General features: G+C 32.4%; 8 protein-coding genes across 10 annotated transcripts; 3 read left to right on the top strand and 5 right to left on the bottom strand.

Annotated features, from left to right (window-relative positions):
• Positions 1 to 7,482: 7,482 nt before the first annotated feature.
• Positions 7,483 to 21,214, top strand: LOC129948583 (protein male-specific lethal-3). Its single transcript, XM_056059692.1, has 8 exons — positions 7,483 to 7,761; positions 8,148 to 8,326; positions 8,473 to 8,630; positions 8,712 to 9,012; positions 12,119 to 12,451; positions 12,550 to 12,767; positions 12,824 to 12,908; positions 20,858 to 21,214. Exons 1-8 carry the CDS (start codon positions 7,660 to 7,662, stop codon positions 20,979 to 20,981), a joined length of 1,500 nt encoding a protein of 499 aa, XP_055915667.1. The 5' UTR covers positions 7,483 to 7,659; the 3' UTR covers positions 20,982 to 21,214.
• A 435-nt stretch (positions 21,215 to 21,649) lies between these two features.
• On the bottom strand, positions 21,650 to 119,379 carry LOC129948582 (formin-J). The gene is made up of 17 exons (XM_056059691.1): positions 118,403 to 119,379; positions 91,034 to 91,125; positions 45,986 to 46,366; positions 45,692 to 45,851; positions 37,312 to 37,345; positions 29,411 to 29,558; positions 28,564 to 29,346; positions 27,289 to 27,350; positions 27,043 to 27,231; positions 26,879 to 26,979; positions 26,564 to 26,813; positions 26,126 to 26,502; positions 25,684 to 25,986; positions 25,156 to 25,318; positions 24,944 to 25,080; positions 24,739 to 24,882; positions 21,650 to 24,685 (listed from the first exon to the last, which is right to left on the bottom strand). Exons 3-17 carry the CDS (start codon positions 46,181 to 46,183, stop codon positions 22,791 to 22,793), a joined length of 4,944 nt encoding a protein of 1,647 aa, XP_055915666.1. The 5' UTR covers positions 46,184 to 46,366; positions 91,034 to 91,125; positions 118,403 to 119,379; the 3' UTR covers positions 21,650 to 22,790.
• Positions 119,380 to 125,951: 6,572 nt separating this feature from the next.
• LOC129946825 (larval cuticle protein 2-like) lies at positions 125,952 to 126,676 on the bottom strand. The gene is made up of 2 exons (XM_056057168.1): positions 126,519 to 126,676; positions 125,952 to 126,416 (listed from the first exon to the last, which is right to left on the bottom strand). Exons 1-2 carry the CDS (start codon positions 126,528 to 126,530, stop codon positions 126,018 to 126,020), a joined length of 411 nt encoding a protein of 136 aa, XP_055913143.1. The 5' UTR covers positions 126,531 to 126,676; the 3' UTR covers positions 125,952 to 126,017.
• A 9,353-nt stretch (positions 126,677 to 136,029) lies between these two features.
• LOC129948529 (protein cueball) lies at positions 136,030 to 175,328 on the bottom strand. The gene is made up of 4 exons (XM_056059566.1): positions 174,824 to 175,328; positions 138,519 to 139,818; positions 138,134 to 138,437; positions 136,030 to 138,064 (listed from the first exon to the last, which is right to left on the bottom strand). Exons 1-4 carry the CDS (start codon positions 174,891 to 174,893, stop codon positions 137,960 to 137,962), a joined length of 1,779 nt encoding a protein of 592 aa, XP_055915541.1. The 5' UTR covers positions 174,894 to 175,328; the 3' UTR covers positions 136,030 to 137,959.
• Positions 175,329 to 179,302: 3,974 nt separating this feature from the next.
• LOC129948531 (pupal cuticle protein Edg-78E-like) lies at positions 179,303 to 180,013 on the bottom strand. Its single transcript, XM_056059571.1, has 2 exons — positions 179,856 to 180,013; positions 179,303 to 179,784 (listed from the first exon to the last, which is right to left on the bottom strand). Exons 1-2 carry the CDS (start codon positions 179,958 to 179,960, stop codon positions 179,401 to 179,403), a joined length of 489 nt encoding a protein of 162 aa, XP_055915546.1. The 5' UTR covers positions 179,961 to 180,013; the 3' UTR covers positions 179,303 to 179,400.
• Positions 180,014 to 183,086: 3,073 nt separating this feature from the next.
• Positions 183,087 to 191,478, bottom strand: LOC129948530 (N-alpha-acetyltransferase 60). 3 transcript variants are annotated; one of them, XM_056059568.1, is made up of 6 exons: positions 191,042 to 191,478; positions 186,922 to 187,045; positions 186,674 to 186,838; positions 186,317 to 186,552; positions 183,532 to 183,642; positions 183,087 to 183,378 (listed from the first exon to the last, which is right to left on the bottom strand). In XM_056059568.1, the coding sequence occupies exons 1-6, from the start codon at positions 191,056 to 191,058 to the stop codon at positions 183,249 to 183,251; spliced, it is 783 nt and encodes a 260-aa protein (XP_055915543.1). In that variant the 5' UTR covers positions 191,059 to 191,478; the 3' UTR covers positions 183,087 to 183,248. The 3 variants fall into 3 exon arrangements, with proteins under 3 accessions (XP_055915543.1, XP_055915544.1, XP_055915545.1); XM_056059569.1 differs by having other exon boundaries at positions 186,317 to 186,537; positions 191,042 to 191,477; XM_056059570.1 differs by lacking the exon at positions 191,042 to 191,478 and adding an exon at positions 190,268 to 190,961.
• A 2,670-nt stretch (positions 191,479 to 194,148) lies between these two features.
• LOC129945179 (isoleucine--tRNA ligase, cytoplasmic-like) lies at positions 194,149 to 197,304 on the top strand. The gene has a single exon (XM_056054837.1). It carries the CDS (start codon positions 194,149 to 194,151, stop codon positions 197,302 to 197,304), a length of 3,156 nt encoding a protein of 1,051 aa, XP_055910812.1.
• Positions 197,305 to 204,130: 6,826 nt separating this feature from the next.
• On the top strand, positions 204,131 to 207,292 carry LOC129945178 (isoleucine--tRNA ligase, cytoplasmic-like). Its single transcript, XM_056054836.1, has one exon. It carries the CDS (start codon positions 204,131 to 204,133, stop codon positions 207,290 to 207,292), a length of 3,162 nt encoding a protein of 1,053 aa, XP_055910811.1.
• Positions 207,293 to 211,734: the final 4,442 nt, after the last annotated feature.

Here is a 211,734-nt window from a genome sequence, read left to right as displayed (position 1 = left end):
AGTAATTAAAATGATAAGTGTAGAAATGTATTTCAACACGAGTAGCGATAGTGATGATGATGAAGAAGGTGGAGTGCGAAGTTTTGAAAAAGCACAATTAATTATAAATGAAAGCAGATAAGATGTACCGCTTCTCTAAAAGCTTAGTTCTTTCCTGTGTAGAAGCGGAAGCGTGAAGTCGTTTTTTTGCTAGGCTCTTCAGTTTCATGTTGCTGTTCCGGTTGTTGCTGATCCAATACTTCACCCTCCATTTCGACAGAGCGATCTTCCATGTTTAAATCTTCTGCTTCTAAATAGCAAAGTAAGGCGTTTGTATCTGCATCCAAAAACACTCTAGTAAAGATATAAATCCTTCGTACGTATCACCCTCCAAAACCCATTTGTTTACATTGTTGTATTTGTAATGTGAACGAATTCAACGAGAAAAAATTGACGTGTTTTCACGCATACATAGACACACTTACTGAGTTTTTTGGGGAAATTTAATAAATTGGAGGAGAAATTACACGCACACTATGAAAAAGTTTATGAGGCTGATTTCCGGTTTAGCTTGTAGGCAAACCAAGATGTCTACCGGGGATTTATATCTTTATATAGAGTGTTTTTGTCTGCATCTGTAGCCTGAGTTTGTGTTGATGTATTACCGCGTTTACAAGGAGAATTGAATCCGAATTGAATCAGGATTTAGCGCCGTATAGACCTGGATCGGATCGAAATAGGATTACTCGATCCGATCCCACTGAAAGAGGTGAATCGAATCGAAAATTTGTTTGTAAACCTGAATCGGGGAATCGAGTTAATGGTGTGTGAGGTCTTGCTTGTATGCGTGCGATAAGTTTTTTCTATCTTGTTTGTTCTAAGCAAAAATACTCCATTTAAATGAAGTATTTTTGGTTATAAGCTGAATTTAATTTGGCGCTCGTCTTTGTGTTGAGAGCATTGTTTTAAAATTTGAAAATTATTCACGTAGCAGTACGCACACAAATACAACCCAAATGTCATTTCGATTCCATTTGAATTCGATTCCTCGATTCAGTGCCACCATATACCTGGATCGAGATCTCAATTCGATTCGATTCGATTCCTCGATCTCCTCTTGTAACCAAAAACACTCTAGTAAAGATATAAATCCTTCGTACGTATCACCCTCCAAAACCCATTTGTTTACATTGTTGTATTTGTAATGTGAACGAATTCAACGAGAAAAAATTGACGTGTTTTCACGCATACATAGACACACTTACTGAGTTTTTTGGGGAAATTTAATAAATTGGAGGAGAAATTACACGCACACTATGAAAAAGTTTATGAGGCTGATTTCCGGTTTAGCTTGTAGGCAAACCAAGATGTCTACCGGGGATTTATATCTTTATATAGAGTGTTTTTGTCTGCATCTGTAGCCTGAGTTTGTGTTGATGTATTACCGCGTTTACAAGGAGAATTGAATCCGAATTGAATCAGGATTTAGCGCCGTATAGACCTGGATCGGATCGAAATAGGATTACTCGATCCGATCCCACTGAAAGAGGTGAATCGAATCGAAAATTTGTTTGTAAACCTGAATCGGGGAATCGAGTTAATGGTGTGTGAGGTCTTGCTTGTATGCGTGCGATAAGTTTTTTCTATCTTGTTTGTTCTAAGCAAAAATACTCCATTTAAATGAAGTATTTTTGGTTATAAGCTGAATTTAATTTGGCGCTCGTCTTTGTGTTGAGAGCATTGTTTTAAAATTTGAAAATTATTCACGTAGCAGTACGCACACAAATACAACCCAAATGTCATTTCGATTCCATTTGAATTCGATTCCTCGATTCAGTGCCACCATATACCTGGATCGAGATCTCAATTCGATTCGATTCGATTCCTCGATCTCCTCTTGTAACCAAAAACACTCTAGTAAAGATATAAATCCTTCGTACGTATCACCCTCCAAAACCCATTTGTTTACATTGTTGTATTTGTAATGTGAACGAATTCAACGAGAAAAAATTGACGTGTTTTCACGCATACATAGACACACTTACTGAGTTTTTTGGGGAAATTTAATAAATTGGAGGAGAAATTACACGCACACTATGAAAAAGTTTATGAGGCTGATTTCCGGTTTAGCTTGTAGGCAAACCAAGATGTCTACCGGGGATTTATATCTTTATATAGAGTGTTTTTGTCTGCATCTGTAGCCTGAGTTTGTGTTGATGTATTACCGCGTTTACAAGGAGAATTGAATCCGAATTGAATCAGGATTTAGCGCCGTATAGACCTGGATCGGATCGAAATAGGATTACTCGATCCGATCCCACTGAAAGAGGTGAATCGAATCGAAAATTTGTTTGTAAACCTGAATCGGGGAATCGAGTTAATGGTGTGTGAGGTCTTGCTTGTATGCGTGCGATAAGTTTTTTCTATCTTGTTTGTTCTAAGCAAAAATACTCCATTTAAATGAAGTATTTTTGGTTATAAGCTGAATTTAATTTGGCGCTCGTCTTTGTGTTGAGAGCATTGTTTTAAAATTTGAAAATTATTCACGTAGCAGTACGCACACAAATACAACCCAAATGTCATTTCGATTCCATTTGAATTCGATTCCTCGATTCAGTGCCACCATATACCTGGATCGAGATCTCAATTCGATTCGATTCGATTCCTCGATCTCCTCTTGTAACCAAAAACACTCTAGTAAAGATATAAATCCTTCGTACGTATCACCCTCCAAAACCCATTTGTTTACATTGTTGTATTTGTAATGTGAACGAATTCAACGAGAAAAAATTGACGTGTTTTCACGCATACACAGGCACACTTACTGAGTTTTTTGGGGAAATTTAATAAATTGGAGGAGAAATTACACGCACACTATGAAAAAGTTTATGAGGCTGATTTCCGGTTTAGCTTGTAGGCAAACCAAGATGTCTACCGGGGATTTATATCTTTATATAGAGTGTTTTTGTCTGCATCTGTAGCCTGAGTTTGTGTTGATGTATTACCGCGTTTACAAGGAGAATTGAATCCGAATTGAATCAGGATTTAGCGCCGTATAGACCTGGATCGGATCGAAATAGGATTACTCGATCCGATCCCACTGAAAGAGGTGAATCGAATCGAAAATTTGTTTGTAAACCTGAATCGGGGAATCGAGTTAATGGTGTGTGAGGTCTTGCTTGTATGCGTGCGATAAGTTTTTTCTATCTTGTTTGTTCTAAGCAAAAATACTCCATTTAAATGAAGTATTTTTGGTTATAAGCTGAATTTAATTTGGCGCTCGTCTTTGTGTTGAGAGCATTGTTTTAAAATTTGAAAATTATTCACGTAGCAGTACGCACACAAATACAACCCAAATGTCATTTCGATTCCATTTGAATTCGATTCCTCGATTCAGTGCCACCATATACCTGGATCGAGATCTCAATTCGATTCGATTCGATTCCTCGATCTCCTCTTGTAACCAAAAACACTCTAGTAAAGATATAAATCCTTCGTACGTATCACCCTCCAAAACCCATTTGTTTACATTGTTGTATTTGTAATGTGAACGAATTCAACGAGAAAAAATTGACGTGTTTTCACGCATACATAGACACACTTACTGAGTTTTTTGGGGAAATTTAATAAATTGGAGGAGAAATTACACGCACACTATGAAAAAGTTTATGAGGCTGATTTCCGGTTTAGCTTGTAGGCAAACCAAGATGTCTACCGGGGATTTATATCTTTATATAGAGTGTTTTTGTCTGCATCTGTAGCCTGAGTTTGTGTTGATGTATTACCGCGTTTACAAGGAGAATTGAATCCGAATTGAATCAGGATTTAGCGCCGTATAGACCTGGATCGGATCGAAATAGGATTACTCGATCCGATCCCACTGAAAGAGGTGAATCGAATCGAAAATTTGTTTGTAAACCTGAATCGGGGAATCGAGTTAATGGTGTGTGAGGTCTTGCTTGTATGCGTGCGATAAGTTTTTTCTATCTTGTTTGTTCTAAGCAAAAATACTCCATTTAAATGAAGTATTTTTGGTTATAAGCTGAATTTAATTTGGCGCTCGTCTTTGTGTTGAGAGCATTGTTTTAAAATTTGAAAATTATTCACGTAGCAGTACGCACACAAATACAACCCAAATGTCATTTCGATTCCATTTGAATTCGATTCCTCGATTCAGTGCCACCATATACCTGGATCGAGATCTCAATTCGATTCGATTCGATTCCTCGATCTCCTCTTGTAACCAAAAACACTCTAGTAAAGATATAAATCCTTCGTACGTATCACCCTCCAAAACCCATTTGTTTACATTGTTGTATTTGTAATGTGAACGAATTCAACGAGAAAAAATTGACGTATTTTCACGCATACATAGACACACTTACTGAGTTTTTTGGGGAAATTTAATAAATTGGAGGAGAAATTACACGCACACTATGAAAAAGTTTATGAGGCTGATTTCCGGTTTAGCTTGTAGGCAAACCAAGATGTCTACCGGGGATTTATATCTTTATATAGAGTGTTTTTGCTTGTAACCAGGGTATATGTCTGGATGTAGCCGTCAAAGTATTTGGAAGTAAATTGGGCTCGGATACACCAATTGGATTTCCGTTTGGGTTTAAGCACTGTTTGTATTTAAACAAATTTGCTACACATTCAGTGGAGATACAATTTTCAATTGGTTTGGACCTCCTCCAGTTGCTTTTATTTCTTTTGAACTGTTTATTATTTTCTTCTTCACTTTGAACTTAAAGTCGGCCCAAACCTGATTAAAGCAAACATTAAAATATATTTTACATTAATGGAATAAGCGATTCAAACCTTTTGGCAACCATCTCCATCTCTTTCTGGAGGAGTGGAGGACCCTTGCTATTCAGCTGCTCAGCTATGGAATTCAATTTCCTTTATATGTCAGTTTTGTTGATTCCCTTCAAAAATCCCCTAGCCAACTGCTCGTTGCTCTCCATTAGCTCGACGAGGGCTTCGAACTGATTCTGAATTGTTAATTTTAACTGCAAATATGAACAAATGTTTTGTTTTCATTTATCGCAAATAAAATAAATAAAAATAAAATAAATTGGGTGGCGCAACAGTCCGTTGTGAACCAGGGCCTAGTGACTTACAACTCGCAACCATTCCTGTGTGCGAGTACTGTTGTCAGGAATGGAGGGGACCTACAATTTTAGGCCGAATCCGAACGGCAAATTTGAGAAAGCACTTTTTCATGACAAGAATTACTCTTGAAGGAATTGTCAATTCCTCGCAAGAGGCAGTACCCGCAAAAATTATTTTTTTTTAAAATTAAGGTGGCACAGGCAGGGATTGAACCCAAGACCCCTTGTATGACAGTCCAACGCACTAACCATAATGCCACGGGTACTATTTATCGCATATAAAGTACTAATAAATTCCATAAAATAAATTATTTAACAACGAAAATTACAGTTTTGCGAACTTACATTTCTTCGTCGTATATACGTATATTAAATAAATCGGCTCTGGAGGTAACCGTTCGAACGGCATTTTTTTTGATTTTCGAAAATTCTATGCGACAACATTCAAGGCGTGCCAATGGGTAGGTTCAGAAAACTTTAGTTTGCAGTTAACTACATTCTAACAGTACATTTTGACCAAGGTAACTAGTTAATTTTTCAAGAGTCGTACATTTCAAACTTGGAACTTTACTTCACTAACATGTAAAGAAATATTATTTATTTCTTTTCCAATTTGACAAAAAAACCTTTTACACAAAACATTAAATTGAATTGTGCAGAAACTATAAATGAATCATATTGTAATAAAGTTCAGCTGTCAGTTAAATGAAAAAAAAAACATAATCAATTGTCATTTGACATAAGTAGACTTGACTTGACATTTAGGGAGATTTTTCTTGATTAACTTTCCATTCAACTTTCCAGTCAACTTTCCATTAAAGTTGCCTTAATTGGAAGGTTATTTTTTGGCAACTGGCCAATGAGATGCTAGGAACTTGCCGTATTTTCAAATCCCTTATGTCGCATGAATCTGTGTAATTAAACACGACACAATTGACATGTATCCAAAAAGAATCCTACACTATCCATTTCTAAATATTATTGCTCATTAGTTGGTCAAATAATGAAACGTGGTGGCTACGTTGTCATGGTATTCTGATTGGCTAAATCTAACTACAAAAATAGATGAAATTTCCCCTAGTGTACAAATTTCGGCTACAAAGTTAGTGCACACTGGTTTTAACGTTTCACAATCAGCTGCTCGCTAAGGGCACAAGAATTCAAAATTAAATGAATCCTTCGGTATTTAAATAAAAATATAAACCAATAATATCATATCTTCTAATTGGTTTTAATGAATTTACAAAAAAAAAAAAATATTTAAAGTTGTGAAAACACAAATATTTTCCAGTTTATATATTTGTATTTGTCATTAATATGACAGTTCCGGATTGACTAACTTAGTTGTGCAATTTTGCATTCACAAACTTTAGCCTTTTAATCAGTTAATTAGTATGTCTTTGAAATATATGTATGTTAGTTTCGTCAAGGAAGCCATCATTTCTGTAGTTTCGTTTATATTTATCATGTTCGTAAAGTTCGTCGTTGATGGTGAGGAGCCTAATATTCGTTAATATTCAAGTAAAACTTATTTTTATTTTTTTTTTTCGAAAACTAGAAGACATAAAATCACCATGTCTTCAGTTTTTGATTAAGAATTAATAAGAGCAACGGTTTGCAAGAAAAGAAAATAATATAAAATCTCAAAGTATTGAAAATGTTTACTTTAAACATTTGTCTATGTTTTTTCCCAAATTTAGAGTTTGAAGGTAATTTTTTCTAAAACTAAGATTTTACTTAATTTAAGAACATGTTAAACGAACACTGTAGTGGCTTCAATAAAAGATTTAACACTTAATTGTAGGTATTACCGTTATTTTTAAATAAGTTTATTTCAATGTTTAGATCTTTTTCCTGAAATTGGGATACTAAATCGGACAAATTGGAGAAAATTCCTTTCCGAGTGTGGATGGAAAGTTGACTAAATGGAAACATTTTAAATATTATTAATATACAACAATTTCTAAATATTAAATTTAACGTAAAGAGTGGAACGTTTTTCTCAATATTTAGTTTTTAATCGGAATCTAGTGCTTTTATATAGTTTTACACAATTTTGGAATAAGGAGGGATTCGTTGGGAGCTTTTTTCGGGATTTATAAGTGTTTCTGATAAAGGTCGTGATAGGCTGATTTTGAAAATCTTAAGCATTTTAAAACTAATGTTTATGACTTGGCAACCAAATTAATTTTAGGTTTGAATCCAAGTAAGTGATTATTCTTTTGACTTCTCGCCGACAGGCCGCTTTTCGATCGAGACTACCATTAATACATTGTTTGGCTTTAATCATGTACTCACTGTATTTCTCATTGGGCATTATTTGAACGCAAAAAGTAGAGGGTGTATTTTTGTGTTTTCTTATGTGGGCATTAATCGACCATCTGTCAAAAATGTCAAATAAACAGCAAACCGGCATGTTTGTTTTTGCTCAATTTAATTTTCATTTTTCAATTATTATCAAGAAAAACAATTAAAAAATGTTGAATATGATAAGTTGAAAGTAAGCAAATAAAATAATTCATGAAAGTAAAGAGTTTTGGGGAAAATTCAAAAGGTTTTTCTGGAAATGGTGTCAACCAGAGGCCCAAAGCATAAATTCACCGAAGGCGAAAAAGTTTTATGCTACGAACCAGATCCAACAAAAGCAAAAGTTCTTTACGACTCAAAGGTGTGTGCATGAAAAATTAATATACGTAGCTATACTTTGTGATTTGTTTTGTGTTTCGTTTGTGTTGTATCGCTGGCATTATAATATTAACATCCACAATTTTAGTATCGGTGTCCGTGTCCGTAGTCTGTCGGTTTGGTGGCGGTTCGCGGTTCTTTCTACCGTAGTACCGTCTGCCTTTACCTCTTCCTTGTCTCCTGTGCTTGTCTATCTTGTCTCTTCCTAGCACGCACTTGTTTTTCCTGTGTGTTAATTCTGTTCGTCTCGCCTCGCCTCGGCTCGGCTCGGCGCTGCGACGAAAGCGAAGAAAATTAAATATATATAACCTTGGTCTGCTCTGCACTCGTGATTAATATCTTTTTGTTTGCATTTTGCCGGTTTTTTAGGTATTGGGTACGTACGAAACAAAAGACAAGCGTGGCAGGAAGCTCACCCAATATAAAATCCACTTTCAAGGATGGAGTTCGTCTTGGGATCGAAAAGTGAATTCTGATTTTGTTCTCAAGGACACCGAAGAAAATCGCCAACTGCAAAAAGATTTGGCCGAGAAGGCCCAATTACAATTGTGAGTACATTGACCTTGTTGTAGATATATACCTAAGTAGTTTAGGAGATATTTTTAAAACACTTTCACTCTTTGGATTTTTCGGCTATTGTTTTGTTTTATTTGTTTCTTATTCTCATTTTCGGATCTACTTTAACTCGAAATAGAGGTGCATATTTGTATAGAAAAGAGCGCAAAAAGCGTGCACGCAAAGAAGACGAATCAGACAGCTCGCCGAAAACCCGTCACCGTGGCTCGTCCGAGGATAATTTTAGTTCCAGTAGCACATTGGAAAAACATGAAGGTGATTTTCTAATGAGGGACGGTAAGTACATTGTAAATCTTCATTCTGCGAGACTTAACCACCTGGCTTATTGTTATTTTTGTTTGCATTTCAATTCTAAAGAGTGTGAAACAGAATCTTGCAGTAGTTCCGTCGAGAGCTTCCATGACGATGAGCGTGTACTGCTTAAAGTGAGTGAGCGGCTGAAGCAATATCTAGAGTATGATTATGAAATGACTGTGCGTCATGGCAAACTACACATTTTGCCTGCCCGTATTCCGGTGTTGGGCATTTTGGAAAACTTTGTTAAGCAGAGTGCTGTTAAGCTCGTGTTTTCGGCATCACAGAATGAATCCTCAAGGAGACGCAACACTAATTTGCGACCGGACAAAAAAGAACGAGAGTTCGAGAAGATTGTTAATACGTAAGTGTGTGTAGATCAGCGTTATTTATACTATTAGAGATATTTATAAATTATAAAACTATAAATCCACGGGTCAACGCAACCAGTCAACACTTTGACTGGCTGTCGTCACCAAACAATCAAAATTGTATCTGTCAACGCAAACGCACCGTCAATTTTCACAGTGTCAATGCATAACTGACACCCTCCGGTCAATGTTGACCCAAAATACGTTGACCTGTATTTGTCAAAGTGACGTTTAGTTTGAGGATGCTTTTTGTAGGGAACCTTAGTTGCTTTCAGGTCTAATAGCTGCCTCAATTCCAATCAATAAAATTCATGAACTAATTGCTTGGACCTGCGGGTTTATTTTATCCTGAACTGTTTTTAATTAATAGCTACAAACAACAATGGTACACATACATTACTTACTTAGGTGCTCAGACCTGATAAGTCCGTTGGGGACACTTTTAGGGGTATAGGGCCTCTACTACGCCTACGCGCCATTGTGTACGGTTTCCAGAAATGTGTTTCAGCTCCATCAACCTCTGGCCTAGTGACGCTGATTCCTCCTCGACTGTCCTGTACCATGGGCTTCTCGGTTGTCCAGCTCTTCTTCCTTCTTGTTTGAGCAGATTCCACTGCATTGCTTGGCATGCAATGCAGTCGTTTCCTTTTCGAAGCGTTTGTCCAATCCATTGCCAATTACGCCTTCGTATTATAGAATCTATAATATCTGACATGTCCTTCTATGAAGGACCTCATTTGATATACGGTTTGGCAAGAACATCCTTAGGATGTTACGAAGACTTCTATTTACGAAAGTTTGCAGCTTTCTTGTAATTGCTGAAGTAACAGCTTCAATATTGTGCGAAACAGTAGTAGCTTTGTTCTTAAGCTGATAGAGTTATTCCTCTAAATTTTCGATAGCATACCACCCAACGCCGTTTTTGCTTTGCCGATGCGGCAGATGATGTCTTGTTTGGTTCCACCTTCGATGGAGACGATGCTTCAAAGGTATTGAAAGCTCTCCACTTTTTCCACCGGTCGCGAGGAAATATTTATTTGAGAGAATGGTCGAGTTCCGGGGCTGATCATTTTTGTTTTGCCGGAACTAATTTTCAGCCCCACAGCTTTTACTTCTCTCTCCACACTTGTTGTCATTTGATGGAGATCCATGATCCTATTAGAGAGTGAGCAAACGTCGTCCGCGTAATCCAAGTGTTTTAAATAGGACAACCTGACAAAGCTGCGCGCAGTACATCGCTTATCACCAACAAATACAATATTGGCGACAGAATACAGCCCTGTCTGAGTCCGCTACGGATTTCAAAATCATCTGACAACCTAGAATCGTGCAGAACGTGACACTTGGTTCCATCATATGTTGCTTGAATAATAGCAGTTAGTTTTAATGGAATACCGCTCCTCTGCAAAGGTAACATCTGCATTTGACACGTTGAATAGGCAAGCTCTTTTCTATAAGCTCTTTGGTATGGGAATGTCGTTAAAATTTGAAAGATTCCTATATATAGATACTAATGCAGCAGTTTCGAATGGTACAGAAAGGTCGGATTGGTTTAGAACTGAATCAGGCGTTAGACAAGGTTGTACGATGAGTCCAAGCCTATTCGCTCTATTTTTCGAAGACTTAGTCGATTTCTTACCTGCTGACATCGAACACGCGTGAGAATTAAATAAAGCACTCTTGTTTGCGGATGATATTGTATGGTTCTCGCGTCATCTCCAGAATCACTACAGCTAACCGCATTTTTGAGTACTGTATAATATGGAACTTAATAGTAAACATGGAAAAGTCCAAGATGATGATTTTCAAGAACGGAGGAGGTAGTAACTGCCTTAATGAAAAATGGAACTCCAATGGTGAAAATATAGAGATTATCAAAGAGTTCAAATACCTTGGAGTGATTTTGACAAAAAATTTAAATATGGAAATGCGTCTAAGATAAAAGCTTACAAGTGCAAAAGCCGCCATCAGCGCATCTGGGAGTAGGTGTTTCTGAAACAAAAATATCGCACACAGCAGTAAATACACTGCTTTTACGCAAGTAGCAGAATCAATCTTATTCTATGCAGCTCAAGTGTGGGGAACGAAGCAATATGAAGATGTGGAAAAATTGTTACGCTTCTACGTTAAAAGGATCTTCCGGCTGCTACCGAATACGCCGAACTATATAGTTATGTTGAAAACGAGACTGCAGCCACTCTTTGTACGAACACTTTGAATACAGATTGAATATGTGCTCAAAATCATGAATATGGATAATTACCGGTTAGCGAAGATAGTGGCACTTCAAACTATTCGAAAGAGGTCGGGATGGTATGCAGAATGGATGAAACTTGGTAAGGAGAGAGACACGGACCTTAACATAGATAACTTTGATTTCAATCCATGGAAAGAAGCACTACCACCTAATTGTAAAAGTGGATGATATGTTATGAGAAAAATGCCTTAATGAAGCAATTGGGTCTCTGCACAGAGCGATTTACAGTCAACTCAATCACAATTTGGAGACGAAGAACTATTTCCGGGATGAATACAGCGTAGGTGAGATTTCGATGATGGTATAGCTGCGTGGGGAACTCGAACCTCTTAACTTCATTCCACATAGGGATGATTTACCAATATTATACGCCTTATGTAATCTACAAGTGAGAGAAGATGTATTTCACTTCATGGGTAAATGTCCAATTCTTAAAGACATCAGGAGAAATGTTCTTGGAACGGGTTTTTTTGAACGAAAATGAAATTGTATCATTGTTGAACGAAGTAGACGTTAAAAAACTGTATATGTACTGCAAACTGGCTCTTAATTACAGGGGGAGAATTGTTAATGAGAGCTTCTGAAAATAATATTTAATTTCAATAGTAAACTATTTAAAAAAAAAACTTTTTAAATCATGTCCCTAATTCGTTTATTTATAAATTATATTTCATAAAAAATAAGTTTCCAATTTATGTTTTGTCTACTAGGCAGACGGCCGAATGCCATGCTTTTTTTTGATTTTTGTAAACAAAGTAAATTATTTAAGACGAACAACAAAAATCTATCTAATATAATCTAAATCTACATTTTTTAATCGGTCTTTTCCAATTTAATTACAGAGTTTCTATCTTAAAAGAAGTTGCCGATGGGTTACGTATTTATTTTGACTTTACATTGGCTGACAATCTACTTTATAAAGAAGAAAAAGAATATGCAATTTCGTTGCTTTCGGAAGAAAATCTTAAGAATTTTTCTTACGTTCCCTCCCCTGGACTTTCGCCAGATTTTCTATCACCTAAACCAGATTATGATTCACCTGCACCAGTTGAAAGTTCTGAGTCACAACCATCCTTGGAAGCAGCAACCATTTCATCAGAGGATCCACAAAAAAGAAAACTACGATCCCATCGTAGTGAAGATTGTGATGCGCTGCTAGAAAATTGCTTATCAAGGTAAGTCGAGTTTAAAGTCAAAATGTAAAAATTTCTTCTCATAGAACACTAATTGGACTTCAAATCATTTTACTGCATAAAAAAAATATATTCCACAGCATTGCAAGTACGAGTTCAGGAGGTTCTACTCCACTTCAAGCGACTGCTGCTACGTCCAGTTTGAATTACATTAAATCTTTGCAACCGATGGCCCTGAGTATACCACCACCAGCGAAAGATTTTCTGCAAAAAGTGCTTTCTTGGCAAATTTTACCTTCAAATGCTGATCCGGCTCCTTCAATGATTTTCGGAGCAACACATTTAGCTCGACTTATTGGTATGGTATAAGTAATTTTCTTCATTTCATTGATTAAAATAATAACTTTACTTCAGTTAAACTACCTGAATTTCTAAATGCAACAACTATAGCTGAGGAAAAACTTAAATTATTATTACAACACTTGGATTCCTTTGTTCAGTAAGTTACATATAATTTTCGTTTTCTTTATTTGGCCTAACAAAATTAATTAAAAAAAAATAAGTGGTAACTTTTATTCCATTTCATTTGAAGCGCATATGAACCTGATTTTTCAATCAGATTTTGTACTGTGATACGAGAGGGACTATAAATAGCTTGAAGTTTTTATTAAATAAACTAAAACTCTTCGCTCAAATCAAACCTCTTAATGGCACTTGGCTTTTTCGGTATTTTTTTCATCTTATAACGCTGGATATTTTATCAATCAAACGCATATAAAGCCATCCGTCGCGTCGACAGAACTCTTCTCAATTGATTTATAATACTCAGAACACCACCTATCCACTTTTTCAATTACTTCCAAGTGTCCACCCATTCCATGTCTACCTGGGAAAAATGTATTAAAGTTGGTGGAGACACGCACTCTGACAGATTAAATCGATGTCCTTGACTAACTATATAATTACTGTAGAATATTCCAAATAAAAATTAAGGTTTTCAAAGAGTGACTTTATTAATTAAACAAAACGTGATATCTCTGAAATACGTATCTTCTCAGACAATGAACTTACTTACTTAGATCCTCAGACCTGTTAAGTCCATTGGGAACCCCTTAAGGAGCATAGGGCCTCTACTACGCCTCTCTATGTGTACGTTTTCCAGAGATGTGTTTCAGCTCCCTCCAACTCTTGCCTAGTGACGCTGATTCCTCCTCGACTGTCCTGCGCCATGTGCTTCTCGGTCGTCCAGCTCCTCTTTTTTGCTTGTGTGAGCGAATTCCACTGCATTGCTTGAATTAATTTCCTGACCTGTCCTTCTATGAAGGACCTCATTTGATATACGGTTTGGCTAGAAAATCCTTAGGATGTTACGAAGATATCTATTTACGAATGTTTGAAGCTTTCTTGTAAAGGCTTTCAGACAGTCTAGCAGCCATCAAATTCGTTGATTCTGTTTTTTTGTTTCTAGAAATCCACAAAAGACCCTTAAGGGTATGTCTCCCGCAGAAGCGAACTCAGAACTCATGTAAATGAATTTGAATGTATTAGTGAAAGATCGTTACTCTCTTCATTATCAAATTCAAAATTTGAATTTCCAATTACTCTATATTTGCCTCTTGATCTTTTTTGTCTCTCAGAGCGAGGGATATATTTCCGCACAAGCAGCCAATCAAAGAAATAAGAAATACAACAACGTTGCATGATAAACCGGTTTTTTTTGGTATGTCTAGTTAGGTAGATTTGTTGTTGTCTTTTGCATATGGTTCGAATTTTATAAAGCAAGTGGGTATTTTGCTATCGAAGGAGATGTTTTTTTCTTGAATTTCTTTTTTTGGTCGACTTTTTCTAATTATTGAAAATACCTATTTTATTTTAATATTTTTTTACTTCCCATTGGAAATTATTGTAATGGGTCCGATTTGTCAAATTGAAAATTTTGACATTTTTCGAGGTTTCAAGGTCCCTAGAATCAAAATAAAAGGTTTTTAGAAACATGTCTGTGCGTGCGTGTGTACGTACGTTCGTACGTCCGTACGACGTTTTTTTCGTCGTCCATAGCTCAAGAACCAGAAGAGATATCGACTTCAAATAAATTTTGTTATACAGATAATAAGGCAGAAAGCTGCAGAAAGGGCTCTCAAGAATATTGCGTAGGTGTTTTTTTTACCATAGCAGTTTGAAAAAAAGGTGAAAATTTTGGATAACCCTAAATATCTTACGAACCAAAAACGCTAGAGACTTGAATTAAATTTTATATAATATATTGTAACGTGATATCAACCAAGTATATTTTTGAAAAAAATCCATTTAACGGTTTTTTTATAAATCAAAAAACTGAAAAAAAAATGTGTCACCTACCAAATTTTACGACTAAAATATGATTTCATCTCCAAAACAATTTTGTGCAACGAAAAATAATGTTTTTGAAATTTGATAAAATTTTGAGAAAAATCGAATTGACAGTTTTTTTATAAAAAATAAAAACCTAAACAAAAATTAATAAAAGTTGGTAAAAATTGACTTTCGACTCAAATATCTTTTCAAAAATTTGAAATTTAGGCTTCAAACTAATTTTATCTTATAAGAAATATTATTTTGAACATTCAGTCAAATTTTGAACAAAATCAAATTGACAGTTTTTGTACAAAAAATTAAAAACCTAAAAAAAATTTAACAAAAGTTGGTAAAAATTGATTTTCACCTCAAATATCTTTTCAAAAATTTGAAATATTGGCTTCAAACTAATTTTATCTTATATGAAATATTGTTTTCAACATTTGAAAGAAATTTGAAGAAAATCTCATTGACAGTTTTTTTACAAAAAATAAAACTCTAAAAAAAAACAATACTAAAACTTGGTAAACATTTACTTTCGACTCAAATAGCTTTTCAAAAATTAAAAATAGTGGCTTCAAACCTTTTTTTATTTCACAGAAATATTGTTTTCGATATTTAGTGATTTTTATATAAAAATCCAACAGTCTGTTTTTTCATAAAAATAAAATCTACAAAAAATAAAACGCAAATTTGCTAAAAATTGATAGACGTGATGGGAAGTTATCAGTGTGCACAATCCTGTCAAACTATTTCAAAAAAGAGGCTGGGATGTGACCCACACTTATAACTTCCCATCCCGTCTGTCAATTTGTCTTGCTTAAAAGTTTGTCTATATGTACTCGTATCAATTTTGACCAAATTTGCGTACTATTTTTTGTAGATTTTATTTTTTATGAAAAAACGGACTCTTGGATTTTTATATAAAAATGAAATGAAAAGAGTTTTGAATCGATATTCAATTTTTACCAACTTTGAGTAAAGTTTTTTAGATTTTTATTTTGTATAAAAAAAACTGTCAATTCAATTTTCTCAACATTGTTGATAACAATATTTCTTATAAGATAAAAAAAGTTTGATGCCTAAATTTCAACTTTTTGAAAAGATATTTGAATCGATATTCAATTTTTACCAATTTTTGTTAATTTTTTTCGGTTTTTAATTTTTTGTAAACAAACTGTCAATTCGATTTTTCTCAAAATTTTATTAAATGTTGACAACAATATTTTTTGAAAGATAAAAGTAAATTAAAGCCAATATCTCAAAGTTTTGAAAAGATATTTGAGTCGAAAGTCAATTTTTACCAACTTTTATTAATTTTTGTTTAGGTTTTTATTTTTTTATAAAAAAAACTGTCAATTCGATTTTTCTCAAAATTTTATCAAATTTCAAAAACATTATTTTTCGTTGCACAAAATTGTTTTGGAGATGAAATCATATTTTAGTCGTAAAATTTGGTAGGTGACACATTTTTTTTTTCAGTTTTTTGATTTATAAAAAAACCGTTAAATGGATTTTTTTCAAAAATATACTTGGTTGATATCACGTTACAATATATTATATAAAATTTAATTCAAGTCTCTAGCGTTTTTGGTTCGTAAGATATTTAGGGTTAACCAAAATTTTCACCTTTTTTTTCAAACTGCTATGGTAAAAAAAACACCTACGCAATATTCTTGAGAGCCCTTTCTGCATCTTTCTGCCTTATTATCTGTAGAGCAAAATTTATTTGAAGTCGATATCTCTTCTGGTTCTTGAGCTATGGAAGACGAAAAAAACGTCGCGAAAGTACGGACGTACGAACGTACGTACACACGCACGCACAGACATCTTTCTAAAAATCTTTTAATTCGAGTCTAGGGACCTTGAAACGTCGAAAAATGTCAACATTTTCAATTTGACAAATCGGACCCATTATAATAACTTCGTATGGGAAGTTAAAAAAATGCAATACCCAGGAGTGATAGTACGCAAAAAAAATCAAGAAAGAAAAATGTATGACAGCGAATTCACGATACCTACAATACCTCTTTACCCTTTTTTATACCTACACTACAATGTGCAACCACAAAACTTGCCGAAAGTTGAACCAAAAATCAAATTCTGCGTATACGATTGACTACGTAACACCCAAATCACGAGTCCATGACCTTACATCATACCACGTACTAGAAAAAAAAATATTTCTAAGAAAAGTCTTTTTTTTTATTGTATTTTCTGTTATTGTATACCGCAAGCAAAACAAAGAATACAAAAACTAAATGAGCCATGAGACCAACAACAAAAAAAAATCTGAGAGAGGATGGGCGGGCGAAATTCTTTTGCAAAGAATTCTCTTCTTGAGCGCTGAGATGCAGTGGCATTCTTGGGAACTGGAAACTTCATTGTGTGCGTTTACAAAGAAATTTGTTGTTAAAAAATGCAAAATAGACCTCTTTTATAAAAATTAAATTAAATAAACAGTAGATGCAAGAACTTTTTACTTTTTTAAATAGAATAAACAAAATGCCAAAAAAAATAAAAAAAATATTTTGCAATTATATAAGCTCCCAATCCCTCACAATTGCACCACAAATGTTGTTATATTGAAATGCATTTTTAATTATGTTGCGACAAATATTTTTTTTTTCAAAATCGATAGTAAGAGTAATATATATGGTCCTTTTTTTAAAAAAAAAATTAAAACTAAAAAAATAAAAATCAGCTCGCCCCATGAATTCGCAAAAAATATTGGAAAAAAAGAATGCATTTTTTATTTTTTGTCTAAAAAAGTTACTATAACTATTTTTTAAAAAAAAAATTTAAAAGCAAATATCTTAACATATATTTAGAATTTGAAAAAAAGTTAAATTGACTTAGCTAGCTGTTATACTTTGGAAGTTTTATCAAATATTGCACCTATGCCACAATGCAAATTTGCCCTATTTTTCATAGTTTTCTACAATTTTTCTTGGAATAAATAAATAAATTAAAAAAAAAGAAAATCGATACTATTTATAAAAATTTATTGTTTTTTGGAAAAAAATATAAAAAAAATAAAAAATTATATTTTACACACTGCCCCATTGATTTTCGCAAGTAACTACCTGAATTTAATGATTTTTTAGTGATTCTAGTGCTATTAAGGAACAAACAATTTTTTTAAATTTTGTATTCCTTTATACAAATTTAGCCCAATATATTTTCAATCAAAACCCGTTTATTTCGTTTAAATATTTAAAAAAATGTGAACGCTACAAAGCTAAGCGCAAAGCACCAATCAATTTTTTTGCATGCGACATGCCCTTAAATGTCGATCATCTCCCCAGGCGATGGCGCAACAGTTTAACAAATATTTTAAAAATGACAGAGCTGACGAACTTGCAAAAAATTGAATCGTTTTATTTTTAAAAGCAAATAAATTCATCATAAACGGTGACGAGCAAAAGTGGTAAAATATTTACGATATGTTTTCTTGGTAAAAATTCTAGTAAATAAAAGTTGATTTTAAAACGTTTAGCCGGGTTACCTTTAAAAACGAAAAATAATTGTAAAAATATCGTGAACCGCACTATTTTTTTTTTTAACTAAAAACTGGTGAATCATTCCGCTAAATATCAAAACTTTTAAAAAATCCGAAAACTTCAGCGCTTAACATAAGAAAAAGCAAAAAAAGTCCCATCAATGAAAAAAGGACGGAAACGACTTCTTACGGACTTTGATGCTAGTAGAATGAAAATGGAGTTGAGAAATTGTGGATACAAAACATTTAAGCAGGAAGCCAAAAGCATAGACAAGTAAGTAAGTAAATGGAATGTACGCCGGGCACTCAAAAGAATTGGATAAGCCGCTAAAGAGAAACCAAAGAACCTCAGCTTCCAGCGAAAAATATTAAGGCCATGTTAGTTTTTTGCTCTCGTCAAGGAATAACACATCCTTCCAAAAATTCAAGCATTTTGAAACGTTTACTTTTGAAAAATAGCATTATTTTTGTACCATTATCCCTTTGAATGCAGAAAGTTTCGAACAGTTTGAGGGTTAAGCGATATTCCATCATTTGCTTGTTTGTCAGCAGCTATTTTAGGAGCACTTAACTTGGGATCAGCCCTTACCATTCTTTGAATTTTTCGTTCCATATGAGCGTCTAGTATTTTCTATAATTTTTTAATACATATTAAACTGTAGACCGTGGTCTGCCAATACTTGACGGTATCTCAACTTTGCAAAATCAAAACAAAAAAAACAATTGAACAGTTCAATACACCACGGCATACTGAGGCTAGATCTCTCATCTGAATATCATTACAGTACATAATTTACATTTCAAAAAGAACCGTTATTTCAATTTTGTTAGAGAAGAGAGAAGTGTTCGAACATTTGTTTGATGTACGAGCAATTTTTTGACATTCCTGGCAAAAATTCTACTAACGGTAAAAAAACCATGTGCAAAAGCTCGAAAATTTTGTTGCAGTTTTGTTGCATTTCCTATAATACATTATAATTTTATCAAATAAAGTCAATAAGCTCAGATTTGTAGTAGGAAGTTCATAGTGTATGGGAAACCTATTTATTTTCAATTGCTGTACGTGTAATTTTTTGATGCAGTGTAGATGCTCCCCAATCAGCATTGAAATGGATCTGGTGAGTGAATCCAATTCTGTGAACATTATCTTTCTCTTTCGAAGGGGTTTTAGTAAAGTTTGTTCTTGTAGTGCTTCCGTAAGCGTACAAATATTGGCATCTTTTCTTGAAGATATGGACAACTGGAGGAGATCCCGATTCCCAAACATTGTTGTTGTACCCAATGGTTTTTAAAACGAGAAAATTTCGCGCAAACTCGTTCCTTATCTATGTTAGGCAATTATTGCGATTCTATTATTTTTAGCGTAACACTCCATGGTTTTTATTTATTTCTTACTAATGTAAATATTTAGAAAAATAAGATAACCATTTTATATCAAATTAATATTTTGAGCAATAAGGTCTTGAAGTTTTGTAACAGAAATCATGAAACGACTACGTATATAAAATCCTTAACTACAGTTGTGTTCATAAAATAGCAATTAAACTTCTAAAAACAAACTAAAATATTATATTCATAAATACCCCAAATGCATTTTGGGGTCTTCTCACTTATTCTCGACGACCCTTGGACCCAAAAAGAACGACTTTGCTTTCACCGCTCAACAGAACATTCCTCCATTTTTCCCATTCCCTATGCGCTTTGGCAATCTCCATTATCATTGCCACATGCCTTTACGTCAAGAATGGTACCTTGTGTGGACTTCGGGCTGGTAACTTCGTTTCTAAAAGAGGGGTCCGTATTGTGACAGCGCTAACAGACAGTTGAAGTCCATTTCTTATTTTCCTAGAGCCTATGGAAGGGTTCTGTTTTGCTAACTGAACAATTTTTCTGACACTTCTTTCTTTTGAGCGTCACGTTATTTTGCCATTTTAAGGCAGCCTAGGATGTCTTGAATATTTTGGTAGGTTTTTCCATCCAAAAGAAGTTTTCTAATAAGTTTTCGAATTTCTTCGGTGCAGTGTTTTGACCGTCCCATTGTTTATTTTTGAGCTAATATTTATTAATTATTTTTATGCAAGTATGTTACAAATACTTAAAACTTTAAATAGTAAAATATTTACTTACCGAAAAAAAAAATAATTTTTAACACTTTTTAATATAAAATCAAGAGCACTGCAATTTTTATGAACACTCTATACCCAGAGAGTTTGAGAAAATGTGTGTTCACCGGGAAAAGTAGAGTATAACTTCAAGATAAAAGCCTTTAATATGAAAACGAAAGACCGTTAGATGCAAGTAACATGTTAATTTTTTTTGTAAGAATTTCCGTTACTTAAATAATTGACAATCTAATAAAATGTGATCACCACTATTTTAATAAAATGTGATCAGCACTATTTTTATGAACACAACTGTATCTCTCCAATTTTTTTAATTTCATGTGATTAGAAAATAGAAAAAATTGGTATCTGAAGGAAAAAGTAACTTCATGATAACCTAAGATCAAAATCGAGAAACAAGAAAACTCGAGAAGAAAAAAAATAAAATAACAACCTTTGTTTTTAGAAACTTCAAAACACTCAACACTCATATTTCTGAATTATTTACAGCTATTTGGAATCCCGTAAAGAATGGTTTGGAGAGCACAACTACTTCAAGGATCCAAAGGTTGAAACTGAGAAATCTTCCGATGAACAACCAAAGCTTGATGAACCTCCAACTACAAAAACCTAATTAAAAAAAAACAAAAACAACCTTATTATTTTTACTAAGGAAACTTCCTTCATCTATATATTTTTTTATTAATATTTTAAAGCTTTTTTTTATTTTCTAAATAACAATTTTTTGTTTATGTATAAAAAATAATGAAATAAATTATTGTATTTTATATTTTTTTTTAATTTTCAATATTAAGTTAGTGAAAGTTCTAATCGATATTAAAGTTATATTAAATGTCTCTTTTTATTTTATTGAAAATTATATTATTAACACGAGTAGTAAGTAAGTTTACAGTAAGTAGTAATTATTTTTAAATTATTATGGCTTGTTCTATTCCAGTTTATTTGAGAATATAATTATTATGATAAAATATATATTTTGTTAAGTCTTTATTTGATCACTTAAAATTAAAATGAAAAGTTAATTTAAAATTAGAATACAAATGATATGAATATAAACTAAAATTTTGCATGTCATATGTTAAAATTTTTTACAGGAAAGTTAAAAAAGAAATGTAAATTTTTGTTCGAAAAAAAATATTAATTATAATGTAAAGCAAATAATAACGTTAAGATAAAAAAAAATATATTATACATTCGACATACACCATAAGGCATACTTTGTTTTCAATTCCCTTGCTTCTTGGACACCTTTTCTTCTTCGCTATCATCGGCACCTTTAAGTTGTGTGTTTTTTTTTTTTAATTTTTATTATTTTACTTTATAATATAAATTATTCTACAATTTAATTTTTGTGAATGTTATTTGGTATTTTGTGTGTGTTTCTTGCAATTAATCATACAATTATACATTTATTTAACTTGTTATAACTTTTAAAAAGTTTTTTTTTTTAGTTGTTTAAATTTATAACATTTAACAGGCAGGATACAACAAAATAACAATTGTGTATGCTTTGCTTAATATACAGCTAAACAGCAAAGGAAAGAGCACACATTTTAAAAATTGTATTGTCCTGCTTAACTTATGTGCGAGAAATTCGATTTGTGGACGGTTTATATTTAATACGGACAGTAATTTGTTTTGTTGATTTTGTTTTTAGTTAAATTTGGTTTGAGACGGAAAGTTTTGTGACATTATTTTTAAGATTGATGACAAAATGAGTTTTGATTCCTTTGTGCTATTCAATAATACTATATTTTTTGTTTTTTTCTTTCAGTTTAAATTCACCTCTCAATATGCCTCTCTTAAATTTACTTTTGTTATGTTTTTTATTATTTTTTTCTTGTTTTTTTAAAGAATGTATAAAAAATAGTATTTGTTAAGATTTTATACATATTTTTGTATTCTAGGCCTCGGTTTTTCAAGAAGCTTTCTTTAATCATTTTTCATTATGAAACTTAATAAGCAATTAAATGGGTTGTAGTTAAGCTAAGAAAATTCGTAATGCGTAGCTTTTTTTCAGGCTTCACTGAATCAATTCATTGAAATTAGTTGGGTCACGAAGTATCAAGTCAACATACTTTGTTTGTTAGTAGTCTTGTTAAACTATGTATGTAGATTTAAATACAGGCATTATTGTTGAAAACAAAAAAAATATCGTCCAGTGGCAGAAGTACTAAACTTCTTTAAAATATATTAGACATTAAGGGCGTTCTCAGTTGAACGGTTTTTGAAAGAAAATGTTGAAACATCACAGCCTGCAAAAAAGATGACTCGTTTCATATAAAAAGTGCATTCGAAACTAAACAATTGCTATAAAGCGGCATTTTTAGCTTAACTTACTCCCTTTTAATTAACAGGCTTCTCTCTAAGTTTCATTAAAAAAAAAAAACAAAAAATTAACCCTCATGTCAAAGTAATCTTTTTAAGACCTTGAATTACTGCTGCCCCTATTGTCACCCTGTAGGCGTTTTGTTGCACTTGATGTTGTAGGTCGCATAAATCCACTCAGACGAGCTGTACCACTATTTGCTGGCCTAGTGGGACTTCTTTGCCTATTGATCAATGATGGTGTACTACTGCTTATATTTGTTACTGACGCTTTAACTAGCACTGCATTGCGGCCCGAAGAACTTTTTCCCGACGACGGTGTGGTCGAGGCTGACTGATTATCCCTGTGAACACTACTTCCCAAGTTCGATGAACTCGCTCTAGTTGAAGAAGGCTTTCGAATAGTTGCACCAATACTTGATCCACTTGAACTACTGCGACTGGCCGATATTTTTGAATTACGGGATGAACTGGGGATTGCAAGTGGCCTTTTACTCGGCGATGATTCAACAGAGTTCGTTAGAAGTGGTTTAACTGGTATACGTCTAACGGTATTAGTTGAAGTGCCACTATTCAAAGAAGATCGCGAACTACGCAAGCTAGCTCTTGAGCTACTTCGTTCTACGTCTTTCTTTGGGGATGAATTATTTGAAGATGTATCACTTTTTCTCAGGGAATTAGCGCGACGTACTGCCGCGGTTGCAGCCGAAGCGGTATTTGATGGCAGGGTGAGAGTGTTTGTGGGGTTTGCCCTTAACACACGAGCTCTGTCCATGCTTCGTTTATTTCTTTCTAAAATATTTTGAAACTGGTGTTTTTGGGGATTGATTCTTGTCTTTGAGACGGCAGGTTCACGACTAGGGTTATGGCTGTTTGTGTTTGTTTTGTTAGCAATTGTGACTGAATTTTTATTGGTGCGGTCTTTAGACCGGGTTGACTGCTTTGTGACAGCTTCATTGACGTCGTTACACGATGAAGTGCTATCTTTCCCGTGTGATGGTGTATCGGAGACTAGACTTTGGGTTTCTTCGAATCCTTCGTCGTTCAATTCATGACTGTTGGAAGAAACCTTGATGATGGTTGTGGGGGCAGGTTTTTCAGTAGCTATGATTTCCCTGGGGGGACTCCAGATTCGTTCGGGCTCGCCAATTGGTGACTTAAGGTTTCGAATAGCTTCACGCACATCCTCTTGATTTATCGAACTTATGTGGCGACCAACCCTCTCTAACTTGGCAATAGTTCTTTCACAAATCACAGGTTTTTTCGTCTGTGAATCTTCGTTCTTCTTGGTTTCTGTTTCATTCGAATTGCTTTGGTTCTTGGTTTTATCAGCAATTGGCGGACTTAAGTCTTCCGTTCCGCTACTGTAATCCGTAGGCCTTTTGTAACGACAAGTCCTCCTTGCAGCTGAGAATCTATCAAAATGACCAATGGGTTCATTATCAGCTAATTGGTCTACACTGGCATTAATATCACTTCCATCGCATTCTGTTGTCGAATTGACCGTAACAACAGTTGGAGCATAATGAGGCCTCCGCAAAGACGAACTTTGTGTACTTCGTCTCACCACTGGTGGTGTTTCGATGTTGTCTGAATCAATTTCCTTGCGGCTATATTTGTCATCGTGCCGGTCACGAATAGTGCTGAATCTATTGATCGCTGGACTTTCAATACTTGATTGGCTTTTGTAAATGGACGGGTCATTTTTAATATCCAGGATCAATGGTGGCAGTTGCTTGGAATCACTGCAATTTGGTGTAGCTACTTTACATTTGCTTTCGCTTTCGTTCACTTGAGATTGACGGCGCGCATAAATGCGGAGGTGATCTGTTGCTGGGAGATCTCCTAGAATTTGTATCAAAGACTTGCGATCTTCTTTTTCGCTATTTATACGAGTTGCATTGTCTCTGATTTCAACCTCTTCGGAGCTGTTCGAAACGTTAAGATTTGATTTTCGCCATGTTGACTTGTCGCGAGTGTTGTTTATATCTGCAACAAAAATGGGTTAAAAACCTCGTTTGATGACAAATTTAAACTCTTACCATCTATAGCCTGAATTGTTCCGGCAATATCAGTTTTCTCTATCGTTCTGGACGGCTTCCAATCCCTCTTATATGCTTCCCCAGTGGGAGTATTAACTGAGATCTTCTCCTCTGGCAACGGATCCAACTTGTTTCTCTCGCTTTCTGAAATGCAAAATAAATAAGTGTCGCTGTTCACGACTTAGGGTTAAGTTTGTTGTTATACCTGGATCGTTTTCAAGCGATCGTCGGCCATTATTGGTAAGTTGCCGTTTCCGTTTGTTATATTCATCATTTAGTTTTTCATCATTTACATTTGATTGTAACCATGTTTCAACATTTTGTATACTTTCGCGTGATATTCTTAAAAGTTGGAAATAGTTGGAAATAGGAATAGTTGGCAATGGAATCTTTTAAAAAAATGTCCTGATAACTTACCTTGGCTTTCTTTCAACACTTGTAGCAACAAGGGGTGGTTTTACCTCGGTCATTGGTGATGGTGAATTGGCTCTTTCGCGGTCGGTGCCGTAATCTATGTTCAAAAGTTCCGGACGTTTTCTACTTGCACTTCCAGATCTCGCACTCCTCGCCCATGAACGATCTGTAGTTATACGTGATTTTATATCATTAGCTCGGAAAATTTCTTGTTTTACATCGATTAAAAGAATATCATTAAAATTATCATGTATTTTAGAACTATCAGGGGTCAGTTATATCACTGTTAAAAGGTGAATTAAAGATATAACTGGCACTTGAATTAGGATGTTAGGATTTACGAACAATAAGTAAACACAATTTGTATTCTAAGCACAACTATTCTAATTCTGTGTTCACAAGAAAATTCTTACGATCATTTTTCTGCCGATATTATGTTAAAAATGTTTATTTAAATAGATCTACAATTGTATTTATGTAAATTAAATATAAGACAATTGTTTTTATGTTAATAATTTTCATAATAGTTACCCAAACTTCCGTAAGCGGAGGCTTTTCTTTCTCGACTACCATTATCTTGTCCAGAACCCTTTATTAAGAATGTCATTAATTCATCATTTTCATCGAAAACTCGGCTCTTTCGTCTACGTAGACTGCCATTTGGTGTTATATCAGGAGAGATTCCATCGTCCCGGAATGCGTTACAATCAATACCGGTGTTAAATGATCCCATTCTTCGTCGGGTAAGTGCTGGACTTGATCGAAGTGGATCAAAGAGCGTATCGATCAGTAGGGGTTTATCTGGATCAGAATTAGGTGTTCCACAAAGATTTGCTAAAAACAATTGAATTTAGTTTCGAATGGGTCGAATTCTAGACATTTTAGGACAAAAGTATACAAAGCTCGTAAGGTAACTTTTTCGCCTTTTGACATAAAACTTGAACATATGTACATTTAATCTCTAATATCTTACCCATAACTTTCCTTGCAGCTTGTTCTTCTCTCTGCTTTCTTCGCAATGTAGCTTGTTCCTCTTGCCGTCTTCGTTTAGCGTTTTCTTGCACAGCATGTTTGAAAGATTCGGCGAGATTTTGGAAAATCTTGTAGCACTCTTCCAATTTGAATGATGTAGGATCTTCACAGAAATATTCGGCTAGTTTTAATCTAACAGCTTCAACTTGCTTCATGCCACTTTGCAATTTAGAAACATCATTTTCAGCGGCCTCTAAGAACTCTGTCATTTGTTCTTTGATATCAACATTTGTTGTTGGCAACTCAATTTGTCGTTTGATTTTCTGTACTCGAGTGTCCAATGTTTTAATCTCTGAGGTAATTTGCTCTAAAGTTGTGCTATTGAATCATAAATGATATTAAGAACTTTAAACTTGTATAACAAAAAAATTAATCTTACTGGACTGTGTTCTCTAGCTTCGTTAGCGTATCGGGGAAGCTCAAAAGCTTCGGATTTCGTTTTTCCGTTTCCATAGCAACGAAATGCATGAGATTTACACCAGGTTTATTTGCCCGAATGTCTGTGATCTTTTGCAACGATGACAATTTCACTCCAGCTGCATTACCAGCATATCCCCCTGAATTAAGAAAATTACCAGCTAAAACAATCAAATAGAGAACTTCTTGCAGCATTTCGTTGTTCATTAAAGCTGTACGAAAGAAAATTTATCAGTGCAAAAATAAAATTCACTGAAAAATGAAAATATTCTTATACCTTTTCCAGCAGCGATCATTGAGTTTATGTAGTCTTCTAAATAAACGAAATTTTCCTTGAATTCCTCTTTGATGAGCATACTTTCTATCCGAAGTTTATAGCTGATAGGAAAGAAATACATATGAATCAATGGAAAACTAAACAAAGAAGGATTTTTGACTTACTTTGGTACTTCGAGCAGTTGCAAAAGGAATTTCTCTGCATTTCCTAGTCGATTTTTATCACCATTAAATGATTTAAGAATTTCAAATTCATCTAACTCTGGGAGAATCTTTAGAAGACCACGTAGCTTTTCAGCTCCAATGTCCATGTGTTCACCATTTTTGATAAGCTCAATTATGCTCTCATTTGTTCTTAAAATTCAAAAAGTTTAATATCAGTGAAACATGATTAATGCAAATATAACTTACTTTCTAAATTGCCTTAGGAATATATTGACTTTGAGACTTCTTCTTCCATCTAGCAGCGTTATCTGAGAATTATTTTATAAAATTAATGTTTTTCGAAAAAGATAAAAGGAAATTGGAGATTCATCAAAATCATAAGAAAGAAAATTGAAAAAATCTAGAAAAGCACTTTGCTGGAGAAACCCTAAGAATTTTGGTACATGTAACTTTAAAAAGTCGGTGTTTTTTTTTCAAATGACATATTTTAATAATTTTCAGAATGTTTTCAACCCAATTTAAAAATGATTGGACAGGTTCAGACAACATAAGGGACTTCATTTGCAGTTAACTTCCTTCTTTAAACGTAGGTACGTTTTGACCAAAGCAACTAGTTAGTTTTTTAGTGTCATGAATTTAAAATTCAGAACCTTGGGGACAGGTGTTTTCTGTTGCGGCAACACCACAGACTTTGATTGGCCATTTGTAGAGTTATTCGAAAGAATATTTGGATCAGGTGGCGTTACATTTAAATACATAAGTAATAAAGTTCAGCTTTCAGTAAAATGAAAAAACATGAACAACTGTCATTTTAACAGAAGTAGACTTTACTTGATAGTTAGGGAGATTTTACATTAAAGTTGCCTTAATTGGAAGGTCATTTTTTGGCAGCTGGCCAATCAGATACTAGAAACTTGCCTAACTTTCAAGTTCCTTATGTCGTCTGAACCTGCCCATTGGGCAAAACTACCAAACACATAATCGTCTAAAAAACACTCCTCCGACAAGCTCCAAGACGATTACGATTTGTCTTTTATATTGTATAGAAATTATTCTTATTTCTTTTTTAAATTGAGGAGGAACCCTTTTACAAAAAACATTAAATGGAATTGTGCAAAAAATAAATAAATTGTAGAGTAGAAAAGATCAGTTTTCACTTGAATGAAAAAACATGATCAGTTATTATTTTGAAATAAGTTGACTTGACTTGATAGTTAGGGAGATTTTTCTTGACTGTCAATAAAGTAGCTTAATTGGAAAGCACTTTTTTGGCAGCTGACCAATCAGATACTAGAAACTTGCCTAACTTTCAAGTCAGTTGTGTCAGCTGAACCTGCCCAGTAACTTTTAATAACCTAAAGTGTACACACATATCCAAATGTATGCGAGCATATTTTGTACCAAATTAATTTGTTCATGTCTGCAAAAATTAATTTCAATCAATAACAACGTTTTAACCATACAAATTTGGGGATTTTGCTCTTTTCCAGTTTTGTTATTTTCCAGTCATAATTTAATTACCTCAGTGTTTTCTTTTTTTGACTTTCGATCCAATGTATCTGTGCCCGAATCCCTGCCCAAATTCGGTGAACCCTGGGCACTGGTTAATTGTTGGCAAAAGTTTTCTTCCAGTGTCGACCAATCGAGTTCTTTGTTGTTACGAACCGGAGCGGTCCAAATATTTATTTTACCCAAAAGTTTCGTAAGTGGAATTATGTTCCAATTTAATGTTTTCATTTTTGTCTTTGGGGCAGGCGTTTTCTGTTGCGGCAACATCACAGACTTTGATTGGCCATTTGTAGAGTTATTCGACAGAATATTTGGATCAGGTGGCGGTGGGGCAGGTGCTCCTGGTATGGGAATGCGCCCGGGTGGAGGTGGCGGCGTTGGGGGAACTGGGACTGCACCGCCAAGTGGGGGCATTTTCGGCGGAAGTGGTGGCGGTAGTGGTGGAGGAGGTGCCACACCATCACTACGACTGCTCGGGGACTGTGATGATGTATTTGAGAGAGATAGTGCCGTTGATGATGGAGTCTCCTGAAAACTATTCGGCGTAAGTGGTGCTGAAGATTGCTTTCTACTTGGACTTGTTGCTTCGCCACGACAATGTGGGCATGTGATTTTTTGTACACTCGGTGAACGCATAAGCCGCACAGAGTCTTCATAGTTTTCGAGAAGGGTTGCTCGATGCACTAATTTTTCGGTTGTTTCCCAAATAATATCACTTATCGATTCTTTGGGCTCTATTCGAAGCAAATGCTGCAGTATGCTGAGAAATGGCATCTCTTGGGGTGTGTCAGCTACCTGTTTTAAAAAATAAAAATTATTTAAAGTAATTTTTATTTGCTATTATATCAACTATCCAAACCTGTCCTAAAATGGCAGAGAAAACATCAAGATGGGAGTTTAAATTTATTCCATTCGGATCCTGTAGACTTTGAGCCTCGTCGCATTCTCGTTGCTCGTCAAATACGTCCAATTGTACAGGGATATCGCCCACACTCTGAGCGACTTTTCTGAAATTTTTATAAAATAATTCTATGTTAGTTATAAAAATTAGGGCATATACATAATATGTTAATTAAGGAACCAAAAGTTGAAAGCTCCGCAACGCTTTCAAATCAAATAAATGTTATCACCAAGTGTTATAACTAAAAAGTGAATATTTGGCAACCCTGATTTCATGGGAAGAACGTAAGAAACTCAGGTTTTGAGCTAAGGTTAAAACATTTTGATAAGTTTCCAGCCTTTAAGATAGTACACTGAATTTGATGCTAATAAGTATAAAGTATAAGTTACTATTCAGAAAAGTGTGCCATATTCGAATTTTATATTTATGCTGTAAAATTCTGTATGCATACAAAAATGTAACACATAATTTGACCTTGAAATCTTTGAAATTGTTATTCAGTTAAGCTACAAAAACCCAATTGCCGAATTTATGTTTTTTTTTCAAATGAACATGGTTGCCAGATAATTTAGTATAATTTTATTTTCAATTATTTGAAATGGGTCCATGTATTTTACGATGTTTTTACCGAAAATTTCTTGGACAGTTACGTTTAGGAAGGAAAAAGTCCCTTCAGGGGGTAAATAGCGTAAAATTATCCATAGGAGAAATCGGTACTCTTGGTATAGCGCACATTTTAAGACCGCTGGAATATTTTTGTTTTTAATTTTGGCAATACTGTTCCAGACTTAAAAACTAGATACAAATTGACTTCGTTGAAAAAAATTGATGTATAGTGTCCCGGAAAAAACGCACATTTTAAGAACGCTGGGATTTTCTTCCTTCTGAGTTGGCAGCACTGTTTTAATATTTTTCATATTTTTTGAAATCGAAACAACGCGCATTCATAATCGACCGTTACGCATTTGTTAGGAAAGCTCGAGAAAACGTGTCTCAGATAAGGACATGTAAGCCACCTATCAGAGGAAGCCATAGTGCAAGACAGTCAGGCGTATTCTGCTATTCATCGAGGGGAATTTTACTTGAATTTTCACTAATCATTATTCTGCTATTTATTCGAAGTGAATCTGTCTATGTCGGTTACGTCGGTAATACTGCGCGGTATTCTTCTATTCACGTGAAAGCAAGAGTCCACATAAGTCTATTCGCCGTCGTTACGTTTGTCAAGGGTTTGCCACGATGTTCTGTTCATCAAGTTTTGAAAAAAAAGCTTAATTTTCATTCAGGTAACGATTCGGCTGATAGAAGAATCGAAGCCAACAGATCATGCCAAGAGAATATTATTTGTACAATCAGCAGAGAGATGTACGCTAAAGTCATCACCAATTTCAAGGACCGCACTATTACATGCAGGGATAAGGGAGGTATTTTAAAATGTCGATGGTGTTTTCTCAGAGTTACTGCGTTTTTAGAATGTGAGCTTCTGTTTCGACACCCTTTATTTGATAAAATATTCACTTAAATGTAAAAACAACAGTAGTTTTCATATCCATTTGAGGAAAGCGTGATTTATCATCCATTTGACTATTTGCCTATAGTGCCTATTTGGGTCGATATATCGGTGTCATTAGTATCCCAGGAGGCCACCTTATTGTTCCATAGAGTTGAAAAATGAAAACAGAAATAATTCTTGTTGAATTGAAAATCACAAGGTACGAGTATGTTAGTTTTAAATGACAAATTTATCAATATTATTTCTTATGCACGTAAGGTTTTGACACGCGAAAAAGTTAATAATTCCCACAAATGAATGAGGACAAACTTAAAAAAATACCAAATTAAAGTATAGCCATTTTTGAAATAAATATTTGTACATCTTTTTCAAAGCAATGATTCTTTGATTATTATTGTCCATGTAAATATGTGTTAGTATTTCAGAACCGCCAAACCTTGGGACTTCATCGAATGCAGTGCCAAGAATTTCACATAGAACTTAAATTCGATTAAATTGAGTAATACTATAATATGCGACTGTGAAGGGAGTTAAACATTATTTTTGTAGGGAAAAACACAAGAGTAAAATCAACCAAAACAAACAGACTAAAATGCTTCGACGGGGTTGGCCATCTTATTTTGATGGCCTTTTAATCGTAGAAACAATTAATTTAAATAAACAAACAAAAATAGAAAAATCAAATACCCAAATTTAAATAAACCAAAACACCTTTAAATACCCATCATGCATTAATATGCATAAATTATAGAATTGACAACAACAAGAAATTATTTATGCATAAAACGAGATTTTACAAAAAAAAACCTATTTTAGACGACCACCGATTAGGTTTGACCTAAAACTTAAAATACTCTCAGGTATAGTGTAAAGGTATAAGTATAAGTAGAACGCGAAACACGGAAGCACTATTGTTGTTTGTTATACTGGATGTCGTATCCAAACATAAAACATGCAAATAAACTATTTACGAGCCGATGCTTATCTCTGAGACTCGAGCAAATATACCAAGAAATGACTCCACTGCAGTAAATTGAAGAGGGAACACCTTAAAATCAATACAAAACCATAATAACCACCTTGCCGTTGTTGGCTACTGGCCCGGCAGAAAATGTTAAATATTTAATTTTAATCTTTTTATTATTGCTTAGCACTCACTTCAGATTTTCTATTAATCCGAAATCGAGAAATCCACAATTTGTCAAGGAACAACAAAACGAAACACAGCTAAATGGTCGTTGTCGTAATTTGTCCACGGTCACAGGTCACGGATGCTGGGGCACGATTCCTTTGACGTAGGCAGTCGGCTTGGTGTCAAAAACGGTAGCGGTGAAGGCGACCGAACGGTGACGGAAGCGATGGGGATGACGGCAAACGGGCAAAACAAAAACTAAGAATCACAACCGAGACGTGATTTAAAAGAGTTTCAACTGGAGTTGCAATATTCTTAAATCCTAAATAATGTAAAGAAGGTACTGGAATTGGTCGGAACTGGTGCTAAGGGGCTAATTTAATTTTAACTTTTTTTCACGGTCAAATGTGTTATGTAAAGTCAGTGTGTGTTGGCTGTTTTTCTTGTTGTTTGTTTTTGGCTCTTCTGTTGCACGAATTTTGGAAGGACTATACATAAAAACACAACCGAAAGGACGTTGAGCTTGTTCCGTAATAACAAATAAAAAACGCCACGAGCCTTATTGGCTTTAAGCTGTGACATGTGCTGAGCATACTCATACATATATAACTTTATGCGGTATGCACGTGGTGCGTGCGCACGTTTCTTTTATTTTTGTCTACTTAGCTTTTAAAGTTTTTCTTTTTGCTTTGTTTTGTTTTTAAAATGAAGTTGAAAGGACTTTCCTTTTTTTTTGAGCTTTTGAGATACACGTGGTGATGCCACATCTTAAGTGTTTTTGAAGAACATTTTTGATAAAAGTTTTACCACGTTTAGAGGTTCAACCGTTAGTGCATAGATAGATAGGTACGTACCTTAGGAAAATAAATACAAAAGATAGACAAAAAGCGAGTAAAGACTGTTAAACTATCTTAAGGAATCTTAAAATAAGAAGTTCTTATACTAAAACAGTCAGTATTAAATTGGAATAGCATTCATCCTTAAAATTTCGAATAAAATCTCAAGAATTTAGAAGTGGGTTTTCCTGGGATTGAAAAATCCTTACAATATGGCTAATAATACCCTTTCAACCTAATGCCCGTACTTCTAGGAATGCTCGTCAGTTTACACTTGAGCCTAATTTTGAAAGTGCTGTAAAGTATAGGGATTCTTTCTCTAGTCGCACTACACGAATGTGAAACTCTTTACCAGGATCAATATTTCCAACTCATTACAATGTGCAGACATTCAAAACTAATGTGCATCGGTATCTCCTTTCTTATCCTATCTTTCTTCCTTATTGATCGCACTATTCATAATCCCTTGAGTGCTCGTACAATATCTTCATTGTAAACACAATTAATTTATCAGTTGGACTAATTTAAGTTCGAAACGATGTTGGTTAAAAATTAGGCGGCTACACGAACATTTGATGACATCCTTCAATCAATCGTGTTCGATTGGCTACACAAAAATCACTTTTTTTTTTTTAAATACAAATTTATCAATAGCAAATGTCACTTTTAAAAAAAAGTACAAAACACATCAATCAAAGTGACAGCATACAATTGTTTTTGAGAAGGTGCAATGAGATTTAAATCTATTAAAAAATAAGTGTCACTAAATTTGATTTTTTATTCCAAAAATATGGAGAACAATCTGAGTTTTGACAGATAATAATATACAAAAATACCATTTGATTAATTTTACCAAAAAGCAGGTTCTGGCGACAGAAGGGACTTGAAAGTAAGACGAGTTTCTGGTATCTGATTGGCTAGCTGCCAATTTGGAAAGTTGACTGGAAAGTTAGCCAAGAAAAATCTGCCTTACTATCAAATCAAGTCAGCTTATGTCAAAATGACAGTAAACCATGTTTTTTCATTCAACAGAACTTTATTTTTCTGTGATTATTTTATTTTCTGAATACATTTTATTTAATGGTTTGTGGAAATGGAAAAGGGTCACTTGTCAAATTGGAAAATAAATAAGTTCTATATTCTTACAATACAAAATGCAAATGTTGATTGACATGTAGCTTGCCTCAGGTTTGTTTTGTAGACAATATTGTTTTTGTACGATGAACTGAAGGCAGAAGTTTGTGAAGTAAAGGTCTGAGTCGGAAATTTATGACACTTGAAAAAGTAACAAGCTGCCTTGTTCAAAATTTGTGTTCAAAGAATGCAGTTCACAGCAAATGAAGTCCCTTATATTGTCTGAACCTGCCCAATGAAAAACCTTATTACATTTGTGTACTTGACATAAGAAAAATATTGAGAGCTGGGTCTTTAGTAAAGCGTCATATGTTGCGTCATATTTCAGGAATAAAAATTTAATCCTCTGTAAAAATTATCATAAACACTAAAAAAAAACAAAGAGGGAAGGGCCTTCAATGGTTTAAATACCTATTAAATGTTGTTTTTTTGTCAAAATATGTAATAAAATAAAAAAATCAAATTAAATTAAAAAGACATAAAACTCATAAAATATGAAAATTTTAGTGCCTGTCAACGTTATTCCTTTAGAAACCTCAAACTCAAACTTAGCATAATCTTTTTTGTATATTTGTCCCATTCAATTGTTATTGAATTATTAATATCCAAGTTCATAATCTTATAATTTTACATAAAGGTATAATTTTAACATGTCGTGCTTTTTGTCATTTTATGTAACCCAACTGTCAATAACTCAATCGGATTTATTTTAAGTCAATATAAAATATATACTAATTTGCATTCAATTACTATAAATAATTTTAATTTTTGTTTTGAAATTTGTATTTGTAGTTCCCATAAAACTAACAAATAAACTCGATAATGCTAATGATTCAATTATTATATATATTATTGACAAATAAATAAATGAACGTTCTTGTTCGCTTTTGCAAACAACTAAAAAACAAACAAAATAAACTGGTTAACAAATATAAATAAAAGTTAATTCATATCATACATATTTATATTAGCGCACGCTTATCAGAAATTTGTCAGAAAAGCAAATCATACACAATTTATTCAATTCTTTTTATAATATAATGAATTATTTATAAATCAGTAAATATTAGTACTTTTCTGTTTAAAGAACGAATCTTCTCGAGTTGAGTTTGTTGTTTATGTAAAATGAAGAAAATATTCGTCGTTGTTAAATATCTTTTTACAAAACTTTAATAGAATGAAATTTCTTAAACAAAATAAAACTATAAAAATTAGTTTTGTTTAAGATTTAGTACGCTTACTCATGTTTAGATCTGATTTAAGGACTAAGGCTCGTCGTTTCACACTACACGGTTTTGACCGTACGGCAAAAAAAAACGGACGGCGACATTTTGTTAGAGGCGCAAAGTAGAGTATATACGCTTTCATATTATACGGCGACGTTAAAATGCAACCGTCTACTGCCACTACAGTATACGGCAGCCGGACGGCGCTATAATCTTAGTGGCGTACAAAATGCATGTTTTCACATCAGAGTTCGATCAGCCACTTCAAGACACGATGAAAAAGTATACTAAGCAGAGGAACGGTTAAAACCGTATAATGTGTAATTAGCCATTGAGCCGTCCGTTTTTTTGACGTACGGGCAAAACCGTGTAGTGTGAAACGAGCCTAATTATGTATATATTAAAAGAAATTAATTCTAGGCCAACTTTAAAAATTAAAAAAACACTTTTTTTCTGGAAAATGTATATTATTAAAAATGTAGCCCTCGAACAAAATTAAATGAATAAGAACTACTTTATTTTTGACTTCTGAACTAACTGCATGTTACAATTATAATGTCATTCAGAAAATTGTCCATATATTCAGTTTCAGACTCTTTTAAATCTGATTTATTAGTTTCAAATTAACTTTGAAGTTAAGTTAAATGGATTTTTATATTAAAGTTATAAGATATTGTAAGGCCAAGTATTTCAAATTCTATACAAAACGTACGAATTAATACGAAAATACTGCTATTATTTATATTTAACATGGATAAACTGCTCAAACAACTCTTTAAAAAAGATTCAGCTGAAAACAAAAACGCCCTAACTCTGAATAGTGTTTCTAATTATTGTTTTTGTCTTAAAATAGGTTTCGGTACTTAATTTACATATTTTCTCCTTTTTACTTGAGTAAGGTATCTATAGAATTGAATTTAACAAAAATGATAATTTTGTACATACTTCAGAAATGTTGGTATTGTAGATACAAAGTACACGCAGAAAGAGGTAGATTTAGAATGTATGATTTTTACACCTAAAAAGATTTATCAAAACTTATTTTGATTGAAAAATACGTTCTTGAGATAATTTTATCATTAATGAGTCGAGACGTTTAATAGCCACTCTCCCAGACAAATTTCTACAGATTCGTATGCAATGAAATATTATAATTTCGTAGTAAATTGGATCTTATTCTTCACGATCAGTGATAAAAGCATACTTAGGCGCCAGTTATAGCTATCATTGAAATCGATACGGAAAATGTTCCAATCGATATTTGACGGTGTTTCCCTTCGATTAGAAATGGAAATTGTCTACTGATCGATCGGAAATCAAAAAAATAATTTTATTTGAGAAAAAAAGGCGTAATTGCTCATTTATTTTTCTTTAAAAATTTATTTTTCTATTTTCCCGACGGAAATTCATTTTCCTGAACAGCTGATATTTTAATAAAGAAAAGAAATGGTAAAGCGAATAGTTGTTTTATTAAAGAAGATCCTAAAAAGTAAACCTTTAGTACTTTGATTTTTTTCTCCTTTTTCTTTTTTTTAAAGATTGTCACAAAAACAAGTAAAGCTAAGTTAATGAAACAAGTCGTTGTTAAAAAAGTTAGCAAGAGTGACATTAAAATCTATAACACCGTGAGCTCATTTCATTGCATTTAATTTAAAAAAAGATTAAATAAAAGAAGAATATGTAATAACTTTACGAACTTTGCATGTACCCACATATCCATTTTATGATATTTTTGTAATGACTATAATCAAGTGGCTCGTACTGTTTTAAATGCATTTTAATATCGAAAATTAACAAGCTTGTTATAAGAAATGATCAAACTCCGCCTTCTGAATTAATTTGTTTAAAAACATATTCAAACAGCACATAAGAAATGTTTACTTTTTTTTTTGTAAATAAAACTAATTATATGCAAATAAACCAAAATTGGATAGATATTGCAATAAATGTAGGTGATATGAAAATGCACAGGAGGTGTGTTCTATCAGATTATTTTGTTTAACACATTTTTAACTTACCTTAAATTGTTAAGGAGTGGCAGCACTTTCAGACCTGTAGAGTAAAAACAAAATGTATTTAAAATTATTAAAAGTTTTTGAAGTTTAGTCTTTTTTTTTGTTAAATACCAACAAATTATTTTGTTTTTAAAAGTAGGCAATATAAAAAAAGAGATCATATTCTGTGTTATAGCGAGAATACTGACAGATTATCTTAAAAAAAAAAGAGTTTACATTGTTGATAACTTAAGTCTGGCAACAACGCAAATACAAAACAATTTAACAATAAAGCAATAATTAAACTTCAAACATAAACCTAAACACCCACAGTATTTGAAATCCGGATATCCCAGAATCCAAAATCCTATACAAATTAAATATCTCACCAATGTATAATTCAGCATCATCAGAAACATCCTTGACTTCAAGTAAATGGGTTGATTGTAATTTAAAAGCCCGACGATTGAGTCATTAGCTTTATATGTCCAATAGTTTAAAAAGTTGAAAATTGTAGAAGTATATTTCTGCTAAACACTAAACGCCAAACGGCATATAATATGCTATCCAACCGACAGCGTAAGCATCTTAAGCCTTTTTGCTATTAGCCTTCAGGTCATAATCCGAAAGTATCTTTGTAGCAGATAAACTTTAGACTAAATTTTCAAATTAAAACAGATTCTAGAGAAGACCAACAAATTTTCAGTCTTCTACCACTATCTATTTTTTTCTTGTAATTTGCCATTTGCAAATAACTCTTCTTAAATCATTGAAACATGTATACTAATCGTTTTTGACGAGATATTGAAGAGGCAGCCGTTTATATTGAAAGTACTATCTGGAGTTTGATTCAAATACAAGAATATATTTTCAACATTGAACAACGTGCCCTTATGAGTTATTTAAGTTCAGCAGGCATCAAAAGGACAGCTGAAACTTCTAGTCTTGGAAGTTTACGAGGATAATAACAAATGCTAACAACAAACAAAAGATATCAACACCTAAGTGGAGATTAGCTGAAGAATAACATTAAGCAACTGTTGCTACTTCGGTTTTTCAAAAATACTGGGCTTAAAAATCCTCATTCGTAAGATAAAATGGCGCTCTTTAAAAAACCACAAAACCGTCGCGCTAAACGTGGATGAGCGCTGTGTAATAAGCCGAAATAAAAACTGCTTCTGAAAGGAGAAGTAATTTTTGTAAACTCTACACGCTATACAAGGAAATGAATGTAAGTTCAGGATCATGTCGATTTCTTTAACTAAGCCACGTCATACGAATGCACATAAAAGCTCCCCTAAAGTCATCTTTGAGTTTAATTTCAACTTCTGATCTTGACAGCATTGTCCAATGAAGAATCATTCAGTACACAATCAACTTTCGGTACTTGGTGTGTGTATCACAGATCGCCTCTTATGGAATGATCACAAATTTAATACTGCCAAAATGCTGCTAGGTGATTAGGGTGTCTCCGACGGTACAGGGAATTTTTCACCCTTTCTAATCTGGCTGTAATTTACAAAGCCTTCGTCCATCCAAGCCTTGAATATAGTTCGTATACCTTGGTAGGTGTCCCTTAAGCAAGTTTATATCTCTATGATATAACTAAAAAAGGGCTTTAAAATAAAAGGCTACAGAACTATATCACCGACACATTTACATCCCTAGAACACCACCGCAATGTTTCATGCCTTTCGTTGTCTTATCGATATTTTTACAAACAATGTTCTGTCGAATTAGCCAGTTGCATTCCACCCCTTAAACGATTCAGTCGTAATACTCACACCAGGAATGCTCATCAGTTTACCCTTAAACTCAATTTCTCGTGTACTGTTAAGTATAAAGATTCTTTCTTAGAACGCACCTGGAGAATGTGGAATGCTTTTACCAAACTTGATTTTCCTCAAATTTATCTCCTCTTATTCCTATTCCTATTTTCCTAACGCTCGCACTGCGTTCAAAAATAAAAATATAAGGGCACTAATAACTCGCTTAAGTGCCTTTCAATTATAAAATAAAAAGAACAAGCCTTCGCGGATACTCCAATGTTTTTAATCCTTTTGCTCCAAATTCATTGCCCCTTAAAATTATTTGCTTTGCTTCAATATTTGGGTACTTTTAAAAAAACTGTTTACGACGTATAAATGAAGTCTTCCGCCAAAGCTCTACTTTGCCGTATTTTTATGTCTGATTTATTGTATGTAATAATCCGCTTTTTCCTTTGAGACATCCGTATCGAGATATTGTTGCTTTAAATGTCAAAATAATAAGAATGCCTATGACAGAAAAAATCAAAAATGCTGCAAAGTTGGGAAAACCCAAACACATAGCCAAACCCAGAAACCTTGAAATAAATATCTTCAATGTCAAACAATAACCCAGAAAAATAAATAAACGGCGCGCGCGTCCAGGAATATATTTTAGGTACAATTTGGCCAGCTTACACATTATGTATGTGAATTGCCGCGGCCGGCCGCGTCAAACGACTACGGATGGACGTGGCCGCCATCATCGTTGTAACGTCAAAAAACGTGATCACTTAAGGTTTCCTAATTGAAATCAAATGGCGTGAAGAATTCATAGCTAAGTCAAATCCAATCCTAGCATAGGTCTATTAAGGCCCAAAGAGTTAGGCGCACATAACTTTGGTATACAAACATTTTTTGTCACATAGCCAAAAGGTATCTCCTCTCGTCTAAACATCACCGCATGACTCTTGTGCTCAGTCAAACTTTAAACGGACACAGTTGGCGCTCATGCGCTCATTGGCCAAGAGACTTACCTATTGATAACTGGGTCATCGTCAGTTGGAACTTGGAACTTGAGACAGCAAAGGTTCATACATTTTGTGCCGCAAGTCTTAAAAGTTCAAAGATTGACACGATTGCGATACAATAAAACAGCCAGCAGGCTACAGCATCGCCAGCGTGCGGCCCGGCCCAAAGTAATTTATTCTGTTGGGGGTAAATTGTTTGAATAATGCGCACGGCTATACAGTGTACGGTACGGATACGGGTATGGGTTCAACATCGACATCAACATCGACATGGAGGAGTTGTTGGGAGAATTGTATTTCATTCAATCGCTTGACGTTAATTGTAATCATAGTGTTTATGATTTAATTTAACTGAAAAATGTAGCTAATTAGCTTGTGATGGATTACGAAGAGCTTATCTGTTCGATCTTGTGGTGAGTTTGTCTTTAAGAAGCCAGCCAGGCAAGCAGGCATAGCAATATAACAAATTACTGAACAGGTTCCTGTTCGAAAGATTTATGATTAATCGTAACTAATTGTAATTAAATGCGCAAATGAAAAATAAAAATAAATATGTAGATACGCTTGTTTAGATTTTTATTTATACAAACCTAGATCAACTTTTAAAGAGCCTGGACATGGTAGTAGGGAAGCTATTGCAAATGTTAAATGTCATAAAAGAGACATTTATATAATAATTATTGATAATTTATACAGTGTGATTGACAGTTCATGTACATAGTTGTGAATGGGAGAAAATTAATAATAAAGGTACTTGACGTAATTTTTTATGAAAGAAAACTTTATTTTCTATGCATAGACTTGGTTAATTTACTTAGTTTTAATTTTATTGTGTTTTAATATGTTAATAAGTAACTAGTGTAATTTATTTTAATTGTTCGATTCAAATTAATTTTCAAAAATAAGTTTTCATAATTGGTCAAAAGCGGAAAATACAAGTAATAACACAAACTCGTGTAAGGTTTAAATTTGTTTGGCATGGCAACATTTATTGGCGGTTTTCTCAACTCTGACTTGGGACTAAATTATTGAACATCACAGAGAAAAGGAATAAAAAAATAAGAGAAAAGTCACAATATCCATATGTAATAAATTAGGTGGAGCCACAGTCCGTTGAGAACTAGAGCCTAGTGACCAGCGTTGCCACTTTATTCAATTGAAGTAGATTTACTTCTTTTTTTTCAAATAAATGAAAAAATCTACTTCCTACTTCGAACCATCATCAAAATATTGAAATTCAATTAATTTTTAAGATCTGTGTTTCTACCTACTTCAATTTTAATAAAAATAGACTGAATCTATTCCTTTTTTCACCTTATGACTCTTGCATGTGGTCTTAAAACTTTCTAGAGAATTAAAAACCGTTTTATTTAATGTATTCTAGTTTAACCCTTTTGTCATTTTTACTTTCGACCTGTTTGGCAAGTTTTGCATTCGTAAACAAATTCGAATTGATATTTTAATCAATCTTGACATTATAATGGAAGAGAAGTCGAAAAAAGTGGGTCCCCCGATTTTGTCGGTTTGTCTGTATTTTATCTAATGTATTCTAGTTTAAACATTTTATCATTTTTATTTTCGACCTGTTTGGCAAGTTTTGCATTTGTAAACAAATTCGAATTCGAGATTTTAATCAAACTTAGGATGGAAGAGATGTCGAAAAAAGTGGGTCCCCCGATTTTGTCAGTTTGTCTGTATGTCTTTCCAGTTTTTTTCAATCTAAAAATAAAAGTAGTCCCAATAAAAATTTGTATGGTCAAAAATCGATATATCGATTTTTTCAAAAAGAAACCCATAGTTTTTTTTTTTAATTCTTGCTAAAATTTGTGTTCTTAGTTTGGCTTCTTTAAATATAAAAAAAATATTTTTGTATTGCTCCAGAGGGGCACTTCAGATAGACCCGTTGTTTTGTTTTTAAGTTTTCTCAAGAACTGAACTAGTTTTTTTTTCTGCCAAAAATGTCATTGTTTTTATTTTTAATTTAAAAACAAATATTATTTTTTTCGATGGATCATAATTTTTTACAAAATTGAAATGCAAGACGTCTAATTATAAGTTCAAAACTATACACCAAAAATATTTTTTAAACTAAAATTCAAACAAGACTTTTTTGAATACATGAGTGAGTTCATGCAAACCAGTGGTGCACTTTATTTCTTTTCTGTTTGCTAATGTTATTTGTGTTAAGTTTTGCTCTAGTGTTATTTTGGATTTGATTTTTTGTTTTCAACATGAAAAGATATTTTAAAATTGCCCAAAAACAAAGATAATAGGTTTGTTGATGTACTGAAATTGTATTACGATTACAATAATTATTTGTTGTAAAACTTGTCCTTTGCAATCAAAACATCCTAAAGTCATTTCATTTGACCAACACGAGCCCAATCTTTGGGTTTTCGTTGCCAACAACCAAGAATTAATTTAAGAAATGTTACATTACCATATTATATGATTTGAAGGCTTAAATATTTTCATTTTTAACATTTTTTTATTGAAACAATGTCATTTAAAAATATGTGCAATAATATTAAAAACTTAATTTTTTAAATCTTCTTCCAATTTTCTCAATCTACTTCACTTTTTTCTAAAATCTACTTCCACTTTTTTTTTGAGAAGTGTTAACGCTTCTAGTGACTTACAACTCTCAACTATTCCTGTGTGCGAGAGTTATGTCAAAAATGGAGGGGACCTAGAGTTGTATGCCAAATTCGAACGGCTTATTTGAGAAACCACTTTTCAGAATTACTCTTGGAAACTCTTTCAATTCCGCGCAAGACGCAGTAACGGGATTTTCATATTCATATGTATGGATTTAAAAAAAAATCTACTTTTTGTCACATAGCCAAAGGTATCTCCTCTCTTCTAAACATCACCGCATGACTCTTGTGCTCAGCCAAACTTTAAACGGACACAGTTGTGCGAGAGTTATGTCAAAAATGGAGGGGACCTAGAGTTGTATGCCAAATTCGATCGGCTTATTTGAGAAACTACTTTTCAGAATTACTCTTGGAAACTTTGTCAATTCCGCACAAGACGCAGTTACGGGATTTTCATATTCATATGTATGGATTTTAAAAAAAAATCTACTTTCAGCCCTTGACAGAATTCCTTGTAATTTAACATAAAGCATTTAATTTTTCGTAGTTTGTAATTTTCTGAAAACTGATATTTTCATTTGTAAACTTCGTTAGATATGATTTATGAGAAAAGTAAGAAAGACCATTTAATTTTGGAGCCTGCATTATCTATTATTAAGTTTGGTATCAAATGAAAAGTGCAGTTTAGCATTTAAAGCTTTGAGTGGCAAGATTTTTAAAATCGTTGATGGGAAAGCTTGAAGTTAGGATATTGAATTAAAGAAACAAAAAATATATAGATAAATGTTTTAAAACCCTGAATACAGGAGCCAACGCAGAAAATTATTTGGGGGGGGGGGTTAAAAAATATATCTATATTATATTTTTATTTTAAACGTCAAGTATGAATAAAGATTACATATGTGCACATATGACTTGCTTTCACGGTTGACAAAACAGTTTGTCTTTGACTTCAAAACTAAAACTTAATTTTTTTATGCATGTAAAGTTTGTATGCCTTATTTCCTAGTTGCCGTTGTCGATCCCATCATTCTTAGGCTGAACTCACACATGAATGAATGTGAGTTACAGAAACAAAGAGATCAGATGAGATTTTCCTATTTTCACAGATTGCTAGATTGGATTTTGAAATTGTCAAACACTTTTTTCTTAAACTCATCAAAAATAATGATTTTGAATGCGTTCCGAACCTTTAGACCTAAGACATAGGGTCATATTAATAGTTCCTTGATATAAGTTCTGATATTATCTTTGCTAAATTAAACTTCAGTTTATGTTATACATAGACAATTTAAACCCATTTTAAAACGATTATCTTAAGTCTAAAAATAAACATAACGGGACCTATGTTTAAGCTGTTTCTAAATCTATTAAACCTCAAAAATAAACAAACTGATTGAGTAAATTATGATGCTAGACATTTTATTTGAAAATTTAAAATTAAAATGTCTCAAGACTTAAGCATACCTATATCAATATTTTAATATTTTGCTGGATGCTCTACTTAACCCGATTGGACTCCTTTGAAATAGATGAAGACGATTTGTATGAAAGGTATCGATTCGAGAAAAAAAACTGTCAAGTTTATGCGTTTTAAATTAATTTTGTAACATTTCTGTTTTTTTTCTTTTGAACAATAATAGATATTTGATTACTGCACATATTCTAATATTTCGGCGGGGTTTTAACCCCCAAAAACCCCTACCTGCGTTCGCCCCTGCCTAAATACCTTATAAAAGTCTTTAATCTGAAATTGTCTTTACGTAAACTAACATCAAATATATAGTTTGTTTTTAATACGCGGTAAGTGAATTTATTTTATTTTAATAATGACCTTGATTTCCAGGTTATTTAAAAAAAAACCTTTTGCCCGACTTCAAAGTCGTGGTGGCATACAATTTATCCGAGTAATCTGAATACTTCGTTTTTTATTTTTATTTTGCAAAATAATTTTCGCATAAGCGAGTTCTACAATATTAGTATTGAATCATCATTTTCATGTTTTCAAAATATATATTGAACATAAGGTTTTCGAATGTAAAGTTACAGCTATTTAGTTGGAGTTTATTTACATACATTTTCAAAAAAGAGGGTATTTACAAATTTCTAATTATTTTTTAATAGCCTACTAAATTTAGTGCTCCAAAAATTTGGTGATGTCTTATGTCTATAAAGAGCAACCTTACCTCAATGGCGCTTTATATTTTTACGAATTCAGAACACTTTCCATATTTTAAATTTGTTTTGCGAATTGATTTATTTAGAAAGTTGGACCTGTTTATAATATTTGTGTGCATCACCTTCGGTATCTTAAAGCCTTACCCTTCTCTATAGTTGCTCTAAAACAAACATTTGATTTCACTTTGCAAGTATTCTAAAAATAACCATCCATCAAGACGTTGAACAGAAAATGCGTCAGATTGACCACTTTAAACTTGAAGCTCATTTCTGACGTCTTCGTCTGTCATACAAAAACTAAAAAAAAACTAAATCTTATTCTTCTTCTGACTCCTGATGTCGTCAAATATTTCATTCAATGCCTTGTATAGCTAGAAACACCCAAGCCTTAATAAGGAACTAAGCTAGAGAAGAAAAAGCTCATACATTATAACCTGTGCATATCAATGCGAAATCAGTCAAACAAAAAATAAATATTATTCATCAAATATTCCAAATACAGATTCACCTGCGCAAGTGGCTTAGCTTATACTAGCGGGCGTTCGATGGCAGGTGGGTAAAGCTATAAATTTTAAAGATGGCGCCAGTTAAACCCCGAGTAACTAAACCTTTGTTTTTTTTCTTCTATACACTATTCGAATTCAATGTAAACTTGCGCGAACTCCTCTGCAAATTTTTCATTGTCAAGTTTTGCAATTCGCATAAATTACTTTCGAAAATTACTCTTGCACGAGTTTGATTTAAAGTAAAATAATACAAAAAAAAAAAATGTTTCATAATCATACATCAAATTGATGGTTTTAATTCCCAGCAAATTAAAATTTAATTTTTTGTTCCCTCTCCCTTGGCTTACCAATAAACTCATTTCGTATTCTGATTCGATCTTGTAAGTTAGCCGCTGAAATAATCACGCAATTGATAAAAGCCAGCAGTGCCACTTGGTATTCAACATTTGTCGCTTTTTCTAGTTCGTTGATCACTATTTTGAACCGATATCGTTCGTTTTTGAGATTCTTAAAAATTAAAAAAAAGAAAAGAAAAAAAATAAGAATTAAAATTTAAGTTAAAGTTAAGGTTAAATTATGCAATAGTCGTGACCCATTGCACCTACACAATAACTTCATAGAAACAAGAAACAAGAACTTACCTTATAAAATTCTAATGTTTCTATCGCTCGAGAATAGCCTTCTGAATTGTAAGCACATAGGGCTGACAGTAGTTCGAAAACTTGCTTCTTTACTGTGGAATTATTTGTGTCTAGGGCTGCGCCTAGTTTGGAAACATATTCACGATTCTCGACAATATAGTCTAGTCCGATTCGTGAGTCCATTCTGGGCAGCGTCATTTTTGTTAAATCTTCTTTTTCTTTCTTATTTATGTATACTCGTAGATAGGTGCAGTTCAGGTATATCTTATAATGTTTTTAGAATTCGTGTGTGTGACATGAGGCAATGATTAGTTGGATTTAATATCAAAAAGATCCAATCGATGATTTCATAAATGTTTTCTTTGAATGATGCTTCGTGATCTGTAATAAAAATTAATAGTTGCAATAGATTAACTCAAATGATGTTTAGAAATTTCGTGGTTCAAATAATAATATTTAGGTTTTTTTTGTATAAGTTTTCATCAAGGGCAGATTTTAAATAGATAATTTTATGGATATTGCCCCTGCGAGCATAATTAAGTACCATTTTGTATTTATTATATTCTTTATAAAAGAAGTTATGACTTGATCATTCAGATTTGAATTGAAGTCGCTATGCGTTACTGGTTGAGATATTTTGGGCCAACCAACTTTTTTGAAAGCCCTCCATCTTTCTGTGGGATCATCTGTGTAACAAATGTTATTTTAAGTCGATATCTCCACTGGTTCTTGAGATGGGATAAGTTCATTAATGTAAAAACGCAGAATTAATGCAAATTTTCGGTTCATAAATGTAAATACACTGCATTACTGCAGTCGGTAGCTCTGTTCAAAAAACAGTCTGACAGCTGAAATGCGATCAAACATGCAGTCATTTTATTTCTGTTGCCGCTCTGCAGGAAAATGTCAGAACAAGATGAGTAGGTAATATAATTGAACATTTATTAAATTTTCGGCAACAAATCAAATGATTTGTTATTAATAAGTTGAAATATAATATTTATACTTCATAGAAATTAATGAATTTGTTCCAATCAAAACATTTAAGATAAGTCCTTATACAAATTTTTATTGAACATTTTGCAAACATAAAGAAAAAACTGAATTAATTCTGTCATACTTTCTGGTTTTTGATATTGTGTATCTGCCGCATTCTTGTAGTAGTTTTTCTGTTCATAAATGCATTGCAACTACTTGCATTTTTGAACTCACCCATCGATATCCAAAAAACCTCTCGAACTGACGGACATACAGACGCACGAATGCAAGTACACAGACAGACATCTTTGAAAAAATCTTTGATTTAGACTCTAGTGTCCATGAAACGTCAAAAAATAATAATTAATTAATAACTACAACTAAAATGGTCGGAAAAAGTATTTTGACAAATAAAATATCGTACATTTTTATTCAAATATTTAATTTGATCAGTTAAAAAAAAATATATAATAATCTTAAGGCAATGAGCTTCCAAAAGAACTTTTTTAAATTAAATTCAATGTTACAGTTCTGCAACTAAATTATTTTTCAGAAATACACTCCGCTTCAACTGAATACGCACACATTTTTTCTAGGGTATGTTGTCTTTTTTCTCCCAACATTAAGCACTTCTTCGTCTTTTTTTTAGACTTGCTAATGGCTTAGTATGTTAAGATAATAAATGAGAAAAATTTTCGCAAAAAGTACCGCTATTTATTCTATTTTTCTCTTCCATTGTGTTCCATATGCAATAATGTCATTAATTTTTTGTTTCAACTGAATACAAACATAAAAACTAACGATTATTAGTAAATGAAATGAAAAAAAGTAATATTTTTTTTTGAAAATTATGTTTATTAATTTTCAGTAATGAGTACTTCCGCCTTTATTGCTGATTACTTCAAAAACTCGATTGGGCATCGAATCATAAAGCTTCTTTATATAATCAAGCGAAATTTCGCTCCACGCTGATCGTATGGACATGATTAGGGATTCCCTGTCTTCGAATTGACGGCCAGAGGCATAAACTTTTCTAACTAGCCATCCCCAAATGTTTTCAATAAGATTCATGTCCGGGGAATAGGGTGGCCATAGTAGTAACTCCACATTTTGCTCGTCGATCCAAGCTTTAACTGCCCGCGCTGTGTGAATAGGAGCGTTGTCCTGTTGGAAAACCCATCGATTAGGTCCAAAAATATCCGTAAATTTCGGAAAGTTTCTTTCCAGGATGGTTTTGTAGGTTGTTGCAGTCATTTTGGCGGTCTGAAACTCTAAATCAACTGTACCGTAATAACTCACCGCAGCCCAAACCATAACTCCACCTTCTCGGCTGTGATGACGGGTTAAAAATTGTTCCTCTTTTCTCAGATCATGAAAATAATAATTAAACCCATCAGGGCCATCGAAGTTAAACTTCTTCTCATCCGAGAAAACTACAAAATGCCATTCTTCTTTCCAGGTCATATGGCGTCTACAAAATTCAAGTCGTTTTATTTTTCGTTGTTCGTTAAGAGGTGGTTTTTTTCGTTTTAAGTGGCTGGCACTATTTATTATTCTTCGGACTGTTGAAGTACTACCACTAACGCCGGCATTTTTTTTATTTTTGCGGCAGAGTCACAAGAATTTGAAGCACATCTTATAATTTTTCTTCGATCAGCTGGTGTTGTTGCCGTTTTTTTGCCGCCTTTCATATTTTTCCCATAGGAATCTTTATTTCTAAGGTAGGAATAAACAACATTAAAACTTCGTTTAATTTTTTCCGCTTTGTACGGCCGGTTTGACCTTGCTCACGTAGTAAATTTATCTTTGCTTGTTCAATGGCACTTAAACATTTCGATCTACCCATTTTTCTTTTAATTCAGATGAATAATTATAAAATTACACTTAAATTCACTCAAAAGTCCTTAACCGTTCACCTGATTTGTCAATTACCTCAAACGCTTGTAAACAATGAAGTTAAAATGTTTGTACCTATTCAGTTGAAGCAAAAAATAAATGACATTATTGCATATGGAACACAATGGAAGAGACAAATAGAATAAATAGCGGTACTTTTTGCGAACATTTTTCTCATTTATTATCTTAACATACTAAGCCATTAGCAAGTCTAAAAAAAGACGATGAAATGCTTAATGTTGGGAGAAAAAAGACAACATACCCTAGAAAAAATGTGTGTGCGTATTCAGTTGAAGCGGAGTGTATGTGGTGGAAAAAGTATTTTGGCAAAATATATTATGAGGAAAAATAAGTTTGAAAAGAAAATTAAACAAAAATTAACGCATAATTTAATGGAAAATGAAATTTCCGTTGCTATTAATGACTTTCTGCAATCGTCCTTGTATAGATTTTACCAAATTTTGCTGAGTTTGCGGAGAAATTTCCTTGCAAAGGCTTTCGAGCTCAGCGATTGTCTTTTCGCGCATTCTTATCAAGCATGGACTCCTTTTTCGCGTTATATAACCCACAAATTTTCTAATATTTTTAAGTCGGAGCTTTCAGGTGGCCAATCTATTTATTTATATATTTATTTAATCAGCTGTAACTTAACTTAACTTAATAATCAATTTTTTTTGTTTAGTTCTTGTTATCAGTTTTCAACATTAATTCATTCATAAAAGGTCTTTAATGTAGAAGAACAAACAATTTCAATTTTATTAGACTTAAAATTAAGGGGGGGGGGGGGGTCGAGCAATGCGGACTCAAAAAGGGAAAAAAGTCGAAAAATAGCATAGCAGCGTTGCAGTGACGAAGAATTCTGTACATTGGTTCGAAGTGCCCGTAATTAGTGCGGTAATGAGGGATATAGAAAAGGGAGACAGATCGCAGATTTCTAGGGTTGGTGTTAAGATGAATATCACCCATTAACAATTGGTGAGCAAATAATATATCAGCGTTTTTGCATCTAATATATAAAGGTTACAAACCTATCAGTTTTAATTGATCGGCATAAAAAGGCAAGTCGAACGAAACGTTTTTAAACATTTTCAATTCTGAGTGAATAGTTTTCATACAAGGGAGACCATACTTGGCATGTATATTCAAGATGAGGACGGACTAGGGAAATGTAAAGCGCTTTAGTTACATAGGGGTTGCAAAATTCTTTTGATTATCTCTTAATAAAACCGAGAGATGTAGTAGCTTTATAAATAATTTGGTCAAAATGGGACCTAGACCTCTAATAGAATCGACTACGTTGTCTGGCGTCATTAAGGAAGTAGTATACTCTATGAGATGGGATTTATTTGCACGAAAAGGTTATTTTTTTACATTTACCTACATTTAACTCTGGGAAATTATGCATGCAGCAAACAAAAAAGATATTAAGATCATTTTGTAAAATTAAGGAATCAGATGGAGTTGAGATAATCTTAAAAATGTTCTTATCATCCGCAAACATTAGGATATCTGAGTTTTTTAATTTAAGACAGACATCGTTAACAGATAAGATAAAAAGAAGGGGGCCAAGGTGACTACCTTGTGGGACGCCAGAAGTTGCATGTAGACTGGAGACTGAGTTACGGAAGAGGACTTTATAAGTTCTATTAGCAAGGTAGGAGCCTATCCAGTTTATAAACATAGATGGAAAGACTAGGGCTCTAAGTTTGAGATAAATTATCGCGATTTATTTGCATGAAGCTTATTTGAACATGTACAATAACATACAATAAATTTGAAAAGGTGTGAAGTGTAATGTGATTCCGTAATTTGGAATTCAGTAAATTTGACACTTTAATGCAGCCTTGAATGTCCCTACACAATCCTGTCATTCGTTTAAAATAATTATCAATTTAAAAATTGTATTATGTTGATAGAATTACCAACAACTTTAAATGCTGAAAGGAGGATACAGACAAAAGTATTCGCTAATCGTTTACGTTCGGTTCGTGTTCAAATATTTTTCTTTCCTTTTTTGTCAAGGAGGACAACGATCTTTTGAAATTTAAATTGTGGTTCATAATATGTATGATGTAGTATAATATTTTCGGCAATGCGGATGCACACGCATTCAATTAAGGCACTAACCAGCGTGGCGCGTTCGCTGGCTGCATTCCACCTCCCACCTCCCGCCTACCAACTACATTTTTGAGAATCTTAATTCACCGACTCAAGTGTTTGTTCTGTTCAATTTGAAAAATACGACTTGCAGAGCGAGGGCAAGAAGAAGTAGGACTCGGGGGCCGATTGAGGATGAGGCGTTGGGTTGAAGCATTATCGGTAATCACTTAAAAGTCGGGTGTTGCTTATATGCTTATTAAGTGGACACGAATGCAAATTATCTGATTGAGACATTCAATTCAAAAGTGGATAAAAATGTTCTCTCCCTCACTTACATAAATACATACAAATACAAATAAAATATCCAACAAAACTCAAAGATGGAAATGTTCGATTATGGGTGAATTTTATAGGTACTCGTATATTGGTTTTTTGTTGAATATTCATGGCGCCACATTCTATGATAACTTCGAAAAAAAAACAAAAAAAAACACAAACAAAAATGTGGAATTGGCTTCTTAAAAAAGATACGCGTTATATTATGGTAAGTAAGTGTCACTTAGATCACTATATACCGATTAAGCATGCACGCTTTTCATATATGTTTCCCTATTGGCAGTATCCATACAAATGTCACAAAACGAATCAATACTTTTAGATCATTTGGCAAGTTCCAACCATTTAGAAAACATAGAAAGCCGTTAAATTTTAAATTATGCATCCCATTCTAGAGTGACCGTAGGTTTCTAAAACTGAATATTGGAAACGATCGGTTTCAAAATACCTGTATGTATTTAAATGTAAAATGTATTTTTAAAAGTTTGACAAGAGAAGAGTGTATGAAATTGCATCATTCTTCGCTAAAAATATTGATGGTTAAGTTTCACTGAGTTGCTATAATTTCTAACATTCGCCTAACTTTGTAAAAATTGTGTGATTACTTTTCTTTGATCAATGCAACATAAATATATGTAAATATATGGGTAAGTTCATTAATGTAAAAATGCAGCAGTAATGCAAAATTTGAGTTAATAAATGTAAATACACTGCATTATTGCAGTCGGTAACTCTGTTTAAAAAAAACACTCTGCCAGCTGAAATGCGATCAAACCTGCAGTCATTTTATTTCTTTTGCCGCTCTGCAGGAAAATGTCAATAATTGAATATTTATTAAATTTTTGACAAAAAATAAAATGATTTGCTATTCATAAATTAAAATATAATATCTATACTTCATAGAAATGAATGAATGAATGAATTTGTTCCATTAGAAACATTTTAAATAAGTTATAACAAAACGTTTTTATTGAACATTTTGAAAGAATTTTGTTAAGACACTAAAAAACAAAAAACTTAATTATTTCTGTCATATATTTTTATAGGCGCCTAATTTGATGACATTTATGAAATGGTTTTTGATATTGTATATCTGCCGCATTCTTGCAGTAGTTTTTCTGTTCATAAATTCATTATATGAATTTTGTCGGCATGGCTTGTGCAACTAGTTGCATTTTTGAACTCGGCCTATATCTTTCAAGTTTAATTGTTAATGAAGTTCTCTATTTGACATAAGATTACTGTTACATCAGTCAAAGTATAAATTAAGGTTTAAAATGCGAAGCTTATAAGTATATAGATGTGACTGATGGTCACCCTAGTCATAATACAATAAAAATGTTCGGTGTGTGTCGTTATGTGCTAAAGTTAATGATTATGGAAAATGGACAGTAATTTTAAGCAATAAAATAAAACAGTAATAATGTGGCGGATGTTAAGCACTCAATACAAATGTTAAAAGCACAATTCTTAAATCACCATCAAAAAACGTTTATTGCTGAGATTTAAGGGCATCAAGATTTTTTATTTTGATAATCCATATAATATACATATATACAAAAGTAAAATATGTTGAATAAATAAACAAATTTAGACAAATTTTGAAACTTCGAATTAAAAAGTGTTCTTGAAATTAATTATGTAAATAGTTATTGAACGGACCCAAAAAATTATTTTATTGGTAGATTTCCCTAATGTCATTGAATAAATGGCGATATATTAGGCGTGTTCCTTTACTTTTCACTTACAAATTTGACGTTGATTGTGTAACCAGAATTATTTGCCAAAATCTTGATTGCAATACTACTAAATATAAATTGATAACTTATAACATGGATGCATCCAATCAATATAAATTTCCATTGTTTTTTCTTTCTAAATAGTTTTTATGTATTCAAAACAAATGCATGTGTACATTAGTAAAGAAACGCCTATTGCTGTCATTGTTGAAATTTAAACGTGCTGCTCCTGAATTATTTTGAATTATGCATGAATTCTTAAAAGAAAGGTGCAGTTTCAGCCAGGCACCAATATAGACAGCTAAATACAGAATAGACACATCTGACATAATCTAGAGATATTAAACGATTAACAAAAAATAAAAATAATACGTAAACGTCACTTTACCTTAACTTTAAAATCACAAATTCTTTTTTCTTTCCTTTTTAATCATATAATCAAATTCTGTTCAGATGACCAATAATAAAACGAAGACAAAAAAGAACAAATCTAACCTTAATTAAAATATTAATTCAAAAGCTTAACTCAAAACCGTATACTTACACACATAATGTAGGTAAGGTAGCGTGCGCACTAGAATGTCAATTAATAAAGTTTAAGCAATGTTTGCACACGAGTGCGTTAGCGTTTCACCCACTTAATACGAGTACTTAAGTGATTTGGCGCGGGTGTTAATGTCAATGTTATAAGAATGCGGTAGGAAATCAACTTTTTTTTTCTTAATGCAAAAAATGTGTTCGCATCGTAAGTATTTTGAGTCCTTGAGTTAAAGAGATATGATCTCTAATAATATTGACAGAAAGAAGACTTACAATATTGTGATAATAACTATTGTTTTGAATATACCGCCAAAGTTAATTCTTTCACGTTATGCGGTAAATGAGTTATTACTTTAATATTATTATTATTTTTAATCAAATTGTAAATTATGGGAATTAAGGTAAGAATGCTTTTGCAGTACCGAAACCGATTGATGGTTTATAAAGGTATGTCAAGTGCGTTATGCAAATTATACCGACATTGTATATGTAATTTACAATAATGCCGCATAGTTCAGCTGTCATTCTATCTGTCAAAGCTGTTTTCTTTATAGGAAATATATCTTCTCTTTGATAGATAATAATTTTTGTATGTTTTGAAGTATACAAAATGACCGTAATGTCGGCATCTAAGAACCTTTTTTTATGTATAAAAGCTATAAGTTTTGTATTTCTTTTGTATTTTGTACAAAAATTGCAATGTCTTTTTTATGCCTTATGAATAAATAAAACCCGAGTTTTAGATGTATCATTAGCATAATAATTCTGGGATGAAAAATAATATATAATACTGCACCGTTGTGCAATTGATTTTTTTTTGTTAACTGTTTATTTGTGTTCTCTTAAAGTTTAACAATTTGTACCTTAGTTAAATAAACTTAAAAACTATTACCTTTTCTTTTAAGTTATTAGTACGTGACATTACTATTACATATTTATCGATTTCTCGTATACATACAAACTAATAAATATTTAATTTTTAGTACAATTAATTATTATTTATATTTATATCGTTGTTAACTGTGTCTATGCTTTTTTTTTCATGTAAAAGAAATATGGGATTTAAAAACAGCTTTTGAAATCTTTATTTTTTCATTTTTTTCTTAAAACTAATTCTTAAAAATACTTAAAAACTAATTACCCTAGAATGTGTCCTGGTATATGATGTTTAAACTTTCGAGATATAAAATCCACTCGTAAGTGTGTTTTTGAAGTATTTGGGGTTATAAAGTAGAATAACACAGAAACAAGATCGTTCTCAATAACGTTTGCCGACCTCTCAAAATGATTTCTCACAAGGTTTAGAATGACATTGTCAATTCTGGACACACCGGAAGCATCCAAAAGTTTCTTGTTCGAAACGTAATGCCGAAAGTCAGAAAGTGAGCTTCTGTACATTTGCGAGCAAGTTCTAAGACATTTTCTCTCGAACATGCAAAGCTTTTTCATATACGACGGATTAATATTACACCATTCTGAACTCGCGTAAGTCAGAATTGGACGTATAAATGCTTAATAGCAAAAAATCTTCACATCGGATCTCAGATAGTTGGAGAACAAAAGGTGTTTAAGCGACATAAATACCGCTCTTGCCTTTTTCAATTGATTGTTTATGTGATCATGATAGTAAATAAATTTGTCCAAATGAACACCTAGGTGCTTCACAACAGTCTTTGATTCGATGGGGAGACCCTCCGAGTTTATTATTTTTAGGTTTTTCCAATTTCGTCTCTAATATGAATTTCCGCATCTTATTGGGCTGCGGAACAGTATGGTTTCGAACTTAGTGCTTACCAAATTTTCTTTTAAGTTCTGTTTGAATATCTGCAATTTTTGGTCCACTTGCATACAAAGTGGTATCGTCAGCAAACTCTATCGAGTCATCCATTTCACTTACAACATATAAACTAAACAAATGCGGTGCCGACACAGTGCCCTGTGGCAAACCATTGGTTATACTAAAAACCTTGGTTGTAGTGTTTTGTTTATCGGTTACAACAAATTTCTTATGTTTCACCATAGATGAAATTACTTTAACAAGATGGGGTGGAAATTCGTACCGTATAAGTTTAAATAAAAGTTCGTTGATCCAAACCGTGTCAAAGGCTTTTTCGATATCCACTAAGTAGGCAGCTGTACATCTCTTTGCGTTCAGATTCCAGTTTACATCTGAAATCAGTTTTGTAACAGCGTGCACTGCTGACTGATATCTCTTGAACCAAATTGGTTTCGCGGTACTAACTCCTTTTCTTCGCACACGAACTGGATGGACTTACAAATAATTATTTCAAAAATCTTCCCGATATTAGGCTGGAGCCTTATTGGCCTATAGCTAGAAGGATCAGAATTATTCTTTTTCTTTTTTATTATTGGAAGTACCTTCGAAGTTTTTCAAAAACTCGGGAAGTTACAGTTATTTAGCAAAGTTATTAAATGTAACGCAATATTGGCGTTTAAATTTCGATTGGAATATGTTTTAAGACAATGTTCGGAATGTTATCTAAACCGCTTGATTTTTTATTACTAAGCTTAAAAATGCCAAACGAAACACGGTTAAAATGTTCTAAAATTTATACAAGCTACTTAAAAAAAACAACTATACACTGTTGTTTTATTAATTTGAAACTCCTTTAATAAGACCAATCAGATGCTTGAAACTCTATTCGAATATTTAAATTCCAAAATGATCTTTCAAAAAAGCCAAAAACTATAAAACTCCATTGAAAAGTTTTCAGCGTTTTTCTTCACTTTGATCATTTTTAACATTATAGAAAATAGGAACCTATACATAAATGCAATTTGCGCTAAGGAATGTTTGAAGTTCTTGTACCCAACCATTCATAGCGATCGTGCTAATGCTTGCGTGATCAAATGCAACTGACCGCATTAAAAAGCTTCAATCAGAAATATATACTCTCAACGATCGGAAATCACATTACGTACATGACCTTTGTACTGGATAAGCTGCTGCGCATATAAGTGGGTACATTACACACTCCGCATTTCAATAACATTTCCTGAGTTTTTTTTAAACATATGTATATATGTATACTCATACAGACACATATGGAAAACATATATTTTGAGGTTATCCTCTATTATCATTATTCCAAAACCAACCTAGAAATGACCTTAAAATGGGTGTGTGCTTTCACTAAACTTAAAATAAGTTTAAAAGAACTATAAAAATAGGAATAACTAAACAGGTGCTTATTTAAAGAGTGAGCCTATACCTTAAACAAAACAAAACTATCAAAAGCTTCAGTCTTATATCAGTAGGAAATATCTCGACAAAGAACAATTAAACGCGTGACAGAGTATTTAAAATCGACATCTTTGTCAATCAATATTGACAATAATGATCGATGGTGACGATGACTGTACGACACTAAGCACGATCGGAATGGAACGGAACGATCGATTGATTCAAATCGAACCCTCCGATCGATTTTATGTTTTTATGAATCTATTGTAAATATGTATCTTTTTTCAGATGATCTGCACTACACCACATCTATGAACAATGAGTTTGTGTCGCATCAGAAGTCGTTGTTGGGCGACAATACAGTGGGATAGTTTAAGTTGTAAGTTGATTAAAAAGGTGCATGTTCATACAACATGTGCAAAAGAGAATTTGTTAAATCTATCAATTTTGTGTCTAGAGCATAGAATTTTGACAGCTGACACACTTTGAAGGGTGTTATTTTCTTAGAGGTATTTATAACTTTGAAATGGGATAACACAAATAAATAAGGTGGCGCAGCAGTCCGTTGAGAACTATAGGGTCTAGTGACATACAACTCTTAACCATTTCTGCGTGTGTGAGTAAAGTTTTCAGGGATGGGGGGGACCAACAGTTTTAGGCTGAATACGAACGGCTTAAAGTATTTTTCATGACAAGAATTACTCTTGGAGAATTTGTCAATTCCTCGCAAGAGGCAGAACCCGTGAAAAAAACCTTAGGTGGCACAGGCAGGGATTGAACTCAAGACCTCTGGCATAACAGTCCAATTCTTCAATTCATTTGTATTAATTGATTCTTAAAGCTAGACAAAAATTCATAAAACTAGCTTAATTATCTATAACTTACCACTAACTTACTGGTCCCATACGCAAGCTCTAAGTTACAATATAACACTTAATACTAATGCCTTGTGCCATGACGTCCCGATTGTACAGGAGTCGCTTATCCACGGTTCGTCGTTTGACGTTGTAGATTAGCGGAACTGCCAATCTATCCTGTATCAGACCGCATCTTTCTAAAAAGAGGAATGCCTCTGTTGCAATGAAGCCGCTCAAGCGTGCACTTTCAAAATACTCGTCGTTCGGATAAAACGCCCCGAAAATTAAATTGTTGGTCGAAGACTTAGCTCTTGCAATGTTACCTCAAACAAGTATTATCACGAAATTGTCTATTCTGTTGATTCGAGGCCCGTTGCATAGGACATCGGCAGTCCACCACGGGTATTTATGAACTTATGTATCTATTCAATCAAAATTGAGCTTCATCGCTCAAGAAAATTCTTTTATGTTAACTGATATCAATGGCAATCTTGTTTTGGGCGCAATTTCACAATTTGGAAGTGTTGTTCATGTTGAAAATGAAGATCGAAACGAAATTAAAAATAAATCAATTGACAGTTAAAATAGTGTTGCCAACTTAAAGTTCTATACACAGTTTTTGATATTTTACTATAAATAAGACCATTAAAAGCAAAAGCACCGTTATTTGACCAAAAATAGATAACAGGGCTATGGCTAAAACAGATGCTAAGTTTAAATAAGTAATGAGAATAGTAGGAGACCAATATTTATTTAAGGTTGGAAGGTTTAAGACAAAAGGAAGACAATTTCCTCTGCTTTGATTTCCTTTTGACAGAATTTGATAAAAGTCGAAAGATATACACGTGTTTTTTTGGGTGTAGAGTTGATTGCGGAAATGCTGCAAAGAGTCACTATAGCTCTTGATTCTCTGCAAGCTATATCTTGTTAGACTGTTTTTGAAGAATTAATTCTCTTTGTGGCATGCACTTATCCACTGTGTTTTATCAACCCGTGTGCTACATCCGATCGGTGGATTTGGTGGCAATAAAAACAAAAATCTTGGCAACAAAACTGGAGGTGGACGTGGAGGCAGAAATACCTGATATATACACCACACTGTAGCAAGCCACCACTACTGCACCAGCAGCACCAGTACTATAGCACTGTGATGATGGCAATAAGCGCAAGGTCGTTGCTAAGCGTGAACGTGTGTCCGCCACCATATGCATTGCCACCAAAAGGTGTGTCACCTCAACGCAACACGGCACACAGCCAAATCAACAACACTCTAAAGCTTTAACTTGTTTATTTCTTTTTTTTCTTTCGTGGCTCGGTGGCTTATAAACCTGCACAGATTCAAATTCAGATGCTTATTGAAAATGGAAAATCATTAACGATGTTGATTTTGATGTCGATGCAGCGATGCGTATATGAAAATGAATATGAATACGAGTATACTTAGTACGAGGTACGACCTGCTTCCCACATCTTTATGTTGATGACAAATTACATTGTTGTGTAACAAGACATATGAAAAATAATCCAAGTAAATAATACTTTTATGAATTTGGCATGACCGCTAAATCGTGGTTTGATGGCAATCGAATTAATGCTACTCGAAATCTATCCACTATCGGAAACCTATAACAACTTTGCTTATGGTGATTGTGAAATTAAAAAAAAAGATCTCCGAAGCGCCACATGCCACCAGTGAATGGTGTAAAAATGACATTTGCTCGCTAAATTATTTGGCAAACATCTCTTTTGTTAAAGAGAACGTTAATCAATATTATAAACTACATATGTATGTATTTGTTTTAATGCTAAATACATGAAAGAATTTGTTTCCTATCATTTGTTTAACTTGTCAGCTGCTGCTTTCAAATAATGTTTTAAAGGTCGTTATGTCAATGTTTTTGAATACAGTTAAGTAAATGTCTATACAAATTTTGACATCTAGTTGCCAGTTAAAGGTTTGTGCATAGACACATGTAACGGATGTTTTTATGACGTTTGGTTTGAAAATGGCAATACTTTTTTCATAGTTGGTATTTTTGACAGCAGTTACTTGCTAATTAATACACTTACTCCTGAAAAACGTTTGCAAATCGAGTACATTTATTGCAAAATAATGGTTCGGGCGCACGACGACTCATTGTGTACTGCGTACACTCTGAGCTGGGTTTATCCACTTTATAGAAGATTTTGAAGATTCTTTTGGTCAAAGACACTATATATATAGACCGGACTCTTTCGTATGTTTCACCCGCCAACGACCATTTGTTTACATTGTTGTATTTGTAATTTTGACATTATGTCCATTAAAAATGGAAGTCCAACAACAATTCGATGCTGCGAATTTGCTTGTTTTGACAGATGTTGTTGTTTTTTATTAAGGTTTGTGGTGAGGATTTTTGATTTTCTTAATTGCGGTGATGTCACACTTTTATGTGTTATTTTTTTTAAGTTTGAAAAACTTTAATTATAGTAAAATTTGGTAAAACTTGTTCACTTTTTTAAAATTATCAAAATACTTTTATGAAATAGTCGTAGTTCTTAAATTCAAAAAAAAATTATTAGAACATTCCAAAAAGATAATTTTTGGATCACATAATTTTACCTGGGTCACAACTCTTTATATTACCTACATTTGAAATTTAAAAAAATTGAGTGTTTTACATTTTTGCTTATATTTTGTTCAAGTTTTCTTTACATAATATAGCAAGTGTCTTGTTCAGACAATTATACCTTTTGATTGAATTGGAAAGTGTATTCTAATTAGTCATCAAACCCTTCGTATACGTTTGATGAATGATTCCAAAACGAAATGTCCGATATTCAGAAGAAAATTTGAATGGGTACGTTAATAAGCAAAATTGTCGTAATTGGAGTGATCCATAAGACACTTGTCCCAAACAATTTTTAAAACGTAATGTTTAACATTTATCTTTATAATAAAACTAAATTCTTGGCTCTAATATTTTATTTCTTCTTGAAAATCACACGTCTACAAAGTACGACTTATAATGCTAAAAATTCACTTATTGGGTGTTTCGTTTTTAAATAAAATTTGCACATTTGAATTTTTTGATATGTCGAATCGAAGAATTTTGTATAGAGTCAATTTAATTTGTAACTACACATAAATAATACAAATCAACCCTTCTCATAAACAATTGACAGCTAAATGTCATCTTGAAATGGACTCGACTCGGTGTCAAGTTTCCATTGTCACGAAATGGTGTAACTAAATTATTTTTTAGAGGATAAGCTGCGTCGCCTAGTAAATGATATTCCCCAAATATAATTTCATCCATCTTATGATAAAGGGAACTCTTTCGAAAAACTCTTGCGTCGTGTCGTCTCCCTGGGCGCCAATGTGAACATTGGTAAAACAACAACGGTCATCACAAACACCTTAAAAAAACGGAAATTATAACGCATTTTTCAAACATTAAACTTAAAAAAACTGTCAAAAACTTCGCTATGTTAGGCTATTAGACAAGCGGAGTAAGTATTTTTTCGGTTATAATAATCAATAGCGTTTCGTAAGGGTTGTTTTATTTGCGTATATGACAACGGTCAATTGCACCAACAACACCTGGAATATAGCCTCCAGATTTTGGAAAATAATATTTGATTTAGTGATATTGATGATGGGATTTTACTTTAGAAATATTGTTGTAATGTTGAACCATTGGCCATTTAATATACTCTCAGAGCAATTAACATACCACTTGGAGAATTTCGCTGAATGTAAAATGAGAAGAACTCTTGCTAAATTGAACCTGTCTCCAGCTGATAAGAAACTTTCTTGCGTTTCTTCCACCATTAAGCTAAAACTTTATCTACTGTGAACAAACCAACTCAAAATCTTACCGCAAAGCAACTTGTGCTCATTCGGAAATGAGATCGAAATTCTTCCAAACTATAACTAGGTATTGTCACCTCATAATAGTCCCCGTTTCTGTTAGTATAGTTTTCTGTTAAACGCAAATCGTTTAAAACCGGATATCTTTGTGTAAGAGTTTGACGTTTAAAGTAACAAGCTAATTCAAAACAGCTGGGCTATCAAAAAGTAATGCAAAGGTACAAAAGAGTTTCTGGTATGTGTGAGAATCTAAAAGAACAACTTATTTAACGAAAAGTTAAATTTGAAGTAGTTTCAAAATTGATTTTAAATTTGTATGGTTTTGGTAAAAATATAGTTAACTATTCAAAGTTTCTATTGAAAACTTTTTTCTTAAAATTCACCCATCCAGGATACTGTATCCGACACAAAATTGAACGCATTTATTAGTGTCAATTTTGCTTCTTTTAAAAAACTATTCAAACTATTTTCTTTGAAAAGATAATTTTAATAAAATTTAGTCTTGAAAAGAAAACAAAAAATACGTTTACCGTTTTATTCCCGATTTCCCATCTCAAAACACCACATCAACCAATTCATTCCAATGTTATTTTTATGTTGCATTCTTTATATTGTATTATTGTCACCATTCTTGGGTGGTAAATATCTTCAATAATTGAACTTTATGGCGTTTAAATTACAACTGACCCAATATACGGAATGAGAAGCATCACTTGCATTAGCTACATATGTGTTCAAAAAGCAGCGTGACGATTCTTCGGCTTTATATAGAAAATAAAAATGATTGGGATTGGGAAAATTTTTAAAATTCATTTTTATTAAGAGTGAATATGTATTTATGATGTGTCTTGTGGAAAGAGGGCGAGTTGTCTGTATAGTGGAGCTTGCACTCCGTCCTCAATGAGCAACTGCATTCAAAATGACATGCAATTGAAAATGGATTCTCTACTATAGAGTTGAGCATAAGCGTGGTTTGCTTTCAATTGATTAAAATGCTTTGTTTGAAGTAAAATGCCAAATAAAATGTTCATAAGATCCGTTTAAAAAACAATTTTGTAGGTAAAGTTTGATAAACTTAATCACTTTAGTGAGCAACTTCTTGACCGGCAGCAGTAAAACTGTTTACAAATTTGTTGTTAGGACATGTTAGTGATGTCAAAAAACGATAGCAGAACAATTGACGACAGTGTTGACGAAAACCCAGATTTGTCGATGCCTCGTCGAGTTTTTGAAGTAGACATTCTATAAACGATATTTAACAGTATTTCATATAAAGACATATATCTTTAGGATTTTAAAGATCAATAGACACAAGAAATCAAGCCAGTCGATCACCCTCCACCATAATAAGGGTGTTGAAATTCATCAATATGATCCAGATCTTCATCGAAAAATCATTTTCACCGCGGTGGGAATATTTCAGCATCTTATCAAATTCAAACAAAGCACTATTATCCACTTCTGTCAACGTCAAATGTGACAGGTATCACATTTCGAGATTTTGTGAATTATTTGTGAAACGTCATTACTAAAGCGCATATAAGGAAAACTAAAAATAAACTGATCTCGAAAGTAAAGTAGATACACATGACATAAATGTGTTAACCACTCCAATTCATAATAATTAGTGATTTTATTATATCTTTTGTGGTTTTGCTCATTTGTTTGCATTTTATGTGTGGTATAAAACCGGCAGTATGACTATAATACAGTATGCTCTGGAAAAAGTGTAATGACATCGTTCAATGCTAAACAAGTGAATACAACATTATATAAGCTGCAATAATACCACTTAAAGTGACAGATGGAATTCAAAACAATAACTGAACGCACACATTTCTTTGTTTCTTATTTCTTGTTTTTTCTTTTGACTGTACTTTGCTTTACCATAAGTTGTCAATAATAATTATTGTTTATTTTTGTTATGTAAGTCATAGGTATTCAAAGAGAAAAAAAGATTTATAAATACTTTGACTTCAAGCATGAATCTGAAAGTCTTGAGGATTGGTGGAACCTTCATGACCATGTCCATTGACTTTTGGATATAAGCGCTATTGACCTTATGTCGTTGTGTCGGTAGAGATTAAAGGTGATAGTTTCAATTGGCTATATCTACTTTATTAATTGGATTTTGTGTAACGTTTTTTAATTATTGTGACTTTGTATAGTGTTCTAAAAATATAAACAACGCTGTTTAACAATGAACTTTCTTTGAAAACTTAACAAAAAAAATATATGTAACCTTATGCTTGTTGAAATTGAAAGATTTAAACTTATTTTGGAAATTTATACACATACTCCACATCTTTACCAATTAAAATTGTCTTATTGGAGCAATTGAAAGGCGGATCCAAAAAAATCTATGATTTAATAAAGTGTTTTATGGAAAATATAATTGAACTTGGAACTTTCTTAAGTGGATCAGGAACTGTTAATGTATGACGTATTAATGAAAGCATTTTACTTTTTATTTCTCGTATATAAATCGGAAATAGTTTAAAATGCAAACTGAGTCATGAACATAATTTTATTTGTTACTTTTTTTATAGCAAACAAAAAATCTGCTACAAAACAATTAATGTGCTTCCGGCATTTAATATTCGACATTGATTACAAGTGGAATTTGTTATGACTCTTGACTTACATAGATTTCTACTTAAACGGCTTCAATTACAAAAAAAGTTGAATTATTATTTTTTTCTGAAAAAAGTAGATCAGAAAACAATAAAAAAAGACGAGTGCATTAAAAAAAAGTAGTAATTTATGATATTTAGAGAGATATTATGATAGTTGGCCTCCTAGTCGAGAGCTTTGAACAAGGTTCACACTTTTTTAATTGATAAATGATTGACTTATACAACTTGTCAAAACAATCAAACAATAAAATCAGTTACATATTGGCGACCATTGAATTGTGGACAGTAAAATTAGTAAAAACGCTTGCTCCGAATTTATATTAATTTATTGAATGTATTAATTTTTTTTTCATTTTTGACCAAATATCATGTCTTTTATATTTTTAAATTGGTAGTTTTGACACCTGCCAAACTTAGCTGTCATTTTAGTGTCGAAATATCAGTTTAATGTTTGCCATTCACAATGATGTGTGGATAACAATGGAACAAAGCGTCAAAATTATTAATCTATTAATTATTATAATGTTTTGACAGATTTATAGCAAGAATAAAGTGATTTATTCCATTAACGGTAAACCTCATTCTATATATTTTGTTCGTTTTTCCACCATCTTTACAAAATGCTGATTCTGCTTTAAAGTCGCTTCTTTGAACCGCTTGCGATAAAGATCTTAAGTGATGGGTTGAATAAATCAAATCAATTCTAATGAACTTTTTAAAATTTGTTTTAAAATATTTGTGTGTTGTAAGTGCCAATTCACACGATGGCTTTTAAGATTAAAGAAAATCAATTTGTATTATGTACTGATTTGATAAAAAATCTTAAACAATCATAATGGTGATTAAACAAAATTGTGTCATCATCATCATCACTCAATGACGCCCATCACGTACGAGTATAATGAAAAACCCAAAGAGGCAGCAATAAATCTTCTTCATAAATTTTGTTTTGATGTGCAAATTAAAAAAATAAAATCGTTCAAATTAAAATCCAAATCATAAATTAACCAATCGCAAGGTCGCATTCGCCATAGGGCAATACATGCATATCCAAAATACCTTTTATTTATTTTTAAGAAAAAGAAAACAGGGCATTTTTATGCACAGGTTAGGTACGTACACATATGTTTACATTAACATTTCAACTTCAAAAGTCCAAAGTGACATGAAGTTTGGATACAAAAAAAGTTATAAGCCCACACGTCGTCAGAGTCAATGCCGTTCGTTTTTTTTTTTTGGATAAATCACATATAACACAATGTTTGTAGGTATGTGAATGTTGTGGCAGGCGGAGGCGAAAACGGAGACGTCAAACAAAAATATGGGTCTTTTACCTTATTATTACAGAATTGATGTCGACTATGGGGGTAAATGCCATTATTATACCTGTATCTTCGCCAATTCAATGTTAATGTCAATTAAAACAACAAAAGCAAAGTAATGGACATAATTGTGAATTATATCTAAGCACAATGACACTTCAAATTCACTGTCATTTTTGTTTGGTTCCAAAGTTCCAAACTTCATCAAAGACTGTCACACTCTGAACCAAACTGAACTGAACCATGGTTGATTTTTTGATTTTGTCTTTTTCAATCGATGCGTGTGTTTTGGCTAAAAATAAAATCATTATTCGTTTTGGATATTTACATAACGTTGAGTTGTTTATTTTTTCAGCTCTTAGCCATCATTTGGAAGTACCAATAGAGGAAGTGTCATGTTTTTAAATACAGCCATCGACGGGCCGTGTCGGCTGTAGGTGTGAAATATTTGTTCCTGTTTCCCAAATTCTGAGAACAAGTTTTAGAAAAATTATTATTATTGATTTACATTGATGGACAAGTTTTTGTCACATTATTGTGCTTTTAACGGCTATGATTATACTTTTGAACATAAGCTTAGGGGCTTAAGCACATTTTGGTTGACCTTCAATTTATTTTAGATAATTTTTAATTAGAAATAGCAAATGTACGATTTTGGATTGGTTGTCGTTTTACATTTTATATAAATATATTTTTTGAAAAATGTTTGAAGTAAATACAAAATATCCCTAGTTTCAATTTTATGAAGTGTCAAACCAGGAGCTGTCTACCTTTTATTAGAACTTAAATCATACTCTGATATAATGATTATACCGAATTACAGAAATAAGGGTACATACATGTAATACACATTGAATATGGCGAAACAATTGTCAAAATTTTAAGTGTCAGACATTTAGAATGGTAGCTCAAGTGACTTTCAACTGACAGCTAAAAGAAAATGTTGAAATATTACATATGATTACGTAACGGATCCTCCATTTTTTGATTTATGAAATTGCTAATGATACCAGTTGTGTAAAAAAATTGCGTTAACTTACAAAATGGATACATATAAGCAAACTAGATGGAAATGCTGCAATATTTATTTCTCCTAAGCAATTTAAGATATGTATTCACTAATTTTTTGGATTCGCAGTGAAATATAACAAGAGTCACAATTGAAACCTATTGAAAGTGATGTTTTTAATTTATTTATACCAAGTTTGTAACCTTTTGTTAATTTTTTGTATAGGAATTAATTTTCCTCAATTATGAATGGAGTTTGAAGAATATTAAAAAGCAAACGAAAAATAATTTTCAACGTTTTTTTTTTATTAATGATTTTTGTGATTTATTTTTGACGAGGAATCGAAAAAGCTGGGTTTTCATCAACGCAACGTTAAAACAGCAATATTATCAGTTGTTCTTGAGGATTTCGATTCATTAAATGATTAATGGTTGAAACACAAACACGCTTTATCTTCGGTTTCGCCTGACGTTTACGAATTCAGCAATAGGAATTCAATGCATCCTATCACAATGAAGCTTCGACCTCACGTTTCATTTGACAATTGTAAGGAAATAACGTAATGTGACTCCAAACGGAAGCTCTAGTTCATATTTGCTGAAAATTTGCTTTGTCTGACAGCTCAGCAGCTGTAAAAAAGTCAACAAAAAATTGTTTTTGGAGGGATTCCCATTGCATATTATAGGCTGTGTAAGTGTGTTAGCTACTTCCACGATAAATTTACTTTTAAAAACTAATATTTTTTTTAAAAACAAAAAATATCAGCTGGCTAATGACAGAAGTGCCATTTTAGAAATGTCATATTGGAAGTGGCATTCAAAGCAAACCAGAAGCAGGCGCAACGTAACGCAGTTGAAGCCGAAGCTGAGGCGTGTTTGTGTTTCTGATATAACTTATCGCAACAGATCAATTTTGTGTCACTATTTCTACTATTGCTGACCGAGAAAGTGCTTCGAGCCGACCAAACAGTGCTTTGGTTTTGCGAACTGGGACTGTATAATTTTTAAAAATTTTGAAGCGAGTTTTAACAATTTAAAAGCACCGTATATTTTAAAAACATAACATAAACAAAATTAACAGATATTTAAAATAAGGAAAATAAGAAAAAAAAGAGCTAACTGCAAAAAGTTCTTCCGTTGTTGTTAAAATTTGAATGAAAAATTTGGTTTTTAAGTTTAATTATAGTGTCAGAATTAATATGACAGTTAGTAAGAATAACGATAAATACTTCTTTGTATTCAAATAAAGACAAATGTATGTTTACACTCTTACAATAATTTTTGATAATGACGATGACGTGCAAAGTTTATAAATAAGAAGATCAACTTAAAAAAATAAAACATCACTTAAGACCATCATAGACAGAACTGTCAAACCATCCATCAAATTCTCAATGGAATTTCATACTCATTACACTGATCAGCATCGTCGTCCTCGTCATCATCACCAATGATGTGATCAGCTGCAAAATGTCGAAAATCTATGCTCTTCGTATAAGATGAAGATGAATACAGAACATGAGTTTTATGCCTCTTTATTTTTGCCTACGTCTTCATGCTTCATCGTTGTCTATAAGAACAAGTACTTTACATATACTTAGTACTTGAACGGGACGCCGATGGTGATGCCGATGGCGATGTCGGCGACTTATTTGCTCTGGATATGGGGAGATTTTCCTCTGTCGCACACCCTTATTCTATCGTAGGATTATCTTCCCCGAGATATTTGCACAAAGCGAGCATACATAAACTTAGTCACTCAAGCAAAAATAGCTTCCCATTTTATATTTTGCATTCCTTATACATAATTCTATATAAAAGAAGTAGGTTCGGCTGAGTACCTACGTGTGCTATAGCCTAGGTTGTAGAGTGGGAAGTACGACAACCTTGTGATGTGTTGTGTTGTTTACTTTTTATGTTTTTCGATTCTCCATAAAAACTTCTATACACAGAAAGTTCAACAACACAACCTTTTATGGAAAACCACTTTTTTTTCTTGTGTTTTTATTGTTTAAGAACCAACTATGTCAAATTGACACCCGCAAGTGACTAAGCCTAAAACGTCAACTTAAAACCTTCATTTATGCTGAAGTCCATATGAACGAACAAACCAACGAACGAACGAATGAACAAAAAGCCGGAAGCACCAATTGTGGAAATTGTGAAAATTTCATTTAAAACAATATTTCTCCAATCTCACTGCAGATGGAGTTCTACAGCACATCAGGCATAATAAAGTACAAAGACGGGAGGTGGTGGTCGTTACTCGGGGGACACAATAACACTTCTAGACGAAAAAATAAAACAACAAAATCCAAACAGCAACAAGAAGAAAAACAAATTTTCATTTAATTAGAAAGAAAGAAAAATCTAAATTCATGACTTGTACTATCCATGTAGTCGTATAGAGAGACAACAACGATGACGAAGACGCGTCAGTCTATCTGGCTGCCGGCAAAGTGTCACCAAACCCTTAATCGTCGTTCTGTCGCACATAGAATAGAATGAGCATGCGTGCAATAATTCAATCATTTGTCGTCGCGTCGCGTCGGTGGCAGTGGTGTCGGGCGATCGAATCAATGGCGATGGTAGCTGCTGGTGATGGCTCATTGGTACCTATCTATGGCTGCTGTTGTTGTTTTTGATAAAGTCGTTGACGTTCGTTCGGCCATATTGTTGAATTGTTACGAAGCAGATCGATAATATTGTATTTAGAATGAAACTGTCTTGACTTAATTTGAATATTGCTATCACGATCGCGGATATCCGTCTTCGACTCTTTTGGTTGACGATGTTCTAAAGCGAGCAAATAGCGAGTTTCGTGATTTTTTAAATTGATTCCCAATAAAAAATATACCTACGAAGTTGGTGATACTCAATTCAAATAGACAAGAGGAACAGTTTTGATTAGGATAGTACGAGTACGTACATATATAAGGCAGTGGGTATGAGGCAATAGAAAATCCTAATTAAAAAATTAAGATGGAGCTACTGAACGGTATAAAAAGCAAACCAAGAAAAAACACTATTTGATTGAACGACATTGCGTCCTTCTTATATATTTGCAAATTATGTCGATCGTTTTAGATGACAGACTAAGACTGCGGCCGGGACTGGGACTAGAAAAATGGTATATATCGAAGCGAAGATGATAGTTTATAGTGTTGGTGCTGTTGCTGTGCTAAGCTGTCAATTTGCATAAAATGTTTGGCTTCCATCTTCATTGGGGTTAAAATGTGTGGATAGCAAGCTGTCAGTATACACGCTAATATTTATGTTTTTTTTTTAATGAAAATTTAATTTTGCATACAAAAACAGTGCTGTGTAAACGTTGTTTTGGAAGTGAAAAATATCTCGAAAACTCTTTGATTAGAGGGCAATATACAGTTTGTTTTTCCAGCATACTTATTGTACATTAAAATAAAAAAGAAAATTCAAATTGAGAAGTATTCATATTTATTTTAGTAACAATTTATATCGACATAACAAATTAAGACTTTTATTCTTAGTGATTTTGTCCAAAAAACAGGTTTGTTGTGTCATTCAAAGGCTCAATAAAGGTTTCTGACTACAAGCAATAGTTTATTGATCCTGTTTATACATTAATTTATCTTTGTTTGTTTGGGCCAAAGAAACTATTTCAGTGATTCAAGAGATCTTGATTGTTGAACCTATTAAATACTTTACTGCATTGGACAAATTTGCTTCTTGTTGTTTGCGCCAGTAAGATATTTTGTTGATTCAAGCAAAACTATTTTTTAAACCAATAAAACAATTTATAGCTCAAGAACAAGAAGAGATATCGACTTCATTTTTGTTATACAAGATAATACAAGAAAATTGCGTGGGTGTTTTTTATATTGGAGATTTAAAAAGAGGTGAAAATTTTGGTTCAGCCTGAATATCTCACGAACCAATAACGTTAGAGAATTGAATTAAATTTTAGAACGTGGTACCAAACAAGTATATTTTTGGAAAAAAATTAAATTAACGGTTTTTTTTTATAAATCAAAAAAACTGAGAAAAAAAATTTGTCACCTCGAAAATTTTACGAATATAAAATGGTTTTATCTTCAATGGGCAGTTCTGTTTATAGAAAATAAAAACCTTAAAAAACATTACTGAAAGTTGGTAAAAATTGACTCAAATATCTTTTCAAAAAATTGACTCAAATATCTTTTCCAAAAATTGATATTACGGCTTTCAAATTATTTTATTTTATAAGAAATATTGTTTTCAACATTCGGTAAAATTTTGAAAAAAACTAGACTGACAGTTTTTTTACAATAAATATAAATCTAAACAAAAATTATTAAAAGTAAGTAAAAATTGATTTTCGACTCAAATAACTTTTCAAAACTTTAAGACTATTTTTTTTAAATATTGTTGTCAACATTCAGTAACATTTTGAAAAAATTTGAATTCACAGCTTCTTACCAAAAAATAAAAACCTATTCAAACTAATTTTATCTTACAGAAAATATTGTTTTCAACATTCAGTATATTTTTTTATTAAAAATCAACGCTCAATTTTTTAATACAAAACTTGGTAAGCAAACTTGGTAAAAATTGATGTTTGGTTCTCGTTAACTCGTGATAAGTAGAAAACATTGGGTTCAAATTGATTTAATTCATCCAATTTGTATTTGTTTATATTAGAATTAAGAAGTGCCGCTAAAATTGGTTTTTGTATAAAAATTTCATTAAACAAAATAGATTTTGAAATCAAACTCTTATCATATGCAAAATATTGTTGGTAATTTTTATTTTTTTTAGAATAATACATTTTTTAACAAAACACGTAAACCTTCAAACCTTTAAGCAAGACAAATGGATAGACGGGGTGGGAAGTTATCAGTGTGGGTCGCATCCCAGCCTTTTTTTCTTGTATACGTCTGAGTAAATTTCCTATAGAAATGGGAATGGTTTTTTAAATTTCCAATAGCAACGTCGAATACTTTTAGGTCTGAGTTAAATTTCCTTTAGAAGTGTCCAATATGTTTTCTGGAATACTTCCAAGGAACTTTTCTTTTAATATGAAAGTAAAAAACATATTTTTACTTGTTGGTTGTATTGCGTTAGGCAATAAATAAGTCTTTGAACATTAATTTTCGTATTATTGAAATACAAGGATTCGAAACTTTAGGAAACTTTAATTTAAGTATAAAAAACATCACAAATCAAATGTGTACAGCTCTAACAAATGATATGAAGTGGAGTTTAAACTCAAAAAAATATACATGAATTTCTTGAAAATAAATTGTATAATTGTATTTTGAATCAATTGTTTTTGCACAGCAATGTATGATATTTCGTGACGAATGTGTATTACGTAGGCAATTTTTCATACTTGGTTTGTTTGTTTTGATTGACAAGCATGCACTTATAGTTTGAACTCAATTTCATCAGCAAATAGTAATAATTAATTGAACGATATGCTATACTTAAATAGGGTTTCCTGGAAAAGATTTTATTTTGTTATGAATGGTGAACTAAATTTTATGACGATCGGTGTCAATAAAAAGGCATAGAATCGTTTAATAGGGGCCAAATATAAGCAATTGATAGATAAACTTTTATTTTGTCTACTTTCTAATCTTGTGTGTGAAGAAAAGTATTTAAGGAAGTGATAAATAGAAGAACACACTTTAGCTAAATTCAAAAACAATCAACATCCTCCTAGAAGTTTCTGTTGCACTTGGAACATCAACGTTTGCCTCTTATTTAATCACATTTTTCTTAGGGAAAGAATAAAATCATAACTTCTAATTCCGATCACAACTTTTATTTTACTTTTTCAGACTTCTGAATTCTTACCGGGAGGAGATAATTCTAAATTGGATGTTATAATGGGAACTGGTAGAACGTGATGAGATTTTCAAGTTAACTAAAATCTTATAACGATGCGGTTTGTAAAAAAGTTTTAATTACGTAGATAAGTAAAGATTATTATATATGTACATAGGTATTTAAAAAATGAGCATTTTTTGCACCTCATAACTTACCTAGGTCTTAAAAAGTTTATATGACGTAAAAGACGAGTTACACCGACGCTAAATTTCAACTTAAACTCGTAACGAACTTTTTCAATTCAATAACATATCGTATAGTTGAACGGCGAAACTAAGTGTTAAATTTGTTTATATCTGAGAAGTTACGTTTTGCTAGTATATTCAAAAATATGCAATACCACTATTTCTCAACATCTTGAAAATATGCATTTAAAGTTTTAAAAGGTTTAATAACCTTAAAATAGTGAAGATATTTTCTCTTGAAGCAGATTCATTTGAAAAAATGTATGAAGTTTAAAATCTGTTGAATTTACTTTACGATCTTTTTTAAAACAATCAGGTGACTATTTGAACAATTTTTTTTCAATATTTAACATGTAAATGGGTTATATATAGGGTCCTTAACATTAAAAATCCTTTCTGCCGTATTATGTGAATGTCTGAAGCCGTTCGTCAACAACCTGATAGGTCCTTATCAGTGTGGCTTCAGAAAAAGAAAGATCTTTTAAAGCCAGGAACTTCAAATCGATTCTCACCACCTCTTTATTGATTTTAAAGCCGCGTATGACAGTATCTATATAGGGACGAGCTCTACAGAGCAATGTCTAGTTTTGGCATCCCTGTCAAACTTATCCGTTTGTTTAGAACGACGATGGAGAATGCACGCTGCTCTATCAAGGTCGGAAAAGATCTCACCGATGCATTTGATGTCAAAAAAGGTTTTAGACAAGGCGTTGCACTGTCATGCGACTTCAACATCGTTCGAGAAAGAATTGTGCAAAACTCAACCGTCAACACTAGAGGCACAATCTTCCAAAGATCCATTCAATTACTCGCATACGCAGATGATATTGACATAATTGGGTGATCAAAGCGTGATGTCAGGGAGCGTTTTTGAGCATTGCGACGGAAGCGAAGAAGATGGGTTTAGTGGTAAATGAGGGCACGACCAAGTATATGCTGTCATCAAAAAAGGACATTGAACAACGACGTCTTGGATTTAACGGCACCATGGACAGCTATAACTTTGAGGTAGTAAAGGACTTTGTCTACCTAGGCACAACCATTAACACAGACAACGACACCAGCGCTGAAAGCGAACGAAGCATAACACTTGCAAATCGCTGTTTCTTTGGACTTAGAAGGCTATTGAGAAGTAAAGTCCTCTCTCAAGCATCTAAAATCACCATCTTTAAGAAACTCATCATCCCGGTTCTCATTTATGGCGCTGAGGACTGGACCCCGTCAGAGAAAGATGTGAACGTCTTAGGATGCTTCGAGAAAAAAATTCTTCGGGTGATTTTTGGCCCCGTACGTACGAGCTGTACAGCAACACTGACCTAGTTAACAGAATTAAAGTCCAACGGATTAGATGGCTAGGTCATGTAGAGCGAATGGACATCAATGCTCCAGCCCGGAAGGTCTTCGAATCCAATTCCGAAGGACGGCGCAGTAGAGGAAGACCACGACTCAGACGGCGCACTCAGACCTCAACTAACTTGGCGTGCGAAACTGGAGAAGCTAGCTACGTACTGAGCTGGCTGGAGACGCATGTTGGTTGAGGCCCAGGTCCACCCCAGACTGTAGCGCCACCTTAAGTAAGTAAGTAAAAACTGAAACTTAAAATATTGTTGGTGTATTACTACTGCGATAGAAACAAATGTTTCCAAAAACTGTTATTAAAGGGATGTCAGTGTGAATTACAAAAAAATTCATATAAATAAAAATTATGAGTTGAGTCTTTTTTCAAGCTTCTTAAATCATGAAATCATTTTGCATGTAAGGTTTTGAAACATGTAGGTTTTAATTAAACTACAAAATGAGGTGTGGCCAACAGTCCGTAGAGAAATAGGACCTAGACCTAGTGACTTACAAACCATAACCATTCCTGTGGGGACCTAAAGTTGTTTAATGACGACTCTGAACATCTTAATTGAGAAAGCACTTTTATTGACAAGAATTAGTCTTGAAGGATTTGTCAATTCTTCGCAAGAGGCAGTTTCCGACAAAAAACCTAAGGTGGCGCAGGAAGGAATTGAACCTAATATCTCTACCATGAAAGTTCTACGCACAAACCAACACGCCACGCATATGTTTCAATCGATGAATGCTATAATGTACTTTCATGGGTCAATCAATAAATGCACAACTTTTAAGCTAAATGTCTTAAAAAAACCAATCGGTCTAAAATTACCATTTTGGAAAAATCTGACATTTATGGTTCTCGTGTTTTAGGTAAATGTACATGAATGCAGGAACGAAGCATTACCATTATTAAATGATCGTAAGATTATAAGATTTTCCCTAACTTTATGTATGGTCCGATTGCATCGAACAAAATAAACCACCTGTAGGTTTTTAACTTCGTTTAAAATTTAGTATTTACTCGATTTCAATGTGCATTCAAACCTAGTGACGGTACTTAAGTATTATAAGCACTTTATTATACTGGATGTTGTTCACGACATTTCAATTAATTGGTATTACTCCTCAAGCTAATTTCATACCTCATCATTAATTCTATTATAAAGTGCATGCAAAATAAAGAATATGGGGGTTGATGTGGCTGAGTGGAGGGTGCAGGCGCTTGGATTGGCTTGGCATCAGACAGTCATGGTTGATCCATCATTTCGATTGAGCAGATGATGATAGGAAAAGCGCGAAAATTAAATCATCAGATTTGAAAAGTCTACTCTAACAATTACGAAAGATGCTGCTTATGGTTGCTCTCATGAGATGGAGCCACAAACAATAGCTCCGGGTTGGGATTTTCGCATTTTGAATATGCTAGATGTTATGTAACTCATTATGATGAGTTGCAATGGAAATGGCATAACACAATAAATTGCACAACAGTGGAAATCAGTTTGGGTAGGTTTGCATTTGTAGACATTTTCACCGAAAAGAAGCCTTAGAAACATAGGAAATGTTGAATTGAAATCTGCATCATAAATATAACCTGCGAATGAATTGTGTTGCAGAAAGTACCTGAGTATAAATGCTGCTAGCGAAATTTACATGTCATTTAAATCTGAATTTCAATTTCATTTATATGGATAGTTATTGAATCAAATTTATGGTTCAATTTTAAACATTTGACATACAGATGGCCTCCTGCAGCTTTTGCGTGAAGTATGCTAAATGAAGTGTTGTTTGTCAGCTGTCTTGAATGAAGCGTGTTTCAATGTTGAAACTTTTATTTGTAGCTTCAGGGACTTTATGAATTATTTCAGTCATTCCGTGCAATATTGTCGGTTTGATGCGCATTTTCTTTAAATATAAAAATATACCAACTAGGCACTATAAGATAATAAAAAAAACATACATGTACATATGTATATGTTAAGTAAAACAAAACTGTACTTTAAAATTAAGAACAAAGTGGGCGTGGTTTCTGTGAACTTGACTATTCCAAAGAAAATTAATGCTCTTCGAAATGTCAAATATATAAATTCGCAATGAACGTACTATGAAAGGACGGAATAATTCGTCTTTTACAGGTGGGACACACATGGTACGGCAAAAAGATCTCCCATATTTTGAAAGGCAATGACAAATAAATAAAAAAATTAACAGACAAATTTTATTGAATTTTTTAAACTGATTTAAGTTTAGTTGGAGGAAGGTCTCAATCATGTTACAGTAGCGATCCGTATTAACTGTAACTTTTTGCTCATTTTCTTCGAAAAAAGACGGACCTACCATACCAAATTGTCACATGATGGCCATGCCATTATCAGAGAGAAAAAAACTAAACGAGAGAACCAACTTCGACGGTTGCTCTCTTTTTGCCTACAAGCTGCGATTTGCACATAAACTTGCATATGTATTAACTCCATATAAAAAAAAATGTGGGGAACGAATACTTATGCAAGAAGATGTGCATACTCCCCACATTGCAAAAATTGGCGTCCATCTTTGAAAAATGGCGTCCACCTTTTAAAAATGGCGGATGCAGTCAGCTGTTCAGAGGTGTTCAAAGAATATTCAAAATTGTGGATGAACAATTTTGTGGTACTCTCATTGTGTTCGTTTGGGAGTAATACAATTCGAATATGAAGTGAAATTAATTACTCTTGTTAGGTGCCATAACAATGACGATTTAGAAACAATTCTATATTACATATTTAGAGAAATTTTAGTTAGTTGTTTGAAGCCAGTTTTAATCATTAAGTAAGAAAAATAAATTAGGTGGTACAACAGTCCTATGAGAATTAGGACCTAGAAACATTAAACTCTGAAAGCACTACAACTATTATTTTTTTATTATTAGCTGCGTTTATGTGTTTAATTTTCGCTCAGAGCGTTAAAAAAAGCAAAAACAAACTCAGATTTGTTTCAGTTTTCAGAATTCATCGACTTAATTTTGGCTGCGAGAGTTGCTGGAACATTGAAAACGAGAGTTGAAGAATGTAAACATGGATCATTAAAATAAAACAACGCAGGAACATTGAAAACATTTTTATATACTCATTTCTTTTTTAAATTCCTATTTTATTTGTGTGTACTCGTTGTTTATTTTCTTTAAGTTACCGACATTTCCAAAATGCTGAAAATAAGTGATTGAAGTAGAGACTAAATAAAAACCGTAAACTTCTGTTGCCAATTTTCAATGCATAAGATTTGTGAATTGGCGATTAGCTATGCTTTCCACTAAGCTAGTGTGCTGTTTTTAAAGGCTTAACTACATATGTAAGCCGAAAAGTACTTTTGTACAAAAGTAAAAGTATTTGTATTCTCGCTAGGTCAGTGGTTTTGTGAAGAGAATATACCAATTTTGTTCTTCAACCAAAATTTAAGTCTTATGCATCATTTTTATAAGTTTTCCAGTTCTACTATTTATTTATATCTTATCTTTCAGTTATATAGCGACAAGGAAAAATCTGTGAGGGTAAGTTCTAACTACATTTTTTTTGAAAGTCCATTGTGGGTTATTTATAGATGTTTGCTAAACTTTTTAGGCTATTCATAAATAAATCTAAGTTAAGGGCTAAACCTGAATAACTATAAACATAGAAAATGCTGTGTTCAAGTAATTATTATCGCAGCCAAATTTCATAATTAATTTTGTTGGTGTATAAAACAGCTGAAAGACTAATTCATGACAAATAAATGTTACGTTAACACTAAGTTCCAGAAAATATCGATTGAAACCGCAATTACAGAAGATATGGATATTTTATATTAATATTCCCGGTAAACTGTAGACCTTTATTATTTCCACCTATTATAATTAATTCGATGTTAAATAATTCAATGCAGTGTATTGTAGATAAAACAGCAGTTAAGTTATTAGTAAAGGTATTACTATTGAAAAACATGTACTTGTTCATAACAAATAAAGTCTAGTCTAAAAAACCTTAACTTTGTTATACACTCTTTCTGAACACATCTTTTCTCGTTTTGGTTGTTAATGCCATCTATCTGTAACTCAATGAAAGAGAAAAGAAAAACAAATTCACCTCAATCTTCCGTTTTAACGTTAACCGTAATTCATTGACAAACGAAAATTGTTTGCTAGAATTAATTTGTGAAAACCAGAGAGAGAAAGAAATATCAAATGTCTCGATTCTCTCTGCTCTTCGAGGTGAAAACATGTATACACCGAGACGAATTCAACACGCTATAAAAAATGAGAGTAAGAGGTTCCAAAGGGACGGAGACGAGGAAATTTGGCTCTCTCATCTAGTTTTTTCTCTCTGCCATGATGATTACTAAAAACGGCAAGTGGACCTCTATCTATGTATCTATACCCGGAGAACCATTTTATCTATAAATAGTTTTAAATATAAACGTCTAAAAATACGGGAGTTTTTTTTGCCTAAAGAAAACTAATGATTTGATTCGAGTTGTAAAGAGGTTATTAGGATCAAAGATGTAACTTTCCCGATTTATAAAGTCAACTACACTGAGGAAAACCAGAGTAAATTTAAACAAGCTAGGCTTCTAACAGACATATTCGAAGCATTACATTTTTGCATGATCAGAAATTACGGCAAAAAATACTACAATGACCCAAAGGTAGTACGTCAGTTCCTACGCTCGTTTTCAATAACACTCCTTTTGTAAGCTTGATTTATAAAGCCAATTTGCTTGAAGCACATTTTGCTGTTAATTTGAAGGTGCCAATGAGTGATATGACTCCGAATGTACTTGAAAACGTAAACGATTCTATAAGACGAATCGCACTCGTTCAGTTACTAGCGTACTTAAAGATCTTTACATTCACAAATCCGCTGGCCGCTGGTAGTATCTTCGCTATTGTTCTGAAGAGGTTTTCTTCAACGCTGTCATAACAACTGCGTTAACTTTTCCATCTGTTTTTTTCTACTGGTCTCTTTCGGAGTGAATTTGTCCAGCGTGTCCCTAAAAAAGGTGAATCCTCCCCCTCTGACTAACGCCTAATAGGACTTACGTCCTTTGTTTCCATGGTCATGGAAACGCTGATTAATTTTCAGCTTATGAAATATTTTGAAGAACGACAATAACAATAGATCCACTGGTGATCTCATGGTTTATCTCACCGAACAGTGGATAAAATCTTTACATCGTTTTAGAGGAAGTAAGATTATTGCACTTGATATTTCAAAGGCATTTGATAGAGTTAGGCATTAAGCTCTCTTATCGAAAATGCGTGCTCTTTGGTATTGATGAATCTCTTCTTTGTTGGGTTAGAAATTACCTTTTAAATTAAATTAAATTGGGTGGCGCAACAGTCCGTTGGGAACCAGGGCCTAGTGACTAACAACTCTCAACCATTTCTGTGTGCGAGTACTGTTGTCAGGAATGGAAGGGACCTACAATTTTAGGCCGAATCTGAACGGCTAATTTGAGAAAGCACTTTTTCATGACAAGAATTACTCTTGAAGGATTTGTCAATTCCTCGCAAGAGGCAGTACTCGCGATTTTTTTTTAATTAAGGTGGCACAGGCAGGGATTGATCCCAAGGCCCCTTGCATGACAGTCCAACGCACTAACCATCATGCCACGGGTACTACAGAAATGACCTTTGGGAGCATTTAATTCAAGTAGATTTGGACTGGTTGAAATTTGATATCCACAAAATAAACTTTGGTGTCCCCAGGGCTTTCCGACGCTCTTCCTTATTTTTAAAAATATTGTTTTGTCTTAAACTTCTAACTCACTTAAGGTCCAACTATAATAGACTTAACTGAGCTTAAGCCAGCTGAAGGGAACGAACCAATACACAGTCTTATATGTCACTAACCATAAAAGACGTTCTGCTCAGTTTCGTTAAATTTCGCTAACTTTCGCACAATTACACAAGAGCCATTTAAATGGCTCGAGCTTAAGCAAATGTCAAAATTTGCTTAAGTTACTTGAATCCATTATGGTTACTTTTTGTTTTGACGATAACTTCTGGTAACTTTTCTTTTGGTTTTGACATTAGCTTACTTTCGGTTAAGTCTATTATAGTTGGGCCTTTAATTGTTTTTCTGATAATAGTTCCCTCAGGTTTTCATATTCGTTTTTAGATTCTCATCCTGTCTCAAAAGCGCAACCCTCCCCCAATACCACTATCTATTATGCATCTAAGAGACTAAACAACTTTGAATTGCAGGTATGTGCATTACAAACAACTTGTTGTGGAGTGATCACATATTTGAAATTCTGATCTGGCTATAATTTACAAAGCATTTATGCGTCCAAAACTGAGGTATAATTCTCATATTTGGGCTAGTGCTCCAATAACGTTCTTGAATTGAAAAAGGAGCTCTAAAATTGATAGGAGATCGTTCTCTTACCGAGACATTTGCTTTTCTTGAACACCGCCGCAACGTCTCATGCCTATCATTGTTTTATCGTTTTTTAAACAATGCTCTTATCAAAGAGCCATTTGCATTGCTCCCTTTAAACAACTCAACCCTAATGCCCATATTGCTAGGAATACCCATCAGTTTTCTGTTGAACCCAATTTCGGACGAATGTGTAATGCTTTACCAGGCTCAATATTTCACACTCATCAAAATGTGCAGACATTCAAAACCAATGCGCATCTGTCTCTCCTTCCTAATCCTATCCTCCTTTATTAATTGCTCGCACTGTGTCTAATCATTATAAGGGTATTAATAACCCCTTTAGTGAGCACACAATTTATTAAAAAAAAAACTACTCAAGTTTTCTCTTGGTAAAATAATTTTTTACAATTTTCTAAAGATTCCTTTTAACGTAAATACAAATTTTATGTGTCTACTTGATTGCTGTTGCTTATAATTTGTAAGATTGTAAAGTTCTGTCAAACATATTTTTTGAAATGATTCTCTCTAAAAAATGTAAAATATTTACATTTGTTTCTACATATGGAAAATACGTTCATATTTAATTGATTTCTGATCAATATTGTTAACAACGACGCGATAATGTTTTTTATCAAAAAAGTAGATTTTTTACCATAATATTAATTTGTCTTTGTATTATTATTATGCGCCTTCAAAATAATTTATTTAAAACTCTACTTTGATCATTAATCAAACAGACATACATTTGTTTAAATAATTTATGTATAACCATATACCGAAAAGTTGGAATGAAATTATTCAAATTTTCTTCTCTTGCAAGTGACATTCTTTGTATGTAATGTATTAAAATTAATTAGTACACCATCAGGCAAGGCATCAGGCTATGTTATAGCCTGTAAATGGTAATGTCCATAGCTTTTCAGCATTCAGCACAAAGAATGTCGTTTGTTTTGTTCTTCTAGTCCCAGCTCCAGATTTATGAAATATTTCTCGAATTGACAGGCTAACAAGTATCACAATATCTGTGTCGCCAGCCAAATGGAACTTGGCACCGCATATAGCGCATATATGTAACATTCCAATAGAGTCCACATCCACTTTCAAGACTATAATGCTATATGCATATGGACGGAATGGCGGGCGCTCCACCGCCGACGGTACCAGAGTACTGGAGCCGATTGTTATAGTCCATTCGGGCAACTTGTTCACTTCAAGGGCAAACATCAGACATAGTTTGCAAATCTTGTTCATTTAGACGCAGAAGTTTTTCTCTTTTCGATGTACTTACAGATTAAAATTTTTAACAATATTTTAAATTGTTTATTGTTATTTACGAAAAAAAAAACAACATCTGATAAGGATTTCCAATTCACAACTTTTAATTAGTGAATGAAATTAAATCACACAATCCACAGACTTTTGAGTGAAACGTAAAAAACACTTGTTCGGTGATATGTAGATGATAAAAGATGAAATCTCAACTTGTGTTTATCTTATATATGTGTCATTTGTGCGTAATGAGTTACAACACAAAAAGAGGTATTTTGGAGCGTATATGTATTTACACGACCTTGATCTGAAGTGTTGAATATAAGGAATGAGGGAGGAATTTGTTGTTTTATTTTCTTAATCACTTGTTGATGATGTAGCAGGTGTTTTTTTTTTAAAGGCGGTGAGTTTAAAAAATGGCTTGTTTTTTATTTTAAACACCGCTGAAGGTTAACTGAGAATATATTTCAATATTGTCTTTAAGACATATGGGGTAATAGTGTCAAATTTAACCTTTTATATAAAGAATTTGTCAATTCTATGCAAGACCTAGTACCCGTAAAACAAACTTTAGGTGACAAAGATATGGATTGAACCCAAGACCTTTTGGGAGCGTGTCGACTAAATTCAATTAAAAAACGCGACTCAATTTTTTAAACAATATAATTTAAGTATTTTTAACTTCCATAGGAAGTTATTGCAATTCCGATTTGTCAAATTGAAAATTTTGACATTTCTCAACATTTTATGGTATTTTTAGAAAGATGTTTGTGCGTGCGTGTGCACGTACGTTTGTAAGTCCGTACGTTCACGACGTCTTATTCGTGGAAGAAGAAGAAGAGATATCGTTTTCAAATAAATTCTGTTATACAGATAAAAAGGCAGAAAGATCTTTTTAGGAAAATTAGGTGGGCGGTTTTTTTTTACGATACAAGTTTAAAAAAAGGTGAAAATTTTGGTTAACTCTTAATATCATACGAACCAAAAACGCTAGAGACTTGAATTAAATTGTATATAATATTGTGAAACGTGGTTCTAAACAAATATATTTTTTGAAAAAAAATCCAATTAACGGTTTTTTTATAAATCAGAAAAAATGAAAAAAAAAATTGTCACCTCGAAAATTTTACGAGTACAAAATAATTTTATCTCCAAAACAATTTTGTGCAACAAACAAAAAATAAAGCCAAATAAACATTTGGTAAAATTTTAAGAAATGGACAGTTTTTTGACCACAAATAAAAACCTAAACAAACAAATTAATAAAAGTTGGTTAAAAATTTATTTTCGACTCAAATATCTTTTCAAAACTTTGAGATATTGGCTTTAAACTACTTTTATCTTTTAAAAAATATTGTTGTCAACATTCAGTAAGGAAAATCTAATTAATAGTTTTTTTTTACATAAAATAAAAACCTAACAAAAAAAAATACTAAACATTTTATTCCGAATAAAAATCCATTACCAAAACTAGATTTTCGAAATAAACGAAAACCTACAAAGTTCTAGGCAAGACAAATAGATAGACGGGTTGGGAAGTTATCAGTGTGGGTCGCATCCAAGCCTCTTTTTTTATAAAGTAATTGATATAATTGATTATTTGATTGAAACATGAACTACATATGTTATCTGGCTGAAGGCAAACCGACGAATGATGATAATAATGCAAAAGTAAAAATGGGCAGATGAATTTGTAACGCATTCCTGCGGCCGATCCGAAATACTCTATGTCATTTATTTGACTTTCATATTTGAATATTTGAAATAACGGGATTTAGCTAGCTAAAACTAGCACAGCAAGATTTCAGGACTATTTAATAAACTTAGTTTCCTCATATTTGAAAGGTAGACGTTATAGTGTTAAATTTCGTAATGAGTGTTCAAGTTCATTTGTTGTGGATTCTGGTGTCCCCCAGGGTAGCCATCTTGGTCCTGTTCTATTTGTTTTATTTATAAATGATTCGGGTTCGATCATACAAAATTCGTCTTTCCTAGTATATGCTGATGAAATTGAAATTTTCAAAAAAAAAATCAACTCTACATCTGACTGTCGACTCTTGTAAGAAGACTTAATATTATTCAAAGAATGGTGCAATAATAATCGTCTTGTTTTAAATGTTGACAAATGTAAAACAATGAGTTTTACACGCAAAAAAGTTCGAATCGCTTTTAATAAAATGTTTAATTCTTGTCCTTTAAGTAGAGTATCCGTATTTTGTAACTTGGGTGCTGTCTTAGATTCTAAACTAATATTTAAGGAACATATTAACTTCATAGTTAAAAAAGCAAATAAAGTTTTGGGTTTCATCTTACTACGGATGGGTTTTTGACATTTATACGAGCCTCGAATGGATTTTATGTAATTACATTCGCAAATGTTGGCACGAATTATATTGCATTTGTTTCTCTATGGCTGCGTTCGTTGAGTAGTTGTGCATTTGGAATTATGTGTTTTCAATTGGGGAAACAATCAATCTGTTACTTTTGATATTATTTAGTTTTGTTAATGAACATGGACTAACTGGGCTTATTTTGCAAAAGAAAACAATGGAAAAGATAATTAAGTTTTGCTGTGTTTCCACAAAAGGCTTATCTTAGTTTAGATTAAATAAATCTTTTTGGTGTTTCCACCGCACAAGAAGATCTAAAAACGATTAAGTTTGACAGAACTTTCTAAACTGCAAATGGTGTTTCGATGTTTCTTATGAAGTACAAGCGAGATAGTTTGATTTTTGTTAAGCAATGAAGAACTGATTAGTTCAGCACCATATAAGAATATGCTACCTACTCCCAGTGCAATTTTTTGTTTTTAATTTGAAAACTATATTTTTCTATACAAACCAAACCAACTCCAACCATTCAGTTTTTTCTTCATAAATTTTGCCCCCGACTCTGATCGCCGACGGGAAACAAGAAAAATCAAGCTCATTTGAACTCGATTCAGGTATATAAAGAATTGAGACGAGCTTCACCACATGTTAATTTAGAAGCCTACGAACACACCCTCTCCTTGAAGCAATTGTTAAATGAACTTTTTTTTATAGAATCTCAATTTCCAGATGTTTTCTTACCATTTCTCTTTTAAAACTGTGGATTTTATTAGTTTTAGTTAGTTTGTTTTTTGCTGAAGTTACTTATAACTTTTGATTTTCACAAAACTTTCTTATATTTGTGTTTTTTTTTTTATATTATTATTCTGACAGATCTTCTTTCAGTTGTACCAATTTTTAAATACAAAAATGTGGCTACTGCCGATGGGTTTTATTCGGAATTTTCTACTATACTTTTATAGAAAGCCAACAAAAACACGGGGAATAATAAACTTCAGCGATGAGGCCCCTTCTTAACTTTGTAAAGATACTTTAAGAAGTAGAAGAGTCGCATTTGGTGCTCGCACGTGACGTCATATCTTAAATAGATCACCTTTCATTTTCATCGTGATTGGAGTTTTTGATGGCAGACCATGAAATATCCAAGTTCCACTTAGATCCATAATGATCAAAACTATGAAATAGTAAAAAGAAACCTTGATTTAAAGCCCACCTTCCTTTCTTAGATTTATGTTGTACGACGTTAACCCCTACGTATAAACTACATCATCTATACAAGCCTAACATTAACCCAAAGAGATGATCCAAGTATAAAAATAACCTCTTATTATAACTTTTGGACTAAAGTAAAAAGATTACAATGAGCTTATGTTGTATATTACCGTAAACATATGTCATGTGCGTCATTGTTATTTTTACATGCCTAATCTGAGGCCTACATGCGACATGAATAAGCCCAACAAGCCTATTCATTAGTCACAGTCTGTTTAAGTCTTAAATAAGTTAATCCGCCCTTCTCGAAGTACTATTCACACATTCGAGTTTCAATAAACTTCAATTTAATAACACAAAAAAAAATCAATCATGTTTTGTTAGTTTGTCTTCACTTTAATTTCAATCTTTTGTTCGAAACAATTATATCTTTAATCAATGATAGCTACACACAAAGATCGATAATAATTTTCAATAACTTTAAGCTTTGGCTTAATTATACGAGAGATTTTCTGAATTTGGTGCTGATGATGCCAATTAAACAAGAGTCTATAATATATTACTCATCTAACCTTAAAGTTTCATAAATCCCACCGATATAGACATTGTCAACTTAAACTTGAATCAAGACACGCATCGAACGTGGTCTTGATCGAGCAATAATATAATAATTATTGTTAGTATTGTAAATTTTATGTTGTTTTTTTTTGTTTGTTTGTTTTAGACATCGAATTGAAAATGTATATATTTATTTACAGTACACGACTGTGGTGCACAACATACATAACTTTAAGAGCTCCGATATGTGGCTTTGTTTTGCACGTTGAACCTGTCAAGTCAACCCAGGCCGAGTTCGATTTCGAGTTAACTTCATCGGGCCAGGCACAGGCACAGGCAATGAACAAACAAGTAAACTAGCCCCGGCTACCTTGCCTTAACTAGTAAACTTGACGCCAGCCGTCTGACTGATTTGGACAAAATCTAAAATTATACAATTTCATTCATTACCGAGTTAACGCAAGTAAGTTGTTGTTATTGTTGTTGTCTCAGCCAACTATACCACCATTGTATACAATGCCACCTTGGATGCATTTAAATCGGATGAACTGAGAGTGAGACTGACTAAGATCTGAGCTGAGACTGGGGCTATAGAGACTCCACCATCAAAGCAAAACATCAGACGGAGTGAGGAGTGTTGCCGTGTTGTGGTTTTCAAGCTAAAACGATGCTGAGCTGAGTTGATGTCGATGCATGATGCTTGCTGCTTGATGCTGAAGTCGAATTTCATCAAGACACTACAAAAATTGAAATCAAAACTTGAAAAGAGGTTTCGCCTATTTTAGACTTGCATGAGGTCAACCAATGCTCGTAGTGGCACTGTGCGATCTGCGATGAGTAAGTGAGAACTCTATGTTTCATAATGAAGCAACAATAACAACAATTTTATAGATACATTTCTTGACTTTTAAGATACAATTTTTATTTTTGCTTGATTTTTATTGTTTTTGTTGTAAGTGGTTCTTGTTCAAGATGTAATGATTAGCCAAGTGCAAAAAGTTCCTTTTTTCCCCTTTTCATTCTCACTCTTCTTTAACATATTTTATTTTGCCTCGCAATGAATTATGGTGTCTATTAATTTTCTAAAGCCAGGTTTTTTGTATTTGTTTAAAGATCATAATTATTTAAGACTTCAAGTGCAACGGCTAATGTGATCGTATTACATGGAATATTTACATATATAAGTTAAGTTGAGATGAATGTATGTACGAGTATATAATGTAAGTAAATTTGTCTTTTGAGATGAAAATAAAAACATCATCATCTCTGTGTCTGTTCATATAAATTTGTAAGCAAAACAAAGTTTTCATTATTTACACGAGACTTAACCGTAGCTCATTATGCAGTTTAAAATACAAATGTATATAAGTTAGTTATTTTGTTTTATTTTTAGCTTTTCAGTAAAATTTCTCACAATACTGCATAATTGTCTTTCTGAATTTGTCTTTACAATTAAAAGGTTTAATTAAGTGTTTTCCGAACTTTAAAAGAACTTTTCTAACACTTCCTATTAAAATTTTCAATTAGATGCATTTGATAATTACAACACAAAAGTAATTGAAATGTATATTTTTGAACTACAATTACTTGTAATTATAATGCAAAAAAGTTCAACTAAGAAAATAAATTACCAAAGTATACAGTCCTGTGCAATTAATTTGGCCAAATGAATTTGGTAGTAGGCCTCGATTTTCGGGTTTGTTTTTTAAATTTTATGGTAAGTTCTTGATGAATTAGTTAAATCAAATCTTTCTTTTGACTGTGTGCAGGTACATACATAAGTCGAAATTTTTTTTAAAGTTTAATAATTGAATACCCATTTCATTCACATTATGTTGTTAGGCACATATTTTATCACGGATTTGTCGAAAAAAAAGTAATACAAAAATTTAAAAAAAAGCAAAAATCATCGCTCTTCGTGAACACATGAGGAAAACGATCAGCGCGATTTCTTTGGATGGCGGAGTGCCAAAATCAAGCGTTGGCAGAATAATTGAAGTGTACAGGTCGACAGGAACAGCGTAATAAATGCAGGGAAGACTATCGGGGAGCTTCAAAGAGATTTAGAAAGCACTGGAGTTAAAAAACAGCTTCTGGTTTTGCCATGCAGAAAAAAAGGCTAAGATGGGCTAAAAGTCACCAGAGCTGGACCCAAGAAGATTGGAAAAAAGTAATTTTCTCGGACGAAAGCCATTTCAAAGTCCAAAGATACAAGGTGAGTGTCGCGAGAAGAAGTGCAAAAGAAAAACTCCGGTCCAGCCATATCGTCTTAGGCCCAAAAGTCATGTTTTGCGGCTGTTTTACCTTTGATTGTCCTGGGAACTTGAAGCCCTGCCAACTTGAAGCCCTTGAAGGTGTGATGAATTGCGTCAAATACGCTGCTTCTTTCAACTATACGAAGAAGAACTTCAGCGCAGGAATAGATTTTTCAACAAGATCCCTCCCACACGTCGAAAGAAACTAAGTAATTCTACGAGGAGACAAATATTAAAGTCCTGAAATGACCAGGAAACTCGCCTGGTCTCAACCCAATTAAAACTTATGGGCAATCATCAAGACACGGCTTCGAAAGGGGGATTGCACCACGAAGAACAACTTGATTTCAGCAATAATTGATGTATGGTTTCACGAATCTGACAACAAAAATATTTGTGAAAATTTGGTTCTGTCGATGCCAAAACGAGTAAAAATGGTTATAGATGCTTAAGGTGCGCATATACAATATTTAAAAAAATGTGCACCTGTTATTGTTAATATTAAAAAAAACCTCTAAAATCGGTTTGTCCCACTTAATTTGCACAAGATTGTAGATATTTGGTATAGCCCTCAACTTCGTCTATTTATATTGCTTAAAATGTAGATCATTAAATTGCAAACAAAGGATCGAAACTATGATAACTGGAAACATTTTTAATAATGTTTTATCATATGAGCTTATAATAAATAAATTAGGTGACGCAACAGTCCATTACCAGATTCTAGGCGCTTTCATTTAGGGAGCTTATCTGATCAAAATTAAATTTGTGTTTATATTTTGGTTTTTGCAGTCTTCTTCTTTTCAAAAGTATAAGCTCCTTTCTAAAAAAAAACGAGAAGAAGAATCAAAATAAAACTAAAGAATTTAAAAAAAGGGGGAACATAACCTTCTTTTCAAAGACGAGCACTTTTAAATTTGTTAAAAGGAAATTTGGATTTTTTGTAAAAAGTCCACACTAATATTTCACTAAAACTTTCTTTGTTTAGGGACCAGTTTTAGCTATCATTGAAACCAATCCGAAAATAAGGAAATTTAATGCATATTTGACTGTGTTTCCTTTTGATTAGATGTGCAAATTTTGTATTATATTTTTTTTTAGAAAAAAGCTAAACTAAACAATTATTTGTCGCTAAGAAAATATTTTTCCATTTTCCGGATCGACATTTATTTTCTTGGTATAGCCCTCAACTTCGTCTATTTATATTGCTTAAAATGTAGATCATTAAATTGCAAACAAAGGATCGAAACTATGATAACTGGAAACATTTTTAATAATGTTTTATCATATGAGCTTATAATAAATAAATTAGGTGACGCAACAGTCCATTACCAGATTCTAGGCGCTTTCATTTAGGGAGCTTATCTGATCAAAATTAAATTTGTGTTTATATTTTGGTTTTTGCAGTCTTCTTCTTTTCAAAAGTATAAGCTCCTTTCTAAAAAAAAACGAGAAGAAGAATCAAAATAAAACTAAAGAATTTAAAAAAAGGGGGAACATAACCTTCTTTTCAAAGACGAGCACTTTTAAATTTGTTAAAAGGAAATTTGGATTTTTTGTAAAAAGTCCACACTAATATTTCACTAAAACTTTCTTTGTTTAGGGACCAGTTTTAGCTATCATTGAAACCAATCCGAAAATAAGGAAATTTAATGCATATTTGACTGTGTTTCCTTTTGATTAGATGTGCAAATTTTGTATTATATTTTTTTTTAGAAAAAAGCTAAACTAAACAATTATTTGTCGCTAAGAAAATATTTTTCCATTTTCCGGATCGACATTTATTTTCTTCAACAGATGATTTTTGTATGTTAAAAAGTGAAACGAATCTTTCCACTTATTTGTGTTCCAATTTCACACGATTTCAATGTCGGACTTCTCTCAGAAAAAAAATTAAAGATGTATTTCAATCAGAGAAGTTTTTTCAATGACAAAAATTTTCAATATTGCTATAAGCGAACTGTTAAAAAAATTCCAATGATTGGTTTCATTGATGACAATCAATGATAGCTATAGCTGGGTCCTTAAACTTAAAGTAAATTGTTCTAAACTACTACAAAATACCAATACTTTTGTGTTGTGCTGCCTGTCATCAATTCTTTCGTATGTAATTTATTAAACAATTCAAATATAGTTTCTTAATCTTATAATAAAAATAATTGATTTATAATTTCCCCAAATCAAATTAATACATAATCATTAAAAATTATCTGCTTGAAAATGTATTGAACTTTCATTTGAAGAATAGAGCTGAACTGATGTGTTTATTATTAAGTTTTTAATTACGTATGTACGTAATAAAAGTCGGACAAGCTCTTGACTTTAATGCGGTATTGATTTATTTGTATGTCTATATTATTGTTATTATTTCAATAAGTTTACCCAGTAAGTAGGTAGGTGCTCCATAAATGTACTATATACCATTTGTTTTAGTATTGGAGAGAGGTTTGATGATCGTGTGTTTTTGGCTTTTGCAAAATAAGACATGTATATTTTATTATCTCAAGAAATATGAAGTTTATTTTAAAGAGGCCTCTTAAAGACAGTCAAATAAAATAGTTAAATTAAAAGTAGTCAGAAGCTATTGGTGACGACACGGTAGCGGTGGTAGCTGGAAATATACAAATAATTTTATGTAAGCCAATTTAAGTAAGTGTTTCCACTTTGTCAACAATTGGAAAACAAAAAAAGTTATTAGTTTTAGCTAAAACTTTTATTTTAATATAAATAAATATTAAAAGAAATTAGGTTTAAGCTAGCTTACAGAAATCTTCTAGCCAATAAATAAATATAGCTTAAACTATAATATTAAGTGTATGTAAAGCTTCTAAAATGTCAAGACATTTGATTGTTATATGAGGCCTAATAAGTATAAGCTCAAAATACTCTAAATTTTACAGGAAACTGTCATACAACAATTAAATCATTTCCATTTTTTTTAACTTACAGTTTTCGTGATTTATGTCGACAATTTAAAACAAAAAAAAATTGATAACTTTAGAAATATGAAGGAAGTTTCCAGCTTAGATCATATTCTAAATAAGATATAACTCGTTAGCTTATGAGTGTTCAAAAACAAGCTTCTTTCTTTTATTTTTCTTCTAAACATTTGAAAACGCAGTAAAGTTGTATATTAAAATCCTTAAACAACTTATATCTTAATAAATTTTTAATGAATCTTACATTTAATAAATGGCTGCGTCAGTTCCTGAGATAATCTCTGTTAATATATTTTATGTTAATATGTAGCGCTGTGCACATTGTCTTTTCCAGTTCTGAAATTGAAGTAATAAATTCATATTAATTTTATGAAACAAAAATTGGTGAGAAAATTAATACAGAATATTGTTTATTCTATATAAAAAAAAAACAACTAATTAAAATAATCCCAATCCAATAAATAAGGCACATAATTTAGAAATAATGTTTAGTGAAAGTTGATTGACATTTTGTTTATTAATAAAATACTCTAACCATACCAGTTTGCAGCGACAAGTTTGAATGTCTTATAAAATCCATGATGATTGAATTTCATATGAACTTACCCTTAACAAAAATAATAGATTTATTTGGACCATTTTATAAAATGTGTCTACATACATTATTCTAAGTTCGATTGAACTTTAGACTATGTCGTGATTTAGAGATGCGCATTATATGTTTGAGGTCTGTTTTAGAAAATGGATAGTATCAGAACAAAACTGAGGGGCTGTGTTAAACCTAAAGTCCTATGATCTCGACTGTTTAAAATAAATTTTGAATAATTTTTTAGTTACTTTTGGTGTAAGTTTAAACATTATTATTTTACTTAACAAAATATTAGGAACAAATTGAGTGAGAAATTAATAACAAATTGCAGAGTATTCAAATTTCTAGATAATCTCTTTCAAGTTTAAATGTTCGTAAATTTGAAAATTCGTTTCTCTAGTAGATGTGTACAGATTTCAAAGTAGAGGTCCTAATCGACGTTTTTAGGAACAATTAAAAATTACCTGTTCGGTAAACAAATCAGTCAGAACCATACTTCAACGGATGATTATTTACCGGTCAAGACACCATATCTCATCAGGAAATTATGCAGGAGAACTTGGTGGAATTAGATTTCTTGGATTTCGGAAACTTTAACATACATATATAAAATATAAATAGTGTTGTTTTCAAAAATGTGTTTTTTTTTAAGAAATTCACAGGAATTTTGTTAAAGGAATCTATAAAATTTATCGACTTTTTTCAATTTCAGAAAAACATTTAAAAACCTAGCGGACTGTATTTTTTTTAATTTATCAAAAATTTCTGTATTCTCTGAAATATTAAATTTTCAATTTATCAAAATTTCCCTTTTCTGCCAAAAGTCTGATAATAGAATGAGTCATATTCATAGTTCCTTGATAAGTTATGATTTGTTTTGCTTCATGATATTATGTTATTAATAGAAAACTTAAACACATTTTAAAACTATAATCTGGAGTATAAAAAAATAAACACGACGGAACCTATCGCCCGAATTTCGATCGAAAGCGAATTGAAATCACTTTACAATTTCACGTGAAATGAAATTCCATGTTCTTCAATTCGATCGATTTCGAAAACTTCGAAATAACTTCGAACTGTCAGAACTGAAGGATGATCCATTTTTATTTTGTTTTTAAAGTACAATTTTTTGTTTTGAAGATGGATGCAATATTATTGGCAATTTTAAGTGAAAAAAGGAAGCAGAATTTAAGAGAAAAAATAAGAGGACGAATTTCGGGAGACAAAACAAATATATTATTCGATTTACCTGACACAATGTAAGTGTGTGAAAATTATGAAGAATTGTTCTGATGAATAAAGTAAATTCTTGATTTCCTCTTTTAAGCGTTCATTGCAATTTAAGATTAAGCAAAGACGTTTTTTTATATGTTCTAAGGGAAATAGAACCTTTTATAATACCTTCATCGATTCCTTCAATTCAAAAACTTGCTGCAGCCCTCCGATTCCTAGCAGAAGGAAGCAACCAAAGATCAATTCACAGAAATAAAAATACAGAAATACAGAACACCCAAATTCACTTTCGCAAAGTGTATTCACAAGAAGTGAAATGCAGAAAATGGGCATGTATGTTGAAACTGTCAAAATAAACAAACTAATTGAGAAAATTAAGTTACGAGACATTTTTTTTTAAATTTAAAAACAAAAAAAAAATCTCAAAAAACTTAATAAAATTTTGCTGTATGTTGGAATGCTACCAACCAACAAAAAGCGAAAGCTCTACCTAACCCGATTGAACCCCTTTGAAATAGATGAAGACGATTTGTATGAAATTTATCGATTTGAGAAAAAAAAAACTGTCAAGTTTATGATTAACCTTCTAAATATTATAGATCGGAATTCAATGAAATGCCTTAAACCTGTTTTTTACTAAACAGAGCTGGCAAATTCTTTATGAATAGCAGCTGTGTGTAACCTATTTAATATTTTAAATAGACTGCAGTTCAAATAGACTCGGGTTTTTAATATTACTATGAATATGCTCCAATATTTTTAAACCATTTCTCAAATATTTTCGATCGAGGAAAAAATTCCTTGAAATTTAAGGAACATAAACTTACAAAGTATGTTTTTGCTTATGGTAAATTGAGTGTTGGAAAACTCATTTAAGTATATCTTCAAATCCATAAGAATAATTTTCTTTGCTTGGATTACAAATGTATATAAAGCTATTCGATAAATACGAAAACCTAATATTTGTTTAGTTGGCTCTCAATTGTAAATATTATTAATTTTGTGTGTCTCAAATAACACGAATTACAAAAATATAACCTTGCGGGGAATTTAAAATATTTCAACTAGCTTACACAGTTGGTAAATAGAAATATAAAATAAAATTATTGCATTAAGTTGTCAATAAAAGCGGAAATGTTAAACTACTTGTATATTGTATCGAGACATTTCTATACCTCAATACTTGACTCAAATATCTGTGGTTTCAGATTTTTGCCTTCCCCTAAGAATCAATATGATTTCTGTTTCGTTAGGGAAAGTTTGTGTTGTGGTGTATTTTACGTCATTGTGGAAAATGATTTCTAATACATTTGTATGATTATTTACATCAGTTGTTTTTATTATTTGAAGCATTGACTTTATAGAAACCTTTAAATTGGCATAAAACTGCAAATTTTGTTTGTTAATTTCAACAACAAGAAAATATTCTTTCAAATGTCAATCACGTTTTCGTTTGGTCTGATGATCAAACTGCATCATCAAGTTTTAACAAATAAACTATTATAATAATAGACGTTTGTACATATATCTATCGAAAACCATAGTTTGACAATAGAATCATAGGTAAATAAGTAAATATGTATGTATGTACACACATACGTATACTATATAGGTAAAACTTAAGAGAAATGGGATCAAGGTCGTTTGGTAATCATTTTGTTGTGACATCTGTCGGTTCTTGATAAAAGAGTCGTTGTATAAAGTGTAGAGAATACTTTTTTAACATTTGTTCATCAATTTTTTGTTTTACAAAATAACCAAATGAAAACCAGGTTGATTAAGTTAAATAAACAAAAAATAATATACATGCATATGCATATGTATGTATATACATTTGTGCTGAAGAAACAATAGATTCAACTTAAATTACATGAACAAAAAATTCACACAAATGTTGCTATACTTTTGAATAGAAGAATAAAATTAGTGTTTTTTTAATGTTGCGTATACGCCCTGGATGTCATTTTTTTAAAACATTGTTTTTTTTAAACAAAATTAAACTAACAAATGTAATTTTTACTTCCAGGTTTAGATGAAATATAATATTTTAATTTTGACAGTTAGAAAATTTTACTTCTAATAAATAAATATAAAATAAACTAGAATTGTTATTGGATTTCTTAAAAAAAACGAGGTCATTTGAAGTGTAGACATCAATCAATTCATCAAAAGTGAAGTACAAGGCTTAAATAGCTTATATTTAGAATCCGTATTTTTATAGAGATCGCATGTACCGAGTGTTTCCTTAGACAAAGGTCAGCTTAAAAACTTCTTCTTCTGGATCAGAAACTACTTTTCTAATTGTTCAATACAAGTTGTATTGGATGGTATCAAGCTTTTCATATTGGTTTCTAGGTTCACATCATTGTCCTTTGTATGTGGATCAGCAGCATATGATAAGCTCATTGAATTTCGACTTAGATAAGGAATTATTAACCGTGTAGAATTTAATTTTTAAAAAAAACTCAATGCTGTCTCCTCTCGTTAAAACGTAAACCATCCCCTAAGCCGCTATCCATGAGGGACACTTGCATTCAGGAACTATTTAACTTTTAGTACTCGGTATAATTGACATTGCTGCTAGTTGCTTAGGATTTCTCCGACGATACAAGCAAATTTTCACCACTTCCGATCTGGCTGTAAGCTTTGATTTATCCAATATTTGGATATCAACCCTATTCTGCTATTCATGTGGATCGTATATTCGATTCCCTTTCACACTGCGGATCTGAATTGTATAGAATGGATGCTTTCACGTGAAAAGAAGAATACCGCGAAGTATTACCGATATACACAGATTCACTTCGATTGATCAGCAGAATAATGATTATTGAAAATTCAAGTCAAATTCCCCCCGATGAATAGCAGAATAGGTTTGTATAACTCACATATTTGTGCAGGTGTATCAACAAGAAGTTTAAGTCTTTTGGACAAAATCCAAAAAAGAACTTTGGAAATCATATTCAATACCCGCAGTATCGAACGTACTGTCAAGTTTAGAGATTATTTTTGTACCCGCACATCGAGAATGTGGAATGCTGTACCCAACTCTGTCTTCTCGCCCATTTTGATAAACAAAACTTTAAGACCAATGTGCACTGGTATCTACTCTTAAATCCTTCCCTATTTTCTTAAGGCTCGCACTGTGTTTAAATTTCAAACAACTTAACGACTTGAATAAGGACTGGTTTTGGTCATGTTTGAGACAGTTTTTCTAGCCATAAAGAGTAATGTTTCTAGAAATTTAATAATATATTATTAAGTCTCTGGCTTAAATACTGCGACAACATTACTTGTATACAGAAATAGATGAGAGTTATTAGTCACGAGGGCCAAGTTCTGAATGGAATGTTACGCCACCTAATATATTTATTTATAACTATACTATTATGGACTGTCTGAAAAATTGAACCAATTTCATAAATTTTCCTCCTTTCAAAAAAACATTATTTTTAATTTACCTAATATCATTTTTCGTTCATTAACCTAGCAACAAATTTTATTCTTGAATTGAGTCTTTTTCACCTGTACTGGGTTGAGAAGAGAGCTTAAAACCGGATATTATTTTGTTTACTCAATGTTGCCCTATTTGTCCACACAAGAAGATAAGAGTGAAGATTTTTTTACCTTTCCAATCCACATAACACCGCATCATCAAAACTTGCTGATATTTTTAAAAAATTTAAGATTATTTAAAATTTTCTTTTTTTCTTCAACTATCAACTCTATTAACAGTGTTACCATTTTCAATTACACATTATCCAATCATCGATATTCTGAAACGTTCGTTATTTTTCAAAGTTGTCTTTATGCAATCAAACGAAATATAGAAAAATAAATTTTATATAAATTATGAATATATTAATTCGACACATAAGCTAACATTGTTACTTGGCCAAATTTGGCATAGCCATTGCCATATTCTAGTACCAGGTATTGAGTTTTATTTTGTATAAAAATATATCTTTGTGTTATAGTTTGCTCGTGTGATTTAATTTTAAAAACAAATGTATATACCTAATCTACCTAACAATCTACTTAAAATGTACGTTTATACGGACTTCTACATACATGCATATATATTTATACACAAGTATCATTAGTTTGTATAGAAAATTAATTAATTTATTCACAATATATATTTTTAAACGACATTATAGATAGATGCGATACATGTGTTGCCGTAAGCGTGAGTCTCTTTTTTAAGAATAAATTGTAACTCACAATCAGAATCACTTCAAAGTTATTTTTTCTAAGAATTAAAAACTAATCTAAAGAAAGCAAAAATATATACAATGTGCAAATATATGTATGCATAAGTAAGTAAGGTATAACCTGTCTTTAACAAAAAACAAGATACAAATTAGATCTCTTACGTTAAAAGTTAAAAAACCCTTTGTGTTTAAAGTATGAAGTTTAGGTTTTTACTAAGTACGGATTTATCTTAAGATAAAGATAAATACATTTTTTTGTTTATTTTACTTTGAGGGCGTAAAGAGGTTAAAAGCGGCTTAGCTTCCGAAAAAGATAGACCATACTCTGAGTACAAATGTGGTTGGTTTATTATGGATAGACAGCATTACAATTATAGCAGTTAAGTTGAGTACGTATTTTTTAAGCACGTCGTCGTTGTCGTGGTCGTCTACGTCTTGGCGAAGGTCATTCATGAAAGATACATTTCCATAGAAAATGTATCTTAAACACTTCAGTTAAGTTCAGTGCTGGAGTGTAAAAAACATAATTATATAAAATAGTCTAGGCGAACCATTAAAAGCTATAATTCCAGTTGCTTTTTCACAAGTATGTTTTATCTTATTTGTTTGTTTAAAAGGATATTAAAGAGGTCTTTCTTTTCGCTATTTATTTTTCCCTTATAATTTTTGAAAAATGTAACCAACTTTAAACTTCACTTAAGAACATATCGGGGAAGGCATTAAAAATAGCACAATATTCCTTAGCAGAATTCATGACTATACTATTACTTTGTTATTATTACTTATTTTAAATTACCCTCCCTAGGGCGCCAAAAGGAAATTACTTGGAAACCTCACTTTTAATACAAAATTGTTCAGAAAAGTTAGCAACAAAGAGATTGGAATGCAAACCACACTGATAACTATCCGTCAGTTCACGTCAGTAGATTTTTTTAAAACTTCAACGAAATATTAACAACAATATTTTGTGTGAGACAAAAATATTTGAAGACAATATCAATCTTTGTTCCGGACTTGAATAGGAAATCATTTCTTCAGTTTTTTGTTTTTGTAAAAATAAATTTTCAATTTAATTTGGCTAAAAAATATATTTTGCATACAATAAAATAAGTTTGATTTCAATATCTGTTTTTTATTCCTGAAATTATTAGTCAAAAGCCAATTTTTATCAATTTTGGTACCATTTTTTGAAAAAAAAATATTTTTTATAAAAAAAATACCGATTGAATTCTTGTAAGAAAACTATCTTAGAACACGATTTTGAATAAAATTTAATCATATGTTCATATTATTTTCGAAAAATTCGAAGCGAACATCAATTTTTACTAACTTTTCGTAGTATTTTTGTAGATTCTTATTGCTTGCGACATTTTAAACTAAATGGCAAGTTTTGCATTTGTAAGAAATTTGGAACTCTAGATTTTTATCAAATATGACATTACGATCGATGGTAAAGAAGTGAAGAAGTGAGCCGATTCGCGTTATACATTTTTCGTTTCGTTATGTTTAAAGAATAAAAATAGCAATAGTCCCCACACAATTTGTTCGGTCATAAATAGAAAATTCAAATTTTCTTTGAAAAACAAACCGATAGATTTTATTTTTGTTTTACTCCAAAAGGGTACTGACCGATTTACCGTCGACCGTCTCTCCACAAGCTCTTACACTGCCTCAAACTTGGGAAACGAAAAAATACGAAATAGTTGAGAAACTTCTCCGAAACTTCTCAAATACACCCAACTATGTTATTATGTTGGAATCAGGATTATCATCTATGTTCATACGAATCCTAAAAATGCAAGTCGTTTACATCTTGAGAGTTATGAAGATGAGCAATAATAAGCTTCCGATGATAGCAGCGCTTCAAGTAATACGAACCAAAACAAGTTGGTGTTATGATTGAACAAATTTGGGAAGCGAATGTGGAATGGAACTTAACCTTTTGTGTAATAATGAGAATGATTTAAAAGCTTCTTTATAGCAGCTCATTTACGCAGTGGACATAAAATAACGAGAGAAATACTTAAATGACGCCACAGGATCTATGTTAAAAGAGACAGCTCTACTGTCAACTAAATCACAACTTGAAAGAGAGGAATTATTTTAGGGACGATAATAGTTAAGTCGAAATTTCAATGATGCTTAAATTGAGAGAAGTTATGCAGCTGAATTTTATGCTTCACAGAGATGTCTTACCAATTATATGCTCATTGTGCAATTTCAAAGAAAGGGAGGATGTTTTACACTCTATTAGATAATGTCCAGTTCTTAAAGCAATAAGAAGGAATGCTTTTGGTAGCGAAATACTGACGCAAAATCAAGTTATACTTTGCTTAACAATATGAAAGTTAAAAATTATATCAATTCTGCAGGCTAGCTCTTCTCAATAGAAGTAGAATTATAAATGAAAGTTTTTAAATATATTATTGATCTATGCAGTAAAACCATGCTTTTTGTTTTTGTTTGTAAACTTTATAAAACAATTGTAATTAACGTTACTGCCTCAATAATATTTGATGAACAAAAATGCCATTGTTTTTAAGAAATACTATATTTTTTTCAAAATTCCATATCTTTTAAAAAGGAACACTTTTTTTACGAAATTGAAACAAACTTTTTTTTCAGGTACATTTTCAAATCTTAAAATATTAGCAATGTTTTCAAATAAACTTTTTGAATACATGAGCAAGTTCGGGCAACTCAATCGTGCATTTTATATTTAACGAAGAAGTTGGCTGTTGGATTTTTCAAAAAAAAAAATGTTTAAATGTTAAAAACAACACTTTTTCTAATTAAATAAAAATAGTTTGAAGTGCATGTTTTTATTTTTGGCAAGATATACGAGTCGAAAATGTTTCAATTAAATTCTTGGGACGTTGAGAAATTTTCAACCCGACCAATCGGACTGATTGCAATAACTTTTTGACGCCAAAAAGCGCGGCATATACTAAACACTCTATCACTTTTAAACGCATGATAAGAATTTAGAACTTTCAGATTTTTTTTTCGTACCGAAACATCCAGAAGGAAGTCAATCTCACTCCCTAAATTTGCCATCAATAGATTTCTCCTGATTTTAATCAGTTTTACCTACCTTACAAAGAAAAAACAGGAAATATATAACTAAGGCTAAGATTACATGTCTGAAATCTTTATTTTTATTAGGAGTCAGATCAAAATGTTGACGCCGGATCATCGCGTTCCATTGAGAAAATTAATTAATTTATTTATTTCTTGTAATGCGATTTGTTTTGAAACTAAGTAATTTTTATCTACTTGTTCAAATTAATAAAAACCATCTATTTCCAAGCGTTTTCCTTTGATTATGAATTTTGTTAATCCAATTTTTCAAACAAAGTCCCTATAATGAAATCAATAGAACTTTTTCTTTAATAAATCCACCCCTGAATAAGTTGGGACAGCTTTGCTTTAAAGTTTTATAAATCTCGTCTACTTTAGACTTATTGTAAAGTATAAGTTTTCTGAATTGGAACGAAAAGAAGTATGTATTTTTAAACTAAAGAAAGAAATACACAAACGTAACTAAACGAAAGAAACTGACAAATATATTATATCAAAGAAAGGTGTTAATACCGTGAAAATGTTTTTTTAGTTTGTTAGGTTTGTCCGCCTGACAATTCACAAGCTGGTCCGCCTACATTTTTATTTCCTTAGACGGAGGTCTAATAATATAATATAAAGTGTTTCAAATCTATACACCGTTACAGCAACAAAAAAAAAGAAGTTAATTAACTTTTTGTTTGAGCTTGAATGGACCATGTTGATTGATTGTAATTTTATTATCCACCTACTCTTTATTTATCTTTGTTTTTGTTTTAAACAGGGGGCAATATAATAGTTATTAATTTAAACATCTAAGAAACTTGATTATTTGTGAGTGACTAAGAAAATTTAATGGACAGATAAGGTGAAAAATACTTTCTTATAGATTTCGGAAAAAGGTTTAACAAATGATTTCATTGAAGAAGTGAATACGAGATAAGGTTAAGTTAACGTCTTAACTAACAACAGTTCAAGACATTACAATTTACATACTGTTTTAACTTTCTGTAAATAAAGGTAACATTGTTATCAGGCCAAACGAAGAACTTAATTAGACAGCGAGGTATCTCTACTTGTCAAAACATAAAGCATTTTAAAAAGTTAAGATCATCAACATAATATTCAGTTGATCTCGTTAAGAATTCGACCGACGCCAAGTTGCCAGAGGCAACGATAAACTCAAACAGATCTTATCTCCATTGGACAGAGTATAGTTAGGTTAGGCAGAGAAAAGAGAGTCAATTTCCATATCGATTTGAAAAACCTCCAAAGTGCATATGTAACTTTAAGATTAAGATCATAAAGGGACTCCCTAAGGTGTTGAAGGCCCAATAAAAAAACATTTCCTATCAACAAATCTGAAAGAAAACCCAAAACTTATGAATAATTCAAAATTTTAAGATTAAATTTATTGAATCTCACCATCGCCACCTTCTTAATCGCGGTCATAAACAACTTTATACAAAAACAAAAATAAATATAAAAAAGAAAAATAGGTATTTAAATTAAAAGCTGTGGTGGTTTTGAAATTTAACCAACCACATTTTAAAGTATTTTATTTGTCTGCAAAATTGAATAAAAATAAGAAAACTAAGTTTTTGTGGCGTCTGCACAAACATTGTATTTTTTGGTGAAGGTCGATCGTGAATCATGTAGCAGGCCCATAAAGAAATAACACAATGCGGCAGCGCGGTAGCTCGGCATGGTGGAGCGGCGACACGGCGTTCGACGGCAACTCGATGCGATGGCGTGAGATTTTTTCCCATGGAGTTAAAATTACGTTCTTGCACTCAAATAAATATTTGTATTGTAAGGTTTTACTTTTTTATTTTTACTGTTTTTTGGGTAAATTAAATGTCAAGGAATATGACTAAAAAACAAAACAATTTGAGACAAAATGTATTAAATACTTGTATTTGTTTATTTGTACAGTGAAATTTACTTGTTATATGGATATTCAAATGGATCACATTATTAATCGAATAAGACAATTTTCTTATCGTTACTACGCAAATATGATTAAAATGCCCAAATGTACCTTCTTAAAATTACTGACCTATGACATTGGGTCATAGGTCCCGTGTTTTGTTGGAACATCTATCAATAGTATTGTAGGATTTTACAGGAATAACAAAAACAATATCCGCAGTATGGAATGGATCTTATGTGATTTCGTTTTCAAATGTTGGTACGATTGATACTGCATTTGTATCTCGATGGCTGTGTTCGTTGAGTTTAATGGTGCATTTGGAATGGGGAAAAAATCAATCTGTTACTTCTGATATTATTTAGTTTTGTTAATAAAAATGGACTAACTGGGCTTATTTTGCAAGAGAAAACAATAGAAAAAAATTTCCACCAAAGGTTTATCTCAGTTTAGATTTAATTTGGTGTTTCCACGGCACAAGAAGATTTAAAAACGATTAAGTTTGACAGCACTTTCTAAAATGCAAATGGTGTTTCGATGTTTCTTATGAAGTACAATTGAGATAGTTTGATTCGTCTTAAACAATGAAGAACTTGATCTCCATATAAGAATATGCTACCTATTCCATGTTCATTTTTTTGTTTAAAATTTGACTAAAACAAAACTTTATGTTTTGTACACAAACATGCAAATAAACAGGCCATTATACATTTTCTGTAAAACCAACTTCCCCACACAGGTTTTTCGTCACAAATTTTGACTCCGATCCCCCACCGGAATCGAGTAGAATCAAGCTCATTTCAACTCGATTCAGGTATATAAACAATTGAGATGAGCTTCAAGCTCACTTCAACACCACATGTTAATGAAGTAGTCTACGAACACACCCTTTCTTCAAGTTTTTATTTTATGTCAAAGCTGCAATTTTTAAATCAACTATAGAATCTCAATTTCCAGATGTTTTCTAAGCATTTCTTCTTGAAAATTGTCCATTTTATTAGTTTTAGTTAGTTTTTTTGCTGAAGTCACTTATAACTTTTGATTTTTACAAAACTTTCAGCTATTTTTGTTTTTTTTTATTGTTATTCTGACAAATCTTTTTTCAGTTGTACCAATTTTTAAATGCAAAAATCTGGCTACTGCCGATGGGTTTTCTTGTAAATTGTCTATTATATTATTTATAGAATGCCAAAAAACATGTTTAATAATAATTTTAAACTTTTTTATATTATTAATAATAATTACTTCATAGTTTATACAAGAACCACAAGAACATTGACTCCATATTGAAAGTTTACTAAAAACTTTTATGGACAGCCACTAGGATTAGGATCAGGATTTATAGCTTTTGGAAGTGTTGTAACCGAAAACTTTTACTACCTGTTAATAGGTACGTATTCTATTATTACATATTTATACATGGGCTTCTGAAATTTAGAAACGAGCGTTGGAATGTTCCAATATCAAATAAGAAACAATTTAAAAAGGGTATAAATAAATGCTCCACTGGGATGAGGCCACTGCGAATAATTCCGTGCGGGAGTTTACAAGTGCGATCTTTTAAAAACTTTTGTATCGAATATTTAAAAGATCGTTGGAAACAACCGTTTTAAATTAATTTGAAACATGCACCCATGGGCTCTGGAAAGACTTTGACAGCTACAGAAAGATTGAAAATATATGTTTTGAAGGATTGACGACTCTCATGATGTGAAATAGCTAGGAGACTTGAGACTTAAGATCCATATTGAAGATCCACACAAATATGGGAAAAATCAAAGAAGGTACAAGGTAGAAACAAAAACATCATATGAGAAAATCGGTTAATTCTACGGCTTGTCTCAAATTCCAACCTATACTAGCGACTAAAATAAGGGCCAAAAGCTGACTATCAGCCAGAATAACAACGCTTCAAAGGATAGTACAAGAAAAGTGATACTATCCAGAGAAGGAAACTAAAACATACTACTGTTTTGAGATAAGTACACAAGGAGCATAGTGCTCACAATAATGAACGGGAACAATACTATTAATGTTTCCTAAAACGGTCATTTCAAAAAGTGAAGAGCATTTTTAGACCTTTGCCTTGGATTTTCCAAGAAGACACTTCGAGGGTTGTGAGCATTCAATCAGAAGACTGCTAATTTTTGCTATGGCCCCTATATTCCCCAAACTTTAACTTAATTGAAAACGTTTGGCCATTTCTTTATCATAAAGATTATGAAGTTGGCAGACAATTTAAAGACAAGGACACCTTAATCGAAGCTTTTCTTGATTCCTGGGTCCAAATTTCTTGTGATTATTTAAAAAAAAAAACATGTTTCCATTCCACATCGAGGTTTTATAGGAAAATGGCGGACATAGCCATTACTAATGTAAAAATACGTTATAAATAAATGTTGCTAAACCTTAAAATGTACATTTGTATATGCCCTTTTAAAGAACTATATTTTTTTATCCTTTGAAATACCAACGCTTGTTACCAATACGTACGTTTTCACCAGTAATACAAATTTCGGGTAGAACACTTGCTCCAGATATAAAAAGTGAAAATCGGTTTTTAAATAATTCCATAAAAAAAAACTACTTAAATCCTTCTAAACATGGGTGAAAAAACCTTGTCGCTATTTTGAGAAACCTCTGACAAGAATAACGTTTTTGCTAGCTAGCTTAAGCTTTATTTTTTTACTTGCTTTTGCAAGGAAATGCTATGTTAATATTCGAATTCAAGCCTCATAGCTATTTTAGAACAATCTACTGAATATCAAGTTATGATGATAAAAATATACGGATAAGGCTTTATGTAAATATTACACTATAGGATAAGCTATATACCCTTCTCGAAAGTAAATAAAGTCAATGTTAATCAACAAATCACAGAACCGATTATTAAATTAAATATTCGGATTCAGGTCATTTGAGTTCAAGTCACTTGAACTTTATCCCCTTTGTTCATTTAAAAGAATTCATATATTTTTTTTGTCATACTTCTTACTACTACTTACTTCATTTAGATATAAATTAGGAAATGAAATTGCATTTTTTCTACAAAAACAAACCAGCTTGAAGAGATATTCTCGTATGTAAAGTAGTTTACAAAAATTGTGGTCATTGAACGCACTTATCTATGAAGAAGAGTTTTATATCTGTAAATTACCTTCCAACATTTGAAATTTAAACTGATATCACAGTTGACAGAACTAAATTAAACACTTTTCACATGAGCACTACCAATGACCAACGAATGAACGATTATTCGTCGATTTTGACATTTCTTTCACATGAGAGTTTTTGATTCGTCGCGAATGAAGTTAGACAAGAAGCCAGAGCCAATCACCATTTGCCACCGAAACCAAAACAAGAATGATTTTTTTAGGTTAAGTACGCACGATTATTGTATTTGTTGCGAGTGTGGATAATGTGGAACGCGAATAAAGTTTGACAATTTGTATCAACTACAATTTTTTCGCGACGAATAAATTTGTTTTCTTTAATTTATTAATATATGATATTAAAAGGTAAAAGTATGAGTCATAAATCAAATAGAAACTATATTGCTATCGTTTTGTTAAGAATTTCTGTGGAAATATGTCTTTAAACGTATATAAACTCAAATTTTGTAATTCCTTCGCCGTTCGTTGGTCGCGATCATGTGAATCCTACTTTACTATAAAATTGTGGTAAACTGCAATTATGTTTTTTTAGTTACTATCAATTTAAGAAAAGCTAAGATTATAACTATACATTTTCAAAACCTTTTTGTAAATATTTTTGGAAATTATACTTTCTTAACTTTTTTGCGAAATTATTGGCGCAAAAAACAACCTATCAGCAATTCGATAAACATTTAACAATTTACTAAAGGAGTCCAAAATTTTAGAACTCTCTTTATTAGTGTTTATTAAAAAAAACTAGCGTCTAAACATGTCTAAAAATTGACAGTTCTTGAAAATTAATAAAGCAAATACGCTTAAACGGATCTATTCACTGGAATTCCCAACTTTTGACTCGACCGGAACGGCCCCCTGCTCATATAAGAATAATTTAGCAGATATAGAATGGATTTAGAAAATTGTAGCCATTCCGTGATTTTAACTTTAGAATGTTAGAATCGGCTAAAATAAGGTAAATTATCCTTAACGGTAAAAATGGCGTTTTAGATTTTGCTCCATTTTTTAAACTGTAAGCTACCAACTTTTTTTGTTTAAGTGGCCATTATTAACTACCTATAATATTAGTTAATTCTTAGAACAACCATTACTTTTTTAAAAAGTGCCTGGGATACGACGCACACTCATAACTCCCCATCTGTCGATTTGTCTTCTTTTTTTTTTTGTTATAATTAGCCAAGACTAAAAGGGTTTTGTATACCTTTAATATGCCAAAGACACAGTGTAAGCATTAGGAAAAGAGGGAAGGGTTAGATAGGAGGTGTCGGTGTACATTGATTTTGAATTGGCAAGGCGTTCCACATTTGCGTATTACTGCTAAAAAAATAATCTCTGTACATTATAGTTGGCTTAAGTTGAGCTCAAGGGTAAACTGATGGGCATTCCTAGAAGTGCGGGTATTACGTTTAAATTATTTAAGGGAAGGAATTTAACTGGCTATTTCACTAGAGCATAGTCCATTAAAATAACGTTAAAAAATTTCATACAAATATTTTGTGTTAGAAAAGTAATTTGAAATCAATACCTTCAATACCTTTTTCACGAGATATTGAGAATCGAACATACATTTTTACCAATTTTTTTTAGATTTTAATTTTTATGAAAATTGCTGAATTACAAAACAATATTTTTTATAAGATAAAACTAGTTTTAAGCAAATATCTTTGAAGTTTGAAAATATATTTGAGTAGAAAATCATTTTTTACCAACTTTTAGTGATGTTTTTTTTTTTTAAATGTAATTTTGTTTGTAAAAAAATTGTCAATTCAATTTTTCTCAAAATTTTACTAGATGTCAAACACTTTGTTACATAAAATAGTTTTAGAGATAAAATCGGTTTTTTTTTTGTAAAAGCTTCCCTTTCGTATTCCCGCACGCGCAGGCATCTCTCTAAAAATCTTTTATTTAGACTCTAGGGAGATTGAAATCGAGAGATTCAAAATGTTCAATTACCCAAATCGGACCGATTACAATAACTTCCTATGGGAAGTTAATTCGTTAAAAAATTGAAATAAATCTTTCAAAAAATTGAATCAAGCAAAAATATCTTGACTATTTTTTGAAGTATTTGTTACTTATTTATTTACAATACTTACGCAGTTTTTCTTCAAATAGCAAGGAAATCAAACTTGGATTCCAAATGATTATTTCCTGGTCAGTCACAAGGTTTAGTTATGTTTTCAAAGGAATAACCCTGGACAAAACCACGACATTTCACATTATTAAAAAATCATTTACCAATAACCGCCATGTGTTTTGGAGTACCCAAAGCTAAATACATCTTATTTCCCTCGAGGTAAGAAATGATTAAATCAGATTTTCCTTTTGATAAGTGAAAAACAAATTCGAATTCTTTTGATTTGTCAAGCCCAGAAATATAGATCTCTTATTTTATACAACCACTTTGCTCACGTATATTACTGGCTATAAAAGCTTACCAATTGATTAGTTGCGGTTAGGGCCTTCACTTCTTTATTTGTTTTTTTTTTTTTCAAAAACGCTGTAAATAAACCTCAAAAATCAGATTGGAAAACAATTACATACACTATTACATACATGTGTTGTGTAGGAGTTTAACCTCAGATTTATCAAAAGATCTTCAGCCAACCTCAAAACAAAAACAGAAAACAAATTCAAATAGAATGCAAATAAAATTGTATTGTATTTTTGTATTTTCAAGAATAAGTAACAAAAATATACAGCAACAAAAACAAAGAAATAAATTCTTTAAGTCAGTAGGTGTTAACTTGGATTTCAAATGCCCCCGCACAATTTACTTATAGGCGGTTGATATTTTTGTATTTAAGAAACGACTCGACTGTTGTTGTTGCTGTGCTGCCCATCAGGTAGACTGATGTTGATGATGATGATCACCACCAAACAGCAATAAATCAATCAATTTAAATTCAATCAAGACTGATGAGGGGCTTGATAAAATAACTTAGCCACTAATGCAAGTAATTTATTTCTAAAATGTTTATAAATTGTTTTCTTGGATTAATTGGAGGAGAGTTTTCCAAGGCAGAGATATAATTCATTTTTTTTTTGTTTATTGTGTTTTAACAAAGAGATAATTCGAAACGATGAAAGTGAATATCAAGAAAAATCTTCAAATTTGGTCTGGGATTATTAATTATTTAGATTTGGGATACTTTTTTGCAGATTGAAGTTGTTTTGTTGTTTTTGAATGAAGTCCAAAAGTCAATGATTTAAATGGAAACCCACGTAATTTTGTTGTTATTTTCAAAACCGGCATCATGATTAAGACTTTTGGTTGGTTAATAGATAAAATACAGATGTTTTAAGCACGGTAGCTAGTTGACGATATGAATAGTATAGAGAGTCAGAGTCAAGTTAGGTATTTCCGGTTAAAGATTTAGTTCGAAAATAGAACGTGACAGTGACGAATTATTGTCGGTATATTGGAAGTTGCTTTGGAACCTTTCAGCGACATTTAAATTCATTTAATGTTGTTTAGTTTTCTTGATAACATTTAAATTAATTTTATGAATCATCTGTTGGCTGTGCGGGGTATGCTTGAATTATAATTTGCTGTAAGATTCAGTATTGAGAGATTCATTTTTACAGAACATTCAGGTATGTTGCAGGTTCTTGAAATGTAAGAGTGACAAGAATCGAATCAAAGATATCCGAAAAATTATAGTTTGACAGTTTCAAATTTTTGGTATGCTGATCAAGTCTTTGACCATGGTGTATGTAATGAAAGTAAAATATTTTTACATAACATATTCTAATATAATATATATTTTTAATTAATATATTATGTATTATCACATAGTAAAGATATTTATATTTAATAAATGTAGAATCATTTTTGTAAATAACTGAGGCATAAATATAAAATCTAGAGACTTAACGTGACACTTGTTTCTTTTGATAACTATTTAAATTATTCATCGTTCGTAAATAGTGTAGTATGAAGTTTAATGTCAAGTACAGATGATTGTCAGAACTAGGAATATTGTCAGATCAGTGAGTTCACTGACAAAAGCTGCCAATTATCTGTCACTAGCAGCCCGTCCCGGCTTCGCACGGGTGACATAAATTCCTGAGATAGCACCGAATAGCATATTTAAGTTATAAGCATGCTAATTAAAAAGACCATGAATCACTTAATTAGAAAAAAATGTATGCTTATCTTAAAGCCTCCCTGTACACTACGTTGGTTTTGGTATTTGTAGGTGGCAACAAAACGTATTGATTTTTAGGAGATCCTACTCGAGAAAGTGCCACATACAATTGCCGTGGGAAAATCACTCTTCATTAAGTCGATACCAACTATGGAAAAAGTTTGTCCCTGGGATTTATTTATTGTTAGGGCAAAGGATATTTTTAAAGGGCTCTGTAACCTTTTAAAATATATGGACAATCAGTTGGTATCATCGGGATCCGCGGAACATGTGCGAAATGACCAGCCGCGGGACTCGTAATGATAGTTGCTAAAATCGCATTACCTCTTAATTCCTTGATCAATAGTCTTGTACCATTACACATATTGGGAGAACTTAAATTTCTTAAAAGCATAACAGGAGTCCCTTTTTTTATTTTAGTTCATAAGGTGGCAAGTCAGAAGGATTGAGGGAATTTAAGAGTTCCTGTGGGCAATTCAATATCCAACAATACTTGGGAGTTGTTTGCAATTGGTGTAGTAAATTTTCCGTCTTCTAATTTAAGTATATTTTCTGAGAAATTAGCAACGTGGTTTTTGCATAAATGTTCTCTCATATTCATGTGCAAATTGAGAGTTTTAATTGATAGCCACAAACATGATGATTTGAGGCACGCTTTAATAACGTAGGCACGTGTACCTTTTGTAACAATTGGTAGAGTTTGGTGAAAGTCTCCACCGAAAATACAAGTTACGCCACTCATCATATTGCATAAGTTTCCTGTATCTTTTACTGTGCGGTCCACTGCTTCTCTCTGAGCTCTATGGCTCATGGTGCACTCATCTCAAATAATCAGCGACGTGTCCTGTAAGAGCTTTCCCAGTGGACCATTTTTACGGATTAAACATACAGACTATTGATCTAAAAAAAAAAGCCAACGGTAATTTAAACGTAGAGTGAGCCGTTTTCCCATCATTTAATAGGGTTGCAGCAATGCCTGACGATGATACTGTCAGTGGTTTTTTTCCGGATAATTATACTTTTGACAATACTAAATTGGCAACAAAGGTTTTACCCGTGCCACCGGGAGCGTCAAAAAAAAAATAGCTGACCACTGTTATTTTCCACACTTTCAAGTATAGCATCGTACGCTATTTTTTGATCTGCCACTAACTTGGGTACATTTGAATTGGCAAATTCTGACAACTCGTATTCTATAATACTGTCGAACATTTGTTTGTCCTATCATTGATTCATTAAGACATTTTATGGCTAATTTTTGTACAGCTTCGGTTGGTTTTAATAGGAATTTTCCTAAATATAGTCTATGTTACTCAGTGATAATGTAGCTTTCTAATAAAAAAAAGAATTATTAAAACCGGTCCAGTACTTTTTGAGTTTATTCGTTACATACAAAAATACAAATCTTTCCTCTTTATAATATTAGTGTACATGTAGATTAGTCAGATATCTGTCAATGGAAGGGTATCAAAAGGTAAAATGTAAAATGTCTCAAGAAACAGCACCGGATAATTTCAAAATTTTGAGTTCACAGGATTGTAAGACATTTGGGAGTTTTCTTTTTATACAGACCTTATAATCGTTAATACTTATGTTAAAACTCAGGTTTATTTTGGGACACCTGTTATAATATTAAGAGTTCAGATTCAGTGCATGAATTTCCAGTGATATCAGCATTTGTAACACACAACATTTTACAGCAGATAAATTAGTGTTACATTCTTTTACAAAATGTTCAATGAAGGGCAGGGGCTTAAGATTTTAATTAAAGTGTTTTTCTAGTCATTGACACTTGTCATCAAAAAAGACAAAAAATTAGAATGCTTTACACATTTTAAAGAACACAAAATCAAATTCTGCGCTTATACTGTAATCTTTTTGAAACTGGATGTTGATTGTGTTGGAAAGAAATTCTTGGCATGATCACGCAATTTTTACGAAGACTAATATATCAAAAAAAAAACATCTATCAAAACATCAACAAATTTGTATTCAAGTTAAATGAAAAAAGTCTTCTTTTCAGTTTCAAAGATCAGATCAAAAAAGCTCAACGCCCCTTAATATCTTGCCCAAACTCAGTCCCAAAAGGATCAGAGTTCTCTGTTTTCAGGTAATTTCTTACAGTCTTCAAAAAATTCTATCATCATACAGATGATAAAATTCTGACATAAAGCATATAAATCCTTTTGTAGGAATCGGAAACATAAAAGTTCAAATCTTTGAGACTTCTTTATTTCTTTGAATCCTTTTAAGCTTCAACATCAATTTGTTAGACTTTATACAATACATAGGAACAAGGATACTATAACTTCTTAAACAAAAAAAAATTAATATGTTCTCGGTTTCGTGGTTTATCAACTTGAAATAGCTTCAAATTAATCACAAAACAAAAATGATGCAATCTCTAGGAAGAACCCCATTGAATTATAATGTTAGTCCAATGTCTAGACACATCTTTAAAGGTACTAAATCAGTTTGTTTCTTCATGAAAAAAAACGAAAAAAAATGAAAATCAAAGCACAGGACTTCGAACGGTTTATGACCGCTAAACCCAGCACGTTTATAATATCATCTTAATTTATAGTTCGTTTTTCTTATCTTTTTTTTCTTGTATAAATGTTATAGTCTACAAAATATCTATCCATGAAGATCAAGATACATTCATATACATACGTATATACATGCCAAAAATTGAGAATCAGAATTGTTTTAAAGGAAGACCCCCTAAATTTCTAAGAATTTAATGTCGTTTAACCTTCAGCCGATCAAATTTATTTCAACAATATTGTTTTTTTTGGTTCTTTAGCTTTTTTAATTTTTGCCGTATCCCCACATTAATAAAATTATTTATTGCGAATTTGTTGTTTTTATTTTTTGGTTTCATAAATTCTTAGGAATTGGAATCAGTAGGCTTGATTTTCATGTGAGCCGGTTCACGTGCTTGGATTATAGTTTATTATATGCTAATTGTTACTATATACAGAGCATTAATATCGATGTTTTTTTTTTGGGAATATTTCAATATTTAGGGCCATTTTAAGTTCAATACTTCATTTGTATTTTTGTTGAATTTTTCTTCGAATTTGAAGTCAAAAACTTGAAAGGGGCGATTTTCTTAGCATTCATTGAAATGCCTCTAACTGATTAACATCTGCAATGAATTTTCAATTGACTATATATCAACATCGGTTAGCATATGTGCGTATATGTGTAGAGTTTATTAAAACAATTCGATTCACCCCTTATAAAAGTGTCGAAGACCTCATTATGAGGTTCATTGTGTCAATTGAATTCAAAGCCAAAAAATAATATTCAATAAAATAGAAATCTCATATAAAAGGGAACCATCTGTACAACAGTTTGTACAAATTCGAAAAATTACTATTTGACGGATGGTATAAGAGATTTTAATTTAACGCAATCAAAATATATCAAATATATGAAGTACCAATGCAGTTCTGGAGCATTTCTTAGATCAACACTTAGCGCAAGCTTTCCAGGTAAAAATTGCAGCTAAGCTAAAATTTAAACGTGAATACTTATAATAAAAGTATTGGATTGCAGACTTTAAAGTGATTGCATGAGCCTGGAAATCTAAGTGTAAATCCTTCCTTTAATTCTTTAAATTATACCAGTTTTGCAGTTTCAGAGCTTTTGTATAGAGTGGTGAGAATATCAAAATCATCAAATGACTTCCTCAAATCAAAATATTCAGTAAGGCTTGTCTGGTTTTATTATGCATCGCCGTTTCGCGTTTATCGAACGTGTAGAGATTATTTAAAATGACTGTCAAAATTCCGGCATCGTGTGGTGGCTTCAGTGTGCAATTAATCATATAGAAGTTGTGTCCGGAATTGGACTTTTATTTTGTCTTTTAATTTACTTCTAGCTTAGGATTTCGGTTCATGCAAATGTTTTGTTGTGTTTTTTTTTTGGGGGGGTTTGGTAGCTTAACTTTTAAGTTCGAATAATAAGTATGTAGTTGGCAGCGCCAAAGTCATTAAGCGAACTGCTTCATTCGCTCATAAAAGAAGCCTGGACCACCGAAAGCTTCCTCCATGAGTGGAAGAAGGGAATTATCGTCAAGTTCCCAAAAAAAGGAGATCCTACAAAGTGCAAAAACTGGAGGGAAATTTGCGTTCTACCAGCCGTTGCCAAAATAGTAGCAAAAATTACACTGGAACGCAATAGAGAAAAACCTTCAGGCGACACTCGTTGCCGAACAAGCAGGATTCCGCGCTGGATCCTACTGTATTGATCACAATAACACACTGCGGATCATTATTGAACAGTGCATTGAATATCGATCGCCACTATACACCTGCTGTTCATCGACTTCGAGAAGGCATTTAAAAGCGTTAACATGGATTACATCTGGTTAGCTTTGCGGAGGAGAGGCATCCCAGAAAAACTAATTGCTATTATTAAAGCAGCATACGATGGATCCAAGTGTCACGTTTTGCACGATGGTAGGTTGTAAGATAAATTTTTGAAGCGGATTCAGACAGGGCTGTATTCTGTCTTCAATATCGTTTTTGTTGGTGATAAGCGATGTACTGAGCTCAGCTCAGTACCCTTCAGGTAGCGAAGGGATCCAATGGACTTTGACATCCTATTTAAAGCACTTGGAGTACGCGGACGATGTTTGCTTACTCTCTTATAGGATCAAGGATCTTCATCAAATGACAAAAAATGTGGAGAGAGAAACACAAGGTGTGGGGCTGAAAATTAATTCCGCAAAACAAAAATGATCAGCCTCGGGACCCGACCATCCTCTTAAATAAATATTTTCTCGCAACCGGTGGAAAAAGTGGAGAGCTTTCAATACCTTGAAAGCATCGTTTCCATCGAAGGTGGAACCGAACAAGACGTCATCTGCCGTATCGGCAAAGCAAATACGGCGTTCAATATGCTGTAAAAATTTTAAAATAATAATAAGATACGACTGTTTCGCACAATTGTCGAATCTGTGCTTCTTTATGGATGCAGCACTTGGAAGGTTACTTCAGCTGCAAGCCTTCGTAAAAATATGTCTTCGTAACATCCTAAGGATTTTCTGGTCAAACCGTATTTTAAATGAGGTCCTTCATAGAAGGACAGGTCAGGAACCTATAGAATTTATAATACGAAGACGTAAGTAGCAATGAATTGGACATAGGCTTCGAAAAAGTTATGACTACATTGCAGGCCAGTCAATGCAGTGTAATCCGCTCACACAAGAAGGAAGAAGAGCTGGGCGACCGAGAAGCACATGGGGCAGGACAGTCGAGGCGGAATCAGCGTCACTAAGCAAGAGTTGGAGGCAGCTGAAACATATCTCCGGCAACCGTACACGATGGCTCGTAGGCGTAGTAGAGGCCCTATGACCCTTAAGAGGTTCCTAAAAGACTTAACAGGTCTGAAGACCTACGTATGTAAGTAAGTAGGTATCATTAGATAGTGCAGCCAAATTATTTTATAGTTGGATGAAGTCTTTAACTATCAGAACAGTTTTGACCTCTAACCACTGTCAAAACAATACGTGGTGCACTGGGGCGTAAACGTCTTTTTTATGAAAAGAGAAAAATACAGCCGAGGCTTTGGTAGGGAAGTAATTTGCTTTAAATTTAAAAACAAAACAATATTAAGAGGAACGCATGGACCATTTTGAGAACGTTCTATTGTTTGTATAATTCAATTTTAAACTGAAATTATACAAATTTATTTTTGTTTAAGTATTTATGTGTCATAATTTGTATTTGTACATAAATTTAGGCATGGCAACACTGTTATTATTATTTATTTACAAAATTTAGAACAATTAATTTTCAATTGCGATTTATTAGAAGAGTAATAGTGCGATTTTGTTTATATTTATATTTAGCTATAGTAACCTTCTTTTAATATATACACTTTTTACGTCTACATCCGTCCTTGATGGGTAACACTTTTATTCTATGCTCTATTTGGTGCATAAAGTGTTAATACACATTCTAGATTATGTCGAGAGTGAAACTATACTTTGTATTTTATGTAGCACATTATACTCCTAAGTACTTGAAATCCGTAACTAATAAAATACATTGTATGTTTTATAACACACCATAGTCGCTAATCATATTGCAACAATAATAATTATAAGAGTAGTAAATTATGATAACCTGATGGTCAGTTACAACAACGTTTTATTATTATGAATATGTGTGTATTTTATTTTATCAAAGATAACAATAGATCGAAATAGAATAGATTTATCTAATTTTACCTCGAATGAATTGCAGTTTTATTTTTATTGTTTGCACTTTATTTGTTGCTAAAGGGTGTATTTTTTAACTGGTGGATAAATTGTTACTATTTTGAGTTTTGTTTTTGTTAGAAATTATTTAATACTTAGATAAAACGACCAAGCTTAGTGCGGTAAACGATTCCAGCTACAAGTCTTTAATATTGTTGGGGACATTTAAGTAATTGGATATTGGATAAAAACAAAACTTAAAACTTAGATCTACCACCGAAAAATAGTGAAAATGCCATAGAATGGTAACCTTTTTTTAATTTCTTATATAGAACAAAATTTAGGTTTCACGTTAGAATTTTGCCTTATTTGGCCCTATCGGAATTTCCTTGGGAAATATTTTCCCACGAAATTTTGTTGTTCCCGGGAACGCATTGCTTCTATCGGGAAATCCCCACGGAATGCTTTTCCCTGGGAACAACTTTTACCAACATAAGAATGAAAAAAAAAAATCGAATATTATTTTTGAAGATTTTGCATTAAACAAAAAAAGTTTATTTAATTTTTGCAGTTCCTAAATTATAAACAAAGAAATAGAAAATGCAAAGAATATCATTTTTATTATTAATTGACTAGATAGAACAGAGAGGACGAAATGAGCAGAGAATGATAAGGTGGAGTTTAAGGGTAATCTGAAACATTTGATTGACTCATACATTTTTGATACCGTTTCTATCTACAGATTCCATCGTTTTTAAAGAGCTAACAAGCCATTGTTTAAACATTTGATGGATACGCTGTCTGATTTCTTGGATCAGTCAAAGAAACGTATCGCTATTCCTCCTTTCATTAAGATAAGTGCGTGTTTGCGTTTCTTTGCAGAAGGTGGGTATCAGACAGGAGTGGGAAAAGACCATGAAGTTGGGTTGGCTCAATCTTCATTTTCAGAATTCCTTTCAAATATTTTAGATTTCTTTGAGAACAAAATAGACGACACTCATGTGAAAATAATTGCTCCACCAACAAACAAACATTTGTATTTTTTCCACTCGGCAACTGATTTTACTTAAGGCCCAATGCAGTTGAGATCACTTTCAACATTTTTTCAAAATTGTTGGATATCATCCTTTAATTTATTTGTAGTGAATCCATTGGCGATATCTCGTTTTTTTTCCATAAAATTAATTTAAACTTCTATTTGCTTCGAATAAGAAGAATTTGACCTTAAACAAAGTTGTTTTTTAGTTTCATTATTTTTTTTTTGAATTCCAACGTAAAATGGCAAGGAAAAACTCCGAGAAAAAAAACGAAAAATTTCCAATACAAAAATTGTTCATGATAGGTATTTTTTTCTTTCGGAATTTTTCCCTAATTTCGAAAGATGTTCACGATAGCTATTTTTCGAATATGAGAAAAAATTCATAAGAAACACAATTCGCGATAGCCCCAATTTTAAATATACACGGTCATACAAATGTTCGGATTATTAGAAATTACCTTCTGTTTTGTGCTTTATTGGATATTTCTACTTTCCTTACTTATTAATTGATACTAAATTTGGGTGAGAGATGTTTCTTTTTGTTAATTATGGATTAAAGCATAAATCAAACCCCTATAGTCACATTTTTAGCTGTTTTAGCTACACAGATCTCGTATAGAATTGCATGTATTCAGTTGATTCTTGTGTGTGAAACTATCCATAAGTAATAAACGTACTGAAATATGAATTATTGTGTTTCATTTTAAAAAAAAATACAATTTTATTCTCAGTTGAACCAGTTTTCGATGGTCAAAAAGTAATCGGTCTTACTGCTAAATATAAAAATTCATTCTTTCCCTATACTTTACTTATTTGGAATGCTTTACTATACTTAGACTTTTCCTATCCTAATGTTCAGGAATTTCAAAACAATGTTCACTGACACTCCCTTTAAATGCTAGAACTGTGATTTTAGCATAACAAGAGTACTAAAATCATGAATGCTCATTGAAAAACATGTATTTACGTAAGTTGTATATCTGGTTAAACTCACAAGTGCCAACTTAGATTTTAAAAAATACAGGATTTGAGTACAAACGATCGATTTTCAATGTAGTCGTACTTAATAAAAATGCTTATACTGCTTGAAATCAAAACATACATACGTACTCAATTTAGGCTAAACAATCTTTTTAACCAATGCTCATACTCAAAAAATGGACTAAATAAAGACCTATAAACTAATTAAGATTAAGTAAAATATATATAACAGTAGGTGTAATTGATTCTGTACCCAATACATAAACTAAATATGCACTCATCACAATTATATGGCTATATTTGTATTTAATTATAAAGAGTTGTAAATCTTATAATATGAGTGAAAAAAAAACATATTCTATGTAATTTTAAATTAATGAAACAAATAAGCTAGACAACTTTGAAAATGTAGCCATAACAAAAATCATCAGAAAATGCACTTGGTAAAACAAAGTTTTGATTTTGACTGTAAATTATCTTTATCTGGGTCTTAAATATTAGTTATCACTTTTTTCTTTCTAATCCAATTTAAAGAGAAAAATCTCTCAAAAAATATATTTTTTATCACAAATAAATATCAAAAACTGATTTTGCCAATGGAATCTTTCATTTCACTCATTTATTTCCATCGAACCAACTAACTCTCAAATGCACATACGCAAACACCCTTTATTAACAATTTATTTTTACTCTCAATTGTCATTAACTTGCTGAAAACCTCATAGTCGTTATAAATGTATTGTTTACTTAATGATTGCATCAGTACCTACTATAAACAAACACTTGTTTAGGTTTAAAGAAAAATTAAAAGACACAATTTTATTCTATTTCTACCATTTTTTTTCTGTTGATGCCAATCAACTTTGTAATGAAAATCGTTTAATTTTAACTAATTTTGTTTTTAATGGTTAGGTATAGAAAAAAGTTAAGTATTTCAAGGTGTTTCTCGTGTAGGTATATCTTATATCTAATTCAAGATTCAACATATCTATAAGAACGTATATTTATTTACTTTTGCATACTCCATACCTTATGTGCAGAATGTAAGAACCAACAGGTGGGCTGGATTATAAAATTTATAATATATGTATCTTGTATATTTTTTCCTTTATTATTATTATTTTGCTTTGCATCCAGTAGGTTGGTGTCACTTAACACACAAGAGTATTAATCATCAATAGATACTTTAAAACAAAAAACAAAAACACTATCTTTGAAGTGTGGGACAGATTTTTATTAGACAAATGGAAAAACAAAGACTTTTCTATAGCTCTTTTTGTAATATTATTAATTCTTTGTTAAATTATATTTTTCGTTAAATATTTAATTTTTTCTCGAATTTATTTTAGATTTTTGATGTTGTTGTTGTAATTTCAAATTAACGATCGTTTGCGTTTTACACATTTGAATAATTACAATAGATTTTTATTTTCATCAAGGTGAAATTTATTTTTATACTCATTCACACTGGTTTTACACAAAAACAATAAAACAATCGATCGTCGAAATACACTTCGTAAATTAATTGATTAATTAAATATTAATTAGTGTTCGATTAAGAAAAATGTGAAAATTGGTAAATTCGACTATATTCTTTTTGTATTTTTATTTTTGGTATTTTTAACACCCACCACAAAAGATTGAAAAAAACAGGTCGATAGATTGCGTTTGAACGGAGAAAAACGATAAAAAACAGCGATCATACAAAATCCAAAGTCGATAGAAAAGTAGAATAACCCATGGCGCAAACGCGCAATCGGACCGCTCACGAGTAACTAAACTTGCGTTAAGGTTCGCGTAAAATACAAAATATCGCGTTTAGATAGAACTTTTGTCCGATCGGATTCGAATAGTGTGCATTTAATATAGGCAGAGCACAGAGACCAAGACATCCAGTGCCAGTCCAGTCCAGAGTCAGGAGATACAACAAGAAAACAACAACTCGAACTCGATAAACTAAAGTATCTATCATTGCTGGTTCTCAAGCCCACACCATAACACGAAGTGTGGTGCTGCTGGCTGCTGCTGTTTAGTTGTTCCATTCAATGGGATTGGATATGGAAAGATAGAGTGAGTAAATTGAGTCGGTGGAGTTTTTACAACAAGTTTTTTCGATATTTTTCAATGAAATTCAACTTATTTCTTTTTGAGAGCGAGATTGATTTTGATACCGAGTTGTTCCGTGGAGTGGATATAAAATCACTCAATTAAAGCGATTTGAAGTTGAGTGATGTTAATGAATTTCAATTTCACTATAAATCGACGAACGAGTTTATAAGATAGTACAAGTAGGTAAAGATTTTGTATGAAAAACAATTTAATTAATAAATGAGAATGGAGATCACAAATCGAATGAATTTGTCGCGACTTATGAGGCATAGAGGTGGGCGAAGCACACGTTTTTAGTAAATGAAGAGTGGCTTTAAGAACTTGTAATAATCAAGATTCAAGTAAAATACAGATTAATCGATTTATGTATCTATCTATACCTACCTGAAAGATAGATTTATGTAGATCATTTTAATTTAATATTTGCTAAGTAAGATAGTCATATACTATATATATATGTGGGTATGAATAATATTAAACTGTTATGACGTGAAGGTGGCTCAAAAAGATTTTAATCTGCTATGAAATAATTGAACTTCCAAAATCGTTTTTGCTTAGGTTTAAAATCTATAAATATATTTATTTTTGTGCCTAAAATATAGCAGAACAGCGATTTTCCTAATTTTATATGTATGTAGGGAAAAATAAACGTAATTATTTTGATTTAAAACCAAATTATTCAAGGATCTGACTAGAACCAACACCAATAGGTATACGTCAAACTTTTAGCGCTGTCAGTTTGGCATATATGGCTATTGTTTTAAAATTTACATTTCGTAAATATCACTTCTTTAAATATCAAATCAATCTTAACGTTAAAAAGAAAACAAATTTAAATTCTAATTTTGAAAGGAACACCAGTAATCAAAATACATATGCAATTACACTGACAAAAATCTAAATTGATAACAACCCAATTCCAAAAGGGCTAAAAACTATCAATTTTTAAATATATTTTTTTTTTTGCAAAATTTAAAATTTCCAATTAAAGGTTTCTGGTATTTAGAAAAATGAACCTAATATGCAACCCTCACTAATAACTTCCCATCCCCTTAGTCGATTTGTCAAAAACTTTAACAAAATGTTAATAACAATATTTTGTGTGAGATAAAAAACACCATTTCTTATCAGCTTGTTGTTCTTCTTAAAGGATTTTTTAAAAAAAAGTTGTCTATTACATTTTTCTAAAAAAAAATAACTAAAAGTTAAGACAAATATTCTGCATATGATAATATAAATTAAGGTTCAATAATTGTTTTATTTCCCGAGCAGCATTCTTTAAAAGTTTTTATTTCTTATTTTATTTTAGGGTTTTAAAAGTAAATGTAAAAAAACACATATCAAACATATTTATTTCATGAAATTGCTTTCCTATTATAAATTTGGAACATTGACATTTTGTGTGAAAGACATCATTAAAATGACCACCACGAGAATTGTTGCAAGCATCGATTATTTTGACCACTTTTTGACACATATTGACGAATTTTGGGTTTTAAGTGCTCAAGAATTTTGAGTTTTAAGTGCTCAAGAGTTACAGTCCATGATCTTGGTGGCCAGATATTGCCACGACGAGAAATTACGCGGCCAAGAAATGTCATATTTGCTTGAGCTTTGTGACATTTGGAACAGTCTTGTTGAAACCCCTTACAAAAAAGTCGGTAATCATTATGACCATAACGCTCTGAATTGACAGTCGTTTCATAATCGTTTTCGAAGAATACAGACCTCCTCCGGACCTAAGAGCGCACCAAACAATGACTTTTTGTGGATGTTATGGCCTCTCTTCACTTAATTGAGGATTCTCAAAACCACAAATACGACAATTTTGTTTATACCGACCGAGAAAGAAATGTGCTTTGTCGCTGAAGAACATTTTTTCCGAAAAATCGTCGTCCACCGGCTGTTGTTCAAGCAGCCCTTCGATCGTCAGCTGGCTTCAGTTGTTGTGTGAGCTGGTTTTGATATGGATGTAGGTGTAGATCCAAATGCAAAATACACCGTAAGACAGTCCTACTTCCTGAGAACGAAGAGGATACATTAAGGTCTTTGGTAACACTTTTAGTTACAAGCGATGTTTTAACGAACCAATAATAAACAGGCCCTACAATATATGTAACTCATCCAGTCTCTTGAAATGTCTTTAAATTTGTCCAGTTGCATGCGTATTTTTACGGTTATGTAAACCATAATTTCATCTTAAAGCACAATATGTGACTGTGGCAGAATCACTATTTTGTAGTAGATTTTAACAATTTGTATGTGTTGTGCGATAGTTAAGCGATCCATTAACGTAAATGTCATTCTTTCAACTGAAACAAAAGTTGGTTTAACAAATTAGTTTGACAGATTTTGAATTTTAGTCCTATACTGTTGAAACCGCAAAATGGATAACCCTATATAATATTTAATTTCATTGACGTCGCTAGCGTTATTGGTTCGTGAGAAATTTTGTATCAACACACATTTTTTTAAATTGCTATTATCTTGTATAGAAACATTTATTTAAAGTAGATGCTCTCACTGATTCTTGAGATATGGACGATGAAAAATGGTAACGTGAATATACGAACGTAAAAATCTTTGATTTCGATTCTAGGGACCTTGAAACGTCGAGAAAAGTCAATATTTTCAATTCGACAATGACAATAATTTCCATTAGCAATAGGAAATAATATTAGTTAAATATGGGAGCACAGTTAAGGTTTCATCACTTTTTGCCTATTTATGAAGTATTCCAGAACCAACTTGCACATCTGCTGCTTTATGTCCTCAATGGCTTTACAATTTCTAGCTTTATTCAAATTTGAATCGATTTTGGAGTATTAGTTGAGACTTAATCTTTTATCATTTCGTGACATCAAAGAAAATAAACGATAACAGTTTTAAAAGTGATATTCCCTAGAGCCTAGAGAGTTGCGATTATTTTAGAGCTTCAATGTTCTCGAATACGCTTACCAGTGCTTGTAATTGAGTGCCCTGGTACCTAATTATAAAAAAGGGAACTGTCAATATTTTTGTAAGGTGCCAATGAGTTTTAGGTAAAAAAGTAAGTATACTTTCTCATATAGTCGTAAAGTATTAAATGTTTGTCTTAAAACTCCTTGTTTAATTATTATTTTTGCTTTCAATCAATAAAATAAGCTAAAAAATTTAATTTTCAGTAAATAAATAATTTATGTGTGTACATCATGTATTCATAGATACTCCTATGAAATTAAATAAGAACATACACACATATGTACGAGTAAATGTGTGTATATCCTCAAATCCGTTTTATTATTATCTACACCGCCTAATTGTATAATTTTACGACAGCAGAAATGGAAAATAGTTAATCGTCCCACACAACAGAGCAATCAACAGGTCTCACATGCTGTGGGCCTGAGCACTCATCTTAAAAACTTGAGTCTTTGGAACGAAACAAAATCAATTTATCTAAAATAACTCAATTTAATTTGTGTTATTACTTACAACAAGCAACTATAATAAAAAGTTGAGTGTAAAAAAATTCATTCAAACAGCATTTGGATTAATTTTTTTATTTCATTCATAAAAATTAAGGGAAGTACCTATTATATAAAAGTGTTCAAGGACTTATATTTGACCAAAATCACCTCCTAAAGGACCATTTGCAAAGGACAATGAGTACTTTTAGAAGTCTTGAATTTTGATCGATGTTGAACATTATTGATATAAAGTTACTCGTATGTTAACAAATTTTATTGTTTTACTCCCCTTTAAACAAAAAAAATAACACTTTTTCAGTCAGCAACTAATGTCTGTATGAATATAAAATGATATTATATATTATGGCTTTTACTTCTGTACGGCAAAAATATCATTCATTTGATGTATAAATCCTGCAGACTCGTTCAGTACTTACGGAGAAAATTGTACTACAAAATGCATAAAACCAAATTCTATTAAAAAACATCTAAAGGTCCAAACGGCCATATCTCTGGTGCCCAGCAGTTTTAAGACTTGTCGCCACAGAATGAAATTATGTGATATAATTTTATTTGGTGCCATTTCATTTCTGTTGATTTTACGCCCAACCCAAGATACCCATTGTCATTTTAAACTTGATTTCAATGAGGGTTTTTGAAACATCATCTACATATATTTTTGATTCAATTACTTTGTATCTAACTTTTAACATCAAGTTCAATAAAATTGTGCTGCTTTAAGAATGAATTATTAGTCTCATCAAATGGATTTTCTTTGTGAAATAATATGTATTTTTAAGAGACACAGCATTGATTCAAAACTAAGCAAACTTGATTTTGAAAGAGTAAAGAACGCAAAATTAAGAACATATTTCTTTATTTTTATCTTCTTAGTTTGTTATTTGTTAAAAACTGAAAATGGTATCTAAATTAAAAAAAAAAAAAACATTAAGAAAAGAAATAAGTTAATTTTACCATTTTTCTTTTTGTTATACCTTTAAACTTTATTTAATGTTTAAAACCCTTTAAAGTTATGGCTTTGTTGACAGCAGAAATACAGCTCAAAAACTGAAAAACTTTTGTTTATGGATAAATCCTATGAAGAGAAATACTGTTAGAAATTTAGAGGTCTTTAGTGTTTTTTTTGAGCTCCCTGAAATAACTACTACCCAAGTAATAAGTCTCAAAAAAATATAAAATATCCCACAAAAAATTGTTTGGGAATTTTTGGGAACTTAATTCATGGTTTTCGGTCCCAATTTAATGCCTTGCATGCCCTCCCATACAAACTTCATTATTTTTCTCACACTTACACTATGTAAAATATGTATTATTTATTTCTCGAAAAAATTGCATAAGTACAATAAGGCCAATTTGTGAAAGTTTTCCTGGCGGGTGACATACGCCAAGCAGTGGTGACGAATAGCGCATTGGAGAAGAAACGAAATGGAAAGAAAGTTATTAAAGTTGAGGGCTTACTCCAATCCTTTTTGTGGACTTATTTTATTATTTTTTGGAGACTTATTTTATGCCTTTTTGGGAAGAAATATAATGTATTTTATATTCGAATTTGGGATTTTATTTCATAATGTAATAAATGTACCACATTTGATTTGTTCAACAGGCCCGATACCAATCGCCATTGGCTGTAACGGACGCACCAAACAGTGACTAGAGTGTATCGGCTTTTCAATGTATGTGTGTGGGTTTTTGGTGCCCCGAATGCGACAATTTTGCTTGTTTACATACCAGCCACGATCAAAATGAGCTTCATCCGAAAAAATGATTTTTCTGGCAAAATCGGCATCTTCTCTAGGCGTTATTGCCAGCGTTGTTTAAGAGAATACACAACCATTTTCATTCAGCGGGAATATAAAACTAAATATTTGTCAAATTAGACATGAGCTAAGTGTTACCATTCACGAAATAAGCACTAGTTAAAAAAGAACGTTAGATGGCGGACCCTATATTATAAATGTAAAAGTCAGTTCGTTTGTTTGCTTGTTTATCCGTCCTTTACATCTCAACGGAGCAATATTGTGACATGATTTTTTATACGAAGTTAGTTTCAAGGCTGGAGAGTGTTCTAAGCTACTTTTTACAGCGGTAAAATATTTCATTTCCAGTTCATTTGAACAGATCCGCCGATAACACTTAGAATTAGATATTCAATATATTCTTTTTTGGAACACTAAATAGCAGCATAGCATTAGGTACTTCCTATTTTTTTGGACATATCATTGTTGCCTATCATTAGGAGTTTCTTTTTTCATTTTGTGGGTTGGGTATAGATATCCTCCCTACATAATTTCCCATTAAAAAAATACATAAGCTTCAATTGAATTTAATCTTGCCTGTAATTCTTACTCCACAATGATGTTACGGTACAAGACTTCGTGTCACACGACTTGTACGAACAAAATTTTAGTGGTGGAAAGGGTGAGAATATAATTATTCCTCGAATACCAATAATTCCTGCGGGTAACAGCTAGTATAATTATCAGTAAATACGCCACATGTCAAATAATCTCCTTAAGAAGTTTGTATAAAAGTACAAATAATGTATCCGTGTATCTCATTAAAAATAATCAAGCATGGACGGGACCTACAGTTTTTAAGCCTAATCCGAACGACTAATTCGAGAATTTACTCTTCATGAAAAGAATTATTCTTGGAGAATTTGTTAATTCCTTGCAAGAGAACATACCATTGACACAAAAAATGTTTAGGTGCAACAGGCAGGAATGACCTATGAAGCCCAAACTTGTAAGCAACAAAAAAGGCTTTTCTTCGGTTCATCAAATTATTATAAGAGTCATGTTATAATAATTTACCAAGAAGACATTTTAAAGTTGTTTCAATAGCTGTCATAGTGTCGAAATATAGAGCTGCATTTGGGTAACGTTGTTATCATACATTGAGCTGACTATTTCTTAAAACTCGGCGCTGTCAGCAAAGCCGAGAGAGACGGCTAATTAAATGATGATGATTCCTTATTTACTTATAAAAAAATTAAACAATTTTGTGTAACCAAAGCAACATGTTTATTGCATTTTTTATCACTACAATCTAAAGGTATTTAGTACTTAAAACCTCCTTCCGAACTTGTTTGCAACCAAAGCAGGCCTGCTCTTGATGATGTCGCTCTCGGATTGTGGGTGAGCAGCGTTCCAAGCAAGGGAACGGATAATAGCCTCTGGGATTGGTGGTGGTGTTGGAAGGTCACCGGATGGCTTGAAACCTTCAGCATCAGCAATGTAGTTCACGACGACGGCAACACCTTCGGGTGAAATGTATTTGTATGATCCTTGGATGGCATTGGCATCACCAGTTGAGCTGACATCAATTCCGTTTGAGGTTTGGAAAGCATAACGGAAAGCACCTTCGGGGGAGATATCGCTTTCAAGAGACTTAACCTCAGCGTGAGCATCGCTGTCCAAAGAACCAGCAGCGGCGGCAAGACCGAAAATAGCGGCGACTACGACCTTTATTATTCAAATAAAATAAATGAAAAAATAATGTTAAATCCGTTCGCAAAATGTTTGAATTCATATTTAAAGTTAAATATTAAAATATATTTGACTTACGAATTTGAACATGTTGTTGGTTACTTGAGTATTCTTAAGGAACTGATAATTTATCTCAACCCATTCGAATCTTTTATACTCTAAAAAATCATTAAATCAATATGTTTTTTTTAATGTTAAAGGTGTTTCGATGCATCATCATCTTTTCAGGCCTGGCTGTTCTACTATGCATCAATCTAGATAAATATGCACACGAAATTAGTCCGTTGAATTAATTTAACCATTTAGCCGGTTTGTTTCTATTATTATATTTTGTTTTATTGTGCGAATTTCAAATCCATTTCAGTTTATACATAGTTTTGCATTTAAGAAAAGACTTATGAATTTTAAAACATACATAAGGTGGTTATTATGTTGATATTATGCAAAACATTGGTCTAAAAATGATAATAGCAATAATTTCGGACGCTTAGACAAAAATGCAGAAAAGGTCGAAACTCAAAGCAATCCAACAACAAATAGTAGGAAGTTCAGACGTTCGCAAATCGTTGCGTGTGCATTCAATTTTATAAAAATTTAATTAAATTGTGCAAGTTGATCGTACGAACTGGCTCTTGTGGTCCAAGGTCATATAAGGTACAGTATAGAAATGTCAAATATAAGCACCTTGGTACTGATGTACAAATAATTACAAATGTAAAAATATGTTTAGGGAAGTCTTTTATTAATATTCTTAAGTATAATTTTCTTTAAAAATTCCGAATTTTAGAAGAACCCTTTGGACTATATAATTGGATTTTGGTATCGAATCTTACCATTTTTAAACTTGAACGCTCAAGGTTACTGCCTCAATACGAAGATTGAACTTATTTGTAATAGCAGATTTGTAAGCATAACAAAACTATATCATTCATGCCCCATTTTGATTACATATTTGTAAATTAATTTGTCACTCTAATCATTGGTTGACCTGAAAGACTATATTATGTTAAGGCGTTTTCACTCTAGCCGATTACTAAAAGAAGTTTTAAAGTCAACATTAAGAAGCGTAAACTAAATCTTTTAAAAGTATTCGTATTTTTTCTCAGGTTTCAAGGTATTTAAAAAAAAAAACAAAAACATAGAACAGTTTCTACCAGCCTTGAAGCAATTAGACTTAATTAGGTCCTAACTTTTTACATGAAGGTATCAAGATCAGGGAAGGGCTAAAGTAAATGATTTTTCGATTTTTTGAAAACTGAACAATTAATTTGTATTATTATCATTACCTTCTAGTATTGAACATACGGCTTCAATAACCATTAAGTTTCCTAACAAAGATCCGCTCCTGAAACTCATTGTAAATTGTAAAAACCAACAAATCCTTTTTGAATAAAAACATTCTTTATTTATGAAGTCATGTATTTTTCATAATAGTTTAAATTGTAAACCAGCTTGAAATTATGCTTAAATAATAAACGAAATTATTTTTCAAAATCAAACTATTTGTTTTTATCATTCCTCCTACTTTATTTTTAAGGACATTTTTATTGCAAATTTTTAACGAAATAGTCCAAATTATCTCAAAGGTCGAAAGCTTCTTAATGACTGCGTGCTTTCGCTTTTCACGAATCACTCCTTCATTGGATTAGTAATTGCCTTTCATTAAATACAAGTTGTATTGGATGGATTCAGGTCTGAAAACCACAAAATATATGCTGGTGTGCCCCAAGGCTCTGTTCTTTCTCCAACACTCATTCTCATTTTTATTAATGATCTCCTGTCTGCAACTCCTAATCCAATACATTGTTTCGCTGACGATAGTACTCTTAGATTTTCATATTAGTTTTCAGATTCACAATCCTCTTGTTCGGATGTGAAACTGCAACGACATAATATGATAAGCTCATTAAATTCCTACCTAAACATCATTGTACAATGGGGAATAAAAAACCGCGTGGAATTTAATTCTTCGAAAACCCAATGCTGTCGTGTATCGTTAAAGCGAGATATACCCCCTTTGCCATTATCGATGAATGGCACTTATCCTCGAGCGCAACTTCGGTCGTACTATCAAGGACAGATATTAGTTCTTTCGCCGTACTACGCGAATGTGGAATGCATTGTCATGCTCTGTCTTTTCCAGCTATTACAATATTCAGGAATTTAAAACCACTGTAATCGGTTTACACCTCATTTTAACCCCCCTCTCCCTTTCCTAGTGCTCACACTGTGTCTACATAATAAGGGTAGTACAATGCCCTTGAGTGTGCGCTTATTACAAACAAAATATATCCAACATAAAAATTGTTAAAGTTGTTTTATGTGGTTATTTTTAAAATTAAAATTATCATGATAGAGATTAAAAAAAATCACTTAAGATCTTAACACCAACTTATTTATGTAAAACATATAGTTATTATTTAATCTCGAGTTAAAGCTTTAGTAAATTAAATTAAATTTTTATTTTTTGGTAAGAATGCAATATTTTTGTTAAAAGAAATTGTTTAACTTTTTTATTAGAAAAACCAATACGGATCCTATAGAACAGAACAACCTTAATTACGATCTCAAAAAAAGGTATTTATCATATATCCAAAACACATAATGCATGTTTAGTATTTTTAATAGTCTTAATAAATTGATGATATTTGTTTTTGAATAAGTGGTTAATTCGAGATATAGAAAAATGAGTTTATAATAAAATTAATCAGAAATAAAACAAGTAAATTTTAGAAATCAAGCGTGTTAATAGCCAATTAAAATAAAACAAATAAAACAACCACTAAACTTTAAAAATGTTTATAGGGTCGTTTTAAGAAAAACGTGGTCTTTCTTAAATGAATAAATCAATAAAAATAGATTTGACTGAAAAAATAGAGAAGCATTAAAGGTTTGAAGTTTTTCTTGAATCTATGTACGTTGTGGAAAATAATTTTAATTGTATGCAATTGCGCGTTTTTGCTAGTTTCAAAATATTTGGCTTCATAGGGATTAAGACAGATTCAAATAATTTTTAAAAATTTCTAACAAAAAAAAACTTCAAACCAGGATAATAAATATTCGAAAGTTGAATTTCGAAAACAAGATTTGTGTTAATTTATTCATCAACATAAATAATGTCTTAATTAATTGTATTTAACTTTATAGTTTAAGATAAGTGAATTTAAATAGAATTTTTGATTGATTTTTTTTTTTCAATTCATTTGAGCGAATTCGTTCATTTCTTAAAGTTATGGTAATTAGTCCTATTTGTTGAATTCTAAATGTTGACATTTCTCGACGTTTCAAGGTCTCTTATAATCTAAATTCATGGTTTTTAGAGATATGTTTGTATACTTGTGTTTATTTAACTTCGTACGTTCGTATGTTCAGGATATCTTTTTATCGTTCTCCATTATGTTAAGAATCAGCTGAAATGTTTCCTCCAAATAATTTCTTTCCACAAATAATACCAAATGAAAATGTGTGAAATAAACGTCCAAAAAAAACAATAACCAAAATAACGAAGTAAATAATAAAACTAAATAAAGTTGTATTTCATTTTTGACATTTGGTTATTTTAAAAAGAATTCAATAGTGATTTTTTTAACACTATTAAGAATTGCCACTTATATCTTGAGTACGTATTCAGTCGAATTTCAAACGTTTGTGCTATTTTTTACAATTTTTTTTCCAAAACATTAAAAAATAAAAACACTATTAAACTGTTTTAACGAATCAAATGTCTCAAAAGAATACAGCCTAAACATTATAATTACTGCTTACTTTTTAAATATTCTTCAATACAAATTTTATTTATGTAGGAACTATAAAAACAAGTTCATTTGCAAATGTTCAAGTTTACTAATGGCCACCAATATCAAAGTTGTCAGTTTAGGACGCATCTCAGCTTCTTTTTACTTTTGACATATGGGAACTATATGTATATGGCAACTATTCCAATCTTAACAAATTTCGAAACATGACATTACGATGGTATAGGATTCAAAAAACAAGCCCTTACAACCCAATCCATTGAGCCGATTCAGTTCAAACTTTGAAATTAATGCTTTGAGCCAATTCCCGCTGGGATTTTTCATATAAATTTTTGGTTCGAAAATTCGAATTTTCTCGGAAATGTATGGATAGATTTTTATTAAATTTGTTTACATTCCTTTCATCTTAGCTTTTTTTCTGCACAAGCTTTTATACTGCCTTAATAATATGTAATGATGAAAATGTCACGTTTTGTATTTTTAAAAAAGTATATTTTTTTGTAATTCGATGTCTAAAAAAGCGGGTCAGTATTTTGTATCTAAAATTAAAGTTAAAACCTGTATTAAAAACCTCTAAAAATGCATAGTAAAAATATTTTTAAACTAAAGTTGATTTAAAAAAAAATAGTTTGTGAATAATTTAATGATGTTTAAGTTCTTAAAGACAAAATTATTTTATTGGTAAATTTTAAAATATAAGTTGTATTATTTGTAAACAAAGTCTTTGGATACAGAAACAAGTTCGTGCTATCCAGTCGCACACTTTATTTTACTATCCACATAATCAATTAATTACAACCCTTATCTTACTTGGCCAAACAAGTAAATTTAAAGCCTCTGTAGTCTATTTAGCATTGAATCCAAAAGACATTTACCGATGGAAGCAATTGACATTTACACCACGCTCTTCAATAATGCACTGAATAATGCATATTATCCAGTGCACTGGAAGACCGCTGTCGTTCATCCTCTCCCGAAAAAGGGAAAGGACAACTCCAACCCGTCAATTCTTCGGTAGATAAGTTTTCGAAAAAATTATTAATAGGGCTCTGATTAAGTGGGCTGCGGACAACAAAATAATTCCGGATAAACAGTTCGGGTTCAAGGCGGGTCATGACACAATTCATGCTGCGCCTAAACTCGTTTCTAATATCCAATGGAATAAATCAAAACAACGATGCACAGTTGCTGTTCTGAGCAAGCTTGCCATAAGCAAGCCAAAGCCATTGTTGTATATACTTTATGATATGCTTAACGGTAGAAAGTTTGTTGTCAAAAGTGGCAATGTACCTCGGTATCTGGTAAGATCAGTATTTATATTTCGACAGACATATAAATGCTGCTCTGACAAGGGCCAGAGGAGCGTTCACTCTGACGAAACGGCTGTTTTTTAGCAGTCGGCTTGTCCCCAGAGTGAAGGTAATTTGCTACAGGCCCTCATACGCTTAATGATCGTTTATGGTTGTCCTGTGTGGTTCAACGTTGCCCCTTTCCAGAGGGATGTTCGAGCGGCAGTGTTTACGACGCTGTACCGGCTTATATCGAACGGCCGAATCTTCTTATGTGCATTACTATTCCAAAGAGCTCCTATACAACGGGGCTCGAATCAACAGAATTGACAATTTCGTGATAAAACTCGTTCGAGGTCACATTGCAAGAGCTATGTCTTCGACCAACAATTTAATTTTCGGGGCGTTCTTTCTGAACGACGAGTATTTTCAGAGTGCACGCTTGAGTGGCTTCATTCCACCAGAGGCATTCCTGCTTTTAGATAGATTCGGTCTGATACAGGATAGATACGTCAGACGAAGAACCGTGCATAGGTGACTCCTGTACAATCGGGACGTCATGGCACCGGAGCAGAGCTCCTTCGGTTCAGTAGGGCTGTGTCCGCACGGGACCGAACTGATAGGGTGAAACAGGAGAACCAGCTTTGGTGGCTTCAATCGGCACTTGATGGTGGGTAGTCGGGATGGGGTTTTAAGCCTTGGCCGGCTTACATACTTGTTTTATAGTTTTAGGGTTTAGTTTTAAGTAGAATAGGCATAGTGGCACAAAAAGAAATAGAAAAAAAATACAAAACAGAAAAACTAAAAAATACAAAAAATAAAAAAAAAAAATTTAAAAAAACATGGAATAAAAAAAAAATTAAAAAAAAGACAACAAAATATGGAAAACAAAAATATTAGATCGTTAGATTTGCTGCTGTGCTTGTTCTAGTTTTAAGTAGTTTATAGGTAGAATAGGTAGTTTAGGTTAGCTTTAAGTTTTACATTAAGGACCTTATTTTAAGTACTTTTTAATTAAAAATAAAAAAGGATCTTGATTTTCCTTTTTTTAAAAATTTTCTAATAAATACAAAAATATATAAAATTTAAATTGAAGTAAAATAGATCTTAGGGCCGAAAGGTTATAGTTTAACTTAGAGTGTCCGTATGAGACCAGTAAATTAGTTGTAAGTTATGGATAATTAGGCTAGTTTTATGAATTTTTGTCTAGCTTTAAGATAGGTTTAAGAATGAACTAATAAAAATTTAAAAAAAAATTAAAAAAAACATTGAATAAAATTTTATATGGCCATTTATTTATATTTTAATAACTCATAAATATATTTTAAAGGATGATGAATACAATATCAAAGCCAGGTAGCTTTTTGAGCTTATTGGAAAAAGAAAATCAAAGCTATGTTTCTACGCTTCAAAACTACAAAAATTTCGAAGAAGAATGTCTCTCCTCTCTGTATACATTGGGGGCATAGACCGCTCATCCATCACCGGTTGTGGGATATCTTATAAAAAATGGTCTATTTTTTATTTTAGTATTAGTAGATTGATTTTTGTATAAAATGTATATTAGCTGATCTTATACAACTGTAAGTATTTTGAAAACCTTTAGATCTACAGACACAATTTGAAAACTCAAATTGAAGTTAATCGCAGAACATGCTTATTTATAAAAAAAACTGCTTCAGGGTTAAAAACAACTGTAATTTAAATAAACACACAAAGAATTTCTCGGTTTTTCTAATTCTTTGCCTATTTGCGTCAAGTCAGAAACTTGGATTAATAAACCAACATCACTAACGCAAGGTCCAATTCTATTCAAATGACACAGTTAAGGAACTAAAGATTCAGCAGCAATAAAATATTGGAAACAAAAATAAAATTTGTTATATTTTAACACAATTTTAACATTTCTTTCATATATTGGATTACATTATTGGACTTATACATTTCGTACAAAGATTGTTTTGGTTGTGAACATTCGAAAAATAAATATAAAACAAATATTAACCGTTTTATTTTTTGCGAGCGTCGGTATAGTAGGTCTTGGTAAGGTAGTGCGTAGAATCAACTGCAAACATACAGCATACTTTTAGGCGTTAAAATAAAATAAAGAAAAATCGTGAATTTCAATTAATTGTTTAACGGACATTTTGAAAAATTCACTTATTTGTTTGAAAGTTACCTGTCGGTTTTTATCAAATGAATAACTTTTTTTTGAGAAAAATAGATGTCCAATATATTTTATCTTTTCTTTTTTATTCTGGTTAGGTGATTTCTGATGAATTAATTTTGGTAAGTTATTTTAAAATAGTTTTTTGGTACGTGATGTGTATAAGCTATTTTATTTGTAATTTACTATTTTCTAATTTATTACCATCGACCATCGTTTTATGTTTCCAAGAAAATCATTAGAAGCATATATTTGATTTTGTTGAATTATATTTTATACATTGAAAATGTTTTCTATCGACGACGTTCGTTATGGTCGATTACTATTTTGTATTCTTAGTATCTGCAGAATAGTTAGATAATGTCCACTTTAAATACATTTAGTTTTGAAAATAATAACATCAAGATGAGCAAAAAATTCCATTGAAAATTTTGCTAAGAAACTTTGTATGTACCTCAGATAAGAACGAACAATGATGATGACTTAGAATTCTATATCTGTACAATTTATTAGTTTTTTGAATATTTAAGCAAAAATAAATTTTTTTTAACAACTGATAGAGTTTTAAAAAGAATGAGCAAAAATGCTTAATTGGCATCTATAGACCTTGGAAGTTTTGTAGATAATCTCAGGTAAAAGCTTTCACGAGCAATAATAGGATTGCCAGCCTCTTCATTTGAAGCATCGACACAGAATACCTTCCTAACTACCCTTACAACAAATTGGGATATCCACCGACCTAAAGCCTTAACCATTTTTTCGAATGAGTTCAAACATGGAAATTAAAATTTACAACATATTCGCGTTTTTCTCAGAAACTAATGAACCCATTTAAATAATTTTTTTCAAAACTCCATCTCTCAAAAACGCGCCAACCTTTTTTTAACGAAATTCAAAAATACAACGTATATTTTAAAGCACAAAATAAATGTGTACCAAAAATACTTCTAAAATAAAATTGTAAGATTTCATATATACACATTATGTAACGACTTTAAAACAAAAATAATGAATTAAGATTTTTTAAGATTGTAAATAGCATTTTAAAATTAGAAGATAAATTTATATATTACAGGTATATTTTTTAATATTAATATATAGGTCCTATTTTTAAACAGATTCTTGGGACACAAGTTCGTGCGACGTGATACTAGAACATATAACTCAAACGATTATTACAAAATATTCTAAAATATAGTCATAATTATTTTTTCAAATTAAAATATCATTCAAGTAATAATATCGGAACAATTAAAAAATTCAAACAGATTTTTGTTCAGATATTTGAGATTCCAACTTAGTGCTATTTTCTGGAAGAAATATTTAAATCGGATTTTGGAAACATACATTTTGAATTCAATATCTTTCTCCGTTCTAATATTAACAAAAACAGCTGTTGAATTTGTTTGAAAATCCTTCTTCCACATTTTGTTATTATATTTGGAACAAAATTTATTTAAAGTTAATATATCTACTAGTTTTTAAAATGTAGCCCACGAAATAAAGTTTCCCCAACGTACGGGCGTAAAAATGTGTGAATGCACATACAAGTGCAGGCAGACATCACTCTAAGAAACATGGTTTTAGATTTTATGGATCTTAAAACACCAAAAGATGTACACATTTACAATTCGAAGAATCGGACCGATGCAATAACTCAATTACAATCTCCCTTGAAAAAAGAAATCAAACGTATTTTTATGTTTGTTTTTACTATTTTTTTTTTCTTTTATTTATTTATGTATATATTTTATTTTTATAAACAAAATATTTGTTTAACCTATTTTAATAATATCACAATAACTTTTCTTAAGTTCATCATTAATATTATCAGTAGTTAAACTTAACAATCAAATTATGTATAGTTTTAGTTGTTTTTGTGTTGATTTGTTGTTTAATTTTTTTCTATTCACTCTCATTTAATTGTTTAACTTTTTTATACAAAAATAACAACGCCAATTTTAGATGATTTGTTAGAATATTAATTTTCTTTAGTCGAATTTAAAGTTCAAAATTTAAATACACAATTTCAAATTAAAAAGATTTATTTTTTCTTAATGATGAACAAAACTAATGCAATGGAAGATTTAACTTTTTTTTGTAAACAAAACTATTTTTCCAAAGCAATGTTAAACAAAATAAATTTTAAAAAAATCAATTATTATGGCAGTTGTCGTTGTTTCCGTTTTTTTTGTTGTGGTTTTTCTAATTGGATATTTTCTTATTTAAGAAAACACTTCATTTTTTGATGATTTAACATGATAAATTGTACAATGAACTTTGTTTTCTATTCTGTTTTGTTTGATTTTTTTAAATAAACAATTTTAAGTCCAAATCAAAACAATTTTTAATTTGTTTTATTTGGTTTCGTTGTTTAAAAAAAAAAATATAGTGCGTTTTGGACTTAAGACTAAATATATATTTACTTTTATTTCTAAAGCTAACCGGTTTGAAGACAAAATTAAAGAAAAGGAACTTTTACACTGTAAATAAATTTATTTAAACAAATAAGAAATAAAAAAAATATATTTATTATTAAAAAAAATACAAACTAAAGCTGCTATTGTTGTTTTTCTTTAATTTCCTCGGAATATTAATTTATGTAAATTATGTCGTTTTATTTAATAAACCAAAATAAAAATATTATCTAAATTTAGTACTAGTGCCGTCATCAACAAATCAAAACATATGTTTGTATATGAATGTATGTATGTATTAAAGATTGCTAAGATATTGTTATGTTAAAAGGTTAATCATTTTGTATTCAAATTTGTGAAAAAAGATTGGTCTAATATGAATTCAAAGAGAATTGTCAACTTCATTCACCTGAATTACGATAAAAAGCAGTTAATAAATTAATACATTTGTTCGTTTTTTAATAAAAATTTGTGATCAACCACAAGATTTTTTGATCATGATAGAAGCTACGGAATTATTGAAAGCTTTTGTATTTTGTCAATGTCATGATATGCACCGCTGTTTGGGGAAATGTTTATCTACTACACATAAGCTATAAATGGTTTTTTACAACTACCAAACATCAGCACGTCAATATCTTCACTCCAAACTGAATATTTCACAATCGTTCTTTGAACAAATTAAGATTTATAAGAGACATAGTTAGAAAACAAATAAAAATAAAAATGAAAAACAACGATGTTTGGAAACATCCTGTCGTTTACCATTAATATAGAGTTGAAAAATTAAATATTAAGTACAGTTAATTTCCTATATTCCGAACTAAATCTCAATCCTTATTGAATTTTTTCTCATAAAATCAAATTAAAATTTTCACTTTGTTTAAAAAATTTATAGGCTACGGAGAAAGAACTAAAATTACAGATATAATGTTTAATTTCTTGCCGCTCTTAAAAGAGCTTTTACAAAATGAACAGGCGATCATATCTTTAAGAGTGCTTCAATGTCTCCTTTTTTTAATTTATTTTTGTGTTAATAAGAACGAAAACTTTTTGGATAATCATGGCTTAAAGTTCAAGCTCAAATATTTGCCGTAATAGCATTTATCATGAGAAAATGCGAACAAAAGGTAGAAATGATATGTACGGGGAGTGAAAAACAATTATGATGTTCATCTCTAGTATTTTACTTTTGTCTCCAATTTTGTTTTTTTTTTTTTTTAACATGTGATTTGTATCTTGAGTTTGTTTCATTTGAGTTTAATAAAATAAACTTTTAACATAAACTTGAACCTTAAAAGGTTGATTGGAGAAATTTATATTTTGTTTTGTATTTGTTCCAATCCTGTTTTCTTTTTAATCAAGACATCCATAAGATTTGGTTTCCAATTTTTTAGTTAATTTTCATTTGTTTAAGTTTTCTGCCAATTATGTTTATACATAGTTTAATGAATTATTGCTTTGGTCACTTTCTGTGTATAGCTTATTGCATGTTTTAAGTTTGCCTAAGAGGTATGTGCTTCGTTTGAACGACATTATACAACAAAAAATGTTTGTCTTTGTAAATAAATATCTATTTTTTCCACTTAAATAATTAATAAATGATACTATATCGTAACAAAAACTTAAAAAAGAAATAATAAATGAAATGATATTTTGTTTCTTTCTTTTTGCGGATAAAACTTTCATTGAAAGCCACGTATTTAAAAATAAACAAAAAAAAATATTTATATAATTAAAATTAAGTTAATTCTTATTTTGGTTGTAAGATAAGGCCTCGATTTCTGTTCTGTTGTTGGTGTTTTTTTTAGCGCTTGCATTGAATAAATATATAAAATAAGTATTTATTTGCTTGGCTTAGGACTTTTGTTTCTTTGATTTTTGTTTTTATTTAATATAGATCATCTTCCATATTGTTTATTAAAATTTCTTTATCTTCCTTTTTGTTTGATTTGGTGGACATATTTTGTTGCAACAGTTTTGTATCGAAGCATGGCTGCAATAATAAATACAATCATTTTAATTAAAGAGGAGAAGTTGGATAAAAATAAATTATTTATCTTACCGTATCGCAAATGTTCATATTACAACAATTCTCTATCGTTATTTCACATTGTTCAGTGGCAATAGGCCGGCATGTTAGTGGAGTTTGTGAGACTTTCTTTTGCACGACAAATGTTTTCTTTATTCTCGGCCTTACTGGTTTGTAGATACGTCGAAGGGTTTGGATTATGACATAAATAAGAACTAAGCCACCAAGGCCACCACACACCAGCACAATTATCGACTTGTTCCATGTTCCTCGGCAAACTTCATCGGGCCTCTTAAGGTTTTGAATAACTAAATCTTCTGGATGGAGGTTTTTACAACTGAAAAATAAACAAACATATTTTTATTTTTTTGTAAACTTTATTTGAAATATTAAAATATAAATTTAAAACACAGCTTACATTCGATAACAATGACGTGGAACGTTGACATCAATATCCTTTTGCATGAGCAAACAATATGGCACACATTCTGCAGTGGCATTTACAGAACATTGTCGTCCAATGAACTCACTCGCACATTCACACACGGGCTCTTCATCAACGATCGAACACTGACCATCATTCATACAATAGTTACTGCATTTCGACGCCTGACAACGTTCTCCTTCGAAACCAATTTGACAAGAGCACTTTGCAAATCCATTTACAATTTGGCAAGTTCCATGAACACAATAGTTATGACACTCATAGGTTTCACAACGAGCTCCACTGTAACCAGCCTTACACGTGCATGCATCACTAACTTTGCTGTAATACCCATTGCCAAGACAATTTTGTTCGTGATTTTCTTCAAACTTCTTCGTAGTATAATTGTCCAGAGGGAAGAGGTTCTTTTCAAACTTCTTAATGACTTCCTTGCAATCACCATCGGCTTTTAACTTGGAAATCAATCCAACTCTGGAGACAATTCCTCCGATGTCATTGATGCTTTTAACTTTCTGAGGATCAACGTTTTTCGGATTGTACTTTGGTACAGTCCAAACTGCCTGATGCACCACATCTGTCCAGTAGATAGCATCTTTGAATACTGTCAAACTGATTGGGACTTTATTGCTGCGCTTCAATACAATTTGTCGATCTGAGCCGTCCAATTTGGCACTTTCAATTGTATAGAAGGTTCCAATCTGATCGACTACATAGTAAATTCGATCGGTTAACTGATCCACAACGATGCCATAAGGCAAATGTAGACCAGTATTGATTATAGTTTTTTCATCTTCTCCATTCAAGGACGACACATGAATACTCGCCTCCGAACTGTTTGAATTAGTCCAATATAATTTGCGTCGACACACATCAATGGCAATGCCATGTGGAATCGAATTGCTTTTACTAAAATCGAACAAAATCTTGGGTTCAGAGTCCGGAGGGGCATTGACAGAATATGAATAAATCTTTTTGTTGCGATTATCAGTCCAATAGAGGTTCTCTTCCAAGGGATCATAGGCCAGACCAGAAATCGATTCGTTTGGTGTTTTTGTTACAATATTTTCAATAATTTGGGGATTTCCTTTGCCAAGTGGTAATTTTAATGAGAATATACTGCCATTGGTGTGTTCATAACCATTGAAGAAGACACGTTCCTTAACTTCGTCGAAAGCAATAGCTGAGATATTTACAAAGTGATGAGCTGCTGATTTGAGCTCGGTGAACGTTTCATCGTAAAATATTATTCTTCCTTTGGTTGCAACAGCAAAATCTGGAAAAAAGAGAACGAGAAAAAAAAAGGTTAATTATAATTGAGTTTTATGTAGACAAAATTAGGAAAGATCTTTGATTTTTTTATTTTTGGGGTACGAATATTAGTGGTAGAATTGCTGGTGGTAGTAGAATGTAAGGTTTATGTTTTAAATTAGTTTAGAGTTCAAAACTAAGCTTTCCATGTGTCTCTAATATCAGATATCAGATTTAGGTATTATCTGAAAAAGTTTGTGCAATTCAATAATGCATTTTTTTCTCTGAAGGAGCCTTGATAATTCCCTAACGTTAGCTGTGGCTTTTTTCAGAAAATGTGTCTATAAAGGGAAATGTAATGGTTTCATTTTGCAGCTTTTCGACTATAATAAAATATATAAAGTATATATGATGGTATTGTATTTGCTTGCGATTGATGATTTGATAACGTAGGTATGTACATATTAAATAGAAATCATTTAATAAGCATTTCCACCTCAAATGTTATTTATGTCACAACTTTAATTTCATGCGCGTTTAAATGCAAAATACAATCTCAGCATAATATGTTTGATGACGAGGCTTGATATCACATTATAATATGTACTACAAAAGGAATTTGATCACACTATTTTATTAGTTATGGTTTTTGTATATCATAATTATCTATGTGCGATATAAGTAGTTGGGAATTTTTAAGAAGCAAGAATGCTGAAAGTCTTGTAGGGTAGTTTAACGATAGTATTTAAAATGTTTTTTATACTGACGTATGGCGAATGCGAACTGCGGCGCATTGATAAAAAGCTGCACAAGCTCAAGATCAAGTTCAAAATGATATTTCGTTCTGGTAATGAATAAATGGGTTTTTTGTTGACAATATAACCTCTTGTGATAAATTATGTACGATTTATAAGGTTTTAAATTTAAGAGTTGACCAGTGTTCAGAAATATAAAATCTCAGCTTAAACATTTTACACCTGATTACAACAGATTTAAATTCGATGGTTCGATTGTATTTTATGAAATATCGTCGTCAATGTTAACTTAGAAATTATAAAATAACTTTAGAACTAAGGAATTGTCCACTTTGAAGAAGGTCTACAAGAAATATTGAGCTTAGAGATAAGACTTAAGTTATTAGAGTGGTGCACCGTAGTTAAATATCACGTCGTATATTAGAATCGTTCTAGTTATCGAAGTGAATCGTCATAGAATTGAAACAAATTTAATTTAAGATTAGAGCTGTTCAATGGGATAGGATAATACTGGTTTGATGTACGGATGATACATCACATTTTTAAAGACATTTAAAAATAAAGGAGACATAATTAATTCTATTCAGTTCTATAAGTTCAGCATTTAATTTAAGACTTTTGGAGATTTTACTATGAAGAGGAATAATGTCATGGGCATTAAGGCCCGTTTGCTGATACTCTGCTTAAATCTATGCCATAACTAAGTACATCTTATATTCTAAGTATAGCACTTATTTTTTGTTGTCAGAAAATTTGTATGTTTCACTTTACTAAGTTACACATAAAATGAAACATAGACTTCATTTGTCAAAAAATTCAAATTGTGTAAAAGAGTGTGTGATTTTTCATAAACGGTAAATTTATGAAAAGCTTGTGAAAAGTTTTGCGTTTGTTCAAAATTAATTATCAATGGCTGACAAGAAATCCCAATTTTTTCTAAACGCACCACTTTTAGAATATGCTTATCAAGAAAAAACAATAATTGAAAATAAAAAAAAAACAGATGGGAGTTGCGTGGAAGGAAAAACAAACAGCTTGGGAGAGAATAACATCGAATTTTAATTCCCATTCGGATTCAGTACGCTACAGGACCGTTGAAGCACTCAAAAAATGTTACCAATTTGTAATACCATAATAATTGAATAATGAAAATTGACTCATCTAAAAGTAGAAGTCGAAAAGAACAGTAAATTTTCATTCTTTCGAGGTATTCTTCCCTATTGTATGTAAAAAAAAGAAAAGAATAAACTTTTGAGAGTATTAAAAACTATATAAAAAACAAATTAGGAAGGTGGCCGATGATAATGTAGATGGAATTTTAATATATTTCCTATACAGCTTTACAATTCCTGTGGCAACTTTTGAAACAGTTGCAACATGCATCCCTCCAAAATTCGCAATACTTAAAAGATGATTGGTAGTGGCAAAGAATCGTAGAACTACCAATAGCTGGTTTATGGGTGCAATTGAATTATTTCTAGAGGACGGAAAGTTTTGTTCAACGATTTGTTGTAGAAATCATATATGAAGCCAGTTATAAGGCCGTTCTAGATCCTTCACAATTTGTTCTAATACATGGATAGTCATCTTTTTAGTCAAACGAAATCTTTTGTAAAAAGCCAATTCATCAAAACTAAAAATGTACTCATTCCTATCGTAAACCTGACGGGGGACACCAACTTCAATCAATTCAAGAACCTCCACATCATCATCCAGCAAATCGGCTAATTAAAAATTCATTTTTATTATTCTATTTTAGTTTGAACAAAGAACTAGTTTTTTGGCACAACATACTATCCTAAATGAGACTTAAGGTGTTATGCCCTACTATTTCTTCCCCATAAAATAAATTTTACTTAATGTCAAACTTTGAGTTCTGTGCAAACTATTAAGCAGAGCTTAGTAATTTATGTGGAACTTAATTAGTTATGAGTTGTATCAGCAAACGAGCCTAAATCATATGGAGAAGTATGTCACAACTAAAATTATATAAAAGAATTCCGTAAAGACCCGTCATCTGTCCTACTACAGAAGCTTTGCTGCTTCGCTTAGGATAAAGTTATACTTTAGCCAACTATAACAAAGTGTTTTGACAGAAAATTTAGATTATATTCTTATGAATAAAGATTCTAGAAATCGAGCGATAACGAGTTTTTAAAACAATGAATTTTGGTTTTTAGTGTTCCAGATTTCGATTGATTTAAAACTTTTCATATCATTTAAATAAATTCATCTTAAAGAATGAAGCGAAATGCAGAACCTATGAAGTTGATAATTTTGTCTTGTATTCCAGTTATTTTCTTAAACTTTTTGTCCAATTCTAATCAAATTATGGACACAGTTTCTCTACTTTTTAAAAAATAATTTTGTATTCGATTTTTTTAGAGCTTCTTAATAGGCCTTTTCGAGAATATTTTCAAATCCTTTTCTGTAAAACAAATTTACTGAAGAAATACAATATGGGGGTTATGTTAACATATTTTTATCTTTTCTAGTTGCTTTTTAGCTTAATGCGATCTAATTTAAACTGCTTTATGGGATTATTTTTTTTTTTAATGGGCTGAGATTAACTTTTTTGTGGTCTTAAGTGAGTCAATTATGCATGTACTTGTTATTATTGATAAATTTAGTTTTCTCTAATATTCAAAGTTCACTACACCATTAACCTTTTAGTTTAACATTTCTATTTATTCTAGTTGAATAAACTTTGACATTGAACTTGAAATATATTTGAAAGCATACTTTGTTTAAAGCATTAAATTTAAAGTAGTTTCCTTTTAACCCTGTTAAGTCCATGACTAAGTTCATTCAAAAAGAGGCTGTAACATGCTGGGCGTTAATTTGTTTTTAAATATACTTGAGATGATGACCTTTACCTTTTTAAAGATTTTTTAATTTTTTTTCTTTCTTTTTTCTCTAAAACTGAAACTTGCAAATCAAGAACAAACGGTTTGTGTACAAAAGAAGTCAAAATACTTTATGCCCATAACGGTTTGATTAATATGACAGAATACGAAATTATTTTTTTTTTATATTCAACTTAATTTAATTTTAAATACTGAGACATTATCAGAAATGTCGAGATTTTTGTTGCTATATACTTTTGGATTGTCCAAAGTCATGACCTTTGTTTTTGATTTATATAATTAATTTAGCAATTTAAAAATAAACAGTGTCTCTTTTATGGCAATCAATTTTCAGGTTCAGTCGCATTCATTTGCTTAAGCTTTTTATTATTTACTAAAAAGTAGTATAAATTACACAAGAATGTGTACTATGAAGTTAGCCCTTATTAAATAATCTTATTATTGATATCTTTATTGATGTTTATCACCATATCGCCATCGTGACTATAAATATGAAGTATAAACAATTTAAATTATCAATCTACGTGCACTATTTATCAAAAATAATATTTGTATTTCAAGTTTAAATTGTGAGTCATTTTAAAGAGTTGTGAGATTATTTTTGTATGAAAGCTACAGCGTTGTTTTCAGAAAAATAATCAATATTGTGAGTTATGTGTTGGAATATTTTTCCTACTTGGCGAAAAAGAATTACTGGGGCTTTATTAATTCGAACCCTTAAGTTTAATGGGTTTAAAAATTATCTAAGCTAAAACTATTATGGGTTAGATGATTCTGACTGGTTTTCAAAAAATCAATAATTTATTTTCTTTCTTTTTATTGATTATTACTAATTAAATGCTACTAACAGTAAAATCACCGAAATGACTCGATAGAATATCTTTAAGACTACTTTTACCCAACTAAGGTGTCCCTTTATTTGTGTATAGGACCTACTAATCATTCCGGTCCTGCAAAGACATAGTTTCTCTCATGAGCGGAATACTGATTATAAAATTTTAAAGCTTCGATTTTTAAATCCCTACAGATTATTTTTAAATTTCAAGTGTGCAGGAAAAATTCTCACATCGCTGTTTATAGGTAACTTTAAAATCGCACCATAATCAAAAACAACTTTAAAACTGAACTGAATGAATTTAAACTTGTATAATTTTTTCAAACCACCACCACCACTTTGGATTCGTACAACTTGTGTAAATGCAATTGCGTCACACGATTCATGAAGCTTCTTTTATCGATAAAACAGCTTATAATGGACTTCGTTATTTTGCTGTCGTCACAGTGACACATGGATACAGAATCAATTTCAACAAGCACATTTTTGTATCCAATCTTTTGAGGAAATCCCCATATCCACACCACCACCGACCGGTTGCTGATGCACCCACGATGTGAAAAGGATTGATTTAAGGGAATCCCTCCCTCGTTAGAGTTCAGCTATACAAAACGCCGAGGCGTATTTATTTATATGAAATGTGACTCAAGAACCGTTTTTATGCGATTTTTAATAAAATATCATATCGGCAGCGGAGCGGAGCGGGACAGATTGTGGTGACACGCGCTTTATTATCTTATTACCGCATGTTAACAATTGCACAGCCACACGTCAGAGACTTGTTTACAGAGATTTTTTTGTTATATTTTCTCATGATCGGTTAAAAATTTCCTACTTCCGTTTGCTGAATTTGTTCGGAATAGAACATCGGCGATAGGATATGAACCTTGATTTTATTGATTTGCATTTGCCGCTGGCAGCTTGCTAATAATACAGTATAATAGTTACACCTGCCACAATAAATAGATGTAGGTACCTAACCTGTCTACTAACGAGTAAGATTATGATCTGATTTAGTAAACACTTGGATATTTTTATGGTGCACCTGGTGAGCGAGGTGTTGTTGTTTGTTTTTACCTTTTTAATTAGTGTAAATTAGTTTGCTAATTAATACCTTAAAGCATACTTGTTGAGATTTTTTTTTCTAAATCAGTGTAGTTGCTAAATTTTGTAAGTTTTTTATTTTGTTGAAAGTATTTTTTCAAATATTTTATTTAAAGAGTTCATATAAATTTTAGATTATAAATATTTTGCACTAAATTGCAAATAAAATACACGACGGGGTTTCACGAACTTGCTCCTGTATGCAGAGTCTGTTTAAAAAAGTACCTGCATATATAAGATTTAAAAATATGCCTGTTATATAAGTTTGTCTTCAAAGATATTAATGCCATTTGACTTGTCATCAAAACCGCGCGATTCGTCCCAAGACACAACTTGTCCTAGGACAGCTCATCCCGGAAATGAAAACAATTGTTTGGGTATCAAACTAGTTCGTTCAAAGCCTTTTCCTTTGGATAGCTTTATTTTAGTTTAATATTAGAAGAACCAGGATGGAAAGTAAATTTTCTGAAGATAAAAAGAGGAAGAACATTTATTTTTAAATTGTAAAGCGATCGCCTATTGGTCGTGTAGTTAGGGAGGTGCCTAAAACGGATAAAGAATAGTTCATTGGTGTTCTAAGCTTTATGCAGATAGATAGATAGACATGTTTATGATGATAATGAAGCAATCACATCCTTCTTTCATACAAATTTTCAGCGCAAACATGGAGTTATTATTCGTTCAGCTTATTTTTTTCGTTATAGCTTAAAAAACAACAAGCATACGAACAGGTACAAGGAATTACTATTCATGTGTTGTTTACAGTCAGGCTCTTGTGCGGTTTGGATTTTAGTTATGAAGTGACACGTAAGCAGTATTTGTAGAGGTTGTACGTAATACAATATATGTATATAGGTGGACGTTGAAAAAGTGATTCTAATAGAAAATACATATACTCTTTCTGCCCGTTTCTTTATCTTGTACTAAGTATTTATTCTTTTATTTAGGCGAAGGCAAGTAAAAGAATAATATTTTAAAATCATATATACAAATTTACCAAGACATAACTTCTTGATAGAAACTTTAAAATAGGTTGTTGATTAAATATGTCATATTCGTTGGTATTTACAATAGTTATAGTTTATAAAAATAATTAATTATGTAAAATTTTGTCAAAATAATGCGCTTTTTTATGCTCATCCATAGGGTTTGATCTGGTGAGATGGGAGGAGGTTACATTTATAGTTAAAATAATTAAAACAAATTTTTATGATTCAAAATTTTACCCGAAAAATAAGTTTTTCTTCAAAAATTTAAATGTCATTTTATAAATCAAAAAACCCTTGATTACATTTTTTTTTTAAAAATCGTTAGAAGGTTTTTTTTTTAAATTAATTTTGTTCAAAAAATATTTTTGGTATGCAGTTGGTATACAGGGATTGTAAATATACGCTCTAAATTTTAATTTCGTAAAAATATGTTGACACGTTTTTGAGATATTGAGTTTTGAAAAAAAAAACAATATTTTTTTAAAAATCCAAAAAATTAAAAATTGTACTTTTGATAATGATAATAAAATATTGTTAAAGCAATATAAGAGCTTATTGAAAAAAAATTATTGAAATCGGTTCATAAGTTGCTGAGAAAATTAAGAAACAAAATAACGGTTCTATGAGCGGTACCTTTCCTGAGCAATACAAAAATATTTGTTTCTTATTAAAGGAAGCCAAGTTAAAAAGTAAACTTTTAGAGAAAATCAAAAAAAAATCTATTGGTTTCTTTTTGAGATTGTATGAGGCCACTGTTAGTTTTGATCTTAAAAAATGAAAAAACGCCTAATGCGAATCGTCTCAAAAACCTTAACTTCCAAGTTTGAACTCAATCGACCCAATGGTTTAGGCTGCAGGAGCGTGGACAGACAGACAAAACAGACCGGACTTGTCTACCATCGTAATATCATGTTTGATTAAAATCTGGAGTTCGAAATTTTGCACGAATGCAAAACTTGCCATATAGTTGCTATATGTCGCAAGTAAAAATCTGTTTTTCTTCTTATTATAATTTGTATATTATGTTCATATCCGACATTCTATACGAGTATAATATGTATTTATTTTTTTTTTGGTTTAAGAATGTGTCATTTGTTAAATAAAACCTGTTGCAAAGTTTGGATCTTTTTTAAGAATAATTCAAATTTGCATTTACTGAAAATTAAATTTAATGTCCAAGGGGAATAATTTTTACAACCGATTAAAATTTTTTGTACAAGAAATTATGAAGAAAAAAAATCCCCCAAAAAGTGGTACAGGAGTTTTTATCACATTGACGGAAAATTTAAACATAACATCGTAAAGGTAGTGACTGTTTTTAAGTAAATGCACACAATCATAATACAACTTAAAGAACATAGAGGATGCGGAATAAATTACTTAAGTCTTTAAGTTTAGGATTAAAATGTGTGTGACGTCTAAAAGTCAAATTAATTTCTACATACATTTTTTTCCGAAATAATAGTATTGCCTACAACATAACATTTATTATACAAGATGTCTCAAAAGTAAGTTCACATTTGCTTATCTTATTACGCGAAAGCAACTATTCTGAGGGGCGCGGGAGGTATGTCAGTTGGTAGTCTGGCTCTTGGGAATTTAGTCGCTATGGAGCGTTTCTCTGGTGCGGACCGTGCGTTGTGCGTACGTGAGTTTTACAAAAACGGTAATTCGGCGACTGTAGCGCGTAGAAAATTCTGCAGTATTCGACATATTCATCACTTAAATGATGCGCCTAGCACTCGACTCATTGCAAAATGGGTTGAGAAGTTTGAAGAGACTGGGTCAACTCTGGAGAAACCAAAATCTGGGGGGCCAAAAACATCAAGAACAGCCGAAAACGTGGACAGTGTTAATCAGTCTATTAGAGATAATCCAAACCTCTCGATTCGAAAGCGTGCTGTTGCTTTAAATGTGCACAGATCTTCATTATGCCGCATTTTACACAAAGATTTAAAGCTGCACCCGTACAAAATTCAGTTAGTGCAAGAACTGAAGCCTCAAGATGCTGGTCAGAGGCTTGCCTTTGTAAATCAGATGTTTGAGCGCTTTCCAACGTTCATCAACATCTTGTTTTCCGATGAATCCTTTTTTCACCTTAATGGGCATGTAAACAAGCAAAATTGTCGTTACTGGAGTGTAACCAACCCAAAACAAAAACATCAAAAACCGCTACATTCACCCAAAGTCACCGTATGGGCAGCGATGTCGGCGCGAGGAATTGTCGGCCCTTACTTTTTTGAAGATGGAAGGGGACACACACTCACAGTGAATTCAGAGCTATATGTGGAGATGTTAGACGAGTTTTTCGTACCCCAACTGCAAAACTTTCCTGGTTACAACCAAAGAAAATGGTCCCAGCAGGATGGATCAACTTCACACACGTCCAACAGATCTCTGCCTCGAGTTCGAGAAATTTTTCCGAACAAATTAATCTCCAGGCGAGGTGACATAAATTGCCCTCCACGGAGTCCCGATTTAACGCCTATGGATTATTTCCTGTGGGGTTATGTCAAATCAAAAGTTTACGCTAACAAACCGACTTCCCTGGCACAATTCAAAGAAAATATCCGTCATGAAATGGCAGAAATCACGGAGACTACCTGCCGAGCTGTCATAGGCAATTTTAGTGCCCGACTAAATGAATGCCGAGAGCGTAACGGTTTACATTTGGAAGATGTTATTTTAAAAAAATAAAATCCCAAACAGTGTATTTCAATAAAAATAAACATTTTTTTAATAAAGCTAAGACTTTTCTTTTAAAGAAAGATTTAAATGTGAACTTTCTTTTGAGACACATTGTATTTTATTTTCTTTCATGTCAAAGTTTGTAACAGTCAATTATAAACAATTGTACGACAGGAAAGGAAAAGGAATGTGGCACAAAAGTTTTCATTGATTTTTAGCAATTCTTTTTGACTATAGCTGTTCGAAATAATAGTAGTGAGAGTGATTTTTGTAGAATTTAAATCGATTCACAATTCAAAATATTTATTGTTTGTTTAAAAGTTATACACATACTTTTCACAATGTTTCAAAAGAAAAAAAAAAAAACAGTTTCTTGGTTTAAATTTACTTTAAAGTGGGAAGTACAAAACATGGCAGTACGGACAAACGGGACCAAGGCTGCGAAAAGACAAAAAACTCACTCGCAAAGTATTTCTCAAGATTTAAGAAGATGCTACTTTGAAATGGTAGCCAATGTCAAAAAATATATCGTAGACGGCAGGCGTTTTGTTCAGATGAGCAAAATTGAGACTTCTGCGTTGCCGTTTAAAATCCAGGAGTATTTAAGCCTGGATTGCTTAAGTCCACGAATAGTTCCGCTGTTAACATGGAAACATTTTAAACAGTTTGCAAAAAACCGATAAGAGCAAATGATGTCCTCTTTGATGGATATGCATCTTGACAACAAAAAATATAAAACAAAAACAGTAAGACATGGAGCATTTTTTATTTTTAATAAGACCACTACTTCTACTTTTTTTAACACAGCTGTGCGAACTACTTGATCTTTTTGAGTTAATATTGTAAGCACAACTCAACAATTTGTGTGGTTTTAATCTTCCAAGGAAGGTAGGTTAGTTTTTTGGGATAATGCTTTTCAAAATTCAAAACAAACACAAAAAAACAATGAGTTTTGAAGCTATCAAAATTCATGAATTAGTTTTGTAGTGGTCACCCTATGACTCCGAAATCATCACCATCATTACTTGAATGATTGCTTGCAGACTTAATGTAGTATAAGCTTAATATCGTAATTAGCTCTCCGCAGTCTGCACACGCACAGTTACCATTTTTCTAGTTGTTTGACTAAACACAGTCGGTCGTTGATGATTCGCCCTACAGTTAACACGTAGATAAGCTCGTAGACTATCAATTGTTATAATTGTGATATAGATTAAGTTAAGTAAATAAAATTGGATTTTTATATAAAACTGTGAAATCAGAAATTATAGTTTCACTCGCCGTACCACATTGGTGACCCCGAAAAGTTCACGTATCAATTAAAAACTTAAATTGTGATTGTGATACACACGTGCAAACTAACTACCAAAAATTCAATTAACTATATCTCTGTAATGATCACATAAGTGCTAAAGGCCATACAAAAGTGCTAAGGCTATATAAAACCCAAAGTGCATCCCTACTTAAATATAGTAACTCGTACAACACCAAAACTAAAAAACTCTGCAAAATTATCATTGATTTGCTAAAATATCAAATTGCCATTCCATTGTACCGCAATTTTAAAATAACAGTTTAATCATACATCAAGAACAAAAGCTAATGATCATAACGAATCACACCATCATTTTTCTTCTTCATCATTGAAAACAGAACACCGTTACCACAACGTTTCTTTCTTCTTCATATCTACTGTTACCATATACACCTGCACCGAAAACTCCAACAACATCAAGAAACTTCTCGCTTAGCACAACGGAATAATAGCTCCACCACCTTCAACAAGCATCAACGCCAATAATAGACGTCAACTTCTCTTTAATATTTTATATTTTATATAAGTACATATATGATATTTCAACTAATGTTAATAACTAATTGAATTATAAATTTTGCATTATTAAACCTTTCTTTATATTTAACTATTTTCATTAACCCATTATATTTTATTTTCTCAAAATTTTTTTCATTCGTTTATTTAATGTAAATTTTACTTTCTTTTCTCGTACAGCTACATACAGGAAGAATCATCATCAATAGACAACAAATAACCATTTTTTTATCTGCATGTGCGGTTTGCAGAATAGCTAGGATTTTTCTTATTTAGTGATATAAGAAATCAAATTTTTTTCTTGTTGATTTTTTTTATCAAAATTCGGGTTTCTTTCCTTCTGCAAAATGTCATGTAGTGATGATGATGAGAGACAAGAGAAAACAGGTAATGAAGGTGATAAAGATGAAAAGAAACGCAATCAAGAATTTATGAAATCAGGAAATGACGTTGTGAATTCCGTCTCGGTAAAATTGCAGCCTTTTTGGGCAAATTCACCAGCAGTTTGGTTTATACAGGCTGAAGCGCAGTTTGCAATCGCTAAAATTAAAAAAGATGTGACAAAATACAATTATGTTCTTGGCGCATTGCCACAAAATGTTCTTGAAACAGTAATCGATTTTATTCAATCGCCCCCCGCACTTAACATTTACGACAAGTTTAAGGAAACGCTCATTCAAAGGCATTCGCTTAGCGAAGAGCGCCGAATCGAAAAATTATTGTCTAGCGAACAACTAGGTGATAGAAAGCCATCTGAGTTTCTTAGAGCGTTAAAACAGCTGGCAGGTTCATCATCAGGGATAATTAGCGATGATTTAATTCGAAAACTATGGCTTCGAAGACTCCCACAGGTCATTAATATTGCCCTCATAGCACAAGAAACAAAACCAGAAGCTGATGTAACGTCATTGGCAGATAAAATTTGGGAAGCTTCGTCTGTAGTAGGTGGAATTTCTGAAGTTAATTCAAACAACAAACAAACTTCCAGTGCCTCTACAACCCAAACTGAACTTCGGTCTGAAATAAATGAATTAAAATGCATGGTTGAGCAGCTTACGAGTAGGCTTAGTAGACAAAATTTCCGGTCACAGAGAAATTCAAACAGAAATAATTCGAGGAGTAGGCACAGATCACGAAGCAGAGCAGGCATCTGCTGGTTCCATTCAAAGTTTGGATCTAATGCCCGTAATTGTGCGACTTCTTGTAATTTCAATAAATGCTCTACTTCGAGCAAAACAAACGTAAATGAAAAAAACTAGATAAGCCGGCTGTTTCTACGGCACACAGCTTGGTTTGCTCCACCCAAAGCCGTCTTTTCATTCGTGATCCTGATCACAACCTCACATTTTTGATTGACACTGGTGCTGATTTGTCTGTGCTTCCAAGCACACTTTTTCAAGCTAAAGAAACAAATCCCTCTGTATATCTTTGTGCAGCTAACGGTACTTCCATAAGCACGTATGGTACAAAGCTAATGAAAATTAATCTTGGGCTTCGAAGACAATTCATTCATGAATTTATAATAGCAGCAGTAAACCGTCCATTAATAGGAGCTGACTTTCTTAATAAATTTGGTCTTTTAGTCGATATAAAGAATCGACGCCTTATTGATTCGATAACCAAATTGCATATAAGCGCTATGGAAGCTTTGGTGGATACTCCATCTCCGAAAAACCCTTCCATCAACAACGCTTATGGAGAAATTTTAAAAGAGTTTCCCTCTCTCACTGCTCCTGCGGATTTTAATAAACCAGTCAAACATACGGTTCAGCACCATATCATCACAAAAGGTCGGCTACCTTTTGCGAAACCACGCCGGTTGAATGTTAAACAACATAAAGCGGCTCTTTTAGAGTTTCAAAATTTAGTAAGGCTAGGGATTTGTAGACCATCTTCATCTCCTATTTCGTCACCACTTCACATGGTGGCTAAGAAAGACAGCGATAGTTTTCGAGCATGCGGAGATTACAGAGGTTTGAATAACGTCACTGAACCTGATCGACATCCCATTAGTCATATACATAACTTTTCATTAAACTTAAACGGATGTAAGATATTTTCATGCATTGACTTAGTTAGAGCTTATCATCAAATACCCGTCGCTCCTGAGGATGTGCATAAAACTGCAATTACTACCCCATTCGGCCTATTCGAGTTTGTAAGGATGCCTTTTGGACTCCGAAATGCCAGCCAAACATTTCAAAGGTTCATAAACTCAATAGTGCAGGATCTTGATTTTGTATTTGCATACATAGACGATCTCTTAATTGGTAGCAAAGACGTCGAAGAGCATAAACAACATCTTAGAATTCTTTTTCAAAGACTCTCTGATTATGGCCTCAGTTTAAATCCTTCAAAATGTGTTTTTGGAGCATCGACTTTAAATTTTTTGAGTCATACTATTTCTGAGTATGGAATTGCTCCATCTCAAGAACGAGTAGAGGCAATTATGAACATGGCCCCTCCAACTTCGATCAGACAAATCCAACAGTTCGTTGGAATGGTTAATTATTATAATCGATTCATTCCAAATCTCGCCGAATTGTTGTCACCCATTCATACTCACGTAGCTAATCTACAGAAAAGAAAAAAAGACAAAAACCATTTTCATTGGCCTCCGGAATGCGATGCTGCCTTTGTGAAAACAAAACAGGCATTATCCAATGTTACACTGCTGACCCATCCAACAGAAAACGGTCCTCTAAGCATTACCACGGATGCGTCAAATATGGCTGTAGGTGCTGTTTTGCAGCAACAAAACAACAAAAACGAATGGCAGCCTCTTGCCTTCTTTTCAAAGAAACTGAAGCCCTCTGAACAAAAGTTTTCAGCGTTCGATCGTGAACTGCTGGGTGTTTACTTAGCAATCAAACATTTTCGGTGTTTTGTTGAAGGTAGAGAATTTGTGATCTTCACCGATCACAAACCTTTAACAAATGCCTTAATGTCAAAATCGGAAAGAAGTCCACGTCAAACCCGACATATGGATTATATATCCCAATTCACCAGTGATATTCGTCACATTCGTGGTAAGGATAACGTGGTAGCTGATCTTCTTTCACGCCCCTCTGAAGAGATCAGTTCAATTAACTTCGATCTCAAACAAATCTCAAAGCTACAAGAAACTGATGACGAGCTCAAATCACTCATTTCTGGAAACAAAAAACCTAACTCGAAAACAAAATTCGAAATTGTCAAAACACCGATTACTAACGAACAAATTTGGTGCGAAACAAGTACAGGCACCAACCGTCCATTTGTTCCTCAAAGTCTCCGAAGACTTATTTTTGACTCGTTACACAATCTTTTACATGAAGGCATTCGCGCCACTCGTAAAAGGGTGGTATCAAAATATTTTTGGCCTGCCATGAACAAAGATTGTAACCTATGGGCAAAGGCATGCGTAGCATGTCAGCGTTCAAAAGTTCATAGGCACACAAAAACAAAACATGATACATTCAACATTCCAACTGGACGTTTTGAACACATCCATATGGATCTTGTGGGTCCACTCCCCCCATCTAATGGATATGCATATGTGCTCACTACTGTAGATCGTTTTACGCGGTGGCCAGAAGCGTATGCCATTTCTGATATTTGCGCTGCCACCGTCGCCAAAACCTTTATCAAAGAATATGTTAGTAGATTCGGTGTTCCAGCTCAAATCACAACCGACCAAGGTACACAGTTTGAGTCCAAATTATTTTCCGCGATAACTAGCATGTTAGGCTCTCACAGAATTCGTACTTCGGCTTACCACCCTCAAGCCAATGGAATGGTGGAAAGACTACACCGACAGTTAAAAGCTTCGATTGTTGCTCGAGGAAACACTCAACATTGGAGTGACGAGCTTCCTCTTGTGTTACTCGGCATACGAACAGCTGTCAAAGAGGATCTTGGTTGTTCAGCGGCAGAACTGGTATACGGCCAGACTCTTAAAGTTCCAGGAGAGTATTTCATTACAAAAGTCTCCGAAAACACTGATCCATCTAATGTTGTCAACCAAATCCGTCATACGATGCAATCTGCAATTCCCACAGCTACTAGAAACTCTAAACAGTCAAACATAAATGTACCCAAATCACTCAATACTTCGAATTATGTATTCCTTAGAGTTGATAGAGTCAGGCCTGGTCTATCCGCTCCATATGAAGGACCATATAAAGTAGTTCGTAAACTACGAAAGCAATTCATAATTGACATAAATAATAAAAACATATCAGTTTCAATTGACCGATTGAAACCTGCGCATATCATCGCAAATGAATCAAACTCGGTTGGAAGAAAGAAAGTAACTTTCGCTTAATTTTTTTGATTGAATTTTTTTAATGAATTAATTTACATAATTTCGGGACGCTTACAGCTGGAAGGGGAGTATGTAGTGGTCACCCTATGACTCCGAAATCATCACCATCATTACTTGAATGATTGCTTGCAGACTTAATGTAGTATAAGCTTAATATCGTAATTAGCTCTCCGCAGTCTGCACACGCACAGTTACCATTTTTCTAGTTGTTTGACTAAACACAGTCGGTCGTTGATGATTCGCCCTACAGTTAACACGTAGATAAGCTCGTAGACTATCAATTGTTATAATTGTGATATAGATTAAGTTAAGTAAATAAAATTGGATTTTTATATAAAACTGTGAAATCAGAAATTATAGTTTCACTCGCCGTACCACAGTTTTCTTGGATAAAATTCGTGATTCAGTTAAAACAGGGGCGAACGCAGGTAGGGGTTATGGGGCATATTCATTATTCATAGTCATATTTTAAACCCGAGTCTATTTTCACATATAGGTTATAAACAGCTGCTATTCAGAAAGAATTTGCCAGCTCTGTTTTGTAAGAAACAGTTTTAAGGCATAATCTTCTACAATTTTGAAAAGATTCACTTAAACCTATACAAAATGGCTTGCAGAGGGTAACAAAATTAATTTCGTTAGCTGAAGAGCCAAATCTTTAAAACCCTTTAAACTATTTTGTTTCCTCTTAGTTGAGAAATGTTATGAATTCGGGATGGTGGTTTTAAGACTTGGAAGCACGCAAATATTAGGAAACATTTCATTGAATTTCGATCTATAATATTCAAAAGTTCAATCATAAACTTGACAGTGTCTCGTAACTTAATTTACTCAATCAGTTTGTTTATTTTTGACGTTTAATAGATTTTGAAACAACTTAAACATAGGTTCCGTTGTGTTTATTTTTAGACTCCAGATTATCGTTTTAAAATGGGTTTTAATTGTCTATGAATAACATAAACTGAAGTTTAATTTAGCAAAGACAAAATCAGAACTTATGAACGAACTATGAATATGTCTTCGGTCTAAAGGTTTGGAACGCCTCAAAAATCATTACTTCTAGTATTTTCATGGTGAGTTTAAGAAAAACGTGTTTGACATTTTCAAAATTCAATCTAGCAATCTTAACAAACAAAAGAAAACTGTGAAAATAAAAAAATCTCACCTCATCTCTTTGTTTCTGTAGCTCACATTTATTCAGGTGTGAGTTCAGCCTAAGAATTATGGGGTCGACAACGGCAACTAGGAAATAAGGCCTACAAACTTATACATTCATAATGCATATACAAATTAAGTTTTAGCTTTGAAATCAAAGTCAAACTGTTTTGTCAATCGCGAAAGCAAGTCATATGTGTATACACATAGTCCTAAAAGTCACCGTACAGCAGCTTTCTCTTTGATGATTCGAGATAAATTACATTAACAATACATATATGGAAAACGGGTTTTGAAAATCGCAATCCAAATTTTTTTTTTAAATTTGGTAAAAAGGTGAAGATGGAAACTAACTTTTTTAATCTTACCATTTTGGTTTTTACATTTATTTATTTTATTATTCAATACGTTTTAATTCTTAAAAAAGGTATTGTTTTGCTTGTGTAACGAAAAAAAACCTAATTTTAGAGCGTATTATTTCACTTTCCATTTCAGCACTGCATTCGCTGTGCAAGCTAATTTTGAATTGTAACTTTGTTTTTTATACCTATTCGTAAAAAAAAATATTGGCACACACAATCGATAAGTTTCCATTCTTATTATTAAAAACACGAAACAAAATAAATATTTAACACCATGACTACAAACAAAAAATTCAAAAATGCATTATTCGCACCATGTTATTGTTTTGTAATTTAAAATAAAATTAAAAAATAGAAACACACAATATTATTTATATCTACTTCTTTGCCAAAAGTTGAGACTATCTTCCCCCCTTAATATATTTACCATAAGTACAACTTTATATTATCGACAGAGTTTTTATTGTTTTTTTTTTTATTACCTTGGAAAGGTCAATGAATAGTCATTCTCATTACATTATTACCTACATAATTTTATTTGAATCTGCTAGCAAAGTTTACGAAACTTTTTTTAACACAAAAAAAAAGAACTACAAAAATGTAATTGGGTATTTAATTTGATTTTGTTTCTTTTTCTTTTAAGAGAACATTATTACTGTACATTGAACTTTTTATTTAATACTCCAATGACGATCGAAAATAATTTTACGTTCTACTTTAAACCAAAAAATAAACAAACAAAAAATATATATAAATTATGCAACAATTGCATTTATAATAACAATTGCAGCAATGCAAATAAATACTTAAAACATCTCATATCTTGGAAATAAAATGTAAATGTAATATTGTCAATTCGTTCCTAGTTTTTAAATTTTAACTTTTTCAAGAAGACAACTTGCCTCAGCACAATCAATAAATCTAATATATATAATGCTCCTGTCATATTGTTAGTTGCTATACTCCTACGAAACGGCTTAACCAATTTCAATGAAATTTTGAATATACATTCAGTAGAAATGAGAATAGGTTTTCATCAATTTTTAAATTCCTAAGTGCTATGGTTCAATTGCATCCACATCGTACTCGGTGCATCGATCTTAAGATAGTATTCAGTGACGCTATGAACAATGAAGCATTGATTACTATTGAGGATGTCTGCGTTATCATTGCCAACTTACCACTCAGTCATTTTGGTATGCATTCACCGAATCGAAATGCATCTGATTTAGTAGACACTGAATTGACCACTTCATGCTTGCAGTTTCGGCAAGACAAGGTTAATTCCTTTTTTTTGGTGCACCAGGTGGAACTGGCAAACACTCTTTAAAGCTAATTTTTCCTAAAATACGATCAAGTAATGGTATCGCATTGGCTGTTGCATCTTCTGAGAATACGGCAACTTTATTGGATGGAGACAGAACAGCCCATTGAGTATTTAAACTACCACTAAATATTCAAAATAACCCAGGCGCGGTGTGCAACAAAAACTATCATCCACAGTCTAAAATTATCATCTCGGATGAATGCACGAACATTCGCTGGAGGCCTTGAACAGGGCGTTGAAAGTTATAAAAAACAACGGCAGACTATTTGGCGGTACTCTGTTACTCCAAAGTAGGCTAATGAGATCAACGAGTGCTTAAAATCATCGCCACTGCGGCTGCGTAATGTTGAAAAAGTACAACTGAAAGTAAATATGCGTGTTCAAATGCTTCAAGACCCATCCGCTGAAACATTTTCAAAACAACTGTTAGATATATGCGACGGAAAAGTCACTTCAGATAAAACTGGATCCATAAAATTACCGGTCGATTTCTGCACGATTATTGATTGACTAGACATGGCATGTCTGTTATTTGCCGACAACATAGTCTTCCTGGCGGAGTCTGTTGATGGAATACAGAAAATGATTAACCGACTCGAAAGCTATTGCGGTATTGTGGTGGCGGCAGATATTCTCGGAATGAAAAGTGGAAATACCAAGGTCAAAATATTAAAATTGCACGGGAGTACAAATATCTAGTTATGTTGATCACCCCAAACCTAATATGAAAAAAACACTTTCAGTTTAAGTTGTCCGAGGCGAAAAGAGCAAACTCAGCAGTTTGGGGTCGTTGCATCTATAATAAAATTCACTCTGACATTAGCCCGGGTGACTTGAGGAGCTGTTTTCAGAAATTCTATGGATATAAACGAAGTACTGTGCGTTTTGAATGGCGAATTAGGCTGGGAAGTTTTATATAGATATGCAGTATCGGTGCTTAGATATAGATCACAAATTATTGAAGGCAATTTTTAAAGCAAAATCCAAAAAAAAAAACAGCAAACAAAGTTATGAAAATTTAGATTGTATTAAAAATATAATTAAAAAAATGTCAATCTGGTAGACGGCCTGAGGCCAAACCACATTAATCTTATGTTAAAAACAATTGTTATATTATATTATGCAATCAATAAAGATTTCTTCTACCACTACTACTACTTGATTGACTAGATGCTCTCATTGACCAGATATTTCCTGAAGTGGGAAGTAAGTGGCTGGCAGAAAGACCAATTTTAGCAGCAAAAAATGTGGATGTCAACAAATTAAATAGTTAAATAGAGTTGGTGTCATATACAAATTTATTGATACAGTTTGTGATGCTCCTGAAGCTGTAAATTATCCAAATGAGTTTTTGAACTCTTTGGATTCACGAGGCATGCCACCGCATAATTTACAACTGAAAGTTGGATCTCCGGTATTTTTGCTTCGTAATTTGAACCCAACACTGTTTTGCAACGGTACGCGATTAGTAATTAAAAAATTAATGAAAAATTTTATCGAAGCCATATTTCTCTAAATGGCAAATTCCAAAGTGAGAATATATTGTTTCCGCGAATCCCTATTATACCCACAGATGTGCCAATTCAATTCAAACGTCTTTAATTTATAATAAGATTGTCATTTGCAATGGACTATCAAGGCCAAACGATGTCTGTCTGCGGCTAAGATTTGAGCACTTCATCTTTTTCACACGGCGTGCCCTCGAGTCGGAAAACCATCCAAATTGTTTGTATTGGCGAAAGATGGAATCACAAAAAATATTGTACAATATCCGTTGCATTTATTGATTGATATTGTTTTTTTATAGTATTGTCATAATTAGCGATATGTTTTCAATTTTAAAGAATTAATTTTAATAAATTAAAAAAAAATGTTTGGTGAGTTGTTATTTTTATATTTTGTAACCGTTTGCAGTGCTCTATTTCTCTCCCAATTACATACCACATCCTTACACACTTACAATAAGTTATTTATTAAAATATTCTCTAGAAATTATTTATATGACAAAACAACGTATTTCGGGTCAGCTAGTATAATATATAATAGACAAAAATGTCAATTTTACGTGTTTATGAAAAACTATTATTATGTACATCAATGTACACATAGCAAGTTAAAAGAAGATAACTATTCTGCATAGATGGTGAGTTTGGGAAAAGATACAACAAACAACAATGAAAAAATTAGTGGCACTGACCTAGTGAAAAAAGATTAAAAATCCATAGTGTAAACATTGTGGATCCTCTTTTTTAGAGCTCTAAAACATAACAAACAAAAATTAACTTTAAACGAACTATATTTTTAAATGATTAATTGACTAGATATATGTACCTATGTATTGTTCTATGGATTGGATAGTTGTTGTCTTCCAAAAGCGTTGCCCAAGCACAATTATTATTTTAAATTAATTTATTTAAACAAACAAACAATAAATACTTTGGTTCTCACAGGGATAAAATAACGTGTATTTTTAATACAAAATTAATTTTGTTTAATTTTTAAATCTTTAAATATGTATATTATTACAAATTTGCAAAATCAACAAAAACCACTACTAGCGGAAGTAAAAAAACACTTCAGTAATTTATGCAGTGTGCTCATATTGCCGTATGAATTAATTCATATAAATATATGTATATATAAATAAACTATGGACTTAAGAAAGCCTTGGGTATTTGATTTCATTAAGATGAAAAATTAAAATAAATATGTATTACCTATGTATGTATGTATGTTAAAGAACCTTTCAGGTATTATTAATAAGTTTAACCACATGTTCTAGAACAACGTACATAGGCATATCTTTTATCTACATATTTACTATTAACTTAAATTCATCAATGAATTAGTTTTTATTAGAAAAAAAATGACAGTTTCTTTGTCAATCCACATATATTATACATACATATGTATGTACGTTTGCATTCATCAAAGTGTTAGCGATGAAAAATAAATCAAACTCAATAGTCTGTTAATTAAAATTGATATATCTGCTCTGCACGTTCAGTTTCATGCAAGGTTTTTCTGTCCGTTTGAACTATAATTGGTTCACTGGTATTATTGATATGCTGTTTGAAAAAAAAGGTTTGAGATTGTTATAAGTTCTCGTGAGTCTGTGTCTCTGTTTAAGCGTCTGGATTTCAAACAAAAATGATATCTACTTGACGACAAGACACTTTTTTGCAAGTTCAAACGGAGGCAGACAACGACAAATACCAGAGTGGTGAATGCCTCTAAAAAAAAACACATGCCTGACAATTTTTTCAAATAGATGTATGACTTTGAATTTTAATCAATAAATTGCAGCAAAAATAATTTTCCTATAAAAGACTACTCCAATAACGGTTATAACAGCTTATTTTCATCGGGTTTGTTTGATGTTTTGTGTCGTAGAGTACTTTCATTCAATTATCAAATACCTACCTACTATTAATCAGAAATATATAAAGACCACGTCCACCGACGAGTTTTCCGCGAACCCCAGAGTAGGCAAAAGGGCCTTGGATCCACAGAACTACTTTAAAACTTCTACTTTTATAACTACTACCATACAAATTAGCATAAGCCTACGCTTCTCTGTTGGCAGTATTTAAGTTATGGCAATGTAAAATGTATAGTGTAAAATCATATTTGAAAAACAGGTACTTTTTTCAGCATCCCGCATTTTTTAAAGCATTCAAGCTTTTATTAGTCTTTACCCTTTATTTACCTTTTTTAGACATTTTGTCTTGTGCCCCAGTATAACAAAATTAATTAGATTACAAAAAATAATAAAAATAATTCAATTATTTTAATTAATTTTTATGAGATAATTTAATAATTCGGAAAATAAAGGTTTGTCCACTTTTTCGATGTGATGCCGAAATCGGTCAGGATCATCTGTTAACAATGGGCACGTTCAGGCGACATAAGGGTCTTGAAAGTTAGGCAAGTTTTTAGTTTCCCATTGGGCAGCTTCCAAAAAATTGCGTTCCAATTAAGGCAACTTTATTGGAAAATTGACTGGAAAGTTAGTTTAAGAAAAATCTCCCTAACTATCAAGTCAAGTCAACTTATGTCAAAATGACAATTGATCATGTTTTTTTTCATTTAACTGAAGGCTGAACTTCATTACTGTGATTTATTATTTTCTGTTAACTTCCATTTAATATCTTTAAAAGGTTCCCTGTCAAAATGGAAAAGAAATAAGTAATATTTCTTTACAACACAAAATACATATCGTGATGGACTTCTAGCTTGCTTGAGGAGTGTTTTGTAGGCAATAATAGTTTTTGTTCATTGAATTGAAGGAAGAGGTGAGTGAAGTAAAGGTCCAAGTTTGAAATTTGTTACATTTAGAAAACTAACTAACTAGTTGCCTTAGGTAATAGTTACGGTCAAAGATTGCAATTGACTGTAAATGAAGTCCCCTATGTTGTCTGACCCTGCCCATTCACTCAAGTGGCTATTTTAATAAGTTACTCTTCTGGCTGAAATAATAATCCAAATGTGTTTATCAAACGAGACAAATATAGAAATATATTTCAATATTTGGTGCAGCGTTCATACTTTCAAATATTAAAAAGAAGATTTTAAACCGAAAAAACACTTTAAGTCGAAAAATCGTGTTATCCTTGTTCTGGGCTCTTTTCCCATATTCAAAACTCATCTTCCTTATATTGAGATTAATTTTGGCAAGTGTCAACCATGAGCCCATCAATAAAATACCAACGCAAGAAACAAGATTTTCTGTTAAACTTTTTTTTTTCGGTTTTTAAATCTTCTTTTGAATATTTGGAATGAATCTTTGGGGAAATTTAACTTGGAACATTTTTGGAATTATTAAATTCTTAAAAAAAAAAGATCTAAAAAATGTTAACAAAATTAAAAGATATCGAGATTATTTTTGAAAGTTAATCATTAGCGTTAATTATAGTTTATAAACCAATATTTGGTTCCTGTACACTTACTTATTCATGTTTTATTAAAATGTAGACTTTAAAAAAAATGAAAAGACGTTTTTTGGATTTTTGAAAAACAAATTCGGGGGCAATATCTTTTAAAATATACATTTCACGACTTTTCAAATTTTGCATTTACCATTTAAAATGTTGATCATAGAGGTCCAAAAATTTGGAACGATGTTCAGAACAACCTGAAACAATTTTCAAAAAATCGATTTTCGAAAAGGGGCTAGGTCAAAAATAGTTTTTCTTGTATAGGACCTCCATTGTTGGGTGTTTTTCAAAAAAAAAAAAACTTCCGAACAATGTGGAACAAACAAACAAAAAGGCTAACTTCACGTACTCACTACACACCCCTTATTTCTTCTACTTTTTTAAATAATTACCAAAAGTAAAGATGCAATAAAGTTTTTTGCCTAGGTTTTTTTCTTTGATTTATTTTTATTATACTTTTCTTCTTTGGCTATTTAAAATCACTTTTATATTATATACAACACCGACGTTTTGGTCAAAACGTCACAATCGACAGACGTAACTTTGAGGTAGTCAAGGACTTCGTCTACCTAGGCTCCGCTGTAAACGCAGAAAACAACACCAGCGCTGAGATCAAACGCAGAATAACTCTTGCTAACCGCTGTTTCTTTGGACTAAGAAAGCAATTGAGTGGTAATGTTCTCTCTCGAGGGACCAAAGTCTTGCTATATAAGACCCTTACCATCCCCGTCCTGCTATACGGTGCAGAAGCATGGACCATGACAAAAGCGGATGAAAGCACCTTGGGTCGCTTCGAGAGAAAAGTTCTTCGTGTGATCTACAGTCCCGTATGCATCGAAGGGGAGTGGAGGAGAAGATGGAACGACGAACTGTACGGGCTGTACAGCGACGTAGACTTAGCAAGAAGAGTAAAAGTCCAACGAATAAGATGGCTGGGTCACGTAGAGCGCATGGAAAGCAATGCTCCGGCCCGGAAAGTCTTCGAACCCGCACCCACAGGACAACTCAGTAGAGGAAGACCGCGGATCAGGTGGCGCGCACAAGTGGAAGGTGACCTCACCCAACTTGGAGCGCGAAACTGGAGACATCTAGCTAGGGACCGAGCTAGATGGAGAAGTTTGTTGGGTGAGGTCCTAGTTCACACAGGACTGTAGCGCCACCTTGAGTAAGTAAGTAAGTAGTTTATATTATATACAATTGTAACTTATTATTTAAAAGGTTATCATATATTATTTATTCATAAACTTTCACTACCTAATAAGATTTATCTTAATGTTTTAGTAACAATTACCAATAAACTAAACTAATAGTTTAGCACCACTTCAATCCACTTTCTAATTTCACTAACTCACTACACACCCCCTTTTAAAAAAAAAATGAAAGTAAAAAAAATGTTTGGAATTTTTTTCTTTCCACAACTAATTTACAACAAATAATTGTCAACTTATTGCGTACTTAGTTTTAACAAAATCAAAAAGTGTAGTGCTAACTTGACATCAACCTAGCATTAGCTATGCTATAGCCAACTCTGTTTTTCCCTCCCATTTTGATGTAAGAACTTTAAGACCAATGTGCACCGGTATCTGCTTTTAAATCCTTCCCTATTTTCCTAATGCTCGCTCGCACTGTGTTTAAATATAAACATATAAAAGGTACTAACAACCCCTTAAGTGCCTGTAAATTATATAAAAAAAATCCAACAAGTGTTCACCGATAGCTAAGATTGAACCTTGACCTCTTTTACCACAAGTCCACAAACAATTCTTTTTAAAACTAAATAATTTTTAGTCGTATAAAGTCTATTTCTCTATTTTTCGAACCATTCATAAAATATTGCAGAAAGTTGTTTGTTAAATAAACCAATTTCTAGTTAGGAATATCGGAAAAATTACCTGAAATCTACTAATCGATTTACTTCAACCACTATTTATTTATTTATGTAAATTAATTAAAGATTTGTTCATGCCTTAAAACAGGTGTTTGTTTATATGAAGCTTAAAGTTGTATGGGAATTCCACATTATTTGTTACCATTTATTGGAGAATAAAATATGTATCCGTAACTTAATTTTCAAGCCTACTATTTCTACGAATGTCATTTATACTAAATAATGATAAAATGACTAATTCTAAACATGTATTTACCTAGATCTCATAATTAATTAATTATTGATTTTGCACTTCCTTCAGAAATGTATGTAAATAAGTTTTCATTTCAAAAATTTGATCTTTCACAGAACAAACTAAAATTCCAATGGTGAATTTTTCAAAAAAAAAAAATGTGATCATGATAATCAAAACAAATCCAAATCTAAACACACGTCAGTTTATATTTAAAAATTATCATTATACATATTCACAATCTTCGTCGTCGTTGTCGTCGTTAGTGATGAGTGCAAACGTTTTATTTTGCACTACGACGACGACGACGACAATGATCGGCCATCGATCGTTTTGTTTGTAGCCATATTGTGGCGCCCTCTTTTATAGAGGTCAAGATTAAGCAAGACATTAAAACGATGTCAACCGTAGTATCAATTTAATGTAATCCAAATGCAAGTTTGTTTACATTTTTGCCCTTTTTGTATTGTTGTTGTCAATTTTCAATGTCCAAACACATTAAATATTTATTCTGAAACGAGATGTTATTTGTAATTGAAATGGAATTTAATTTTTTTTGCATCGATCTTTTTTATCAGATTTGTAGATGTAAACAAAACTTCTGTGGGAATTCCTTGAATTGCATTTTATAACACAGATAATTATAATTTAATATAGTTTTGGGTTTTATTTGATTTAAAAATCGTTTTTATTCTGATTTAATGGGACACTCTCAATATAAAAATATTTGGCTCTTATTCGAAAGCACGTGATTATAATACTGACGCCTTCACTACGTCATGTATTTCACTTACTAGGTATATAAATAAAATAAATACTATCATCTCTCTATCAAAAGAAGAAAAAAAAAACATTTAAAGAAATTTAATTGGACCCAATTTAAAAGTAGACAACAAAAATATAGATGGTCTACCCCTACATGTTATGTATTGTGTGTCAGTCAACTATAAGAACTATTCATTCAACATTTGTATTTGTATTTATACCTTTTATTTCTATGATGATGAGAATGAATTGTTTTGCTTCGGTATATTCAATTTAAATAAACTAAATTCGTTTTTTTGTCGTGGTCGTTTATCAGATGATAAGATTCTTTACTACGCAAGTTTACTTTATGCATATGTACAAACAAATTCGTATGTTTTTAGCTTTGCTCGAGAAAAACAATAATGAAATATAGGTAAAGGTTCTTTTTGTGTTGAAATTATTTGGTTGACCTTGATTGAAGTAAGAAGTTAAGCTTTCGACAACACTTCGATCTTATATTGTCTATGTGATACATAATCTTTGCACATTATTTGCATATGTTTATTTTTATATTGTTAAGTGTCAAAGCTTTTTAAGCATTTATTTGTAGTGTTTTCAACAACTGGCATATTGCCATAATTATTGCAGTCTTTTTTTAACGTTTTGTGATCATATGGAACGGACTGATCAAATCATTGTAGGTGACGGTAAATTAAAAAAAAAAAACTTCTCACTTTACTTTAGTTTTGTCATAAAAAAAAATAATTTTAAAAAGTCTTAAACATAAAAAAATAATAAAACTTAACCATTTTTTGTTAAGTAAATGGAGTTCTTTAAACTAATTTCGGGAACATTTATACTTTCTAGAAATGAATCAGTAAAATGTTAACTCGAAACAACTTTCTTCAATGAAGTTAGGTTAAGTTTAAAGGGGCGATCCATCAGCAATGTTCAAAAAACATCTCATTCGCATTTCTGTGAAGACATTGTGTCTCTTCTAATAGATTCCCATGAAAGAAAGATCAAAGAAATTCAAATTCAGAAAGGTACACTACGGTGTCCCTTAATGTTCGCTTGTAGGAACGCTTTTAATTTACTAGTTAGTTATAGAAACTTTATTTATAATATTTCAATTATATCTACAAAAAATTTCATAGTTTAATATGGTTTGGCTTAAAGCTGTCTACCAGAAGGACATCATAACAATATTATACATTTCTTACTAAAATAGAAAAATAAAATAAAATTTAAAAGTCGCCTTTGACTATTCGGGTTCTATAATTCAGTGCCATCGTTGTGTATTTATACAATTTCTCCCAACCAAGACTTCCATTCAAAATACATAAAACTTCGCTCATAGTCATTATGGGTTTACCGAAGAATCTGACTCGAAATTCACTTAGAATCGGGCAACTGGCAATAAAATGATAAATATCTTCTCTTTCCTTGAGGTTGCAAATATCGCACAAAATAGGTAGGGCCGGACGATGTGGAATGTAGTTAAGGTTGATCATTTCCCCTCTTACTTTAAATATCGTACTTATCATTGAAAGCGGTAATCTGTTTAAGAAGTAGGAGCTTCCTTGTAAGTTGTAGTCTAGCTGGCTATATATCGTCCTATACTGAGAAGATTGAGCTTCCAAGGTATAACCACTGTAAGCTGAGCGCGCTACACCACCCAGTAAATTTTGAAACATGTTTCTCAGAATAGTGGGTCCGATACCTGGTTGAATCTGTAACCTTTTTCCACACTCAACGCCTATTTCTTCCCATTTTTTGACGAGGTTTCCTCTTAAAGTAATTATCGACTTGAGGATCAATTTGGGTAGTCTTGTTTCATCCATCTCCAGCAGCTTCATTATATAATCAAAATGTAATTTTAGCGTATTTAAGAATAACGGTGGCATTGTAGTTTCAAGGTGCACCATGTAATTTGGAGTACAGGCGGGCAACCGAAAAATGCGTTTAAGAAAATATCTTTGAAACTTTTCAACAACATCAAACTGCCAGCAACCCCATACTTGAGCACCATACATCATGATGGAAGAAGCAGTGGCCCGAAATATCTAGATCTTTGCGCTATGGTCCACAAACCTACTCTCTATACAACGTCCCCAGATTGAAGAAATAGCTCTCTTTGCCTTTGGCAAGCTTATCGTCTTTGAGCATAGCTTTAACTTGTGGAAAATTAGCACGCAAGCACCTGTGGATTGGAACCAAATGGCTTCGTCTGCATCGCATTTTGTATGGGAGATCTTTATGAATGTAAATTTGAGATCCCTTTAAATCCTTCGCATTCTTAAGAACTGTCCATGCTGCATTGCGGCTTTTCATTTTAACAACTATTATTGCTGATCGGGAATCTTTAGCTGATATTGGACGCGCGTAATCAATATCGGAAACATCTGCAGATGAAAGCAAGCTAGCACAGATTGATTTAGCTTTCTCAGTCAAATCAGCATCTCCAACCGCCGGCATATGTACCACGACATTAGACTCCGTGCCTTTTTGCAGTAATTTTTGAAATTGGTCTTCGAGCAAATTGTTTTTTCTCTCCAACTCAAGAACTCTAGCTGAGATGCGATTGTTCTCTTGCTTCAACCCCATAATTTGGGCGTGGAGCTCCAGAAAGTCGGCCTTCGAAGGCAGCTGTTGGTAAAGCTCCTTGTTGTTGTCACGCAGAATCTGCACAAGATTCTCTGTAGTAATTTTGTTGGGGGCGGTCATTGTAGGTTTGGAAGATACTGTTGGTGATATGTTTATGCGCTTTTCTTCTCGTTGTTGTTCGGGTGATATTTCAAGCAGACTTTTTTTGCTCATTTAGTGAGGTTAACTTTAAAGAAAAATAGGTAATTCTATTTTTAGCTTAATAGCATAAACTTACTCAGTTGTTTTGATTTTTTGTGGAAGCACACTGGTTAGTTACCAAATTCGAAATATTTTTGAAGCACTTTAATGAAATTTTATTACTTTAAAACGACTTTTTTCAGGAGCTTTCTTAACAAGGATACTTTATTTTTGACCATTCAAATGTCATCAATTTTAATTTACATTAACTTACTATTTATATACGAGTATTATGTACATGATCTTAAGTGTTATAAAACATAGCAAATTAGCTCTGTTTACGGATGATGACATGTATGCCCAGTAATCAAAAAAAATCAAATGGGGTGGCGCAACAGTCCGTTGTGAACCAGGGCCTAGTGACTTACAACTCTCAACCATTCCTGTGTGCGAGTAATGTTGTCAGGAATGGAGGGGACCTACAATTTTATGCCGAATCCGAACGGCTAGTTTGAGAAAGCACTTTTTCATGACAAGAATTACTCTTGAAGGATTTGTCAATTCCTCGCAAGAGGCAGTACCCGCGAAAATTAATTTTTTTAAATTAAGGTGGCACAGGCAGGGATTGAACCCAAGACCCCTTGCATGACAGTCCAACGCACAAACCATCATGCCACGGGTACTACTGTATGCCCAGTAATAACGATGTTAATATTAAAAATAAAATGCAAGAAGACTTGGATAATATTAATCAGTGGCTTATGAAATTGGAAAAACAAAACTAATGGTGCTAAATAAGAGAAGTGATTACAGCGATATAAGATTGGTAGTATTTCAGTTTAAAAAATAAATGAAATTAAGTACTTAGGTGTAGTATTAGGCCAAACATTATTGTTCGGTAACCATACGACAGCAATTTCCAGATTTCTATAGCTCCCAGATCTCTCTAGGAGGATAGGACATTCCTGGAAGATGGGTCAATCCATTTTTATACACATGGTTCAAAAACAAAAGAAGTGGTTGGTGGAGGTGTGTACTCTGAACGAATAAAATTAAGTCTCTCATTCCGCCTTTGCAATCACTGTAGCGTGTTCCAGGCGGAAGTTTTGGCGATAAAAGAAGTCTTGTTCTAGCTTAAAGAAAACGTGATGTCAACATCTGATATCCGTATTTTCCCAGATAGTCAGTTAGCTATCAAATCTCTGGACTCTGTCTCTACAAACTCTATAACAGTCCATAACTGCCGATCATCTCTAATGGAGATGGCACAACAGTTTAATATTCACCTTTGCTGGGTGCCGGGCCATAGAGCCATTCCAGGTAACTGTAAGGCAGATGAAAACGCCAGGAACGGTACAGTGCAGCCCATCCTACCACGTTTGGCACATACTGGCATACCAGTCGCTACTTGTAAACTGTTGCTATTGCAAGACGCCGCCGTGATGAGGGCAGGCACCAGTTGGAACAACATCACCACGTGTTAGGTCACCAAAAACATCTGGCCAACAATGGATTTAAAACGTTCAAGGTGCTTGCAGAGCAGATCGCATATAAGCTCTACAATAGGTGTCATAACCGGATATTATCTAATAGGAAGGCACGCCACGCGACTAGGCGTATTCTCAAATGACTTTTGAAGAAGCTGTATGGACGAGGAAGAGGAGAAAACAATTCTTTATCTTCTCTGTACGTGCCCTGCTCTGGCTCAAAAACGCAAGAATTACCTAGGAGAATTCTTCTTTAACGATCTAAATCATATCAGCATAATCAGCCTCTCACGTTTCGTAAGGTAATCAAACTGGTTCCATTGAGCTTAGGAGGAAGCCTCATTCATGTGGTATCACAATGGGCTATTAAATTGGCCTAAGTGTGTCCGTTCCCATCTTGGACAGCCACTTTGCCCTAACCTAGCCCTAATCTAACCATACTGAATACATTTGAAACAAAATGAGTTAAAATTGGATTTTTGAAAAAATAAGGAACCAAGTTTTCAATATTAGTGCATTAAATACTTAATATGTAATAGTAAAGTCTAATTTTGAGTATTGTTTAAAAAAACCAAAGCAAAACAAAAAATCGATTCTGTAAACAAATATAACTTATCGAAAATGTAAATAGTTTAAATAAATAAACTTAAACTAAGTATCAAATTCGTTAATCAGAGTAAACGAACAAAATAATTTAAAACGTACTCAGGTTTTGTTTATCGCAATATAAAACACTTTTTCAGAGAAGTGAAAGCACGGGACCATTGCATTAATCTTAATTCCTTGTTACTTCTTCCCTATATATTAAATCTTTATTCCCTATGTGTACCCATTTAAAAGAACATATGTACAGATATGGACATTAAAATAGACACAGAGACAGTTGCTTAGAGTAAAACCAAATTAAAAAAACAACATGCATTAGAAGTAGTTTTAACCGTTATCAAAAAAAAAAGTTAGACTTTCTTATGTAAAATACCATGGTTTTTTTTCTTGGTAATTGTTTGGAGATGAACCGTTTCTTAGGTAAGACTGTGTTTTTGGTGGACATTAAAATAGAAACACAATGAAACACTGACCTTAATATTTAACTGATATCAACAATTTTAGTTTTCAATATTTTTTTTTACTTTTATAAAACAATAAGTTCACTTTAGGAAGTAAATTCAAATTATTTTAATAATATTACAATTAATTCTAAGGAAATAATGGTTTGCGGTAAACATTGTTCACTAGAAAAGAAAGCTATAATTTTAGTTCTACGAAGTGAATGAAAACCTGTCAGGGAAATGGATAGAATAATGAGCAGATATCTCAAGTTGATTGCAAAAGCAATTTGACGGCTGAGAGCTAAAAAACGGAGAGGAAAACCAAGCAAAACAGCCCCAAAAGAAGACTGAAAGATCCTTACAAGTCTTCAAGGGAAATAAAAAAATTAACTCCAGCTTCCAATAACTTCGAGAACTGTTCGTGGAACACTTGTTGAAGCTGATTTGCTAAGAAGGATCGCAATTATGGTACCCTTTCTAAGAAAACAAAAATGTAACAACTCGGTTTAAATTCACCCACGATCATTTTGATTAGAGTGGGCCAGAAGAACCAAAAAGTGGAGGAATGTTTTGTGGATGAACGAAACAAAGATACATTTGTTCAGAAGTGATAGCAGATAAACCGTTAGAAGACTTAATTTGAAGGAAATGAATCCCAAATACAACCAGAAAACGGTCAAGAATGGTGGCGGCAGTATCATACTTTGGGGTTAATTTTTTTGGTATTTCGTTGGAACAATACATTTGGTTGAGGGTAAAATGGATCAAAATATGAACCGATGCCACCTTATGCTGACGAGAACATACCTTTCCAATGCGTTCTACAACGATCCTAAGCACACATTCAAATCTGCTCAAAAGTATTTTACAGGCCAACAAATCAGCGTATTGGAGTGGCCATCCCAATTGCCTGACTTAAATCCCATAGAACATTTTGGGGGAGATTTATAATTTTTAACAAAAAATAACGCCCAACTGTGGAGGATGATTCAACAGGAGGTGTACAATATTTCAATTCACAGATGCCGCCAATTATTGACTCAATGTCCTACAGATGTAACACTGTAATCAAAGCTAAGGGCCAGGCTACCAGATTTCAAAATAATTTTTAAATCCAGAATAGCTTTGCATTTAATTTAATTTTTTTAAATCTTTGTATCTATTTTAATGTCCACGAAATTTGTTTCTGTTTTTACATTTATGAATTTAAAATATTTTAATTAATAAATTTAATTTTAGTTTGAAAGAAAAAAAAGAAAAAAATGAAGACAAAGCTTGAAAAAAAATCTTTTTAAGTCAATAAAAAATTGAATTTTTAAAACACTGTTCGGTGTTTCTATTTTAATGTACATATCTGTAAATCGATATCTTGGTTTTAAAAGCAAACTTTACTCACTACAATATTTTTCATTGATTAAAGAAAATAGATATGTTTTAATTTGTATTCCATTCACATGTCTTTTGTAGAAAACCCAGGATTCATTAAAACACGATTCATATAAACGTTAATTTTTTAACTTTTCTATGAAACGATATTGATTTGTTGGTGTAACACATTTTTATTTACATTTTACATATTCAAAATATAAACAGAAACCCCTTGTACCTATGAGAAATCAGAACATCATTCCTTACATTTAATACTTGAATGGAACTGGTTATACCCTTGTTATTAAAATTGGAAGAACTACCTATCTATTTTCAACACCAAAGACTTTGAAAAAACTCACTAGACTTCAGAACTGCAAAGGCGGAATTTGAACTGAGCATAGATCAATCTTACACATATTCATGTTCAAGATGAAGAACCCGCAACAGTAATATCTAAGATCATAAAATGCTTTTTAAAGATAATGGTATGAATTTCAAGGAAAGTGAGTAATATGTTATTGAATAATTGAGTTCCTAAATGAAAACACAGCACTTCTAAGAAACTAGGAAGCCTTTATTTTTCTATACCTGCTATTATTAGGTGAATACTTTAACACTTAATGCATCGACATCCGAGATCGACGACACATGACTTTCAACTATATTTTATTGGCTTTGAAAAATCATAATTTCCAAAAATAGGATTTTTTTTAAATTTTATAAAAAAGTGTATATATGTATCTAAATATGTGTATTCACAGTTTATGAGATGTGCGGAATAAAGAAATTTAAGCAAAATTAAAGCGATTGGGTGTCAATTTTTGCTTGTCAACTTATCCTACAATCGTCAATAGTAAAATGCTGATTAACTGCATATTTTCAGTGGAACTGTACCGTCGTAACTCCACTTCACTCAGGTAGGTATATAAATATCTTCAAATCAACTATAGGGTCATTGAAACTGAATCAAATTGAGGAATCACAAAACAAGTTTCTTAAGTGTGTCATCGGACTAGTACCCACGACCACGATCAAACCAAGGAATTTCCCACTCTCATTAAAAATCTAAAACATTAAATTTATTGATATTCTACCTTAAATAAGAGAATCTACTAGAAAAAGATTTAAATATTCTATTTGCTTTCACTCAAGATATAGTGGTTTATGTTTGGTCTTTTCACGAATCTGCGAAGTACGAACAAGTTCTTTTATATCGAACTTTTTACGCAAATATTCACCACGTGGAAGATACGCAAAAAAATAAAATAATTTTGCCATAGACACATCAACACACTTGTTGTAGCTTCACTAATAGGCAACAAATAGCGAGTTTATTTTTCCTCACAGCGCACGCAGCGTAGGAACTTCGTAAAAAAACAAGAACATTAAAACGGAATCAACACTCTAGGCTTGCAAACTAGCGACGCAAATCTATTGCGACTTTCCACTTGGCTACCTTTGATGGTGAGTTTATATATATAAGGTAGGTACGTAAGGTATATTGTTTATGTGTCCATTTGTTTCGGACTTACGAGTTGTGAAAGCAAGGTTAATGCAAAAACAAAAAGAAGCAAAATAAAAACTAGAAAGAAAAATAAGAGTAAGATAAGATTACCAATGTTTATCTCACTCTCAAAGGAATCACAATTCATAACTAATGGTCTCTACTCTCCTACCAACAACTGAGTACCACTTAGCGGTTATGGTTTGATAACTTTTGTAATCCATTCATCCGTCGACGTGTAGTTGGATTTGTTTACCACCAATAACTTATTATTATTGATTTCCCGGTTGGTTGTGGGACGCACTTGTCAAGATATCTAATGCCGATGGCAAACAGGGAAGGGATGAATTTTGCAGTTCTTGGTGTACGTGACACAAGATATCGATAGAATGGCGAAAGATTGTCTTGCCGGTAGTTTGCATAAATTGAAGGAAGCCTTCGATGACCTTTCGCATTTTTGTTTTTGCCAGGTCTTCTCTCTTTTTCTAGGGGTTAGGCTTTTAACTTTACGCAAATTTATTTCAACCGAGCCGAGTACCCATAGCAGTGTGATAACTCTTGCGATGATAAGTAAGTCCAGGTGACAACACTCTGCTTTCGTTGATACTACGAGTATATCTGCAGATAATTATGTAACGAGGTGCTTACAATTGCCCGTCGTCATTGATATTATCTAATTTGAGACCACAATTTAATCAAATAGTTTCTTTAATGTTAAATTTTATAGTTTTTTCTTTATAGAAAATTGATTGAACTATAAAATTTTGACACGATATTTTCCGAAATAAAAAAAAAAAGAAAAAACTTACCCCATTGGGAAAACACTGTTCGCGTGCACAACAGCAGACTGAAAATTATTAGAATTGTATTTTTGAACATTTTTATATATTTTTTTCTTGTGGAAGGTATTTATTTGGAAATTAAATTTGATTTGTTTTGTTGAAATTAGATTTTATATTTAATTAAAACATTTACACAAATAAGGTATATTTAGGTAATAAAATTATAAATGTTGGTTTTTCTTTTTTCAATTCTTTCAGAGTAGGATTTGATAGCAAGCAGCCCGAACCGCACTTGTGTAACCGACCGCGGAGCACGGTACAGAGACAGACAGAAAAACCAAGTTGTTTTTTAATAAAAATTTAATCGACTACTAAAGCTACATGAGTGCAATTCATTGAATATATGGTAGGAAATTTTGCCGTGGGACTTTTTTTTACGAATTCTGGTTTTCTTGATTTGATGAATAAAAAGGTAAAGATAGAATTTGTGGTCTTGCTCTAGCGGCTCTTGGACTTGGGCACCAACCAGGCCAGTGTGATCAAATCGAACTCAAAGCGCAGAGGCAGTGCAGATAAACGTCAGTTTTTAATTAATTTTTGACAATTGAGAATATTGCCATGTAACGTGGGTTTTTTACCTTTGGGAATTTTGGGGGAAATTTTCTAATGTTACTTAAGGGTATACTTCAACTGTATCAATCTTTTGGGATTTTTTTTTTAAAGATATTCTATACACTTTCTGCATGTCGATATATTTAATATTTTCGAATAGAATTGCGTCCATTTTTTTGGGAAGATATATGATATGTACAATACGATAGGTATATGCATTAAATAACAATAATTATCGCAGTTTTAGAGTGAGGAAACATTAATTTCTATTTTAAACTAATTTCAGAAGTTCACTTTTTCACATGAAAAACTTAAAAATAGTTGGTTTTGACATTTCTTCCCTCTTTTTTGTTTTAGTGCTGCCATACTTGTGTTTTTTTTGGGGATTTCAATGATTTTGTTTTTAAATTTATTTCCAAATTATTCATAATTTTAATAAAATTTAATTGAATTCATACATACGAAAAATAAAATTAAAAAAAGGAACATTTTCAGCATTTGGGGAACTCGTATTTATAAACGCGATTTAATAATAATACAGAGTACAGAATCCGATGAGTTAATTTTGACAATTCTACAATATTGAAAATCAACACATTCAACGGATTTCAGTGTTGAGATTAATACTTTTTAAAGCCAAATCAAATAAGGGACGTTTTGAGTTAATCATTGACTTTCATCATCGAAACCAATCATTGGAATTTTTTTGGCAGATCGTTTATATCCTTCATTCAAAATTTCTGTCATTGAAAATAATTTCCTGATTGAAATCCAACGAACAACTTTTTCTTACAGAAAACTGTGACTGGAATTATGTGAAATTGGAACACAAATCAATGGAATGATTCGTTTCACTTTTGAACTTTGAAAGTATCAGTGGTTTAGGAAAATGAATTTCCGCCCACAAAAATAGAAAAATGTATTTTTAAAGAAAAATAAATGGGAAAGTTAACTTTTTTCTCAATAAAATCATTATAGAATTTTCTAATCAATTAAAACACAGTTAAATATCCATTCAAAAAAATTTCCGGATGGATTTCAATGATAGCTATAACTGGCCCCATATATGTATATGGATCTTAGCAACTTTGATAATATAATTATTATTCGCCCTGGATTTAAGTGAAATTTAAATATGAGATTTTAAGTCCGAGGGTTTAATTTGTTCCTATATTTTGCACAGTAAATATAAAACTATGGTTAACTTTATTGAATAATGGCTTAAAGTAACTATCAAAACTTCTGGTGTAATTCAATTGGATCAATGAATCGAATGTGATTGATTAACTCAATCAATAATCAAGAAATAAGAATGCTCAACTGTAAACAAATGAGCCTTTAAGGCGCCAGTTATAGCTATCATTGGTTTTCATCAATTGTGTGAAATTGAAACACAAATCAGTGGAACGATTCGTTTCACTTTTGAACATAAAAGTATCAGCTGTTCAGGAAAATTAATTTCCGTCCGAAAAATATACTTTTTTTGCTCAAAAAAAATTCTTTGTGTGATTTCCGATCCATCGGTAAATAATTTTCATTTTTAATCAAAGGAAAACACCGTCAAATATCGATTCAATAATTTTTCCGCATCGATTTCAATGATAGCTATAACTGGCTCCTAATCCATTGGATAAAGATTATTATGGATTTATTTTGAAAATTATTTGATGCGACGCTATGGCTGTTATTTTTGAATATGAAGCATTTACTGCAAATCTCAAGTCAATGAGTTTATGTGTACATTTATTTCTACTAAAATTGTAAATAGTATTAATTAATAATAATAATACTTAGTGAAGTTTATATGAACAAATATACGGTGTAATGAACAAACTTTTCTAATATCTAAATATCTTAATATTATCAATAAAAGAAACTTGCAGGCAGTAATAGTTTGATTTACAAAGAATGGATCTAAATATACATTTCTAAGTTTTAGTACGGATTAATGTTCTTTTAATTCAATTTAAACGAGTACATAATTATGATATGTCAAGTTTTTTAAAAGTCGTCGTTTTTATAAGATAGTAGATTTGTCGAATTGAAAATTTTGACATTTCTCTTGTTTCAATTTCCTAAAAATGTATGTGCTTACGTGTGTACGTACGTTCGTACGTCCGTACCTTTGGGAATTTTTTTTTGTCGTCAGTACCTGTAGAGATATCGACTTCAAATAAATTTCGTTTTACAGATAATAATGCAGAAACAATTCTCATAGCAATTTAAAAAAAGATGAAAATTTTGGTTAACCCAAAATATCTCACGAACCAATAACGCTAGAGACTTGAATTAAATTTTAAATTATAACGTGATACCAAACTAGTATGTTTTTGAAAAAAAAAATCCAAATAACGGTTTTTTATTAATCAAAAAAACTGAAAAAAATATTTGTCACCTCTAATATTTAACGAACAAAACTTGTTTTATTTCCAAAATAATGTTGCGCAACGAAAAAATATCGTTTTTTACATTTCGTACAATTTTGAGAAAAATCAAATCGAATGGAATCTAAAAAAACATTACCTACTAAAAGTTGGTAAAAATTGATTTTCTACTCAAATATCTTCTCAAAAATTTGAGATAATGGCTTCAAAATTCTTTATTTTTAAAGAAATATTGATTTCAACATTTGGTAAAGTTTTGAGAAAAATCGAATTGACAGTTTTTTAACAAAAAATAAAAACCTAAAAACACATTACTAAAACTTGGTATAAATTTACTTTCGACTCAAATATCTTTTTAAAAACTAAAAATATTGGATTCAAACTAATTTTATCTCACAGAAAATATTGTTTTCAACATTCCATAAATTTTTTATAAAAATCCTACACGCAGTTCTTTCATAAAAAATTAACATCTGCACAAAATTGTACGCGAAATTGGTAAAAATTGTTATTCGATTCTCGATATCTCCTTAACAATAAAAAACATTGAATTCAAATTAATTTCATTCATTCAATTTGTATTTGTCTATGCAAGAAATAAAAACTTTTAAGAAATGCTGCTAAAATTGGTAAAAATTGGTTAACGACTAAAAAATCTCGATAACAAAAATAGATTTTGAAATCAAACTATTTCATTATATGTAAAATATTGTTGGACATTTTTAAATTTAATAATTTAACTGACAGCTTAAAAAAAAAACGCAAAAACTTACAAACTTTTAAGTAGGACAAATCGATAGATGGGATGGGAAATTATCAGTGTGGGTCGCATCCCACTCATTTTTTTTAATTGATATCGTACTAATCTATACTAATATTGTAAAGCTCAAGATTTTGTTTATTTGTTTGAACGCGCTATTTTAAGGAACTTTCGGTCCGATTTCATTCGCTGTTAGATTATGCACTCACAAAAATACAAATTTAAAGTGGCAACAACGCAATCACAGCATACATAGCTCAAAGATGCGTCCAGCACGACTGAGGTGTACTGGGAGGCCTTGTGCTCACTTTAATGACCAAAACCGAAAGTATACGTACGTACTTATCAATTCCCAGTAGCTTACTCCTTAAAATATACAATGTAAAGGGGTTTCCAATAAGAGCCTAATATTTGTTTAGCTGCCACTTTCGAGGCTTTCATCTAAAGCGTTTAACTCGGTGAATAAGAATGGAACAATACAAGCTTTAATATAACGCTTAGAAATTAGCAACGACTAAATTTCACATTTGACCACATAGATCTTGTGATTTAACACCGCTAGACTTTTTCTTAGAGCGCCGCGCCGTGAAATATAAGGTCCATGGCAATGCTCCACAATCAAATAAGGGCATTAAAATGGAATTCGTGAAACAAATGTGCAAATTGACCATGGAAAGTTTTGTGAAATGGATATAGTTTTGCCACCATGTAGTCGTAGTGGCTATTTGGCTGATACAAAAAAGAACATAATTTTTGCTTCTATAATATTTTTAAACTTTGATATTCATATATTTTTATTTTCATTTTCATTTATTTACACTCAATTATATTTACATAATTGCTTGCAATTATCCCCTAAATGGTTTTATTGCAATTGGAATACGTTCTACATCGACCTTTGGTGGTGGATGAGTCCTAATATATTCCAAAGCTCTCAATATAGCTTCTGGAATTGGTGGTGGAGTTGGCAAATGTGCACCTGAAGGATGGTATCCGTTTTCATCAGCAGTATATGTCAGTTGGATTGGAACTCCTTCCGGTGACACCCATTCAGCTGCACCACTTACACCACCAACGGTACCAGCCTGTTTAACAGCTATTCCATTCGTGGTATCGAAGGAGTATGCAAAATTTCCACTAGCATCAGAAGCATCATTGATGGTGCTACGAACTTCTGCAGCTCTGTCAATATCCGCTGCCGTTATAAAACCTAAAAGGGCTGAGATTAAGACCTTTTAAAATAAAAAAGAAAGAATAAAATGTATATATGTATGTAGATATAAATTATAAAAATAAAACTTACAAGTTTAAACATTTTGAGTTCAATGATGCTTGATGGTTCCTCTGAGAAAGCAAAAACAATACTCCAAATAATTCGCATCTTCCAATTTGCTTTTATACCAGACATTAGAAATTGGGATTTTAGAATGCGTAGGCTCCAAAATTCAAGGTCAGTCTATATGCCAAATAGCTGTTAAATCTATTTTATTGGAATTTTTTAATTTGCATAATGTATTTTATTTCAACCTATATACGGTTTGTTGGAATCTATAAAACTATAGCAAACAAAAAAAAACTTAAATAAATATAATTTAAACTATGCACAAAAAAAAGATGATTAAGAAGTCCCAGCAAGTTTATGTGCTTTATTTTTGGAAAATAATTTGTATTTTACTGTTTTTAAATTCCATTCCAATTTGTCTCAAAAAATTAACTACCAGACTGTGAACATGTGAGCCATTAATAAAACATCATGTTAATAAATGTTCTTAATTCTTAATTAAGTAATTAGTTGTGATTTACATAATTGATAAGCACGTATTCAATCAATTGAATGATATGACATTGGGGCCTATAGGGCGATGGCTTGTGATGTCGAGCCCTCTTTCCATTAGTTGTCTTTCACTATCTTTTTTGTTGTCATTTCGTCTGTTTTTTTTTTGTTGTCATTTCTTCTGTTTGGGTGTAAAATTTCATTCTACAACTGCATATTCTTGGGTTCAGATGATTTCCCAACATTTGTTGTCTTAAGCTTAACAATTTTAAACATACAAAACAAAAAACGTTGACATAACTTTGATACACTTTCAAACAAAAGAGCTGACATTCAAACCTGACTGCACAGAAGTCATTGCAAAATGCTAATTTAATCACTGACTCACTTGTATATAATTGGTTTTTAAACCGTTATTTTATGGGAAATATGGTGATTGTATAAAGTTTATATATTTGTTTATGCCTGAGTTGATATCGTGAAGTACAGTGGGACAAAGTCGAAACTATATTTGTTTTACTACGCCTATTAGAAAAGGTTAGCGAAGTCTTTAAGAGTTTGCAATAAATGCGAACTGAGTTCTCAAAAAGCAAAAAATTGTGTCTTAAGTAATTTTGAATTCTGCAGTAAATGATGATAAGAATGTAAAGCAGATTTAAAAACAATTAAGTAATTTTAAGGAATAAATAAAATTAAATAAATAAATTAATAAAAATACAAATACAAATTGTTTTTGTAAGGAAAGATTTCGTTAATATTTTTTTCAAAAATTATTAAATTGTTAAAGGCAAATAATCTTGAAATTTGTGTTCAAAGGCTAGTCTCGAATTTTTAAGTGAACCAATCCTTGTATCAAAGATTCTGAGGCCTGATTATGGGATTCGCTGCGAATCGTTTTGTTAGCAAGTTTGCCATTTTCAAATTATTGTTTTCGCTTTCGCCTTTTTCGTTTTGAATTCGACCAATTAATGAATTTTAAATTTCATAATGTTTGTTGGCGAGTTGAAATCCAACAGTTTTTTTTTCGCGGGCGTTTATTATTATTCACTGTTTGATTTCGTGGATTCTTTCTTGATCTAAAAATAAAAATTTGATTTAGCTTTATTTTAATTTTGCTATAATTTATCCAGAATCCATAATAAAATATAAAATTTTGAATAAACCACCACAAAATTTCACAAATTCAATCAAGACAAAACAACATTTGTGGAAAGCTGTCAAATCACTGGAATATATGAAGAAAAAGTCAAACCAAAAATGTCAAATAACTGGAATATAGGAAAAACTATTTTCGCTTGGCGGCGAATTCGTTCATAAGGATATACAACGTGAGTCGAATTTGAAGGGACAAATTAAAAACGATCCTGCGAACCTCATAATCAGGCCCCTGAGCACATTTTTTAAAAATATTTGTGTTGCTTTATAAACAAAAAAGAAAACTTTTTCCGAAAAATATTTTTTGTTTAAATTTAAGGTTGCGGTTTCCGCTGTGTGACAAACCATGCCATACTAGAACTGATCCCAATTAAATGCGACAAAGCAATTTCGATAACGGTTGGTATTAAATGTTCCTCTTTCGTTTTTAATCTAAAACAAAAGAATTTATTTATCACATTATTTTATACAATTATAAAAAGAAGTTTACCAACAACGCATTTATTTTAGTTATTTGATATTTTTGCTCTGAAAACATTAAAATCAAAACACTGGCTTCCATAAACTTGATTCAAGAAAAAGTATTTAAATGAGTTTGTGAGCGATAAGGTGAAAGGTACACTTGCAGGAAGCTTGGACCACGTGGAGCAAATATCATTTCATTGTGCTTAATTGTTAATAATAAATATAAATATGTAAAGATTATTTTTCCAAAATGTTTTCCATCATAGGCCCAAAGGACATACCCATACTTACCGTCACATTACCACCCAAACTTAAAGAAAAAGGTGAATTTGTAAAATTAGACATAACATACAAGTTTTATTCCTTCGATCAAACAAGAAATAAAAAAAAAATAATAATAAAACAGAAACAGACAATACCAATTCTGAGGTAATCATATAAAAAAAATTGTCCTAAGGAATAAAGCAGTATTCTCATTACCTAAAAAATTAAATATTTACTTGAATTATACAAAAAAATATAATAATTAAAATACATACAAAGATAACATTAAAAAAATAAAAAAAAAAGTAATCCTTCTTGGTGTCATTTTGGTAAATAATTAATGATTGTGCTTATAAATTAATTTAAAAAGTCGACTTTTTTTTAATATAGTATATACAGTTTTAACAAATGAACGGTTTCAATGTCTTTGCTGTCCTAACAATTGTACTATAATAATATAATATTATTTCAACGAATTAATATTCTTTTTAATTATATCTGTATTTATGAGCCTACAACGAGATATACCTATTGGGTTTGTTTTACTTTTAAGAATTCACATTTTATCACGCTTTTGTATTATTATTTTTCTTTAGAGATAATATTTACTATTTGTTTTTCTTTGTTTTGTTTTTTTTTTTTTTAATTATTTACCTATAAAATATAAATTAAATGAAACAGGTTATTAATCTATTGATATTTACATTGATCAGACACGCTTAAAAAAAAAATGGGAATACTTTTATATAAGTAAATGAAAAATATGACAAAATAAAAATGAAAAGTAACAAAACAAATCTCCAGGATCGATGTAGAGTAGTGGTAGAAGTATCGAACTTTCTATTATAGTGTTAGTTGTTGAACTTTTTCTTATTATTTTGTTTTTTTTTTCGTTTTAATTTGGCCTTTTTTTAATTGAAATGAAGTCTCACATTTTTGTTGGTGTATAACTTAACACGAAAGAATCATTCTGTAAAATGTTTTGAATCTTATCCAGGATGAATACGGTTTGTGGTTCGGGATGATTTTAAAGATTTTTTAATGGGCAATATTGAAACGATTTGTTTTATGGCAAACCCATCTGAAGGCCTGACGTAGTCGTGTCATCATCCAAAGGCAAATACCTCCAGATTCACGTAGTTTTGAACCTAAGTTTTTGATGTGATCTGTGTATAAGTAAAAATTAAGGAAAATAACTATTGCAAACAAAGAATATTGGAAAGTAATTAGAAAACATCAGTGTCATAGTATAATTGTTGTAAGTTAACAATTAGAATTTATACAGTAAAGGTGAGGTTAGATTGTGTTTGAAAAAGGATATAATAAGGACCAAGGCGGATGACCTCCATTGATATAAGTCACGTATGTGAATCCGTCTTTTCCCTTGCCACGGATATTGTAGTAGTATGGAAGGAAGGCATGCAGATGAAATCTGAAAGAATAAATAAAGCATTTTGATGAATATACATATGTATTAGGATAGGAAAATGGGTTATATACAATAAAATCAGAGCTAGGTTATGGATGCACAAATAGAAACACCAAGTTGAATTTATCATAGAGGATTGTATACTCAAAAGAGATATAATTCCAGCCTTAACTTCCATGTTTTGGAAAATGTGTGTAGTAATTCTATAAGATTTTAAAATTTCATTTTCACCAGATTGAGGTAAACTCGAAGGCGATATACCTCTTTGAACCCTAAGGCCCACGAAGGAGTAATTGACAGGGAATTAGTAAAACTTAGGCTTGTAAGAGAATACAACCTCATATATTTTATGACTTCAAAATAAAGATTGTATTCTTTGAATTCACCTATTAGGGCTTAAGATTTTGCAATCACCAATCGGTTGAAGTCTTTACATTCACTTCAAGTCTCTACATTAAATTTAAGTCATTTTACTCACTTGTTGTCTTTGCATTTGTATTTGCAACAAATAATTTGACTACTCATTTGTATAGTAAAGTGGTTAGTAAAATTAGGCAGAAGCACTTTCGCTGGTACAATTTTGATTCCGAGGCACGTTTTACCTTTTTTTAACGGTATCATTAAAGAGATTGACTAAAATACATTGTTTTTATTTTCATTTTAGGAAGAAAGTTAAGATTTTCAAGAAATTGTTTTCCAAATGATTGCAATATCATTCTGGACAAAAAGCAGGACATTTACAGAGGAAATGAATTACGGTGTCTGTTGTTCCCTATAGCAACGGCTGTGGGAATCATTAGGTACATCCATGTATACATGTTTGCTCCATGTTCTTCAATAATCTAGTGTCATATACGTCTAGCAATGATCCAGGTATGACGGCTACATCATACCTGCGTATATTCAGTTGTAGCGAACTGATCAAGAACGATTATATAAATTGTATGTACTCCAAATTTGTATTAAAATTCTTTTCTATAAAAAGTTTAAAATTTTTTTTCTAACATATAGATTTTAGTAAATTAATACAAATAAAAAGAATTTTTACTAAAACATATAAAATTAAATTCAAAATGTTTTGAAAAAACAACATAAGCAGGCGAACTAATTAAGAACAATTACTTTGTAGTCCAAATTTGAAGTCTTAGCTAAATATTTTGTTGGGAAACCCTTATTTTTGTTAGCCTCTGCATTGAAGCTATTAGGTCCTGACATTTTTGTTATGGTTATGTTTTCCTAAGCTGCTTTAGCAATCTCATACAATTCATTTATGTTTTTTATTTTATGTTTATTTATTTCTCGTTTCAATTAGTTCCAGAGGTTTTCGATAGGGTTTAGGTATGGTCTACAGGCCAATCGATGACATCAACAGAATTATTGGAAAACCATGCTTTACTTGCTCGCGCAGTATGCATTGTCTGCATACATTTCCACGTCACGGGCAACTCTTCATCTGCATAGGGCAGCATAACGTCTTTAAGGATGTTTATGTAGCTTTGGGCATTCATTATACCTTCTATGCGATATAACGGACCGGTTCCCTTATATGACATACAACCCCATAGCATGATACTTCCACCTCAATGTTTAAGAGTGACAGTTGTGAACTTATGCTTCGTTTTTTGGTCGTCGAACGTATTGTTTTCCATCGGAACTGATTCTATTGATCTTCGTTTCGTCACTCCACAATATTTTTTTTTTTCACTGTGAGAGGGTTTAGTTCTCATGTTCTCTGGCAAAAGCTAACCTAGTGTTTCGGGTTTTTAATGAGAGTAGTGATTTTTTCTGGCCGATCTTCTATATAGCTGGCTCTCACACAATCGTTCTCTAATAGAGAGTGGTGAAAGTTAATTTGGGTCTTAACCGAAAACTTCCTTTCTTATTGCTGTAGGACTCAAAAATAGATTTTTTTCGCAGCACGAACAAATAACCAATCCTGGGCTTTAGTGCTTTTACGAGGTCTTCTCCCTCTTTCCACGAGTTATGGCACATATTTTATGGCATTGAAAACCATCGTTTTGGAGCAATTAAGCTTATTTAAAATTTCCTTATATGACAAGTTTTCTTTATTCCTAAGATTTATTATTGCTTTTCTCAAATTTTGTGTACAGCTTTTTTTCCCATCTCTTTCAAAGGTCTTAAAACAAAGTTTGGACTTGTAATTCAGTTAATTTTCAAGCAAAATATAATAATAATAAAACAAGAATATATCGTCCTTAATTATATCGCAAATTGAAATAGTATAAAATTTATAAGAATAACCAATTTAAACCTAATTACTGGTACAGTAATTTTGTTAGATGATGTTTACGTTAGAATAGATGTTGGTTGTCATCTCTAATGATCAGCCAAACGGTGTTACCAAAAGTTGGTAAAATTGTTCTTAATTAGTTCGCAACAATTGTATGTACATAAGCATAATGCAGTCAGTACTTTATTTAAATTTGGACTTTTTGAACAAAATCGGGGCACATAATTTGTCCTACATAGCCCTTAAAGGAATGTTAAATTTTAGCTCAAGTGTGTAATGTTTTAAACAAAATTAGATGAAAGGAAAAGAATTCATATTGGTCTGCATGTCTTCATGTTTTTCTGACAATTTGTCGTTTTTAGTTGTTGCTTTAGTATAAGTGCCATAAGTGCCAATTATTAATAAAATACCTTAGATAAAAATTACCTTCGTTTTTCATAAAATAGAATGGCAGGTTGATTTGTTGTAAGAACATGCAAAAATATCGCCTTAACTTGGTGTCGTTCGTCTGTTGTTAAGTGATGCAATAACGAATCCAATAACAAAGAACCGATTCCATTGCGTCGATGTTTTCTATGGACACCCAATGACAATATATATCCAACTTCAGCATTGCGTCCCATTGAATCTGGTAAGATATCTTTATCCTGAAATGAAATTAACTTTAAAAAATTATATTGGAGAGTTTTTTTTTCTTTTTAAAAAAACACAGAAGAGATTCAAAAAATCCGAAAGACTTACACTACCTATTTTATTAACCCATTGAAACATTTTTATACTTACTTCTTTATTAAGTTTAACATAGGGTTTTATTTCAGCTACAATTAAACCTATTATTGCTAGATTATAAACAGCAGCCAAAGCAAAAAATCGAGAACTAGATGTGATATCAATGTACCATGATAATGGATAATCGATTGGAAACCAATCTTGGCACAAAGTTCTTACCTTAAAATATGGAAACAAATTTAAAAATTATATACATATGTAGAAAAGAAAAGATGGTTTGAATAGATTTGTATCTATCTTACTTCTCCTAGATCATCAGGACAGAGAAATCTCAGTTGAACATCAGTTACCGAGCATAATGGTATATGCTCACTGCCTGGACGAATATTTTCATTTTGCATTTTAGCGTGTTTTTGTTTATTATACCTGAAAATAAGGAATTTAAATGTGGCAGTTTGAACGATTAAAATATTTGTTGTTAGATTATTATGTTGTATAGTTATGATAGTAATTAGAAACGAATTAACACCTATTATTGCACAAAATACTTTTAAATTAAAGTCTTTTCTTTAAATTTTTCTATTTTTATTTTTACCAAGGCAAAGCTACTGTTTATAAGGTTTTTGGGTTAAACTTGGACGGCCACGTATGCTGTAATTGGTGGGCGTTGCACAGAATAACGGGATGAACCATGTACGCCGTACAAGGCAGTTCTATTTTTATATGTTCATAAGATATTGCACAGTTCCAGAAACGGAAAGTCAACATGGGTATTGGCAAACTGGAATCTATTTAAGGGTGAATGAATAGGTTAACAAGATACTGATGTACTGTGACCTAGAGATATGTTGTGCCCTCCTATAAAACAATTTGGCATATGAAATAATTTTTACAGATATGTTGAAGTGTCTTATAGTTTTTGGAAAGTTTTATTTTCGAAAAGAATTTGCTAACTGATTCGGCGCTTCTCCAAGGAACAGAATGACTCATTTTTTAAGCTCTTGAGTACAATGGGTCATATGCAAAAAGATAAGTTCAAGCTCTTTACTCACTTTTCTGAGAACTTTCTTAAAGTGGTATGCAAAAAAAAAATACAGAAACCGAGATCGATTGAGGATGGGTTTTCCTTTACTCAGTTGATAAACAACTATCAAAATGACCAAATTCCTGAATAATTTTGTTACAAATCGTGTTTATAAAAATAGAAGGTGTCCAATTGATTTTCGAAAATTGTGTAGATTTAGTAAAACAGGTGTGCAAATATTGACAGATGAGTTTTTGGGCCCAACCATTGGAAACACGCGGTGGTGCTTTGACTCATCAAGAAAAAATGAGGATTTTTCTGCGTTATGCAGGAGATCTTGGATTTTAAAGCGGTGTTGGTGAAGACATTGGTATCAATCAATCAACCCTATCTAAGGTAGTACAGTTGCAGCAAACATTGCAAGCCGTGCAAATGATTGGATCATATGCCCACACACTTCTGAAGAAATAGAAGAAGCGCAAAATGCTCTGGATTGTACACAAGTGCGTATAGGGAAACCACTCTATCATTACGAGGAGTAGATCAACCTTAAAGGATATAACTCAATAAATGTACAGGCTACGTGCAACGCGGTAGAAAAATGTACTAGCATTAAAGTTTGCTTTCCAGGGTTGACACTTGTGGTACACCATGAGTGCAACTTCTTTCTTTACTCCATGAACTTCCAACCTTAACTCTAAATGTTCTTCCTATGAGATTGCTTTCAATCCATTTCTATAGAGTTCCCCTAGTGCCAATTCTGTAAAGGACATCCAAAAGTTTATTGTGACTCAACGTGTCAAATGCCTTGCTGAAGTCCACGAACATAACCAATACGTGATGGTTTTTATTGAGACTCATGTTAATAGTATTACAGAATTCGCCAAGAAGTCTTCCCGTATTTTTACCTTTGTGAAAAACATATTGATTGGATTGCAGCAAGCATTGTTTTTCAATAAACTTGTTTAGTCGTATTGAGACAACTTCTTCAAGACATTTTTCAACATCTGGGAAGATCGAAATTGGCCTATAGTTGAGAACTTTTTTCCCTCCTTTATAGATGGGGCGAATAACTGAAGTCTTCAAAATTTTCCGTACACACCCTTGTGTCAAACTTCTGTTCACAATTTGTTGAATCAATGGTGTTAGCAGATTTGCATTGAGTTTAATGTCGCATCCCCTTATTCCGTCAGCACCTGGGCTTTTATTAGGATTCAGATTTCGAAGTATATTATAAATTTCGGTTTCATCACCTTTTTCTACATATATTGATTCAGGACGTTGTTGACAAGGCTGTCTTGATGTTTGAACATTGCATACGTGTACAATGTTCGTTGCTTGTGTTGAGAAACACTCAGCAAGTTCTTCAATAATGTCAGAAACTTTAGACGTTTTACAAAGATTGTGTTGTATAATTTTATCCACAGGCGCTTTTTTCCTACCCAATATTTTATTATTATTATCCTCCAATTTTTTTTCGGATCACGTTTCGCGTTCAGTATTTCATTTTTGTAGAAGTTAGATTTTTTCATTTGTATTTGTTTGTTAACATAGTTTCTAATTTTTTTGTATTCAGATTTGTAACTTTCATTTCGTAGATTATTCTTCCATCTTCTATACATTGTTATTCTCCTTTTACACAGCTCAATTAGTTTCGGGGTTATCCAACTCTTGATTTGACGTTTTTTTTGTTGTTATAATTTTAATTTGACTCGACTGACCGCACAGAAACTACTGTTTTAACTAGTGCAAGTGCATATAAAGAGCTTGGAGATCGTTCTCATATCACTGAGTCAGATCTGTAGAGAGTGAACTCGTTTTTTGCAGATGAAACTAAGTCCGTATCCGAGTCTGCTAAATCGATCTCACATGCGAGTTCAAGCTCATCAGATCTGGCTCTAAGAACTTTCTCATTTTTTTTGCATATGATGCAATGACTTAAGGTTGCACCTTAAAATCTTATATTGACAAAAGAAAACAAATTAATGCCGGAACATAATTAACTGGAAAATACTAATTTTTTAACTGCCATGGCATTGAAATAAAATATTGTTTTTTTGGAGTAATGACACAATATTCCAGTATCAAAAAAAAGGTCGAGTGCTCAATTAGAAAATGTCGATATGCAGGACTTCGATTTTTTAAATATTTAATTCTCTTGAATGGGGTGTTTTTCATTTAAACAGAAAAAACCTACAAACTACAAAAATAAAGTGATTACTTTGCCACAGTGCGAAAAATAAACATTTTCCAAGCTATGAATTTGACTAAAGAAGATTATTAAAATGACTATGATCTTCTCGATATTTGAACTCAAAGTAGCGTTAAATCTAATTTTGTATTTTACTTATAAATAATTGTAAAGTTTTTGGAACCTATCCATTGTATACTATAAACATTCAGAAGCCAGAGTCAATTTTCCTACCAAGCTGTTCAACATTGATTTTTACCAACGAAATAAGTTTCTGCGAGTTTCATTGACATAATTTACATATAACCTGTTGTTTTAAATTTCGAGAATTAAACTTCAACTATAACCCCATTTAAAGAATATTTCGAATCTTCTTCTGAAGGCGTCATTTTTATCTCTTATTACTGTTTATTACTGCGAACGCATTGATTACCTTAATTTTATGTTGGAAATGCTGACTAATCGTACAATTCCATTGCAAACGTCTGATACAACTCAAGCAATCACTCGCAATGTTTACGAATGCAGTTTATTTAGGTTATTGTACAGTAAATAATAAATTGATTTAAATATTCCCGTCCCGGCATCAGCAGCATGAGATGTGCTGTTTGCCTGCAAACTTCTCTCTTCTTCACTTAAAGCTCATTAAATACCTATGATGATTGTTAAAACAACAACAACACGAAACTAACAACCATGCAAATGATAAACACAACTGAAAGGTCTTTGGCACTTATATTTTCATTTTCCCGCATGCGACAGTGACAGCGACAACGATAGCCACAACGGCAGGCATATGCCTTAATGATCAATCGATTATTTAACCTTCCAAGACGGAGCACACCGTGTAGGTGAAATTACAAACTAATTAGTTGTTAGATGTATTTCATGGCCCCGGCCCAGCGTAGATGCTTAGATTAAAAAGACTAAATCACTTCACCTAATTTAGTGTGTGCCTTTTTATCTTATCTCTTTTTTCTTGACTCAGGAACACTTTCCATTCTATCACTTCAAAGTTTTTCATTTCTTTTGTTTTATTTTTACATATGTAGGTATATTTTTAGGTCACACACTCTTTCTCCTACCACCTCCCACTAAAACCCCTTAAATTGGCCTAACCCACCCACGAGCAACGACGACGACGACTACGGACGGAGAGATAACATAGAAGCGTTTATTTTTATCTTAACTTTCGACCAAAACTTACCACGTAAATTGCGCCATGAAGGATTGGATTATCAAATCAAATGAATATGAATATGAAAATAAACGACAAACCAAAAATTGTTAATGAAATCAATTTTGCTACGAGTTTCCAAGAGGCAAGAGAAAAACTGTGTCTGTGATAATAAATATATCAACTGATGGATTTGGTTTTGGATTTCTCTCCTCTTCCTTGTGGTTTGGTTTTCCTATCACATTGGTTTAATTTTATTGTTCTTTTGTTTTTTTTTAATGGCTTGTTGAATTAATTGAATGCATTTTATTTATAATAAATCAGGACAAGTGTGTTCACATATATGATTGTACGAAATAAATTGAATTTAATTGGAATTGGAATATTTTTGCACTTTATTTTGTTGGGGGTAGCAAATAATCGAGTCCGAGTGGACGACCGAAGACGATACAAAAAAAAAGTACAATGTGTCAAATGAGAAATGACAGATTCTTCTTTTATTCAAGGTAAAAGTTTGAGGGCAGTAGGGTGTTGGGTGATAAGAATACATTCCACAGTTAATCTCAAACAGAAGTTCTTTTAAGCTACGTTGTCACTAGGTATTAGACTTAGTAAAGACTTTCAGCTTAATTTTTGTTAAATCTTAAGGACTTTTCACTTGAGTTAAAGTCCATTGACTAAGATGGCTGGGTCACGTAGAGCGCATTGAAACCAATGCTCTAGCCTGGAAAGTCTTTAAATTCATACCCACAGGACAGTGCAGTAGGAGAAGACCGCGAATCAGGTGGCACGCACAAGTGGAAAGTGACCTCACCCAACTTGGAAAGCGAAACTGCAAACATCTAGCTAGGGACCGAGCTAGATGGAGAAGTTTGTTGGATGAGGCCCTAGTTCACACAGGACTGTAGTGCCACCTTAAGTAAGTAAGTAAGTATTCACTTGAGAGTGTCCAAAGACCGAGGAATAAATGCTTATGCATAAGATATTATCAATTTATAAACCCATATTATTTGCAAATTGTAAACAAAAAGTTTAAGTAAATCTTAAGGTAATGAAATTAGCTTTTAAGTTGCCAAAATAAGGAATATTTAAGAAAACAAATTGTTCGTCTTAAATTACAATCTGATTGTAACGAACTGTCAAACTTAATTCACGTTCCACATACAATCCCACACTTCAACGAAAAAAATGTCTTTGTAGTCTTTAGCATCTTGTACATGAGCTTTATTTCTATTCGTAGACATCAATAAATTGTCAATTTTATTTCCATATTATCCTCATCCATGACCTTTCACACAAAAAACAAAACAAGAGTGGTATAAATTTGAGGTTAAGTTGCTCGCGAATAAAATTATATTATCCACACTCGCAACGAATAAAATAATCGCTCGTACTTAACCTAAAAAAATCATTCTTGTTTTGGTTTCGGTGGTGAATGGTGTTCGGCTGTGGCTCCTTGACAAAAATATGGAAACTCAATAATGATAAACACAAAAAAAAAGCAAGTCAAACTACATTCGCGAAGAATTAAAAACTCTCATGTGAAAGAAATGTCAAAATCGACGAATATTCGTTATTCGTTGGTCGTGCACATGGGAATAGAGCTTTAGAGAACGAAATGCAAATTTTATTATCCTAACATAAGTGTCAATTGGTTTCTAATAATTTAAATCTGTTTTTGTTTGCAATTGACTTTTTGAAATAATTAAAATCACATTTATTCGTCTATTCGTTCATTCTTTGTTCATGTGCAAGGCCCTTTAGTAATGCATCTATAACTACGAATTAAAACAAGCCATGTGAAAGACATGCCATGATGAACAAGTATTCGTTAGTTCGTTTTTGACTCTGATGTAAATAATCTTTTATTAAAGAAAAGAACACGAGTATTAGAGACGGAATAACATTAACCTGGTTCATAAGAGTATTCAAGCTGAATTAAGTTTTTTGAGCATGTAAATGTCATTCTGACATTTTAAAAAAGAGATTGTAATATAAAATATGGATGGTTCTATTGAATTTGTGAATGGTTTAATTTGTTTTGAAAACTTTATAAAAATCAGTTCAATTTCATTGAAATGGGGAATGAAAATTGCAATTGATTTCTAATTGATGGCAGCTAAGCGCTATTGGGGATGAAATAGTGTATGAACTTTTCCGATCCAATTCAAAACTGTCTAATGTTTGATTTTTTCGTGAAACCTTCCAAACGCTTTAGTTAGTAGGCAAACCAATATAGCTACTGAGATTTTATGTCTTTAATAGTGTTTTTGCTGCAAATGAAATATACTGACTTACCTTTTGATAACGATCTATAGATAGGGGCTGCAAGTAACCAACTTCAAGTTGATTTCATCGATTGCTTCAGCCTTCTGTAAGTTCAAATTGGAAATGTGGAGAAACTTTTGGAGCTCTGTTTTTTAATTTTGTTTATTTCTTCAAACCTTATAACAATAGATGTCCCTAGCTTCTATAAAAAAAACCTTTTAGGGGCAAGAAACAAGAGATGGTGTTTTAAAAGTAACTTTTATTTATTCCACCAAATCTACAAGAAACTAAGCAAAGCTTAAATAAATGAAATCACTTTTAAGGGAATTTCTATGGGCATATGAATGCTAGCATTTACTATTTTGACTATAAAAATTATTCATGACAAATCTGGTTTACGTTTTTTTTTAATAGTTTTTCATTATACATTGGTTGCTCCTGTCATACTTCTGACCTACAACATATGTTTGAGGTGCGCTACGGTAACAGAAAGTCGAAACGATATTTCTAGTGAATATCCAATTTAAATGCAGTTTACTCTTAAAATACATTTAATGCAATTTTTTCGCATTAGTCTAGTTGAATAATATTGGTAGCACTTATTCTGAACAACGAATCTTTTCACTTCTGCCTATTGACCGCTTGGATAACGTTTCATGAAAAACTGCAACTTGTCAAAATAAAATATTGCACAAAAATAGAAAACAAACAAACTGGAAATGCAAACTATCGCGTTTGTTATGAAAATGAATGATAGATTGTTTATATTTATAGCCCATTCATTGAAATTTTGCCATTAGTGAATCATATTTCTTCGAGTAGTGTTTCTTGTCTTATCTTAAAAAGTTGCAAGAGTTATTTTGTGGATTATGAACTTGTACTCAAATTATTCTGCCAACAAGCTAGAAAAACAAATTTACAATCCTCTGGAGGAAGAGAAAACAATCTTCGAACTCTGGACAAAACAAAAAGCAAATGAAAAAATACGAGAGATTCGAGGAAGGGAAAACAATGGAACATTTAAGATTTTGAATGGCCCACCTTTCCCAACGGGGTCACCGCACAGTGGTCACATTGTCAATGTTCTTATGAAGGACGTATTCACTAGGTATGCCTATCAAAAGAATCTGAATGTGGTGAGTAGTTTTGGCTGGGACTGTCATGGACTGCCAGTGGAACATGAAGTCGACAAGAGGCTCGACATCAAGGAGCCTCAAGATCTGTACCGTATTGGAGTGTCGGACTATAATGAAGAGTGTCGGAAGTTTGTGCAACGACACGAATCCGATTGGAAGAACAACTTGGATCGAATCGGAATAGCGGCGGATTTGACTGCAGCCTATTCAACAATGAGTCGAGATTCAATGGAAGGCGTGTGGGGAGTGTTTAAGAAACTCTTCGATTTGGGATTGGTCTACAAGGACACAAAGATACTGCCCTATTCCACCGGCTGTTTCACTCACTTGTCCCACTTCGAAGCAGAACAGAATTCGAAGATGCGACACGAAGTTGCTGCAATAGTTGGTCTTAGAATTGTAGAGTCTGATGTGAGACTCTTAATTTGGACAGATTCTCCTTGGAAGTTGGCAGCAAACTTTGCTGTTTGTGTAAACCCAACTTCGGTGTATGTTAAGATTAAAATGGCTGCAAATGATCAAATATATATTTTATCTCGGAACCGACTACATTCGATTTTTCCAAATTCGAAGGACTTTTCGATAGTAGAAGAAATTGAAGGTAAGCGCATTGCAGACTTGAAATATCACCCCCTATTCGACTATCTGCCAGGAAGCCTTACCGTTCTCAAAGACGCAAGTATTCACGAAAAAGAAGGTACAGGCATAGTAGCGCTGTGTCCTCATTTCAATGAAAATGAATATAGGATTTGTTTTGAGAACGGCTTGTCGCCCGATGAGACACTTTGCCCATTAGACAGAAGTGGACGGTTTACTCAAAGGATTTTAGAACTGGCTGGACTAACGATTGAAGAAGCAAGTTTGTCAGTTATTCAGAGGCTTCAGAAAAGCGGACTGTTGGTGCATGTTGAGAATATTGAAAGAAGGAGGCAACACTGTTGGCGATCGGATGTTCCACTGATAGAAAAAGTAACAACAAGTTGGTTCCTAAAGGTGGAAAGCCTAAGGACGAAGCTCAAAGCAAATAACTCGGAAATTAATTGGGTTCCTAGCTCATATAAGGGACTAATGGATAATCAATTTGATAAGCTGAAAGATTGGCCAATTGGGCGCCATAGGCATTGGGGAACTCCAATTCCTATATGGTCATCGCCTTCCGGAGATGAAATTGTCTGCGTTGGTAGTGTAGAAGAGTTGTTGCAACTGACCAACATCAAAGAGATATCGGACTTGCATAAGGAGTGTCTAGACAAGTTGCTTATTCCATCTAAGGTACCTGGAAATCCACCTTTACGTAGAGTTTCTGAAGTATTCGATTGTTGGTTTGAATCTGGTTCAGTGCCAATTCTTCAGCATAACATAAAGGATCAAGTGGAGTTAATGGTTGAGGGAAAAGATCAAATCAGTGGTTGGTTTCTGACTGCATCAATACTTTCAGCAGCACTTTCTTTACCGGCTCTATCAAAAACTATTGTTGTCCACGGACTGGTTCATAGCATCGATGAAATGAAGCTTTCGAAAAGGAAACACAATCACAACGATGCAATTAAGATAGCAGAGAAATACGGAATCGATGCCCTTAGATTGTACTTGCTAAGTTCGCCATTAGTTGTAGGAGAACCTTTAGTGCTGCAGGAGAGCGATGTTGGAATATTCAATAAAAAAATATTTCAACCATTTTACAAAATGGTCTATGACCTTATGCCTCTTCTAGGAAAACAAGGCTATGTTACATATGGAATTTTCAGCGAAGCAAGTAAGTATGAGGATATTTTCGAGCAATGGATCCTTGGACACACAGAATCCTTGGTCCAATTCTATGAAAGTGAATTGAAAGCGCATCGTCTAAATTTAGTTATTCCACGTCTCATTGCACTTTTAGAAGAGTTTCATAAGTGGTTCATTCCAGCTATAAGAATCATTAACAAACCTGATCGTGGATTTATCGTTTTCAATGTCATCTACAAAACACTCCTGGTGTTGGCCCCTTTTGCTCCAGTCTTCACCGAATATATTTATCAAATAATAAAACCATGGACTGTGGAGAAAGATTGTGTACTTGATGTTCAACTCACTAAAAAGAGTGATAAATTCATTCGCCCTCACTTGGACCTTCGAATTTCTCGATGGCAAGCAGTTATAGAAATGACGTGGGAGGCGAGGAAAAAACATGTCATTCTCAACGGTTATAGAATAAGTGAGTTGATAGTCGTCCATGCATTGGAAAAATACTTAGCAGATACAGAGTACTTAGATGAAACTTTAACCAAATATGTAAATGTCCAACAATTGACAAGGACTACAGATCATGCTCAATTCGGTATACGCCTCAGGGCTAAGTTAAAAAGGGATTCTCCTCTGCACCAAACTCTCAATGCTGCTGAATTGAAAAAAGTCGATATAGCAGTTCAGAAGCTTAACGACATAGAAGTGGGAGAACTAATTCGTGTAGGATCTCATGAAGTTCTCGAACACTATATTTCCCTCGACGATGTAAGGATATCACATGTTTTTGAACATGAATTTGATGAAAAGACCATCGTAATATGCAGAGATGAGGTGTGCGTTGTAGTTAAAATGAACAAGAACTTGGCTTATTATGAGGAAGGAACACGCATCGAGTTAATGAGTAGTATTCGAAAGTTTCGTAAGAAGGCTAATGTGTTTTCAAGTGAATTTCTAAGGGTTTGTTATCTAACTGAAGATGTATGCATGAAGAGCGCATTCGAGAAGTTCTCCGAAGAACTAAGAAAAACAACTCATTCCGAAATAATGTCAATCGATGACGCTCGTGGTTACAGTGAAGAGGAAATACATCATCAAGAAACTGTCAACATTAAAGGTGTACCTGTGATTTTGTATTTGTTTAAAAAGAAAGGCGAACAATAAGTATTTAAATTAGGTTTGGTACCTGTAAATAAATATTAATTAATCTGTGTTATTACTGTACCTATTCTTTATTTAGTTTTATTCAATATGATTGCTTCAAACACTAATACCTATTTACTTTGTACTTACTACCTATCTGTATATATATATGATAATAAAGTAAGCCTTCATTGTTTTAAGTTTAAAATAAAAGTAGAAAAAAAAACAGTAGTCTTATGTATTTAGAGGGAATATCTACCCTCATAATTGTTATATAAAATCTATAGTTTTATCATGAAGCTATTTTTTCTAACGTTCGTCGTAGCCTCAAGATTTGATCTTGGATTGCTTAGCCGGTCCTAAAGTATTAAATATTGTAAAATGAGAGTTCTATTTTGAGTTGAATTATATTGATCTGTTAATTTAAAAATAGGGTATATCATGAAGACAATAGGCATGTTTTTTGGCACAGCTATCCTATCTGCAGTTGGAGCTTCCATGTAAATTTAAATCTGGTTGGGGATAAAAATTGACATTTTTGTAGTACCGATACTCTACCCGAGACAAATTTAATTTTTTTGGTTGGTAGCTCGGATATCTGAAAGAAGGCTTTGTTCGTAGAGTGCAACGCTTTTTAAATGCGTTTTTTAAAATTAATATTGGAACGCACACATCAAGGAACGAGCCGCACATAGTTGCTCTATGTTGTTTTGCAGCAGTATAGGCGGTACAATTAGAAAGAGATCGCCATATGTATGTATGTATATATTCAAACTAAAAATAAAAGTTTGTATGAATTATTCAATTTGTATTTTAGTCTTAAGGCCCAACTATAATGGGCATAAGCTAGCATATGCGCGCATAAGTAAACGTGCGAATACAAAGAATCTCAATACGAGTGAACATAATGGAGTCTAGCTCCGTTTCGTTCAATTTTTCTCAGTTTCGTTAACTTAAGCACACTTAAGCAAGAGCGATCCCAGTCGCTCGCCGCATAAGTAAAATCTGACATTTAGATACGTGAGCAAAATTGCATTATGGCTATGCAGTAATTTCGCTAACTTAAGTGAATTATCGTTGGGTTTTTGACATAAGCTTATGTTTGCTTATGCCTATTATACTTACTTACTTACTTAACCCTAGAAAGATAATCATATTTTTTAGTGCGTGAAAGATAATCATACGTCTTAGAGACGTATGGCACTTATTAAGCGCGTTTAAAGATGACAATTGATTTTTCATCATTATTTTGTATTTTAATTCATTTTATTTGGGTTATTTTAAGTAAAATGAATCAATAATTAAGTACAAAAGAAGTAAAATTTGAGCAAAATTTATAAAAAATCTGAACCACCTTTGAAAACAGAGCGAACAAAATTCTTTATTTTTTAAAGAAACCTTTGAGTTGACTTTGAGTCTTAATATTTGGTAAATTAGTTCATTGAGGGGTAAGCTAACTATAAAAAATAGTTTTAGTAATTTTTGAGAAAAAAAGTTTTTTCCCCATATACTTTTGTTCAGTGCACAAAAGTTTCATAAAAGATAAACATACGTCTCCCAGACGTATAACATAGTCATTACTGGTCCTAATGCATCTTCAGCGTGAATTTTAAGATACACCATGCAAGCTCTGACCTAGTCCTGAGAAAATATATAAAACTAATATAATACGGCTTATAATTGAAAAGATATAACAATTTTTCCCCGCGCCATACGTCTCGCAGACGTAGATTATCTTTCTAGGGTTAAGGTGGCAATACAGTCCGGGGCGGACCTGGGCCTCAACCAACAAGCGTCTCCAGCCAGCTCGGTCCCTAGCTAGCTGTCTCCAGTTTCGCACGCCAAGTTGGTTGAGGTCCTCTCCCACCTGGGTGCGCCACCTGAGTCGCGGTCTTCCTTTACTGCGCCGTCCCTCGGGATTGGATTCGAAGACCTTCCGGGCTGGAGCGTTGATGTCCATCCGCTCTACATGACCTAGCCATCTAAGCCGTTGGACTTTGATTCTGCTAACTAGGTCAGTGTCGCTGTACAGCCCGTACAGCTCGTCGTTATATCTTCTCCTCCATTCTCCATCTATGCGTACGGGACCAAAAATCGCCCGAAGAATTTTTCTTTCGAAGCATCCTAAGACGCTCTCTTCTTTCTTTGACAGGGTCCAGGCCACAGCGCCATAAATGAGAACCGGGATGATGAGTGTCTTATAGATGGTGATTTTACATGCTCGAGAGAGGACTTTACTTCTCAATTGCCTTCTAAGTCCAAAGAAGCAGCGATTTGCAAGAGTTATTCTTCGTTTGATTTCAGCGCTGATGTCGTTGTCTGCATTAATAGCGGTGCCTAGGTAGACAAAGTCCTTAACTACCTCAAAGTTATAGCTGTCCATGGTGACGTTTTGTCCAAGACGTCGTCGTTCAGTGTCCTTTTTTGATGCCAGCATATACTTGGTCTTGCCCACATTGACCACTAAACCCATCTTCTTCGCTTCCGTCGCAATGCTCAAAAACGCTCCACTGACATCTCGCTTTGATCTTCCAATTATGTCAATATCATCTGCGTATCCGAGTAATTGGATGGATCTTTGGAAGATTGTGCCTCTAGTGTTGACGGTTGAGTTTTGCACAATTCTTTCCAGAACGATGTTGAAGAAGTCGCATGACAGTGCATCGCCTTGTCTAAAACCTTTTTTGACATCAAATGCATCGGTAAGATCTTTTCCGACCTTGATAGAGCAGCGTGCATTCTCCATCGTCATTCTGCACAAACGGATAAGTTTGACAGGGATGCCAAAACTAGACATTGCTCGGTAGAGCTCTTCCCTATAGATGCTGTCATACGCGGCTTTAAAATCGATAAAGAGATGGTGGGCATCGATTTGAAGCTCCTGGGTTTTTTCCAAGATCTGCCGTAGTGTGAATATTTGGTCGATAGTGGACTTTCCTGGTCTGAAGCCACACTGATAAGGACCAATCAGGTTGTTGACGAATGGCTTCAGACGTTCACATAATACGGCAGAGAGGATCTTATACGCAATGTTAAGGAGACTGATGCCTCTGTAGTTGGCGCAGTTTAGAGGGTCTCCTTTTTTATGTATCGGGCACACTATGCTAAGATTCCACTCATCGGGCATGCTTTCTTCTGACCATCGCCTGCTGCTTTGAATAGTTCGGCGGTGATGCCGTCAGCTCCAGCAGCTTTGTTTGACTTAAGTTTAGATATAGCTATCTTCACTTCGTCAAGGTCTGGTAGGCGGAATTGTTGATCTGCGTCGCCGAGGTTGAGTGGTTCTATCTCCCTTACAGCGGAATTCAGTTCGTCATCGCCGTTATATAATTTGGAGAAGTGATCTTTCCATATTCTCAGCATCGACTGTGGTTCTACTACGATAATCCCTTGATCGTCTTTACAGGCTTCGGTTCGTGGCTGGTACCCTTGGGAGGTTTTTTTTACCTTTTGGTAAAATTTACGAACCTCATTCCTGTTGTGACATCCCTCTATCTCCTCGATCACGCGCTTCTCATGCTCTCTTTTTTTCCGTCTAAGAAGCCGGTGTTCCTCTCTCCTCTTCTGCTCGTAGAGCTCGCGAGCAGCTCTCGTCCTTTTGTGCAGCGCAGTTTTGTATGCCTCTTGTTTCGCTGCGTGAGCTTGCCGGCATTCGTCGTCAAACCAGGGGTTTCGCTGTGGTGGCCGTGTGAAACCTAGCACTTCAGAGGCGGCATCTCTGATGGCTGCAAGGCAATGTTGCCACTGGTTTTCAATGCTTAATGCAGGAAGCCTATTATAGTTGGGCCTTTAATCTTGAAGCCGTTCAATAAAGTCACTTTCGCTTTTCTTTAATTAAGTTGTCGACTCTTATTTAATACGATCAAGATGTTTAATATTTTTCTTCTGTGTTGTCAACGGCCACCTTGCAAAAAGCGGGAAATTTACAAAGTACATTTTTTTCTTTGTAGCGCCATTTAAATTTGAAAAAAAAAAACTACAAAAATTGTTTTTGAGACTTTTAATTTTGGGGTGTTACAACTGTCACAAATTAGTTTGAAAATTTTCACTTTTTGCTCGTTGTAGTCATACCTTTATGCAGCATATATGTACATTCTTCTAATGCTTGTCAAGCATGTGAGAGAGCATCAAGAAAAAAACCTGGCAAAGAAAAGACGGAGGCCTTGTTGGACTTCTTTTTGTGTTAATATCTGACAGCTAAACAAGTCTACCTACTTAAAAATGAAATAAAACAGCTGCGGGTGTGCAACTACGGATAAATTTTTTTGATTTGTATGTGCTTATATTTCTTAACTTCTTAGGTTTTTTGAAAAAAACCCAAATGTGTAATAAATGAGGTGTGTATTAAGTTTATATTGTAAGCAAACACTTTTTGGATTAATAATAAATGATGAATAAAAGTTTTATGACGGTTTTTCCATAAAAGCCACATCATTTCATCTTTTCCGATGAAAACCAAAATTGGATGGACATGATGACTGAAGCTGCTATTTTCATTATTTAAGAAACGAAGAAATATATCTTGAAAAACGGTTCAGCAAACCGAAGAGATTATTGAAGCCATAAAATGGGTCTGTGCCCAAATTTTGCTCAATTATCTGAAAGCACTCTTTGAATCCATACACCACAGGTTACTTGAAGTAATTCAGAAATCAGTAGGCAGCACACATTACTAAAAATTATTTAAATCCATTCAATCAAACCAGTATTTACCTAAACCATAAGATCTGTTGTTATTTTCTTTACTTTAAAGGGTCTTACAGGTAAATTTAGATCTTGACGTTAGACGTTTGGTTTGTTCCAAAAAAACCTAAGGGTTTAAGAAATATCGTCAAATAAAAACGAAAAAAGCTTGCACCTATCCATTTGACACGAAGTGTATACCCACATCTGGTATTTTATTAAAGGTTATTATTTCGAATAGTATAGGGTTACCTAATGAAAAGTGGATCCAATCCAGGATTGTCTAAATTTAAGATCTTTAGTTGCTTTTAAATTCAATTTTATTTACTTCAATGTGTTTTAGAAAACATTTTCATGTAAGTATACTTATTTTCAACGAATAAGATTTTATGATAATTTGTATGTAGACACATATTTATGTAATAAAATACATACCTATATGTCAATCTAAAGCTTGGAGTCTAGCTTGAAAGGTTTGTAGGTTTTCGTGTTTTGTTAAAAAAAGTTTTCAGTTGAATTATTCTCAAAAATTTAAACATTACCAATTATATTTTTCATATTATGGATTACAATAACTTCTTATGGGAAGTTAATAACATTTGAATTTTCTCATGAAATTTTCGGAGTTGATGACCCTGTATAAGTTCTTCTTTTTATATTATTTATCCCTTACTTAGCAAAAATATTCGCACTATTATTAGCATTGTTTAAAAATAATTGTCTCATTTGAAAATGATTCGAAAAAAGTCGTTAAAACCTTAATTTTTCAAATTGGCAACCATAAAAAGTGTATATTCTGGCACGACTGGGCAGCACGAATTTGTCCATGTATTCAAAGAGTATGCTTAAAAATATTTTAAGATTTAAAAATGTACCTGCAAAAAAGTTTGTTTTCCAAAATTTAAATGTCAAATTTGGTTTCTAAAAAAAAAAACTTAATTTTTCAAAATTTTTATTTGAAAATCAAAGTTTTTTTTAAAATTCAATTTCTTAAATATACACATTTTTTAATTTGAGTTTAAAAATATGTCTATTATGCAGTTAATTAAAACTTATTTATCTACGTTTCACATTTTAATTTTGTAAATATCGAAATTTGAAAATGAAATATTATTATTGAAATTGGTTGATTAGTTCTTGGGAGGACTTAAAATATTAATAAAGGTTCTAACGGAAGTAAATCGGTTGATTGCTCATCAGTTAAACATTTAAGATTCCTCCTGTTTCAATTTTTATTGATGGATTTTATTGATAGCTAAAACCGGCCAAATAAGGTAACTATACGCCTTTTGACACCGAAACCAATTAATAAACTGATGAAAGTTAAAAACAAAAACACTCTAGTATATAGTATATAGAGTGTTTTTGGTTAAAAATTGAGCCTTATTAAGGACTAAGCATATACAATGTTGGCTAAACTTAGTAGGTTCAACTTTTGGTTAGGTCTCTACTCATAGAGGAAATATATTATCTAGAGTTCCGGCTTCAAGAGTTTGTTCTCTTACGGCCTGCAAACTTAATTGAGAGGTTTTTGTCCATAGTAGTTCATTTTCAGTGTAAACTATGCTAAAAAAAATATTTTTCTGATTTTGATTAACAATTTCACTAAAAACAGACTAGACAGACTATAATGCGAACGTGGTCTAATTTGAGTTGGTCCCAGCTATGACAGATAAACAACGTGGTGAATATTTTGAAAGCGAAAATGAAAAAAAAAAACAAAAAATGTTATGAATATTTTTTCTTTTAATATATATAATATATTTCCTCTTTGTAGTTCAACCTGTGTAATTTGTTCTCAAAAAGTGTAAGCCTTCTTTAAGAGAACAACCACAAACATATAAAAAATTAAGTGTTATGACTCCAAAAATAATAATTTTGGTAGCACTCTTTAATAACTTTCAAGGTTTCAACTATATTTCAATTTGTAAACTATTGGCCGCTTGGGGGTCATTTCATAACAAACTGTAACTTGTCAAAATATTGCACAAAAATACAAAACAAACAATTGAACTTGATTTGTTATGATTATGAATGATAAATTGTTTATATTTATAGGTGCATCAATTAAATATTACCATCATTAGTGAATCATATTTCGTGTAGTAATCATTCTTGATTTAATTTCTGGTGTTATTGTAGTAAGAGTGTAATTTAGTGGATTATGAGCTTGTATTCCAATTATTCTGCCAACAAGCTAGAAAAACAAATCTACAATCCTCTGGAGGAAGAGAAGACAATCTTCGAACTCTGGACAAAACAAAAATCAAATGAGAAAATACGAGAGATTCGTGGCAAGGAAAACAATGGAATATTTAAGATTTTGAATGGCCCGCCTTTCCCAACGGGGTCACCGCACAGTGGTCACATTGTCAATGTCCTTATGAAGGACGTATTCACTAGGTATGCCTATCAAAAGAATCTGAATGTGGTGAGTAGTTTTGGCTGGGACTGTCATGGACTGCCAGTGGAACATGAAGTCGACAAGAGGCTCGACATCAAGGAGCCTCAAGATTTGTACCGTATTGGAGTGTCCGACTATAATGAAGAGTGTCGGAAGTTTGTGCAACGGCACGTATCCGATTGGAAGAATAACTTGGATCAAATAGGTTTAGTGGCGGATTTAACTGCCGCCTATTCAACAATGAGTCGAGGGTCAATGGAAGGCGTGTGGGGAGTGTTTAAGAAACTCTTCGATTTGGGATTGGTCTACAAGGACACAAAGGTTATGCCCTATTCCACCGGCTGTTTCACTCACTTGTCCCACTTCGAAGCAGAACAGAATTGGAAGATGCGACACGAAGTTGCTGCAATAGTTGGTCTTAGAATTGTAGAGTCTGATGTGAGTCTCTTAATTTGGACAGATTCTCCTTGGAAGTTGGCAGCAAACTTTGCTGTATGTGTGAACCCAACTTCGGTGTATGTTAAGATTAAAATGGTTGTAAATGGCCAAATATACATTTTATCTCGGAACCGACTACATTCGATTTTTCCAAATTCGAAGGACTTTTCGATAGTAGAAGAAATTGAAGGTAAGCGCATTGCAGACTTGAAATATCACCCCCTATTCGACTATCTGCCAGGAAGCCTTACCGTTCTCAAAGACGAAAGTATTCGCGAAAAAGTAGGTACAGGCATAGTGGCGCTGTGTCCTCATTTCAATGAAAATGAATATAGGATTTGTTTTAAGAACGGCCAGTCACCCGACGAGGCACTGTGTCCAATAGACAGAGGTGGACGGTTTACTCAAAGGATTATAGAACTGGCTGGACTAACGATTGAAGAAGCAAGTTTGTCAGTTATTCAGAGTCTTCAGAAACGCGGACTGTTGGTGCATCTGGAGAATATTGAACGAAGGAGGCAACACTGTTGGCGATCGGATGTTCCGCTGATAGAAAAAGTAACAACAACTTGGTTCTTGAAGGTGGGAAGCGTTAAGACGAAGCTCAAAAAAAACAACTCGGAAATCAATTGGGTTCCTAGCTTATATAAGGGAATAATGGATAATCAGTTTGATAAGCTGAAAGATTGGCCAATCGGGCGCCATAGGCATTGGGGAACTCCAATTCCCATATGGTCATCGCCTTCCGGAGATGAAATTGTCTGCGTTGGTAGTGTAGAAGAGTTGATGCAACTGACCAACATCAAAGAAATATCGGACTTGCATAAGGAGTGTCTAGACAAGTTGCTTATTCCATCTAAGGTACCTGGAAATCCACCTTTACGTAGAGTTTCTGAAGTATTCGATTGTTGGTTTGAATCTGGTTCAGTGCCAATTCTTCAGCACAAGAGAAAAGAGCAAGTGGAGTTAATGGTTGAGGGAAAAGATCAAATCAATGGGTGGTTTCTGAGTGCATCAATACTTTCAGCAGCACTTTCTTTACCGGCTCCATCAAAAACTATTGTTGTCCACGAATTTGTTCAGGGGAACAATGGAATGAAGCTCTCCAAAAGAAAACATAATCACAACGATACAATTAAAATAGCTGAGAAATATGGAGTCGATGCCCTCAGATTGTACTTGCTAAGTTTTCCCATAGTGTCTGAAAACGGGTTTGTATTGGAGGAACATGAAGTTAGAAAGTTCAAGCACAAAATAATGGAACCGCTTTACAAAATGGTGTATGATCTTATGCCTCTTCTAGGAAAACAGGGCTGGATTTCGTATGGAATTGCCCGTGAAACAGGTGATTACGAGAACATTTTCGAGCAATGGATCCTTGGGCGCACAGAATCTTTGACACAATTCTATGAAAGTGAATTAAAATCGCATCGTCTCCATTTAGTTATTCCACGTCTCATTACCCACTTAGAAGAATTTAAAAAGTGGTTCATTCCAACTATGAGTATAGTCGACAAACTTGACCGTGTGTATATTTATGTCAATGTCATCTTCAAAACACTCCTCGTGTTGGCCCCCTTTGCTCCAGTCTTCACCGAATATATTTATCAAATAATTAAACCATGGACATGGAACAAGGATTTTGTGCAACTTATTCCACTCATCGAAGCAAGTGATGCACTCATCCACCCTCATGTTGAGGTGCAAATTTTGCGGTGGCAAACGATTATAGAGTTGGTGCGTGAAGCGCGGCAAAAGCACATAATTCCGAATGGTTATAGGATAACCGAGTTGATAGTCATCCATCCTTTGGAGGCGTACTTGGCTGATACGGATTATTTGAATAACACTATAAAGCAGTTTGTCAATGTCTTTCAATTGACAAGGACTACAGATCGTGCTCAGTTCGGTATAAGTCTTAAAGCTAAATTGAAAAAAGATTCTCCACTGCATCAAACTCTCAATGCTGCTGAATTGAAAAAGATCACTATTGCTATTCAGAAGCTTAACGACATAGAAGTGGGAGAGCTAATTCGTGTTGGATCTGATGAAGTTCTCGAGCACTATATTTCCCTCGACGATGTAAGGATATCACATATTTTTGAACATGAATTTGATGAAAAGACCATCGCAATTTGCAGAGACGATGCTTGCGTTGTTATAAAAATGAACAAGAATTTAAATTATTATGAGGAAGGAACACGCATCGAGTTAGTGAGCGTTGTTCAAAAGTTCCGCAAGAAAGCCAAAGTATATCCAAGTGAATTTGTAAGCTTTGGTTATCTAACTGAAGATGCATGCTTAAAAAGTGCATTCGAGATGTTCTCTGAAGAACTAAGAAAAACAACACATTCTGAAATAATGTTAATCAATGACGCTTATGGAATCAATGAAGAGGAAGTGCGTTATAAGGAAACTGTTAACCTTAAAGGTGTTCCTGTGGTTTTGTATTTGTTTAAAAAGGAAGAAAAGAAGCAATATTAAGTATTTAGATTAGTTCTTATATTTAAATAAATAATTATAATAATTATTAAATGAGATTACTACCTATGAGCTTATTTCAATTAAGCTGTTGTTATTATGTCTTGGATACTTTTGTTCAATGTGATAATTTTTTAATTTCCTTTGCATGTGCAACGTCTGACGTTATTCTGCTTAATGAAAGAGTGATTTTTTTTTAAATTTTGAAAACCATTGAAAGAAAATACTATTTTTTATCAAAGTGCAGCGATGTCTTTCGTTTTTTCATGCAACAATCTATTTTTATAAATTATTAAGAAAACTTTGTACATATATTGTATATAAACTTAATTTAGAATAAGAAACACCTATTATACACAAAATAAAACGAACATTTCATTTGTTCCTATTATATTTTCCTGGAAAAATTATCCAATCATTAGCTTATTGACAATGAACACTTTGTGTCACATGGTTAGGGACAAGCTTTTTCGATTTTTATTGACGTTATTTTTCAAACCCTTAGGTTTTTTTTTAGAAAAAAAAACCAAATAAGGAATGTATGAGGTATGTATTAAGTTTGTATTCCAAAAAATATGTTGGATCAAGTTGCTAAATACAAGTTTTATGGCGGTTTTCCGAAGGAGGCTTACCTCCTTTTTATAAAAAGTACCTGCTTCTAAAGTTCTAAATTTACCTGTAAGGGGCCGATTATAGCTATCAGTAAAATTTTAGTTTTTGAACATGTTACAGATTTATTTCTAGGAAAAGATTGATGCAATAAGATGAATCCTATATTTTTATTTAATTTGTAAAATTTGAAATTTCATTTTACTGAACAGCTGACTGGTCGCATTGACATAGCTAGTGGCTACGTAGTCAAGGGATTCTGATTGGCTTAAACTAACTACAAAAGTAGTTGATATTTCCCCTCCGACGTAGTGTAAAAAATTCGTCTACAAAGTTAGTGGAGAATGATTTTGACGTTTCACAATCAGCTGCTCGGTAAAGTAACATGAATTCAAAATGAAATAAATTGTTCAATATTTAAATACAAATATAAATCATTCAAATTGTGTCTTAAATGTGATTTTATTGAATCTAAAAACACAAAAGTCAAAGTTATCAAATCAAAAATGTTTCTAATTTTATATATGTATTTGCATTTGTCAATAATATGACAGTTCCAGATTGACTAGCTTTGTAGTGTAGCTTTGTATTCATAAAACTAGTTGAATTTTGACTACGTAGCCACTAGCTTTGTGAATGCGACCAATTCTAATTCGTTTTACTGTTGGTGTTCCAATTTTTTACTGTTCCGATCACATCATTAAAAATTGTACTGATGAAACAACAGTAAACAAATTGGCTGCGTTTAATCTCAGACAGATAGGGCATCCATTAGCCGTTCGGAGTCGGCATATAAACTGTAGGTCCCCTCCATTTCTGACAACATTACTCGCACACAGGAATGGTTGAGAGTTGTAAGTCACTAGGCCTTGGTTCTCAACGGACTGTTGCGCCACCCAATTTATTTATAGATAGGGCATCCAGATATCTTTTTTTGTAAACTGTAAAATAACAGCTGATCAAAAAAAGCTGAGATGTCATAAAAGGAATCTAAAGGTATCCAAAAATTTCTAGGGTATGTACATGTAGGTATCTGACAGAACAGCTGATTCAAAACATGGTTGAATTTTTGAAACTCGAAAATTGATTTCAGCTTTTTGTATTTGTTGGTAAACCAAAAGATACAAAATGTTAGTTGAATTTGTATTTGAGGATGTTCTGTTCATAATAGAATTGTTTAAAACCAGAGATTTCGCAAGTAAATTATCAATCGTATAGAATTCCAATTGAGCTTAGATGAAATTTAACATAGATTACAGATTAAAGTTATCTCTTATTTATTAAATTGTTACGCACTTATCAATTCATCAGTTGAATTTTCCATTAAATGTTTTATCTTACAAAAATGTTGACTTCGAAGCTTAAATGTTTTTCTGCTTTTTGTGAACAGCTGAAAGTTTTTTTTTTATTTTTTGACAGGTATCTAAAAATTCACTTATCCAAGATACCCTATCCCACACGAGATTGAACTCAGCCATTGTCTAAGGCGCGGAGCCTCATAGTGACACTTCATAAGCGCTTATCAGTAAAATATTTCAGATTCCTACAGTTTCAAATTTTACTGATGGATTTTACTGATAGCTATAACCGGCCCCTAAAGTAAAGAAAGTAATAAAAAATCTTATGGTAAATACTGGTTTTATTGAATGGATTAAAATAATTTTTAGTAATGTGTGCTGGCTCCTGATTTCTGAATCACTTCAAGTAACCTGTGGTGTGTGGATTTATAGAGTGCCGACAGATAATTGAGCGAAATTTGGGCCCATAAACTTTGTAGGGCTTCAATAATCTAGTAGACTTTTCTTGAAAGCCAAGCGCACACGTTTTCCATAATTTTAAAGTCAGGAGAATATGGGGGCCATGGCAATAGGTTTACATTTGGCCCCTGAATCTAGGCTTTTGTTGTATCCAGGTATAGATTGGTGCATTATCTTGTTGGACAGTCCATCGTAAGTGATAGCTGTTATTTTAGAGCTGTGTCCCGTCTCTTTTGCTGTTTATGTTCAAGATAAATTTCTTCCTTCCTTAAATCTTGAAAATAGTAGCTATAGCGGAAAAGACGACCGTATGCTAATCTCTATTCCTTTTGGGATTTGTGGTGGATTTTCTTCATTTTTTGGTGTCGTATATCTGCCATCTGTATCGCCCTAGCAACAGTTGATCTACTAGCAGTTGCCCCGCTTCTGCCTTGAATTAACTAATGGAGAGCCTTGAATTTGAAGCAGCTCAAACTATCGCGCGGTTTTTCTGAAACGTTGCGGCTCTTTCTTTGTGTTTGTTTTCCATACCTCTCGCGGTCTTTAAGGTAGTTGTATACAACATTTGAAATTCTTCTAATTTAACTTAATCACGATCATATTCTACGGTTTAAAGGTAAATAAATAAGTTACAATTTAAGCCCAAAGTTATGTTTTTACATACATAGATGTAACGCTAGAACAGGTACAGTTGTTAAAAAATTACTATGATATTACTTCAAAGCCATTTTTTTTCTTAATATTACCCGTGTTTTGTTGGGAAATCTATCCATAGTAAAGTAGGATTTTACACGAATAACAAAAACAATATCCATAGTGAGAATAACACCGATAAAAGTTAGAGTAGAATCTCACTATGGATAGGTTTTAGACATTTATATGAGCCTCGAATGGATCTTATGTGATTTCGTTCTCAAATGTTGGTACGATTGATATTGCATTTGTATCTCGATGGCTGTGTTCGTTGAGTAGTTCTGCATTTGGAATCATGTGTGTTTTCCATTGCGGAAAAAACTATTCCATAATTGTTGATATTATTTAGTTTTGTTAGTGTAAATGGACTAACTGGGCTTATTTTGCAAGAAAAAACAATAGAAAAGATTTTTATGTTTTGCTATGTTTCCAAAAAGGTTTATCTCAGTTTAGAATAAATAAATATCAACTCGATTCAGGTATATAAAGAATTGAGGCGAGCTTCAAAATGTGCCAAATCGAATGCTTTTAAGGTTGGATATATAATAAGTTTTAAGAACGTAAAGTTTACGGTGGATATTGTAATGAAGGTGCGAGTGTTTATACTGCACCTGTCAACAGATACTATATGGAAAATAAAATCTGTTCTAAGAACGCATAGTTTTGCTCACACCGTTTGCTATTCATCATTATTCAAAATTAAACTTTAACATCGAATAGTATAGTGGAGTAGTAAAGTTTAAATCCTATTCCATGGACTAAGTTCAAAATGTTATGAATAAAACAAAATTCCTACTAAGTGACGTTTACTAAGTTAGACCACCGAAGACGGTCTACTAGTGAAGGAAGCCAAATGTGCCAAATGAATTCTGAAATAAAAAAATAAGTGAATATTGTTTTAATAATATGTGCTAGATTTGGCGAATTTTTGGATAATCAGCCATCAACCAAAATAGAAAATATACAAAACCAGGTATGATCCCACGCAAGTGCTAAGCGAGGAGGATTTCAGAAAGAAAGGGTACAAGAGTTGGACATATTTCTTTCGGTTCTGCAAATTAAGCTTCCATCAAATACTGGGATTACGATTTCTGACTTTTTTTACTTAATCATAATCTAAAATTACTAAAATAATAAAGGTTCAAGACGATTAAGCTGATATGCACGGCATTAGTCAGTTTACATTAAGTATAATTTCTGCTCGTATAGCCAAAGCATTTGCTTCTAAAGCAAATGTTTATTAAAATACCCCAATCAATTTCTGGACGGTTGTTAACCATCCAAAAATTTGAAAAAATATATATATGAAATGATATATCCTTGACGCCAGCGCTGATATGATCACAAGTTTGATTCTTCTAGGAATGAGAACTTTTATCACCAATA

The sequence above is a fragment of the Eupeodes corollae genome, chromosome 2 (assembly GCF_945859685.1).
Source record: "Eupeodes corollae chromosome 2, idEupCoro1.1, whole genome shotgun sequence".
NCBI lineage: Eukaryota > Metazoa > Arthropoda > Insecta > Diptera > Syrphidae > Eupeodes > Eupeodes corollae.
This window is presented reverse-complemented; position numbering and strand designations above follow the sequence as displayed.

Excerpts from the sequence above, each read along its gene's own strand:
- LOC129948583 (XM_056059692.1), top strand. The coding sequence starts at position 7,660 with ATGGTGTCAACCAGAGGCCCAAAGCATAAATTCACCGAAGGCGAAAAA. Across the intron at positions 8,631-8,711 it reads TGATTTTCTAATGAGGGACG|AGTGTGAAACAGAATCTTGC; the intron begins GTAAGTACATTG and ends TCAATTCTAAAG. Across the intron at positions 12,909-20,857 it reads CACTTGGATTCCTTTGTTCA|CTATTTGGAATCCCGTAAAG; the intron begins GTAAGTTACATA and ends AATTATTTACAG.
- LOC129948582 (XM_056059691.1), bottom strand. The coding sequence starts at position 46,183 with ATGACGCTGCCCAGAATGGACTCACGAATCGGACTAGACTATATTGTC. Across the intron at positions 26,980-27,042 it reads CAACTGCTCGAAGTACCAAA|CTATAAACTTCGGATAGAAA; the intron begins GTAAGTCAAAAA and ends CTTTCCTATCAG. Across the intron at positions 25,319-25,683 it reads CTCCGCTTACGGAAGTTTGG|ATCGTTCATGGGCGAGGAGT; the intron begins GTAACTATTATG and ends GTATAACTACAG.
- LOC129948529 (XM_056059566.1), bottom strand. The coding sequence starts at position 174,893 with ATGTTCAAAAATACAATTCTAATAATTTTCAGTCTGCTGTTGTGCACG. Across the intron at positions 139,819-174,823 it reads AACAGTGTTTTCCCAATGGG|ATTTTGCTGTTGCAACCAAA; the intron begins GTAAGTTTTTTC and ends TCTTTTTTCCAG. Across the intron at positions 138,438-138,518 it reads CCACGTCATTGTTATCGAAT|TTGTAAAAACCTCCATCCAG; the intron begins GTAAGCTGTGTT and ends TTTATTTTTCAG.
- LOC129948531 (XM_056059571.1), bottom strand. The coding sequence starts at position 179,960 with ATGTCTGGTATAAAAGCAAATTGGAAGATGCGAATTATTTGGAGTATT. Across the intron at positions 179,785-179,855 it reads AACTCAAAATGTTTAAACTT|GTCTTAATCTCAGCCCTTTT; the intron begins GTAAGTTTTATT and ends TTATTTTAAAAG.
- LOC129948530 (XM_056059568.1), bottom strand. Across the intron at positions 183,643-186,316 it reads CTATTTTATGAAAAACGAAG|ATTTCATCTGCATGCCTTCC; the intron begins GTAATTTTTATC and ends TTATTCTTTCAG. Across the intron at positions 183,379-183,531 it reads CATCCGCCTTGGTCCTTATT|AGATCACATCAAAAACTTAG; the intron begins ATATCCTTTTTC and ends TTACTTATACAC.
- LOC129945179 (XM_056054837.1), top strand. The coding sequence starts at position 194,149 with ATGAACTTGTACTCAAATTATTCTGCCAACAAGCTAGAAAAACAAATT.
- LOC129945178 (XM_056054836.1), top strand. The coding sequence starts at position 204,131 with ATGAGCTTGTATTCCAATTATTCTGCCAACAAGCTAGAAAAACAAATC.